The 241,432-nt window shown below is 37.9% G+C and overlaps 7 protein-coding genes and 2 long non-coding RNA genes across 17 annotated transcripts; 5 read left to right on the forward strand and 4 right to left on the reverse strand.

Annotated features, from left to right (window-relative positions):
- Positions 1–305: 305 nt before the first annotated feature.
- On the forward strand, positions 306–101,452 carry epha8 (eph receptor A8). 3 transcript variants are annotated; one of them, XM_077204043.1, is made up of 18 exons: positions 306–438; positions 13,361–13,674; positions 35,976–36,040; positions 55,926–56,589; positions 76,748–76,903; positions 77,619–78,083; positions 79,667–79,791; positions 80,573–80,735; positions 81,487–81,604; positions 83,209–83,276; positions 83,460–83,585; positions 84,332–84,517; positions 85,440–85,501; positions 85,635–85,844; positions 94,627–94,776; positions 96,579–96,769; positions 97,313–97,468; positions 99,937–101,452. In XM_077204043.1, exons 2-18 carry the CDS (start codon positions 13,587–13,589, stop codon positions 100,049–100,051), a joined length of 3,108 nt encoding a protein of 1,035 aa, XP_077060158.1. In that variant the 5' UTR covers positions 306–438; positions 13,361–13,586; the 3' UTR covers positions 100,052–101,452. The 3 variants fall into 3 exon arrangements, with proteins under 3 accessions (XP_077060158.1, XP_077060159.1, XP_077060160.1); XM_077204044.1 differs by having other exon boundaries at positions 81,487–81,592; XM_077204045.1 differs by lacking the exons at positions 306–438; positions 13,361–13,674; positions 35,976–36,040 and adding an exon at positions 53,790–53,928.
- Positions 101,453–106,619: 5,167 nt separating this feature from the next.
- Positions 106,620–120,803, forward strand: LOC143712136 (uncharacterized). Its single transcript, XR_013195010.1, has 5 exons — positions 106,620–106,687; positions 107,240–107,305; positions 112,549–112,771; positions 112,878–112,949; positions 120,728–120,803. It is a non-coding gene; the product is annotated as an uncharacterized LOC143712136 (long non-coding RNA).
- A 20,292-nt stretch (positions 120,804–141,095) lies between these two features.
- Positions 141,096–166,942, reverse strand: cldn19 (claudin 19). 3 transcript variants are annotated; one of them, XM_077204030.1, is made up of 7 exons: positions 166,583–166,942; positions 161,816–161,925; positions 151,886–153,133; positions 146,838–147,002; positions 146,310–146,394; positions 145,392–145,535; positions 141,096–142,036 (listed from the first exon to the last, which is right to left on the reverse strand). In XM_077204030.1, the coding sequence occupies exons 3-7, from the start codon at positions 152,106–152,108 to the stop codon at positions 141,988–141,990; spliced, it is 666 nt and encodes a 221-aa protein (XP_077060145.1). In that variant the 5' UTR covers positions 152,109–153,133; positions 161,816–161,925; positions 166,583–166,942; the 3' UTR covers positions 141,096–141,987. The 3 variants fall into 3 exon arrangements, with proteins under 3 accessions (XP_077060145.1, XP_077060146.1, XP_077060147.1); XM_077204031.1 differs by lacking the exon at positions 161,816–161,925 and having other exon boundaries at positions 166,640–166,723; XM_077204032.1 differs by lacking the exons at positions 161,816–161,925; positions 166,583–166,942 and having other exon boundaries at positions 141,096–142,470; positions 151,886–152,983.
- Positions 166,943–173,131: 6,189 nt separating this feature from the next.
- Positions 173,132–182,672, reverse strand: p3h1 (prolyl 3-hydroxylase 1). Of its 3 annotated transcripts, none has more exons than XM_077204036.1 (16): positions 182,418–182,672; positions 180,395–180,949; positions 179,470–179,622; positions 179,106–179,295; positions 178,789–178,920; positions 177,552–177,691; positions 177,321–177,410; positions 177,175–177,227; positions 176,739–176,860; positions 176,489–176,646; positions 176,285–176,377; positions 175,396–175,534; positions 175,208–175,298; positions 175,049–175,124; positions 174,376–174,516; positions 173,132–174,116 (listed from the first exon to the last, which is right to left on the reverse strand). In XM_077204036.1, the coding sequence occupies exons 1-16, from the start codon at positions 182,649–182,651 to the stop codon at positions 173,598–173,600; spliced, it is 2,886 nt and encodes a 961-aa protein (XP_077060151.1). In that variant the 5' UTR covers positions 182,652–182,672; the 3' UTR covers positions 173,132–173,597. The 3 variants fall into 3 exon arrangements, with proteins under 3 accessions (XP_077060151.1, XP_077060152.1, XP_077060150.1); XM_077204037.1 differs by having other exon boundaries at positions 180,395–180,960; XM_077204035.1 differs by having other exon boundaries at positions 180,395–180,960; positions 182,642–182,662.
- A 241-nt stretch (positions 182,673–182,913) lies between these two features.
- On the forward strand, positions 182,914–186,006 carry cunh1orf50 (chromosome unknown C1orf50 homolog). Its single transcript, XM_077204039.1, has 5 exons — positions 182,914–183,060; positions 183,973–184,088; positions 184,170–184,256; positions 185,139–185,270; positions 185,540–186,006. The coding sequence occupies exons 1-5, from the start codon at positions 183,012–183,014 to the stop codon at positions 185,723–185,725; spliced, it is 570 nt and encodes a 189-aa protein (XP_077060154.1). The 5' UTR covers positions 182,914–183,011; the 3' UTR covers positions 185,726–186,006.
- A 74-nt stretch (positions 186,007–186,080) lies between these two features.
- Positions 186,081–189,686, reverse strand: ap5b1 (adaptor related protein complex 5 subunit beta 1). 2 transcript variants are annotated; one of them, XM_077204033.1, is made up of 3 exons: positions 189,571–189,686; positions 189,299–189,460; positions 186,081–188,885 (listed from the first exon to the last, which is right to left on the reverse strand). In XM_077204033.1, exons 2-3 carry the CDS (start codon positions 189,440–189,442, stop codon positions 186,225–186,227), a joined length of 2,805 nt encoding a protein of 934 aa, XP_077060148.1. In that variant the 5' UTR covers positions 189,443–189,460; positions 189,571–189,686; the 3' UTR covers positions 186,081–186,224. The 2 variants fall into 2 exon arrangements, with proteins under 2 accessions (XP_077060148.1, XP_077060149.1); XM_077204034.1 differs by having other exon boundaries at positions 189,299–189,454; positions 189,571–189,657.
- A 951-nt stretch (positions 189,687–190,637) lies between these two features.
- Positions 190,638–209,504, forward strand: cdc42 (cell division cycle 42). 2 transcript variants are annotated; one of them, XM_077204040.1, is made up of 6 exons: positions 190,638–190,725; positions 203,793–203,935; positions 204,080–204,152; positions 204,553–204,662; positions 204,942–205,139; positions 208,150–209,504. In XM_077204040.1, the coding sequence occupies exons 2-6, from the start codon at positions 203,831–203,833 to the stop codon at positions 208,237–208,239; spliced, it is 576 nt and encodes a 191-aa protein (XP_077060155.1). In that variant the 5' UTR covers positions 190,638–190,725; positions 203,793–203,830; the 3' UTR covers positions 208,240–209,504. The 2 variants fall into 2 exon arrangements, with proteins under 2 accessions (XP_077060155.1, XP_077060156.1); XM_077204041.1 differs by lacking the exon at positions 208,150–209,504 and adding an exon at positions 206,238–206,449.
- An 11,602-nt stretch (positions 209,505–221,106) lies between these two features.
- wnt4 (wingless-type MMTV integration site family, member 4) lies at positions 221,107–235,299 on the reverse strand. The gene is made up of 5 exons (XM_077204042.1): positions 234,756–235,299; positions 223,904–224,139; positions 223,686–223,817; positions 222,696–222,838; positions 221,107–222,610 (listed from the first exon to the last, which is right to left on the reverse strand). Exons 1-5 carry the CDS (start codon positions 234,830–234,832, stop codon positions 222,140–222,142), a joined length of 1,059 nt encoding a protein of 352 aa, XP_077060157.1. The 5' UTR covers positions 234,833–235,299; the 3' UTR covers positions 221,107–222,139.
- LOC143711910 (uncharacterized) lies at positions 222,091–225,347 on the forward strand. The gene is made up of 5 exons (XR_013194935.1): positions 222,091–222,619; positions 222,723–222,968; positions 223,486–223,603; positions 223,671–224,135; positions 225,096–225,347. It is a non-coding gene; the product is annotated as an uncharacterized LOC143711910 (long non-coding RNA).
- Positions 235,300–241,432: the final 6,133 nt, after the last annotated feature.

Below are 241,432 nucleotides of genomic sequence, written 5' to 3' on the forward strand. Positions count from 1 at the left end.
TCAAAGCTAGCTTGCTATTGCTAGCCTCTCTGAAAATGACCCACCCTACCTTTAACACTACTTACCATGTGTCACTAATTCAGTGAGAGCAGCACATGGCGCTCCCAATGGTGCTCCATCTAAAAGTTTCCAAGTTAATTGAATCAGTATAACTAGTTAAAGTAAAAGTGTGATTCTGTCCTAAAAAAGCTAATTGAAACTGTCTTTCTTAACCTGGATGAATGGATATGAAACCCGACTGTCATCTCAGAGTGATTAATCATAATTAGGAAGCCATTTAGTGGTCATACTTCATAGCAAGATGTCATGTCTCTGCCTCTGATAAAGTGATAATTAACCCCTAATCATCTTCTTTCTCGAGGTGCATCACCTTTATGATGACGAATATGGAAACTGGACAATTTGGAATTGCATCCAAAACAAATCATACAACTGAAGGTAAGAGAAGCGCCAGTACCCTGAAAGCCGTTTCCAATATACATCAACTGAATGAAGAAAATGTACTTTGAACCTTCTTTTTTTTTTATATTTCTAGGGTGACAGTATTAAACTTTATTAAACACACGCACACCCATGCCAGGGATTTAAATGAATCTTTGAATCATTTTTTTTAAACATTAATTTACATAAACTGCCTGAAGGAACTGATTCACTAAAAAGATTTATGACTCACTAAAAATAATCAGAGTTCGCAATGCTACAAAGTTTACGAGCGTTTGTTTGATTATTTCCTTCGTTCAAAAAGTTGCTTGTTACTAGTTGCGGTCATTCTAAAAAATGCTATCAAGTTGCTGTGTAGTAGTTGCTATGCTACTACTAACATTTGGTAAAGTCATTTTTTGCTCCTTTTTGACTCTTAGTGGGTTTTAATTTTGCACCTTGCCTGAAAGTCTTCAGATGCACTGAATATTAAGTTCCCAGTTGTGAGTTAAATCCACGAGGGCAACGGTGCTAGCAGACGAGCACACATGACTACACCGTATTTACAGTTTGTAAGGATTCTTCCCGAGTGCAGTATCACGTTCAATAGAGCCGGGAGCTAATTTTCACAGTCTATGAGGAGGACGGCCACATTAATCACTACTTTGAATTTTGAATCCTGGCACTTTCACGCAAGGCGGCTTTCCATGCCTTTGAGGGAGATAAGGCAATCTTTCACCATCTCTAATAGAATGAAAAAAGAGATAGGATGAAGCAGATCGAAAATGAGGGTGAGGGTGGATGAGGAGTTTGTCCACCCTTGATTTGATCCAATCAGGCTAGTGGACCATTAATTTACAAAATAGCTAACCATGTGTATTACTCATAAAAGCAACCTTAAGTGCTTGGATGGACTCACAGAATAAAGATTCTATGCAAATGTGCAAAACAATGAGATAAAAATAAATTAAATAAGAGAAAATCTCTGAACTCAGAGAGATAAGCACTTTATGACTTTCCCACCGACGGCTTTGGTGGAAAGAGAGACTCGTTTGCTGTGATGTGTATCCACAATTCAACAACAAAAGATTCTCTTTTATAACTGAAATGTACAGTGAAAACACTCATTAATATGCATCAAAGAGAAAACGTAATAAAGGCACAGACTTCGTCTTATTATCATAGACAGGTATGAACAGGCCTTCAGCAAACAGTTTAGATGGGATTGAAGCAACATGCATTGTGGTGATTCTTCAATGAGGGGAACTTTTAGGTTTTTGTTTTAAACAATCTTTTTTGTATTGAAAGATAGATTATAATGTTTTGTTTTGTGTCTCTTTAATATCTTTGCCTAAATTTGTGAAGTGCCAAGAACTTGATAGAATTACTCAGAAAAGTGTTAAACCAGCCATTGTTTTGTCATGATCTTGATTTAAAAGATGACTTCTCTTGTTTCTTGTTGGTCTGCGGATTACGAAAGCCATTCCTAAGCACTATATATATATATATATATATATATATATATATATATATATATATATATATATATATATACACACACACTGCTGTATTCATTGCCAGACATAATCAATGGCCTTAACTTTGCACTTTTTTTCTAAGAACTTATCAGAATTTATTTGTTTTTTTTTGTTTTGTAAAGAAAATATCCATAAAGATTTAGTCACAAATAATAAGAAAAATTCAAGGCTGATTAGAATTCATAACTTCTGATGAATGTTTTAACACAGATGAGACATACTTAGAAGAAGTTTTGTTTTTCAAGATCTCAATAAGTCAGAAATGAAAGAATTACCCATTAATGAGAAACAAAGACTGTCTAGAGTCTAGACTGTGCTTTTGTGATTATGATTTATTTCTGACTGAATAAGCAAAGTCCTCTCGCTATCGTTAAAGAGCTGAAGACAACGTAATAAGATCAGCGGGTGGTAACCTGTCATGGTCGTCTACACACTTCACGCTCGGCCTATAATGCGAGATGCTGGAGGTGTGTGATTTTTGCAGAGGGCTTAACTTTGAATGTCACATTGATCACACTTGCTGATTCGGCTGCCAGGAATGTAATTAATGTCGTTTTAGATGTTCTCAAACTGTCATCGTGATAAGAGCTACAGATGCTCTGCATTGGATCTGTGTCACACGGTGTATTTTTACCACACTCACGGTGGCATTTTTATTTTTAATGGGCAGTTGACAGTCATATTAGCATATTACTTTCTGCACATTGATTACTTGATTACCAATTATGAGCTATGAGAAGCGTAAAATGGAGGCTTCATGCAAGTGCGAATTAAAAATCAGTAATATTAATGTCTTTTTGATAAAGGTTGTTACATTTATGGTCTGTCTCCCATGGTTCATCGTGTTTATGGTTTAGTCCTGTGACCCAGTTTCCCCCAGTCCGTCTAATTCATTATCTCCTTCACCTGTGTCCTGTTAGTTATCTAATTAAGTTCCTTTTGTTTCCTCTGTGTGTTTTGTCATTAAAGACCATTATTATCATCCTACTTCGTCTTCGTGCTATTTCCACTACCGCGTTACTTAATAGGTTATGTACATCAAATTAATTTAAAAACAAAATTATATCATTTTTTTAAATAAAATAAATTAAAAAGTATAAAATGTATTAAAAATATAGAATAAAATGAAACATAGCTACTTCTTATCAGTTACATACTTGAAAAACGACTGTTTTATATTTTTTTATAGTAAATACACAAATTCAAAAGTTTACTAATGTCTTTGAGATATTGCTTACGTACAGCAAATTGTTAAAAATTATAAAATATAGAATACAATTAAACAATATTGTGACTTAATTGGTTATAATATTAATTGGAGATATAATAATTCAACATATTGCTGTATTTTAAAGTATATTCTTATAGTCAAAAGTACTCTTATTTCAAAAGATCGAAAATTTGATTTCCTCCTGAAAAAACAACAACTTTTTAAACCAGCTAGTCTGCTAGTCTTAGCTGGTTTAATCTGGTCTCCCAGCCTGACCAGTGCCAGGTGACCCACTAAGACCAGCAAACCAGCTTAGGATGTTCATCATACAGCATCTTTCATTAAAATTAAAATGATTTCTCTGATTAATATAAACTATAAGGACTCCTGTTTTTAAATGTGTGGTTTTCTCATACTCGGAATTTAGGCTTCATTTAGCACTGAAACAAGCAAAAATATAAGCTTTGTTAATGCCATTTGACAAATTTGTGCATGCTATCTTTTCCATTAACCTTCATTGTTGTCCATGTCTAGCACCAGCTTGTTTTTTGTGTTTCAGTGAATTCTGGTTATTTTTTGTGCCTTCGTCATGGTTAGCAGAGCTGCAGGGCTTCCCAATGTGATTAGCTTAAAATTGTCTCTGAATCCTGCCATGGAAAACGTGATTTGCTTGTGCTTTTGAAGTTGGCGGCAATTTTAGGAAGCCTTTGAGTGGCTGTTTTGAACTGAATTTGACCCGTCTGTTCCATCCTTTCAATGTTTGGTCTGGCATTCGGATGGCGTTTGATTAAAACTTCACATTAGCCTTTGATGAGAACAGGCTTCTCCTTTGTAGCGCACGCTCCATCTGGAGAAACGGCCACCATAAGGCTGGCATCTTCATTGTGACATGCTCACATGCCCTCCAGACGCTGATAAAGGGACAGTTCGGCCAAAAATATCAATTCTGTTGCCGTTTACTCACCCTTGTTCCAAATCCAGGTCTTCTTTTTTGTTTCAAGAAAGAAATATTGAAAAATGTGGCTAATCTTTTAATAATAATATATACATATATACACACGTGTTTATATATATATATATATATATATATATATATAATTGGACCTGAACTTTTTTTCTTTCTTTTTTTTGTTGTAATATATAAAAAATATTCTTTTTTTTAAGTTTATGCTGTTCTTATCTGCTGACTGGAGCTTTTTAAGCTTCAAAAAAGGTTATATTGCATATTACTTCAACGTGAAATTATAAGTCTTCTGAAGTCATATGGGGTGAACTATACCTTAAAGTTTACAAACACCCAGAAAGTCTTTGAAAAGCATTTGTCTGCCATTTTGTCAGAGAAAAATAGCTAAGCGATGATGTAACGGCAACAAGAGAACAACAAGTCCTGCCAATAACAGATGACGCAAGACAACAATGCATGCCATAATGTGTTAATAAGAAAAACATTTTGTTCATACATCATTTTTTGCTTAAAATACATTCATCTCATCAGTTTTCTTGGCATGAGCGTGATTCATCGCAATACTAATTGCATTTATTATGTTTTCTCCATTAATAGGTGAATCCATTAGACTACACAAGCGTGCTGCTGCAGGTTTATATATAGCAGCCACTCAGTGTCCAAGACCCGTGTAGTGACCCGCACCATCTGCTGCCACACAGTGCCACAAAATGGCAGGCCGCAGGGTAGCCAGGCAGGTAATTCAAGGCTGGCGCGTGCCAAGCGCACTGCCCGAGCGTCCATCAAGCGCACAGGAACGTCAGGTCCCCAGCAGTGCTTCTCGTGCAGCAGTATGTTGGAGTTTATTAAACACTTCGACGCAGACACACGCCTGGTTAGTGCAGGCCGAAGCACATGACCGCACATCAGGATGTTTGTTGCTTGAGGGATATGGCTGAAGAAAAGTTAATTTTAGTCGGTGAATGTAACGAAACTTTCATGCCACCGTCAAAAAATGTCATTAAAGAAAATGACGTTTATTTTTACGAGCACTAAAGTCAGCGTGAAATGGAAAGTCACCTTGTCTGTTTTTCTAAATGCATGCTATGTTGAACACATTTGAATGATCATCAGACTTCCTCCATCCAAACAACAACCGGCCCTACATTTGAATAATACGTGCGTCACAACATGGAAGAAAAGTTCTGTCGCTACTTTTGTTACATCAAGGCTTTAAGATATTTCCGCATTGGGATGTAATTTATCCCATGACAATCAAGCACATTAAATGCAAACATGAATATTACTAAAATGAACACACATGTGTGTGTGTGTGTGTGTGTGTGTGTGTGTGTGTGTGTGTGTGTGTGTGTGTGTGTGTGTGTGTGTGTGTGTGTGTGTGTGTGTGTGTGTGTGTGTGTGTGTGTTTGTGTGTGTGTGTGTGTGTGTGTGTGTGTGTGTGTGTGTGTGTATGTGTGTGTGTGTGTGTGTGTGTGTGTGTGTGTGTGTGTGTGTGTGAGAGAGAAATTACAGCCATATGTTTAGTTTAGCAGAGGAAGCTTTGAATTTACATTTACATCCAAATTCACCTAATGCAAAAAAAAGGCATTTTTAAAAAATATGTAATATATATTTTCTAATATATATATATAAATTATTGACATGAATGGCACACACACACACACACACACACACACACACACACACACACACACACACACACACACACACACACACACACACACACACACACACACACACACACACACAGGTCATACTGTATATATGGTCAGACTTTTAGGGTCCAATTCTCACTATTAATTAACTATTAACTACGACTTTAGCTTCAATAAACGAATTATTGCTTATTAATTAGTAAGGTAGTTGTTAAGTTTAGGTATCGGGTAGGAATAAGCATATAATAGCATTAATGCAGAATAAGGCAAGTGCTTTATAAGTGCTAATAAACACCCGATATCCTAATATATATACTAATAAGCAACTAGTTAATTGTAAGAATTGGATATATGTGTATATATATTCTTTTGGTTTTATTGTGAAATTTGACCAGGGCATGTTTTTTGGAGATTAACCTTATGTTCTGCTAAGGAAACTTCAATATTTTTGTGAGGAAAAAGAGACACAGCTTGGGGCGTCTCCGTGTTGTGGCGGTAGTGTTGATGGGAGACGCTTCAGTTCCGCGGGATCCGTCGACGTCTGATCACGTCTTCTTTCTCAGTTCTGCTCGGCTCCTTTTCACAAAAGCACACTCTGTTTCTTCTCCAGAACGACTTGTCGCATGTAATTTTGATTGTGCCTTAATGATGTCCCATTGACAATTTCTTAGGAAACAAAGCTGCACTCGATGAGAAATGAAATATTCTTGATTTTAATGAGTGGTTTTGGTTATGAGCTGCGAGACATATGGTTTGCACTGATTACAAGTTCCATCTCTGAGAATACCTGTCATATATGCGTTGTTTATGTCCTGGCATTGAAACAGAACAAAATGGCTTTTTCTTTTTTCTTTTTCTTTTTTTTTAACTAAAATCAGGCACATCCTGAAATAATGATACGAAAGTATACGTGCAGATTTGTTTTTTGTTAATTTTGTTTCATTAAATGCAGAATTGCTGTTGGACAACTCAATGTTTAAAGTCAATGATTGCTCATCAAAGCATTAATATATGCATTTATATTGAACACATTTAAATGCAGTAAACTCTAAGCAGCTTTGATGTTAAAATGTAGTTCTAAGCTTCAATCATCTGATTGGTGTTGTGGCATGTTTTAAGGTAGCATCATCTCTGTCTGTGTTTCTCCACGTCTTCTGAAAGGCGAACAGCTGTAAAGCTCAGATGCCGGGCTGCTTTCGTCTCCTCCTGAGGATTAGTAACTAAACAGCTAAAGAAGCCTCCCGTAAGATGGGAATGCTAGTGCGTCTGAAAGCACACTGCTGAAGAAACGAAATCATTTTGTGCGTCTCTGTTAATCTGAACACTATCTGGATATTCTAGGACTGAACGCATAAAAGAATGCGTTTGAAAGCATGAAATCAATCCGTATGATTTAGTCACCCATCCTTAAAATGTTAGTCTCTTTTCCACACTGCAGAGGCACAATAGAATATTCTTGGCCATAAAATAGTCATGTATTAGTTACATATTAGTTAGCACTGCAAAAATGATTGTTCATTGTCAGGGCTGTAGCCTGGCAGGAATGTGTATGTTATAATGCAACGCATTCTCATCCTTTGGCGTCATGTAGGTGACGCCATATGACATTTCGTCGAAATCTTACGCATATGGCATCCTTTAGCGTCAATATAACACGCACTGTTATGGGTAGGTTTAGGTCTGGGGTAGGGTACGGTTATGACGCCTTGGGATCTGCGTCTCATATTCACGCTAAACGATGCCATGTGCGTTGGATTTAGACGAGCGTCACCTGTATGACGCCTTGGGTTCTGTGTCTCATGTTGATGCTAAAGGATGCCATGTGCGTAAGATTTCAACGAAATGTACAAAGCGTCACATGTATGACGCCAAAGGATGAGAACGGGCTTTATAATGTTGTTTGCAAATAATTTATTTTATTTGTCAGCTATGTTTGAATGAATGTACACTTCCATTCAAAAGATTGCGGTTGAGCCGCTTCACCCAATGGGTGGTTTCTACCGCGACCACGTAACTCTTATATTGGCCACGAGCCACCTCCTCTATTTATATTACTCAACTCCTGTAAAAGGTCTACCTTTATAAATTCAGGAGGAGTCAGGTAGGCGTATATTATTTACTCTTCCTTGATTATATTATCTCAGGGTTTACTCTGAACTCTACCGGACCCCCTAGGCCTACAGTTCAGATAATAACCAAGCCTCTCTGGGTGGTGTGGGTTAGCCTTGTGTTCAGTGCACCACATCTGGCTCTCCGAGACTGTAAACCCCAATAAGTTGGCAAAAACTCAAATAATTTGAGGTAATTAGTTACATCAATAGAATCAGGTTTTAATCATACATTTGAATTGCTCTTAACTTGAAATATTTGAGTAAGCTAACTCATACACAACTTAAAATTATCATGTAATCTCAACTTGAATATTTGGAGTAGTGGAAACTTGGCTAGCTTTAACCAGCTTATTCAATAAATGAAACCTAGGGTGACAATGCTTTGATAGTATTAGTATAGTATAGTTCTTGCTGAATGAGTACAGCAATTTTAACATTTAACATACTCTATTCTGAAACCAAGCTCATGCTCCACTCGTCTCCATGATGGTAACTCCCAAAAAACCCAACATAACAGAAACTTTAGCATAACAAAACATCGAACACTACTAAATCTCCCACTTAAAATTAATCTGGCACAAAAAAAAAACATTATATAACACTTAATTTTTTAGCATTTTCTCTCCCTTTTCATAAATCTCAATTTCTAAAAATGTACCTTTGTGACTGTGTTTGTGGTCCAGGGTCACATTTTATTATTTCTTGCAGAGGCAAAAGCTAAATACACCACTCTATGCCAGCTAAGCTGGAAGTTCCATTGGCCAGAATACACAATTACATTTTAAGGCTTACCATGTCTTCGTTCAATATATTCGCTCTCTCTAAGAAAACCAGGTGTCTTCATCTGAGGGTTGTGGTCTGAGGCTGGCTTCCGCTTTGCTGCTTGCTCTCTGCAGAAGATCTTACACACATACATCTACAACTCTGCTAGAAAGATCAAAAAGGCCCCATTTTATAATCACAATGTCTCTACATTTGTGCACATGCTGCTTCTTATTGCGTCACTATTATTCTTACATTACTTGCATCAATGCATGGTTTTACCTGCGTCAAGGGCATTAGCAATAAACAAATTTTTATTGAAAATTTGATCAGTTTTCTACATTTAACTCCCAACTGTCCAACTGAAACAAATGCTCTTGCTTCTCAAAACCCATGTTCACCCACACACATAATGCAAGATACGTCATCTTTACAGAGTGTGGTCTATGTGTGCACAGGAAACGTTTTTGTCACCTTCATGGCCCCTAGAGAATTTTCCAAGATCGGTAATTTTTTGCTTTTATTATATCTTTTTCTTATAATTTAGATCTACTTATCTACTTGTACACTCCATTTCTCTCGACACGGTCTATATCATTTGTTTTTTGTTTTTGAAAGAAGTCTCTTATGCTCATCAAACCTGGATTTATTTGATCAAAAATACAGTAAAAATAGAAATATTGTGAAATATTATTACCATTTAAAATAACTATTCAAATATATTTAAATAATGTAATTTATTCCTGTGATCAAAGCTGAATTTTCAGCATCATTACTCCAGTCATCAGTGTCACATGATCCTTCAGAAATCATGATGAATTGCTGCTGAAGAGCCTTATTATTATCTTTTATCTTAACTATTATCTTAACTTATTATTATCAATGTTGAAAACAACTGTGCTGCTTAATATCTTTGTGGAATCAGTGATAATTTTTTTTCAGGATTCTTTGATGTGAAAGTTTTAAAGGACAGCATTTATTTGAAATAGAAATAATTTCTAACAATGTAAAGATCTTTACTGTCACACTTGATTAATTTAATGCATCCTTGCTAAATAAAATGATTAATTACTTTTTAAAAAAATCTTATTGACCCCAACTTTTGAACCGTGGAGAAACATGCTTTCTGCATACATATTATATCAATCACCATCTTGACTCATGAATATTAATTACATGACGTGGCGTTCATCCAATAGTCATACTTGATTTGCAGAAAGACAGATACTGCTAAGTCATGTGTAACTTATTAACCTTTGCAGACGCTACTATGTGACTTAAAGTTGACGTTTAAATGCTCAGTTATTATTTCTTATCTTTTTTACACCCTTATCAAGGAACATACAACTTTTTGTATGAATATTATTAATATCATTATTATTAATCAATAATAAAAGATCATTGAACTGATTACTTAAAAGTAACAGCAAACCACACCTATAAACCGCAATATTTGTTGGAATAGCCTAATTGAACAAATGGTGTGGTACGAGTTACAAGTTAAAGTTTATTACTCAGAGTTCGATGTTTGCATTAGCATTTGAATATTATGAGATCTCATTTGGCCTGGAGTTATGAACAGTGGCTCATAGACTCTCTTGCACGTAGGCTTGTTGCTCACAGGGGGACTGAACAGCACTAGCTGTGACCCAGCACAACATCTTCCCTGTATTCTCAGCCTGAGCAGGAAAGACATTGGCAGGCACGACGCAGACCCTCGCTTTGACTCCCAATCCCTCAAGTGTCTCTTCTTCCTCTCATCTTCTGTCTGTTTCTCTCGCCCAGCTGCAGAGCTATAGACCGCTTTATGCTAACACTACTTTATGTTTCATAAACATTTGTACATTTTATAATGTGTATTATTATTAATTCAGATTAGAAGAGCTGTGATGTAAATCGAGTGCAACAGTGCCCGCCCGCTTTTTCAGCGGCACTGCTTCCGGAAGTATTTTTCCATTCATTTTTCCCATTGTGATTTTTTTCATTCCATTTTTCAGTCTTCATTGAAGAGCTATAAGCTACAATCCAACCAGCTATGAGGTGAATCATAACATTAGAAAATTTAATTTGAAACTAAAAAGTAAAAAACAAATAAAAAAACAAACAAAGGTAGGCCTACAGGACCGTGTACTTAACGACTGTAGTGAGGGGAAGAACTACAATCCCATGAAGCATTGCGAACAACATAATCAAATTAAAAACAAAGGGAAAATCTAAAACTACTAATTTACAAATGTTGGTTATATCTATATAAAAGCAGCATATTTTAAGTTTATTGCAAAATATGCAGAAATATATAGAATCATTTTAAGTATTTTGAGGGCGTAGAGGCGATTACGTAATTCGCAGTGCTTCATGGGAGTGGGTGGAGCTAAAGAGATATTTTGGCGCATGTTGCATAATGACTATTGTCCCTGGCACTAGATTTCAAAGTTTCATGTTTCTCAAACGACTCCCTTTCTTTTTGCGTGCTATAAAATTTGAACTCAGTATTTTTTTTTTTTTTTTTTTTTTTTTTGGTTTGTATATGAAGAGCGAGTTATTTGGTTTGTTTGTGTTATAATTGAGTTAAAGTACAGTCAACTTTATCTAAAGAAGCCGCACAAAGGGCCAGCAAGTCACATTGATTTATATATCCTCATATACAATGCAGATTGTTTCAAAGCAGCTTCATGTTAATAAACAGAAGATAAGTAAATGTTGCAAAGTTAATCAATTATGAAAGTTCAATTTAGCTGTATTTCGCAACTCTGCGAAACAACATTTTCAAATATCTAAACATTTTTAATTCAAGATAGCCTACATTTACTTGAGAAGCAACATTTACTGTATGTATCAAAGTTAAAAAGAAAGCAAAAATAAAAAAAATCTGTCAGTGAGGTAAGAAAAATAATCTTGTTTTAGATATCATAATATCATATCATGACTTTAATATCATAAGTCATTTTGCTTCTAAAGTAAATGTATATTGATTAAAGAATTTGAAGATATTGTTGATAGAAAACAAGAGAAAAATACTTTTTTTGCTATGCAATTGTGTCAGTATTCAGCTCAAGTCAGTTCAATATTGATGAAATTCAGTTTATTAAAAGTTAGTGTCATTGTTCAGCACATTTCAGTTGTCTTTTAAACGCCAGTCAGGATGACCAAATTATAATGCAGATTATTTATGTAGGCTATATTTCAACACTTATAACCATGAGTTGTTAATTACTCGATGAAAGTTAAACTGTTACCAAATTAATATAAAACCTGATCACATTGAAAAACAGTCAAACTTTTGATGGAGTGTTTACATTTGAGAAAATTGGCTATGCAAAATTGCCATAATGTGGAAAAAGATCTTTTAAATGGCTAAAAAGTTTGATTTCAGCAGAAATCTGAAATTGGTTATGCAAAATGCGTTGATGTTGTTTAGGCGAGTGACACTATAGCAGAAAAGCAGATTATTTTTCATGGTTATGTTGAATCAATGTCAGGAAAGCAAGTAAAGACTCCAGTTTGTAAGTTGAAAGTCTGTAACTGAATCAGATATTGCCATGAGAAGAGCCGATATGCAGATATCGTTTTGTCTGCGCCTGAAGCACTTAATCAGAAAATCCATCAGACGATGAGGTGGCCTGTTGTTCATAAATAATAACACACTGTTCTGAAATTGAATGTCCTGCTTTTTTATCTGCTAAAATGAGGAAGAAAAGATATTTGATAAACGTATTTGATGCACAGCATCTTCTGCTTGGGACATTTTGAGGTTTACAGTACTATCATTCAGTAATTCAGTATTGTTGAGAATTAAAGTTACAAAAAGTGCAGCATTTCAGAGTCATAAAGTAGACATTTTGAAAGATCCAGATATTGAAAATACGGCTTCAGAAAAAGCCACATAGATGAATCTGATTCTAACATTTGATATATTTAATAAGATTAGATTGTATGCTGTATTCTTGTAGTGGGTGTCATTTAATTATTTGACATTATTTGCTGCGTTATGTTTACCTTTGAGGGAAAAAAATTGCTTATAAATTTAATTCTAACACTTTATGCTGTCTTGATAAATCTCAGTATTGAAGTCACATGATCACTTAAAAACAATTTTCATTTTCCAAAAATGAAAAACTAAATTTCACATGTTCCAGAAATAATAGGGTTAGGATATTTTAATTCACAATTCAATTGTATTTTTTCTTATTTTATTTTATTTAATTTGCATTTATTTATGGATACTCTTATCGACTATAAAATATTTTGTTGTTTGAAACAATGTTTCATGTGGTAACACTTCATTTAAGTAAACTGTTAAAGTCATAAATATAAATTGACATATGACTGAATAAACTCATCTTAACGAGTACACACACACACACACACACACACACACACACACACACACACACACACACACACACACACACACACACACACACACACACACACACACACACGCGCACACACACAGGCACACACACACACAAATTCCGGGAAATGTTAGATCCATTATGTTTAATAGTGTTTTTCCAATTTTTCTTATGTTCTGTATTAAAATCTGATATCAATCAAATTTAATGCAAAAAAAAAATCAATAAATACAGTATATGCATAGGATTGTAGCCGCAGATGATAAACGGGAGGTGTGCTGGATGTAAAGATGGGGATGTGTATATTCTAAACCCTGCATTCTGATTGGCTGCTGTATGTGACAGGCAGCGCTGGACACGCCCCCGTGCTGCGCCTGGTGATGTTGCATGTGCCCGAGTGCAGGCAGTTCTGAAAGCAGTTCCTGATAGAAGCTACCGCTCCGATTCTACACTGGCAGAGAACGAGAGAGGGAGTGAGCGAGGGAGAGGGGAGAGCGAGCGAGAGAGAGAGAGAGAGAGAGAGAGGGAGAGAGAGAGATTTCTCCCCGTGCGCCGGGTCCACATTTGCACAATGGCATCAGATCCAGGGCTGCTGCCCCTCTTAGTGTGGACTATATCAATGCAGGTCCTGGGCTCCAGAGGAACGTCAAATAATGAAGGTAAGTGTGTGTGTGTGTGTGTGTCATACAGATGGGGATTTATGCTGTCTTGCTTTCAGATGTCAGGGTGATAGAAATAGGGAGACCGGGGCTAGTTGTCACAGCTTCTGTATCAGTAACTATAAGAATTAGACTTTAAAGTTAATCTAATGTGTTTTATCAATTCCTATATCATTACATTGTACTTTTCTCTTTTTTTCTCCTACTTTATTGTACATTTCCACTGCTCTATTATAAAGCGTCCTTGAGTTGGTAGAAAGGCACTAGATAAAATAAACATTAATATCATACATTTTTGTTACAGCTGTTAGAAAAAACAGACATATAATGAGCATAATTCAAACTTTTGATTCAAAAATGTTCTCAGGAGTCAGTGTTTTCCATAAATACCTGGTCTCTATAAGTTGTTTAAATGTTGTAATTTTATACAGTGCAATTTATGATTGCCAGAAAGGTAGTTTGATATTTTTGAATGTTACCTTTTCTAGTTTTGCATAATTTGATTCTGCCCGGAAATCATATAATAGGCTGTTTAAAGGCAGGTTTCACTGTGACAACATGCCTCACTATCACCAAAAGTCAATGTGTGTGTTCCCCCCCCCCCCCTGGCCAATAATGGTGTAGGCAATTTCAAAAATAAACCTTATCTGGAGTTAAAAGCCCTGGAGTTAAAAGTGTGACAACTAGCCCCGGTCTCCCCTTGATGATACTTGGCCGTCATATGCATCAGTACAAATGACAGGAAAACTTTAACTGAGAGTGATTAAAAGGATTATGCTTTTGTAAAGTGCACGTATATCACAAAGTAAGTGTGTGTTGTGTGTTTGTGGGTGTGTGGGCTGATCGGTTACTGTGAAAGAGGGAACACACTGCCTGTTCGGATCTGTCATTGTGAATGGACTGATCCCGACACTTTTCCCGAGTTCTGCCGGGCTCATCGGTGCGATAACACACAGCGAGAGCATTTCTGATTCTCTTTAGTGTTTCTGATATAAATCTGCTATTAGATCACTGACTTCATGACTATATCATGCTGTAAATCCTATATTTTGAGCATCAGATTGGCAAAAGAGCACTGTTGGGGTGATAAGGGTCTTTTCTCATCATATCTAACATCAGATCGTCACTGAGTCGTTCTCTCACACACACACACACACACACTGTGCGATGTTGTCTTGCAGAGTCCTGTGTGCTCTGTCAGGTATGTGGTTATTACCTCGCTTAACTCGCTCTTCAAAATGAAAAATCACGTATTTCTGTTATTTGTCTAGATCAGAGGTTATCAACCTTTTCGAACTCATGGGCCTCAGCAGACTTTTGCTTCTCTGTTATTAACTTTCAGTAATACTAATAAAAACAGTAATACATACTTTTTAGTACGTTTGGATAGACGTCCAAACATCCACTATCAATGTATTGGCAGCATCTTTATTTAATTTCTTTATATAACTACATTTACAAGTTTAATTCATCTCATTTATTATAAAATATTATGTATTATAAATTAAAATATATGACAAATATATGTTAAATTCATCCTATAAATTCCATGAGTTTATCAATACTATTATATTGATTTTCTTTCCATATTTCCATATTTAATACATTTTAATTAATATAAAATATAATGTTATAAATTAAAATATATTACAAATATATTATAAATCATCCTATGAATTCTATTCTATTCTATTCTAGTCTATTGATTTTCTTTACAAACATACATTTCCATATTCAATGAATCTAATTTATTATAAAATATATGTTATAAATTAAAATATATTACAAATATATTATAGTCATCCCATGTGTATTCTATTCTATTCTATTGATTGTCTTTACATATGTACTTATTAAATTAATCTAATCTATTCTAAAATATGTTATGAATTAAAATTTATTACAAATATATTATATATTCATCATTTGAATTCTATTCTAATGATTTTTTTACACATTTAATCTAATTTCTTATAAAAGATAGTATGTCATAAATAAAAATATATTACAAATATATAATAAATTCATCCTATGAATTCTATTCTATTGATTTTCTTTACCATCATACATTTACATATTAAATTAATGGATTTCTTATAAAATATAGTATGTCATAAATGAAAATATATTAAATTCATCATAATTCTATTCTTTTCTATACTATTCTATTTGGTTGATTTTCTATAAACCTCAAAGGTTGTAATTCATAAACACTTGCACATCTCTAAACTAGTTAGATTAATATATAAAGTGTCTTAATTGAGGTCAGTATTAGTTGATATTGTGCATTAAGAGCATTAAGGAGATCTTGTTGATCATTTTTAAAGAAATGGTTATGTTTTACATATCCGTCTACATACGGGCCAGCATCATTGAAAACCCGTGCTGTAGAATATTGCATTCGTCAGAGGCTGATCTCTGTTTTGTTGTTATATCATATTTGTTTGCTGTGGACAGGAAGCAGTTGTGACCTCATGACCTGTGTGTATATACGTGAGTGTTTTTCATCTCAGGGTTTGCGTGTGACCGAGGCTGCAGCTTGACACGCATGTTCCACTCACACACACTCAGTGAACACACGGTTTGCGTGATATTTCTGCCTCTCCAGTCACTGTCACAAACGGTTCAATACAGCGTGAAGCTCGCTGAGGTGAGAGAGATAGAGAGAGAGAGAGAGAGAGAGAGAGAGAGAGAGAGAGAATGAGAGTTGTGCTGCCAAACACGGAGACCGGGGCTAGTTGTCACGCAGAGAAGTTGTCACAATAGCTTAATCTCAGACGTTTTCAGTCACAAGTCCAATGCATAAATGCTTGTTTTTGCTTACCAATGCAGCATCATATTTTTGCCAAATCTGTTTGGTGAACAAGTTCCAAATATTTAATAGCTTTTTTTTTAATAGTCAAAACCTTAAGGTTTGTTTCGTTACAGAAACTGACTTTCAGTAATAAACCTTCCCTGAAAAATATTCACTGGAGTAAAAAGTGTGACGACTAGCCCCGGTCTGCAGTATATAAACAAATAAACCTTTCAGTTTCACCTTTAATTTAACGGCAGACGCTTTCAAAAACATCTCGGTAGAAATTTGTTCTGAACGAGTTGCAGTGACAAAAGAAAACAAGGCACCTATGTTTGAGCTTTCAATCGACGAGACGCATGTTTGAAATTCAAAATAACTCTGTTCTTTAATGCTACACTGTTCGGTGCATTACTGCTGATGCATTTGGTATTTTGTTGAATTGTTCCATTAACCTGCACAAAAGTCTTTTGAAAATCCTTGTTGCAAAGAATTTCTACCTGCCCTATAAAGTACTTTTGTGTGAGTGTGTTTAAGCCGGAGATTTTCCTCTAGTGATGATTGTGTTGTGCATATTCTTGTGTAAAAGATGAATCATGTTGCCAGAGACGCTAAAACTCAATGTTTTTTTTGGTCATGATTAAAAAGGCATTCGAAAATGTTGACATCAAGTGCACTTACAGAGAGAGAAGAAGTGTTTATGAAGTTAGAGAGAGCACTGTAATAATTGTAAGAAAAATTGTACTTTGTTTTTATCATCAGCCATGCAGTCAGACATACTGTACTCAAATATAACGGATAATGGATCATTTTGTGAACACATTGTGAAGCGAGACCACACGAGCTTCTACCTGACTGATTCAAAGTCTTTGGTTTTCTTTAATAATGTAATGTTATTTTGTTTTAATTTAATTTATCGTATTATTTAGTTGTTGTTTTTTTAGTTTTTAGGGTTTAGGGTTTTTTCATTTTATTTATATTATTTTATTCAGATTGAGATTTTATTCCAATTAATTTCGAACCCAAATCGCTTATGGCTAGAAGACAAGTGTAAAGACAAAAAATGATTAAGAGACAAAAAAGTTTGATAACACATTACAATAACGTTTCATTTGTTAACATTAGTGAATGATATTCATAAAGATGAGCTTAAGAATGAACAATGCTTCTACAGCATTTCATGTTAATTTCTACATTTACTACAATTATCAAGAACAAAAGTTGTACAGTATCTGCTAACATTAAGCACTGTAAACTAACATGAACATTATTTTATCACTATTTTAGCACTAATTTATCAACTAACATTTACAAAGGTTAATAAATGCTGTAAAATATATTGCTCATTAGCTTATATTAGTTAATGCATTAATTGATGTTAATAAATGAGACTTTATTGTAAAGTGTTACCAAAGTTTTTTTTTAAGTGCCTTCCACTGTGTGATTTTTTTTTTTTTAGATTGGCCCTTAATCCAGAACATCATTGGAATATTTATCAGTGGATGTGTGGAATTTATATGAGAAACTAAATCAATTTTAGTCAGACAGATTCTCAAAGACCCTTTGCTTGGTGGAATGAATGAAATCTTGTTTGAAGGGTGATTTTTCCCTGTACATGTGACTGACACGTTTCTGATGAGAAAAGATTAGCATGAATGTTGTTTTGTGAGAGATTAATGTCCTGCACACTCAAAGTTTGAACATGAATCTTGTGAGGTTTCTGTCGCTGTGAGGGAACCTCAAGCTCCGTATCTGAAGCTCTTTAGTACACGAACTTTCAGAGTTCCTCATAGACAAGCTCTTATATACTCTTGGAAAATGACATTATCACTTCATTGATCCATGATGTAGTCATCTTAATGCTCTATAAAGGAGTGTTCGACAGTAGAATCCATATTTCCCGATCTTATTTATAAACATGATAATTAAGCCAATATCAAAGTTCAATGAAGTCATGTTTATTTATTTTTTATACATTCTAAATTGTTTTTAATGAATTAATAACAGTCGATGTATTAAATGTGTTTTTAAGTTTGTAAGAAATACAAAAATATGTGGATTTTGTGCTTTTACAAACAGCGAGTAACTGTTATAGTGTTTTATTAATATTCTGAAGCATTTTTAATATTTATATTTTCTGTTTTTATTTTCACTTTAGTTGAAGCATTTTTTTCACATTTCAATTTGTTTTAATAGTTTACATTATTATATACGTCTATATGGTTTTGAATTAACTTTTATTTCAGTTTTAGTTATTTTAGTAACATCAAGGTAAACTAAATTAAAATGAGAAAAGTTGCCTTGGCAAGTAGCTGAAATTAAATAACTTAAAGTTGTTTTTATATTTGATCTCATCTCAAGTAGGCCTATCAAAAATGTTTTTTTTTGTTATTATTAATTTAAGTTTCAGTTTTAATATATCAACCCTGCTGTATAGCACTTGATGTTAGCGTGATAGATTTAAGTGAATCCTGCAGATTTCTCCAGATTCTTGATTTTGTGAACGTGTGCAGTACGCGATCAAGATTCCAGACGCTTGCGCTTCCGCATGTAGGTTACATCAAAGCTTCAATGGCTTTAAAAGCCGGAAGAAAAGTGACTGCTGAAGTGTGACAGTGGGGAAAAAAATCCCAAAGCAAATCCTTATCTTCACAGGGAGAAAACAATGATTCCCGAACAGGACTGTCAAATCCCTTTCCTTGGTTGATATCCGTGCGGGAGCTGAGGGAAGAGATGGCAGTCCTGCTCTGTAATTGGGGTCTCAGCATTACAGGGTTCATGCACAATTTCTGGAGGGTTACGCACAATGTTCCCGACTTGTCCTGCTGTTTTGAGGCCTTGTGCCGCCTTCTTCCTGCAGGACACTTTTGCTCTGATCTGTTTAGCACTATTTTACTCAGCGTCTCGTGTTGCTAAAATGACAGGAATGGAGTGTGTGAGATGCATTATGATTCGTACATGTCTGTCCTCGCTGCGGAGGAAAAGCTGAAACCTGTCTGGGGAATGTGATATTGATTGCGATCCGTTTGTGACTTTGATAAGTGGGGATTTGGCGATGGGGGAGAGACACCAGTGCAGTGCTTTAGCATCTGAGATGAGCACATAAGGTTGTGGGTTCAGATCCCAGAGGAGAATAAGAGGGACACTGGGATCCCATAGCTTTACACTGCATTCAATCGTCTTGCTCAGTAATACAGTCTTGGGTTTTGTGCTATCTGCTAAAACATATGCACTACCATTCAAAAGTTTGGAGTCAGTCCTTTTTATTTCTTTTTTTATTCAGCAAGGATACAAAAAATTGATCAAAATATATTGACAGTAAAGATGTAATATTTCATTCATTTGAACTTTCTACTGATCAAATAATCCTGATTTTCCACAGAAATACTAAGCAAGCACAACTTTTTTCAACATCGATAATAATCAGAAATGTTTCTTGAGCAGCAAATCAGCATATTAGAATGATTTCTGAAGGATCATGTGACTGAGAGTAATGACGCTGAAAATTCAGCTTTGCATCAACGGAATAAATTACATTTTAAAATATATTCAAATAGAAAACAGATATTTTAATTTGTAATACCATTTTAAAATTAAAATAATTAATTTTGAATTCAAATATTTGAAAATAAAAATATTTTAAAAAGTCATACTGACCCCGAACTTTTAACAGTAGTGTACAGTAAATATCCTTGAAGCAAAAAGACAAATATTATTACAGAAGCTCAAACGTGCCGCGCAACACGACAATGAACCTGATTGGTTCACACACGTCAAGTGAACATGCCTGAGCTTCTGTTTACCACCGCTTATGTGTGAGATGATCAATGTTTATATGTGAATTAAAGCCTAAATTCAGTCTGCTCATCATATACAGTGATGATGTAACCACATGTTGCCCGTGCGGCATCAGACGATAGTACATGATCTTTATCAGACTACACAGCTGACTGTCTGTGTTTGCAGTGAACGTTTGTTAACTTACGAGGATATCCAAGTCAATACGGGCAGTTTGATGCTCGTGTTCGGTAGCAGGGCTTCAGACCGATGCCTGTCGAGGCGACTCACTTTTGGAACGGAGACTCGATTCACAGAAATAGTGTTATTTGGTCTTGTTAAATGCATTCTGCATTTCTGTTCCTGACCCTATTATGAAATGATGTGTCAGTCCATATAATTTGCTCTAGTGCCATCCTGAACGAGACCAACAGACCTGATGCATGACGCTTAAAAAAGAGCCACTTGATGCTGTTTTTCAGGATGAAGGGAAGGAGATAGAGAGAGGGAGGACAAAAGAGATAGATGGCATTTGGGCATCGTGGAAAATGGAGTGGCCCACGGCGGACATAAACGAATGCCTGTGTTGAACTTTATGGCAGTGTTTGTGCCGGGACAATCCAGTGCTCCAGCCAGAGGGGTTTGTGTCCCGCTGACCTGATGCATCTCAGCCAAAACTGCTGTGTGTGCTTGTGCCGCAGGAGCCCGAAACACGCTTACAAACACTACAGATCAGGGCAAGGAACTAATCTGGTTTCATATAATTGGATTAGATTTAGTCCAATAAATATTTTAAACCGATAGTCACCATTAATCGTGCCAGATCAGGATTAAAGGGATTGTTAAAAGATATTGTATAGATTGTTGGTAACCAGACATATGACTTTAGCCATGGACTCCCATAGGTTTTTGTTTTGTTTTTGCTACTATGGAAGTCAGTGGCTACCGTCAACTGTTTGGTAACAAACACTCTTTAAAATATCTTCTTTTGTGTTCAACAGAAGAAAGAAACTCATACAGGTTTAGAACAACTTGAGGGTGAGTAAATGATGACAGAATTTAAATTTTTAGGTGAACTATCTCTTTGAGCTTTATCTAAACAGACACCTTTTAAAGTTTTGTTTTTTGCCAGAATTATCCAGAATCTCAATTAATTCATGCTTTTTCTTAATTATTCAAAAATTAAGAATGTATTTAATACATACAATGACATACAATAAAAGTATAAAAACAATAGTGTATAGATTGTATTTATATTATGTATATTTATTTATAATTAAAGTATTATATTAATTGTAAGAAATTCATTCTTACATAGTCTAAAAAAAATCATTCTTCAAAAAAGTTTTTTTAAAGCAGAGAAGCGCTTAAGTTAGTTTTATATTTTATTATTATAATATTTATAAATGTAAAAACAGTTTACAGTATAACAGTATAAGAAAAATATGTTATTTATACATAAAATATTTATATTTATATATAATATAAATTATATATAAATATGTACAGTATATACATGCAAATATTTCTTAAATATATACATGCATGTGTGTGTATTTATAAATACAAAATAATTATACACAGTGCACACACATATATTACGTAAATACAAACTTTTATTTTGGATGCGATTAATCACGATCTTTTCACAGCCCTAATATATATATATGCAAGCTATCAAAAACAAATATGTAATATATATATATATATATATATATATATATATATATTATGATACTTTTATAAGTTAACTATTATAAGGGTCTACACACACAAACACTCAAGAGGAAAACATCATCAAACTACTCTGAAATAATGGTGTACAGAGAATATTAAGTTACTTTTTACTTGTTTGCTACACATCATAGTCCTTAATTCAAAAAGTGTTTCATAACTATATGAAATCAGTATACATACCAATATTTGACCTATTTTACTCATTTTTAAAAGAAACATGTCTTCTTTTTTCATAATTTTCTGTCCTTGTTTGTTAATATAATATAATGACAGATTCATAAATACAGATTTATTGCGACATCAAGTCACATTCAGTCTTTTGTGGGTGACTCTTCAAGTGTTTTTCTTGTGTCTGAGATTGAATTGGGGAATATTTTGAGTCTAGAAGATTCTTCTGTGTTCCAGCTCGCTCTGCGTCACGACGCAAAACAATGTGATACAGCGCTCTTGAAACTCTGTCTGATCCTCAGTGATGGATTTCTCCCTCTCTTTTCATGGTGGAAATGTATTTTAAACCTCATAATCTGCACATAAATCAAAGGTTTAACCTAATTCAGCGATGGGGTGAACGTGGTGGAAGTCTACAGTGAGATCTCCACAAGCAACACGGCTCGCGGTCGCAATATTGATGCTTCGCGCTCGCACATTCATCACATTAAAATGTGACGAATAAATTCATCATTTAAAGCCAGCACAGATGCTATAGAAGGTAGAAAAATTAATAAAGATTATTTGAAAGAGAGAAGAGCAGCAAACGGAGCTCATTCTGAGGAAAAAGATTTATTTAATATCTCTTTCACCCCCTTGCATCACCGTACAACAAGTTTTTTAGTCTGCGGCACAGATTATTGGGAAAAATATCTAGCTTGTGAACTAAAGGTTTAATAGAGCTGTGAGCGAGGCTTGATATTTCTCATACGTTAAATAATTACCAGCAAAAACTTGTTTACTTAAACAACACACTTTCCCGAGGCCTTTAAACCTCTGGAAAATCAAGTTATAGTTTGGTGATGAAAGAAGTAATCGCTTTTTCCAAGCGTTGAGTTTTGACATCATTTGTGTGTGTGTGCGTGTGTGTGTGTGTGTTTGTGTGTGTGTGTCATTTATTTTTAGATTTTTTTATTGAGAAACGTAACCCTGCCAATGCCATAGTGTCATATCAGCGGCGACGTGGCTTTGAAATGCGTTGGCCATTTTTAGTCGAGCGTGTCTTGTCATTTCACGGGGTACGGCTGAAATTGTCTCATGCATACGTGTCGTTCTATCAGCGAGAGATCGTTTAGTATCTACTCCATTGTACTGGACTTATTTTCATTAAATGCTATCAGAGTGTATAGATTCACCTCAGTGCTTCCATTGAATGGCAGCCCAACACTAAAGCCTTTTATATGGATTAAAATATGTCTATCTATGACTGTCAAAAAAGACTTATCGTTGTTCATCTGAGAAAGACTTATCCTGACTGTTATATGAGAAATCGTGCATTGCTTTAAGGGATTTACTGATTTAGTCAAATGATTTTGTCTGACATGCTGAATGTGAACACAAATCGGGCTTATGTTTGTCAAGCCAAGGAAACTGAAGGAATTTAATAACGTGGATTTGTAAGCAATGTAGATTTCAGTCTCCTTCAGAGACGGCGCAGGCCTCCGGAAGAGCATGAAGATGATCTTTCTGTGACTTTGAAGAGTATCTTTTAGAAACAGACGGACGCTATCAGAGAGTTTGGTGGGCTGGAATCAGTTCGAGAATAGTGTAAAGGCCCGTTCACACCCAGGACCATAATAATGACATATCCATATCCATAATAACCATTATCTAAAAACATCACAACTGTAACGATAACGGCACAGAAACGATATCGATGAAATCACTTTAAGAACAATTTTTTTTTACAGCTGAATGAATGATAAAAACAGCATTAAAAGCGGCAGGCGACAGAACAGCAGCGCGCTTATAATTAACAGAACGTTATTGTGCATTAATATAGTAATCGTTATAGTTATCATTCTGGCTGTGAACAGGCCTTAAAGGACAAGTTCGGTATTTTACACTTAAAGCCCTGTTTTAAGATCGTTTCTGATGAAATCGAGCGGTTAAGATTGAAATTTGAACAAATGCTGCTGTCCCGAGAATTTTCGGTTTTTGTGTTAGCCCAGGTGGTGTCTATAATGCACCTTTGCCAATGTCTGGATAGCGTAGCCTACAATACCGTGACTGGAAGACTACAGAAAGAATACAAACAACCCCATTTCCGTTTCTGTCGGCGGAGTAATACCGCACCTCACAGAACATCCAATACAAGTCAATTGAGTTGGAAAAAAATACGATAAAACCTGTTGGAAAGCATCTTTTGCAGCGATTTTTGTGTGAGCATATCAGTGAACACCCCAGACCTCTCGGTGATTTTCACGTCTTTGTAAACTAAAGTTTTATGAATGATATTGTTCCAGTGAACGGGGGGTGCTAATACAGAAACCTAAAATTCTCGGGACAGCAGCTTTTGTCCAAATTTCAATCTTAACCGTTCTATTTCATCAGAAACGATCTTAAAACAGGGCTTTAAGTGTAAAATACCAAACTTGTCCTTTAAGACACAGAAATGCTCGAATTACTTGAGTGACCTGCTAATATTATTTTCATTTTGGTTTAAAATATGCATTAACCAAAATTATGTGTAATGCAAGTGTCATTTTAAACATCTCATTGATCAAAACATTTCATTTTCCAGAGGAATTTTGTCGAAGTGAATTTAAACATTTTATTTGAACAAATGCCTTCTTCTACTTTGGTAGAGTGATATTTCTGTGAAATGCGATATTTAGAGGGGGAAATGTAGGATGGGACTTGATTTTGTGTAGGAATTGATTGGATTATGGAAATTTGGCACTGCATATTAGAATCTAGAAACTGCATATACTAGTTAAGCTGGTTTAGTTGGTGACCAGCTTTGCAACAAGTACGTTTTATCCACTGGTCTGATTGTTAACTTGAATACTAATGCTGTTAAATACCTGAAAACTTTTTATCTGTTTTCTTTCTTAAAGCGATGAAGCGATGATAAAGCGAACTAATTGAGAAACTCATAAAGGATACATAAACAATGTTTGATAATTTTATTATTTCATTTAATTTTAATATACCTGAAAAACTTAATGCTATAATTACTTTTTATGTGTTCTGCAATGTTTATATATTTTTTTATTTCTTAATGCAATGTTTAAGTTATTGAAAAATGATTCAAGAATACATGCCATTTTATCATATTTTATTTTATTTTTTATTTTGACCTGACATACTTTATAAGTACTTAATGTCTACATTAAAGTGTTTCTCAATTAACACAGCTTTCAATTTAACATTTAATTTAAATCATTTTACCCTCTAAATAAAGGAGTGTGTTCAATAGTGTACTGTTTTTTTCTGAGGTATCACTGTATTGACATTTCTATGGTATATAGACTTCTGAAATATTTGTATCATGATAAATTATCACTAGTTGTGGTTCAGAATAATGTAGGGCTTTATCCATTGTGAATTGATTGGATCATGAAAAGTATTTTTCTCGAATTGTAGGCCTACATTGAGCCTGTCAAAAGTCAGAACCGTTTAAATCCTTTTGGAAACTAGTGAACATTAATTCCCCGGTCGTTACTCCTACTGACTAACTAAAGCAATACTGTATGTTCCACATAGTAGTACTTTCCCTCATCCAAAAATAGATTAGCAGGTCTTTCCATTCCTCCAGCAAACAAGTGATCGCACTGTCCCGAGGGCCTGTCCGATTTTAACGTGTGTCCTCCAGGGACAGACGGAGGCTTGCGTTCATGTATCTTCAGGTCTTCGCTCACCTCAGACCGAGAAGAACACGAAGCGTTGGCGTAAACCGATCCGTCAGATGGACGGTCTACCGAAATAATTGAAGTGTGAGCCGTGGAGGACAACAGACTGACGTGTGCCGCACAGCAGGGGAATTTATCTCCATTTCTGAACGCCATCAACAATTCATTACAGTTCACTGAAGTCGGCCTCATCTAAAAGCAGCCGGATATTGGACGCGGGCAAATAGTGGCGATCTAATGACCGTTTCCTACAAGCGTGATGTGTTTTCAGCAGAGGGCCTCTCCAGTGCCTTGAGGAGAGATCATGAAATGAGTCCTCAAGGATTTCTCCGCTTCAGATGATACGATGATAAACAGAATGTTGTTTTAAACGTCGTGTCGCTCGAAGACTCCCCGCAGAAGCTCTCTCAGTCGAGCGCGAGGGTGTTTAGGCGTCCTGCCTTTGTTGTTTTCCTTGTGAAGTGTTGAAAGGATGTGTCATTTCAAACAGAGAGAGATGGCCGGTTTTCCGCCTGAGAAACAAAAGCACTGGCACATAGTCGCTGTGTGAAATCTGAAGTCAACTTAATTATAATGGAGAAAACAATATTTGTCAGATCAGCTTCCTGGTTAGGAGTCCTAACGTGAAATTTGCCTTAATCAGTTGCTGTATACTGAGAGGATAGAGAACAGACTGGTTTAGTCAGGTTCTTTTCTTCAGTTTCAGAATGGTTAGGCTACTTCAAATCCTTGATAATGCTGTTAGGGACAAACTCTGTTTATATTTTTATCGGTTTGTCTTTATTCTGTTCATCTTTTTTTTGTGTGTGTTCCTATACAGCAAGGTTTTATTAATTATTAATTAATTATTTTATTTTATTTAAATTTTAATTGTATTTATTTAATTTAATTCATTTTTATTTAAATGATAAACATTTTTCTTCTTCAGGTAATGCTGTTAGATTCCGGATTTTTAAAGCTCTGTTTATGTTATTATCTGTGTTCTATTTAGAGAAACATAAAAAAATGCAGGCTGTTCAATTGTTTTGTTTTATAGCCTATTATTCAAAGTGTGTCTCAATTAATTAAACATTGCTAATTTAATTTACATAATATAATATTTTCTTTTTTTATTTGAGAATATTGAAATTTCAGAGGTATTAATATAGACGTCTGAAATGTTGTTATCATGACAAACAACAGCTAGTTTAATTCGGTTTGGTTGTGTGTTGTGGTTGTCACACCAAGGGCCGTTCTTAGGGCAGTGCAACTGGTGTGACCGCACCGGGCCCCGTGGCCCCGTGGCCCCGTGGTGAACGAACCGAGGCTTGAAACGGCCCTGGCGACACCTGTAAATAACTTTGTGTGTCAAGAACAGAATTAATTACTCCTTATTTAACTACTTCTTTAACTGCAGTGTGTGAACATGGTGTCACGATTTGGTCTTGTCTCTGTCACGTTTTGGTTTGTTCATGTCATGTCATGTCACGCTATCTCACAACCAATTTGTACGAATTTGTACGATTTGTCTAAACCCACGTGATGGGTAGGTTTAGGGGTGGGGTCAGTGGAAGGTAATTCGTATGAATTCATACGAACTGGGCAACTCGTAATATATGTATGATTTAGCAAAAATCCGTACGAATTAGCCACCTCATAAAATTTGTACGAATTGCCGTGAGATCGGGTTGGTCATGTTCCATGTCTGTCATGTGATCCTGCCATGTGTCTTGTCATTGGTTAATCGTCTGTTCATTGCTCACAGGTGTCCTTTGTCATTAGTCTGTGTATTTAAGCCCTCATGTTTGCCATGTGTCCTTGTCAACTTTTATTTCACTGTAATCTCTGTCGGTAAGCGTCATGTTATGGTTTTTGTTTCATGCCACGCCATGTTTTTGTTTTGTTTAATTGATAAATAAACTGCACTTGGATTCTCTATACAACTTGCCTTCAGTGGATTTTTAAACATGGCCAATTGACCCTTCGCAAAGACCCGCCCCCCTTAGTTACTGTTGCTATGTCCGACAAGCTACGCCGCTCTCACGCACACACCATGTTCTCACGCAGTGAAAAATGCATCGCGGATCAGAGAGGAGACTGACAATACGCTGACGAACAGGGCAGACCAGGTTACTTTCGGTTACTTTTGATATTAAACATATTAAACAAAGACTTACCTTTCAAATTTGGTCATTTTTAAAAAGAAATTTAAACAATAAATATCGTTTTGTGGCTCTTTAATGTGTCGTGACAGATCGCTGCAGAGCCTCAGTTAAAGCTGCACGTGAACCGATCATCTCTTCCTTCTAGTTCATTTATAGCATCAAATAAACATGAATGAACATAAGAAGGAATGTTGTTTTAACCGCGGAAAGGCGTCAGTATATTCAGTTTTTCAAGTTCAAATCCTCCCATGTTAATCTACTAACTCTCCTGACTGCTTTGTCGGACAAAATGGCGGATGGCGAAGTATGGTTGGTCAGATCACCTGTCAATCAAGCTCCCTGCGAAGGGTCAATTAGAAAGGAAGAAATAATTATATTTTCCAGGAAGTTAAAAAACGTGTGTGTGTGTGTGTGTGTGTGTGTGTTCCTTTCATAGAGTAGAAGAGCAAAGGAGGAAGAGATAGATCAGTGATTTGACTGATCTGAATGGAATCAGTCAGCTGTTGAATTATAGCCATATGGATGTCCTGCCTATCAAAATTCATCGTAAAACCTTCATCTGTACTTTGAAAAACTGCATCTGTTGATGTCGCTCCATCTGGAACAGATAGCTGGTTTTGAAATCAAGTTTAAAAGAATTTTGCTAATCCTAAGATATGTTGAGCTCTTAGCATTGTAGTTGCAAAAAAGAGAAAGCTACGTACTAAATACTTTTAAATAAAATTGTAATTCTGATCACTTGGTTAAAGTAAAGTAACAGCACGCAAGATGAGTTGCACTCAAGTCTGAGTTGCATACTTATTGTAAAATCACTAACCTTAACTCAAGCAATAGTATTAGTTATTAGTGCTTACAAGAAAACACCATTAATGTTACACCTTGTTTTGAGCATTTGAAAATGTGCTTTGGATAATTAAAATTCAAAGCAAAACAAAGAAAGATGGATATATATATATATATATATATATATATATATATATATATATATATATATATATATATATATATATATATTAATTCTCTTGTTGATTCCTCACCCGTTTGTATTATTCACACATATTCATTAAAAATACATTCCATGCTAATGATAAACATTATGTTCCTATTCCCATCAGGAAGGCATACATCTCTCATTAGTAAAAGCTTTACATTTTTAGCCCGGAATGAATTGTTCTTAATCGCTCTGCTGGAGAATTTTCTGAGATCAGTGCTTCATCCTATGCCGTTTTATGTCATTTTATTTTTAAAAATGTTTTAATTATTCAGGATTTTGCTATAATACTCAGATTTGTATAGAGAAAAGTGAAATTTTGCTGGTTTTAGTATAGATAAATATTATAAATATTCCCATCTTATTAGGAAAAGCTTTAAATTTCTATCCCAAAATTCATTGTGCTTAATCGACAGTTGATGGCACATTTTCTGCACTCGCTGAGACCAGTGCTTTTACTTTTCGGTATTTATTTTTATTTTATTTTCAATGACACATTCTTCAAAGTGTTTTCAATAATGAAACATTACTAATTTAATTTAAATAATATTTAACTTTCTAAATGAAGAAGTGTGTTCATACATACTATATACACACACGCTTATATTTATATAAATAAATATTCCTGTCTCATTGAAAAAGCTTTACATTTCTATCCGAAAATGCATTGTGCTTAATCGCTCTGAGACTGTTGGTTGGACATATTCTGCCCTCGCTGAGACCAATGCTTCACCCTCCATCAATCCTCAGGTCTGAGAGACCAGAAGAACCCAAAGTGGAGAACAGTTTTCAGGAAGTAAAAGGAAAAGATGGAGAAGTTAACCACTGCCCCGCGGGACGTCTCAGTTTGTGAATGAGCACAACTGTAAAATTTCAGAGCAGGACTTTTCTGTTTTTGATGGATAGACACTTTAAAATTACATTTTCTGGCGGGGCAAAAGATTAAAAATGATTTTAGAAAGTGTACACCTGATTCTCTGGAGAGATGCTTTTGTTGAGGAAAGGCATTTGTCACCGCTGACAGGCATTTCCATGTGTAATTGTGACATGGGCTTCTGAAATGGACTGTTGTAAGAGGCCTAAACCGCTGGACGATGAGATTAGCATTGGCAGATTCGTATTTAGTATTATTTTCATGGGGAATATCTTTTGACATAACTATCGGATGACATTTTATGTTTTTATATCATCTGAGAAGTTTGGGTTTGGTGAGATCTGTCTATAAAAGAAGTCTCTGATACTCATCTAGGCTACATTTATTAGATAAAAATGCAGTAAAAAATTATATTGTAAAATAATATTAGAATTTAAAATAACTTTTTGACACTATACACAGTAATGTATGTTTGTTTATTTGTTTATATTTATTTATTTATCGTGAGCAATATTTTGTTTTGTTTATATATATATGTGTGTGCGTGCGTGTGTGCGTGTGTGTGTGTGTGTGTGTGTGTGTGTGTGTGTGTGTGTGTGTGTGTGTGTGTGTGTGTGTGTGTGTGTGTGTGTGTGTTTGTGTGTGTGTGTGTGTGTGTGTGTGTAAAAGATTCTTGACAATATCAGCATAAACTCTTATCATTCTTGGCATAAATTCATTAAAGTAACTGGCAGTTATCTTTGAAGACCAGTAATAATGGTGTTCTTCTTTGATAACATAATGATTGGTAATAAACAGTATACACGTCACACTCTGAACAGATTTATTTTTTGAAGATTATTGGTTCCTCACATCTTTTAGTTTTTCTGATGAATACAAATCAGGTTAGACAAACCAACTAGATCACTGTTTAGAGATGGTTTGAAAAGGTATTGTATTTATGTTCTATACTATGTGTGTGCGGTGCGCGTGTGTGCATGTGTGTGTGTGTGAGAATGACAAGGTTTTTATGCTGGTATTGTCCTAGGGTATTTCAAAATACTATAAAGACTATATATTATACAATATGTATATATGTATAGCAAACACATTTGCTAAAATTAATCAGAATTCCCAACTTTGAGGAGACAGATGGATTTTTTTGTTAGGTTTCTAAGCTTTAAGGTTGCATGTGCACAATGCAGTGTGACAAAAAAGCGAGGTTTTGTCATGCTACACACACACACTGAAGCTTGGCACCCTTAGTTTTAAGTCTGTGAAAATGGCCTCTGAATGTATTTAACTTGCACAGTGTCACTCCCAGTGCTCTTCTCGTGTATGAAACATGTTGACACACAGATGCTAGCGCTTCTGTCCTGTAGTGTGTTCTTGGCATCTCTGTTTTGAAAGCAGCTGTTCTACTGTCACACTACTGATAAATGTTAAGTTAGTAGCAGCGCTGCCGCTACTTTTAGTTAGTTACTCCTCAACACCCGTTTGTACGTTTGTAACCGCGAGAGAGAGAGACAGAGAGAGAGAGAGAGGCCATCTGTTCCTACTTTCTGACCCAGTGCTCTCATCAGGAACAGCCTTTCTAAATTAGAAGTCCAATCACTGAGTGCACTAATACTGCTGATTACAACACGTGCTCCCTGCGAGCGAGGGATGGAGAAAGACAGATTAGAGAGAGCTGGAACCGTTCTCTAAGTAGAAAATTAACCAAAGTGATGACATTTAAAAGAAATGCAAAAAAAAAAGTGCAGTCAACCTGGTAATGAACGGAGTGAGAGAGGTTCCCTGGAGTATGTACTGCTTTTACATGTAAAATACAAGAAGAAGAAGAGCTCATCTGATGCACAGGGTGGTTCTTTAGTTAGTGCCGTCAATTCACGTTAATGCATTTAATTCCTTTTTAAGGACAGAAAACGAAATAAATGCCCTTTGTTTGATTAAGTTTAGCAGCATTAATGTACTGTATATAACAGCAATCCTTACTCGTCGTACTTGCACAAAAACAACAGATTCTATATTTCTGGTAACACTTTACAATAAGGTTTCATTTGTTAAAGTTGGCATGAAACTGAATTTGTGATTGTCTTTTCTTCTCTATTGTGACGAATATCCGAGTGAAACGGCTTCTCGAACAAGAAAAAAAATATAGGGCTGGACTTGATTTTTGTTCATCAGGAATTGATTGGATGGTTGTTTGCTATTGGTGGATCTCATGTGAGTGACAGGTTGCCCCGCCCCAGTGAACACGTCATCAGAGAAGAGAAGAGAAGGCACTGTATTTTATATTTAAATGCATTTTATATCAGGGGCCAAGTACCGAAGGTTTGTAGGCACCTATTGTAATAGAACCGCTTGTGGGAAAGTAATGAAATTTGGCACATTGATAGAGGACAGTCTGAACTTTAAACACAGCAATTTTGGAGTCTCTAACTCAATCAATCTAGCACCACCAATTGTCCATATTTGCTGTCACTTTTATGCTAAAAACTTTTGAACTGTAAGGGCTAGAAACAAAGTTCGGGTATGTGTCTTCGGTACCGTGCCCTGAAGGTACTGAATGTTTTGGGGCAGCGCCACCTTGTGGTCAAAAGTTATAATGAAGTTTCCAAAAATGCTAATTTTAGCTATTGTAATAAAACTGGCCTTAGTTGATTCCTTGTGTCATGCCGAGAACATAGATTTTAGACAAATTCTACTTTACACGTTTTCCTTTTTTATTCTTTGAAATACTGTTTACCAAATAATGTAGTATTGAGAGTAGATTGATAGTATACAGATCATTAGAAGTTAGAGAGTAGTTTTATTCAGTGTTATTACCCAACTAGCCAGCAAGAATTACAAAAAATATATATTTTTTAATTTTATTTGGTCACTCTTTGGCGACTCCAGTGGCCAAGTAATGAATACAAACTTTTACCTGTACCATTTGACAGTAGACGTATGTTTTTGCTGAACGAGAGGACTCACATTTTCAACATCTAAAGTCTTTGTGCTTTCAATTGTGTTCTAAAGTGTTCGGAGTTAACTTTTTCACTCAAATACAGATCAATCTGTTATTTGCGTTTCAGATGGCAAGATACACTGTATAATGACAGACACTGTTGTAGTCAAGCAAACCACTGGTCTGTGTGAATGTCTCTTGACGGCTGTCTGGATAGATGTGATGACAGTAGTGCTGTTCTACATCAGGCAGGTCTGCTGTATATGAGACAATAACAGTATTTATCTGCACTTTGATCTCTGAAACCATACTGACATTTTATGTTAAAAAAACAGCTACATTGCATACTACATGAAAGGTAATATCCACATAATAGAGGCACTTTAACATTTAACATGAAAATCGAGGTCTCGCTCAACCCTGATCCTGACCGCAATGATAACCCATCTAGTGTTGGGTGTAATGCATCACTAAGTAATTAATGAAAAAGTTAAGAGATTACTCTGTAATTTAATTACAGTAACTTCTGATGTAATTGCATTAAATACTGTATAGACTAGAACAGTTCTATATAAAATAATATAAAAATATAATGTCTACTGTTCGAATGTATGTATTTAATGTAACCTTCTCCCTTTAAATACTTTTTTCAGTTCAAGAATAATTGGAAACGCTTCATTTTACAGTACAGTACTTACAGTGTACTTACCTAGAAAGTACTGGGTAATATAAGGTAAGTACATGGGTTTAGGGTAGGTTTAGGGATAGGTTCAGGGTTATTACCTAGTTATTACCCAGTTATTACCCAGTTATTGTAATTACTATAATAACATAGTATGTACATGGGAAACAGGACTGTAAAATGAAGCGTTACCGAATAATTCATGCAATTTTATATTATTTATTTGAAAGACTTAAAAAGGAGAAATTTCATGCCCTGTATTGTTCAACTGGTCAATGTTGATATGGGATTTACAAAGTTACAATTATTAATAACAAGCAATGCAATACTTTTTAGAGAGAGTAATGAGTATAGTAATCTAAGTATACTGTTGAAGATGTAATTAGTAGCAAGAAATGAATGACTTTTTTTAGGGTACGATTCGCGTTTTTGTTGCTTACACAGAGACCGTTTTCAAAAACTTCCACTCTAAAACCCGTTTTCAAAAGTTTACGTTTTCAGGCACCCCAAAACGCCGGTGTCGTTGTATAAACGAACGGCCAAAACGCATAAAAAGTTTTACGCTTTTAGTTAAAATCGGTGTCGTGTAAACAGCCCCTTACCCAACACTGTCCATATGTGACCTCCATAACATTGTTCAAAACACCATTGCAGCCGCGTATAGACGTAACAAGCCAAATGCAAAGGCAACGGCGAGCTTAATTTGTTGTTTTGTGGTACCTATGGGACGCTGAAGCCGGTGTGTGTTATCTGTTAGCGCTGTACCCGAGACACGTCCATGTGGCAGCTGGCATTTTTTCAAATTGAAGGTGACTCCTTGTTTACACATTTCCAACTACCGGTAGTTGGGTGCAGTGAATGTAAAGCAGGATTCAGGGTCTCTGGGCTTATGGGGGGTAAAACTGGGTCAGGTGCACGTCTCACGCCGACTCCTTCTCCACACAGATGTGCACATCTGTCACAGCTTCCCGCTTCAAGTGTCCCGCCGGCAGCTCAGGGCCAGACGCGCACCACCTCTCGTGTTTCCCAGATGGATGGGAGCAGGAAGATACAGTTTACCGTGTTTATCTGGGAAAGAAATCTAGCATGATTTGGCCCTCGGATACAGTCACAGAGAGAGAGAAAAAAAAAAACTTGTTCCATGGTGACCTTGATTCGTACTGAAAACAGGCTAGGTGTCTGGTCATCAATAAAGCCTTGGGGACGGCCCACTGCATGTGTCAATGCTCCGGCTCGACATGCTTCATCATGCTACATTTCTGCTTCTGTAGAAACTACACGAAAAGAAATGTCTTAATCGGTACTTTTGTCTTGTTTGGACATTTTTCTTCATTTGTCTTCATTGGACATCTACTTTTAAATCGTATTTTTATTCTTTAGCTTTTGGAAACCTGTAATTGTTGTTTTTATTGTATTGTAGACCTGCTTTGTACACTGTACAGCACTGTACAAGATCAAGTTATATAGTGTTTAAATGTGCTCTATAAATAAATGTGGTTTTGCTGTAAAAATATCTATAAATTAGTGCTGTCAAATCGATTCATTCTGATTAATCGCATCTAACATAAAAGTTTGTATGTATATATATACAGTCAAACCAAAAAATATTCATGTATCATTTTTTATATTTTTTTATTTGTGGGTGCAGGACACTATAGTTCATTTATGTAAATTTGGATAGCAAAATAAAGTAAACTCTGACATATTATCCCCCCAAAATCTTCATACAGTGACTACCAGTAACATGTATAAAATTTGGGACCAAAAATTATTCAGACACTTTGACCTGAGCATGTTTTGCTGAAGTGTTTTTTCTTTAATTTCTAATGCAACCTTTTTACACCACAGACTGAACAAAATGAAACATTGCTTGGTAATCGGTTGGCTAATCTAATTGTGTAGTTAAATTTAACTATTCACCATAAATCATTTGTGAGACAGTCTAACAGAAGGACGGAAAAAAACAGTGAAATATCAACTGATTTGATAACTCTGAGTTCTTGTCACATTTTATTACCATTTTCTAAAATATAGCGAATAAACTGTGATAATGTGAGAAATGTTGAAGGTGTCTTAATATATTTTGGTTTGACTGTATAATTATATATTTACAGAATGTCATGTAGACGCAATTAATCATAATTTATCGATTTGACAGCACTACTAAAAGTAAAAATATTTTGTTTCTAAAGTAAAAGATCTTTAAAACGAGATAAACTTACTTGTGAGAAACTATATTATCTGTAAACAAACTAACTCTTGTTTTCAGATGATCTTGAATTTATTTGACTTTTCTCAGCCCTTAGCTATTTGTCAAACACTTAAAATAGTGTGTGTGTGTGTGTGTGTGTGTGTGTGTTGTGTGTGTGTGTGTGTGTGTGTGTGTGTGTGTGTGTGTGTGTGTGTGTGTGTGTGTGTGTGTGTGTGTGTGTGTGTGTGTGTGTGTGTGTGTGTGTGTGTGTGTGTGTGTGTGTGTGTACATGTATATTTTGAATGTCTTTGTAACATGTTTTATTTTCAATTTACAGTGAATCTCTTGGACACAACCAAAATATCAGGAGACTGGGGCTGGCTCACATATCCTTCACATGGGGTAAGAAAATTCTGTTTCTTCATTATTATTTATGTGTTTTGAATTTTTACTTCAGTAAAGTGCATCATTATTTATGCTGAGAGGAAATCGTTTATAACTTGCTCCTCCAGCTCAAACCAGTTTGATTTCTGATTGGCTCGTTTAGTCGTTTTGCTTTTGCACGATCACTGTAACTGTTTATAATTTTATGATGAGTAGGTTATGTTATCAAAACTGTCCAGCAGTGTTAGAGCCGGTGGCACAGAAGATACATGAAGCAAATTTTGAGTCAGCATGAAATCAAAAATGACCTATTTACTTTATTAATTCACATTACTGGTCTTATTGTGAACAGCTGGTGCATATAAATAAATAATTCCAAAGGTCTTTGTAATTTTTCATCAAAATGTTATCATTTGCCTTACCTATAAAACAACTTTTTATACAAAGAGGTTAAATTGGGCCAGAATGACTCAAAAATAAGCCACAAATATGGAAATAAGGAAAAGGAAATTTATGTGTGTGTGTGTGTGTGTGTATATATATATATATATGTGTGTGTGTGTGTGTGTGTGTGTGTGTGTGTGTGTGTGTGTGTGTGTGTGTGTGTGTGTGTGTGTGTGTGTGTGTGTGTGTGTGTGTGTGTGTGTTTATATCATAAACAATTCCAAACTCCTTTGTCCCACTTGACACATTATTCAACCACTCTCATCTGTACCATAAGAGAGAGAGAGAGAGAGAGAGAGAGAGAGAGAGAGAGAGAGAGAGAGAGAGAGAGAGAGAGAGAGAGAGAGAGAGAGAGAGAGGTATGTGTGTGTGTGTCGGTGAGGACAGACCAGGAGAAGAAAAAAGGAAGGCGATGTTCAGAGTTGGCTGCATTTGCATATTCTAATGGAGAAAATGATGCATGGGGTATTGAATTAACAGCGCACAAAGTGATCTAAGCGTTGAACTGTCACAATTAGCGAGGTATTCTGTCAGAGTCTGATGCTGGAGTGATGTCCCTTAGTGTGACGCGCCGACAATAACCAAACCACCACTGATGTACTGGAACAATCCCTCCGTTATGGGCTCACGTGTTTAACTGTGGTGGAGTGCAAGTAAACTCCTCAAATCAAAGTCTTTCAACAGAATATGAAAAGGGTTATTTGTGCATTTATGTTGTAAATAATTCCGTCTTGAGTGCTTGCCTGTGCAAACGTCTCCTCCATGATGGTAGTGTGTTGTGGATAGTTATCTGGAGATAGTTCTGGGTGGTTTCTGTGATATTCTGGTCTGTTATGGCTTATGTTCCTCCTTCAGTAACTATATTGGGTGATGGGACTACTGGATACAAGGCCAAAATTGTATGTTTGTTTGCTCGGAAAACTAAAATCACATCTCTTTTAAACAAGACACAAGTTTGAGGTAGAATTTGTGTAGAAAAAAAACATTGCATGACTTTAATACTTCAGGTTATCAAGATCAGAAAATGATCTGGACCAAATTCGAACTTTGGTTGACAAGACGCCATGTTGTGACTGCTTTATTTTATCATTTATATTTTAATGTTCTATTATATTATATTATATTATATTATATTATATTATATTATATTACTGTAATAGTTTGAGGTCAGAAATACTGTCAAAAGTTTGGGGTCAATACATTTGTTTTACTTTCATTAAAAGATGCATTAAATTGATCAAAATTGGCAGTAAAGACATAGAAATATTTCAAAAGATGTATATTTCAAATAAAAGCTGTGCATTTGAACTTTCTATTAATAAAATAATTGTGGAATCATGTTTTGTACAAAAATACAAAGCAGCACAACTGTTTTCAGCAATAATAAGAAATGTTTCATGATTTCTGAAGGATCATGTGACACTGAAGACTGGAGTAATGATGCTGAAAATTCAGCTTTGATCACAGGAATAAATTACATTTTAAAATATATTAAAATAGAAAAAAAGTTATTTTAAATTGTAATCACATTTCACAATATTACAGTTTTTTTCTGTATTTATGATCAAATAAATGCAGCTTTGCTGGACAGAAGAGACCTTTTTAAAAAGCATTAATAAATCTTACTGATCCCAAACTTTTGTACGGTAGTGTATATACTGTATATACAATATCAGTATGGCTCAATGTAATTTTTACAGTTCAATTTAAACCATATATTATGTTGCAGCTGCTAATAAAGTTACTCACCAAAGCCTATTTTTACTTTAAATTATGTTTAATTTGTATCCTTGGTGAGAGGGAAAGCGCAAGAGAGAGAAAGTTTCTGAAATATTGAACAGTCATAAAGGTGCACAAATGAAATGGATTTACTCTCTTACAGAGAGCGCATTTACTACGACCTGAAAAGTAGAAAATGGGACATACATAATTCACTGAAGTGCGCTTTCAATGCAAGTCAACAAGCAGTTACGCAGTAAAACTGCCAGATAACGAGCGTCCCCATATGCGTTTGCCCTCTAATTACTGTTTGTTAAATGTATTCTCAACGAATAATGCAAACTATTTACTTGAACTTTGCCACCGCTTTTCGCTCGCATCCACTCAGTCACATAAACACAGAAGACCTGGAACAGCGATTAAACCGCCTCCTGTGGGAAGAAGCAGTTATTTCTTCCTCTCTCAACTGTAAAAATAATTTCCACAAATACATTATGTTAGTGTGCATATTCACACTGGCACAGCAAACACCTCCTCCCCAATTATTACTTGACAGCTTGCTAAAATTAGCGGCGTACTTTAACAGCTCTGCATTAGTTAGTGTCCCTGTCTGATTTGACTGTGTCGGTCCCCACTGAAATGAGCCACGACAAATGCATCTCATTTACACACCGCAACGCTCCCTGCCCATAAACTCCTGTTTGCTTCTCTAATAGCTGTACTTTATTTTTTTAATGTGCATTCAACTTCAGATCTGTTGACTCGCAAATTCAGCCAATAGGAAAGTAAAGTAACAAATGAAATGTTTTTAATATCTCATATGTCTCATATGCTGGACAGCAAATTTGTAGAGCAAATGAAGCCTGTTTTTTTTAAAGCTTTTTTTGTTTGTTTAGAAAAAGACCTCACTAAATTCATATGCACCTCCTATAGAAAGTGTGCTCAGATTTGTCAAGATACCAAATTCTTCATATTAGGATCTCAGACTTTTGATTGAAGATTTTGATATATTGGCTAATGGGAAACAGGAGACTTCTCCATTTGTTCTCCATTTAAACAGATTGCTCTGGATGGGTGGATGGATGGATGGATGGATGGATGGATGGATGGATGGATGGATAAAGAGACAGACAGACCAACCAATGGATGGATGGATGGATGGATGGCTGGCTGGACAGATGGATGATAGATAAATAGACAGACAGATAGACCATTAGATGGATGGATGGATTAATGGATGCATGGATGGATGGATAGACAGATACACAGATGGACGGATAGATAGATAGATAGATAGATAGATAGATAGATAGATAGATAGATAGATAGATAGATAGATAGATAGATAGATAGATAGATAGATAGATGGGCTGATGGATGGATGGATGGATGGATGGATGGATGGATGGATGGATGGATGGATGGATGGATGGATGGAAGGATGGATGGACGGATAGATGGACTTTTTTTTTCAAAAACCAATTGAGATATTAAAGAGTTTTCGTCAGTAATCAGATAAGTAATTCGTCAGTAATTCATTCAAGATCAGTCTTGAATGAATTTGTTGAGAAATATTCGTAAATATAAAAATAAAGGGATTGTATTGAGATCTTTGACTTTTAATTGATCTCAAATATTTCTCATCAAATTCAAAAAGACTAAATGGCCTGGGACATTCTATAGTTCTATAATCTTCCAGTATGCCAACAATTGTCTCATTTGTTTCTACTTCAATCTCTCAAAAAGTATTTTCGGTGAAACATCTGAGACCATGTTGAGACCTCCATGGAGTAACATCTGTACATCAGAGTCCTGAGCGATACATTATTCCACACACAGTTCCTGTTGTTGGTCCAAACAAAATACATGCGGATCACGTAGATGGTAAATACAGTTTGTTTGGTAGTCACAGGCCTGACCCTCATGTTAAAACGCACGCCGCTGTCTGCTGGAATCGCTATTGATGGATTAAATACTTCAGCCCGCTTTCTGCCCCTGATTCCCATTTACAAAAGGATTTGCTGCATGGACACTTTCCTCTATATCCATTCGTCTTTTTCGAGGATTCGGCACTTCCATTTCTTTAAAATTCAGTCTTCCTGTGAATGCTACGTGACTTCGGCGATGTGTGGCGCGACACACAATGCATGTTACCGTCTGGGGCAGAAAAGAGCAGAGCACAAAGAGATTAGACTTCATATTTGACGTTTTTATGCTTGTGACGTGTTCCCTGTCACAGCGGAGGGGCCGGCGCGCAGTGAGTGTCTCGTAGGTTTGATGATAAAACGTTTTCCGTGGCAGATTGTGTCACGCGAGGAGGAATTCTGCAACTCTGTGTAAAGGTCGCTTTACACACTCACTGAGCACAGCTATAAGAAAATGTAGCATATGGTTACAGCAAATCTGTCATGTGCCTTATCATATATGTTGGAGTTAATGCTTGTTTAGACTGGATTAGATTTAGACCAGATTGAAGTTTACTTTCTCTGACTTATTCTATAAATGATAGACTACTAATCATATCATATTTAGAAGCAGGAGTTTGACTATCATGAAGTTTTATCTCACTCATGATAGTAACAAATACTATATTGTGCTCTCTCTGACAGCTGCTCGACACTTCTCATTTATATCTCTGTCGTGGCTCCTGGGAGGTCTGGAAGCTTGTCATATCTCACTTTATCTGCCTTATTTTATAGCTATGATTTTAGTCAAAGGCAAGAATGTGTTGTTATCGGAATGATTTTAACAGTGAGGATTGCATTTGATTACATGAATACCTCTATAGTGACAGTGCTCCTGATAGACATGCAATATGTAAAGCTGTCTGTGCATTACGCTGTGGGATTTCATGAATTGCACTGTAGACTAAAGGCAACTTCACAACAAGGATGATAACAATAAAGATATAGTTCTAAAAAAAAGTCTAGATATAAAAGAATAGCTTCACATCTGTAATCATAACAGCACAGAGAAACACAATAAAGTGCAATGGATTTATGTGAAGCTTGTTTTAAGTTTTTAAAAAAAAGTTTTATATTTTTTTAAAGCCTGATAAATTTTCAAATGGATAGCTTTTAATTTTACTGTAATGCTGAATGGCTATAATGGCTAAAATTGAGAATTTCATTCTCTATCTCATCTCTATTTCATAGAGACATCTGATACTGACCTTCTTTCATAAAAAGATGCCATTAAACAAATATTTAAAATATAGGCTACTGGTTTTTATATTGTTTCTACATTAATTTGGCGATTAAATGTGAAATTATTACAATATAAAAACTTTAATGTTAGGTGCAGAACAAAGTGTGATTAATTAATTAATATTTTTAATTGATTGACAGCATATATATATATATATATATATATATATATATATATATATATATATATATTACATATTTGCTTTTGATAGCTTGCACTATCACATCTTAAATTATTGCATATATTTTGATAGGTTTTTGTGTGCACATGACTCTTTTGTACACATAAGTATGAATGGGAAATGAGAATGGGCTGCATTCTCAGCAGTAACCTGACAAAAGGAATAAAAGCCATCTCAAACTCCGGCCCGGGGAGATGGATTAAAATTGGATTAAACCAGCACCTTGACTATGAAATCCATCACGTTCCCTCATGCAAGTAGGAGGCTTATGGAAGTTGTGCAAGCATAGAGCAGAAAGGAGTGATGAGGAGCTGACATGGACTGAAAAATGAAGAAATGTTGCGCTTTTTAACCTACTCTTGTGTGTGCAGTTCACTCCTATTGTATGTGTATAACCCAGGGTTATACACGTGGATCAGGCCAGGTAAAATAGAAGTGATACTCACTGGATTTGGCCACTTCAGTGACATGAATGTAGGAGGAGCAAAGATCAGCCAGTCAAGAGAGAATACCTGCATGTTCCCTCACTATGGTGCATATAATACCGTTGTAAATTGTACAGTTTTTTTCTACTTAACAACACAACACTTACTGTAGGGCATTTTCAGACATGTAGATCATTTGCTTTGTTCCGAAACAGGGAGTTAATTTGTTACAATGTTGCAGTTTCCTCTTGGTTCGGTTTACTTTCACAAGGCAACATTTCAAAGCGTGCCAAAATGTTTTCATGCAAATCACATGTGAGTAAAACTGTCCTCTTATTGTTCAGAGTTATCTATGCATAGTTCGCTCCACATGCGATGTATCTGCTTATGAAAAACACAAATAATCATCCATCCATCCATCCACACTTCCAGCAAACACCCTAGCATTAGCGTAACAGCACACTGGCAACCCCCTCAAACAACCACCTAGCAACACCTTGGCGACCACTCAGAACACCCCACTATTGTGGCAAGCATCTCTCACATTTACTTCAGAAAATGTAAATATACAGTTGAGCTTTTGATAACCTTGCTTGTGGCCCCTGGATGTCAAAGCTGATTAAATAGGAGGTTAATTGGCTTGTGTTGATAAGAAATGTATCATAACTGGAAAAGACAAGTTTTAGATTTGCTCATTGTTGCATCTTCTGAAACTATGACAAACTGCTGAACTGTAACATGAGCAATTACAGCTGTCGTTTAAGTGCTACATATCCCGAACGTGCTTGAGTTTCGAGCATCCAGCTAACAGCTGCACATGTTGCTGTGGTTCTTGAGAAAAGTGTTGACTAGCTGTGAACACCTGGGCCCCTATCTTGCACCCGGCGCAAATTACTTTGTACACTGACGCATGTATCATTCCTATTTTGCACCCGCGCAAAGCGGACTTTTCCCTCCACAGACACACGTCGGTTAACTAAGAAATACACTTGCGCCCCCCGGGGCGGTTCAGCGCAAAGAGGATGCGTGTTCTGGCGCAACCTTTCCCTCATGCAATTTTGTTGTTCTATAAAACAATTGCGCCACTGACCAGAAAAAAACTAGTCTAAAGTCAATGGCGCGTTGCGCGTACATTCAGATGCTATTTTAAGCGCGCATGCTTGGCCATAATACAGAGTGTGAACAACGCGCCTACACTGTAGATGATTCTCTCATCTACACAGATGCAGATGGGGAAAATAGGCATAAAACTTACACATTTACCCAAATTATTATATGCATGTTTAACCGAAGCTACTTTGGGTGGGTTTGTCCATTCCATAATGTCACTTCTCTTTCTTTTTTACGGCCCTGGCGAGAGCATCGATCTCCTCGGCTGTGAACCGGTTCTGAAGCGCGCCTGGTAAATGCGCCGTTATAATAGTATTGCGCCATGGAACAAGCGCACCTCGTTCATCATGCTCTTAAAGGGAATGTGATATAAAGCTCTTATTGGTTTGTTTCCTGTAACACCCAAACCACACCTATGAATAATGAAGCTACTTCAGACCAACCCCTTTTAGATTTGCACCAGGCGCAAGAGGCATTTATCCCGCCGGGAAAATAGCAACAGTGCCGGGATCCGCCCACAAAGTTATTTGCGCTTTGCGCTTTGACACTTGCGTTTCAGATCGTTAAAATAGGGCCCCTGGAGTCACCTTGCACCGGCTGGAACAAACAGAAGGCCTGAAGATCTGTCATGAAAGACAGGATCCACTCTTTCACTCCAGCTTCGGAGGAATATGATTTACCAGTTCTCAGAGAGCAGTACAGCAGGGCCACAAGTGTCCATAACCTGTGCTCTGACTGGGGTTACTGCGAAAGTGCAGGACAAATTCAGACTAGTGTACAGTGAGACATCAGGTTGAAGCTCTAAGGACATTTCTGCACACTGAATGAATGGGAACTGCTGTATTCAAATTCATTTAGTAATTCTGCATCATGTTTTCTGCCTTAATTCAAATGCAGGATTTGAATCGTAACTTAAAAGACTTCTTAATTTAATTCTGAATGAATATGTATGAATGTAATTCATTTTCTCAATAGATTATTCTATATTCATGCTACATATCTAGATAGATAGATAGACAGACAGACAGACAGACAGACAGACAGACCAATGATAGATAGATAGATAGATAGACAGACAGACAGACAGACAGACACACAGACCAATGATAGATAGATAGATAGATAGATAGATAGATAGATAGATAGATAGATAGATAGATAGATAGATAGATAGATAGATAGATAGATAGATAGAAAGATAGACAGACAGACAGACAGACCAATGATAGATAGATAGATAGATAGATAGATAGATAGATAGATAGATAGATGGATAGATAGATAGATAGATAGATAGATAGATAGATAGATAGATAGATAGATAGATAGATAGATAGATAGACAGACGATATGATATGATATGATAGATATATAGATAGATAGATAGGTAGACAGACAGACAGATGATAGATAGATAGATAGATAGATAGATAGATAGATAGATAGATAGATAGACAAACAGAAGGACAGATAGATAGATAGATAGATAGATAGATAGATAGATAGATAGATAGATAGATAGATAGATAGATAGACAGACGATATGATATGATAGATATATAGAGAGATAGATAGATAGGTAGACAGACAGACAGATGATAGATAGATAGATAGATAGATAGATAGATAGATAGATAGATAGATAGATAGATAGATAGATAGATAGATAGATAGATAGATAGATAGATAGATAGATAGATAGATAGATAGACAGACAGAGATATGATATGATAGATATATAGATAGATAGATAAATAGATAGATAGATAGATAGATAGATAGACAGACGATATGATATGATAGATATATAGATAGATAGATAGATAGATAGATAGATAGATAGATAGATAGATAGATAGATAGATAGACGATATGATATGATAGATAGATAGATAGATAGATAGATAGATAGATAGATAGATAGATAGATAGATAGATAGACAGACGATATGATAGATAGATAGATAGATAGATAGATAGATAGATAGATAGATAGATAGATAGACAGACAAACAGACAGACTGATGATATATAGACAGATAGATAGATAGATTGATAGATAGATAGATAGATAGATAGATAGATAGATAGATAGATAGATAGATAGATAGATAGATAGATAGATAGATAGATAGATAGATAGATAGATAGATAGACATATTCTTAAATATTTAATCCAGGCTTACACACATAAGTGTGGCACTAATGATAGAAGGCTGATGCAGGGTTTGTTTCTGAATAGGGTTTGTGTCTGAATGTATTGTTATGGATCCCCACTGCAGTCAGCCAGCCCTGAATCATTTATGCCCCTTCATGAACTCATAGTGAGATGTCTTTTTACAGTCCAATTCAAGCTGGCAGTGAGACGGGTGACCCCAGGCCGACCCCTGGTAGATATCTCTGCTGTCTGTACATTCCTGCAGGGCTCCTGTCGCCATCGGCTGTCACTGAGCCAAATCACTCAGGCCCTGACAGCTGCTGTCCGATGGCTTCATTATGTTCCTATCTGCCTCATGTTTGCCATGACACATCTATTGACACCCACCTCATTTTTTTCGCCCACCCACCTCAATCGATAGCAGTGATAAGACAGACAGAGACAATGACAAATGGACTTTGAGAGGGAGATGATATGGATGCATCCAGATGTCCGCCCATTCCCCCGTTACCCGTCTGGAGATGTGGAGAGATGTGGAGAGATGTCATCCTGCGCTGTCGCATGGATTCACAGCATTACTGAACGCGGTCCGAACGGTCATGCGTGTTTCGCGGTCACAGACGTGCAATGATTGCATCATGCCGTATTCATGTTCGCAAAGGGACAGGAAAACACTGGGGTGCCAAACTGCCAACTTGATGCATTAGAAGAAAGGGTAACACTTTACAATAAGGTTCATTAGTTCATGTATTAACTAACAATGAACAATACATTTGTTACAGTATTTTTTTAATCTTTGTTAATGTTAGTTAATAAAAATACAGGTGTTCATGTTAATTCCCACTGCATTAACTGCTGTAGAAGTATTGTTCATTCTTATGTCGTTAACTAAGGTATAGTTAACTAATGAACCTTAATGTAAAGTGTTTCCGAGGAAAGTAAATGAATGTAGGTAAATATGTGTCCAGCATTCATATTAAATAAGAAATAAATAATTATAAATTGTTAAGTATTATATGACTAAGGACAAATCATATGAAAAAATTGTATGTAAAATGAAAATTGTACTTCAATTTGTTATGAATTACATTATTGGATTCATATTATATCATTTTCTTAATTTACAAACTCTGTTTTTAAAAATGTTTTATAAATATTTCATAATTCCCAAAGGTTGGTAAACATTTAAATTTTGATTCGAAGGCAATGCCATCTATCAGAAGAAGAAAAAAACAGACTGATATTCTGGATGGTTGCTAGGATATTCTAGGTGGTTGCTAGGGTGTTTATATGCGGTGTTTATATGTGATTTTTCTACATATACTGTATAATATTCTGAACACACATCTGTGGGGTTCTCATAGTTTTGATGGTTTAATGGTGCTTCTCAGCATAGTTTTGGAGTAATTACATTCACAAGCCGTCTGATTATCTACCTGGAACAGCTTCATCTTATTAAGAAGAGCACGATGTCTTCGCTCTCTCCTCGGGACCACAGGCGCTTGAATAAATACTGAGATTTCATCACCTCTGAAGTAGTGAAGGAAAAGCAAAGGTCTTGAACAAATACTTTGCAGAGTCCAAAATGTTGGTGGATATTTGGTGTCAAGAGAATGTGTTTGTACAAGAGCATTATATCAGGCGCCAGTGAAGACGTCTCAGAGGAGCATTGTATTGCTTTTTCATAGCTCAAGAGACTTATTGGAGATATCAGTAAATGTGTCTCAGATGTTTCCCCTAAAAATCATTAGGAGGAATAAAATCAAAACCAAAATGGGTCAATTGTTGACATACAATATGAATATAAAGCTATAAACTGAATGAGGATAGCAGCTTAAATCATTTGTTTTTTGTAAGAATTTGTTCAAAATGAGGCTTTGCTTGCAGAATTTATTATACATTTGGCAAATCTGAGAAACTTAAGATGCATTTTAAACGATTGGATCAACTTAGATGAGGGAGACACACACCCATTTACACCTGGTGTTTTAATCCGTCTCTTTTGTCCACTTTCAACCGATTCTGTCCTGATTTCTTCGAGGAGAGGGTCTATGGGCTAGTAAATGTATGTTTTTTTTCTAGATCTTTCGATCTAATGGACAAAATAAACTCGCACAATTTATAAATGAACGTGCCCGGAGACGGCTGAAAAACACGGAGAGCAGCAGCTTTCGTTTCTGCTCTGACAATCTCTGAAGTGGACAAAAGTAGACAAGCTCAAAACGTTTTAGACCCCGTTTACACATGTATAAAACATTGTCTATTTGTCATCCGATCGACCAAAACGCATCTCAATAGCAGGTGTAAACAGAGCCTTATTTTTGATGTACCTATGTATATGTTGACATTTCAGTAGAATATTACATAGTTCAGTCATTCTTCAGACATTGAAAGCCGTGTAAAATGTCTGTATTCTGTGCTCTTGCTTGGCTCAGTTTATTGGACTTTGCTCTGAAGTGCCGGACACATTTGTTAACAATGAATGATGTTTACAGAGGGAGATGTTGTTAACCCCGTAAGGCTCTGGATGGAGCATAACTCTGTGTGTTAGCGTGAGGCCGACACACACAATTAACAGGCCCGTTCCACAAAGGTTATCACTGTCAAAGACTGTATTCCAATTAGCAGGCAGAGAATTCAATTCAAATCAAGATTTCTCACACTTGAGCGGCGCGGGTGGGGGACGTTTCCAAGATTAAGCTTCTGCCTTGATGCTACATGATTGTGTCACTGCAAATTCCACCCCAGGATGGCCAGTCGTTCTGTTGCTTTTGTCAAACAAGATTCAAAGGATTTTCTCATCCTAGCTGCTAATCTGAAATTGGATCACCGAGAACTGAGACAAGACTATTCTCTGACTTTTTCTTTTATTTCCTCACCAGTTGTATTTATGGCTTTTCACACTATTCTTATCCCTGTCATGCCACTTTTAACCCTGGGTTAAGCTTCAAACGGGTCATTTTGAAGGGGGTCAACACCAGGGTTATTATAATAAAACTAAAACCATAACTGAAACCAAAACCATAACAAAAATATAATTTGAGCTACTTGTCAAAGAAACATTTCTGGTTTTCATGTAGTTTAACTTGATGTACTAAAATAATTAAGTTACACTTTATTTTAAGGTGATGCAGTTACATTGTACTTACTCAAATAAGTACTGGATAATATAATAATTAAGTACGTACTATATTGTGCTAACATAATTACTATACATAGTACATGTAGTACATATACATTACTATAGTAAGTACATGTAGTAACATGTAACTACGTCAACTTAAAATAAAGCGTTATCAATAACTAAAACTGAAATATGAAAAATGATTAAAAACTATATTGACATTTAAAAAAAAGAATATATATATATATATATATATATATGACACAACAAAATAACTAAAACGTTAACTAAAATTAAAATTAAAACGAAAAAATACAAAAATAATGCAAAATATTAAAAATATTATATATATATAATGTATATATATGTGTGTGTGCATATATATATATATGCCTTTTTGATATCGGTATACTGTTAACGAACTTCCCAACCCACATTGCTGAGAGAGACGCTGAATATATAAACGCGCTGTGCGCTTTACTCTCAATAACAGAATAAACACGTGTTAACAACAGCATTTAAAGGATTAGTTCACCTCAAAATGAACATTTTCTAATAATTTACTCACCCCAATGCCATCCAAGATATCCATGTCTTTCTTTCCTCAGTGGAAGAGAAAATAATTTTTTTGAGGAAAACATTTTTGGATTTTTCTTCGAATAACGGACTTCAATGACAACCACAAGAAAGCATCTGATCACAGTGATGTGGTTTGCACAATCTCTGCAATTCACCGGCATCATGTTGACAGATGAGATAAATAAAATGACACTGTTATGATAGTTTAATTATAAAGTGTATTTGAGACTTTATAGATCTGTCAAAATATAGTTTGAATTCTAACATTGACATTACAGTACAGAATTGTTTCGGGATTATCCTGAACATTGTATTATCATTCGTTTCACGTCTTATAGAATGGAAAAGAGGATCTTGGAAGCGTGCCTAAACATCTTATCCTTTTGATTTGATCACTAAAACACTTTTCAAAATATCCTCCTTTTGGAACGACATGAGGTTGAGTAAATAATAACAAAATTTTCATTTTTATGTGAACTACCCCTTTAAGATAACCAGCCAAACCCTGTTGCTTGGTGCTTTTCTGTTAGTTTTATTCAAGATTTGTATAGAAGAAGTGGAAACAAATGCTGTTTTTGGTGCATATTGTTGTGAGATCTTCCGTGAATGACTCTTGGGATGTGTTTCAGAATCCCTTTTATTCCCTGGAATGACTGCTTGTATGTTTGCAGCTGTTTGTTCAGCGGCGAGCTCATTCCAGGAACAACGGATTATGAATGGATGTATTCAGGAGAAACATCTCCCCTGCTTGTGACTGACAGAAGTTTGACGTGTCCCATAAAATAAACCAAGATAAAAAAATCAGACACTTAAATATTTTATCCAAACAAGTATGTTAAATAGAGTTGGTGAGGTTGCTTGTGTGAAAAGAGGGACATTGGACCTCATAGGATCGAATCATTTTTATTAATTAATTGTATTTCTAATTATTATCATTTAATCATTTAAATTTGAAATTGTGTAAAGCTTCAGTAAAGCTGTCATGGAGCTTATTAATTAAAGTAATAAAAGTTTATAGTCCAAGAATATTTCTACAAGTACTGATATTAATTTAGGGAATTTGGATCACTAAAACATGAATTGCTTTATGAAAATTAAATAATTAAAATATAAATAAATGTCTGTGGAATATTAATTTAACTTATAATTATCATGTTTTTATTAATTATTATTTTATTTAGTAATTCTTAAGTAATAATGTGCTTATATCTTGAGTAAATCTGTCAGTGAGCCGTCTCAATAAATTTAATAAAAGTTTCTAACCCAAGAATGAATATTTTCCATGTTCCAGGTACAGAAATGTCTGAAACCATTCATCTGCATTAAAAAAGAATAATACCTTTTATATCGATATGGAGATTATGTAGATTAGCTTAATTTACATAAAAAGTGTCTCAATTAGATTAAAAGTATCTGATCTGAAGGATTTTCATTGTGGCTCATTGTACCATCACTTTGATCAATTTCAATCATTTTCTTCCACTGATCGTGTAATATGTGATGTAGCTAAAACAAAACACAGGCTTTTATCGGAAACCTCATGAAAGAATTCAGCAAATTACTTCCAGCCCTCGAGCCAACCTGAAAAGTGTTAGATTTTAACAGACTCTCTAATCTAATCATTAGTGCAAGGACAAATTAAATTTAACTGCTAAATACTCAAAGTGGAAGGGTGGCTACGGTGTGCGCTCCAATCCAACAGTTTAATTACCGCAACGGGCTTTTTGTAGTTTTCCCATGGGAAGCGTGGGCCGAGGTGAGGCCAGGGAAGCGAGGAAATCTGCTCCTTTGGAAGATGTACTTGTGAGAAGAGGCCAAGTTCACGGTGGCCAAGCTCAAGGCTCCTCTGAGGTCAGCGTTTTCCCTTTCAATTAGACCGGCTGTGTCCGTAATGTATTCAGGAGAGGCGATCTGCTCGAGGCCAGCGGGAGCTCAATGCTATAGTGTACTATGTTTGCTATGACAGGCATACACTTCTACTTTTCTGATCACTGTTTAGAAGTTAGAACTTTTTCTGCAGACAATGTGAGTGTTGCTTTTCTTATTTTCATTTGAGCTGTAGTGTGCTCCATTGATGAAGTATTTTTGTAGGGCAAAACCAAAGCCGTCTAAGGAAAGCCTGGCCACTCCCTATTAAGCCATATTGTACCGAATTTTGGTTGTAGTTCCACCAGAGTTCCACTGGGGGGGGCGAGTGCAAAATGAATGGGAGTCTATGGGGCTAGACGGCTAAATTTGTCTCTTTCACCCGATTGCCGTTGAGAAATCTCAGATTTGAATGTAGATTTTGCAAGTTCAACATGGGTTATAGGTCCAAAGTTGAATGAACAAGTACTTATGTCCCTTAGATTTCTTACAGGTTGAGTTGTGGTTGCCCATAACACGCTAGCATTCTGCTAATGGACTTTGATTGGTCAGTGAAGGACTGATTACGTCCAGAGATACCGCTTGATGGCATCGTGGCATCCGAAGTATTTTCGGCGTGGTCTTTTAAAACAACAAAACAAAAACTCTTCTAGCACGTGTATTTACCTGTGTCAGCGGTGTTGTCGATGCCTCGAGAGAAAAGAAAGTCCAGATCGCAAAAGCACCAAAGTGACTAAAGGATTGCCGTAAAGCAGTTCTCTGGTCGTACGATGTGTATGACGTCATTGCCATTTTAAAAGACATTTTAAAGCAAATAAGTGACTCTAAAAAATCTAACACCCAGTAATCTGTAATTTCTTTGCATCTCCTTTCGAAAACAACATTCAAATTACTAGACAAAAAATTATATCCTGAGAAAAGTGGATTTTTAGGGGTATAGCTCCGAGCGCCCTCATATGGAGCCAGAGTGGAACTGCAACCAGTTCAGAAGCCTGAAGTTTACTGCCAGTGGAACTTCTCCCCATATTAGACATTCTCTGGCAAAACCCTGAAATGAGTTAGCATTTTAGCACTTTTAGCATTTTAGCAAGTCGGTGGCTGCGTCTGAAATCGCATACTCTCTTGAGTAGGTACTTATTTTGAATAAGTAATTACTTCACAACCGCTAAAAGTAGTAGGAATTAGTGTAGTATGAAAGTAATCTGGGTGTACTACATTAGCCATGTTGTCATTGTCATGTGAGTGTCCGTTGCGTCGCTTCACTGCCATTGACAAATCCTCTCCTTTGGCCTCATGGGATAGTAAAGTGTCCATCGTAGTAGGTCAACTTGGGTACTTTTTCCCTACTCTTGAGTACCGTGAATTTAGACATACTTCTTTTGTCACATACTGGTGTTCGCCTACTATATAGTATGGGAAGAATGCGATTATGGATCTAGCCTGTTTAGCTTTTTACTTCTGCTTTCTGACTTCAAAATTCATAAAAGTTATGCTCATTTGTGAAGATTATCATGATGAACAAAACATTATAAGTAGTAACTTTTCTTAGCCACAAAGCCTTTTTTTTGTACAATAATCCATAAGCCAATGGAAAAATGGCATTGGGTTTTGCTAACTTACGGGTTGGCCTACAAAAATACGTCATCACTGCAGCGCTTTATTGCTAGAGGTGTCGCTAGTAGGTACGACCCAGAAAATGTGCTGTGATACCTTCACCACTTATCTGTTCTCTCAAAGACATCATCCAGCCTTGTTTTCACGTCTGCCCACTGTTTATCTCGCCGTATATCATGTAAGAGTGCATAATAATATCCATAGAGAACAAAATAAATGTGAGATTAGCCTTGAAGAGCAGCGAGCTAATAACAGAACATCCCAAGGCGCTCCACAAACTGCAAACCATCATTTTTCCATGACAATATAATAATAAGTGATGCTGTTTTACTGCTATTACTACTACTAGCCACAAAGTGCACAGATGCATTTGTCAAATCCTGGCCACTAATTTGCTGACACAAACTATTATAGAAACCTAATGTGCATTTTTACATAACAGTGACAGTAACAAACCTGTAATTATCTAAAATGTTTGCATTTGTTGGTTTGTATCAAAAGTGACTTGCATCGCAGTGTTATTTTGGTATTATTTATATAGTATTATAGTTTTATTTTAATGTTAATTTTCTAATTGATTTTGTAATTTTATGTGCTAATCAGTTAATGAAAACAATTTTTAGTATTAGTTTTTACCTTAATTTTACTGAACAATAACAACACTGTATTGCATTACAGGTATATATTTTATCCATTTATGCATTTCCTGGGAAACAAACCCATGACCTTGATGTTGCTAGAGCCATGCTTTACACTCTAAATGATAATAATAAATAAATAAATAAATAAATGAATAAATGAATAAATAAAAAATCTGTTAAATGTATGGTAAAAGCAGCACATCTGATTGCCAGAAGTTCACCATAAGAAAGAAAAAAAATCATTAACTGAAAATAAATAAATATATAAACACGTATTTTCACTGTAAATTACTTTTTTTTCACTTCCAAAAACTAGATTTTTACAGTATTTTACTGAAAAGTCCCATTAGATCTATTACAGTTCTTCACCATATAGAGCAAGGGAACTTATTGTTAACCACTTAACAGGTTTTTACTGTAGCATTTTTACAGTAAATTACCGCTAAAATAACGATAATTTTTACCGTTAGAGCTTCGGGAAATGTGCATTAAACTGGATGTATTTTTATTTAATTTGCTAGCTACAAGCATTTAGCTTACCTTTTGAACTTTTCAGAAAACTGACCATAGAAGACATCGATTTACATAACAACTATATTATGTAGATTATAATATAATACATTAATTATTTACAATTTTCCCGCTTCAGATCCCTCCCGAGCATCATCATCTGTCCACTCCGTTTATCCGGCAACCCTCCAGTTTTAATTAGCAGTGAATAACCGGCGCTCGCTCCCGGCGTGGCGTCAGTAAAGCCTGGTGTGAGATGAAAGACCTGCTGTGTGTGGAGGCACGTAGCGGACCCTCCTCATGGGGCTGGAAACCAGTCGGGCCGGAGGTCTGTCACTCCGCAGCTAGCTTTCATTTCACCTGCTTTACTATTACATGAGAAGGATGAAAGAGAACAGCTAATTGCCCATAGACAGTGCCATCAGAAAAGGCCTTTATAAACTGTCCATACACTCTTCTTACGCACGGTTTTCTGCAGTAGAAGAAGTTTTATTTATATAGCGCCTTTCCGTAGCTCAACATTACATTACAATACATTTACACACAGGATACATACAGTCACATTATACGAAGTACATGTTAAATAGATATGTTTTTAACTGAGTCTTGAATGTAGCCACAGATGAGATATTTTGAAGTGTAAGGGGTAGTGAATTCCATTAAAGAGAGAAGAGGGTCTTTCATTAAAGGGATAGTTCACCCAAAAATGAAAATTCTGTCATCATTTACTCATCCTCATGTTGTTCCAAACATGTATGAGTTTTTGGTTACACTTTATTTTTAGGTGTCATTGTTACAGTGTAATTATACATTTAAGTACTGAGTATAATTAATTAACAACATGTACTTACTAAGGTTAGGGTAGGATTGGGATTTGGTTGAGGGTTAGTTGCATGTAATTATGCATAATTTACTATTACTACAGTAAGTACATGTAACATATGTAACAACGACACTGTAAAATAAAGTGTTACCGAGTTTTTTTTTTCTCTGTTGAACACAAAAGAAGAAATTTTAAAGAATGTTGGTAACCAGACAATTGACTGTAGCCATTAATTTCCATATAGGGGACATAAATACAATGGAAGTCAATGGCTGCCGTCAACTGTTTGGATACCAGCATTCTTTAAAATATCTTCTTTTGTGTTCGACGGAAGAAAACAAATCATACAGGTTTGAAACAACTTTTTTTGGGGGTGAACTATCCCTTTAAGACTGAGTGCTGTTGTTCTACCTGAAAGTCTTTCACTGTTCATGGAGATGAAAGCTGTATAAAATATTTCATCAGTGTTTTTTCAAATATTTAATATTAATGTTGGGGAGGCTACTTTATGCGTGGCAAGCTCATGTATATGACATAACCACTTTATATATTTTGCATCCCCCCCCCCCCCCCCCCAAAAAAAAACAAAGTTAAATCTCTCTCTCTCTCTCTCTCTCTCTCTCTCTCTCTCTCTCAACTGCTATCACGCTACTGAAAACTGTAATTGAATTTGTAGCAACTTTATTTTGCAATAGTTTTTACCTGTTTGTTAGGTTTGGTGTTCTCTGGTTGTGGACGGCTTCATTCTCATTGATCAGCATTTCCATTTTTTGCTTCAGGCTCTTGATATGAATCTTTAAGTTCATTTGCAACTCATAATAAAATATTTATTCATGCCTGATTATTTGCATTGCATAAGAAACTGCTTAAACCGCACAAAAACCACCCATGAATAATGAGGAATACTGAACTTTATTAAGGAAATGCAGGCCACATTCATCATGATATTAATCTTATGCACTGCAATGCAAATGTAAACGTTTTAAAGAAGCTCTAATGCGTATTGCTGTGAAAAGTGATATCCTGTTGAAATAATACTGGACTGATTTAGAAGAATCTTCACACTGTAACTATGTAAATCTCTAAATCTCTATCACATTAAAGATGTGTTTGTAACAGCACAATTTGAGCGTGTAATCTCCTATCCTTAAAGGTGCACTTTTTTGTTTTATTTTATTATTTCATTTTATTATTTATTTTATATTTCATTTTATTAGCTTAAATGTGTTTTTATGTGCTTATGTTTATGTGCCTTGAGCATCTCCTGAAAGCACTATATAAAGTAAACATTTTTGTTGTTGTTATGATTATGAGTAGTAATTTGGTCAGTTGCATGACACATGACCAGAGATCTCAACGTGTTGACTCCATATCAAATAAAATAGGGAAAATGTAATAGTATTAATTATTTTTGATGTAAAACTGTTTTAATTTGCAAAAACAATCTTTCAGATGTAACCATTTTCAATAATAACCCAGATTCTCCTTCTGTCTTTGCACAGTGGGATGCAATCAATGAAATGGATGAGTATTTCAGCCCCATCCACACGTACCAGGTGTGCAATGTGATGAGCCCGAGCCAGAACAACTGGCTCCGGACCAACTGGATCCAGCGGGACGGCGCCCGGCGGATCTACATCGAGATGAAATTCACTCTGCGAGACTGCAACAGCATGCCAGGCGTTCTCGGTACCTGCAAGGAGACCTTTAACCTCTACTACTACGAGACCGACCGTGATGTTGGCACGACCATCTGGGAGAGTCAGTTTTCCAAGATCGACACCATCGCCGCCGACGAGAGTTTCACTAACGTGGATCTGGGGGTGCGGAGACTCAAGCTCAACACTGAAATCCGTGGCGTCGGGCCGCTCAGCAAGCGCGGCTTCTACTTGGCGTTTCAGGATATAGGAGCCTGCATCGCTGTGGTGTCCGTTCGAGTGTACTACAAACGCTGCACGGGAATGGCTCGCAACCTGGCCGTCTTCACGGATGTGGTCACGGGGGCCGACTCGTCCTCGCTCGTGGAGGTCAGAGGTCAGTGTGTGGACCACGCCGAGGAGAGAGACACGCCGAAGATGTACTGCAGCGCTGAGGGCGAGTGGCTCGTTCCTATTGGACGGTGTGTGTGCAGCGCTGGGTTTGAGGAGCACAGAGACAACTGCATTGGTGAGTGACAATACAATACATTTTAGTTGCTGTTTCACCAATATCTTCAGAACTATATTTTTGCATTTCCAAGCCCGAAGTGTCCAGTCTATTCCTGCATCCGAATATACTTACTTTCATATTATATAGAAGGTGAAACTATGTGAGACAAGTAGCATGTTTGAATTCATAATAGTCATAAAACGGCCGACGAAAAGTTCTCAGATGACCGTCCAGATTCTTAAGTGGGTAAATACTGGATACAAGAGTGGAGTTGTGAATGGCTATGACAACGTGACAATGTAGTACATCCAAATTTCATTCATATTACACACATCCATACTATATAGAACATACTTTTTTTAACAGTCACGAAGTGATCAAATGTAGTGCCTACTTTACATTATGCGATTTTGGATGAAGAATATGACGTTCTGGTCGTTAGATAGTGCCATCTTCAGTTTAAGGCTATGAAAAAAAATGTTTTTGCCTCTTGTCATCTGCTTGGCAAGAATAATAATGATAGTAATCATAATGCAGCAGCAGTACTGAAAACAGAATAAATTTTGTGATGCAACTTAATGGGAATGTTTCTGCATGCTAACAGTAATACTATAGATTATAAATATAGGCGCTTGATATAATAATTAGTGATGGTTCACGATAGCTGAATAGTTGACTGGTCACTTTTTTGGGGTTAGTTGGAAGTAATGCTGAAAACAGAATGATTTTAGAGACCCAACATCTCGTTAATTGAGGTCATCTAGTGAGTTTATAGTGTTTTTCGTACTTAATATTGAATGCTTAATATTTAATGTTTTTAACATTAAGATTTCCATTACACGAGAGTAGATGTTAAAACTTCATGCTGATTTGTACTTGGCTTTCGCCAAGATAAGCACCAACTAAGACGTAGCTTTACAGTAACCTATGCTTCTCCATCCATTTACGCTTCTTTCCATCTGGTGACGTGAATCTCCTTCTGTCTGGTGTTAATAGTGTATTTGCACGTCAGCACACACAACGGCTGCAACCACAGTGCGGTCCCCCCATAACAACCCTCTGGATTGAGCGGAGTAGGGAACATCTCTAGGGTCTTCAAGTGGGCACCTTCCGTCCTCAGTGTTTCGTCGACTAGCCCACCACACCTCAAGAGGGCCCGACAGTGACTCTGGCGTCCCAGAGTCACCCCCCTCCGTCCCCCACTCAACTCAGCCCAGCTTACTGACCCCTGCATCCCTTCTGCTGCTGAGACCTAACCACAATCTCACAATCTCTCCGCAACCCAACCATACGCGCCAACCCGTTTGACTAAGGCTGTCGAGCCCGACTGGTGCGTTAATATGCAGTTTCAGTGGCAACGGTTCCGTATGGCATACCACCTACAGCAAAACACAATATCTGCCCAACCACCCGTCATTCACGCAATATACACAGGAACGTAATGACTGTAAATACTATACAACCTCTACAAATAAACCAACAGTGCTGCTGAGACCTAACCACAATCTCACAATCTCTCCGCAACCCAACCATACGCGCCAACCCGTTTGACTAAGGCTGTCTAGCCCCACTGGTGCGTTAATATGCAGTTTCAGTGGCAACGGTTCCGTATGGTATACCACCTACCGCAAATCACAATATCTGCCCAACCACCCGTCATTCACGCAATATACAGAGGAACGTAATGACTGTAAATACTATACAACCTCTACAAATAAACCAACAGTGCTGCTGAGACCTAACCACAATCTCACAATCTCTCCGCAACCCAATCATACGCGCCAACACGTTTAACTAAGGCTGTCGAGCCCCACTGGTGCGTTAATATGCAGGTTCAGTGGCAACGGTTCCGTATGGCATACCACCTACCGCAAAACACAATATCTGCCCAACATCCCGTCATTCACGCAATATACACAGGAACGTAATGACTGTAAATACTATACAACCTATACAAATAAACCAACACCCTTCAAGTTTTCAAGAATTCTACGAAACCGTAGCATGGCGGCCTGTACTCAGCCAGCTAGAATCTTTCCGTCTCAACCACAGCCAGTTGCTGCTCCTTTCTGCTGCTTCAGATAAGTTCTTTACTGTGCGACGCAACTCTTGGCCACTGAATCCGATGTCTCTGAGGAACCGGGTTGTAGAGTGTGCCACAAAACCTCGACAACCCACTTCCACTGGATAAATGGCCAGATGAGCATACCGCAGTTTCTTCCTCTCATATGCCTCATCTACCGCATCCTCCCATGGCACTGTTAACTCTATCAGTTGAACAATGCGTGCTGATCCAGACCACAAAACAATATCTGGTCGTAGGTTAGTGGTGGCAATCTCAGGTGGAAAAATAAGCCGTTGATCAAGATCAGCCAGCATCTTCCAGTCCCGAGCAGCTTCCAGTTGTCCTGGGCGAGAATTGGTTTTAGCACCTTTTCTTGGTGGTTGCTCGCCTGGGCGGAGGAATATTGTCTTCTGCGTGTAATGTTTTGCTAGAACAGGCGGCAACTTATTGGTCATACTACGCTTGCCTTCCAATGCTAAAGCCAAACATCGCAATACTTGGTCATGGCGCCAAGTAAACCAACCTTGGCTAAGAGCCACCTTACATCCTGTCAAAATGTGCCTTAATGTGGCAGGTGATGAACACAAAGGACAAGAGGGATCCTCTCCTACCCAGAGGTTTAGGTTCTGCGGTGATGGGAGAACATCATATGTTGACCTAATAAGGAAACTGATCCTACTCTCTTCCATTGACCAAAGGTCTTGCCAGCCCATTTTTCGTTGTTCCACACTCTCCCATCTCATCCACTCTCCCTGCTTAGCCTGGGAAATGGCCTTTATACATCTCATCCTCTCCTCCTGCTTTCGCACCTCGTTGACTACCAGCTTCCTCCTTTGAGCTGGGCCTGCCTTGTGCCATTTAGGAGGAGCTAAACTGAGCCCAAAACCCCCTCTTCCATGCTGTACCTGTCCCACGATATCCCCAATTTGAAGGTCAGCCTTTGCCTCAACTACAGATTTCTTTGCTGACCACTTTCTACCAGTTTTTACCACAGGGGCTGCCACCCTTACACATTTGTCGCGTGACTCTGCTAAAGTCATTTCCAGTCTGACCTTGGCACACTTAAACTCCTCGGTTAAAGCAGAGACTGGCAGCTGCAATACTCCTTATTAATAATAATATTTTTAAATCTTTACAATAAGGTTTCATTAGTTAACATTAGTTTTTACCTTATTGTAAAGTATTACCATAGTATTTAATATAATTGTGGTGCTGAGGAGAGGATGGTTTCAGAGACACATTTTAATATTAATAATATTCATATTTTTAATATTAAAGAATTTAATATTCTATTTTTATTAAAAAAAAATTGTTGCTGCGATACTGTAAAGAGGATGATTTTAGACATACAACTTCTTGAAGGCGGATGTTCCAGCCGTCAAAACACTACTTTTGTAACAAATATTTCAAAATAAATTTGATTTGATATTTTTAGACAATTCGTCAAGTTCAAAATGAAAAGATTTTGAACCTTTCTAACCTGGAAATTATGATGTCCGTATAATTCAAATAGTAGTTATTGGCATTATTATTGTAGGTCCTTGTGTTAAACCATCTGCAAAAATTGCTTTGTTATATTTCTTTCTCTCTATTTTTTCCATTCTATTTACCCACTCATTTCTGCAGTTCTCATTGCATTGGATTGTATAATTCACTGGATACATGACTAAATGCTGTGGAACTGTTATTAATTCAATTTCCCTCGTGTTGCCAGAATCACAGCATTCTGTTTTGAACGTATTACTCAAAACCATCACAAACTCATACTTTGTCAGGTAATTTTCTGCTCGATCTGTGGCTAATAGCACTCATGGCAATCCATTTCCTCTTCCTCTCTCCTCTCTAAAGTGCTGCCGCCAGTCAGTAAAGGTTAAGTGTCTGAGCCGCAGAGTCAGGCTTTTGGTGTCTAAACTGGGTCGCTGTGCTAATTCTCTCGATGAACGCTCCTCCTCTAGTCACGCACATCTCAGGGACAAACCCGGCATGGCAAACTGGGATGCGCTTGGACACTGCAAAAAAAAAAACAACGTACCACTCTTAAAGCCGTAGGCGCAGACTACCGTGGAAGGATGGCATGCCGTCGCAATAGAAAACGTCAAAAGGATTGCCGTTTTCTTTGAGCGAGATCCGAGCGATGGGCTCCTACTAACATTTTAAGTGCCGATCAAAACAGAGCACTAGCTTCCCGTCTCACTCATGTCAGCTCTGTTTTGGGTTTTCCAGTGGGCCTTCCAGTCCAGCGTGAAAATGTAGGGAAAATATCTATTTCAGAGAAGATGAGATAGTTCATGCTATTGGGATAGCAGGGAGCCTTGTCAAATCCACTCCATTTGGCAACTTGATTTAACCTACTTAGATTCAAGGGAGAGTGTCTTCCCCACATGTTCAGCCGCCGCTGTGGGCTAACTTATTCATGAGCGCGTGTAAACAGCCTTCCGTGCAAAACAATTGTGTTTGGAAGGGCATGATGATGCTGTGCCGGGGTTAACAATCAGAAATACTGTGGGCTCCAGAGGTCTGAGGTCATATTGAAGATTAGGGATTTTAAAATGTGGAAAGAAACAAAGTTTGAAAAATGTATAACCATGAAATGGAATGATGTAAAATAAACAAGAAATATTTCAGATTTTGCAGTAAAATTTTGATTTGGTCATGCGAACTCTTTTGTACAGAAGGATTTTCAAATTTGCTTACTTTGAGCTTAAACTTTTTACTCAAAATGTTGCGCTGATGAAATCATTTGTAATGGAAATACTACCGTTCAAAGGTTTAGGGCCGGTAAGATTTTTAATTGTTTTTGAAAGAACTTGAAATCTCTTCTGCTCACCAAGGCTGCTTTTATTTGATCAAAAGTACAGTAAAAACTGTAATATTGTGAAAATATTCTTACCACTGTTTTCTATTTTAATATATTGTAAAATGTAATTTATTCCTGTGATCAAAGCTGAATTTTCAGCATCATTACTCCAGTCTTCAGTGTCACATGATCCTTCATCATTCTAATATTGCTGCTCAAGAAACATTTCTTATTAATAATGTTGAAAACCGTTTTTGCTGCTTAATCGTTTTTGTAGAAATGGTTTGAAAAAAGATTGAAAGTTCAAAAGAACAGCATTTATTTGAAATAGAAAGACATTATAGATGTCTTTACTGTCACTTTTGATCAATTTAATGCATCCTTGCTGAATAAAAGTATTAATTTATTTTTTTAAATGTATTGATAGCAAACTTTTGAATCTAATATATATTTTTTTAATATATTTTCTTTCTTTTTTTTCATGTCCTGAAAGAATAATCAGTGTTTGCAAAAGAATTGTATTAAAACTATACCTAAAGCATTGTAATATATTGTGGCTCTGTCAGTTACCCAGCATGCACTGCGGCTGGGGTCAAATCAGAGTGAGTGTATAAGTGTGTGGAACTGGTTAAGGTGGGTATTCATTGTTGGTTGAAGGTATACATTTCACATTAAAATTGTGTTTTGGATGTTGCAATATGAAAATTCATTCAACAGATCCAAAGTAAGAATGAATGTAACGGACGGCCACTTTTCGAAGCAGCATCCAGTTTGATGACAGCTGAAGGGGGATCCTTCATAAACATCTTTTGATACTGCCTTGTCTAACATTAACAATACGATGCAAAAATTACGAGGGCACAAAGGGAAGCTTTACAAGAATGCCGTACATTGTCCAAGAGGAAGAAATCTTTATTCTGAAGAGCTCAGAGTTCAGAGTTGCTTATTGAAGTCTTTTGTTCATCCGTGAGCTTTGTAGAATCTGACTTTGTAACATTTTCTGACATCAGCTGATCTCAAAGCCAGTCAAAAGCTGTATATTGTTGAAGAGGCCAGCTTTTCACAATCCCAGCCATCAATTTCCACTTTTCATGCTCTCACAGATTATAATTATAAACTCCTCCGTAGAATCTAGCATGTGCTTGTGATTGTTAGACTCGACACATCAGCCGGCTGGCGACCGGTAAGGGGATTTCAGAATGCTTTAGTCTGTCAGTCTTAGATAATGATATTTATTTTCTGACAGCGTACAATCGAACGCAAAGGAAAGAACGAGCTGTAGAGTTTTAATAATATTACATTAGATCATAAGCCTGAATGCAGCCAATCAAATGTTTTAATTCTCTAATCAGACAGATTCAATCTTGTCTCAAAGACACTATAGTCCTCCAGCTGTCTGTTTGTTTCTCACAGACGTGAAGACACCTGACAAAAATATGATGCGATCCAAGAGATGTGACGAACTGGGTTTAAACTCAAGTTAAGAATGGCATTTATTTGCACAACTTTGTTGTTCACTTTCACCTATTATATCGCATGGTGAAAATGATTGTTGGTGTTTAGCGAATAAGATCGGTGTTAAATCACCCGCATTTCAGAAACTTCCCCAGCTAGAATTTTTAATTTTTTTTTCTAAAGAAAGACAAACATAATAGTGATGAAAGTCACAATATTAATGGCCATGGATGGATTTTTCCTGCACTGTAAGTAAAGATTAGGTAATTCAATGCAGAGGAGGTCAAAATGACAAGTTTTTCCTGAGATTTGGAGTCAAATATCAGTAGGGGGGAAATCATTTAGTTACAGGCATGCAATCTTTGGGGACAAACAAGTAAAAAGTGGCCGCTGGCTTATAATGCAACAAGGATTGCTAAAGTAAACATGTTTTACGGTAACTTTATTTTGATGGTCCACTTTAGATGTTCTAGGGACTAAAAGTAAGTTAGCAACTGCACGTTAACTAACTCTCATTAGAGTATTAGTAGATTGTCTGCTTAATATCTGCTAACACTTTTTTTTAATGCTCCCCTTCAGATATTCTACTGACTATAAGTAACTTCCCAAGTACATGGCAATTTATTCTACTAACCCGAACACTAATAGTCTACTTATACTCTAATGAAAATTAGTAGACATGTAGTTGGAAATTAATGAGAGTTAGTAGACATGTAGCTGCCAAGTAAAATGTGGACTATCGAAATAAATGTATTCCCCCCCATGTGAAAAGTGAGATTTGTCATGTTGACCTCCGGTGGATAACTCGGGTAATAATAATCTATGGCATGCATGTTTTGTCTTTTTTTTTCTTCATTGATGTTTTTCGTTTTTTTTACCAGAAAATATTATAAAAATTTTAGCCAGGGGCCTGTGGTTGAGGTGACACAGAATGATACAGCAGGTATTTGCACTTAAATATTGCATTGCATACTGTGTAGCACAAGTGTTTAGATGCAAATTTATGAGATTAAAAAATTAAAAAGATATCTTAGAAAAGTAGCACACTTCTCGTGACTTGTGTCTGTGCGGTTTCTGTAATTTTCTTATTAATGTGTTTTTTAGTTTTTTTTTTTAAAGTCTGTTTACACTTTTAAGGAGTTGAGGACACCATCTGTGTGTATGCAGTATAATAAGCCATATGTATTAGATTTGTTGTCACACTAAAATAAGAAAAGAGCACTCATATCAGTGCTGAACAGTCGTTTTATATTTCTATATATTTTATTATGCTGAGGATGAATGTGAAATGACCGAACCTGAGAAAACCAGAAAATCCCTACGTGTCAACTAACTCTCATTAGAGTATTAGTAGACTGTTAGTGTTCGGGTTAGTAGAATAAGTTGACATGTGGTTGCAAAGTTACTTCTAGTCAGTAGAATGTCTAAAGTGGACTATCAAAATAAAGTGTTACCCATTTTTTGACACGTAAGTTTAGGGGACTGTAGTTTATATGGATGAACATATATATATATATATATAATATCTAATAACAACTCAACAGTATATTTCTATTCTTGCATGTGTAATGCAAAAGTTACCTGGTCCTGACAGCTAAGATTAAAATAAACATTTAGTATTTTTTTATGGATTGCATTACACTGCTTATACTTCCTTTGTAAGTGCATTACGTTAAACATGTTTTTTTTTTCTTTGTTGACAGAAGATCTTAACTTTTACTGAACCTGGAATTGTTGTCATACCTTCATAGTCTCCCGATGAGTGCTGTATGTCTGCTGGATCACAGTTAAAATCCCATATTCTAACAGTAATTTACTGTTTTATTTGAGTCACATTGCATGTCAAATAAAGCGAAACAATTGCAGCCAACAGCACATTGGTATCCCTGATAACAAAAGCAGATACTGCGCCTGTAAATGGAAAGAATGAGGATTTGCGAGAGGGGGCGGAGTGGTAGGGTGGGCGACTAATTAGCCTTTTTTGTGTCTTAGCTGGGCGTGCATTGTGTACAGCATGAGGGTTTTCTGGCCAACATATTACACAGGGATTAAATGAGGAAACTGGGGGCTCCAGTGGACAATATTAAAGACCCGCACGCAACTATGCCATTGTGGTGATGCTGTTTAATCTGTCAGACCACCATGCAGGCAGGCGGACGGAGGAATAGTGTTGGGGAAAAGGGGCTTTGTCCCAATAAAGGAATGAATTTTATCTCAGCAAGACGGAGCTGGACCATGTCACTCAAAATACACCCCCACCCCTCCCCCAAACCGTCAATATTGGCACTTGCATCAGAAATAGTGAAAAACATTCTGTGTAATTACAAGCGGACAAACAAAAGCTACGTTCATTTATTTCCTGCAACTGGCGTCCATATTTTGCATTATAATTATATGGGTCTATAGATTCAAATGCATGTGTTTGCACATTTAATAACACTGGAAGGACGTGAATGACAGTGCGGTGTTGATAATATGGGGAAATTATTAAATGCATTATATAATCTGATTTTTAGATTGTGATTTTCTTTCTTGGATGCTCTTTCTCAAAGTTCAGTTCATTTGGAGGATATGAAAATATACAGCTACCTCCCAGATTGCAACCGAAAACTGAATGTCTTATCAGCCTATTTGCATTGCCATTGTTCTCATGCAACAAACGGGCTGTGTGATAAAAATCCACAAAGCCGCTGCATCACAGCAACTTCATAAGATAGATCAAGTCTGTGTAAAGACTGAAGAACAAAAAAAGCACGCTCGACTTTTCTCTGGTAATTGGCGCGCACAAAACATTTCTTCATTTAGATGGCTCCTTTTTGTCAGCGGCACTGTAAATGCCTCGCTCCGCACTCTTCAATTAGACACGCTTAGATAGGTGACAGCAATTCAATCAAACAATTAGCAGCCATTTAATGCTCATTACCAGAGAAGCGTTTGTCTCATTTGATGTGGCTGCACACTATTTCCAAAGAAAAACACTGTTGGATTGTTGCCGTACGCAGATTAGTGCACAAAAGCAACATGAACACCTGTTGAACAATGAACTTTTAATCTGTTTTTCCCAGTTTCCCATTACACTGTTTTGTGTACTTTTCTATTGTTAAAAAATATATTTTTGTATTTAATTTGTTTGGTTATCTATCTATCTATCTATCTATCTATCTATCTATCTATCTATCTATCTATCTATCTATCTATCTATCTATCTATCTATCTATCTATCTATCTGTCTATCTGTCTGTCTGTCTGTCTGTCTGTCTGTCTGTCTGTCTGTCTTTTTTTAAACAGTACAACACCATTATACTGCCTTGAAGAATAATAAATAAATACTTCAAAAATTCAATAATATATCATTATTTATGTGTTTTTGCTTTACTTTCTTTTTAAAGATTCTTTTATTTATGATGTCTCATATCTAGCAGGTTTCCTCAAGTCCATTTCCCTGGTAAGTTTTACATATATTAAATATAGACTGCGATTGAAAAATTACAACATAAAAAAATCAGGATTTTTTTTGTTGTTGTTGTGCAAAATAGGAGTATTTTGATTAGTATTTTGTCCAAAAAATAAATGACAAGTAGCCTAATATGATGGCAAGATATGATAAAGGCAGTTTAAATCAACTGAGTGACTTTTTTTTCTAAGCCTATTGCACTAGAAATGGAGAATAAATGCTCTTTACGCTCTGTGCCGACTGGGGCGACATGTAATCATGGACTCGCTTTGCTACATAGCTTACGCACATCCGTAGTGGCTAAAATTAATGCCAGCCCGTGAAGTTTTTAATATCTGTTCTCAGGTCCCTTCCTCCGCCAGGATTTGTTAACGTGGTGCCATGTTTCATTTCTGCCTATTAGTGCATGTGAGAGACGTTTAAGAACATAATTAAAGTGGGACGCCCCTGTGGGAGCGTTCAGGTAGATTAAACGACTTCATTAGCTTTACGCTACAGCAAGTGTGTGATGTAGCCACTGGACAGAAGCACTGGTCCGAGATCCAGGGAGTCCCGCTGGGAGTCGACTGTCAAACGTGTAGATGCTTCTCATTAGCAAGAGTTTCAACGGACTAAATATTACTGGCTGGTGACTATCTTTTAAAACTTTTTAAGTTTGGGCTAGTTTAACTGGTTTAAGGTGGCAATCCAGGTCTGTTCACTAATAAAAAAAAAAAGGGTTGAGCTAGTCAGGATTGTTGACAAGTTGAAACTAGCTGAACACCAGCCAGACTGGGAGATCAGTTAGACTAGCTAAAATCAGATAAATCAAAGCATGCCTTTAACTACACTGAAAAAGGGTTAGTACTCCCAAACATGAAAATTGTCATCATTTACTCTCCCTCAAGTTGTTCTAAACCTGTATGAAGATCTTCTGTTGAACATAAAGGACAATATTTTGAAGAATGTTGGTAACCAAACAGTTGCTGGACCGCGTTGACTCTCATAGTATAGAAAAACAAATACTATGGAAGTCAATGGGGACCGGTAACTGTTTGGTTACCAACATTCTTCGAAAAAGCTTCCTTAATGTTCTACAGCTTAAAGACATTCATAGAGGTTTGGAACAACTTGAGAGAGAGAGTAAATGACAGAATTTTAATTTTTGGGTGTACTCTTGAAAAAAAAAAATTGGTGTAGGATTTACTTTGAAACAATTTTCCATCAAAGGTTGCTAAAGATTTTCACCAATAATGACAAAGAACCGGCAAGTAATGCATCCAATTAAACTTGCAATATTGAAGTAGACTGAAATACTGTTTTCTAGTAAAACATATACTCCAGTAATCAGTTTCGACTCTCATTGTAGACTTTTAGCTCATCTCGCAGAAAGGATGTTAAAGCTGAAGAAATACTTTTTAAAGGAAGTTATAACTAATCATTTGAATTCTGTTTAATCATTTATTCGTTTCTTTATCCATATCAAGGGGCAGCTGAGCCTATCTGCGCAATCACTGGGAATCTCCAAGTCAATAAAGTCACCGTTCGCATTTCTCCTTCTACTGTTAATGACTCTTCAAGGTCGCCCCCAATTTAGACAAGTTGGTCTCCATCTATCAAGCACTTAGAAACAGGCACCACTTTTCTTGAGTAAATTGATCTGATAGCAATTACCCTCCTGCGCTTGGAAAGTTTAAGATGAGATCTTTGGAGGACACAGTCTAACCACAACTACAGACAATAAGATTAAGGGCCAAAATAGAAAACAGAAGCAAAATTGGATGCACGTATATCTACCCACACACACATATATCTATATGTATATTAATGCAAGTATTTGAGAGTAAACTACTAGGTTCCCCTGCCCCTGTTCTTATAGCCACACTGTGTAGTTAATATCAGATTGCGAGCCACAAACAATTAACTCCTTACGGCCCTCTTATATATCCATTAAAAACCTCCCTCTGGGATAAACAGACATTTTTACACATGGCCGGTTTCGAATGAGGCTGCTTTCTTCAGGCCAACGCAAGCCATTTTCACAAATTAAGATATGCTTGTGTGTCAAAGGTATATGGTTATTTTGTGCATAGGGGGGTTGTGTTTGTTGGCTTTATAACTCATCCACTTCGTCTTCGTTTAGCCTTGGGAGCAATTAAAGGATTAGTTCAATAAAAGGTTTTTTTCCTCATTTAGCTCTATATTGTCCCAACCCCATATTATTTCCTTTTTTTAAATCTGTGAAACACAAAAGGAGATGTTATGCAGAATGTCCGAGCTGCTGTTTTCCATAAAAGTTCAGGTGATTTATATTGTCAAGCTCAAAAAAGCCCTTTCATAGGGACGTTATTCACTGATAGTCAATTTTTGAATGTCTAATGTGCAGCAACTGAACGGGAATTTTCAGTCAAATAATCACTCTTATGTCAAAAATCTGGGGTTCATTTTCAAGTATGACAAAAAGATAAATTTCTGTAGTTAGGGCCAGCTTTTTTCAACTAAAGCGTCTTCGTAACTTAAAGCACCTTCTGACTTTTAAGGATTTGGAGACTGTAATACACGCTTTTATTTCCACAAGACTTGATTACTGTAATGCCCTGTATGCTGGAATTAGTCAGTCATCACTTTCGCGATTACAGATTGTCCAAAATGCTGCAGCACGGTTCCTGACTGGGACAAAAAAGAGGGAACATATCTCACCTATCCAGGCCTCTCTCCATTGGCTTCTTGTGAAACAAAGAATTGATTTCAAGGTTTTAACTTGCGTATTTAAAGCTCTTCACGGACTGGCCCCTATTTATATATCAGAACTTTTAAGTTCTTATTCACCTCAGAGATCACTTAGATCGTCATCTCAGTTATTATTAAATATCCCGAAATCGCGTTTGAAAACAAAAGGAGATAGTTCTTTTTCAGTCTATGCTCCAAAACTTTGTAATACACTACCTTTACCGATTAGAGCTTCTCCTACATTAAATGTTTTTAAAGCATCAATTAAAACCTACCTTTTTTATCAAGCTTATTTAAAAAACGTGTTTAAATGCTGTATGCATTTTTGAAATGCTATGGGGTTGCAGTTTTTGTGATGTCGCCAGGTTTGATTTCTTCTACTTACTAGAAATGTTCTGTTTTATTTTTTAGTTTGGTTATCAACATTCGTGTTGTTAAAAGGTGCTATAGAAATAAACTTTGACCTTGACATTGACCTTGAGCAACATACAGTAGCAGATAGCAGTACTTGTTCACAATGAAATGTAATCAGTGTTGTTTTAGTGTCATTGAGATACTATTGTAGTTTTCAAACTCGCAACATCACATGCGAGAACCAATCATATATAAAACCTGGCACGACCAATAGTAATGATGCAATTTTTAATTGAACACAAGCACAGATTCGAGATTTCATTCGAGATTCATTTGGACTGCTCTGCAATGTAAATCACTATTTACTTTTGTTGTTTGGGGGGAAAAAGCAACTCTAACATTCTTCCTATTTTTTTCACAGAAGAAGGGAAGAAGTAATATGTGATCGGAAAATGGTTGACAAAAAGTTCATTTTTGTATGCACTGTTCCTTTAAATCTACAGAGGAGGCAGTGAGTAACATTTAGCAAAGCCGGAGACGTTATTATGACTGAAGAGTACGTACTGTAAGTCTAATGCAGGTAAATCCTTGTATTGTAATGCAAAATATGATCCACGCTGTTTGAAATCAAAGACCTGTCTATTTAATGACTATCATAAGGTCATGTCTGTGTTCGCTGTTATTGTACTCTTGGTTCAGCTTGAATTTCATGCATGAATTGGCATTTTGATAGTCTGAGCCGAACCTTGAAGGCCCAAACGTTTGCGAGCAATTCATCTTCTCCCCTTCTTATCCGTCCCTATTTATTTCTTTATTTTTTTGTACCCCTCGGGTTGTTTGATCTTGAGACTCATTCCCATGTGGTTTGAGGGCCAGTCAGCATTAGGTGTTATCGTGGCCGTGCGGCTTCAGGATCTGGACGTGCCTGTCATGCTCGGTATCGCTGCTGCTGCTGCTGGGATTTTTGCCTCGGGATGGATTGGCCGGCTCCAAATGTCACTAACCTTGATTAATGTCACCCCTAAAAGTGCTTTCATAAAAAATTTTTTTGCAGAAGCTTATTCTTGATGATTTGAAAGAAACAATACTGGTGCAACCTGTGGAAAAATCTTCGCCTTTTGATATCTAAAAGAGAGTGTGCATCAATGCAAAGCTTCCTCCCTGAGTCCACCCAGAAGCTACACTTTTTTCTTCTTCAAGTATTTCAAAAATCGCCTTCATAGTAAAATTGATTTTTAATGAAAAAATGTAGGCAGATCTTGAGCTGAGCATGAGCTGATGTGCCTCAGTGGAATATTTCTTGCCTTAGATATGAGGTGCAATGAATTAAGTTTATGCTGAAGGTTTTCAAATAAATTAAATGATGTGCTTGCATGCATATTTACACTATCATTCAAAGTTTGGGGTCAGTAAAGTTTATTTATATATTATTATAACAGTTTTATTAAGCAAGGATCCATTAAATTGATCAAAAGTGACAGTAAAGACATGTTACAAAATGTTACAAAAGATTTATGTTTTAAATAAATGCTTTTATGTAGCACAACATTGATAATCATAACAAATGTTTCTTGCCTATTAAAATGGTTTCTGAAGGATCTTGTGACACTGAAGACTGGAGTAATGATGCTGAAAATTCAGCTTTGCATCACAGGAATAATTTACATTTCAAAATAGAAAACAATATCTATATTTCACAATTTTAGTGTTTTAACTGTATTTTTGATCACATAAACGCAGCCTTGATGAGCATGAGAGTTTTCTTATGAACAAATTTTTGACCGATATTGTTTATCAGTAACACTATTTACTTGAATTTTATTTTTTGATTTTATAAAATCTGTCTGATAGGGACATATATAACACTTTCTGTAATGAATGTTAAGGGTATTAACAGCTTAGCAGAGTGCAATTTTTTAGGAAGTGAATGAAATAAAAGACATGTATAATTATAATTTGTGTTTATAGACATATAGTCATTTATTTTAGTGAGCCATCTCTAAGGAGAAAAAGAATGAGAAAACACTTGAAAAAGTGAGTGGCCACTGTTGTACTCTATATTGACATTAGTCATTAACATATGACCGCCCACTTACGCCTATTCAGTATTTAGTTATCCAATCATAACAGAAGTAATTTAGATAAGTCTTAAGGTACAGTAGCAGAAACAGTTGGTTTAATTAGTCAAATAGGAAATAGGCAAGAAACTTTGACTAACATGATAATGGAATCATTGGACCTAAAATAATGGTGCGTTTAAGTCCTCCTGGGATGTAATTATGAGTAGGGAAGTTGTGTTTTTGACGTCAAGTCACTTTTGTTGGAGCTAAATGGCATTTAATCTCACGTAGCCAACTTTCATTGGCCAAGGACCTCCCAGAGGCCGTCTGACTGACATGTAAAGCAACCAATCACAGTTCGTTTTGTTCCACGTCATGTTTAGGGGCGTGAAAATGTAACGAAAATGTCCCTACATTAACAGACCGGTGTGTAAAACTCAACTCTTGAATGTATTTCAAAGAGTCTAACTTTACATACTTCACATACTTTTAAAAATCCAGCGTTTTGTGAATCCTGATAAGCGCTCAGTGTCACAGTCGTAAACACAGCGTCTTGCTTTTTCCATGAGGGGGTTTGACTTCACGGCATCTTTGTTTCCAGGCAGACTGTTTAAAAACGCGTCACACTTCTCCCGGAAATCCTGTACAATTCAACCAATCTGATGATGACTTTGAAACTCCTGACAGTGGCGGCTGCTGGTCTCTCAAAGAGGGGAAGCTCATTTTTGGCCTACATCATAGAATTGTCCATTTATTTAAACGTAAATTCTGCCCTGCGTTACTTTTCAAGAAAATGCTCTGTGACCCTGTCGTACCAACTAGGCGTCTTTTCCAGTGACTATTTATATTTTCATATTTAGCTAATGTTTCTGTGAACTCCCTGTAATTCCCCTTGTTGGATGATTCACTACTCTCATCATGTCCCCTTAAATGACAGCACCTGCCGGCCAAGCAAGGATGTCACATCAATAAGGCGGTTTAGGAAGGCCCTGTTTTTTTTTACTGTTTCATTATGTTTAGCCACTTGAATGCCAGCACCTTTATTGATTGCATGCTCAACCCTGATCCTGCCCATGCAACTTAATCTTGCTCATGCACTCACATTTTCATGGCTCTTTTCATGTCTTTTATATGCCCTATCAAAGTTAGACAGATCTTCAAACCCCACCTTTGACCAAACAACACATCCGTGAGATGGTTTCATTAAGAGGCATGGCCAGCAGTACATTTTATCTGTCACAGCACTTCCAGTCAGCCAGCTAATTTTGTCATACCAGGAGAGCTGAAAGGACCTGTTATTTTTCCCTATTTTTTGCACTAAATCAATCTTAGGTGTTGATCTGCCCTTCTGTTTAATTTTAAGCTTTTCCTCGTAAGGAAGACTTTCAAATGACTTCGCCAAAATCAGGTCGACAATATTAGCACTGTCTGACATCGTGTGCAGTTTCACCCACACTAGCCTTGCCTACTATATGAATGAATTAATGAATGAATGACGATCAAAAAAATTATTAAACTCGCTAAAACTCAACCAAGGGATGTGGTGTGTAACTGTGAAATATGTAATTGAAAATTGGCAATTTCGCACGCAAATATCAAGAAATAGGTTGCAGCAGTTTGTCTTTTGACTACACTTGAGAAATCCGCGATGGGACTGAGCGCGAATAGCTTCAGCGACTTCTTATAGTACAAAATAGCTGTCAGTCAAAAGGAGATGCAGTCTTTCGACAGATCCTCCAATCATCACGCAGACGCCCGGACTCCAGACCAGCCCACTTCTCTATTCACCCCAGAGACGCTGAGAGTCCGTGGGCGGGACATAATCGCAGCATTTATCCAATGACCATCTAGTTTCGAAGCACTGAAAAAAACTGTTCTAAGCAGCCCCATTGAAGTCAATGGACGCTCAGCTTCAATGGGGAAATGCCATAGGGAAATGCACTGTGATGCTACGAGACTGTATGAGAAGGAAATCGAGTCAGCCGACCTGCTATACGTTGCTGATTCTGAACGAATACAGGGGAAGCTAAGCTTCCCTTGCAGTCTTAAAGAAATCGCCTCTGCTCCTGAAGTGTTTCCAATTGTATGTGCCATGTGGTAGGCTGACACTAGATGACGGTGTACCTCTTAATTAAGTACCAAAAAATACAGCAAGGTCTTTAATCTCTACTTCTAGAAAATGAAGAATAATATGTATCAGGTGTGTTTTATGAAGCCACTGTAAACTTTATCGTTACATCGTTATATTACAATGCTATCATATTTTATGCAAGTATTGTGGTATTCCACCACGTTTCTCACTGACACGCCACCAACTCATAAACTTAGGCCTTAAAGGGTTGATTCACCTAAAAAATAAAATTCAGACAGTTGACGGCACCCATTGACTTCCATAGTAGGAAAAAATACTATGGAAGCCAATGGATGCCATCAACTGTCTGTTTACCAACATTCTTCAAAATATCTTCTTTTGTGTTAAACATAAGATAGAAACTCATACAGGTTTGGAACCATTTTTAGGTGAACTAACCCTAAAAAAAGAAAATCCTGAGCTTCCCACTAGTATTTATGACTTCGTGGGGGTATTCATGTGCATTCAAATCATATATCCGATCTTTCCAACATGAACAATGCACTTTTGTTAGGCCGTTTAGGCATTTAGCCATTATGCCATGTTTAAACAACAAATCAGAAATGTTTGCTTTGTATATTAGAGGCTGAATGGGAACATCTGTTGTGTTTTCATGACTCTCACGGGTAACAATCATTACATTAACAGTACAGGCCTTCATACACCTTTAAAATGGTGCGCCGCTGTACTATATGTGTGGCTGGTCCAAATCTAGAGCAGGACAGCACGCAGCAGGCGAATGACACACTAACGTGTCCGGAGCCTGAGCTATCAGTAACCCCTTCAGTGGAGAGCATGTGTGTTTGCAGGAGCTGTGATGGAGTGCCCCATTTCCAGCTATGATTTCACTGACAGAATCATACATCACTCAGACAATCCTCCCTGCTCATTAGCAGCTGTTGTTCAGCTCCCATAAGAGTTCTGAGGGTGTTTGTGAGTATGAAGAGTGTTTCCGTGTGTAGTATACTCAGAATGACTCTTATAATAACAGTTTGTCCAAATGAAACAACTGGCTTTTTTTTCTCACATTAATGTCCCTGATTTTTGTATTCCAGAAAGCCATGAGGTTGAGGACTGTGTATGATGATCGGATTTTCGGAGTTTAACAATTGAGGTCATAAGGTCAAATATTTGAGCCATTAACACTACTTTTGGAAATTTCAGAAACATTATCAGACAAAATCTTTTGGATAACAACATTGAATATTTAGCTAAAAGGTTTTTTTAAAACATCCATTATTTTTATTTAAAAACACTTAAGAAAATAAGTAAACAGTTATTTGAATGTTTTATGTAATTTTGGCCAAAAATGTAAATTCATGTGTGGTATTATTATATTATATTATATTATATTATATTATATTATATTATATTATATTATATTATATTATATTATATTATATTATATTATATTATATTATATTATTTTTTTATAAAATATATATATATATATATATATATATATATATATATATATATATATATATTGTTATTATTAAAAATAATCAAGATAATAAATTATTGTATTATTTATTTTTTAATAATAAAATAACGTTTTATTACTTATTGTTTTATCCAGAAATTTAAATTTATGGCTAAATTTTCAATGCACTCCAACTATAAACATGTTTTCTATACTATTCCATTCTATTCTATTTTTATTATATTATATTTGTATTAAATATATTTTGTACTTATTTTAAAATATATTTTTTAAAAGATAAATCACTCCAACAATTAACAAGTTTTATATTATATTATATTATATTATATTATATTATATTATATTATATTATATTATATTATATTATATTATATTATATTATATTATATTATACATCTCTATCAATCTTATGATAATTTCTTGTTGAGCTTTTATTTCTGAAATGTGGAATTACTCCAACATGGCTTGCAACAGTTACCATGTAAAGACGCCCATTCATGATAAATTAGTTGAGTGTTTGAGGTTACACTATGGTAAATAAAAACATTTCATTTGTGCCGATGCTTGAATCACCTTGTTGAATTACAACACCTTGCACAGTCTGGTCATGAAAAACACCTCGGTGGATATTCTTTTCACCCATATTTATTTAACTATCTACACTCAGAGTAAAAATCAAGGTCAGCAAATAATGGCTGTAGATTTTCATTAAAATTCATTGTAATGCAAATGTGGCTGCAATGAGAGCTGCGCTCTGACAGGTGCTGACAAACCAAACCGTGTGCAAAAAAAACAAGAACACCGCAACCCTAATGTAGTGTGTGTAAACACCCCTGGATAAAGAGCACTGGAGTCTCTATCTCCTCACCCCTCTTGCTTTTTTATTTATTCATTTTTTTACTCTTATCAGCTTTAAAAAGAGACTTACTAAGTAGAAAGAGTCTTAAAAGTGAGATGTGTGCCCAAACAGAAAAGGTCACCAAAGTTCATCATGATTAACTGATATCTGTCGGTGTGTATGTTGAATGCACGCTTCTGATTGTGTTGCCAGGGGTAGTCTGTCAAAAACTTCAAAGCATAGACGTCACCGTACTCGATGAGCGTATGTTTATCGTGACCTGCTTTTCAACTCAGAAGCTTTTCAAAAAAACATCAAGGGAGGGAAGGATTAATCGGATCAAACCAAAAGAGAAAACAGACAAGGATAAATACTGCAAGAAGGAATACTTTTTGGACTCCCTGGGGTTTCTGTCAGTGGAGATAAAGATCTTGCTATCACTCTATGTTAATTCTCAATTCTTTTTTCCCCCCTAAAGCTCAGATTCCTCACCCATGTACTTGTTGTCCTTACTTGAACATTATTTTTGCAAACTCTGAACCGCTACACTTGAGAGTGACAGTTTCACACTTCTTGTTCACAACTTGTTCGAATAATATTCAAAGTCAACAAAAATGGCATTAGCAACCCTTTTTACTCATGTGTTTCTGAGTAAAACAGGATATTCAATGATAAAGCATGTAAGATTTTATTTTATCCACAGGGAATGTGTTGTTGGAAAATGTACTAATGAATAGTGCACAAATAAGACAATGAACATGTATTAAGAAACTAAATAGTTAATTTTGACTCGTGACTTTTAAACTGTTTTATGTACATCTAAGCGGCAAAGAAGCACTTTGTGGATTATGTTTTGTATTTTCTGTTAGCATGTGAGGTGGGTTTCTACAAGCCAGTGGCGGGAGATCAGCAATGTGGGAAATGTCCTCTCCACAGCCACTCCGAGACACGAGCGGCTCTATCCTGCCCGTGTGATGCCAACTTCTATCGTTCCTCTACGGATCCACCGGCTTCTCCCTGTACAAGTAAGTCTTCATGTTTACATATCGTCAAACCAAGAAATTTGAATTCATTTTTTAGATACAATGGCCAAGAAAAGTATTTGCAAACACATTAAAATGATCAAATTATGTGTAATTTCGTCAAATACTGCAGGATCTTTTCTCTTCACTAACTTCATAAATTTTGAAGTGTGTGTCTTGAAGCTGGGGTTTTAGTGATTTTTAGTGGATGTATGATGTCTGTTCCCCTCATTTCCTTTTATTTTATACATATTTGCATTGTATAATTTTTTTTAATATATAAATAATTTGATCAGCTTGATTAGCAAGCTTGATGAAATAAAATATAAATAAAATAAGTCAAAATAAAAAATTATATCATTAATTTATTTTATTTTATTTTAAATCTAAAACTAAATATTTCTGTCATGTTTTGCTTGAAAAGTGTGTTTGTGCTGTCTTTCTTTAAAAACAAATGATCTAATTTAATTATTAGTATGTTTTTAAGTTATGCCCTAAGTCTCCAAATACTTTTTAAGAACAAAAATGTAACTTGTTCTAAACTTTTAATGAGTGTAAAAATCGTAAGACAAGATTACTTGTTGAACCAGGGTCGTGTGGTTACTGAAGTGCAAATTCAATCATTCTCTTTTGATCGGCTAGCCTGATAACCACCAATTCCCTGAACCTCACTAATTAACCTATAATTAAGAAGTGTCTAACTTCCCCCTCCCCGCAGGACCTCCGTCTGCTCCAGTAAACATCATCTCATCTGTGAACGGCACCTCGGTCAACCTGGAGTGGGGTTCACCCCTGGACGCGGGGGGCCGCAGTGATGTCATCTATGATGTCCTTTGCCAGAGGTGTGACAAAGAAGGGACGCAGTGTGAGGACTGTCGTGTGGGTGCGGGTGGAAGTAATGGGGTGGGGAACGTCAATGGGGGTGTTGCAGACACCAATGGAGCTGTTGGTGGGACGGTTGGGGGAGGAGGGCTCTTAAATGGGGTCGTGGTGGCCCGGACAGGAGCGGCCACGGTGCGCTTTATCCCACAGCAGACGGGACTCACAGAACCATGGGTGACGGTGCTGAATCTCGCCGCTCATGCTAACTACACCTTCCGTATTGTCGCGCTAAATGGAGTCACACACCTGAGCAACGAACTGCCACAGTCTGTGATGGTCAATATCACCACAAACCAGGCAGGTAGGAGACACTGTTGGGTCATTAATGTTTGTAATTATTGCATTAATTATTCAGGTAACACTTTACAATAAGGTTCATTAGTTAATGTATAAACTAACATGAACTAACAATGAGGAATACATTTGTTACAGAATGTATTAATCTTTGTTAATGTTAGTTAATACAAATATTGTTTGCTCATGTTAGTTCACAGTGCATTAACTAATGTTAACAAATACAACCTTTGATTTTAATAACGTATTAGTAAATGTTAAAATGAATATTAACTAAGATTAATAAATGCTGAAGAAGTATTGTTCATTCTTAGTTCATGGTAACTAAGGTAGTTAACTTATGAACCTTATTGTAAAGTGTTACTATTATTCTTAAAATCCAGGTCTTACTAGCCTAAGGGGTTATAGCTAGTTGACCAATCCATGATGTGTTTTGAAACATGGTCAACCTTAGCAAAAGTGGCCCCACCAACTGATCAACCACCTAAACTAGTTTCAACCAGCTAATTACCATAACTGACTAGTTGTAAAACAGTTTAGACAATATCATCTATCAGTCCTAACCCTAACCATGTTGATCACAGCCAAGCCAGATAGTAATTTAACTAAGCAACAATCTCAATTAGCTTGAACTAGCTAATAACCATGAATGACCGGGTTGAATAGACTTAGTCAAGGTGATCTACCAGCCCTAACCATGTTGATCTTGACCAAACCAGCTAATTTAACTGATCAAGCACCTACATTTGTTTAAGCCAACTAATGTCCATACAGTAAATGACCAGTTTTGAAAAGGCTTGGTCAAGGGGGTCTGTCAGCCCAAATTAAGTTGACCTCTGCTCCATCAGATAGCTAGTCTAGTTTGAACCAGCTAATGACTCTAAATGTTACATTTTTAACTGCTTAGTCAAGGTGGTCTTCCAGCCCTAACCAGGGTGAACTTTGTCCCACCAGTTAGTAGTCTAGCTGTTCAAACAACTACAATAGTTTGAAATAGCTATAGTGACTGTAAATGGCCTCCTTCAAACAGTTTAGACCATGGGTTCAAAACTTAGCTAGTTGGTTAGCTAGACTAGCTTGCTGATGGAACAGGGATCAACCTGGTTACGGCTAGTAGACCACACTGTATAAACCAGGGGTGCAAAACTCGTTTCCTGGAAGAACACAGCCCAGAAGAGTTTAATTCCAGCTCTGCTCCAAAACTCAAACCTGTAGTTTTCATATAACCCTGAAGGACTTGATTAACTGAATCAGGTGCACCCCTGGTTTAGACAATGTGGTCTATTAGCCGTAACCAGGTTGATCCATGTTTCATCAGCTAGCTAGTCTAGCTGATCAATCTCCTTAGCAGTTTTGAATAGCTTAGTTATGGTGGTCTTCCAGCCCAATAAGCTAGTTGACTTGCTGATCAATCGCTTAAACCAGCTTAGACATAAATGAACAGCTAGAAACCATCTAAAGCTGGTACTATCTGGATTTTCCAGCAGTGCGTATACTTAAAATTTTATTGGTTGTTATATCTATAAAATGATTTTTGTAGAATTAATATGCAGTCTTACTATAGGGACCATCATGTCCTTGTTTTCACAGCTCCGTCTCAAGTGATGGCCGTCCGGCAAGAAAATGCCAGTCAGAACAGTGTGATTCTGTTCTGGCACGAACCAGCTCAGCCCAATGGAGTTATATTAGAATATGACATCAAATATTATGAAAAGGTAATTTCTTCATCAGAGTGAATACACCAAAGTCCTAAAGGAGTGATATTTATTCATTAACTGAGCAGATCTTGTCAACTATATAAATGGCTTGATGGCGGGTCACATTTTATAGACTAGCCTGGAGTCAAATATCTCAATTTAACCACTCGGTTTATTGGCAGCTCAGGCTAATTGAAAGGAAATTACCAACCAATAGCGCTCTCAGACTGATTCTGCGGGATTAGTTAAAGTGACATTGAAGGCAAACACAGCAAGCGCTGCCAAACACTGGAGGGAAGTTAATTGTCGCATGAGCCGGGAGCTTTGCTGCCTAATGGCGCAAAAGAGAAATCAGCTGTGACAGAGAATTAGTATACAGTGCCTAGTCAACAATGCCACTATGTAAATATGATTTACGTGCAATCCCTGTTTGCCAATCCGCTGCCCGTGTGTTGACTCCTGGGGAGTGGGTCTTAACAAAAGACCATGCAGTGGTTTTTGATGGATATACGGTGTCGACGGTCTCCTCAGGGGACATGGGAGCATCAAAGACGTTTTAACAAAGCAAAATGCTTCGATGGGGACAGAATTCACGGACGCAGCGGGGTGAAGCGGGGAATGCTAACAGATTAGTGAGCACTTCAATTTAATTCCAGCCTGGGTCTCAAAACAAGATTTTGTTGGGTCCTGATGTGAATTGTCCACTATTGTCTTTATGGATTGTAATTATATAAATGACCTTAAGTAGACTATTTATTTGAATGTAACGTCTCATTGTCTGACTGGGATTTTTCCACAGGACAGCGAACAGACAAGTTATGCTACAATAAAGTCACAGAACACCAGCGCTAAAGTGTCAGGTCTGAAGCCCGGCACAAGCTACATCTTCCAGATTCGGGCCAGAACCTCGGCTGGCTGTGGGCGATTCAGCCAGTCAGTGGAGATACAGACCGGGAAAGCAAGTGAGTGTTACAGTGTTACAGACATGAACGATAGTCAAATTATGCGGTTTGTTGAGGAGAAACGGGCCATTATTTTCCCAAGCAACTGGACTGGACCAGAGTCTGTTGTTCTCATAGCAGGTGAAATATGGAAAGAAGACTTTGATGTTAATTCATTTTATAATATAAATATAAATATTTTTGTTAATATCTGTCAATGAACAAAATAAGCTATTTTTAAAAGAACAATGTAATGCTTATTTGTTCTTCTTTTAGTTATTATTTTAGTTTAATATGTTTTATATGTTAGTAATTAATTTAAATATTAAATATATATATATTAATGTAGGGCCTACTTAAGTAACAAATTAGGAAAAGTGAGTTTTAATATGAAGTCACAATTTGTGTTTGGATTGTGTTAGGAACATTTTAGAGAACATCTTTGTGTCTCTCATTAATCTTAAAATGTTAAAAATGAATGGTTGGTAAATTTTCTAAATTTCTCAAATCAGTGTCCAGAATATCTCCAATGATTTGTCATTGAATGATCATGTTCTTCACAGGCACCAACAATATAAATACAAATGTATGTATTATATCTTCAGTTTATATATTCATGATGCACCTTACACTGCTGTATCTTGTGAAGCGTATTGTTTGGATTGTACACAAACATGCCATTTCTGGTCGAACGTCCCCTGGTGATGATTCACTGTGTTTAATGATGCGTTAGACTTAGAATTGATATTTGGTTTCTGTGTTTCTTCACCAGCTCCGCTGCGAAATACCAACATGGCGATTATCTGGATCTGCTTGGCTTCAGTAACGGGACTGGTGACATTTCTGGCCGTTGTCATCTGTAGAAAACGGCAAGAGGAGTACTTTGAATTGTCTGCATTCATTTTCCCTGCTATTCTCTGTAACATATGTTAAAGGGATAGTTCATTAGTTCATTCCAAACCTGTATGACTTTCTTCTGTCTGTCTGTGACTGAATCATTGACTGAATGAACTGAATTTTTGAGTTTTGTGAACTGGAGCAAATGATTCATAGAAAAAATTAGACTCAAAAGAATGATTCATAAACACATCAGACGTCTTGCTCTAGTGAACACACCAACAATAGGGTTTTTCCATGAAATATCTTTGATTTTGCTATTGTACGTCTTCATAAGTCATACATGTTTAGAATGATTTGAGAGTTAATGAAGAAGAATTCTCATTTATCAAGAGAATATTCATGCCAGCTTCCCATCCTGAAATAATCCCACTCAAACACCTCAATGACTCATGCTGTAATTATCTCTGAAAGAGTTTCACCGGGCTGGATATATTTAGGTACATTTACACCCTGAAAAACATAGTTTAAGGCCTGTTCACACCAAGAACTAAGAAGATATCTATAATGAAAACTATATTAGTGTCCACACCGGTGGATGATATTGCTCCGTTTATTCTAAGCGCTCTGTAGTTTTGTCATCTGCCACTTTAAATGCTCAAGCTCTTTAAGCAGGATTCTGATTGGACGTAAGTGTTTTTATGGTTCATCAGCAGGAAAAACTCAATCTGAAAGTGATTCCAAAAATATTAGTTGAGCCCATCAGTTGTGGTGTGGACTCTGCTATTTTTCTATATTAAGAATGATTTTTAGAATAATATCCTTATTGTTATCCTTATACGTAGTTATCATCCTTGGTGTGAACGGGCCTGTACAATGGAAATTTGATTTTATTTGACTAATAACACTGCGAATATCGTTGTCATATATAGCGCAACAGTGGAGTTCTAGAAATATAAATTATTAATCATTAATTTTCTCCATACAGAAATTGATTCGATAATACAATTAGGTACAAATGTGCTGCAAAATATCATGAAATTCCTATGAAGCTTTGTGAATTATGTAGTGTTTGCATATGTTTGAATATTCTGCTATAAAGGTCAAATGTATATATATTTTATTATACTTGCAATCACATAATCGATTATTTTGTGTTCTACAGCTGTTTCTGATTTGATTGCGTTCTTGAATTTTTGGCGGGCTTTTCAAATAGTTTTTGCTTCGAATCAAATGTTCAGTTTAATTAATCTCAGAGCTGGTTGATTTGGATCATGACTTGAACTACTTGAATCCCTATGGAGAAAATGAATTTGAAAAACACTGCCTAAAACTCTATTGCCTTTTGATGCCAGCGATTTCCACAAGTTTGAGATGAATAATGAATTTGATGAAAATGTATTATCGCTTTAATGAACGGACACTTTTTCAGTTTGTTTGATAAATATAATGCGGTGGATTAAGTCAAAGTACGTTTGTTATTCCCATGTGAAGCAAAAATGTCTTGAAGTTCTTTGGTAATTAAGTACCAAGTTAATTAAGTTTTACATTCTTTAAGTTTTATGTTTGAATATTATTAACATGTGGGATGTACATCACAAGACCCTTTAAAAATAAATAAACCTATTTCTGGTTCTCCTTCTGGATTGTGTTACAGTCGTTGTGGATACAGCAAAGCTTTCCAAGACTCAGACGAGGAGAAAATGCACTACCAAAATGGCCATGGTATGAAACGCACTCTTTCCCCTGATGATTTCTCTTTTAATGAATTTTAGGCAGGAAACTATTGCTTTTTTGGTCCAATATCTTGCTGTAGCTGCTGCCTGGGCCCTTCAGAGATTGTTTCTGTGACTGAAAATTGCTTTCATTCTGCAATATGTGACCAAATGCTAATTCTGTTTATTCTAGTATCATTTCCAGAAGCCAGATTTTATATTGATCCCCACACATATGAGGACCCCTGCCAAGCTGTCCATGAGTTTGCCAGAGAAATTGAAGCTTCCAGGATCAAAATAGAGAAAATCATCGGTTCAGGTATAGCTGTCCTCTGCGATTGTGTGAAATACACCTGGGCATCGGGAGACCACATGAGAACTGGCTGGAAAAATATTGACATGAAATAAAGAATATCATCAAAAAAGATGATATCATACAAATCAAGATGAAAAAAAAGTTTAATATATACATACATATATATATATATATATATATATATATATATATATATATATATATGTGTGTGTGTACAGTATATATTTTAGTTTGATAATTTTGTACTGAGAGGCAGCTTTATGTGTGTGCAGAATGAGTAATCCTAAACCGAAATTCAAGCCCTGTAACACCAACAATATTTATCCTGTCCGAATCTATCATGTTCACTTAATTTAGCTTAATATGGTGTGTTCCTGCTGTTCTTGCTCGGTTAAGCTTTTCATCACAGTGTCTATATTATGTTGAGGTTCTACTTTGACTCTTCAATTGCTAAAAGATTCAATCACGTCTCAATCACAAAAGTGTTGCGACTGCGAGCGGTCATCGATTATGTTTACATGCACCCTGATAATGCAGTTATAAAGAGATTTGGGCAATATTGCGATTAAACTTTGCCTCATGTATGCACAATACTTGATCAAAATGGCATAAATTCATAGCATAAATCATGTACACATAATTGTAGTAGCCTATTAATGACAAAACATTCAGATGTCATGTGAATACCATTGTGAATATCATTGTGGACACAGTCCACTGTATAATCCTTTTTTTCTGGCCCACATCAGGAGAGTTTGGGGAAGTGTGTTATGGGCGGATGAAGCTGCCCGGGAAACGTGATATCTCAGTGGCTCTGAAGACTCTTAAAGCCGGGTACACTGAGAAACAGAGGAGGGATTTCCTCGGCGAGGCCAGCATCATGGCACAGTTCGATCACCCTAACGTCATCCACCTGGAGGGGGTTGTTACCCGCAGTAAGAGCTTTAAATGTCCATCAGTGTCATACACTTGTGAATGGAACATTTTTTAAATACGTTATTTTGTGTTCAAAATCATTCCAAAGCATTTATGTAGCAAAATGTTTCCCCTATATCCCATATACACTCTATAATTGAATACAATTTTAATTAATCATATAATTGTTATATTAAAAGGTTTTTTATATTAACTAAATTATAATGTTTTTATTGTATTTTATATATATATATATATGTGTGTGTGTGTGTGTGTGTGTTTCATTTGAATATAATACATTTTAAATTTATTTAGCATAAAATAAAATAATATATATATAAATATATATTATTTTTTTATTATATTCGTTAAATTTATTGTAAAATAAATATAAATGTAATTTTTTTAAAAATATATTATATTTAAAATATATTTCTACTAATCTGTTTTTTTCAGATGATCATACATATGTATATAAAAAAATCTAAATTAAATTGTTACTTATCATTTTAATTTATAAAAGTATTATATTCTTTTATAATTTCATTATAATTTATAATTTTTATATGAATTTTTAAGTTATACATTTATTTGTTATAATTAATTTTGTCTCACAAACTCAAATTATAAGGGTGTATTTATTTATTTTGAGAGTCTTGTAATATGCAGTAAGAAGTGACTGGCATTATTGCAAAATAAGCCCCTTGAGGTTGATATAAGACCCCTCTGCCTTCACATTAAGGTAATGATCACAGTACATATTGCAATAATGATCAGATGAATGTATATCGGTGTAAGTTAATAATTCACCCATGTGAGTAAAAAGTGAAGAAAACCTGTTCTGTTCTTCTTTACCCAGACTTTGCATCATCACTCCAATCTCTTGACATTTTTTCTCGTTCTTTCCCCTGTTTTTCTCCTTGTTTTGCATTCTCTGCCAAGGCAAACCGGTAATGATCATCACGGAGTACATGGAGAACGGCTCCTTGGACTCTTTTCTGAGGGTGTGTAAACATGTTCCTGTTTGTTCTTGTTATTTCACTGTAGTTTTGCTTCGCCTCGCTGAACCTCCCCGTGAACCGAAGTTAAACTTCACAGATTTCTCTCCCTCGCCTTGTTTTTCTTCCCTCGAAACAGAGACATGACGGTCAGTTCACCATTATTCAGCTGGTGGGCATCCTGCGTGGCATAGCAGCTGGCATGACTTACTTGGCTGATCTGGGGTACGTCCACCGGGACTTGGCTGCCAGGAACGTTCTGGTCAACAGTAATCTGGTGTGCAAGATTTCAGACTTCGGTCTTTCACGCGTACTGGAGGACGACCCTGATGCAGCCTATACCACGAGTGTAAGTGTCACTTACCTGTAACATGATGCAGCCTATACCACAAGTGTAAGTGTTAGTTACCTGTAACATGATGTAGCCTATACCACGAGTGTAAGTGTCACTTACCTGTAACATGATGTAGCCTATACCACGAGTGTAAGTGTCACTTACCTGTAACATGATGCAGCCTATACCACAAGTGTAAGTGTTAGTTACCTGTAACATGATGTAGCCTATACCACGAGGGTAAGTGTCACTTACCTGTAACATGATGTAGCCTATACCACGACGGTAAGTGTCACTTACCTGTAACATGATGTAGCCTATACCACGAGTGTAAGTGTCACTTACCTGTAACATGATGTAGCCTATACCACGAGTGTAAGTGTTAGTTACCTGTAACATGATGCAGCCTATACCACGAGTGTAAGTGTCACTTACCTGTAACATGATGTAGCCTATACCACGACGGTAAGTGTCACTTACCTGTAACATGATGTAGCCTATACCACGAGTGTAAGTGTCACTTACCTGTAACATGATGTAGCCTATACCACGAGTGTAAGTGTTAGTTACCTGTAACATGATGCAGCCTATACCACGAGTGTAAGTGTCACTTACCTGTAACATGATGTAGCCTATACCACGAGTGTAAGTGTCACTTACCTGTAACATGATGTAGCCTATACCACGAGTGTAAGTGTCACTTACCTGTAACATGATGTAGCCTATACCACGAGTGTAATGGCTCGTTTCCACTGAGCGGTACGGTACGGTACAGTTCGGTACGGTACGCAATTATTTGCGTTTCCACTGTCAAAAGTTGTGAATGGTACCAAAAAGCCGAACCGTACCGTACCACTTTTTGGGTACCCTTCCGTTGGGGTACCTAGCACAGTGGAACGGTACTAAAGGGAGGAGCTAGACTCACTGCAGAACGCTGATTGGTTGACAGAGTATCGTCACTTGCGCGAGCTACAAGGGGAATGACAACAAAAGCAGCGCCATTTTTTTAATATACAGTTGGAATATAATAGTATGGTTATTCTTTCACGAAATGTAGTTTTAAGAGTTTTTCAGACGAGAATGTAGTTGTTTAAAGCTCAAATCTGTGGTTTATTTATAATGTTTTATGATAATTTGATCCATTCCAGGCGATCACCGGGCGCTCGGCGCTCATGTTCCCCGCCTGGAACAGCCTTTCCTCGGCTAGTCGTTCTGACGTTTGCCGCTGACTCTGTAGTGGTAATTCGTCTTGTGTAAATTTAACGGGTGATCTTTGGTCTCGTGAATCGATAATTCGTTCCCTGGCCAATCGTTTTGGCTGAGGGTTAAGTGAAGTTTCATATATTTAGGCTATTTAACTTTTCCGTTGTAACGTTAATGTTAGACCAGCGCTGAATTTGTATATTTGACTGAATTTTTTGCTTTATCTCTTATTGTATAGCTTCTTGTAACGTTACCTTTTACTTATACTTTTATAATGGCTATTATTGCTAAAACTGAAATTTAACTGGGTTGAGTTTTGTCATTTTTTTTTTTATTACAAGATTATCACTGTAATGTTGTTTATTGCAACATTTGTACAAATGCAAATATTGCCAGGAATATGTTTAATATTTTTACAATTTAAACGAAAAGATGCAGGGTTGTGTTTTATATTTCGTTTTGTTATAAATAGGCTAACGTTAAACATGCAGTAAATAATATAATCAGGTCTATACATTGCCTGAACCACATTTGTGTGCCTATAATGTTTAAAATGTATTTAAATGAAAACGAAAAGGGACAGAGTGGTGTTTTATAATATATTTCGTTTTATTGTTGCCTAAAATGTACATGCAGAGCGAGCTGAGTGACGCTTTCAAGAACGCGCTGTTCCATTTGGAGAATTACCGGACTCGCGTCCTCTGGAGTCATTCTGCTGAGAACTTTGCGTACTTGTTATTGAGAAATGCCTAATGTCGGCGCTTGTCTTGTTGTGACAAACATGCCGAGAAGCAAGGACAAGATCTGCTGTATGCCATCCATTAGTGTTTACTTTGTCGCTTTCTTCTTCGCGCGAAAATGACGTTGATCGCTTCTTTCCTGCAAACACCACGCCTATCAAGTAGGGTACTGTTGGCGGTGGAAACGCTAGCCGGATCATGGTTTACTGACCCGACCCGACCCGAACCGTACTGTACCGTACCGTACTGCTCAGTGGAAACGAGCCATAAGTGTCACTTACCTGTAACATGATGCAGCCTATACCACGAGTGTAAGTGTCACTTACCTGTAACATGATGTAGCCTATACCACGAGTGTAAGTGTCACTTACCTGTAACATGATGTAGCCTATACCACGAGTGTAAGTGTTAGTTACCTGTAACATGATGTAGCCCATACCACGAGTGTAAGTGTCACTTACCTGTAACATGATGCAGCCTATACCACGAGTGTAAGTGTTAGTTCCCTTTCAAGGGAACTCGAGCTGCGTTGAGACGCGGTGGGAACGCTCTGCGTGATTGCGTCATGAAGCACGTGTATAATCAGTCCAATGGAAGAGCGAGACGTCATAGGCGGTGACGTCATAGACCAGGAAGCTATAAAGCACACCAGAAAACAGACCGCGACAGCTTCTGTTGCCTTCAGCAAGCGATCTGTGTATTCTGTCCTTGTCATATTTATTGTTGTCTGTCAAGTTGCAATATATATATATATATATTATAGCAAAAGAGAGCAAGCAGCTTTTGTGTTGTTCCCTGCCCACGTTATATCACGGGTGGGGACACACACATCAGCTTTTTGTTACTATTTGGGAGTGGAGCATGCCACAGTCAGTTCTCGAGGGGGCTGACTGTGAGCATTGCGAGAAGCTGTCCGTGAGGACGCTCCGCTCCCGCCGGGCGTTCTTCGAGGAGGACGGTTCGGTTCGTGCTCCCCGCGCGGGTCCCGCTGTTGCCGATGCACGGCGGCGACTCGCATTTTGGGGTTCGCAAACGGATCTGACAGCGGGGGTTGGGACGGGCCCCGCCCTATCTCAGCTTTCACCTGGCAGATCCAGTGCTGGCGATTTCCAGTTCCGAGGAATTGGTATCGTTAGTGTTTTGTTTAGAAAAAGAGAACAAAATAAATAAAGATATTAAGAAAGGGCAGATGTTTGAGTTTTCAATAAATGAATAAATAAGTCAGCTCATAACTCTGTTGAATAAAGAGGAGCTTTAAAAGGAGGTTTATCTAGTGCTGTTGCTAGTTAAATATTTTCTGGCCAGCTGAACATTATGAGAGTGAAAATAAAAAGAGTTTATTAGATGAAATAAATCTAAAAACAGAAAAACTCTGTATCTCAGCCTCCTCGTCGGGGACTGCCGTTTTTTCTCTATCTCCACACCACACTGAGGTGTCGAGATCGTGGAATAAGTCGGTTTCTATTTTATGTGTTTAATGCCCAACGTCTAACTATAGTAATGCTAAGGGTATTAAGTATCATGGTATGACAGTGCCTCGGGTTAAAGAGACGCTTGCTAGCTTTCTCTCTCCCGAGTCGGCGTCATCATTTTTAACCCCGACGTTACCCACCAGCCATCTAAATAAATTTTTTTATTAGGCAACGCTGGTGGGTAAATTATAAAGACATGGATGAATGTGAGGTTGTAAAAAAACTGCACTGACGCTATTCGAGAATTGCGTCGTGCAAAAACAGATAAACTATACTGGGGAGGGACGGTTTCGAGAAATCGTTTCTCCTCTGCGTCCTCTGGGTGGCGACTCTCTGAGGAGGGTCGCAGCAGGGCCAGTTCGGTTGTTTTCCTGCTGGTGGCCACGGAGTGATATATTTATATATATATATATACGTTTTTCTGATTTAAAAATAAAGAAAAATAAGATAAAATTATATCTGTTCTTCTGGACGCTCCGCTTTCAAAAAACTAAGAATAAACCGTTCAGCGGCGTTCCAGAGGTTTCTTCCTCACCAATCTAATGTTCCTGAGACTGCTGGGCGGAGCAGTCTCAGTCTACTAAGCTCCTCGCAGCACAGAGTGCAAGAACGAGCATCGCCATTTGGGCTCCTCCACAATCGAAGGGGACTTGGGTGGCAGTAGCAGTCTAGCCAGTTAGAGATATGCAAGATCTGAGGACTATTTTATCTCTAAAAAAGCTTGGACAATAGGAAGCCCTGACGCCGAGGCTATCAGGCTTCTAAAGGGTTGTCCCCTCCGGGGTAGGGATGGTTTTGAGAAAATTGTTTCTCCTCGACGCCCTCTGGGGTGCGACTCTCTGAGGAGGGTCGCAGCGCTGCCAGTTCGGTTTTCCTGCCGGTTCGCCGTTCAGGACACCAAGGTGTCAGTGTCCCCAAACGATCCTCCGAGGGGGGTCGTAGAGCAGTCAGTTCGGTTTCCCTGCCGGTTCGCCGTTTCAGGGTGCCGAGGTGCCTGCTTTTTCCAATGATCCTCCGAGGAGGGTCGTTGGAATTAAGTTATTTAAAGGAAAGCATGATCTGAGGACTGTCGTCATCTCTAATAAAGCTTCTGAGGGCTCCTCCGGGGCAGGGACGGTTTTGAGAAATCGTTTCTCCTCGACGCCCTCTGGGGTGCGACTCTCTGAGGAGGGTCGCAGCGCTGCCAGTTCGGTTGTTCCCTGCCGGTTCGCCGTTCAGGGCACCGAGGTGTCAGCGTCCCCATACGATCCTCCGAGGAGGGTCGCAGAACGGTCAGTTTGGTTGTTCCCTGCCGGTTCGCCGCTTCAGGGCACCGTAGTGACTGTTCAACCAAATCCAGAGGCCAGTCTTGAGAGACTGGTTCCCCTAGTAGAATTTCTGGCAGCGTGGAAACTACTGCCACATATTTCTCGGTGGGTCCTGCACACTATAAAAAAGGGTTCAGAATTCGGTTCTTGTCCGCCCAGATTTCTAGGGGTCCTCCCCACTGTGGTGGACCCCGAGCAGGCTTTGGTTATGGAGCAGGAAGTACTGACACTTCTGCAAAAGGAACTGTAGAAGGGGTTCCTCCTCCCGGCAGACAGTCAGGGTTTTACTGCCATTACTTCATTGTTCCGAAAGAGGATGAGGGGTTGCGTCCTACTCTAGACCTGCGTCAATTAAACAGCAGGTTTCAGAATCTTAAGTTCAAAGTATGCTTACGCTAAATATGATTGTGTCACAGATTCAGTCCGAGGACTGGTTTGTCACAATAGACTTAAAGGACGCTTACTTATCTATCCATCCTCATCACAGGAGGTTCCTGAGGTTTGCTTTCAGGGGCGAAGCATACCAGTATCAGGTTCTTCCATTCGGCCTAGGTTATCACCCCACACTTTTTACAATATGCGTGGATGCAGCTCTGGCTCCTCTGAGATTCCAGGGCATTCGCGTATTAAATTATATCGACGATTGGTTGATTTTAGCTCAGTCCGAGCTTTTGGCAGTTCAACATCGAGATGTCGTTCTGTCCCACATAAGGACGCTGGGGTTGCGGCTCAACACCAAAAAGAGTGTACTCCTCCCAGCTCAGAGGACCACTTTCTAGGTGTATTATGGGATTCGACAACAATGCAAGCACGTCTGTCTCCTGCACGTATTTCTGCGATTCTCACAGCCGTAAAGAATGTAAAACTAGGTCAGTAACTCACTGCAAACAGTCTCTGAGACTGTTGGGGCTCATGGTAGTTGCGTCTAACGTAGTTACTTTTGGCCTTCTGTACATGAGACCCCTGCAGTGGTGGCTCGGGACCAAGGGGTTTTCTCCGAGGGGAAATCCGTTTTCGCATGATCAAGGTCACGCGGCTATGCCTTCGTGCCTCGGACATGTGGAAGAAACCTTGGTTCCTCGCCCAGGGCCCAGTGCTGGGTGCTTCTTGTTGACACGTCACGCTATCGACGGATGCTTCCCTCACAGGATGGGGGGCGGTCATGAGTGGCCGCTCGGTGAAAGGCTTTGGCTGGGGCTCATGGCAGTTGCGTCCAACGTAGATACTTTTGGCCTTCTGTACATGAGACCCCTGCAGTGTTGGCTCGGGACCAAGGGGTTTTCTCCGAGGGGAAATCCGTTTTCGCATGATCAAGGTCACGCGGCTATGCCTTCGTGCCTCGGTCATGTGGAAGAACCTTGGTTCCTCGCCCAGGCCCAGTGTTGGGGGCTTCTTGTCGACGCATAATGCTATCGACGGATGTTTCCCTCACAAGTCGGGGGCAATCATGAGTGGTTGGTCGGCGAAGGGTCCGGACAACACACTGATGGTCTCGTATATCAGAGCAGATATCCTGTTGAGGCAGGGGCTGTGGCCCGGGGAATGGAGACTTCACCCCGAGGTGGTGGAGCTTCTTAGGGAGAACTTCGGTCAAACTACAAGTCGACCTTTCGCATCGCTTGTACAATGCATTGCCCTTGTGGTTCTCCCTCACGCATCCAGCTCCGCTTGGACTGGATGTAATGTAATAGGTGTGGTTGCCGCTACACCTATATGCTTTTCCCGATATCTTTGCTCCTGGGAGCTCTGGAGTTGTGGATACTGTGGGCTCGGCCTCTGAGGGGGCCCAGCTCATAGATTCAGGTTTCTCGACCGAGGTCGTGGAGACCATACTCCAGTCTAGAGCTCCCTCCACGAGAAGACTAATATGCTGTTCTCTGCCTGGTGCAGAGAACGCCTTCTGAATCTCGTTTCTGCCCTGTTGGTACAGTACTTGATTTCTGTAATGAATGTTTCTTTGCTGGGCTATCTCTGAGGAGAGATCCTTAATTTTGTCTTCTCCGTGATACATGAGGCTGAGGCCTGCACGTACTTGGATTTGCACCTGGTTGGTGGTAGTATTTCTTCACCCCAGATCGGGTTGTATTTCTAGGTCCCTACTAAATGTGCGGGTCATTTGTGCTCCAGGCCTTCTGTCCTCCACCTCTAATACCCCAGATCAGGAAAATCTTAAATCTGTTATGCCCTTTCCGGGCTTTGGATGCTTAGGTCCACAGAGCTGCTCAGCGGCGTTTATCAGAACAATTATTTGTCTGCTTCGGGTAACCTAAGATAGGTTGCCCTGCATCTAAACAGATAATGAGCAATTGGGTAGTTGAGGCTATCTCACTTGCTTATGAAGCGGCCGCACAGCGTTCACCTGTGGCTGTTCAGGCCCATTCTACAAGGAGTATGGCTGCCTCTAGGCTTTAATTTCGGGTATTTCCCTTCAGGATATTTGTAATGCGGCAGGCTGGTCCTCACCTCATACATTTGTCAGATTTTATGACCTACACCTCTCCACTCCTGGGGCTAGGTTGCTTGCTTCTAGTGTGCGCAAGGACTTCACACAGAACGGGCATTTGTCTTATGGCGTAGTGGGTATGGGGTTCCCACCGCGTCTCAATGCAGCTCGAGTTCCCTTGAAAGGGAACGTCTCAGGTTACGTATGTAACCCTGGTTCCCTGAGAGGGAACGAGACGCTGCGTTCTCCTGCCATACTTCCTGCATGCCCTGATCGACTTGCTTCAGGCTTTTTCAGAAGCTGTCACGGTCTGTTTTCTGGTGTGCTTTATAGCTTCCTGGTCTATGACGTCACCGCCTATGACGTCTCGCTCTTCCATTGGACTGATTATACACGTGCTTCATGACGCAATCACGCAGAGCGTTCCCACCACGTCTCAACGCAGCGTCTCGTTCCCTCTCAGGGAACCAGGGTTACATACGTAACCTGAGACGTTACCTGTAACATGATGCAGCCTATACCACGAGTGTAAGTGTTAGTTACATGTAACATGATGCAGCCTTTACCACGAGTGTAAGTGTCACTTACCTGTAACATGATGTAGCCTATACCACGAGTGTAAGTGTTAGTTACCTGTAACATGATGCAGCCTATACCACGAGTGTAAGTGTCACGTACCTGTAACATGATGTAGCCTATACCACGAGTGTAAGTGTCACTTACCTGTAACATGATGCAGCCTATACCACGAGTGTAAGTGTTAGTTACCTGTAACATGATGCAGCCTATACCACGAGTGTAAGTGTCACTTACCTGTAACATGATGCAGCCTATACCACGAGTGTAAGTGTTAGTTACCTGTAACATGATGTAGCCTATACCACGAGTGTAAGTGTCACTTACCTGTAACATGATGCAGCCTATACCACGAGTGTAAGTGTCACGTACCTGTAACATGATGCAGCCTATACCACAAGTGTAAGTGTCACTTACCTGTAACATGATGCAGCCTATACCACGAGTGTAAGTGTCACGTACCTGTAACATGATGCAGCCTATACCACGAGTGTAAGTGTTAGTTACCTGTAACATGATGTAGCCTATACCACGAGTGTAAGTGTCACTTACCTGTAACATGATGTAGCCTATACCACGAGTGTAAGTGTCACTTACCTGTAACATGATGTAGCCTATACCACGAGTGTAAGTGTTAGTTACCTGTAACATGATGTAGCCTATACCACGAGTGTAATAATTTATATAAATTTCATAGTTTTATTCCGCAAAACATGGATAATAATCAGAAATATTTCTTGAGCAACAAATCAGCATATCAGAATGATTTCTGAAGGATCATGTGACACTGAAAATCTATTAAAATAGAATATAAATATAAAATAAATTGTAATAATATTTCACAATATTGCTGTTTTAACTGTATTTTTAATCAAATAAATGCAAATTTGATGGAGCATAAGAGACTTCTTTCAAAAGCACTGAAAATCTTTCCGTCTCCATACTTTGGAGTAAAACAAAAATTTTTGTTCTTTGATGTGTTTGTTTCATATCGTTTGAATGTTTAGTGTTGTTTCTCCCTAATCTTTGTCCATCTATGTCTATATGGAATTTTAGGGAGGAAAGATCCCAATCCGTTGGACGGCACCGGAGGCCATTGCCTACCGGAAGTTCTCCTCCTCCAGTGACGTATGGAGTTATGCAGTGGTGATGTGGGAAGTGATGTCATATGGAGAACGGCCATATTGGAATTTGACCAACAGAGATGTAGGTCTAAAGTTGTGTCCCAAATGACGCACTATACAATATGCACTTATACACTATGCAATTGACCCTTCGCAGGGAGCTTGATTGACAGGTGATCTGACCAATCATACTTCGCCATCCGCCATTTTGTCCGACAAAGCAGTCAGGAGAGTTAGTAGATTAACATGGGAGGATTTGAACTTGAAAAACTGAATATACTGACGCCTTTCCGCGGTTAAAACAAAATTCCTTCTTATGTTCATTCATGTTTATTTGATGCTATAAATGAACTAGAAGGAAGAGATGATCGGTTCACGAGCAGCTTTAACTGAGGCTCTGCAGCGATCTGTCACGACACATTAAAGAGCCACAAAACGGTATTTATTGTTTAAATTTCTTTTTTTAAATGAGCAAATTTGAAAGGTGAGTCTTTGTTTAATATGTTTAATATCAAAAGTAACCGAAAAGTAACCTGGTCTGCCCTGTCCGTCAGCGTATTGTCAGTCTCCTCTCTGATCCGCGATGCATTTTTCACTGCGTGAGAACATGGTGTGTGCGTGAGAGCGGCGTAGCTTGTCGGACATAGCAACAGTAACTAAGGGGGGCGGGTCTTTGCGAAGGGTCAATTATACACTATGTACTTATGCACTATGTACTCAACCGTGTAGTGTAAGTATTTCATAAGATTATTTTATAATTCATCATTGGGAGCTGACAGCCCCTCCCCCTCCGCTACGTAATTAAAGCTGCGACAGTTTAGTGCATAATTAAGTGTCATAATTAATTTTGGATAATTAAGTGCATCATCCGGGAATTTAAAGTTCACTTTTTCTATTTGGAATTTTCAGTTTGAACACATTACACATGCTATTCTATGACGTTTTGTAGTATAAATAGTGCAAGTACTCAAATTGGGACTCGCCGTAACCTATAATTCATATTGGCTGTGTTCAGAATAGTATAGCAAACACTGCAAAAAATCATTTTCCTAATAAGCATTTTGTTATATCCTATGCAGAAGTACATTTATCTTGGATTTGTAGAATTTTTAATTTTTTTGGTATTTCAACTAAAATTTTAAATACTAGTAAAATAAAATTAAAATAATGATAATTAAAAGCATGGTTCCAGTGTGATGCATGATTCAGAAGTAACATCAGCTGTAGTTTACTTCTTTTTGACTCATTATTTTATCAGATTCCCAAGAGTTAAGACTTTATTTTTTTTTACATAAAATTGGATTAATATATATATATATATATATATATATATATATATATATATATATATATATATATATATATATATATATATATATATATTGAATGTGCATATTGAGATAATGTGACAATGTAGCGTACAGCTGCTTGTTAATTATTTCTCATTTCACAATGAAAAATGTTGCTCATACTATTTTCAAAAGTAGGTAGTTTAGTGTACTATTTTTACACTATTTTTTGTAGTATTTTTTGTTGTATATGAAAAAAGTATTGCAGTATGCAATGATAGTTTAATATTTCATTCCGAACATAACAAAACAGCAGCCAAATCATTTATCAATTAGACAAATCATTCTGACATATTCAGTTTGTTTGGTTTACTGCAGATCATTAAGTTCTTTTAAACTTTTTTGAAAACCCTGAAAACCCTGAAATACACCCCAACACACACAAACATAAAGCAGCACAACTGTTTTCAGCATTAATTATAATAATAAATATTTCTTGACCACCAAACCAGCATATCAGAATGATTTCTGACAGAGGGAATTCCATACAGTGCCATGTCCCATGTATGAATTGAGTTTGATTGTTTTTCTGCAGGTGATCAAGTCCGTAGAGGAGGGTTACCGACTCCCGGCCCCCATGGGCTGCCCCGGGGCCCTCCACACCCTAATGCTGGACTGCTGGCAGAAAGACCGCAACGAAAGACCCAGATTCTGCCAGATCGTCACGGTCCTGGACAAGCTGATCCGGAACCCCGAGAACCTCAAGTCAATGGACACATTGTGCAGGTGAGCACCGGCAATTGCTATCTTCGGGGGGGATTTACCTGAGAAATGCACTTTGTCGATGTCAGATATGATCTGCATTAAAAGTCTCGCAAAGTTGACGAGAAAGTTTCATCTGAGTGGCTGGGAATACGACTGGCCGGCTTTAAGTGTACGTTTTCCAATAAGCTCATCTCAAATAGATGTGTTCGCTGTTAAATAAAAGACCTCTGTGCTATATTGACATTGATCTGCCGTGAACCAAAAAAGAACGCTTCTGCTTTCACAATTGGACTTGTATAAATTGCACAGCTCGGAGCGCAAGTCCTGTCAAGTTGCCGGTGCATATCCAGATGCGCAGGGAGCGTTGATGGGAAGAAATAGGGATTTCATCCCTGTATTAATCTACCCAAACCAGCCAGATCTACAGCCGCCAACCCCCCCAGCCCCTCCCCCCACCCTCTTTCCTACCTTCTCTATCATTTTAACTCATATTGATTTTCTGCTCGCCGCATTTCAAAGGTACATCACGTATGTGCCTCCTCATTCCCCTTGCTCTCATTTCAGACTAAACAGTCCTTTGATGAACAGAAGCATTCCTGATTTCAGCAGCTGCAGATCAGTGGACGAGTGGTTGGACACCATTAAGATGGGCCGTTATAAGAACCACTTTGCCGCAGGAGGGTATCTGACTCTAGGACATGTGATGAGCATGAAACAACAGTGAGTTGATTGAGTTCTCGCTCCGTAACACGATGGAGTGCTTGAGATTGCTAATGCAGAAATGAAGCCTTTTAGATGCATCATCTCACCATCGCAGGGTTCCAGCTGGCTTCGTGAATCTTAGCGCTGAGGTTGATGGAGGACAGATTGGAGGTGTCCTAATGCTTGAAGCCTTTGATTGATCGTCATCTCCTCAATTGAGATGATCAATGACCATTAGATGCAGTTTTGTGGTGTTTCAAGACTGTGTGTCTGTTGACTATACAATTGGTCTGTAAATGCTATTTCTATCTGTCCAGTTTTAGTGGATTTGTAGACAGTGAAGCAAATCAATCCCTGATTTAAAAAAAAACCTGTGAACCAGCTTGGTGGAAACCAGCTTTATCGTGGATTTCAGGATTTTAGTGGATTTCATGGGTTTACTTGAGACACATTCTCAAACCTCTGCTTTTCAATTGATTTGCTTCAGATGTTTGAAAGTTTAGATCACCCAAAAATGCAAATATACCAAACCCATATGACTTTGTTTCTTCCGCCGACTTTTGTACTGTATTCCAAGTCTTCTGACGCCTTTATGGGAGGAACAAAGCAAACTGAAATACATGTTTCATGAATTGAGATAAAGCTAAAAATTTGATTAAATATAAATAATAGATGAAAAACATAAACTTTAACTTAAAAATTAAATCACAAATATTGCCTTGGCAACTAACTGAAATAATGTATGTATAAGTTGACGTACTAAAATTACTAAAACAAATAAAAATAAATTAAAGCTTAGTAGAAATAGTACAAAAAAGAAGATCAAAATACCAAAAGAACATAGCGAAATTACTAGTATAAAAATAATACTAAAATAACAATGATTAGTAATTCATTGAAAGCAATTACGTTGTCTTTTATGGCTATTTTGTACATATGTAAATATGCATTTTGTACATATTTCTCTTCTTATTTCCATTTACTACTCAATGGGAATTCATTGAAAGCAATTATGTTGTCTTTTATGGCTATTTTGTACATATGTAATTATGCATTTTGTACATATTTCTCTCCATATTTCCATTTACTACTCAATGGGAATTCATTGAAAGCAGTTATTTTGTCTTTAATGGCTATTTTGTCAAAATTTTTCTCCATATTTCCAATTACTACTCAATTGGAATATATTGAAAGCAGTTCTGTTGTCATTTATGGCTATTTTGTCAATATTTCTCTCCATATTTCCATTTACTACTCAATGGGTCAGTCAGTGCTCTTCCTGTTGTTACATTTTGGATCAAATTCCAAGTCCCAAAAATTGGCAATTACCTTTCTGGAAATCATATTATTAGAGTAACTTTTATTAGATATGATCATGAAATCAGCCATAATGTCTTCAAGGTTTATGTGTGAAGAAAAAAAGAAAAAAAAATCCCCAACCAACTGCAAACGTGCTGGTTGCAAGTCATTTGTTTGTTTCAGATGTTTTTAATGAAACTTTAAACACAATAAGCCCATAATTAGAGCTGCACAATTGGTTGTCTGATTAATCATGTTTATGGTTACAATTGCCATGATTCACTAATCTTGAAAAGGATCAATTACAGCAATAGAAAGATTTCTGTATAAATGTTTGTGTAGCAGTTGAGCAGCATTGTAGGCAATAGCAGGCATTAAGTTAGTCACATAATGTGTCACATTAGAGATCACATAAATAAGGGATGAGTTTTAATGCGAGTTTTAAAGCCTTTTTTGGATGTTTACATACATTATACATTATATAAATAAAAAAATCATCTTAATTATGAGGGAAACAATTGATCATAACTGCTGAGCACTACTCATAATCTTTAATTAAAGGACAATTCTGACCAAAAATGAACCTTGGGGTAAATAACAGATGGGTACAGTTTTAACATTAGTTTTAGTTTCACCACAGATTAGCTTATAACGCTAGTGTATGGGGCATAGAATAAATAAAAATAAAAATCGCTAGTTAATACCACTAAAAAGGCTCAAAATTGCCCCACACGAACACGGTAGCATAATGAGGGTCTCTACCTGCAAACCGAAGCACTGAGAACTTTGTAAGTGTACAGACCGTTTAATAAGAAGATACTTTATAAAGACAGTACACTTCGCGTATACAAGCAGGAGCCATCTTTGGAAAACAGTCTCGACCAGTCGAACCACAAACGCCCTGTTTGCAGGTAGAGACCCTCGTTATGCTACCGTGTTAGTGTGGGGCTATTTTGAGCCTTGTTAGTGGTATTCACTAGCGATTTTTATTTTTACTTATTCGATGCCCCATACACTATAGCGTTATTAGCTAATCTGTGGTTAAACTAAAACTAACGTTAAAACTGGGTACATTCGATTAGCATGAAAACGCATCCCAGAGAACGGCCGACTCGGTACCCATGTGTTATTTAGCCCTAGGTTCATTTTTGGTCAGAATTGTCCTTTGATCACATTTCTTTTTCCAGTGACATGCAGCGGTTGGGAGTCACATTAATGGGCCATCAGAAGAAGATCATGACCAGCGTCCAGGTGATGAGAGCCCAAGTACTGAACCAGAGCGTGCCGTCAGTGCACATATAATCACAGACCTCATCAGAATGCAAGTACATATTGATCTGATATGTGTTTGGGTCTTGTGTATGAACTTCAAAAGACTGTCCCTTCCTTAGTGAAACCTGACGTGGACCACTACTGGGAAAAGGACGGAGTTTTTCTTCTTCAGCGGGACATTCTGCAATTATCTCTTTTACTTCCTTTTGTAAATGTTTGGACTGCCTTAAAAGACACATAATTTAAATATTGTTGTACATAGATGAATATTTTATGAATAATAGAGTCATGAATATGTGAAAAGTGGACCTAATAATTAAAAAGGTGGAAATGAATATGCATAGTTTTGCCACACCCACCACTGCACCACAACGGCATGGATGAAACTACGAGTGCCTCAAGTGCTGAAACGTGACATAAACAGTGCGACGTCACTGGAGAATAAGAGTTAAGCTACACACCGAGACCCTCAGGAGGAAACGCTCGGGCTCCTGACAAAAGCTGTGGAGCGCACAAGAATACGGACAAATGCTGAATTAGTCTCTGTGGTCGTAGAAAGGGAAAAAGGCAATTATGTGTTTCATGTGTTTGATTAAACACTCTGAAACTCAACCTGCTGTTATTTATTGCGTGCAGAACAGCGCCTGATCCCTCTGGAAATGGGAGGAATAAATATGTGTAAATGTTGGTCTGCGGAAAACAGAAATACTTTTAACTTACATTCCGCTTGAAATGTGTCTGACATGGAATCTCTATCTTTCTCATACAAGTGGATTCAGAGTTCAGGCCAATTTGAAAATATTTATTCTTACCCTGGGAAAATCGAGTATTTTTCAGAGTTTGGGCTGTTTTACATCATTCATTTGACTGAAACTAACAGATACAATAATGAGCAAAAAGGGGAATCGCACATAATTGTGTGGATCTTGTAATGGTGGGACTGACTAATTTAAAGTCAACATGAAATCATAACTGACCCTGTTTACTTAACTAGATGTTCCTGGTCTTATTATGAATGATTAATCTGTGCATGTTATTCCAAAGGGAAGAATATGTTCTGTAGTTTTCATCAAAATATTGGCTGCCTCTTTCCCCAGCTGAAAAGACGTTCCTCTCCAGCCATGTCTTGTTCCTATCAGGTCCCGCTATACATTAAATCCCCTTGTTGGACATCCTTTTCACAGAAGTAAAATGGGTTTTGAAAGCCATTTCATGTTGACTTTACAAAAACAATGGACCTCATTTAATTTTTGAAAACAGGGTTTTATCTGTATATTCATTCTTTTATTTATTAAATTATAATTATTCAGTTTTAAATATTAAATTCTCTTATTGTGCATTTGTTTGTAAGACAAAGATTAATGGAGTTACTTATCCATGAAACATATATGTAAATATTAATAAAATAAAGTTTTTTTCTGCTCGGTCTCATTCTGATTCTTTGAAATGAGTAATGTCCATACACATCTTGGAGTACAAATAAAAACAACACTGCCACATCATGTGTCAAGACATTTAACCAAATAGAGTATCTATCTATCTATCTATCTATCTATCTATCTATCTATCTATCTATCTATCTATCTATCTATCTATCTATCTATCTATCTATCTATCTATCTATCTATCTATCTATCTATCTCTGTCTGTCTGTATCTATCTATATGTCTGTCTGTCTTTATCTTGTCTGTCTGTGTATTTCTATATCTATCATCTGTCTGTCTCTATCTGCACAGTATCTATAGCTATCTCTGCCTGTCTCTCTGTCTTGTCTGTCTTTTTCTCTATCTGTCTTTCTGTCCGTCCGTCCGTTTTTCTGCAAAATTTAAATTCATAACAACAAATAAGGAACCAATTAAAATCATTTATTTTTGCATTGCAAAAAATAGATTTTTGCAAGTATTCATCGTGGCATTACTTTAATTAAAATGTATTTATGCAAAATATATCTACTTTGTCTGTTGTTCATAATTGTGAAATATGACCCTCCTTCACAGTTTTGGTGACATTCACCCACACGGATATTTTCCAGACATTATCATGCGTTATCAGGCATACCTGAGTATCCTATCCCATCTCTCCGGTGTGAAGCACAAGCCAACAGCACTTCAGTGACAGCAGAGCAATTGCTTTTAATGTCCGCTGGGCTTTAGCGCTCTCCTCTGAGAGGTTTCTTCATTACTTTAACGTAAAGCTGCGAATTTAATGTCTTAAAAACTGATTCATGAACACTGCATATATCAAGAGACTCTCAGCGTCCATTGTCACATTATGAAAGTTGTCATCTATGTGGAAACAAAATATTAGCAAGTGTTTTGTCTCTATTTCCCTTTGCCAGGAATATAACTTGCCCATTTGGATGGTTCTCTGCATGATGCGTTGAAAGCGTTCATGCGCAAATGTCACCTTGAAGCGGATTATATTCACAATTCATTTCAGGTGAATGGTCACATATACAGAACCTGTACACACACAACAAACATCAGAACTACAAAAGCAGTCAGAAAATGTTGTGTTTGCATGCACAGTGGTCTGAATGTCATTTCATTTGCATAAAAAGAACGTTGTGCTATTCATTTTAAAGAAACATTAAACAAAAAAATATTTTTGATATTTTAATTAACATTAACCAAGATTAATAAATGTCACCTTTTTGACCTTTGTTGCCATTGGCTTGTGGCTTGCCTAGTTGGGGACATTAAATATAACATTTAATTGAATATTAAAAAATTGATCTGTCTGCATTGACACTATTATATGAGAACTGAACTAAGCTGGACGATGACATCACGGTTTTCTCCAGAGCGGCTGTATAGCCTATATAAATGAACTAAATTAATAACTTTTTGACAACAAAAATGAAACATCACTGAACTTACTTAAGCTGGACTGTGACGCTATTTTCTTCTAGAAACAAACTTTGTTACATTATTTTCCTGTTATCTCTGTAAAGCTGAAACAATTATTGTAAAAAGCGCTTTATAAATAAATGTGACTTGACTTGACTTAGAAGTATTTTTCATTGTTAGTTCATGTTAACAAATGAAACCTTATTGAAAACTGTTACCACAAAAACAAAAAAGAGCTTGTTATAGAAATGAACAGATCTGTTGCCTAAAAAAAATAATTATTTAGACACTTTCTGATCATTGAACAAAAATGATGAAGGAAGTGACATGTTTGATATTTTATTTAACGCATGAGATTTAGACATTTTTTTAAGTGTCCAAATACATTTGGGGCTTCTGTTTGACTATAAAGAAGCATCTTGTCAACACTGAACTGATGTGCACTTCCCACAGACAGCTAAAGTGACTTTCTTCCGCAGTTGGATGTCAAATATTTAGTCTGTCCCACAAAACTCTCAGATGAGACGAGTTCAATTCAAAGACAGCCTGGTTTCACAGCCTCAGCCCGTCGGATAACAGAGTTCAGTGTTGTGGATGTGTGTTGTGGCGATGTAGGAAACTTGTCCTCCATCACTTTCTCATTCTCGTTGAGTGAGCACAGTCAGATAGGACGCCAGGAGGTCACGCAACAAGCTGTGCAGCAATGTGACGCCCTCCCACACAACATAGTGCACACTATCATAATGATATTATGGCACGCAAGAGTTTTGACTAGACGGTACAGTCATTTTTACAGCTGTGATATAAAAGATTGCACAAATATTAAAATGTTAGTGTAGAGACAAAATCAACAATTTTAGTTCAAATGTATTAGAATTTTGAATGCTTATATATATATATATATATATATATATATATATATATATATATATATAAACCATCGCAATCTGAACGCATCTAACATAAAAATGTGTAAATATATAACACAATAATAAAATATATGTGTATGTGTGTATAGTAGTAGTTGGTTATATATATATATATATATATATATATATATATATATATATACAGTAAATTCAAGCATACACACACATATATGTGGGCCTACTGTATATTTACAAACTTTTATGTTACATGGGATTAATTGCGATTAATCGATTTGACAGCTCTTATATATACATATACTTATATATATATATATACATATATATATATATATATATATATATATATATATATATATATATATATATATACACTCACCTTTTGACTTCATGTTTACATTTACTTCAAATAAATACACATTTGTAATATTGTAATACCCATCATCCTGACCACTTTTTAAGTAAAAACGTAGGCTATAAAAAATTAGAATTTCACTCTTAACAAAATCTCTAAAAAAAAATAGAAATCAGGATGCAAAGCATATTTGATATTAATTTGGACAGTGTAAACAACACCATAAATTACTCTTGTCACCAACTGTGTTTAAGATAAATACATTTCAATGTGAGTGTCCACAGTTTTCCAAAGGGAAAATGTAAACAGCGGTGCTCTTGTTGTTGCCCAAACATTTGCGATACGTGCAATTTATACAAACTCTTTGATTAAACATGCATGAGCACCTTGAGTTTCCAGTGCTGTTATGAATGTATAGTGTTTGTACTTTTACATTTAGTGCATACAATACCAGTAAAGAAAAATAATGTCCACATGACCCACTTGTAAAATGGAAAGGGCGAATTTGTAATACATTAAACCCTGGGCAAAATAAGTTGGAAATAATTAAACATTTATGTGCTACAAAGATATTCTGTATGATTCTGTGAACTTCTACTGTAAGCGGCTCTTAATTACCGTAGCCTGATGAATTACATGACTCTACCATGAGTCATAACACACTCATACTTGCATCCATAAAGAATTAAATAGATCTACAGTGTGGCCTAATTACCTGACCATGTCGAGTAAGGGTTTCCCTACCTTGAGAGAAGATATTCATAACTTAGCCTGTTAATAAAATGTACTCGTGCCCTCATTAGCATATATGCAAATTTGCATCATTTCAATGCAAAACCTTTACTCTGCTGGCCTCGGCGTGCACCCTAACCACTCAAACTTTCTCTTTGATGTTATAAGCAAAGTCTGTCACCGATGATCCTTATTTGCATGAACCTGATACAATCCATGCTGTGCAAATTATCACGCCCCTGGAGATATCAACCAGACAGAGGAGAAATTAAGCTCTAATTCAGAAGATAAGATATTTCAAGGGCCGAGAAAACGCGAATGGTTCGGGTTGAATGCTGAATCAGGCAGTTCCGTGTGTTGTTGGCCCAGATTAAACCTTGTTAGTCACAGAGAGGCCTGACCGTCAATTCAACTTCATGGAGCTTATAACCGCAAAGAGATTCGCACAATAGAGCTTGAAGTGCTTCCGTTAGTGTGGAGGGCTAATTCAATGGGTAATGAACAGATTCCGGTGTTTTCTTTACCCTAGGAGACTGTTTTGAACACTAAAATAAAAATGTCATTATCCATTATTTATCGTTCTTGTGGGTGAGCATTGTCAACACAAAGAACAACTGGCTCAATAACTGATTCCAGCAGACGCCATAAAAACAAGTAAACCTCATCAACATCCTAAATGATCCTTATTGATTCCAAGGCACTTGGAAGAATCAGATGGTATTGTTAAGCATCGGCACGGACAAAATATATCGGAGACAGTATGGCTGTATCTTTCGAAAACAGGTAATTTTTCATTATCTAAAGAACACACACACACACACCGCACGCACGCACGCACGCACGCACGCACACACACACACACACACACACACACACACGCACACACACACACACACACACACACACACACAACACACACACACACACACACACACACACACACACACACACACACACACACACACACACACACACACACACACACACACACACACACACACACACACACACGTTATCTATATTGTATATATAGCCCTATATAATAATCGCGATTAATCACATCCAAAATAAAAGTTTCTTTACATAATATATGTGTGTGTACTGTGTATAGGCCTAATTATTTTGTATATATAAATAGACACACACATGCATGTATATATTTAAGAAAAAATTGTTATTTATATATAAAATATTTATATATAATATAAATTATGTATAAACATATATACAGTATATACATGCAAATATTTCTTACAAATATACATGCATATGTGTGTATTTATATACACAAAATAATTGTACACAGTACACATATATTATGTAAACACAAACTTTTATTTTGGATGCGATTAATCACGATTAATCGTATATATATATATATATATATATATATATTCCTTTTATATATATATATATATATATATATATATATATATATATATATATATATATATATATATATATATATATATATATATGCCTATAGGCTAGCTAGCTAGAATTTAGTTGTCTAGTCGTGATGATTTTTCAATTAGCCTCTTTAAGCAGATTAATTACACCAGTAGGTGGCGGTAATTAACTGTCTTTACGAGTCATTTACATTTATTGACTCATTCAACCGATTCCTTAATAAATGCTTACTCATTTAGGCGACTGTCTTTGTGAGTGAGTCATTTGAATCGTTCATCCAACCGATTTGTCCAAAACTCTAGTTCATTCATTCAGGATAAAAAAAGAAGAAAAAAAAAGGTTTTTGCAGTGTCGGTGCAGTAACTGTCGTTGTGTTGGGAAATGGTTTCGTTGGCGGACCAAAACAGACAAGTAGCGATTGTGGTTCTAAAAGGTAAGTTATTAATTATTAACTTATTGTGGTATAAAAACACCACTAAATCGTGCTGCCTCATGAATGTTAACTTCTCAGAAACGGGCCGATTTTCTAATTGTTAACGAAGGCTTGGACACGTTTTTTGAATTTAGCATGAGAAAGTAACAAAGCTGTTCGTCAAGTATGTTATAATTTGTCAAAATGATGACATACTAAGTCATGACGAATAGTTTTGTAAAAAAGTTTGTGGAACTACTTTCTTATGCTAAATTCATAAAACTTCTCATTTTGCTTTATATGACTGACGTGTTTGCGATTCACCATTAGCTTATGGCGGAAAATTAGTTTTTAGATTTTGTGCTATTTAAGATAGCACAAAATCTAAAAACTAATTTTCCGCCATAATGCAGGCTATGCATGCCAACACTAAAAGGTCAAAAGGTAAACAGATTCATTCAGTTACAGATATTGTCTTTCTAGGCTGTATGTTTCGTAGGCAGTGTGAATATTTGAAAAGTTTGAAGCTGTTCTAGTTAACACACTGATCTTCCCTGTGGTTTGTTTTCCCAGCATGCCTTAGCTCCCCCACCGGTGTAGTACAAGGGGGCGGCAGCGTGTATGCAGGCACAGCGATGGGTACATTACTGTTGTCTGTCTCATCCTTCCAACATTTATGAAATTCAGATCAACTGATGTGACCCAAAAGTTTCACTATCAACAGAAATGAGATTTTAACACTTTCAGAAGCAAAGTAGATGCAAATATTGCAGCTATGCACTTTCTAAGGTGTTCTAATGCTGAGTCTCCTTCCATAAACATTTGCTGGGATTTTTATTTCATATGTACAATTTATTGCATAGAAAATTACCACACCTCTCCTTAAATCCTTTAATATTAGCATTAATAGTGGTGATGCTTTTCTTACTGTTGGTTTTGATTGACAAAAAAATTAACATAAAACGATCCTAGGTAACCACATAGCTGAATTACAGTGCAATCCAGTGACTGGAATGGAAACGAACAGATGCAAATCCACATATGGATGTAGTTATGGATGAAAAAAAGGCAAGAGAGAGTTGCTGGTAAAATTTCACACCTGTATCGCTGAGCGTGTTCGTGTGGACAACAACTAAGCAAGACTGATTACCGGTCTGATTACTCTATGCAAATTACTCTAATGTCCATGCCAAAAATAAATTTTAGGGAATCAGCACGTTTCAATCCGGCTCTAATTAAGAAGTCCAATGAGGAAGAGAGGGGGGAAAACACGTGTAGAAATGGAGCACATAATTTATGTGCATTGATCTCCAAACCCCTGGAGCCTCAGTGGTGCCCTAGCCTGATTCCCCCTCGGGTCAGTCCTCTGGGCACCCGTGTTCGCTGGCTGAACCTCTCACCGCTGGTCTTACTGTCCCGTGTGCTTCTCATAGCCCAGCGTGTTTCCTCGTGGGTGTTTGAGCAGCAGCGCTTTGTGTCGGATAGCATCTTCTTCTTTTTGAAGGGAAATAAATGTTCAGCACTATGGATGAAAGCGAACCACTTCTGTCTTTACGTGAACGTGTTCTTCAGTAAAATTAGCAACGTACTGTGCAATAACTGAACCTTAAAAGTATTTCACCTTCAAAACCTGAAAACGTCCTCAAGATAGACGACTGCAAATAAATTAGGCATTATGTACTGAAGTGACTCTGTTTAATTATAGTCCATACTGCATATATTAGAACAATATATTCCTATATATTAGAACCAAACCTTTTTTCTTTCTTTTTTTGGCAACTGAACCTCTTTTGTCCTGAGATTTTAAATAATGTACTAACTTTTCAATAAATATAATTAAAACATTTTTTTTTTTACATTTTCTTATGAGTGTTTGTCTGTGCAAAATTAATTTTTTCATCTCAAGCCCACCAGTTTGTAGGCCTTGTTTGGCTCAGGTTTGGTAGCAGATCTCTGATTTGAGAGACACAGACGGAGGTTTGATTACTTTCAGTCTTTGTGTCAAAAAAGATTCCAGTTGGAGTTCAGAGATTGGAGATTGTTCTTCATGTATGGTCTGTTTTTCTTTAAAACTTCACTCACCGTGAGTCACGCAGGCTGAGACACGGCAGCAAGGCCTCATGGGTCGCCAGACAGAACTGCACGCACATTCAGACGTGCCGTTTCTGCACGGAAACCACCAAGTGCAGTCACTCCATCACCATCTTGGTCTTGCCATCCGACCTCTCTTTTTCTATGCTATGCCCTCCACCCCTGACAATGGAGAAACTCTTACTATTTTCAGCATCAAATATAGATGGTCTGCCCGTGCATGTTGTGTTGCACTTGAAGCGTGTTTGTATCTGTGTGCATGAGCGTGTGAGGCAGTGGAAGTGGAGCGGTTCGTTTCATTAGCCGCAATGTTTCATTCATGAGAGAGCTTTTCACTCAGGCTCCACACCGCAAGACTCAGAGTCACGAAACGAGCTGCACATGCAAACGGCCATGAAATCAGATGCGCAATACTTCGATCCATGACAACTTTCTATATTTATGACATACGCTGATGTTGTTAAGATGATGGAGCACAATCTATCTTTTTCTTTGAGTGCTAATGGACCATATGATGATGAAGAGCATTCATCCATTATATTATTATTGCTGTAAACTATTTTGTATATTTTAAAAGACCAAAAAGCATTAGATGCTCATTAACTCATTAGCTCATATAGACAGATATTCATGTTATACAGACCATGTGAACAGCATTCTTGTTCTATTTTAGAAACAGAAAAAAAGCTAAATATAGCCTATAAAAGTAATTAAAAAGAATTTGTAATCATCTACTGTAAATTAGAACATTAATTTGGGGTTGTTTTTTAAAATAAATGTTATTCAAATATTTCTAACCCATACACATACTCATCATTTATATTTCAATAAAATAATTAACTTTTTACAATTTCCAACATCACTGACACCAGGTAGAAAAAAGCATGCAAGTTCAGAATTGAGTTTGGTCTGTACGGATAGACTACGATCCCTTTACTAGACATCAGTACATTGCAATATTGATGCTTAAACAATATACCGTGCAGCCCTTCCTTAAAACCTGTCTTGCAGCAACTGAAATGTGTTGTATTTAGGCTAGTTTATAAATATTTTAATGCAATCTTCAGTCTTTCAAATAAAAAATAATCTTTTGAATCTTTAGTGGTAGTGGTATATTTGAGCATTTACCTGGCAACCCTGGTTTGAGGGTGAATTTGGAAGAATTCATCACTAGCTCGAATGTCAACTTTCTACCGACAAACTTAAAGATGTTGTTTGTCGCATCCTTCAAGCCAAGCTGAGAGTTTAAATGATGAGAAAATCAACAAGACAGAAAAGAAGAAACAATTTGAGCTGTGCCCCGTCTGCGCAGCACGGCTAAATTGAAGAGCCTACGTGAATGCACCTTTTGATTTGATGGCTTATGTAGATAGAGAGGGCAGAACGTTCCCTCTGAGCCTGTTCGCACAAAAGGAGAGACAGATTTGAGGCAGGAGTAAATCCTGTCTGTGTCTATGGCGCTCAGAGGAATATGGCAATGCATTACTCATGCGGCACCTTATCAGCTGAAAGGGTTTGGCTATTGGTGTACAATTAGACGTGCTAAGCCTTTATTTAAGAGAAGCTAGTGAAACAGCCGCCATGTTGGGTGGGCTCTGAGAGTCTCAACTTTTCCTGGGTGTTTTAAAGGGGGCTGATTCCCCCCACCCCCCTTTTTTCTTTTCTTTTTTTCCTCCTTTTTTTTAAAGTTGCTTTACTGTTCAAAAACACCTTATTTTTTCAGATATTCTCCATTGTTGCAGCACCTCTCTTCCCAGTCTGTCAGTAACGCTCTGGGGTGCGTTTCCCAAAGCCAACTATGGTCGCAAGTTCCGTCGTTACCAATAGAGTTCAATGGAAATTGCGATCATAGTTGGCCAACGATGCTTTTGGGCAACACACCCCTGTTTAGTTCCTGTCTCTATGAAGCCCCTCCTTCTGAAAAGCGCAATGTGTTCTGATTGGTTGAACTGCTTTAAGTATGTTTGGGAAGTGTCACACCCCTTACCATAACCTTACCATATTCTGTATTCTGACTTGGAAAAACCTCACATGTAGTTAGTTAATTGGGTTGCACGTACCTTTTCCTGTTCTGTTTACTGTTATTTTTTAAAGCTAAATGACATTATGTGGCTTTGTGGTTGAAGAAATGCCAACACTAGTGTCTGTTAAATGAACAATGTAAAATGGTATGCAAAATCTTTCTACTCAGTATGTATGATAATTGATAAGTCTGATGACAAAGTAATGGAAGGAAATAAACAAGTTTATTATTTAATCGGAAGTAATGATCATAAACTGAGGAGTTAGTTGTAGAGCCTACAAAGTCGAAGGCAGAACTGTGTTTAGGGCGGGACACTTGCATGACAAATATTAGTGGGCCATAAAGAAAGACACACGGACTGGGGTCGACTGCTGAGAACAACAGATGTCACTGCTGGAGACGTCCTTGAAATGACACTGGGACTACAAAATTAATTTGCTCAGATTTGCCCTATTCAGGGGTGATCCAATTAGTAACACAAAATTATTTAAAATTCAATTTACTGAACTTTGCCCTCTTGCACTTTGACCCTGCATATCCATTAGGTACCATGAGTTTATGCTGTCATTAGCCACGCAGAAACATGTTTTAGAATATGAATTTAAGCTTCTATTATTTTTCAAACAGGATATTAAGTACAAAGTGGGTGTTTCCCATATTCTTTTTCTGGAAAAACAAAATGCAGAATATAAGCTAAATAAATGTTGTAAACAGCATGGCTGTGGGAAATATATTTTCAAATTTAAAATATATTGCATTTAAACCTTCCAATGCCAGAATATATTTTAAAAAATTTACTTCAAAGTGCAAGAAAATATATTTCCAATCTTAAAGGATTGGTTCACCCAAAAATGAAAATTATCCCACGATTTACTCATTCTCAAGCCATCCTGTGTACATGACTTTCTCCTTTAAGAGAAACACAGTCGAAGGTATATTTAAAAATATCCTGGCTCTTCCAAGCTTTATAATGGGAGTGAATGTTACGTTAGATTTTGAAGCCCAAAAAGCGTATCCATCCATCATAAAAGTAATCCATACGGCTCCAGGGGTTAATCAAGGCCATCTGAAGTGAAGCGATGCATTTGTCCATATTTATAACTTTATAAACTATAATCACTGGCTTCCAATAACAGCCGTATACAAGTCTAGTTCTGGGGGAAGAGTCTTTAAAATACATTTGGAGTGAATGCAAAATGTATTTAAAAAATATTTTGGACGATAAAAATATTTACATTTAAAATATATAAATAGCGAACAAAATAGAGTAAATATAAGTTAACAGCATGGCTTTAGAAAAAATATAAAATATATTTCATTTAAACCTTCAAATGTCAAAATATACTTAAAAATGTATTTTGCTTACATTTGCAAAATGTATAAGAATACATTTTGTGTGAATGCAAAATGTATTTTTCCAAATAGATTTTAGACAATCATTAATATTTACATCAAAAACATTCAATATAATGTTTCCTTTCTTCTTTCTACTGTCCTATGAAAACACGTGTCAATGAGACCCAAAATAACACATGTAAAGTGCTTTTAATCATTTTGTTTATTGGAGTGTTACCTGCACAACCTGCCATGATCCTCAGTGCCCTTGCTAGGTCGCCATTCGCTGGGCTTGGCAAAAGTCTGGAGCTCCTTCGTACGGCTGGCAAGCGGGCGGCCTCTGGGAGTCAGGATTGTGTGATAACACTTTGAAATGATAGTTTAGCCCAGGAGAGCACTTGACACGCAATATATTCCTCTCTCCAATCGACAGCCAAAGCAAGCTCAGAGCAGGGTAAACATGGGCTGAGGGCGTAGACACACTGCGAGGTCCCGAGGATAGAGCGCCCATCTCACGCATCCGGTCCACTGCACAATTACCACTCTGTCCATCACGGGTCTTCTCACCGGAGGCTTTTCTCACCCACCGCAGACGCATTCATTCTCCTCTCGGCCTGTCTGTGTATTCAGCCTCGACAACTGCAAATAGACAACAGGTAATGTATTGACAGTCTAATAAAGAGTGTTGGCACTGGATATAAATCACGCAGTGCTGCATGTTTATTTGCGGGGGCGACTCTAACCTCTTTGTCATATTAATAGTTATCCAGATGAGATGAGGAAGGTGTCAAGGGAAGGACGAAAGGTGTTCCTGCACTGAGAAAACAACCAATTGTGAGTTTTCACTGTTTTTTTTCTGTATCTCAAGTACTGCTTGACAAGACGAACTGTCGCTCTCACTAGACACAGACTGATAGGTCCAAAACATACTCAACTGATGGGTCACAAGCTGTTTTCTGTTCGGAAAGGGTTGTAGACAGCTGGGAAAAACAATGCTTAAGTGCAAAAAATAAAGCACACGCACTACACTTATCGTTTAAGATTCCGCATTGGAATGCAAGCAAAAGCTTTACCATCAATTCATGTATGAAAGTGCTGCCTAATTGGCATACTAAACAATTAATTGCTTGTTTTGATGTTACTTTTAGGGACGGGTAATAAACTGGGGTGCATCAAAAGTGGTGTTTTTAGAAAATATACAGAGACATCTTGCTTACTTGCAAATACTTTTAACGAAATTATTGAATATGTTTCAAACATTCAATGCTGCAAACCTTTTCATATCCAACAATCTAGTTCAAAGTCAGGCCAGCAGTGATACTAAACAGACCCGTTTCCTTTGGCAAACAAATACAGGGTGTTAGGCAGTAGACAGAACAGGGGAAAAAAACAGATTTCGTGTTAGTTAAATATACCATAAACACTTATTGTGGAAAAACATAATTTATTGAATAAGCGTTATTTCGAGTGCTGGTCCAGACTAATGTTGCGCAGTACTCTTTAAACGTGTAGTAGTGGATTTTCCCCCAATGTTTTATTCGAGAAGGGTCTGTCTGAGACTTCAGTCGACCTTCACAGAAACAACCACAGCAGCGGTGAGCGTGGACTGGAAGTGTTTGACAGCTTACATTTAAGGAGATCACAGCAACCTTGGCTGTGTGCAATCATCACTCCAAGGACTTTACTGTTCCAGAATTTCAAACTGTACAAAACGACCCAAAAAGAGCACCCAGAATTATTTAAAATGGAAGAATATTACAATGCACTAGAATTGAATATAATAAGTGAATTGGAATCTCATTGAAATGAAGGGGAATGATAAAATATAGCTATCGTATGGTAACATTTCCATTGAAAGAAGGACTCTAGAACAGAATATCACAGATATTTGAGGGTTTCTCTCTATTAAATTACTTTCTCCTTTTTTAACAGTTGTGAAGTAAGTTTCAAACCAAATGTAGTACCTACTATACAGTATGTGGTTTCAGACGAAGCAACAGACTCCGTTTTAGCATTTCAGTACAGCTCAACCAATGGCAGGAGTTTGGGGCGGGGACTCTCTGTTTGCCTGACCAATAGCAGACAAGGTGAATCCTATTTGAAAACAGAGATTATTTTTACATTACAGAAATTATATTTCTTTTAGAAAAGTTCAGCTTAGAAACCCATTATTTCCAGCCAATAACAGCTGTGTGGACACATCCGACAGCTTATTAGCACAGTAACAATGATTTGGAGTATATCTGAGGCGGATTTGCCGTAATTAGATTGTCTCTTTTTCTCTCCCTTCTGCTGCACTCTTTCATTTGAGTGAAAGATACACATTTTCACTTGTTCCTCTTCAGCCCATAAATATGTTATTAATGAGAGAATAATTTATAGCATGTCATGATAGCAATAAATGACAGAATATTTGCCAGAATTACTTATTGCCAGGAAGCCTAGCGGCCAGATGGCTAGCATTTCTAAATAAGAAAAAAGAAATGATATAAACAAGAATGGAGATGAAAAACCAAGACATGCTGCATGGACACTAAACCTATTTTTTAATCAGTAATAAGTATTTTTAGCCATGTTTTACATAATTTTTTTTGGTCAGTTAAAAACACTTAGTAGTAATGGTGTCACATTCTAACCTGTGATAACATTTACTCTCACTTCTCAATAATTAACAGAGTTCTTGATATCTGTTTCTCTTGATGATTGCAGTTTGAAATCCCAATGTGTTCTCATTACTTAATTGTATGAAAAATTTACCAGTTAAGGCAATGAAATGTAATAATATTACAAATGTTTTAAATGTAAATGAATGAAATTGCACATGAGGTTTGAATGGAAAAATTCCAGTAATTCCAGTTAAGTAAAATTTTCTGAGGATTCATAATTATACAGATCTAAAGTTGTACTGTACGTACTGCAAAAAAGATTTATGTTTCAGAGGCTGTCAAAACATTGATCTTGTACATTTCATTATCTATCCGAATAGATATAAAAATGCATGTGTATGCTTAACAGTTTTTTCAAGCTTACTTTATGTGGTTATGTTTGGATGCATACGGAGAAAAACATATGTAGCCTATATATTGAAATATTTTATATGTACTGTTTGAATTAAGTTTGTGTGATTTAGTGTTGTAATTAAATAAAACTAAAAAACTATCAAACACATTTTTTTGGTATAAATAATATATATATATATATATATATATATATATATATATATATATTAGATGAAAAACTTAAATACTAAAACTAAACTGAAATAAAAATTAATTTAAGATAAATAACGTATCGAAATGACGAAAAACGAAAATTAAATTGAAAATATAAAAATAAACGCGAAAGCAAAATAGTACATAAATAAAACGAAGTTACACTGGTGTGTAACACACACACACACACACACACACACACACACACACACACACACACACACACACACACGTGTGTATATATATATATATATGTATATATGTAAATGTGTGTGTATGTGTAATATAATATAATATTCCATAAAATATGGTACTTATTTTTTAATACTAGTCACAACACCAACTAAGGCAACACACATTTTTTAGCAACATAATTTTATATTATATTTCTAACCCATAATTTATAATCTGGAATATAATTAAAGTTCTCTCTCGCCTGGTTTTCCCCGTACGCACTGGGCTTTGTAACGAGAGGCGTCTGACTGTCTACCAGAGTACTGTGTTCCAGTGGGAGGGCAGACACCGTTACACCTGAGATCAGCTGGTAAACCCCTTCAGCTGTAGACGTTTGGGGTTGGATGTGTGTCGTTATCGTTAAGTAAACTGCTGTCTCCCTGCCTAATGAAGACTGAGATCATTCAAGCGGGACATTATGAATAAGGTAATCAAAACTGAAGCGTCGCTCTCTTTAAAATCATTTACCGAATAGGTCACATTTATTTATGGATATGAATATGGCAAATTAACAAGTGTGTTAATTTTGTCTCACAATTGCCCTTTTATAGTTTATAGTTCATTATACCCTAAATAACTTAAAGCTAGTTGATTAATAACTGTTGGAAACATTTACATCCTCCTTTAAATTCTCTTAAATTCTCTAATATTGTTTTCTGATTTTAGTTGTGCATTTCACGTGGATAATACAGAGCCACCCATCCATCCATCCATCCATGCACCCATCCATCCACCCACCCATCCACCCACCCATCCATTCACCCACCCATCCACCCACCCACCCATCCAGGCACCCATCCATTCACCCACCCATCCACCCACCAGTCCACCCATCCATCCATTCACCCACCCATCCACCCACCAGTCCACCCATCCATCCATTCACCCACCCATCCACCCACCAGTCCACCCATCCATCCATTCACCCACCCATCCATTCACCCACCCATCCACCCATCCATTCACACACCCAAATCCATTCACCCACCCATCCACCCGCCAGTCCACCCATCCATCCATTCACCCACCCATCCACCCATCCATTCACCCACCCATCCATCCACCCATCCATCCACCCATCCATCCATCCATCCATCCATCGATCCATCCATTCACCCACCCATCCACCCACTCATCCATCCATCCACCCATCCATCCACCCACTCATCCATCCATCCACCCATCCATCCACCCACTCATCCATCCATCCATCCACCCATCCATCCATCCACCCATCCATCCATCCACCCACCCATCCATCCACCCATTCACCCCCCCATCCATCCATCCATCCACCCATCCATCCACCCACCCATCCATTCACCCACCAACCCATCCATTCATCCACCCATCCATCCATCCATTCACCCACCCATACACCCACCCATCCATCCATCCACCCATCCATTCACCCACCCTTCCACCCATCCACCCATCCATCCATCCATCCATCCATCCATCCATTCATCCATTCATCCATCCACCCATCCACCCACCCATCCATCCACCCACCCATCCAGCGTAACAGACGCTGGTAGTTCAAGTTGATAAGGGAGGCCAACATGGCGAATATAGTACATCCAGATTATATTCATACTACACACATTCATACTATATAGAATGTACTTTTTTAGCGGTCATGAAGTAATTACTTATTAAAAATCAGTACCTACTCAAGAGAGTATATGAGTATGCGAGAGGATATATATATATAAGCTGAATAAATCAAGTAGCTGCAAATGCATTGTGAATATAGGCTATTAGTTTAAGCTTGCAAATATTTCCAATCACATAGTCAATGATTTTGAAAATAATAAATAAATAAATAAAGTTTAAATAGTGGTCTCAAAGCTTTGCATTAAAATAATGGCTTTTCCCAGGTGTTGGTCGATAAAAGAACATGCTCATAAAAACATATTTTCAAAGCCATGCTAATGGTTTGGACCCTAGAGGCTTTTTGCTGTGTAGTTCTCTCAATGTCATAATAAAAGAATCTCAAGCTCCCTGCTTGGTTTGAGTCCGAGTCAGAGGTCAAGTGTTTGAAGTGAAAAGCCGTGTGAAAATCTCTATTGTATGGAGACGGGCAAGGCGGACTGACACTCTTTAACAGTTAGCAGAGCTGGTTCAAGGTCTCTCCTTGACATCTGAGAATCGAACTGCCTGTTTTTCTGAAACGAAGAGAAGAATGGTACTGCTCGTCTTTAAGACATGATAGGTTAATCTTACAAGAGAAAGAGAATTTTAAAGCCTTAAAATGAATTTTAAAACCTTAAAATGATAGTTCTGACGTGAGTAATATTCGTTTTGTTTGTTGTTATTTTGTAACCTAAATGATATATATCTTTTAAAACGTATAATGTAGTGTTCTGTCTATCCGTCTGAATCATCCATCCATCCATCCATCTATCGATGGAGAGAGAGAGAGAGAGATAATACATATGTAACAAATATATAGTTGAGTAAAGAAAATATACTAAAAATGCTAAATTTAACTCTTGTGTAGTTACTCAGAAAAACAACAGGAGGTTATTTAAAGTATAAGGGTAAGAGAATTTGAAAAAATGGTCATGGTACAACCATAACTAACATTACAAGTGTGTTTCAGAAAGAAAAAAAAATCTAGATGTAATATGGCATATTTAAAAGATTTAGAGGAGAAAACCAGTCACTGTCAGGATATATTATGGCTTGCAAAAACAGTCTAACCTCTGAAATTAAGGTGACTGACTCAAAGATTCTCATTGATGTTTATAATATTCCTTGTGCGCAGTGAAGCTCGTGTCCCTGGAATTGACTTCTCAAAAACAGATTAGTGTGGGTTGACTGCTTCAGAAAATTGCTGACCTTTCCCACCTTGTAGCAACTAACACAGTTCTGTCACTGTAACATCTGAAGTGGCCAATAAAGTTTAATCGTCCAAACATTCATTCATCCATTAACAAAGTGCAGAGCCGCCTCTAATGGAGTGAGGGTCAGGACTCTCCGCTTGTGTGTCTGTGCAAGAGCTTTCTTCAATACTAAGACACACACATATAGAACACACTCAAGTGTACACTCATATAAATAGACTTCTAATAAAGCTGTATCGAAAATCTAGTTGAGCTATGTTCGGAGCTGTTGTAAAACGAGTTATTTTAGCTATTTTATAAAACACCAGCAACAGCAATACTATAAAAGACACCTACTGTATGTTCATTTTATAGTTACATTAAAAAAACCACAATAGACATTTTTTTATCAAGCAATATGGTTCATTGGTCTGCAAACTTTAGGCCATTTATTGTTGACAAGCAACATAGCTGCGAACAAATAAAACAATATTTCATGTCCGTGTATTTATTTTGGTTGAAATGATTTTAGAGCTTTACCTGTATATTATCTTTGTATAAAGCCAGCCAATCAAATTTGAGTTTGCTGTTATTTATGATAGTTATAAGTATGTTATTTTAGTTCTCAGATGCCAGTGATGCTAAACGGCACGTGATGCCCGTGGCCTCCATGTGACCCCGTCCTTTTAACATCTCAGTCTGTCTATTCTCTGCTTGTTCGACTCCAGCGCTCCAAGCTTTGTTTTTCCTCCTGACCCGAGGTCTAGTCTTTGATCACAGCTCTGCCCCGAAGGCAGCCTGCCAACGCTAAACTTATCCAAACCACTTTCTCTCACCTCCAAACACACGCATCTCAACCAGTGTTTATTCTCCTCCGTTCATCACGACCTGCCACTCATCATCACTCAAACAGACTCGAGAAGTTGCGATGCTCAGAAACAAACGCGAAAGTTGAAAGGAGAGTCGGCAGCGGGGACACATCAACCCCGACGAACGCGGGTAAATTTGAGGCGCATCTTCCTTCATCCGTAATTTCCAAGTCCTCAAATAGAGATTAACTTCAGCTGCCCTCTAAACAGAGCGAGACGGGTCACTGAGGTCTGGTCTGACTCGCTCTGAGAGGGCGTCCCACTGAGATAATCACAGTTTCCATCGCAGCCTCGACTGGCCGTGGCCAAACCAGACCTCCTTCAGGCCAGAGGATGGGTTATTTGATGGCACTCTGATTATGCATTGAAGAAAGGAAAGGGAAATGGAGAATTGTACAGAGAGGGAGAATTTTCAGGGTGCTAGAACTGTAATTATATGAGAAAGAGGATCAAATGTAAAATGCAATTAGATGACAATGGAGAAAAGTGTTGTTTGCTAAAACATTGTAAATTCACTTCATCACATGGTGTCGATTGTCTTATTGCTTTTATAAAATGGCCCCAGAACAGTTATATTTTAGTATTATTTATATCATTTTATTTTAAAAATAATTTCAGTTCTGATTTTAATTTTTAGTAATTTTGTCATTTTTAGCATTTATTTTTATATTTTCAGTTTTCACTGTAATTTGATGTGCTTTAATTTAAATTTAAATGTTGTTTTAATTAAAATTAATTTTTTTTTTCAGTTACTGGCCAAGACAACATTTAAAAAAAAAATCTAATATTTATATTTTTTCAGCTTTATTTCAATTAACAAAACATACTTTTTTTAATAGTTTGTTAACAAGACTGTCTCAAGTAGTTTAAACCTATTAAATTGCAATGATAATCACAATAAAAAAAAAATTTTTTAAAATGTATTTAAATTTAATCTAGTAATGAGGTGTCATGAGCCAAGGAATCAGATGAAAAATAAGAATTTTGTTTCTATCCTTTATGGTTCAAAAGTTATTGACATATGCCTGAGTGCAACTTTGGACAGTTGGTGGCGCTAGAGTAATTAAATTAGAGAGTCCAAATTTGTTGTGGTTAAAGTTCAGACTGTCCTCGATCGGTGTGCCAAATTTCATAACTCTCGCACAAGCGGTTCTATGAGCTGCCATAGACTTCCAGAAAGAAATGGAAGAATAATAATAAGAACGCCAACGGATGCAATAAGTGCCTACACACCTTCAGTGTTTGCCCCCTAGTTATTATATTCCTGTTTGCTCCAATAGCAAAATAAAAAATACGTAATGACGTTTCCAAAACTTTCCAAAAGAGGGAAAAATATAGAAAGATTGATTACAGCATTCAGAGGCGATAAAAATGGCAAATTTGCCGTAACTTGCTCAGGCCTTGTATTAGAAACATAACATGGTTTAACATAAGAATTTGTGTAATTAATGATTTTTGCTTTTTTAAAGAACAGGAGGGACGACTGAACCTGGAATATTCACTGTTGAGGACGAACTCTTCAAGTTTCCCAGGTCAGTGACATCACACCTTTAACAGATATTTACCCACTTCCTCAGTAACTAAACTGAATAAACATTCACAAGTTCATATTTCTCTGGTCAAGAATTGTATTTCTATGCCCAGTATGGAACAGAATTGTCCTTTTTCAGTGTAAGTACCTTGCAGAGCAACCATCTGCTATGAAGACCTCGTCATTTCGAGACACAGCAGGTTGTTTGTTAAAGCAATGTTTTATAAGATGAATTATGATATAATATATTCAAACCACCTGTGGTGTTATAAAATAACCAGATAATTGAGGGCAAAGAACAAAACTACAGCCATCCCACAGCATATCACTATTATGAATAATTATTAAGACAGCATATGATATTCAGTGGTGTTGACTGATTTAGGTCTGATTATTTCTTTCCTTGTGGATTAATTAATTTCTTAACCCTTTATTGTTAATTAAATTTAGAAAATACACCTTTCAGTCAATCACAATTATTTTACTGATTTGCAACTAGCACTCTGCATATGTTAGCAGTTTTAACACAGAGTCTCCTTCAAACAAAGATCAGTGATCAAAAAATAACTGAAACTAACTGTTGAATAGACAAAAATAGACGAAGATGCTGAGTCCAGATGGTGTAGCTCCAGGATTCACCAACAGGGGCTTACCGACAAAACATTCATCTAGAAAAACTAGGCACTAATAAGTGTGTAGTGTACTTGCAGTTGTTTTGATGCGTCAGTCAAGTGTTCAGACAGACTGTGTTTCAGGGTCCGAAGGGACTGCTGGGATATGGATATGTCTGCAACTCGCTGTGACGGGTCCAATACCATACGATACAATGAAAACTCTACAACCAAACAATAACCATTGTTCATATTGATATGTAAATATAATATCCTTGTGTGCCTCTAACAAAAATGTCACATTGTCAGCCCAAAGCCGGTGATTGCAAGGCGCTTTCTGCTGTGATCGGTGTGTGAATGCCATATTGTCTGAGCGTTTCTGTGTGTGTACGTCCCTGTCAGCGGAGCTGGAATCAGCCGGGTCACGTCGATGCGCCTCAGCCCAAACAGCTGTCAGCTGTGGGGTTTGGCTCCAGCTGCTGGGAGCCGTTCTGGGCCCGAGCTGCTGGGCTTTTTCACACTCACAGATGCCTAACTAGGATCGCGTGGCGCATTGTCTTTCTCCCATTTGGGCGATGTCTGCGCTGCATGTTAATTGCGAATGTTTATTTTCATCTCCGAGCAATGTATAATTGCGTTTTTTTTTCCTGCTTGTATTGCACTTGCTATTGTGGATAAGATTTGACTATTTAACAGTTATTAGAAATGAGTGGCAAGTAATTTTAATGAAAAGTCATGTCTTTACTGCACTGAATGTGGCAGATGTTTCAAACTGCAGACCTGGCCACAAACTTGCACTTGTTTTTTTTTCTTCTAAATATAGGTTAATCTCATGAGTCATATTTCACCTCAAAATTTAAAGGAAAAATTTAAGAAATTATATTTTGTATAAAGAAATTAATTGTGTGTGTGATCCCCTCCTCCTTATTTGCATTGTGACATTTAATTACATTATGCAAATTTTTCCATCATAAATTCTCATTTATTATTTAGGTTTTTTTTATTGTAATTTCCATCACTCAATGGCTATAATTATTAAATTCTTATTAGAATACTGTTAATACATTTACAATTATTTACATGATGTTGGCCTAGAAATACTGTTAAAGGGAATATGTGTAGTTTTTTAGGTATTTTATTATCTAAAAGCAATATTTTTATTCATAAATATGTCATCAATGGTTTACAAATACCTCTGCCAATTATCTGACTTATCCTCGTAAACGAAGAATTTATTATCTTTATATAGGCTTCCATGTAGTTCCGCCATCTTGAAAAACTATAATAGCAGACAGGGTCAAAAAAGTACTAGGCCAACGCGTTTCCACAACACGTTTTCGTTCAGAGCCAGCGTCACGTGACTGAAAGCCACAGAAACGGAGGAGCAGAGCAGTGAGAGGCGCTTCACGGCCCCGGCAAGTTTAAAAGGCTGCATTGCACTGTTATTATTCATACTGTAACATTTGTTTGTTCGCTGTGTCAGGTTGCAGTTTCTTTGAGATAACAAACCTGTTCACCCGCAGGAAAACTCGACGAAGTGCTATTAGAAGACATCCTGTCATAGCTTTTTGGTACATAACAGCTACCGTAGATGCAACACGCTTTTGAAAAAGCGATGCGCTGGAGAGCACAATTAGTTTGAATGCAAAATCAATTTCACCGCTAGATGGGAGAAATTCCTAACAATGTCCCTTTAAATACAAATTAAATATCTATTGCAGTAACGAAATTTTTGAGTGGAACCGTGCTTAGTCATCAAAAAAGTAATGACACAATGCAAACGGTCCAGGTCACAATAGGATTCATTTTCTTTAACGTTGTTGAGTGACATTTTAAACTAGACTTTAAACTTCAATATTTACAACTTGCTTTAAGGTAGAAATTTACTTAGAATGCTTCATGAACATTATTGTTGTCATGGTTGAAAAGTACAAATAAGTTTTAAAATTGATGTAGATAAATTGTAAATCTGTTTGATCCTGTAATAGCCACAATGCTTCTTCAATGGTAACAGCTTGAAAGGGTTATGCGAAATGTAATTTCCTTTTTCTAATTTTGATGTTGGGGTGAAATATGATGTGGATATGTTCATAGAAGAGTTTGTAAGATTCACCAATATATGTCTGCGTATAGAAATCAAAGTATAAGGAAATCCAATCAAGGCATTTCTTTCATGCATGCTGATAATACTGGCTCTTTGAAACATCTAACTCAAAATTCTATTACAGTAAAGCAGTCCACACAATTCAGAGATGCGACAAACTTATTATAATGTACTTTCTTTACACTTTGAGACGAATATAAATGATAAATGGACTGCATTTATATAACGCTTTCACATTCCAATGGCCACCAAAGCGCTTTACATGTTGCCTCACATTCACCCATTCACTCACTCATTCATACACCGACACCGAGTATAATATACAGAGACAGTCCTGAGACCCTGGCCCTGTTTTGTTTACACCTGTTCCTGGTTTTAAACACAGCATGACAGGCATCCCGCCAGGAAATGATCTAAAGAGAAACGCCTCAGCAAGCAGGTGAGCGGTTTCTCTCCGGACCGCTTGATTAATGAAGCCCACACTGAGATACAGCACAAAACCAACAGCTCATAAAAAACTCCAAATAACAGGAAACATCATTTAAAAGCAGGGTTCGTTCAATCACGGGGATGAAATAGGGTTCCTGGTTTCCAACAGATGCCCGTTGGGGGAAGAAGAAAAAAGTGTGGAAGGTGGAAAACCGTACAAGATTTCAAATCTTTTCAGCTGCAATGAGATTTACACTCCAAAAGATCCAGGTGTTTCTTCAACTATGGCCACGTTTGGAAATGTACAAAATAAACTCATTTCATCAACATAAATGATGTATTTAATAGCATAATAAATTATATATAAGTTGAATATAAGTTTAACAGCATTCTGTGATGGAAATAAGGGTGGAAATTACATTGTAAAGCTCTCTTTAAGACTAATTTCATGTTTTTAACAGTTTGTGCTGCTTAATATTTTACCTTATATTCTTAATATTTTGTGAAAGCCGTTATACACTACCATTCAAATGTTTGGTATAAGTAAAAAAAAAAAAAAAAAATAATACTTTTATTCAGCAAGGATGCATTACATGTGCAAGTGAGAGACATTTATAATGTTACGAAATATTTCTATTTCAGATAAATGCTGTTCTCTGAAGTTTCTATTCATCAAAGAGTCCTGAATATTTTTTTTAATTGATTTTGAAAAAAATATTAAGAAGCAAAAAGTGTTTTCAACGTTAATAATAATAAGAACCATTATTTATAATTTAGTAAATCAGCATATTATTTCTGAAGGATCATGTGACACTGAAGACTGGAGTAATGATGCTGAAAATTCAGCTTTGCATCACATGAATAAATTACTTTTTTTAATTTATTAAAATTGAAAACAGTTATTTTAAATTAAACCATTATTTTAAATTGTTTTAAAGTAGTAATATTTTACAATATTACTGTTTTTACTGTATTTTGATACATTTTAATTCCAAAATCTTTTAAAAACATAATTATTCCAAACTTTTGACCAGTAGTGTAAAGCACTGTCACAACTATTGACATATTTTATGTTTATTTAACTCCTTGTTAATATTATCATAATTTTACAAATGTAATAATTCATATTTTATGATGGAATTTGTATATTTTTTTGTTAAAAAAAGTTAAAAAAAATGTATGTATATATATGTATATATATATATTCAAGGCAGTGACAGTAAAAAATAGCGCTAAGACATATTTGTCTCACTAAAGTATTCCCGAAAAGAGTTTGTACTTCTGTCTTATTGTATCTTTTTCCATTTTAAGAGCATGTAAAAGATCACAACCCCAATGATGAAGTATAGGGGGAACCCGCTGATTTCCAATTCATGACAATGAGTCATCTAGCCAATAAAGTTGCACTATTAAAGGCTACACTATCGACCCGCAAAAGTGCCTGTAGAATGAAGAAACACCCTTCAGCTGAAATTAGGACTACTGAAACCGGTATCACCTGACTACTGACTGCAACTGAGCTGAAATATCAATCCCAATCAAATTAGGAAATTCAAATGTAATGAAATGCTTTCAAACATCTCACTGCACATGGAACTCATTGGTGCAGAACTACAAATAAACATTCAAAACACATCAGTAACATTGGTGTATTCAGGCATGAGGGATTATGGGGGTTAAAAAAAACGATTTTTCAATCCAAATTCAGCCAACTGCAATCATATTTCCTTGTGCTTTAAGAAGCGAGCGTGCTCCTCTCCAGTGAGTTTTGAGTTAGCCGCTCACAGCTGTTTACCATGCGATTACCTGTTTCTTGTCAGTCCGCGCACACATGTACGGGGAAACTAGGAAAGCTTTACCTGATCGATGCGGCCTCCTGACACATTAATATGCAAGATGTGACCCTCAGTGCCTCCGGGCTGAACTCAGGTGTCTCCCTGCTCTTTTCCCATGCTCCTTTGCACACGCACCATAAGCTTTAAATCTACTTGAAAAGGAGGGACTGATTAAAAATGTCTGAAAGTAAGACTTAGTTAAGAGTAGTCTTGTGTTTTCTTTATTTAATGTTGAAGCTACTTGCTTAAAGATCCAGAATTAACAGCAATAAATAGACTGTTGTGTAGTTGACATTATCTAATTGTTAAAATGTGATTTGTAATTATTAATCACTGTGGAAGCATAAGCGTTTGGTTTGATTAATGCAATGCCACATCTGGGTCAAACCTGCCTCATTAATTTGATAAATATTTTGCACACAATTGCTCTATTCCAAAACCTAGTGCGCTGCCTACCTAGACACTATTTTAAGGCATCATAACTGCACACATACAGATGTGAAGGTTGTTCCAAAAGATACACTGCTGTTTAAAATTTGGGGTCAGTATGAATTTTTTTTTTCCAAATATTACTTTCATTCAGCATAGATGCATTAAATTGAACAGAAGTCACTGGAAATAAAGACATTTATAATGTTACAAAATATATTTATTTTTTTAAAGCAATGTTCTTTTGAACTTGTTATTCATCAAAGAATCCTACAATGAATATTGTGGTTTTCACACAAAAATATTAAGCAGCACAACTGTTTTCAACATTGGTAATAATCAAAAATGTTTCTTGAGCAGCAAATCATCATATTAGAATTATTTCTGAAGGATCATGTGAAAATTCAGCTTTGCATCACAGGAATAAATTACATTGTGAATTTTATTCAAATAGAAAACAGTTGTATTAATATTTCACAATATTACTGTTTTTACTGTGTATTTTAACAAAAATATTTAAATACCTTACCGACCCAGACATTTTGAATGGTAAATTCTATGAGAACTAAAACATCTAACACAGCATCACGTATATCCTTCACTGATAAGGTATTCTCAGAATGCAATGACACGCTCAATAAAAAACTCAAGATGCCATGGGTTAAACTACGACTATAAATATACTAAGTATTTCATTCAACACTGAAAGATGCTGTAATAATAATTAAATGTTATTACAAATATATATATTTTTTATGAAATAGTTTTTGTGAAATGTATTTTTTTGCTCATTAGAGTATCATTTACTAATCTTCAACATGCTTAAAATTCGAACCAAGAGTCAATGAACCTGTGCACTTCATGCGCTTTTAGTAATGATAATGTAAAGCATTTTAAATCAGTCACTTATGAGGTTTCATTTTAGTCAGGAAGTTGCCTTAAAAGACAGCTGACTATGTAGACAAGGCTGATGCAGATTTTAGAGCTTATTACCCTCTTGCAAAATACTCAAGGAAGCACATCAGGTGACATTGGCAATAATAAAAGGCAGCTGCTATTTGCATAAGCGCAAATAGTGATAGATGCTATTTACATTAAGTTCAAATTGCAATAGCAATTCCCACTATTAAAGGGATAGTTCACCCAAAAATTAAAATTCTGTCAGTAATTACTCACTTACTTACTTGTTCCAACCCCGTAAGACCTTCGTTCATCTTCGGAACACAAATTAAGATATTTTTTGACGTAGTGTAATAGCGTAGTGCTTTTGTGTTGTACGTAACACGCATCACACACATGACCAGCGTCGGCCAATAGTGAGCCTACGTGTGACGTAGCTCTACGCAATCACACTACGTTAACTGACTAGAAGCCCACAGAGAAGGAAATTAATAAAGTCGTTATTTTTGTTTTGTTTTTTCGCACAAAAAGTATTCTCGTCGCTTGATAAACTTAAGATTGAGCCACTGTAGTCACTTGGACTATTTTAACGATGTCTTTAATATCTTTTCGAGGAACAAGTTTCAATCCCTTAGAAGCCTATGGAGGAGTGATCCAGCTCTCAGATTTCATCAAAAATATCTTAATTCGTGTTCCGAAGATGAACGAAGGTCTTACGGGGTTGGAAAAACATGAGGGTGAGTAAATGCTGACAGAATTTTCATTTTTGGGGGAACTATCCCTTTAAATAGTACCCGTTTGGTACTTTATTTCCACATTTCAAATATGTTCTTAAATTTAATTTAAAACGTAAAGTAAACGTCTCCCTGAGCGGATATGTGATGGGAAAAGGGATAAGAATGGGTTCGTAAAAGGTGGATTTGAACATGGGTTGTATCTAAAAGAAAACGCCACCCTCCTTACTCTCCACGCCACTAATTCTGTTTGAAGATGGATTTCTATTGTAATTGTGTCTGGCTCAATCAGATAATGGTGGGCGGAGTTCATGTAAATAGCCTCTGCCAACAAGGTGGGCTATTTGCACTTAATGTAAACAGACACTCCGTTAATAAAATACCTTTACATGTCACTTAGGTCATTTGTTTAACCAGAGCAGTGAATTCTGGGTGTAACATGTCAGAACCATCACCAAATGCAAACATAAGCTTTCTTAAGTGTGCATTGAAGGCCTTTGCCGGTTAATCTCTGCGACAGACACTCGGTGACCCATTTCTGCCTGAACCGTGTGGCACGCTGCCTCTCTTGACTGGCACCGACTCAAAAGTCCTCCTACCCGCTCACGACTCACAGGATGAGAGGAAGAAGAGGCAGAAGTCTGACAGCCTCATTTTCAACTTCACCTGCTTTAAAAGAGTCAGTGCGCTCTCTTTACACTGATGCGAAACCAAGTTCATGACTCCGTCTGTAACGCCTGGGGTTGCGATTCGCACAGGGGAGTCTGACTCCAGATCAGTGTTAAAGACGCCCACCACCGGGAGCTTGGTTTTTGAAGGAGAAAGTGTGACGAAACGAGCCCCACAGGCTTTAAACTCCGCTTATCAGGGATGTTTGTGGACGCCGTGGGGTTTCATTTCTTAACGTTTCACGCTCACAGTTGTCCAAGCACAATGTTAACGATGCAAAGTCGGGGTCATGTGTGTGTCACAGACGCATCAGCGCTGAGCTCAGGCGCGTCTCAGAGAGATCCAATGACGTGAGTGCTAATAGGATTTCCTGCGCCTTTCGTTATACGTAAAGATTTTCTGTTTTGAGTGGGTGAGTGTGTGAGGCCAGACACACAGAGTTGATTGTGAAAGGATTTTCTGTTGGTTCTGCTGACTTTGAACAACATTTAAATCAAATTTATGAAAAATACGCTCCATTTCAAAGCCTAGTCAGCTGTCTTTCAGACTTTCAGCTGCCTTTAAAGACAGCATCCTAAGCCAAATGGAACCTAATAAGTGACTGCCCTACATAGGTAGTGTCAAACATTGTGCGTACAATAACTCCTAATTGCTTTCAATAGAGTTTGATGGGAGAATGTTGATATAATAATGCATATATCTATCCATCCATCAGTAGATGTCGGGGCATTGCTATGTAGTTGCTAAGGTGTTCAATGAAAGTCCATGAGGTTTATTTATTTATTTAATTTATTCAGCAAGCTATATGATGTGAGATATCATTTATGCCTGTTTAATATTACGGGTTCAGGGATTGTTCAAATCGCTAACCATAAGTACAAGGAATTAGTGCCTTAGTAAAACAGCACTAATTACAGTTCACCTTTCTAAAAGATTACAATAGTAATGTGTTCTGGGATGTACCTATTAGACCATTATGAGCTTGAAAATCTTTTTATTGAACACAATTTCAAAACATCATCAGATAGCAATAAATAACTTTCTTCCATCTACTCCTTGGTCTTTTCTTTCATCTTTTTTGATAACAGACAGCAATTATTGAAACATCTCTGCATCATCTATAGCCCATATTTCATTAGCGTTGTCTGCTTTATGAGAGCACGGTAATGAAATGCTTAATTAAACAGTCATCCCAGTCATTTGTCAAAATGAGCATCTGCAGTCTGTCAGACGGACTCCCTCAGTAAATGATTGTGACCTGCAACGTCTTGCTTGTGTTTTCAGCTTTGGGAAATGGGGCATGTCGACGGTTCACCTCCGCAGACTCTGCAAACTCTCCCAAGCCAACACTAAAATTACTACTGTCATTTTCCAGAGACGTGAAGTGTTTCTTTCTCTCTGTCTGTAGGTGATGAATAATCATCTGATTGTGGTTAGTCTAGATGTAGGAAAATGCTGCCCCTTAGAGGCCAATTCTAGGGACTGAAACGACTTCATCTGAGAAACTGTAATCAGGTACAAAACTCACAATGTTATAATCAGTTAGACAAGTATATCCTGTTGGACAATACGTTATATCCAATCTATCTATCTATCTATCTGTCTGTCTATCTATCTATCTATCTATCTATCTATCTATCTATCTATCTATCTGTATGTCTGTCTGTCTCTATCTGGCTGTCTATCTGTATGTCTGTCTGTCTATCTGTCTCTCTATCTCTCTATCTGTCTGTATGTCTGTCTGTCTGTCTATCTATCTGTCTATCTATCTGTCTGTATGTCTGTCTGTCTATCTGTCTGTCTATCTGTCTCTATCTGTCTGTCTGTATGTCTGTCTGTCTGTCTATCTGTCTCTCTATCTGTCTGTCTGTCTGTCTATCTGTCTGTCTATCTATCTATTTATCTGTCAATCTGTCTGTCTGTCTATCTATCTGTCTGTCAATCTGTCTGTCTGTCTGTCTATATGTCTTTCTATCTGTCTGTCTATCTATCTATTTATCTGTCAATCTATCTATCTGTCTGTCAATCTATCTATCTGTCTGTCAATCTGTATGTCTGTCTATCTTTCTGTCTATCTGTCTCTCTATCTATATGTCTGTCTGTCTGTCTATCTATCTGTCTGTGTGTCTGTCTATCTGTCTGGCTATCTATCTATCTGTCTATCTGTCTGTCTGTCTATCTGTCTATCTATCTGTCTATCTATCTATCTATCTATCTATCTATCTATCTATCTATCTATCTATCTATCTATCTATCTATCTATCTATCTATCTATCTATCTGTATGTCTGTCTCTCTATCTATCTGTCTATGTCTGTCTATCTGCAAACAATAAAAATCACAAAAGTAATATCCAATATAATAATCCATATTTTTTAACTCAAAGATGCAGCAAAAAAATTAAAAAGCACAAATTCATTCACAATAATTTGAAGAGTACTGTTATCCATGTAAAGTTAGAGAAAAACAAACAAATGGCATGTTGCTAATGAGTGCTAATAGGATTTGAATGTATGTTGCCGAGTGTTGCCGGTTCACCAAGCTAAATCTTTTTAAATATAGGGTTTAAATATATTTACATTTATCAGTAAGATTTTCAATAGGAACAAATAGAATACCAATAACACCCTCTTTGTAATGGAATAAGGATAATTACATATTAAATGACTTTAATTAATGTTACTAATGTCTCTAAACTTGGCTAATGTCATCTTTAGTCATAATGGAATACTAGTAGCCATTCATTCATTAAGTTAGTGGAAATCTTTCTCCTGGAAGTTGACGCAGAAAGTTCGGCCTCACACTGGTGTAATGAAGCTGTTACGCTGCTGACTGGCTGTAGGCGACAGAAAAGCCAAACACTCATTCAGTCATTACTCTTAACAGGAGGGGGTATTCTCTCTGATGGATTGGCAACAACACAAACTAAAGGAAAAGCGGGAGAAAAAAACGAGTAGAGTTCAAGCATGGTTAATGTCTTTGCAGCAAACGCTATACTTTCAAGCCAGACTCCCCACTGTTGCCGTAATTTTGAGATCCATTTTCAAGAAACAAGAAAACACTTGAATGTCAAACATACAAAATGGATTATGGACCACTGGTTATCATTTGATTTTGATAAGGCTTTTTGTTTACTGAAGGAGTAAGTGAAGTGAATGCGCAACACCTTGATTCACTGAACTCTAATTGTCTGTTGAAAATGTTGACTGACAGACCTCATGACTCCACAGTAAATGGACGGGTTTCATCTAATTCATTGCTTATGGGTGTCTGCCCACAGTGCCACTCTTATTATAATAAAATAAAATAGTTTTATGGTCAACATACTATACTGGCCAAGCATTTTCAACTCCAAACTGGTGGTTGGGACTTAAAGTTTGCTGAAAGGTCACCATCAACAGTTTGCATGATATATCCTGATTACTGTAAAAAACAAAACAAAACATAAAACCCTTGAAATGGGTTCAGTGAGGATAAGCCAACTGTCAGGAGCAATAAAACACAGCAAAAAATATTCACATGGTTCCAAAGCTATCTATTTTCCCATTCAGCCTTTATCATAGTGATCATTTTGCACATTTCTGAGACTGGATATACTGTGAATGGTAACATTTTAATAACATTTGTACAGTGAACATTTTGGTACTGTGTTGGGTCGACATTTGATGTCAAATGAAGAACCACAGTTGAGAACCACTGATTGAATTTACAGTAAAAAAATTAAGATATTTATTAGTATTATAAGATCAACCTCAGTCAGGCTTATCAAAAAAACTGTAAAATTCATTAAATATATCAATTGAAAAATCAAATTCTAAATCAAAATCCATTTGGTGCATAATACAAACTTTCTTTTAAAACAACAATGCTAAACAGTCAAATCTGAGCTACCACTATGCATTTTCCACCTGCAAAAATAAGTCACAAAAAACCGAATTAATATGTTAATGTCCACTAGGGTGCAGCGCTACCCTCATCAACATTTGTATTTTATATATGCTGCCTTAGAGAAAGTTATAACGCATATTATTGAACTGTTCGGATTATGTTTTTCAGACTGTTTTCAAATATATATATATATATATATATATAATATTTATAATATTTATTTATTTATATAAAAAAGTCAGAATTGTGAGATAAAAAGGTCGCTATTATCTTTTTTTAAAAATTATTCCGTGGCGGAAATAAGTTTCCATTTAAAAAGGCCTGTTTAACTTTTGTATTTAGAAAAAATATATATATTATTAATAAAAAATTATTCAATAACATTATTTGATTCTTTTTATTGTGTAGCCTGCGACCGGGATGGTATTTGGATGATATTTCAGGTTCTAAAATGGAAAAAATGTGCCGGAAAACTGTTACAAAACATTCCAGAAAATCTGAGGTTTCACTCATTTTCTCTTTCGACATCCATCATTGTGTGCTGGAAGTTAAAGTTTCCCTCACCGTTTCCTGTGCATGTTGAAAAATCTTCAGATGTAATTAAACATTCTGCTAAGTCATCAGTCCGTTAAATGCTTCTGAAAACTGCACAATGCACGCGTTTTTGCTTATGATCTTGGCAGCCTCACAGACATTACCAAATAGCAAAATGTCTTGCCACTTGTTTAATTCTAAAGGCCAGTTCACACCAAAGATGATAACTGTAACGATAACGTCCTGGTTGCGTATGCAACCCACCGTTCCCTGAAGGAGGGAACGGAGGACGTAGTCGACGGTCGACTGAAATGGGATCGCGCTAGAGAGCCTATCATCTTCGATTACTATTGAACGAGCCAATGGAATTTTGCGTGCGTGATTTGCATCACACACTCCGTCCCCGCGGCGCAGGTATAAATACGGAAGTGGATGCACGCACTAGTTGCTTTTCGCTGAGGAGCCGAGAGTAACCCGGGGTCAGCGGTGGTCCAGCGGTAGTGGCAAGGGGACTACGTCCTCCGTTCCCTCCTTCAGGGAACGGTGGGTTGCATACGCAACCAGGATGTTCCCTTTCTGTCGATAACGTCAGACGTAGTCGACGGTCTACTGAAATGGGATCACCCTTTGAACACGCCACTAACGCTGCCACCTTCCAGTGCCTAAACCAAAGCCTCCTGATGCCCCCGCAAATTTAAGGCGGGGAAGGACAGGGCTTAGGCCAAGGAAGTCACTGCTGTTCCTACAGGACCACTGGGAAAGCGTTCCCCGTACATTGGAAAGAAGGGACGCTGCGGAAGCCACATCAAACCCAGAGGGAGGTAATGTGGAGAATACACACATGAACTGGGCGGAAACCGGGCAGTCTAACATATGGAATGTCACTGGGGTGGCTCCAGCCTAAGACGGGGGAGACACACCGGACAGTGATGGCAGAGAGACTCTGCCGAGGGAAGACACGGGCTCGCCGAAGGGAGCCTTATCGTGGAAGAATACACATATGGGGTCGCCGTAGGGACCGCAACATATAGACCCAGCCTAACACAGGTTCCACACTGCTTACGAGTGGTAGGCCTAACACCAGACGTTCCGCACGTCCGGCGTCGGAGGGGTGTGGAGGAACTCAACAGGGTTCAATTTTAAGAGAACTCAACTGGAGTAGAAAGGCGCACGTATCCAGTCCATAGGAGGGGAATGGCGCAGCAAGCCGACACTTGAACCGGGCTCACGGTGAAACTGGCTTCATGAGAAGGGAGCCCACGGGAAGCAGCGGTTCAACTAGGTGTCGTCCAGCCCCCAACTCTAGAATCTGTTTTAGCAAAGCGTATAGTCAATGCCCAGGCGGAGCACTTTACACTCATTATAGAGGAGCTCAACACCTAAGTGGACATGTTGCATCTCGGATTTTTACCGAAATGAAGGCAAGCACTAGTGCGACTTTGCATGGAATCAGCCTTCCCTCTCTGCTGAATTCCAAATATTTGCAGAGCTGGTCTGAGGTCTATGGCTTGCGTTCTGTACACGTCCAAGCGAACGGACAGAGAAGCCAGGGCTGGATCTGCCTCCTCCAGGGCAGCGCTTGCAGGCTCACCACCTGCTCCTATTATGGGAGAGGTAGGAACCTTGGGCACAATCCGAGCCGGGGTCTCAGCTTGTGAGAGTTAGCCGGCCCAGACTCCAGGCACAATACGTTGACCGAAAGCGAGCAAGTCCCTACCCTCTAGTAGAGACCACGCGAGCAGGAGAACTGATATAACAGAATTTTTAACTCACTGCCTGCAGTGGCTCAGGGGCGCTCTCTGCAGTGCAGTCGCACCAGGGACAAGGCCCAAGAGGATAAAGAGGGACGCAAGGATTTACAAGACCTTGCTCCTCAGGAACCTGACGATCAGAGCGTGCTTCTGCAACGCGATGAGAGTCGTTTAAACACCGAGGCAACATCATTCTGAGGGTGAAGGAAAACAGCCTACTCCAACCCATTTTGCAGGAAAGAGAGCACTTAAGTGATCAAAAGCTTTCAGGATATCCTCTGGAGAGAAGACGCACTCAACGACTAGGTTCCACTTCTAAATGCGTAAGCACGCTACCCCTTTCTAGGGGGTGCTCACAGAAGTGATGGTAACTATCACATGCCTGTGATAGCCACCTGAACCTCCGCGTTCAGATGTAAGACCGCCCGGAATCCCCGGGGGAAGAACGCGGGTGCCATCGTGCCCCGTCCCTGAAAGAGTTTTCAGGGGAAGTCAGGAAGGCTGTCGATGGGAATCAGGTCTAGTTGCGCCAATAAGGGGCAACTATGAAGACCTGTTCCTCCTGACTGGCACGTAGGTGCAAGCGACGGGCGCAAAAAGACAGGAGCATTGCTCAACACAACATGTGAAGATCACTGGGCTTCAGGAGCATTTTCTGCTCAGCACTTGAGTGTGATAAGTTCACTGAGCTTCAGGAGCATTCCTGCTCAACACCTGAGTGTGATAAACTCACTGAGCTTCAGGAGCATTTCTGCTCAACACTTGAGTGCGAAGAACTTCACTGAGCACCAGGAGCATTTCTGCTCAGCACTGCGTGTTATGAATTCACTGAGCTACAGGAGCATTTCTAATCAACACCTGAGTGTGACGAACTCACTGAGCTACAGGAGCATTGCTGCTCAACACCTGAGTGCGATGAACTTCACTGAGTTTCAGGAGCATTTCTGCTCAACATGAAGTGTGATGATTTCATCGACTTGAGCAGGCGCATGGCGACCATGAGTCGCAGTCGCTTTTAGAAGGCTCACTGGGGTTAAAGGCATTTCTGCGGGCCCCTGGGGCAACTGAGACCCAGTGTTTGTCCAAGGGTAGTCCACTCGGTTTACACAAACACTGGCGGGAAGATGAAACCGGGGGGGCAACTGAGAGGCCCCGGAATGGTCATGACCCAGCTGGACCCAGGGGATGGAGTCTCCACTTGCCCTGGCTACAACTGTCGTGAGGCTCGACGGCGGCACGATTGAGTAGAGCGGGAAGAGTGGAACAAAGCGTCCTCAGAAGCTTCTGACTCCAAGGAGGAGGCGACGGGTGAGTTGTGACATGCAAGGGAAGCTTGCGCAACGGTCGCAATGTCTAACAACTCGAGGCACGAATGCCCGTGTAGTCGGGGGTCGCCCAGGCCCCCGTTAAAACACACCCTTTGTACATGGCCCCTCTGTTGAAGAGGGTTTGGCAGCAGACCGGGATGAACTATAGTCACACAGGGTGAGCTGCTCTGCCACGGTCACCTCGGGGCTCGATCATGAAGCTAGCGCTGAAGCGGTCACATATGGAGGAAGCCAAAGGCTGTGACTACCATATACCCCAGGAGCCTCTGAAAGTTCTTTCAGTGGGACCCTTTCTCACTTCAACACCAGCTGAACACAGTCTCATTGGGGAGACGTGTTAGACCGAGTCCATCTCCAAAACTGAAAAAGAGATACTCAGCCCGTGGGCGAGATTACTCTCTTCCAGTTGCCCTGAAGACCCAACGGGCTCTGAAGCACTCGAGGGGAAGGACACTGTACTGATACTCCACCCTTACACGCCACACACAGGATGGCCTGCGGTGCGGAAGGTAGAGATCTAAAGCACATGTCTTACAGGTCGGAGCTGCAGACCAATCTAGGGCCAAGAATGTCACGACCCACCACCTAGTAGCACGAAGAACGAGTTTACAACTGGCCTTCGTACCGGCTGGAGGAGCGGCTATATCAAATCCTCGCCAGCAGGATAAGTTAAACACGCACAAGTCAGGAGCACTGCTCCACACTCGCCGTGATGAATATCACTGAATTTTCAGGAGCACGTCTGCTCAACACCTAATGTGATGATTATCACTGACTTGAGCGGGGTAGCCGAGCCTGAGGTGGGGCAGCAAAGTAGAGATTGTGGTGTTAGTGTGCAGTGCAACACTTACCTGTCTCCACTAGCGGCAGGGGGACGTGAGAAGGCGGATGACCGGGTCCTCGAACGCCCCAAGCTGCCTGCTGGCGACCAAGGGAAGCTGGGGGATGTAAGGCTATTACAGGGTCACACCGCCAGACTGGTCCACTTGGGACTCAGGAACAGAAAATTTGCTCTTTTTCTGATTATGTGGGTACCACTGACCCCATTTTTATAGGGGCCAGCGGCGGAACAGACACACACATAACAAAAAACTCCAGCCGGCCCTCCAACCAGCCAGAGGGAGTGGATCGGCGACCACTCCACGAGCAACTCCATCCCTGAGAGCCCGTCCAGGTTCAGCGTTTCCTTTTGCGCTGATGCTTACCACCTGGCTTGGCAGCGCCTGGAGCAGGCTGGGCACCCCTTCCGCGGCCGGCTCCACGCCGGAACCTGGGTGAAGGCTGCTGCGGTGGTCCGGCGGGAGCTGAGGCGGCTGCGGGCGGACGCCCTCGGCGACGAACAGGCGGAGGATCTGACCTCGGCGGGCGGGTGAAGGCAGCAGCGTCCCTCCGAGGCAGGATGTGCCGGATGGCCTCCGTCTGTTTCTGAGCTGTAGAGAACTGTTGGGCAAAGTTCTCCACAGCGTCGCCGAATAACCCAACCTGGGAAATGGGAGAGTCCAGGAACCGAACCTTGTCCGCTTCTCTCATATCGGCCAGGTTGAGCCAGAGATGGCGCTCCTGGACCACAAGTGTGGACTTCGCCGAACCGACCGCGCGAGCTGCAACCTTCGTCGCCCGGAGGGCGAGGTCAGTTGCAGTGCGGAGCTCACCCATGAGCTCACGGTCCGAACTACCCTCGTGCATGTTCATGAGTGCCTGGGCCTGGTGGACCTGGAGCAACGCCATGGCATGCAAAGAGGAAGCGGCTTGCCCGAAAGCTTTGTAAGCCTTGCCCGTTAGAGCGGACGAGAACTTAGAGTCTTTAGAGGGGTGACGAGGATCACCTCTCCAGGAAGCGGCCGCCGTTGGGCATAACTGCATCGCAACGGCCCGCTCCACCGGAGGGATAGCCTCGTAACCCTTCACCGCTCCCCCATCAAGGGTAGTGAGGGGGGAGGAGCCACTCAGGCGGTTTCTGGCAGAGAAAGGTTCCATCCATGCCCTCGTAAGCTCCTCATGAACTTCAGGAAAGAAAGGAACCGGGGCGGCGGACTGAGAACCAGTACGGCCCACCCCGATATACCAATCATCCAACCGAGACGGCTCGGGACACGGTGGAGGGTTCCACACAAGCCCTACCGCCTCGGCAGCCTTTTTCAGCATAGCTGACATTTCTGGATCTGGCTCGGGCAACACTGGTCTCCCGGAGGGAGGCAGTGCAGCCGAGTCGTCATCTCCAGAGTTCAGCTCCCCCTCCGATGCTGCGATTGACATAGTATCCCCTGGAGGGGTCTCAAATGACACGGCTGGCCTGTCCATTACAGAGGGACCAGCGGGATCAATGGGGAGCTCCACCGGTTGCGGTGCGAAAGAGGAGTGAGGGACCCACGGGGCCTGGCCGGGCGGATTACCCCTCACTGTGATCCTCAGATCACCCAGCTTGGAAGGGCACCCCAGTCTTTCTCTTGGAAGGTAACCCAGAGGAAGAACAAGGGCGGGGCCCAGAGGTGGGGACTGCACCAACGCTTTTGACGAAGGCGAGTCTAGATCTCAACACCGAGATGGCCATGTTCCCGCAGTGAGAACATGACTCATCCACGAAAGCTGCCTCGGCATGCTGTAAGCCCAAACATGCGACACAACTTTCGTGACCGTCAGAGGGGGATAGCGCCAGACCAAACCCAGAAACGCACGGATGGAATGGCATCTTGAAAAAGACGCACTCACACCCGTGTTGCTCTTTTAGGAAATGGGACCGTCACCAGTGCCGGAGCACACAGGGAATGACCGCGGCAAACACTGAATAGTCTTTCAACCAACAGTGAAGCACTCACTTCTCGCCCTCTAACCAACCGTCAACACACAAACAAACTATAGAAATTTGATGCTGTTAAAACTGCAGTTGAGAGCTGAAAAAGCTCGCGATCACCGCTGCACCACGCTGTAGAACACCAACACTGGAGAGGTCTTCCCGCAAGAACACCGACACACTCGCTCGTTGAATACAACAGCACTCTTCAGAGACATCAAAGACGAACGGCTCCGAAGCGAAAAAGCAACTAGTGCGTGCATCCACTTCCGTATTTATACCCGCGCCGCGGGGGTGGAGTGTGTGATGCAAATCATGCACGCCAAATTCCATTGGCTCGTTCAATAGTAATCGAAGATGATAGGCTCTCTAGCGCGATCCCATTTCAGTCGACCGTCGACTACGTCTGACGTTATCGACTGAAAGGGAGCGATAGTTCTAAAAATCTATATCATTGGAATCACTTACAAAACGATTTTTTTCCCATCTGATGAATGCTAAAAACATTGACAGCCAATCAGAATCCATCGTGCTTTAGAGATCGAGGATTTAAATCGACAGACGTCAAAACTGCAGCGTGAGTGTGAATGAGCCTCATCACAACAAGTGTGTGCACTCTTATTATTTCGGTCAAAATTAAATGAATACATTGAACTATTTTATATTTATGTCTTCCTGTTTAAATGTTTTAGCATATTGCAACAAAATAGAGTAACAGAGTAATGACTACCAGTGTTGGGTAAGTTACTCTATAAAAGTAATTACTAGTTATAATTACATACTTCAAATACACTTCAAAAGTGTAATTAGTTTACTGTATAATTACTCTCTTTAAAAAGTTTTGGATTACCAATAACTAATTACTTTCTAAATGCCATATCAACCTCGAGCAGTTGAACAATACAAGGACAGACATGAACTGCACTGTTGATTCTTTCAAATAAATAATATAGCCCGATTGCATAAATTATTCTTGAACTGAACAAAGTGTGTAAAGGGAGAAAGGTTACTTTAAAAACATACATTTTAACATTACATTTTGATGTTAAATCCACTATTGTTTTATATAGAGTTTTTGTATATACAGTATTTAATGCAATTACATCAGTAGTAACTGTAATCAAATGAAGAGTAATCCTTTTACTTTTTCAATGAAAAATAATGAATTACACCGAAAACTGATGGTTAGGTGTGTAAAGGATACAGTATTTTATCTGTATTTTGCCACCGCAGAGATAATTGCCGACACAATGTGTATGTAGTATTTTGACAAGCTTTTTCGCTATTCTACATCAGCATGAAAATGCATACAAAATAAAAATTCCCCATTACAACTTATTGAATAACCACAAATAATGCCACTATGAATCTTTAATTGACGCCTCCAATTTGGAGTTTCCCAATCCTAATTATAACATTGCGGTATCATTCGTGCGTGCTTCATCTCATAAATGTTATTTAACGTAACTTAAAAGTGGAATCAGACTATATGTAATGCTGTGGTCATGACACTATCATAAATGAGACTGGCAAAAGCATTAATCATCATCCAAACACCAGTATGCAAGATTACATTAATGACTTCAAAACCAGGCCAAGCCAGTCCAAACAAAACAGACAGTCTATCTTTTGCTCAAATTGAGCACCGTCAGGGGTCCAGACGCTCGGTCAAGCACGGGATTCATGAGGAAGAGATCATCCAGGTGTAAAAAACAGGTCTGAATCGTGGTGAGATCCTGAGATGGCGGTGAGACGTACACAGACATTCTCAGGTCTGATTTATCGTCTGGCTACACTCAGTTCGAGCTAGTCTAATTGTTAATCTGGTTTTATATGCCCCATTTAATGGATGAAGTGAAGTCAGTGAGTTTTTTTCTTTTTGGCCTTTCATATGATAATGTAAAATACAATACAGGAACTTTTAAAGAAGACTAGCAAAATGATCATATCTAAAGTTTTCAAAAAGAAAAATGCATGAAAATATAAATTTTTAGTTCTTTAAAAGGGTTTGGAAGTATAATTATAGAAAACATTGCTCATGTTAGAACTTCGTTTAGCTTGTTTATTAAATTATTTAGTTCATGAGTTATTTAAAATCTTTTGGCTTTTATATTTCTTTTGTTGATATTTATGTTTGTGATCATACAGAAGAGTGGTCAGTTTTTTCCAGATTGTTAGCTATTTTGACAGTCCTGGTCAAAATAGAATGTGGCTTAGTCATGTGGCTTACAGTAGTCATGTGACAGCGAACACAGGAATACAGACAAACAGCACTTTCTCCAAGTGACACACACAAAAAATATATTTTTGCATTGTTTATTTTATTTTAAAACAGATAAACAGAAAGCTTGATACATCATATGAGATGATACATACTTCAATATTAAGTAACATAACTGGTGGAACGTGAACTAAAATATTTCGAATGACAACCTACAGACTTCGCGACCACTTTAAAGACATTATTTGTGATAAATAGTGCCTTTTCAATGTAGGTTGAATACAATTCACCAAGACAAATCATAAGTGCACTAGAGAGTTTTGATGAGAGATTTTATTGGACCTGTGTTGCATCTGGGTCTCTTAAAACTAGATCAAAACCGACAACCCCCTCATAGTTTATGGACTATACATTTTATGAACAAAAAAGAAAAACAATTGATTTCACCACGGGTAAAAGATCCATCTCAAATACGCCAAGATAGAATATAAACTATTAGCAAACTAAAAGAGATTTGTGAGTCAAAACACAGTTATAGCTCAAAGTATATTACACTGCACATGTCGAAGATTTGCATAATTATTTAAATGCATTATAATGTACCCTGAATCAATTCTCTCCAGATGAGTGATATAGTTTTTCGGCAAGTACAACAAAGTCCAACTGTAACATAAACTGACTCAGTTTGTCAAACATTATGCGGTAATGCTGTTGTGGCTCACTCCTTATCAAATTTCTGACATTTATTTGTATGCTACAGTACAAAGTCATGATGTTTGGAAATGCATAGCTTGGCTTAATGAACCTCTGCATTGTCTGTATTACAGGGAAACATATCAGTTGGATTTCTGTTTTTGACTAGAATAACTTCTGTACAGTTTTTAATGTAGTTCTTCGCTTTTTTACCGAAAGAGAGTGTCTTGTCTGTTGCCAAAATCTAACAGCTTGTGACCCGCGAAGTCGCCCTCTCACAAACTACAAGTACTGCTCGCCTTTCTCTGGTGGAGAACTTTTAACATTTGCTCTGCAATTTAAAAGAAAAACAAAACATGTTTGAGTTACAAGGGAAACGGAAATCGGGTCATCCACCGCATTGAAATGAAACAGTCCATGCTTTTAGGGTGTAGTCACTTACATATTGCAATAATACATATTTACAAAGGCAGTTTATGGGGTCACAAACAAAGAAGGGTTTTTTGGGGGGAACGCACACAACAGATATGGGGAGACAATTTTTCGAACACGTTTATTGATCATATGTTGGAAAAAAGGCACATGTATTTTAAGTATGTAGGGTGTAGAAGGGACATTTGTCCAGTCATACAGACAAGTGTCCAAATTTGGATTCTAGGTGGGAGTGAGGGACACAGATACAGAGAGTGGAGCTCGGACAGTCCTCGAATAAAGGCAGGGAGGGTTGGTCAGTCAGGGAAACTAGTCTCACTCAACAACTCATCCCTGAATTAGAGAAGAGAAGAAGACAGTCAGAGAAGAACAGCATTAGAGGAACCTGGGATTGAGACAATTCACAAGAGCCTCTCGGAAAATTGGATGTTAGTTTGTTATGTGGCACCACATAAACGTTTGCTGTTTGTTAACATGGAAACGTTAGGAAAAATGGACGATGAAAAGTGCACAGACAGCTTGTTTGATATGCCAACAATTTGACATCTCAGAAGGAATATTTGAAAGGAAAGTGTCTTGAATTACATGTCATTTGCATGCATGAGAGATGACAATGAGCAGTAAAGCATTTGTTAATTAAGGGTTGTTAACTTTTTACCATGTTCAAAAACTAGCACCTCATTGATTTTGGAGGCAGGAGACAAAACTTAAACACGACTTAATTTTTGCTTCAATTAGCCCCATTACAGAGAATTTGAATCTAAAATGGTGTGGGAACAAATTCACTAAATGGCTGCACATGTTATTCCAGCCAGAGTCCTGCACGCAGACGGGTGAACCGCTAATATTTGATGAGATGGATGGAATAATATTTACGTTGTCATTTGTGGTGCTGGAGCAGGCCAGGAATCAATAGGCATCCAATAGACTATTTCGACTCAATTCTGTACATGCTGCTGCTTTCAAACGATCCCATATTTGTGTCCACGCTCTGAAGACCATCAAAGGTTTCTATTTACATTGCATTGAGCATTATAGCCAATAGCGCTGAACTGACGTTTTTGACAGCTTCAGTGATTATATAGGGATTGCTCTTTGCTAGCTTTCTGCATTTAAAAGATCTGCAAAGTTAAAAAGCTCATAGTCTCCCACAGAAGGGATATATTCTGTCTAACAGTGGAAGCTGAAATGATTGTTACTTTTCCAACATGCTTGAGGTGTTTGGCCAATCACAATGTACTGGGTCAGCTGGCCAGTCAGACCACTCTGGGCTTTTCAGATGGAGGGGATTTGTAGATACCGCAACTCAATCAGAGCGTTTCAGGCAGACTGGGAATAGAGGTGCCGCTATCATATACAGTAATTAAAAAAGAATGTGTTTTTGAACATTACAGCATGTTAACCCATTGACTATAAAAAAAAGATGGATGACGTGTCTCCACTTGCTTCCACTGTAAAAAAAAAAAAAAAAGAAGCAGAATATCCTAGAAATAGTCGTTGGTGATTAGTCATTCGGAGCCAGAGTCTGTGCAGTAGTGATCCTGAGGTGAATCTGTGGTATCAAGGTCCCGCCCATATTCCCAGTCCCGCAGACTCAATCGCAAGCACAGCTGTCAATCATAACATTATGGGCTCTTTTTTAACGATCTAAGCGCAAGTTCTAAATCAAAGGGTGCAATTGCACTTATGGCGTGTCCAAATCCACTTTCGCTAGTTTAACAACGGGAAAAATGGTTGGCACGCCAAGCGATTGGTCTAAAAGGGTTGTCCCTATTCTCTAAATGAGTAATGGGTGTGTTTTGGGCACGTGACCTTTAAAAAAGAAACATATGGCCTCTTAAATCGATGCGTATATTTTCTAATGATAGTGGCGGTAGTAATTGTTGCCCAGAATTTCTTTCTTTTTTTTATAAAGTGTGTAAGTGAACGGCAGGATCAGTGTTATAACTCATCCTTAGTGAATTCCCCCATAGTATTTTAAACTCGCTGGTGAGGTGTTTAAAAATGCCAAACATACTTTGGTCTAAAACCAGTGTTGGACTTTCCCTCGAAAGTGCTGCTGTGTCTAAATAGCATGTTTACAGCTTGTGCTGGAAGTTTTTGACTCAAGTCAGCCAAATCCCAGTTCCCACACTGGAGCGCTAGAACTCAATGGTTTTACATAATGTCCTCTATGGTTCTAGTGGAATTCCCTGTACTTCAGCGGACAGTGGAAGTGTCGTAACTCCTGGTCTCCTCAATGTGGTGTAGTGTGACCATGGCTGAGAGGAACACGCATAGCTGGCAAACAGAGCTCCCACCAGCCAATCAGAACAGCATGACATGTTTCTAATCTAAAGGCTATGTTCGGAATGAAATACTAGTCTACTACTTGTTATACTGTAAAATGGTTATTTTACATTTATAATTTAATTTTGTACAAAATAAAAGTCTTAACATTTGGTGTCTGATTGAATAAGTGATGAAAGAGATGTTTAAAATCCTCCCAAGCTCATTGCATTGTGGGATACTGTATTCTGTGCAGTGTGCTCTCTTTTATAATATATGTTTTGGAAAATGTAGTAGTCATCAATATGTTCCATGCACGTGGTTCACAGTATATTATATACTGCAGAAATCAGAAGAGTAGTATGCTAGTCCGAACATAGCCGCTGTATCCCACATTGAATATTTCTATTTATTTCTCCTTTGACTTTATTTGCCTTTTAGTTTGCTGTCAGTTAGACTTTGTGGTTATTACAGTATTTCCATTCACTTTACATGAAAACACTTTGAGTTCACGTGGAAGTTTTCCCTGAAACCTATGTAAAATGAATAATAAAAAAATCATGTCCAGTGTAAATGCTCTTTTACTGTGTAACTTCTTAGGGATTTCAGCTTCAAATTGGTGTATAAAAAAAGTCTCTTTTTGGCAAAACATGTCTTGATCAAAAAGCTTATTAAGGCATGTCGGGAATGCCGTTCATATCAATAAAGTACAGAATTTCCATTCTTCATTAAAATGAATAGTAAAATACATGCTTGTACAGTATCTCTGAAAAAAGTACCCAAACCTCCTTGACCGTAGGCCTAGACAATGTAAGTGTTTGTCCATGTAATTGTGTAGTTTGTGTGTTTTGGACCTGGATGAACGGTCAGTGCGAGTGAGAAGGTGTACTCATGGTGGGAAGAGCTCTGTCTCTTGTACCCGCTGCTCTTTACATTTACAGTTTCTCCTTTTCTGCTGTGCTTTTATTTTTTGTATTTACACGTACTCCCTGGCTGTAGAGGGTTGAGATTGCCGGTAGAGTTGTCCTCTTCTCTCCTCATTTACGCAGGAGCAGCAGAGGAACGAGCCGCCCAACATCATCAAGATGGAAGCCGCCCATCCTATAAAGAGGGCGGGGCCAAAATCATACCTGAAAGACAGAGGCAACGCCTATATTTTAAAACAGGTATATATAATAATACTATATAAACAGGTATAAAACCAATATATATATATATATATATATATATATATATATATATATAACCAGATGATTCTCATGTTAAGGTAACATTTTACCCAAAATTCCCCGAAAATAAAGAAGAAATGTATCTTAATCATTATTTACCAAAATGTACAGTATAAATATACACTGTATGTATAGGAAGATTTTTATATTTTAAATGTATAGATAGATTAATTTTAGCCTTAGTAGAGCGCATATATATATATATATATATATATATATATACATTGTGTGTGTGATTAATAAAAATAATATATTAGAATATCAAAAGTTACTAGAATTTTTTTGAATTTTTTCCCAAAACTTTCATGTTCTCCAAAATATTTTGTTGTATGAATATCTGAACATATAATATATCAAAAGACAGCACAAAGCCTTTGCTTTAAAAAATGGTTTGTTCCAACTTCATGGATTCTTTTTTATCAACACTTAAATGTGGGTTAGTTTAGTTTAAAAAAAGGAACATTTGGTACAAACCTTTTCAGACTTTTCAACATTTATAATCAATGCTTTTATCGCTTGTTTCTGTTCCTTTTTTGCCTGTTTTGATCAGGAGATTCAGTACCCTTTCAGAAGATGCGTAATAGCGCCCCACTACCGTATAAATTTGAAAACATGGAAAGCCGAAAAAGTTTCGTCAATGGCGGACAATGAGTTAAAATACATGAATGGTCCTACCTGGCGTTAATTGGCGTATTCGGATCGAAGAAATGGTTGGTCACCTGTGTTGCGTACCAGGACACAGCCACCAGTGTGCACAGACCTAGACATAATAGAAATCACAATATTAGCACTGTCATTGAGTACATCTCTGTTTGTTTGCATATTTGCATATTTGTGACTAGAATAGCCACTTCCTGTTTACTCCTGCATGTCAAACCAGAACAGACCTCAAGAATGTGGAGGCTAATGGAGGAATGTCAATTAATTTACCAAAACGAATTTACACTGAATGATTTACGGCACTGAGGTATGTTGACCTAGATAACACAATTTACTCATTCTTAGCACAGTTATGTTCGTGTAGAGAGTAGTAATGACTTTGTTTACATTGTCTTTCAAGGGAAGGCCTAAAGTTTCTTATTAAGCTTAAGTGACCATTATTAAAGGAAATGTTCATGTTTTATTAGAAAACTCACAGTTTTACAAATTCTCACTCAACCTACGTGAACAATGTAAGGTGTTCAGTCTGGCTTGGAGTCTCACCTGAGAGCAGGAACAGACTCCCACCAGAGATGGCGATCTTGCTCTTGGTGGATGGGTTGTTGTCGCCCACCTTCGTGCATTTCATCCCGACCACACTCACAATGATAGCCATGAATCCCATCAGCACTGAGATCACCATCAGAGCTCGACACGTCTGAATGTGGACTGCAAAAACAAACATAATAGTAGAGTTTAAGTGGGAACTCAAAATAAAGGAATTTTAGACGAAAAAACCAAAATGGTTATGTGTAAAAAAAAAACTAATAAACTGGATCATTAAAACATTAAAAGTGTTGATCAACACTGCATCCTGAAGAAGGATGTGTCAAGCAGAAACATGTTGAACAACCCTTTTAATGTTTTAATGACTTTAACAAGCTTTTATGCCTTACCATGTGAGTGCCTTGGAATATATATATATATATATATATATATATATATAAACAATTCCCGTGTCTTATTTTCAAGTACAAATATCTAAACATCTTAAATCAAGATACATTAATTTGAGATGCTAAATGACCTAAGATTTTTAAGTCTGGTTTTCCAAAGAAAATCATCATAATAAAGTTGAAAAGTTGAGAAAAGAAATTGCCAATGGGGTCAGAATTTTTCTTTTTCTTAAAATTAAGTTTTAATTTGTCTCACACCATTTGAATATATACATCTTTAAAACAATCATTTTACAAATGAATTTATGCTTTACATTTTTACTATTTTTTCTACTATTTGTAAATAAAACCCTCAGAGTAACCATTTTAGCACCTTTTCCCATCTATTTCAGCACTTTTTGGTGGTGATTTCTAGCTGGTCTACTACATCAAAATTCCACTGATAACCCACACGTAGTTCGGTTCACGCATAAAGCTGTAGGAGTGACATTTTTACATGCTTCACACAGAGGGGATTACTGTGACTTTTCCACAAAGGCGGATTGTTTTCAATGACAGCTACATGCTAACATGTCAGTTCAGCTTGGATAATGACTTCAACTTCAACTCAGAATCCCACAGTAGATGCAGACCACCAACCCAACTATCCATGCATTGTTATGCCCACCTCAAAAGAAGAGTTCAGCTTAGCCACATGTAATGGGAATCACCATTGTAGAACGATTTGCTTTCAAAGTGTTGCATCAAACATGAATCCAAGCCATATAATAAGTATAACAGCATCTCAAAGAAGTTGAGAACTGAGGAGATATTATCACACAACTTTTGATGTATGATTTATGTGCGAAGAGGCCACGTTTGAAGCGGGATTTTATTGCTTTATGAGAGAGGTCATATTTTCTCGTCTTTCATCCTTGTTTTGCTTCATTTCTTGATTTGTAAGGAGAGCGTTTCGCCGAGTAACACTGTGATCTCAAGGTCATGTTTGAATGAGGGTAGTTAGACTCCGGGTGGAGGGGTCCTCCCACAATCCCTTGTCCAGTGCCAAGGTTGGCAGCGCCTGGCACGGACGAAAGGAAGGCAAGCACTAGCACAGTGGTGGAGAACATGCTTCAAGAGAAGCTGCATGTGAGGCTCAGCCATTGTCTATTGTTTGCGCTTGTGGGCTGCTTGACACGTCATTGAAAACATCTCTCAATGCGCTCCTCATACCAATCACTTATGACGTCATAATCATTTTTGACGCTCTTGATAATCTTTTTTTAAATGTTTTTCTAAAATTTAGAACAAAGGACTATAAAGCGAGAAAGTCTAGTTCGATATATAACCATATTTCACATACATTTATTTCCATTTCTTATTTTTGTGGTTGTCCACTTACATTATAGTTAATTATTTCTGGGTGACTGTGCTTTCTTTTTAAAATCAACCTCAACTAATAGGTTTAAATTAACCAACAGTGAAAGTTAAGAGTCTGTTAAGGTTTTTCTTTAAAATCATTGACAGTAATAGAACATATTTCTCTTAAATGTGTCTATTTTTTTATTTATTTTATTTGTGTTATAAAATGTTAAAATGGATGGATATACAGATAGATTACTAAATTATGTTCATTTTTTTATTATTCATGCATTTGGTGTAAATAGTTATGTTTTCTTCTAGGAGTTCAGATTTAAACCCCAGCTTAGTATTTATTATTTTTTTTTTTTTAATTTTTTTTTTTTTTGGTATATACTTCATTTTTAGATTGACACAACAAAACACTATCATTTTTGTTTGCATGGCATGCAGTATTTGAAAATGTTTACCATCCAGGTTTTTGTACTAACTTTGCATTAACATGGCTCAAGTGTGCTTCATATAGATGTTTCTTTATCCTAAATACTATGTTTAGTTGACAGCACATAATAACAGTTATTCAAGAAAAGACACTGGAACTGCTGCAGAAAAGGGCAAACAATGCAAGTTTGTGGGAGGCTGTCTGTACATACAGAAGCCAGAACATTGCAGTCACTATCTGACCAGATGACCTAAGGCTGGGATGAGGGGGGGACAGTGGAATCAGATGGTCCCGTCACCCTTTGTGGGCCGAGGGTTACAGATTCCACCATGAGCAGTACAGTACTGAGTGCAGCCTTTGTGGACGAGTGGTGGATCTCTGTGATAGAGATGTTATGAAAGCCAAATGAAATTCCACAAAACCTAACAGTATTTAAGTTGAAAGTGGCAGCCGAGGTTGTGAAAGTACTTTAGACAAATGTTTTCTGCATAAATCCATCAGATCTTATGTGCAAAGTTGATGCTTGATGACGCAAAGTGACCATAACACACATGTATTAATGTCAGTATTTTAGACAACATTGAGTCTAAGTTATGACTATGATTAATGGCACTCTTCAAAGGGTCCCAGTTTATATTAAGTGGCTTTAAGGATTATGTACTTACATTGAAAAAAAAGCACAATGTATTTATTGTGTTCATGTTGTATTATAAAACACTTGTGCTGCTATTGAGGAGTGATACTGGTAAGGTTAGGGTCAGGTGTGGTGGTATGAGTAGGTTTAATGGTGGGTTAAGGTGTAAGGGAAGGGTCAACAGTGAAATAACAAATCTAATTTGGCTACATACATTAATTACAGCTGTAATTACATGCAGGTATTTTTAAAATATAAGTACAATATAAAAACATGTATGTACACAATAAGTCCATTTGGTAACACTCTATTTTACAGTGTCCTTGTTACATATGTTACATGTAATTACCATAGTAATAACAGTAAATTATGCCTAATTACATGCAATTAACCCTCAACCAAATCCTAATCCTACCCTAACCTTATAGTAAGTACATGTAGTTAATTAATATTACACTGTACTTAAATATTTAATTACACTGTAACAAGGACACCTTAAAATAAAGTGTAACCGTCCATTGAATCAAATTATTAGTTTCAATGTAAGTACATAGTACTTAAAGCCACTTAATATAAAGTGGGACCCTTCAAAGTAATAACAAAAATGTAATGGTTTTCTGTAGCATTTTCGGTACAACAGAGAACAATGTCCTTATAAAAATCATTTTGGTCTTCATATGGTTCTTGAAGTTACTGTATTTGGGGATTAAAAAATTGGTTTATGGTTTATGGTACAATTGGTTTATGGGTTCTTTAAAGCATCCATAGATGCTTTCAGAAGTTTTTTGTGGAGTTCTTAAAGTTCTCCAATGACATCATGCTCTAAGAATTTTTTTGGTTCCATTTGGAACCTTTGTATTTAAACTTGATCAGTCAATCAGATACTTAGATCTGTAAACAATTGAAATTTAGATATGTTTGTATAAGTCCTTGTATCTTAAAAATGTAGTTATCTTAGATGTCGGCAAATGTTTGTTTGCATACAATCTCTTCTAAACGGCAATAAAGACGACCTGTGTGTTGTGTGGGGATGTGCATTCTGGACATATCTTTGGTGTTTGCCTGAACACTGGGCTTTTCTTCTCAACACAACTGCCATTCATCACTTCAAGACAATACGCTGTTATTAAAGCAATGAAGCAGAATAGAAGATGGCAAACTGTTTTCTCTGAACCATGCCACATTTATATTACATTTTCTGCTATTGTTATTATGATTGCTCCATATAACTCTTCAGAACCGCGATGTTTTGTCACTGACTGCAGTGTTGTAATATTTGACCAGAAATCATAAACAGATGTGGATGTGATGCGGTTTCTCATGAAAAAATAATTGAATTATCCTAAACGCACAATCATCAGCCACCATTCAGAATTGATTGTTAGGGACATCTTCATCCCAGGACCGTCCCAGAAATCGACGAGAAGTGACTGATTCTGATTAGATGTAACATGTCACCATTAAATTGACTATGACAGTGGCGCTAAATGTTGATTAATCGCGATGTAATTGCATTCCACGGCATTTCGACAGTCTGCTAGAGTCAGTGAGGTTAGTGTCACATAAGACTTTCATTATAATATGTCAAAACGCACATATTTTAATTTGATCGAATACACGAGTTGATTAAATCCATGTGCACACAGCCGCTCACAGAGTTGATTGCGCTTTTTTTGTTGTTGCCACCAGCCCCCATATCCAAAAAATCTTGATTTAATTATTATTTCAGATGAAGCTTTTTTAATTTGAGTCATATATCAGACTTGAACATACTTGACTGCACTCAATTCTTTATTGGTATTTATAGCTCTATGAAGAACCTTTATCTTTCATTGAACCTTTCCATTCCACAAAGGGGACTTTATAGTGGATAAAGTTTTTTTAGATTTTTAAAGTGTTCTTCACACTAAGAAAAAAAGGAGGAATCCTTTAAGATCGGTTCCCAGAAAGATTCTTTTGGGAACCCAAAATCGAACCCTCTTTGGAGCTTTTATTTTTAAGAGTGTATATCACAATATCTAAATTAAACTAATGTTGTTTCAAACCTATTTGGATTTCTTTTTTCTGTGGAACACAAACAAAGATATTGGAGAATGTTTTTGTTCATACATTGACTTGTTAATATCTTCTATTTTCCACTTTCTTCAGTCATACAGGTTTTCAATGACATGAGGATGAGAAAATGTTAGAACTCCCTTTAACCATGTGTCTGTGTTAACCTATTGAACTGTTTAGTACTTACCATCCAGCGAGAGCAAGGAGTCAAAGATCTTGCACTGCACCTGTCCCGTGCTCTGAGACGCACAGGACATCCACAGGCCTTCGTACAAGCCCACGGCCATGATGATGGCGTCCCCTGCGTACGAGGACTGCTTCCATTGGGGCAGGACCGTAGTGGAGATGATCCCAATCCAGCCACCCAGAGCCAGAAAATAGCCCAGGAGCTGAAACCCAGAGTTGGCCATAATTGTCCTTTTTAAACTATTGCTTTAGTGTAGAATTAGACTGAGTTCAATGAAGTTCTCCAGTTAGGAAGCCACCTGCAATTCCCTTATAAACGTGCAAAGAAATCCACCTGGCTCAGAATGAATCGAACAAGTCAAGCAGTTAAAGTCTGTCTGATTCTCGCTAACTCTTTGGTCACTCGCATATCCTTTTGTAGCTCTCGTTTGCTTCAGTATCTCTCATTTGGTGTAAGCCTGTGACATCCCTTGATTCTGGCTAAAACTGATCCCTCAAGTCTCCTTTCTGAAGGTACCCAACTTCTGGAGGCTGTAGAAAGAGTGTTCAGGGTGCCCAAGGATGCCGTCAGGATGTGGTTGAACGCTGCTTTACTGTCTGCATAGCTGTTCTTGTCATACACCAGTGCGTCTGGATGGTGCTCAGGGAGCAGAACAGTGGGAATGGGGGGGGAAAGAAAGGGGAATACTTCACAGACCAAAAAAAAAAAGCCTTGACGGAGTGAATGCAATGGGGGGTGGAGTGCCAGGCCGATGATGTCTCTCTGATTGGTGCTTTAGCGAAGAGAAACGCCTCCTGAAACTAGTGCAGGAGGGACTAATTAAGCCCAGATGTCACTAGTGGAGTCAACCCTCAAAAAAGTGGGACGTGTGATACGCCACAAAGCCCTAATTGCATAAAATTCTCAAAGTGAGCAAGTGTCTTCAAATCTTGCAGAGTCAATGAAACGTAAAACTCAGGTTCAAGTTCTGTGTCAGTAATGTGGCATCTGTTGGCTGACGTTGTTTTCCCCATTTGAACGTGTTCCTGCACTGACCCTTTTGAAGCACCACAGAGGCGCATAAATCAGCGTTTAAACTGTGCTCGTTTGAAAGGAAGTGTCACCCGCACACAAAAACTCTTGCTTCTGGTGGAGATTTAGGGGTTGGCCTGTGACAGCTCGGAGGATCTCCATGGGAACCCGCTCGGTTTAATCACGGAGCGAGGGAAACACACAGCGGGTCTTGCTGCATGGAATGAAGGCGCCTTTCTGGTCACAGAGCAGATCAACAGATTGTGAAGAACTTTCAGTGACAAAAGTAGAAACTTTTATTTTAAAAATTTTAATAAAAATGTATTTCTTAAGAAAATATAAGTGGCTTTCCTTTGAAGAATTTGTTACTATGATGCTAGGGTGTTATGGCCTGTTGCCATGGCATTGTTAAGGTGTTCTGCACTGTAAAAAAGGCTATTATATTTTATTTTCACAGATACCAAAAATTACTTTGAATCTATAAAAAAAACACATTAGACCAACAGTATTACGCCAAATGTTGTTCCAATTGTGTCGAATTTACGTTAAACAGTTTTTACTCAATACACAGTATATACCTTTCAAAAATAATTACTCAATTAAGAAAGAAAGAAACAACATTAAGTAAAAAAAATCTTTTTAATGTTTTATTGATCATCATTTTTCCAGTATACTCAAACCCATTCAATTTCTTATTGAAAAATGTTGCAGGGTTTGCATGCATTGCAGCGTGAATAAATTACGCGGCTGCTGTTTTGCTATTTGCTGACTTAATTTATACGGATGTTGTTGATTAATGTAATTTTTTTATACATTTTATATTTTTTACATTTGTTGATTGTCACCATTATTGAGGTTTGCGGGTTGAATGTGCAGCCATGTAAAACTACTAACCAGAATTTTTTGGTTTACAAGATTTCGGTATTTCTCTTTCAGAAGAAAAAATAGCCGAGTTCAAATACTGAGTGTCACTTGAAACTATGAGTAGTCAGAGCAGATTTTCGTGGTCATTTCCTAATTATTGGTAAAACAGTGTTACCTAGGACAATCATTAAGACACTTGTTGAGAAATTTTAAAAAAATAAATCTTAAAGGGATAGTGGTTCAAAACCTGTATGAATTTATTTCTTTTGTTAAACATGATAGAAGATATTGTAAAGAACCAAACTTGACAAACCTGAACTTGACAATTTAACTTAATTCGTTTTTTTCAATTACGCGTTTATTTACTTAATTAAAAGTCAACAGGTTTCTGCACTTTTTTAAGCCAACTGATCACTTTTTTACAGTGTACAGGTTTGAAACAACTTGAGAGTGTGTAAATGATGACAGAATTTTACATTTTTGGGTGGACTATGTTGCATTGATTTATACATTTCTTATACATGCTGAGTGGACCAAGTCAAGAGTTCACTGCCAAGGATCACACCTCTCTTCAACAAGTCACATGAATTTGAGGTAGCCTTCATGTATGTAGCATAAATGTTGTAGAAAGAGTTACGCACATAAGTTTGAGGTTAGTGGTTTTGTCCAAATTCCACTAAGAATGAGTAATAGCAATAGTGATGCTTGCCTTATTTTCAAACACCTCTAATAGTAAAAGCTACAGCAAAGAGAAAGAACACAATTCACTGTCCTACATATTTGGCAATCATAGAGCTACAGCTACATCAACAAAAACCTCACAAAATACTCCAGACCACAAACTGCAATCAACCTATGGGCTGATTTTAATTAGATAATTAATCTGGCATCTAAGAACTTGTAGATAGCCATTGCACAACGCTGTGAACTAGAACTTGTGAAAAACAAGTCATTATTTCATTGACCTCAGAGAGGTGGGGCAGTTCTGTGTTTTCCAAAACGTCTCATTAGGTTTTTCTTTGAAGCATCTTCTCGAAACAGGATTAGCCCCCACAGTCCATCCCCACATGGAGTCAGGGGTCGAATACGCACTCGGGGGCCCCTGGGATTGGTGTTATTACAAGGAGAGGGGTTAATTATCTAGATAGCAATGAACCTTCTTTTTTTCCAGAGACCACAAGACTGCCTGATCCATTCCTTCTTTCCATTCATCCACAACCCGTCCCATACGCGTCACACACATACACATGGATGAATTCACTATCCCTGCCTCCATCCCATGCACCGATCACCCCAGAGTTGCTGTTTACATTTGAGTGGGTCTCACTGAACTATGTAGCTCAGACAAGCCCTTTTACAAACAGCTCATCAGCCCATGTTTCTGCATGGATTAAAATACCATGTAACCATGCTCGTTTGCGGCTGCACCAAACCCATCACGGGTAACAAGACAGATCCACTGTTCACTGGGGTCAGCGTAGGAGATAAATAGACAGATAGATAGAGTAAATTAACTTGAATTGTATGCTTCATTGATATTGTGTCAATGTGAATAATGTTGTAGTTCTAATTTGCATAGGCCATGGACACAATTTAGTCTGTAGGCACGATGTGTGTCAAATTTCTATCAACATTTATTTCATTTCAGAGCTCCCTTTGCTCTCTATTGATTGATCGGTTATTTAAGTCATATGACTGAACTATAGATTCCGTTGACAATGTATCTTATACTGGGGGTGTGATTTAATGTGGGGAAGAACAGATACATGTCGTTTATTCCTGTGGGAATAGTTAAGCGTTTCCAAAAGTATTTTGCATTTTTAGAAAGAAAAATATGCTTAAAAATGATTGACAAGTAAGTTAATTTAGTCTGATGGCATTGTTTTCCCCAACAGAAATGATGCGTTGCTGTCTACTGTATCAAAATGGAATAATTTGATGTATTGTTTCTCATTGTTCTCAGCCTTACCTTTACAAAAAGCTTTATTATACTTATATACTGGCAAAGTGAGGTATTTTTGTTGTTGCTGCTTTTATATTTGTTGTTGTTTTGTTTTACAAATTTAAGCCTTGTAAACTGTTTTTGTAATGCTGGAATATAATTTACTGTATAATTTACTTGCTTATAATGTCTCTGGATTTTTTTAGATTTAATATTTAGAATGCAATATGTTTGAGGAGCTTAAGCCATTGAATACAGTCAAGGTAGTTTTTGAAGAATATTTCACTGCTTATGATGGGTAAAACAACATGGAGTACAACACCAGCCTCTTTCTATGACAGGCAAGTGCTATTCTGTTGCTTCTCTCCAGAGACTTTTACGGTTTTAGATCAAGGCACAATTAATGCTACATGGTACAAATAATACAAATAGTAAAAAGCATAATTTGAGACAGATTGTTAATTGAGCAAATATGAGCTATAATGTCAATGATCATCTACGTGCTAGGCAAAAAGCAGTATAGATACAGATGGCGGTTGAGGAGAAAGTGAAGTGTGTTGTAGTGAAAGTCCCCCCTCCTTCACAGGTCCAAACTTCAGCGGCTTAGAAGCTCTCTGGGAAACTCTGACCATTGAAAAGACCATCTGGTCAAGTTCACTGCTGGCTAATTAGAAATGAGACATTCAAAGGTTTTTTGTCCACCTCTGAAGACAGCAGACTCGTAAAAAAAGAAAGTTACTTGCAATTCAGACAAAATAGATTAAACAAATTAGAGAAGAGGTGCACATATGACAATCTGAGAATGCTGTTTTTACGTGAATGCTACCAACATGGACTACAGGATTCATGTTACTTGACTCCAACAATACACATGTAGAATTATGTGTTGTTCAGTGTGTTCAAGGTTGAAATGCCACACAAAAAAAAAGTACAATATTATGGTCAACTGCCAAGCTATTGTATAGCCAATATTAGGAAATTCACACTGCTACTGATTACAAAAAAGGTGCAAAAAATCAAATGTGTCCAAATTAGCCATCACCTCTCAAAAAGATAAATCTGGACTTGAATTTGGTGAATGGTAAGTATTAGTTCTTTGTAGGAAATGAAGAATTAAATGTACCATAGATACGCACATTATCCAGAATGCTTTCTGAGGGTCAAATCAGAGTAAATTTGATCTGAATAGTCACTATACTGTAAAAGTGTATTCAGAATGTAATATAATGTAATACATGTGATTTTGTAAATAGTTACAGAGAAAAACTGGGTGTCCCACACTAAACTATTGAGGATCACACACTACCAGACTTCATCATTTACGAACGCAGCAAACTCATACAGAAACATTTTTCTTGTTGCTAAGAGACACATGACAAATGAAAACAATGTGTTTTCTAAAATAAGCTCAATATATAAAACATTTGATATTGATAAATAATGTGCCCATCATACACTGTGATTTTTCCATGAAATTTGTCAACTTCTACTGCCCAAAATGTGCAGACTATGGCTTTCAGCAACTAGTACTGACGACTTCAGACTGTTAATCAGAGAAAAAAAGTAGTGTAGAGTGTTCCTGCCTTAACAAATATTGAATACAACAGAAGGGTTGTTTTCATTTAGTGCAACAGTCTGTAAATCACATGACCAAGTGTCTTCGCAGGAAACTGCGTAATGAAGTTGATGAACTAAACAAATTAGGGCATTATCAAATTGTAAAGTCTACTCAGGCACTGTTATGTTCATGTGGTTAGAAGGGTGGGAATCTTGCGATGCTATCTTACTCGAAGATTTTATGTAATTTTATACAAAAAGGGACACAGTATGGCAGAAGTTCTAGATGTGTTTGGTTGACACAATATATTGTGGCATTGATCTGTCAGGCTATTTCTAGTACTAAGAGTATTTCCTTTTCCAAAAGGCAAGCTGTCAAGACAGTTTGTAGTTATCTGAACTTGTCACTTTGATTAAAGGCAGTAAAACTGGCCAAAATCAAAAGCTCTCTGTGATGTTGGATGTAGATTGGGGGGTAAAATGAGTAAATCGGAACTGCTGTACTGGAAACAATTGTCAATGAAACATTAAAAGTGTTATTGAAAATAGGAAAGAGAGTTTTGTGCATGATCAAAGAAGCCATCTCATGTGACAGTGCCTCTCCTCATCATCATTCTGAAACTCTCCCATATGTGGCTCCCAACCGTATGACCCCGTTCCAGATTTGCCATTGTCATACACTGAGCGCAAAATCCATCCTTGCATTAGGGAAGGTGGTCAGATCCTGTCCGTTTTTCCACTCCTCTTTTTCCAGGCCCTTACAACACTAAGCTGAGCTTAAAAGTCAGCTGACATGATCAAAGATACCAAGTCATATTCCAGCTAACGAGACCGGAGTGTTCCCGATGCATGGAGGATACCTCCCAGAGGACCTCCCGTGCTCTCCGACATGGGAAATGAACGACTTTTATGGTTCGAGCCCCATTACCGTTCACATAATTGCTTTTTCCATTATTGTCGCCCACTCCTTCTTCTTTTGCCTTTATTGTATGCTTACAGCTAAGGGAAGCCTCTTGCATTCATCCCACTGAGATAGAGGGATCTTTTCTTTCACCCCCCTTCTATAATGTACATTTGGAGGGTTCGTGTTGAGCGCGCTTCTGAAGACATCAGAGTGCACTCAACGGCAGCGATGTCTGGAAAGAAATGAGAACAACGGGGGTCCTTTTTATTTGACTATGCACTTATCTTGGTCCGGATGGGCTCTTTGTTGCCCATGGCCAGTGAATTGCCACTTCCACCTGACCGAGAGAAAAACATCAGGCTGGAGTGGTGCCTATAGAAAGTTGTAGGCCCTACTTGAGAGTTTCCACCTGGGCGGAAGGGAGGGAGACGGTCCCTGCGAATGAAGAGAGCGAGAGTAGCCAATGTCAACATGCCCTTCAAGGGGGCCAAGCCCTAGGGCAGAGCAGCTGAGTTGGACGAAGAGGTTTGAAAATGGGGGATTAGAAGGGGAATGTGTTGGGCTAATCCACCATTATGCCATGGCCCTCAGGTCTTTAGTGACCTCAAAGAGTAGAAGGGCATTCTGCCGCCCAGAGAAAACCAGAAAACTGTCCGAGCAATTCCTAAAGGTGCATCACATTAAGCAACCTGTGAAAAAATGTCAGTAGTGTAGAGATGTATGAAGCACAAGTCACTTTCAAACCAATCAGCGTTCTGTTGGTCAGTGCAGCAAATTCGTGTGACCAACTTGAACATGAGTGAAAGTTGCATGGGGAACTTTATCACTCTCGCATGAAACTCCCAATCATGCAAATTCTTAGGCCCTGTCCCAAATAGCACACTTACATTAAATTACTTAGGACTTACAATGGTTGCCACATGCGTGTGTCCATTAGGGTGTCCCATTTGTCATTTTAGGTTTCAGAAGAGTGTTCATGAGCGCTTTGTGCCCGATATGTGCCCTTGATGCACACTTTTGCACTGAAGTAAGCTCTGCAAGACTTCTACAAGAGTTCGTAGCCGGAGGAAGATCACAAAGGGCTTAGGGCTTCATTTGGGACAAGGCCTTAGTGGAATAAAGGGTTTTCACTCACAACATTTTGCCAAGCAACTGTAAACGTGACTTAATGCTGTGATAGTTTTTAATTTCTCCTTTTTTTCCGTCTTTAACACAAGACAAGTGATGTTAGACCCAGGGGCGTCATGCAAGCCAAAATTCTGGGGGGGCACAATCTGAGGCAATTCTTTTCTGACGGTTAGACTAGGCTAGCTATCGATAACGTTACACTGACACAACTTAAGTTAATGCTCTGAATTCGCAGCTAATATCAAATCCATAACTATTTGATCAAGTTAAAATTTCCAGGTCAACCACAAATAATCCCACTACCTTTTAATATCATCCGATAACTAATTAAATGCCGATTTGTTGCTTTGCCCACTTACCACTTCAAGACCATCTGTAAAACATTGCCAGCTCAACGTGCGAGACGAGTGAGTTGCTTGAATATACACAGCAAAGATTCTAGAGCGCTGATTAAATATACACAGACACCATATTAGGAAAAAGGGGCGGGCTGATGCTGACCGATTTATTACACATCCAGAAGAATCAGGCATGTGATTGGCTAAGGACAAAAAAGCAGGAAAATATACAGATTTCTTGTTTTATTAACATTAAATAGATAGTTCTCCCAAAAAAATGTAATTGTCATCATTTACTCTCTCAAGTTGTTTTAAACCTGAATAAGTTTTTTTCTTCTGTTGAAGTTATTTGGAAGAATGTGGGTAACCAAACACTTGATGTACCCCAGTGATTTCCATGGTATATTTTTCACAATGGAAGTCAATGGGGACCAGCAACTGTCTGGTTACCCACATTCTTCAAAATATCTTCTTTTGTGTTCAGCACAATAAATAAATTAATATCGGTTTGGAACAACATTACAGTGAATAAATAATGACAGAATTTTTATTTTTGGGTGAACTATCCCTTTAAGGACAAGCGGCTGCATGTTTATTATTAGGGCTACTGTCTCTTTAAGACCCGTACGCAACGCGTCTAATTTGACAAGCAGATTTCTCTCAATTTTCTCGGTTTGCTTTCAGTTTAGACATAACAGACTTTCCTTATGTATTTGTGTGTAACCTTGTGTGTATTTGAGAGTATTAGCGAAATAAGACTCGAAAGATAACTTAGTCCAGTAACCAGGCGCTGTTAGACAGGCTTTTAGTGCATGTGCGCGTCGGGTGTTCGCGCTCAGTAAAGCACATGTTATAACAGCGCATCTGCAGTGAATGACATGTTTAACCGGCAAGGCTTTAAAGCACATGCAAATAATTAACTTTTGTGAACTCACTGAACTGATGTGTCACGTTCCTCTGCGCTAACATTTGATATGAGTATTTGTCGCATTGTAGCCTACACTAATGCTGTTGAGACGGAGGCGCCAGAACTGCAACTGATAGAATGCACGATATGTATTTCTACAAAAGCAGTCAGCAGCTTGTTTGGAGCAAGGATCATAGCGCAAATTTGAACTATATCGATATGGTCTAATTCCATATCACATTTAAAAATATATAGATATATTTTTTATATCGATATCGGCCAGTCCTACTGGTGGCCTAACGGCGATGTTTTTGTCAACTGACAACGATACCACAGTAGCGCGAGAGCGACTGAGGTACGAAATTGAGCAGGTGAACAAGCTGAACGCAAATACGTCCTTGTTGATACTTGGAAAGGAAGGAAAAATCTGTACACACGTCAGCCTGTTATGTCCTCATATCTCCTCTCCTTTTCACTCCGGCAAATCGGAAAATCCGGAAAAATCACATTCCTGAGAATAGGCTACATTTGAGTCGTTATAGGCACTGGTAATTATGGAGCATAATAGGAATCAAAAAAATTATCAGGGAGGAAAAATATGAGGGGGCACGTGCCCCCTCACTTTGAATGGGCATGACGCCACTGGTTAGACCTTCCTGTTGTATCCATGACAATCCAACATCTTTATTTGACAGATCACATCCAACATAGACGACTCTCAAGAAATTCCTCATGGCATCTTTCATGTCAATTTTGAGGTATTTTGAAGTGTAGGAGTACGTTTTTGCTTTACCTAAATTACCTGAAAATTTATTTCCAGCCAGTTTCCAAACAAGGGCACCCGAATGATTCTCATCTCATCCAATTCAGTGCACTGCGTTTTTTTTTAAAGCAAAAAAAAAAAAAGCATTCTGTGTGAACTGCATTCATTTAACTCCATAAATCTACCATTGCCAGTGTAGCATCCACTGATTTCACTGGCAGAAGGACTTAGTAGATGGACTGCAGTGTTAAATGATAGACTGTCACGGAACTTTGTTATTACATTATCATTAAATCGCGGGAAAACCAACCATGGTGAGGAAAAAAGTCACATGCAGTTTAAAAAATATATTGTTGCCACACATGATTACTGACATCCATTGCTTAGAAATGACATTACATCATTTATATTGAAATGGGGAGCCACTATTTTCAAAGGCAATCTCAATGACACCATGACTTTTCCCTTCAACCTCTTATCACAGGTCGCTTCTTCTCATATACCTGCACCTCCTACCGTTTGAAGACATTCCCTCCTCCAGCCAGTAAGGATGAGCTTTATGGTTCCCCAAGCACAATCGCACTCAGTTGGAGACTGTCCCAGCCCGGCACTGGAGTGATCCAAGTCTTTGGGGAAATAAGACGACAGTTCATTGCAGCAACCACTGAAGTCATCATTCAGGCATCCATCAAAATATACCAACAATGCCACCCTCTGTCTCCATTTAGACAAGATTGGGTTAAGATTTTAAGCAACTTGGTTAAAAAATATGAGAATACATTGATGTGGATTTATGATTTTAGAAAATGTGAGCTGTCAAGGATTTAGGGCATTTGCAGTTCAGAATTTCAGCTAGTGTTGACTACAGAAGCCCAATAGGCCATGCATTATATATTTTTTCTGACCTGTTTTGTAATTATCCTTTCTTAATTTTCTTGTGATTACAACTCAATCCGACGTGACTTGTCGACATAAGATTGTTTATTTAACCTTTTCAATAGTTTTTTTTGGTCTCATGGTAAATGTAATTGTCAAGCAGGATCTAGTTAACTTTTATAATAATTTTCATTGGTTCAAATAACTACTTAAAATGATAATTCACCCCAAAATGAAAATTCTGTCATCATTTACACACCTCAGTTGTTCCAAACCTGTATGAATTTCTTCTGAAAACAAAAGAAGATTTTGAAGAATATGGGTAACCAAACAGTTGATGGGCTAAAAATACTATGGAAGTCATTCGGCCCATCAACTGTTTGGTTACCGACATTATTTAAAATATCTTCTTTTGTGGTTACCAGAGGAAAGAAATTCATGCAGGTTTGGAACAACTTGAGGGTTAGTAAATGATGACAGAATTTTCATTTTTGGGTGAACTATCCCTTTAAAACGTCCCTGTGTGTTTAGAGTCACTGCATTGCAACTAATTAGCGCTATTACAGTTTTTTTTTCAATTGCTTACACACTAAAATTAAAACTTTCCCACTATTAGCAAAACCTTACACTCAAGGAGCAAAACACCAGCCTAGATTTGCACAATTGTAAGCACGTTGTCAGCTTCACCCTTTTTGCAAAACATTACACACAGTGATTTGTAAAACTCTACACACATTTTCACACCTTAGACACAGATAAGGATTGTGAGGTTACTTCCTTGTCATTACAAAGCCCCGGTTTGCCATTGACCACACTAATGAATGAATTGGATATGCACATCCATCAGGCGTGGAAGCACACATGTGCTAATTTGAAAACGCAGCACTCAGGTGTGCTATAAAAGGCAGCAGGTGAGTTCACCTGTCTTCAACAAAAATGGAAGGAGCTAAGAGGAAGAGGTTAAGGAGGTAGAGGAAGAGGTGAAAGAGGTAGAGGAGGAGGCCCAGGTAGAGGAAGAGGAGATTAAGGGGATAGAGGAAGAGGCCTAGGTAGAGGAAGAGGTGAAGGAGGTAGAGGAGGAGGCCCAGGTAGAGGAAGAGGAGAAGAAGGGGATAGAGGAAGAGGTGAAGGAGGTAGAGGAAGAGGTGAAAGAGGTAGAGGAGGAGGCCCAGGTAGAGGAAGAGGAGATGAAGGGGATAGAGGAAGAGGCCTAGGTAGAGGAAGAGGTGAAGGAGGTAGAGGAGGAGGCCCAGGTAGAGGAAGAGGAGAAGAAGGGGATAGAGGAAGAGGCCTAGGTAGAGGAAGAGGTGAAGGAGGTAGAGGAAGAGGTGAAGGAGGTAGAGGAAGAGGAATAGGAGGTAGAGGAAGAGGTGAAGGAGGTAGAGGAGGAGGTCCAGGTAGAGGAAGAGGAGAAGAAGGGGATAGAGGAAGAGGCCTAGGTAGAGGAAGAGGTGAAGGAGGTAGAGGAAGAGGTGAAGGAGGTAGAGGAAGAGGTAAAGGAGGTAGAGGAAGAGGTGAAGGAGGTAGAGGAGGAGGTCCAGGTAGAGGAAGAGGAGAAGAAGGGGATAGAGGAAGAGGCCTAGGTAGAGGAAGAGGTAGAGAAGGACTTGTAGAGTTGATAGAACCTGAACAAAGAAGACCAGGACCAAATTTGACTCAAGAAATCCGTGCAACACTTATTGACCATGTTATCAACCATGGACTGGCACCGATGGAAGCTGGACAAAGAGTTCAACCAAATCTCTGGTTGATATTGTAACTGAATAGTTACAGTATTCTTGTTGCTTTTACAGTAGTTTTTCTTCAGAGTCAAACTGTATATGTACTTCATGCAGTAATTTTTATTTGTCTACAGATTTTATTTTTTTCATTGATTTCATTGTTGGTTGATTACTGTAACTGATTATGGTAAGAAATACTGTAAATAAATACTTGAAATATGAGTCTGCAGAAATCAGTGTTGTGCAGTGCTTGGTAAGTTTATAGTAGGCCTATTTGTGTACATTCTCCCTATATCTCAAACTAATCATGAAGAATGTTGTTTGTTTGTCACAATTTATTTTTCATCTAAATTATCCCTTACATAACAATGTCTGGCCAAAAATCTAGCACATGCTATTTCCTAAAAATATTTTTTTTACAAATGTGTTTTTTATTTATCACAGCAGTGTGAAACTGGTTGCAATAGTGTCTGATCATTGAGGACTGTGTTGGTTAAATGAAAACTAATAGCATTTTCACAAATATGTGTATATCTTTTGACTGAAGTGTGTATGTTTTGACAGAAGTGTGTCATTTTGCAAATAATCTAGGAATTATGCCAATTGAGTGTGGTGTTTGGATAATTGTGATTACATTTTGAGAAAAAAAGAACCCGGTTTTCAAAATTGCGTGTAAACAATTGAAAAAAACTGTAATAGAAATATTGAGAAAGTGATGTGATTATAATGAAAAGGATCAAATTCATGTCTAACTTTTGTCCTGTTGCTCTAGCTTCATGGAAACACTGGCCGATTCCATGTCAGATCTTGTTAAGTCTGCTGTTTTTCTTTTCCCGGCTACCTTTTCAAGCCGTAGAGTTAGAATTAATCTCGTCAGGACATGTCCTGCTGTGTCCGGCTAAATCCTGTCCTGGGAGAGACATGCTTAGTCTGTCTCCGGGGAAACAACCACTAATGGATACTCTCAACCTCCTCACTTTCAGCTAACGTTTCTTCTGTGAAGAGAAAACAAGAGAAACGTTGCCTATTTAGTCTCAACTGACACTTCTTTTAAAGGCCACAACACTGACTTCTCAGAATTGGTTGTGTGTCTTTCACTTTTACTCCTCTCTTTACAGGAAGGAGCAATTGTCAACAGATTACCGTATTATGAGCCCTGGTTTAGACATTTACTGCAGTGCCCTATCACCTTACTGTAAAAATGTATATTGGCAGAGGGTTCCTGTGATTTCACTGAGTCTGGGGACAATTAACTCTTAATGAATTGTGCCCGCTAATATTGTTGTTTATTTGCATGTGCTGTTTGCATTTGATTCACTATATAAATATGCAAATCAGGTAACTGCAGAATATGTGCTTAACGTAATGGTGTTGCAGGTGTTATGTGCTATGCGAATAGTGCTGACATTTGTGTGTAAGGCGTAATCATTAATAAGCCTGCATATACATTTTAATATTTAATTTAAACACTAATGATTCAGTGCTATTTCAGCTCATTTTGTTCATTTAAGATAAATTGAAGGTGGTTATTGAATAGGGATGGTGTCATGATTAGCCACGCACTTCCTGGGTTTACTTGGACTACATTTCCCATCATACACCTCCCTGGACTGATAACACCAAACACAATACACCTGCACTGCACTGATTGCACACACCTGCACTTCATTTACACACACATAAAAGCCACTTCCACACACCACTTCTCGGTGAAGTCTTGATCTGCCCCGGCCATCATTTCTGAGCGTTATCTTCCCGAGTTTGATTTCTGTGTTTGACCTGTGGATTGTTTATCGTTGCTGACCCACCTCTGCCTGCCCTGACCCTGGACTGTTTACTGGACTCTGATTCTCTCTGCCTGCCTCGACCCTTTGCCTGTCTACCTGGTTTGTCTCAGCCTTGCCTTCTCTGTTCTGTTTGCCACTGTTTGACCCTGCCTGTTTTGACCATTCTAATAAATGCTGCAAATGGATCCGCTTGCGTCTGCGCCACCATTACAGATGGGTCATGACGGTTGACTAATCATCCAGCAAGTTGATTAGTTGTGTAAACTAGTTTAATACATATTTTTAGTTTTGATATTTTAGCTGCGGTGCTTCTATTAGCATACTGATAATGTTTTAGCTGGGAACAAATTTAGTTCATCCCCTTTAAAGTCCTTGCACATTTAAATAGACATATTTTGCTGTTGTATTTCATACAGCTTTGCAGGAGTTCTGCATCAGCATGAAATGATATGAGTCACTCCATCTATTTTCTAAATTGAGTTATTGATCTTATTGGACTGTTATTTTAGTGAGATACTATTACAGTTGTGAATTATATATTTTCTGTTTTCATTTTAAGTTTCACTCAGATGTACTGTACGTTACAGTGTGCAAGAAAAGACCTGTTGCTACTTCCTTTTTTTTAAATAATCACTTTTTTGCCACACTTGATCCATTTTTGAATGCAACAACATGTCTTATGTAAAGTCTGAAAGTTGTCCAGTCGTACCAGCCTAATTTCTTAAAGACCAATTACTCAACTGATCGGTCAGGCAACCAAACAACTAATAGATGCTAAAAAAAATAAGTTGTTTCGCACATCCCTTTTAGTGATTAAGACACCGGTTGTTTAGTGAATTCACCCCACTGTGTCCCATAAGGCTTAGGGGCGATTGCCATTATAAACGTCTCATACTTACATACTCCATGTAAGACAAAAGAGCTTGTATATGAGCACAACAGAACAAGTTTCATACCGCTTAGTATACGCACGACAGATTACTTCTGAGTGAAAAGGCGTAAATCCATGTAGTACTGTATTGTATGCCAGTCACAGTGTTAAGGCTTTGCTTTTCTATTCTGTTCGAACAATAGCTAGCCACATATGCCACAATCCCTGAAGCAGACAATGTGGTCTGTGTCTGCCAGAGTTTGTATGACACGGCGGGCAGCCCAACACAAAGACGGCATACAGCGAAGACACACGCCCGAGGAAAGGACTGTAAATGCTCTCGTTCCGCCGTCAAACATGTCAGAATGCAAACAAACTTCATGTGACTGTTCCTTCATGGAAGTCTCTACCTAAGTCATGCATTTTAGTATAAAGTGACATGCGTCACAGTTTGAACTGACCAACAACAACGCTAATTGACCCCAGCCCTTATGCATACAAAGTCAATGTCCTCATGTAAAGGTCAGATGGACACGTGTGGGGTGTGTAAATAACAAAAGAAAAGAGGCAAGACTACAGAAAGTGCTTCCAAAGTCATTACCATGGAACTCTGAATTATTTTGCATTTGTTTTACATCTCATCAGCTCAAACAAAAGACAATGGATGTGTGGTAACAGTAAAGGTCTGCACCAAGCATCTGAACACCCAGAAATCACAATACTGTAAACTCCTAAGGTGTGTAAAATCAAACATATTTCAAAACATGAATGCATGAGAGTGTGTGATCATTACTAATGGCTAGCCTTTTTGCCAATTTCAGGGTGGCTTCCCATAGTGTCTTCAGTCACTGCCAACAAAAGCTGTTACACAACATCATCTTACCATACCCTATGTGCAAGGGGTAATGCAATGTCTATATATATTTTATATAAAAATAAAAACAAATACAGTTTTAGTCATTTTAGTACATCAATGTGAATTAAATGAAAATAAGTGTTATTTTATAGCTGAAATCAAATAAGTTCTGCATTATATTAGCAGATACTACCTTTTACATGTTTGAAAATCGATACTCGGTTACTGACGTAACCTCGGTTCTCTCTAGAGAGGGAACGAGTATTGCGTAATTTTAGCTTACGCTACGGGAAAGATTCATCTTCTCGAGATACTGAAGCCAAAAAATTATCCTTAATTTTGTACTCCTTGTCAACGCAGTGAAGCAGCTAGCAGACCTAGAGCAGGCCATCTCGCGTGCTCATTGGCTGCCCTGCGGCAACTGCTGCAGCCTACCAGTGAGCCCAGCGTGACGTCACGCCCAATGGAGGGCGCCCGCGCCATCATAGCATCATAGTCCCCCAGAATGGGCGTGGCTTAGCGTATAAAAGTAGGGGCTGTAGGCTGAATTCTCTGGTTTTTCGTCGACTGAATCGAAGTCGCTCGTGGCACGAGCACGGCCGGTTACGCAATACTCGTTCCCTCTCTAGAGAGAACCGAGGTTACATTAGTAACCGAGTATCGGTCTCTTACGAGAGGTTCTCTCGTATTGCGTAAGTTTAGCTTACGCTACGGGAACACTTTGTCAACGCCGTGCGCGCCAAGCATTCACCATGAGACCCCGAACTTTCAGGGAAACCCCATAAGTGAAAAATAAGGTGGCCAGCCACGCGGGCCATCACTTGTACATAAGCACACGTAGGAAATACAGAGCAGCGCGCCGGATCAAATCCGGCGCGCTGTGATAACACTTAGACGCGCAGGCGGGGCCCGGGGGGAGGTTTGTGTTAGCAAGCGTGGGCGCTCTCTGGCGGGCACAAGACTTACATTCATAACCTGCTTTTTTGATCGTGTAACAGAGCGGGCAGATAGTGGGCACAGACCTGTGGACACATTTCTTACATTCAACGCTCGAGCGGCTTTTCTGCGCTTTATGAGAGTGTGCTCTGTGAGTGACACGGGATTCGGAGTGCTTATGTGTAGGGGTGAACACTGGAGCATGGGCACTTTCACTACACTTAAAACACTGATGGCGTGAGCCGGACCAGACATTATACTCTTTTTGAGATTTCTCTGGGTCGCCGTGAAAACGGCGTTTGTGTGCAGGCGAGAGGGTGAATAAACCGGCTTGTTGGCTGCTAATTGAACCACTGCAGTAGCCTGTTTGAAGGGGACTGACAGGGAAATGAACTTTGACGGCGGTTCGGCTGCAGCGGGACACGCTCGTTGGCTGCGAGGAATGCTTGTTGGCTTTTCTCTCTCGCTGTTAGGAGGGCTTCGCGTTCTCAGACTTCAGCGTAATTCTTTGCCGAGGCCCTCTGGGGGGCGGCGGTCTGTGACGGCTGTCTGAGCGCGATCTAGGGCGGCTGCCCTGGCGTCGCTGCGAAGGCTGAGGCTGTGCTGGACGCTGGGTGCTGGTTCGCACGGGCGGCTGGCTCTGTCTCTCGCGAGAGCGGCCTGTGGCGGAACTCGAGCGTCGCGGCATGAAGAGGTTCATGGCCTGCGTGGTCTTCTGCACCTCAGTGAAGCGGTCAACGATCATGTTCACCGCTGGGCCGAAGAGACCAGTGGGGGAGAGCGGCACGTTCAGGAAGGTGGCTCGCTCAGATTCCCTCATATCCGCGAGCGTTAACCAGAGGTGCCTCTCTGTCACAGTTAACACAGCCATGGCTCGTCCGATAGCTTGGGCTGCGGCTTTGGTGGCACGGAGGGAGAGATCCGTCGCACTTCTCAGATCCGTAACCGCAGCTGGATCCCGGCCCTTCTCATCCCACTCACGGAGGAGGTCGGCTTGCAGGATCTGAAGCACAGCCATTGAGTGAGAGCAGACGCGGCCTGGCCGGAGGCGGCATAAGCGCGGCCGACCAAGGCGGACGTGGCTCTGCAGGCATTAGACGGGAGGGCTGACCGTGACCGCCATCTCGCAAAGGGCGGACACAGGTGCGCTGCGGCCGCCTCTTCCACAGGGGGAATAGCCGTGTACCCTTTCTCGGCGGCACCGTCCACTTGGGAGAGCGACGTTGAGGCCTGTGACTGAAGTCTTGAAGAAAAAGGTGTACTCCATGACTTCGTCAGCTCCGCATGAAGTTCCGGCAGGAATGGAGCGGGCCTATTTGCTGAAGCTGTATGGCGGCGGCGACTCTGAAGGAAACAGCCGTCGAGCCTGTTCGGCGCGGGTTCCTCTGGCAGCGACCACTCGAGCCCGAGACGGTCAACAGCCTGTCTCAGCAGACGCATCAGTTCCGCATCAGCTCCAGCGCGGGTACGGGTAGATTCCTGGATCGACGAGGAGGCGGAATGAAGCGACCATTCCTTGCTGTCCGATGCCAGGATGGAGCAGCAGTCTTTTGTGGCGTGTTCCTCTGCCTCATCCTCCGATGCGACGGCAGTGAGGCTCGTAAGCGGCAGCTGCGCGTCAGTGAGGAGAGGCGGAGAAGGCGAGGCTCGAGGGAGGTTCTCCGGCGAGCGCGTCGCTGTGGCCACAGGTTCCGGCTATCTCAGGGAACGGCGCTTCTTCCTGCGCGGTCCCACAGAGGGCGGAGAGACTGCTGCGGTGTTAAACGCCTGCGTTGACAAGGAATACAAAATTAAGGATAATTTTTTGGCTTCAGTATCTCGAGAAGATGAATCTTTCCCGTAGCGTAAGCTAAACTTACGCAATACGAGAGAACCTGTCGTAAGAGAACCAACTAACACCATGCAGTTTAAGGTGATAGTTGTGCTTTAAAACATGGTAGCTTGTCTATAGCTGGTCAAAACTGATTTAGTTAGTCAGTGGCAACAACAAACCAGTTATCGGGCCCTATTTTAACAATCTAAGCGCATGGTCTAAAGCCAATTGCTAGTTTAAACGACGGGAAAAATGGTCGGCGAGCACAGCGCATGGTATAAAAAGGTTGTTCCTATTTACTCCTAATGAGTAATGGGTGTGTTTTTGGGCATAACGTGCAATAAACCAATCAGAGTCTCATTCCCTTTAAAAGCCAGTTGGCAGATTGCTATTTACATTGTGAAATTTGCAAGCGGAAAAACTGAATGCTTCTCTAGCGAGGAAACGGATCTGCCCGTGTGCAAGGTTAAAGCGCGCAAGCAGACCATCTATGGGACAAAGTGTACGTGCGTTGTGGACCCGCCTATAGGTGCACATTACTAACACACATTACTAACAAAAAAAAATATTGCGCCTTCAGACCAGGTTTCAGTTGATCAATGGGGCAGTCTATTTCACTTGCCTCAAAATAGCAACGCTTCAACAATACGCCTGAACACACCTCGTTTTCAGACCAGCACGCCCATGGGCGCAAATGCATTTGCTATTTAAACAACGTGGTGCAGGACGTGAAAATGATAGCTGTGTCAGGCTGAAACTGGCAAAAAAACACTTCAGCCTGGCGCTGCATTGTATCATGTTACAAAACCCATCTGACCACCTTAAGCTGCTATGACCTGTTTTTCCAGCAGAAACCTTGACCTAGGTCCTCGGTGCATCCTAAATGGATGGTCATCTCCCTAAACCACTTCAGACCAGCTAGAAACCATATAACTGTTCCAATGGAGAGCTGCTAACTGAAATACACAACAGTATGAAGTCTTCTACCATAAAACTTATACTGTCACTAATATCATTGGTGTTACAGACATCTAAAGTGAAAATAGACCATTGTCCCCATCGGACCCTGGCATTCTGCTCATGGCTAGTTCTGCCCACTCCTCAGCAGTGGGAGGTACACAAGAGGAACTGTTTGTACCACTAACAAGGGGAGGTAAAGGGACAGGAGGGGTCTCATTGCAGCTGCCACAGGTCACCTTTCACAGTCACCTCCACTATTCAGCTGCCAGCACGCTCCAGGTGGACTATTCAGTGCCTCTTTGCAAGCTGTGGCCTAATATGTAAGACCAAACCACATTAGAATGAATTGTAACAGTTGCACTCATGCTGTAAAACGTTGTGCATTGCACATTATATAAGAACTCAGGCCTTACGCCAAAATAGCTAAAACCAGCCTATGCTAATTGGTTGGTCTTGGTTGGTTTAAGCTGGATGTAGCTGGTTTAGGCTGCTCAAGCTGATCTCCCAGCCTGCCCTTGCTGGTGTTCAGCTGTTTTTAGCTGGTTGGTCAAGCTGGTCCCCCAGCTTAACTAGCTAAAGAAGCGGTCAAACCCCTTTAAAACCAGCTTGCTAAACCAACTATATGAACAGGCAAGAAGGCCAGCTAAAACCAGGCTGGTTTTTAGCATGTTTTTTTTATTTTTTATATATACTAATGACTGTGGTGATCTGCAAGAATGGTGTATCTCCTCAAAAAAGATTATGAGTGAACCACCAAAACAATGGGGTTTGGATTACTATCCAATTCCTTACCACAAAACTTGAATATTGGTTACTGGTTTGGATGGGAATGCTAAATATGTGCAAAAAACAAGTGGCCCTGTACATAACATCCTAGTAAGATTTGTTTAGCTATGAACCATGATTTGATAATTGCTTTTTCTATTTAGGTGGAAGGACATCCTCATTTCAGAAAGGTTTTTTATTACACACAAAAATTAGATACGAGTCAAGATCATCAATATTTTTATTGTTGTTCTCAAAGCGAAAGGCTGTAAATTTGAAATGCTGAAAGCTTAATGCTAAAAGGAAATTTTGTTAACTTTAAAGAGATGATGAAAGCTAACAGACACTAAAGATTTCACATAAATAAATGACTGACCACTCCAACACCATGATCGACTCACTTGATTCACATGGAAATACCTTATTGCCAATATCGCTAATAGCTTATTGTGATCTTGGTGGTTATTTTCCTCAGTTCTTCTGCAGTAGGTGACAATATTATAGTATTAATATTATTTATTTAGTCTTTGTCAGATATAAAGAAGTATTTTTGATGCATAGATTGTCTAATGATTATGCAGTTAAGTCATTAGCCTAATGATATTTGAATGAGAGAGTAGTCGTCTTTCTCCTTGGTTGTGTGGGTCTGGATCTAATCACATGCAAAATCCATATGGAGCGATAAGTTGATAAAAGCTCATTCTAATCTATTTGCCGCAGTAAATGACTTTGTCAAGCAGATAGAAGCGGACACTCTTTGTTAAGGAGTAATTGTAGGTGTCCTAAAGACATCTCTTGAATATAATTGCCAATGCACTTGTCCAGAAAATTGCTTTGGGTGGACCGAGCATGAAGAAGAAACATAGTGAAGGAAAAAGTGAAAGAATAAGTATGGTGAAATAGACTTTGTGCCATTTCAGGATTACTGTTTTATATAAAAATGCCTCAAACCAGTACAAACTGCCTTGTGTTACTGAGGGAACATACTTGGAGAATCATTACAGAAAACACACGGAACAGTCCCTTAGCTCTTTGCTGCCACCTAGTGCAGTGTTACATCAGTGCATATTCATGAAATATTCATGTGCATTTAAAACTCACTTTAATATCCAATGAAGAAAACTGAAGTTATGGCTGAGTAATACCTGAAATTGTGTGGCTTTTTGAAGAGAAGGGTGTTTTGCTTGGCAGGTGATAAAACAAGTTAAAAAAAAAACCACATTGTTACATTAAAGAAGAAACCTGAGTCATTTCCAGGGAATATTTTACTTGCCCAGAACAACAACTGTATTAGCAACATCCCACAACACCTTATTATTGTACCTGCAAGTTTTGCATAGTCAAGCACCACTCAAAAAAATAAAAATAAAATGTTTTGCAGTGTTATAATTTAAAAAACATGTTGCTTTTATTCAGGAATTATTATGGGAATGCAAAGTGGTAATTGTGATCTCTGAAAGCTGCCATACTCTTTCCAGGAGTATGAAATGTTACTATTGTATTTCGGTTCTTGAGACAAGGATAGATTTAAATACAATTCAGGCAAAACAGAAAATATAACACTCAACTCGATTGTCACCCAAACTGCACTCCTCTGATACGCCTTTGATTTCTAAAGTTTTAGAAAAATGTTCAAAAACTGATCCATCAGCACTGCTCCATCACTGATAATAAAAAAAACTAAAGAATAAGACAGAGAACATCTTCTGGGGCTCATAACTCATCAGTGTGTTTTTCAGCTGTTGAGTATTTAGGTTCTGTGATCTTCGGGTTTGTTTTCTCATCATTTGCAGTATTTTTAACAGTTGCTTTGCCTGTTTTCTTGCCAAGTTGTTTTTCTTTTTCATCTGACGTTACAGGTTTTGTCTTGTTGTCTGTTTTTGATTTCTTTTTTTCTGCTGTTGTGGTTTTTGTTTTGTCTGACTTTTTGCTCTTTGTTTTGTCTCCTGTAGCTTTTGTTTGGGTTTCTGTTTTAGTTGGCTTTTTTGATGCTTTGGCCTTTGGTTTTTCACTTTTCTTGACCACTTTGCCATCAGTTTCGTTGTCTTCAGTAGCTTTGCTGAGTTGTTCTGCAGACGTGCTTGTCTTTACTGTGTCTTGCTCTGTTGTTTTAGCAGGAATTGTTCCATCATTTTCAGCGGGTTTCTCTTTACTGTCCGTTCCTGTTTTCTGGACGTCAGTTTCAACTGGGGCGGAAAGTTTCTTCAGAAGCTCTTCAGCCTGTAAACGCTCCTGTGGAGTGGACCCAACAAAATGCAAGATTAGAAACTTTTTTTTGGTAACATTATAAATGTCGTTACTGTAACTTTTGATCAATTGAATGCATCCTTGCTGGATAAAAGTATTGGTTTCTTTTATTTTTTTGTATTTTTTTCAATTAACAAAATATTTTAATAGCTTTAGCTTACAATAAAAACACTGGAACAGACCCCGTGAAACACACAGTATTTCCTATTTTACCATTCACAAAAGTGCACAGAGTTCTACTTGCCTTCTCGTTGTGCTGAGGATCCAGGGTGAACTGAAGCACTAGAGCACACCTCTGGCCTCTGGTTACTGCGGTGACTCCATGAAGGTTCTCCTGTCCAGCTCTGAATCCCACGACTCTGCCACACTGAGGCTTCACCACTGCCTGGAGAGATGGTAGAGTGAAATAATATCCGTTCTAGAAAATTCATGCCACAACAGCAACTTTTATGGACATTTAGTAGAGCATGCTACTTCATAGATTGACTCTCTAAAATGACTCACTAAGCGTTGCTGGGGAAGCTACAATATACTCATAATGATTTAAAGTATATACAACTTTTTATAAATGAATCAAAAACACAGGGAAACATAGTAGTATTTATTTAATGTAATGCAAAAAAGTAAACACTAAATGAACCATTTTTTTATTATTGGTTCATTGAAATGAAGTGTTTTAACAAACTGATTTGCTAAAATGAATCAGACTTCCCAATGCTGTTTGAGAGGAAAAGCTCACACTATATTCCAGGATTAAGTGCTTGGTTAAAGCTACACTATTTTTAGCAGTTGAGCTATCACGCTACTGAAAAATATAGATATGTTTGTAGTCACTTCTTTTAGTTAGTTAGTTAGTTAGTCCCCTACACAACTCACTAGTTTGAATGAAAATTATGCAAAACATTTAGAGATCTTACAGAGACTGTTTTGGCGTCTGGCTCGGTGAAGATAAAATCTCCCCCTTCGAAGTCATCATTGAGGTACAAAATGGCACTACAAAGAAAAACAGAATGTATTAGTGAAAACACTATGAACTAAATAACCATAATGCTTGACTGGTTCCTCAAGTGGCAAACCTATAGCCTTGATCGTTGTATGCTGACGGCTCTCTGATACACGCGTTGAGCTCAGAGATGAGCAGACAGTCCGCCCGGTCTTCCTGTTTCTCTGGATAGAAAGAGAAACCAACATATGCTTAAGAACTAAATAGGTCTGGGTTCTAGATGCAAAAATAATGTTTATCTTTCTTAAAAAGTCAGTTTACCAATGGTGGATCGGCAAACCAGGTTTGAGCTGGAGTAATAAAGGGGTGATTCCAGACCAAAGTAGGTTTCCAAACCCTTATGGACTTTCTCATTGAGATCGAAAAACAAATGAGCACCCTTCAAGGGGACTAGACCCTCCTGGCCAAGGTTTGAGACAAAAAACAGAAACAATTAAACATTTAATGATGAATTAAAATGCAGCATACCTGAAAGAGTATCACACTTTTATTTACAATACAGAGTCTGCATAATCTAAAATCAGCTCCATACCTCAAGCTAATTTTTTTAATGTTTGATTTTGTTTTAAAACAAAAGTTTGAGGTCAGAATGATACTTTTTTTTATTAAGCAAGGATGCATTGAATTGATCTAAAGTGACTGTAAATGTCCTGAAGAAAATGTTTTACAGTTTCCACAAATTAAGCAGCACAGCTGTTTTCAACATTAATAATGAAAAATCTTTCTTGAGCAGTAAATTAGCAGAATGATTTCTGGAGGATCATGTGACACTGAAGACTGGAGTAATGATGCTGAAAATTCAGCTTTGATCGCAGGAATAAATTACATTTTAAAATATGTTCAAATAGAAAACAGCTATTTTTAATTGTAATAATATTTAACAATATTACTGTTTTTACTGTATTTTTGATCAAATAAATACAGCCTTGGCGAGCATAAGAAACTTTTAAATGTAAAAAGTCTAACCGAACCCAAACTTTTAAATCAAGCCCAACAAAAATAGAAACTAAACAACTGACCAAGTGTTGCAAGTGCAAGTGTTGCTTTATCACACTGATTAGAACACACTGCCATTATTAGTTTCTTATTATTAGTAAATTCACTGAATTCAATAAGATTTTTTATGCTTCTGTATTAAAATATGTCTCACCTGCAGAGCTTTGAGAACTGTGATGTCCTGAAACATCTCACTTGCTGAATGAGGGGACGGTGTTGCTTGAAAACCATCTTGAAGAGCTGCTGCCTGCGAGATTTCATTTAAGCAAAAAGACAAGAGAGAAATATTTGGTTGATTGCAGCAAACAAACATCTTTGTTCACTCTTTTGGGAAATCACAAGAAAAGTGTAAACGTACAGCGGAGAGGCGATGAAGTTCCTGACACTCATCAGACGTGGTTACGCCATCCAGGACGACTCGCTGTGAGCCGTTCAGGGCCGCGGATGTCATGCTAACCCTGATGTCACCAAACGGGAGTTTCTTGTCAGTTTCTGGAGTAGGTGCTGGTTTGATATCTGAAATAGCAGCGGTTTTGCATCACTGAATTAAGATGTGCATGTAAAAGTGGAGGAGTTGGTCATGTGACTTGTTTATCCCTACATCTTACCGTCTTTTACTATAATGGAAATGTCTGATGATTCTTTAGTCTTCTCTTCCACGAGTGTCTCGATCTCTTTCATCAGGTTCCCAATCTCCTCTGTAATCCTCGCGGCCGTTTCTCTGTCCGCCCTGCGAGCACGAGAGGAAACCAACTTCAAGTCAGTGGAACTTTCATGCATCAGCAAAAGTATCATTACTTCTGTTTAAATAAATATGATGCTGAACTTTATATTCACGAAAGAATCCGGAATAAAATGTGCCATGGTTTCCACAAAAATATTAACCAGCATGACTGTTTTCAACATTGATAATAATAATAAGAAATATTTCTTGAGCAGCAAACAGCATATAAGAATGATCATGATCATGTGACACTGAAGACTAAATTACATTTATTTAAACAGCTGTTTTAAATTATAATAACACTTCAAAGATATGCTTACTTTTGTTTGTCTCTTAGTTTCTTTGGCATGACATTCTCAGGGGTCCATGTGTCCTGAGATGGAATGAGAGCAAGATATAATCATAAATTGTCACTGAACACAAATAAATATGAGAAGTACAGCACTGCACACATGTTAACACTTACTGGATCAACAAAAGTTTTACCAAACATCTCATAGCCGAAGTAAAGGAGCTCTTTTTCCAGCAGAGACCTCTTGATATGCTGCTTGACAACCTGCATCAAGAAAAATAACACCATGATGTTTTGTTCATAGTGAGTGAAGTCTGCACAATGTAACTCCATTGATAAAAACATATTTTCAATCGACATGACATATAAATGTGCTTGTGCATCATTGCTAAGTGCAGACGGTACCTCTCTGGCTGTAATGTTGGCGGCTTTTTCGTCTCCCAGCATGGCGGAGTAGTACGCCAAGTTCTGAGCCATGACCGCATCCTCAGGGTGGAACAGCAGGAATGTTTTAGCACACTCGATGGCCTGCTCGTATTTCTCACCTGAGAGAGAAAGCTTTCAAATTAACTCTACATGACATACATAATACATGATGCATTTACCCCAGTGCAACTAACTGCCATGCAAACTTTGGCGTACTTAAATATATCTTCTAAACAAAAAATCTCATATTTATGCTAAAGCTGACAGTGTTATTTTGTATTATTTATTAATTATTATATAGTATTTATTAGAATTTTTATTAGCTTGAATTTTTTCTTTTAATTTTGGCTTGTTAGTACTTTTGTCATTTTATTTTTGTCATTTTGTTTTTTCAGTTTTTTAAATATTTCTATATAGCTTTAATTATTTTTTTTATTTCAGTTTTAGTTTTAGTAATTTTTGTACTTCAACTTATTTCAGTTATTTACAAATGCAAGATTTCAAATTTTCCAATATTTATAGATTTTTTTTTCTCTGATTTTTATATTTATATTTATTTCAGTGCTGAAATTTTTTTTTGGTAACAACAATAAACAAAGCATTTATATGCAATTATAAAAGTGTTTTAATGCCTTAAAGGGATAATTCACCCAAAAATGAAATTCTGAATGAATTCTGTCATCATTTACTCACCCTCAAGTTGTTAAAAAATACTATGGAAGTCAATGGCGCCCAGTTTGATTACTGACATTTTTCAAAATATCTTTTGTGTTCAGCAGAGGACAGAAATTCATACAGTTTTGAAATAACTTCAGGGTGAGTAAATGATGACATAAATTTTATTTTTGGGTGAACTATCCCTTTAATTAATTATGCCTTGTAATGCACCTTATAAAGCATTGTATTGTCTCATGAATAATTGTAACCACAGTTATAATACATTATAATACTTATCTAATAATTGAACTCATCTTTAAATGCATTAAACACATGACAAACAAGAGATTTCTGATGTAACAAGGAATCTGAAAATATGTTTACAATTATTTATGAAAAGATATAATCCATTATAATGTACATATAAATACCTTTATAATGCATCATAGATTTTAGTAAAGTATTTCCCCATTTTTAATAGTTTTTTGCTTTTAGTAAACAATAACAACAATGAAATCTGGTACTGAATGTGATTATGCTGAATAAGAGTGTATCGTACTGTTATAGTATGAGAACTGAAGGTAGTTAAAGTGTGAGGGGAGGAAATCTTCAAACGGCTTCTCTCTTCCGGCGGTTGATGCCAGCTCCACAACACAGTTCTGTTTGCAGCTCAAAACGTGAAGGTAATGATCTGTGATCAAAGCAAATATAGACATGAATACTTCAAAAATTCATATTTATGAAGCATTTAGTGAAACAGAAATTCAAAAACTCACATAAGACTGAATTATTAAATCAAAGAGAATCTTTTCCATGAGAAACAAGCACAATCTGGTGTTGTTAACGCAAAATCAGAAGCATCAGAATCCCACTTGCCTGTCATAGATTGAAAGAGGTCGGCGTTGTAGTCCATGTAGCTGTCACCGTCATAATCGAACGCTCCTTCACAGAGAACTCTGCAATCTTCATAAGCACTGAAGTATTCTTCAACAGCGGCCTCAAAGTGCTCGATGGCTGGGGCAAAAACCTCCACACTGTAATGCATCTTGCCTTCTAAAAATTCTGCCTGAAAACAATTACAGTGACAGTCAATTATACTAAAGCATTATCTATCTATCTATCTATCTATCTATCTATCTATCTATCTATCTATCTATCTATCTATCTATCTATCTATCTATCCACCTTCCTTTCCATCCTCTATCTCTGATATATTCAGATTAATAAACATTCCTCGTACCATGTGCGGTCTCTCCTCCAGGTCCTTGAAATCAGTCTCATGCACCCCAGCCATCATCCTGTAGTAATCTAAATTCTGTTTCATCTCGACATGTTCAGGGTTTGCTATGAAAAATGTATTTGCTGCTGCCACTGCCTTGTCAAGCTTGTTTATCTGTAGGTACAAAGAGAACAAAAATATTCAGATATTGGTTAGAAAACACTCATGCTTTCCAAGTTATACTTTAGAGACACAATTGTTCCTAGAATACAGCCTAGCTAGCTAAGCATGACAAACAAAAAATATATTAAACATTATCATTATCACCATGGATGTTGAAATCATCGTTTTCTTTTCAGTTCAACAGCTCACTCTAATTGTTGTGGTAATAATATTATATTTTTAATGCGAAACTTATGTATTTATATTATATTAATATTAATATATATGTTTTGTTTGTCATGCTTAGCTATATTCTAGCAACAATTTGGTGACTGATGTATAACTTTTAGAGCATGATTTTAACGTAGGAGCTATGCATTTACATTAAGCGTAGAGGTCTGAGGCTCACTGGCTCGACTGTATATCTCATTTTAAACCATAATCTTAATAGGCAGTTCAGTTGTATTTTAGAGCCTCTCATAGCAGTTCTGGAAGCATTTGAGCCTGCAAGGCTCCACCTAAAGACGTGGCACAGTGAAGTGAGTTTGGGGGGGTTGGGGAAACGTGGATGATCTTCTCAAACATTTAACCATTCAATGCTATCTGCGCTTTGAACACAGTTATGCACATTTATGCATCTGATACAACTCGATGTCCTCTGTTTACAAAAAGCTCGTCCAATGAGAAGCACTGATTGTTTCCATTCCAGTTTACTTTTTAAATTCCTTTGCGTTTTTACAAAAAGTTTGTCATTAATTTTATTCATGCTTGCTTCTTGTTTTACCTTAAAGTAAGCCACTTGGAGATAATTGTAAGGCGTCCTCTTCTTGAACTCCTGATCTATAGTATCACTAACTTTATGAAGTGTCGGGGGTCCCAGTTTCTCGCTTTCACACGCATTCACACAGTCGGCCCGTTTGAGAATCGTCTGGAAAAATGCTAAATCCTCCACGGCTCCGGTTCCTGGCATCGGGACACCTAATCCTGGAAAAGAATCCCCAAAAGCGGTGTGATTCGCGCAGGATAAACGGCAGTGCGTCTGGATTTTACGAAGCGCTCCTTTATTCCGCAAAGCTCTCTCCATGTTCAGGATCACAGTCAGCCAGTCCTGCTTATAATACGCCTCCACCGCATTATCAAAAAGCAGATCGTATGGCTCAAATATTCCATTGATTTGGGGTTCGCACAAGGTGACATGTACAGTGGAGAGGATTGAGATCAGGAACAGTGAGGTCCACATCTTGGAGACTGTAGGCCTGTGAGGTAGAACTCGGCTTTGGAAACTCTCCAGTCTCCTAAAGTCTATAGAGAGGGTGGAGCTCCAGAACTGTGTGGAAGCCTGTTTAAGAACTGGGACAGGACAACTATGTGAATATGGATCTAGACACCAATTTGAGTGACAATTGAGGCATTTTTAACTAATATAATAAAGTAGGCTACTTCATAATCTTAGTTAAAAATGCCTCAATTGTCACTCAAAAATCGGTGTCTAGATCCATATTCACATATGTATTAGTGCTGTCAAATCGATTAATCCCATCTAACATACAAGTATTTGTTTGTATAATAATAACTTATAATAATAACTTTGTTTGTCAATGAAAATACTTTTAAGCAAACACATTTAACATCTGTTTTCAACGTATAACAAACAATATGGTGCGGTGGAAAGATTAACTCAATCAATATGTTTCAAACAATCATTCACAGGCTGACAACACCAGCTTAACTAAAAAAATATGCTATAATATGACTTGTTCATATAATTTCTGAATTTATCACTGAAAGCTTTTGTCTTACCCGTGGTGGTTTTGTTGGGTTGGTGTGGCAGACTGACAGTTTTATCCATTCTGTAATAGACTATCTATCTATCTATCTATCTATCTATCTATCTATCTATCTATCTATCTATCTATCTATCTATCTATCTATCTATCTATATATAGCCTATATGTGTGTGTGTGTGTGTGTGTGTGTGTGTGTAAACTATATATATATATATATATATATATATATATATATATATAGGCTATATATATATATATATATATATATATATATAGCCTACATATGCATACATAAATAAATGGGTGCGAGTACACACACACAACCACACACACACACACACACACTATATATATATATATATATATATATATATATATATATATATATATATATATATTAAAATAACAGTTAATAATAATTAATAATATAAATATAAATATATATGTATATATATATATGTATATATATATATATATATATGTATATATATATATATATATATATATATATATATATATATATATATACGTTTATGTTAGATTAACTTTTAATCGCGAAAAGCCTTTTAATAGGCTATGTAGGCTAGTCTACATAAGTAGCCTATACAATTGCGTGAATTGAGTTGTAACTTAAAGATTACAATTGGGTCCAGTAATCTTAAACTGGTGTCTATTGATATTTTTACATTTCATTTGCTTTTCTTTATCAGCAGAAAAAAGCTGGTTAATACTTAACAGATCAGCAATTTGTGTACATTCTCATATGAATTTACTAAATAGAAATAGAATAGAAAAAAAAAGAAAAAGCATACATTAATATTTTAACAAGTTAAAATATTTAGGATCTTTAAACCGTCATCAATCATCATGGGGATTAATAAAGTTTATAAAATTGCACGTTTTTATTCAAAAACAACTTACTTTAAAGTTTTACTAAAATTAAAATTTCACAGAATTTGTGTAGTAAAAAAAAATCGAATATAGTTAGGCAGGCCATCTGGAATATACCAAAAATTACACCTTTTTCGCAATTTGTTGTTTCTTCTCATTGTTGTGAGAACACCAACCAGCCTGACATTGTTTAAAATAACTTAAAAAAATAAAATAAAACCATCTTGCATAATTCAGATAACAGGAAAAGTCCAAAAGTGGCGTGCAAAACAAATTGATAAACTTGTACAGATTTGCAATTTTTGGTTTTATAATTTTCAAACTCAGATCTTTCATAACTGCAGAAAACTCACGTTTCGACATTTTCTACAGTCAGCGTAACACGATACGCGAAGGCAGCCTCTAAACATGCACAATCGCTAAGTATTTGAATAATCGAATTATAAATAATGATATTTCTTATAATACTCAAAATGATTATTATAGACACATGTGCTATAGTGTAAACCCTCGTTAAATATGTGTGGAAATTATTAGATGACAAAAATAGAGGAATCTTATACAGGCAACTATCACGGCTACTACTCGAGGCAAACAACACACTAGGACCCCAGAAACGCCTCCTACATGACCGTGTTGTGCGGTTGTGCCAGACTTTTTTTGTGAGACAGGCGAGAAGTCTCGTGTCAATGTGCTTAGAGTTGAGGGATAGTCTATTACAGAATGGATAAAACTGTCAGTCTGCCACACCAACCCAACAAAACCACCACGGGTAAGACAAAAGCTTTCAGTGATAAATTCAGAAATTATATGAACAAGTCATATTATAGCGTATTTTTTTTAGTTAAGGTTGTTGTCAGCCTGTGAATGATTGATTGAAATATATTGATTGAGTTAATCTTTCCACCGCACCATATTGTTTGTTATACGTTGAAAACAGATGTTAAATGTGTTTGCTTAAAAGTATTTTCATTGACAAACAAAGTTATTATTATAAGTTGACACTGCTTTTGTAATGTTATTAAATGTCCCATTATTGGCTCACTGTAAACACAACATACACCAGAGTGATAATTAGAGTGAAAACACCGTTTTCGGAAGTTAAAATTGTTCGATTACATTCACACAAACACTACATTAGCCTTTAGGCTTTTGGTAACATTTGGAGTCAATGTGAAACTTGGCAAGTAACAGTAAAATATGAATAGGAATCATAAAGAATATTTGCTTGCAAAAATGCAAAAACAGACCTAAAATGTATTGTGAAGAAGTAGTTTTTTTATGTTAAACACCCCAAATCTCTGTTCTGTTCTGCCCCTCCTGAGGTGTTTGTTTTTACTCTTGAGAGCTTATCTAACCGGTTGCATAAATACCTTACACAATTCACCATAGTAGTTTCCTAATGAATTACTGTGGTATCTCAGATCTCAGTGCAGGAAGCTTTTAGTCTTTCTGGCATTTTTAATGTCTTTTTTATGGAAGTGGCGGTTACATAGAAATTTAACATACTGTAGTCATTGTAGTAACTATTCCATTTTTGCTGGATTATGAAATCTGGTTACCATAGTACAGTTTTATAAGATTATTCTTTGGATTTTATGCATCATTTATCTCTAAATACAAAAACATGTCTTTACTATGGAACAGGGTTTTACATGTGGACATTAATATGTTAATATTACAGTAACTTTGGTGGAGGCCAGCAATAACCCAAGTGGAATGACGCTGGTGAGTCCCTACCAGACTAACCGGGTTGGGGATCCCATGAATCTAGTTGCTCTGGCACAGCAAGTACAGAAGGTAAGTGATGCTTTAGATCACACTTGTGATATACAATTTTTATCATCTTTTAATGATGGATTTTTTCTGTGGGAATTTTAGGGAGATGAATTTATCAGAGCCAATGCTTGCAACAAACTTACAGTCATTGCTGACCAGATAAGATACCTTCAGGAGCAAGCAAGAAAGGTGAGATTGAACTGTCAAATCAAATGACCATTTCTATTATAGAGCAGTCACTGGAGTTGTATTAGAAGCAGCACTGTAATATGTGTCTTAAAGGTAGGGTATGCAATTTCAGAGAGGCTTGCAATAGCAAGCTAGTTTTGAGAGCATAAGATCCCACCCTCCCTTCAGAGCACTCTCTCTCCAAAGCCTATACCTCCTCCAAAACACATGAACGCAAACACAGCCAGAGCAGTGCAAAGCGTCACGAGAGATGGCGTTAAATTATTTCATGTATCAAAGCAATAACATTACAATAATAATGAACGTAAACAACTTACAGAGCGCTTGTACCACATGACTGCTGCAGAGTAATTTCGGCATTGATAGTGTTGCCAGAGAAACGCACATTTTCGAGTCTGAGGACTTGAACAGCTCCTGGTAGAACATCACAGGTTGACAATGGCATATTGTAATTACGGGTACAACATGGCGTGAACATAGCATAGGCTCGTTGTTTTGGTTTAGGAGGAACTGTACAAGTTGGCTGCTGTTTTTTTGCGGTGCTCAGTGACTGTCTGTCTACAACTCTGCATCGCCTCTTGCAACGTGCTGATGATATGTGATGTCTGTGCAAGCATTTATACAGCAGTATCATATGGACATAGTATCATTGGATGAATGTTTTTTGGCCCTACACCTTCTACAGAAGATATATGTACATGTTTTACTATTTAGAAGCTTTACTTCTATTATTTATTGCTGTCAGGATGTGAAGAGTTTCAACCAGTATAACAAAGTGTTTATGAAAAAAATTGCCTATCCTATCTTTAAATATATGTGCCAATATAATAATCTGAAATGTGACAAATAAATAATGGTTAAATCACTTCCTGTTTACTTCAGGTTTTGGAAGATGCCAAGAAAGACGCTGAGCTTCACCACGCTGCCTGCAATGTTGTGAAGAAGCCAGGAAACATGTATTATCTTTACATGCGTGAATCCGGACAGAGATACTTCTCGATTCTGTCTCCTCAGGTGAGTTGATATTATCAACTTTTCAGTTGTAATGAGTGAGAAGTGAGGTCATTCTTAATTGGTTGGTGCCAAGTAGTAATGATAGTGAAACAAAATGTTTAGTATGCATTACTGTAATTGCACTATAACCTCGAAAATAAGGAATTGTGCAGTTTAGTAATGAAAGATGTAATAAAAGACACTAGCACTTTTTAGTAATGTGTGTTTTCTTAAGCACATTACAATATTTAAGAGTTAATTTAGTATAATATTATTTCAAACTCTTACAGGAATGGGGTCCCAATTGCCCTCACAAGTTCCTTGGCGGATACAAACTCCAACACGACATGTCTTGGACACCACAAGAGGAGGTTGAAAAGCGGGACGCTGAAATGGGCATCATGGACAAACTGTTGAACAGGCAAATCGCTCTACCAGCCTGCACAGAGCCCAATTTTGAGGGTATTTCAGAGTGAAAGGGCAAAGCTCACTCATGGACTGTATTATCTGGCCATGGAGGCCAACTGCTCTTAAAAGATGCTAATTGGTTGTTAATATACAAGATAAATTTAATTAAAATTCAGTTTTGCAGACTTGATTACCTTGTTACTACTGCTAAAACTGTGAACCTGTCATTCGATCATGCATTTAATGTCTTAATGGTCAGATTTTTCCATTTTAAATGCTGCTTTCTCAAATGTATCTTAAAGAACTACCTCTTTTTGGCATTTGGTTTTCATTAAATGGTTCAATTACAGTGCCTTGTATTGATTTTTACGTAAAGTAGCAGAAAAGCACTGCTTACTAGTATACATGAAACAACACAACATATGTGCTCTTATATACTTTATTAAACACATTTCTCAAAGATTTTATATACAAAAACAAATGGTGTTATATCAATACAATGAAGCAATAAAATAAATTGAATTGGTTAAAATCAATGATGTAAATGAAAACACGCAAAGCATCCATTTAGCCATCTGTTCCTGTTGTGCTACAATGATCAGTAATGTTTTGTAGGTAAGAGTTCACAAAGGGTAATAGCTGCCAGTTGTCCGTTGCAATGCTGACCTGAACTGCATCCTCAGCCTGTGTAATCATCAATAGGACATGGCACATTGGTGGAAGAAAGAACAAGACTTTCCAGGATCTTTTGCTTTTCTCGACTGTAATCAGGTAACCCTGAAAATGTGTCTTGATCAGATCAGCTAGACTTTCATCTCCAGTTTTGAAACAGAACAGACTAATGGCAGATTTGTCAGGACTCCCAGAGGCTGCGGCCTCCCAGATGTGGTCGAACACTTCCTCTTTACATGCACGTGATGTACTTAACGGTAAAGGCAGAGGAAGGAATATCTCAGGGAATGAAACGCTCACGTCAGGCAGTCGGCTGTGCCAAGTGCGTCCATCTTCGGTGGTAAATATTGCACTGACGCATAAAGTAGTGGGGTAGGGTTGAAATGGTCTGAGCTTTACGTTGACCTCAGGTGGCTTTCGGTCTCTGAACACGCATGGTACATGTATATCGCTTACCTTTGCATAGTTTAAATCTTTCAGCTCGAAATGCAGACAGATTGTAAAGACTCTATTGAATAAAGTATCAGCTTCATTTGCATGAGTCAGATTGTACCTCAAAGTGACCTCCGACCCAAAACCTGGCACCTGGAACTGTTCTTGATAAACCTCCAACCATTTCTTAGTCTCTTCTGTTGCCTCCAATGACTCAGACCTTTCCGAAGAGCATTGCAAGGATTTTTCCTGCACCTTGACGAGTACCAAAACATGGCGCTCAGTTTTGCGTACCGTCAGGTTACTGGCGATCCCCTCGCTCTCAGCCATTGTGGCAGAATGCGACCGCTCTTTGGCACGTCCTCCATCAGGACTTTTGGCGAGAACCCCCGTCAGCTTTTCCCATGAAAGATTGGTCAGCAATGAGTAGTAGAAGCGAGCGTGATCCTTAATGTCTGTGTCGTCATAATGAACCGATATGTATCGCAAAAGATCAGCCAACTCGATAAACACTTGATCGATGGAAGGGTGCTCCAAAAGATTGCGACAAACCGCAAGAACTGCATTTCCAACCTGCCATTTGCCTCTTTCACACAAGTTGGAGTTGATGAGAACATTGAGAAGAAGGTATATGGTGTTCCTCTGGGTAATCTGACCCTCTTTAGCCACTCTTTTCAAGACTTTCAAGTGCCAGCTCAAATTATGAATTGTCAATTGCAATGGAGGCATTTCCATAATACCTTTCTGAAGCCCTCTCAACAACTTAACAGACCAGACGTGGTCGTGGAGACAATCCTGGATGCGATCCACGAGGCCAATCAAATTTGGAGCTAGTCGGCATTGTCGGGAATACATGTCGCATAATTTGTCGATCAGCTTCTCAGAGAGTTCTTCCATGCCGCTGAAGTGCATCAGAAAAATATACACAGCCCTGAAAGAGGTCACCACCACTTCTCTGCTACCATCGCCGTCTACGATTTTCAAAAGGGCCATTATGTGATCAAACAGGTAGTCGACCCCTTTGTCTTCTTCGCCCTCATCTGCTTCTAGGTACACCAGACACAGAAGGTTTAGTCTGCAGAGCATCGTAGCACTATCGTTAAAAACTGTTGGAAGAAGAGATGCTGCCAGACGTGGCGTAACCAGCACAGGTAAACTCTCTTCTCCGCTGCTGGATATGGGCCGGTTCTCAGGGAAGTGCAGAATGCAGTCCATGTAGAACAGCTTCTCAGGAATTCTTAGGAGCGGATGCTGGGCCGTGCTCACAAGACGCTTGAGCAGGAAGTTCTCATCCTCAGCTGTGAAAAGGCTGTCTGTGAACGTTTCTTTCATGAAGAGTGTGGCATGCATGAGCTGGACTTCTGCAGTTCCGAAGAGTCTCAGAAGCTGCGATTTGAATAACGTTGGAGAAAGTCCCGGCACCATGGCGACTACTTCTACAAGCTCCCTGAGCAGGGCAGACTGGGAAGTGGGCGTTAGCAGGTAAGACTCCTCCAAGAGTGAAGACATTACAGATTTGAGTTCCTTACAATCCAGTCCAGGTGGCAATCGTGGGACTTGCACCATCATGTTTATTGGCAAGAAGGTCAAGCCTAACTGATTACTTTTCCATGCAAACCCTTCATTTCCTCCTAAGATGCTCTTAAACTCTAGGTCAGTAACATCTTTTTGGTTCGTCAAGATCCGTATGGCGTTCTTCAGCCCTAGTGTATACAGCATACAGTAGGACTGATGCAGAACTGAAGTTTCTTGATGTTTCAGAAGATACAGGGCCTCTAATTTTTGAGAAAGAAGACCGGGGCTACAGGTTTCCATTTCTCGGAGGCAGTCGCAGGCGATGCCTCTTATAGGCTGCTGGGAAAGCCCACATCTGTAGTCATTGGTGTCCTGAATTGTCTGAAATAGAAGGTCCAGCCAGTCTTCAGCCATCTTTGTGTGGGTGGCCAAGCAGGATGTGCATATTATCACGTTGGTGATGGCCAGCATGACATTGCACTTGAGGCTGATGGATTTCTGTGGCGTGTGAGAGAAGACTGACAGCAGTTCAAGGGCCGTTTCTTCTCCCACAGAAGTAGAAGGGCAGAGAATGGTTGGATGCTCCAGTAGCACGGACACAAGGAGTATCTTATAATAAGGAAGAGAAATAACAATATTAAACAAAAGTGAGTTAATTACAGGGAAAATGCACACCATTTCAAAAAGCCATACAGGTAATACTGCAAAAGCTGCAAACATTGTGGAGAGAAACGTAGAATGAAGAAAATGTGATGGTAGCATGTTTGTTAATTTGAAATATACCATATTGAATACTCTGGAAAATAAACAGACATTCAACATAATAGAATTTTCAACATTTTATATTAATTCACATTTTTATGCATTTTATATATTGTCATTTTATTATGAAATATGTAACTAAACATTTATAAAATAACAATAATATAATATACTATATTTTTATATATTAAAATGTTTAATTTTGAAATATACACGCGCGCGCGTGTGTGTGTGTGTTTGTGTTTGTCTACTTCCATTACCTTGAGTTGATCATTGGCCTTATCATTCCGCAGTTCGTCTAGAAGTTCAGACAAGAAACTCTCAGATGTGGTGCTGGCCAAAAACTGAGATGGACTCAGTAGAAAGGCAGGTATTCTCTGATCCCAGAGTTCCGCAATAGTCATTCTGGAGATAGACTGTGACTTAAAATCAGAACAGAAGAATTCATGTTTATGGCAATGACTCTCTATTGATTTAATAATGTACACAAACATTAAAATAAAGAGTGCATTCTTTTAGTTTAACGACTCACCTATCAGATAACACTTTAAAAACATAAAAAAAGCAAATTACTGTGTTTAGTCCATCTGTTGACGTCTCTGAAAATCATGTGTTCCCTGGCTGTCATATGATAAACCAGGTAGTAACAGGAATCTGTATACTTTAAAATAAAAGTCAAAGTCGCCAATAATTCAATATTCCATTATAACTATGTCAGGTTGTTTTCTTGATCTAATTGTATAGTTAATATATAGAATATATAAGAACGTTTTTTATTAGAATTTTCTATTAATTTTACACACATTATTTACGCTTACATTACTGAGCTTAAACAGTGGACTTTTATTTTGACATTTTGATGTGATCTTGTTTTTTGTTCGACTGCCATCGTGTGGTGTTTTAAGTATTTAGAGAAGTAGGTCAAAAAGCAACCCGAATTTGAAAATTAAATAAGTAATTAGAAATTATAAAATCATACCCTTTACAAATAATAATAATGTCATGGTTAGTAAAATAAGGTGATGTTCATCTTATATTGAAAATGAAGAGTTTATTGCTGTCATTGCATATTAAGAGACAATATGTGCAAAACAATTTAAGGAATAAATGTAAAATATATATGGTAGCAGAATATAAATGTATATGAAAAGAAATTTAGGCAATTCTAGCGATTAATACTTAAACATGTAAATTATTATATTATATATTATACACATATTCAATATATATATATATATATACAAAAAGTTATCCTTTTACATGTGCCTATCAATGCTGTATTAATATTCTCATCATATCTTTAATAATAATAATAATAATATTTGATATACATGATTGTCAATGTTTTTTTTGTTTTTTTTGTAGAACAAATTAATTAACTTGTAAATGACACTTGAATGTAAATGACACTTGAATCTTTTCTACCTCCCTTTTTTATGAAATATTAATTGAATCTTATTCCAAATAAAACGATGCGCATAAGTGTACATATACATATAAACATCTGTAACGTTACATATAAAAAAAGAAGTGACAAAAATATAACAAATAATATTAATAATTTCTTAGTTGTAATGAAGTGTGATAGAGTGACGCAGCGCGCGACTCGCCCCTGCACTTCAGTTCTGGAAACCCCAAGCGCGGACCTGCCAACGCCCGGCGCAGAGAAACAAACAGAAAGGATACGGTGAGTACCAATGACGCTCAAAGTATTAACCATATATCTCTTCCTTTGACCAATATTAGCATTTGATCTAGTGGAATATCGAGTTATGAATATGTACTCTATGAATATATATATTTGGAAGGAGTATTTCACGAATTAAACGTATTAAATGGCACCGGAGTGCAGTTAGCACAGGCGGCTAAACGAGGTTGAGGAGAACCGGTCAGATTTGACCATAGGTAGTTTTAAAATCTTCGTCGTGTTATTGTATAACATATTTAGTGTTTTAATGTAATAATTGATTTATATTAATATATATTTTTTAATATAAAGAGCTTTCTGGCTTTCAATCTGTTGCAGTCGCCTGTTGACGACGGATAGATGTCATAATTATTTTATATTTTCACATTAGCATGTTATTGCTAATTTATCTCAACGTTAAATGACGTTACAGATGGATTCATTCTGGTTGATATAAAGGAATTGTGCAGTCCATGTTTGCTCAATTAAAATCTTGTTTTGATGGCCTTCAGTTGTACAGCATCATTGGAAATGGAAGGATGCTGCATTTATCTATTTTTTATTATCCTGCATTGAATTTGAGTTTGTTTGTTAACAATGATCTTATTGTCAGAATTGTGTTAACTACTGATCTCCGCAACCTTTTGTAAACTTAGCTGCATTTCAACTGCACCAACCTCGATAGATAGATAAATATATAGATAGAAATGAATAGTTTGAGTAATTTGTGGTTCTATTGGGGGTCTGTTGGTAGCTGACCATTGTTTCCTGCTGCCAAACATCTTTTGTGTTAGGAATGTCTCTCTAACACGTATTAATTCTATACTTTCATGTGTTTTAGCACTGTTATTGACTTGTCTGCAGGTTCTGGGTCTTGAAAAATAAAAGAGAAGCGCTCAGCATTTATGTTAAATATTTGCATCCTTAGTGCTGTTTTTGGTTTAAAGTTATTTCTCCTTGTAGACTGAAGGATCTGAAATACCAAAAGCATCACTCCCTCTTAGATTAATTTACGTTAGACGAGGACACCGCATACATTTTACTTGTATCAATGTGTATTTTGCAACAAGTTCTCTTTCGCTTCTTGTTACTGAGGAAATGCTTTTCCTGCCGCAAATGAATTGTTAAACTATCACAGGAAGAAGGCAGGACTTGAACGAGAAGAATGGGCAAATCTAGCATCCAGAACTGATCTAGCCTTGTCAGTGTTGTGCAAGTTACTCCCAAACTGTAATACATTATATATTACTTGTTACTGTTATTTAAAAGTAATTCATTACCTTACAATATTACTGTCTCAGAATTGTAATGCGTTACATTACTCCTGTATTACTTTTGAGTTACTTTCACCAAAATAACTATACAGGAGTAGAACTTAACATTCTAAAATGACTAGGGCTGTAAGGATATGCCATATCATATGAAACCGAAATCGCGACACTCAGATCCACGAACCTGCAGAATGGCGACACACCCCTTCCAACTCCCAGCGTTATCCATACCGTCCAGTTCCAATGCTACCACATCTTTAAATTACTATTAGTATTATCTGAAGTTAACTTAACATTATAAAATACGTAGACCTACACCACAAAACTAGTTGAGGATAAATTATTTAAAATTTGGGAATTCCAGCGTTATGGACATGACATTTGCAGTCAAAACTTTAAATATAAATTCTCAGAAAATGCATTAATACCAAAATATTGAAACGTCTGTTTATCCATAGGCTCCTCCCTGAAAGGAGTCCAGACATTAGAAAAATATCAGTCTACACATGCGTTTTATATTTAATATTAGGGAAATAGACAGTCATGCATGACAAAAAAAATCTTTAACTTTTAGGAGGCAACGATTTTTTTATTTTTTTTATTTTTGTAATTCTGTGAATTACACCGCGCAAATCGGATGAAGAAGGGTTGGCTCTCCACAGAACATAAAATATTCATTTTATTTTATTTTTCGTGTTCGCATTTATGAGGAAACAAACAATGTTACAGACGTGACAGTTCTCCGTTATGGACGCGACCGCTCTGAAGCGGCACTAACAGAGTGCTTTAAAACTCTCACAGAGACCTTACACACACAAAGCCTTTCTTTGAAGTGAATTTCGTTTTGTATTAATTGGATCTTAAATTTAATCAATGTTTCGTCTACCAATTGCCTGGATTTAAGCGCGTGAACTGGAGCGCGTCTAATACCGAAACTCAGCGTATAAGGTAGCCTATTCACGGACCTGAAAAATATATCTATATTGAAATGTCTACTTGTAAACAGAACAATTCAAAACGAAAGAAAACAGACTGCTCTCTGCTTATGAAATGAAAAGTGCATTTCTCTCTGGTGCATTCACTACTGCGAAGATCGCGAGGCAGCATCGTCAACAGGGCTTGACATTAACTTTTTGAGGCACTTGTCCTTCGGACAAGTAAATTTATGTTTCACTTGTCCATGCACAAAAGTCACTTGTCCGGGTAAAGATTTATAATTTTATCTAGGGCTGCACGATTTGGGGACAATGTCATATTCCTATTATTGAGATCAATATTGCGGTTGTGATATGCGATTGCGATATAATAAACAAATGGTTTCATGAGTCAACTTGTTTGGTTCTAAACCAAATGCACACACAGATTAGTGATAATTCTGAAATTAGCAATAACAACTAAATGATTGATAACACCTATAATGATCAATAAGCCATTGATGTTTGGATAAAAATGAACTGTCTAACAGGTAGGACATATACAGAAATTGAATAAAGTTATCAAACAGTCTGCGCAGCATAAATTATAAATTATATATAGACTACTCCTTATTAAAGCTACACAAGTTCTTTAGTCAAGAGCAGTGAGTAATTTTCTCTGTTCCCTTTGTTCTTTCATTAACTTTACTGACAGAACACTTTATTGGTAGCTGGCCCTTTAAGAGCAGCCGCTGTGGACAGAGACGCGGATCTCACACGCGCCTCATTCTCTCACGAGTCACAACTCTTTATGTCCATCATAAGACTGCTCTTGTGTTATGAAGATACTCGACAAATGACATTTTGGCTTAATTGTGTGTGTTGATGTTCGTTCAAGCGCGAAAGAAAACTGTATTCTGGCGCGCGGTCTGTGCATGCGCATCATACTGGTGCGCGTCTTTCTGCGAGTCACATTCAGGACATTCACAGGCCATTCACATTCAGGACATGTCTTCGTTTCAAATCTGTAAAATTAAATCTGTTAAATAGACGTAACGAGTGGCACATAACGTGAAGTAACATGGCATTTTATTTTGTTTGAAATTTAACTTGTCCGGTCGGACAACTAATTTTCTCTTCTACTTGTCCTACAAAAAATCCACTTGTCCCGGACAAGCGGACAAGCCTTAATGTCGAGCCCTGGTCAACTTCATCTTGACTTTATTAATAAACAATTAAAATGTCTCCTTCCTATATTTGACATATTCATAATCATTGCTTTTGCCGGTTCTTTGTGACAGCTTTTCGGTGCAAGCCGCCCTTACATGAACGCGTCACCACCGCATCAAAAACTGATTTTGATGATGATGATTTTGTGATGAAAACATGAAAAATACCACATAAACATAGCCTAACTGTTTAGAAAGAAAACACAGAACGAATAGCCTAATGCGCATACGTCCATCTCGCGAATGTAGTCTTCTTCATGCCATCTTCACCATTAGCCGCTTTTCCACTGGCCAGCGCGAGCACAGAGGCCGAAATCATGCCTCACGGCACTCCTGTAAAAAATAAATCGCTATACAAATATATCAGACGCTGCCATTAAGTCTTTATTTACAGACTTGGACACCACACGCGGCTATTGACTGACCACGAACAGGTAATTTAGCCTACTTGCATTTTTCATTCGTTAATGTCTCGCGGTCTTGCTGTTTTTTGTTGTTGTTTGTTTTACAATTAAAACTAAAAGTCTGTTGTAACGCAAGCCTTACTGAATAGGTACCGAGTAAAATATTACTGAAAATTGATAAGTAATGCCTTACACTACTGCGTTACAGCAAAAAGTAATATGTTACTGTAATGCATTACTTTTGTAACGCGTTACTCCCAACACTGAGCCTTGTGCTTTAAAGTAGAAATAGATGATAATTCTTGCTATATTGGTTATGTTCTGTTGACAAATGACACCATCTTGTGCAGCCAAGAACATCATTTAAAATAATACATTTAATATGTAGTGTTGACCATTACTCATGTTCTTATATAGCTGCCATTCATTCTCAAGTGATAAATTTGTTGCTCAACAATTAGGCGTAATAGCAAAACCACATTGCTCAAATATTATCTAGGCTATATTATTGTACATTTATTATTGCTTATAACTAGGTGTTCACCAGTGTATCGGACAATAATCGGTATTGACTGGAAAACAGCGGATGATTGTGTCTAATTATATCCTGTCGATCAAAGGAGAAAGGGAAGGGGTGGGGTTATGTGTTTAAACTGCAATTCAAGAAATGTGTCACAATTGTCTCTTAATTTAGGGCTGTTGAATGAGTCAATAACACATTAATAGTTTAAAAAATAGTGATGTTAAAGCAGATTCTATTTGACCATATGCCTTTTGCCTGTAATTCAAGCCTGGGTTGCAAGGTCTGTGGTTTTTCTCCACACCAAACACCTCCCATCCAATAATCGCAAAGCTTTCTGCTTTACTTGTGATATGAAATCTATCAAACTCTGTCCATTTTATCACAAAATTCAAACAATAGGCATAAATGCTGTTTTGGCGCTCTTAAATGTGATGCTGTAGTTCCTCAGTTCAAGCGGCAGTGTGGAGTGTGAATCTTTTCTTCCACAATACAAGTTATAGCACAAAAAACATGCATGAACATCAAATGTTATGCTGAAAGATACATTACAACTAACCAAAAATGTATCACGTCTCGTAATCGCTCAATCAGTGTTTTGAAAGTGTGAAAGATGTCAGTGAAACAGCTTGTCAATGTCACTTAACCTTGCATTTATCTCAGGAAAGTTATTCAATGTTCACCGTTTGTTAGTTAGCCATATAAAAAAAACACGAGAGTAGCTTGTTTACTGTTTATCATGGATGTATGTTTGAATTAATTTGTCATGAAGACAAGTGTTTATGAAAACATTTCAGTTTTTGTGTAATTATTATATCTGGAAAAGTTAAATATAATAGTTTATGTTCTGTTGTTTATTGTACCTCTAATATTATAGTCATGTACCAATGAGAGGGGTTCCTGGTAGGGAGAGATTTATTTTTTCTTTAGAAAATAAATAATCAATAATTCCAAATAATCGGCTATCAGTATCAGCTGAGAAATTTAGTATCAGTGCGTCTCTACTAATAAATATGTATAGTTCATTTCTATAGGTAGATTTACGATGACGTCACATTTCTCCCGCAACTCCTTACGGCGCCATCTTGTGTGTCAAGTGGGTCAAGCGTTTGTGTTACGGAGCATGATAATATCCTGAAGCACTGGGTCACACCTGTGTTGTATGGTGCTGTATGAATCGTGCTGATCCCGACACGACGAAGAGACAATATTTCGATATTCCAAAAGTGATTTATCTCCAAGGAACAGACGGAAAGGCTTTCGTACAAGAGACGTAACGTATGGCTGGCGAGAATCAACAGAGAGGGCTTCGATCCTGACCCAAACAAAAGACACTATAAGTCTGCTCCAATCATTTTATCTCAGGTAAATTGATAAACAGCTGAGTTCCTTTAATTCTACTTTGTTTTATTTTCATGATTATCATGCACATTGCGATGATTGTGTGAGCCTAGCCATTGATCTTGTCAGTGCAAAAACACTAGCGACTACAGTACGCCCAGAGAAGAGTACACACAAAATACATTAAATGCATGCGAGCCGTACGTACATGTTGTCGATTTAAAACGACTTTATAGTTCTATATTTTTTTACAGTATTGTTTACATTTTCGCCTGGCTCCGAAGAGAGAGGGAGTGCGCACGCGCGCGACCGGCTCTCTCTCTCTCTTTCTGCTCGTTCTTTCAGTTAAACATGCGTCCTGTCACAAGCACAGCAGTTCATCTACATTACTCACCGATCAAATAAGACTTTGGCAATGTCCATTTCCTGAATATCGGGGTAGGCCGCAGGATTACATGACCAGTCGTCTTTCGACATTGTGTAAGGATCCTTTCCATCGATATAACTCAATTTCTCATCATATCTTGCCTTGCAAACATCGTCTAATGTGTCCCTGTAAATAATCTTCACCTTGTCGCCAGGTTTGGAGGAATTTGTCATCGTTATCTCAACACAAAAGAGTCAAAAATACTTGGGTAAATGAAAAGGCGGTAAACATGAGCATGACAGCTTTGACACACAACATGGCGGCGCGCCGCAGAGGATAATGGGTAATTAGAGAAACGGAAACCCATCTATTGCAAAGCTCTTTTATTATATTGTCAGAAGTTGAAATAAAACAATTCAAAATTGCATCTGTATGCTATTTCATTTATAAGACTGTTCATTAGACTTGTCAAAAATACTGTAATATTGTTCATAAAAAAAGCAATATTGGTCATTCACTTCTCTATCTATTACCTACAGCACTTTTAGTAATTTTATGTGTGTATATTCAAGTCTTATAAACAGTGGCATGTTGTCAAATATTTTCCATTTAAAAAACTAAGTGGATTTAGGGAAAAAAATAAGAATTAGAGGTGAGATTGATTCAAAGCGTAGGCTTGTCCAAATGTACCTTGGTTTTACAGAGTGGGGATTTACTGTCTGGTTTGCACATGAGTCTGGATTATATTGCTTTATGAAGTCTATCGCTTGAAGTGAGCTGAAGTTTGGCCTTAATACAGTTATTTGCAGTACAAAACATTCCACTCGCATGGACATTTTCTCTCGTTATGATTGCTCAGGATCTCATTGGTATTTTAAAATCATTATATCATACAGTTTTGAGCATGCAAGCTTCTTGTGTTTGTAATTTAGCCTAATTCAGGGGAGACTTTCCGAGAATGTTTGTAAGCCCACTATAACGGCAATGTAGCTAGTTTATAAGAATAATATATGAATTTGTGTTGGATAGGTGACAGGACCCAACAGATCCCTGCACTTTTGATTGTGTGTTTTCCACTGACAGTAGAATGAGGTCAGGCCTTGCTTCCTCTGATTTTGGTGCGAGAGGGGAAGGAAACAGCCGGGATGGGCTTCCATCTGTGAGCTTGAAGGCTCACCCGCTTACTGCTGCACAGCTCTGCAGAGGCTTAGCTTCTGCTCAGGCACGGCACACACAGTAGGACGTGCTTCTCTCGGCCTCACGCTTCAGTCACCCGCGCTTCCCCTCTGCACATCAAAGGAAAGGGATGTTGCTGTACTATTTAATTTTGCACCCGTTTCTCCTCTCCACAGGCTTGGGGTCTGTGTTGTGTGAATAGTGGTTTAGCATGCTGACCCGCTGTAAGCGATGTGCTTAAACCAGTGACGTTATGCTTGAGTTTAAAGCCGCAGTGACCCACAATCAGAACAGGGGAGGGGCCGACTGGCCCATTAGAGAGGGGGAGATTTGAATGTTTTAAATGTGAAAGATATCAGAGACTAAATTTAAAGGAAAGAATTTTGCTCTAGAGCTGTATGCATAAACTCTTTCCAGTGTGTTTGTGTTTAAATACAGTTGAGCAAATTGAGGTTGGATTTAGTTCGTCTTTAGTACACTTGCATGCGAGAAAATATGAGGTACTATGAGAGAAATATGGGTACTCAAACACATTATTTAAAGTTTGAATTAGGCCCTAATCAAAGTTTAAAGATGATGCGGTTTCAAACTGCAGTGTGTGTCTGTCGCTGATGCTCTTCTAGTAGGGATTTCAATTTACATTCCCATGATCGACTGTTGTTTAAATTAACGATTAATTAATCATCTCTATCTTCTAGTGTGCATACTTTTGATTACGCATAATAAAAAAAAAGTTTGGTTCCGGTTGGTTGTCAGTTGAGGTCATGGGTCGGTAGGGACTTTTTTTTTTTTTGTGGCAGCAAGGGATAGGAAGGAAATTATTCTTTTTTATTTATTTTTTATTTACAGTAGCGATGGATAAGCTACTCTATTTTTTCATAACATAGCCTACCTGTACATGTAGCCTACTCTACCACCTTGTGTGTCCCAGCATGTTACACACACACGCTGATTTTAAATGTGTGCACGGGGGCAAACCGGGTTCAATTCAATTCAAATTTATTTGTATAGCGCTTTTCACAATACACATTGTCTCAAAGCAGCTTTACAGAAAGTGCATTTCGGAAATGTACATAGAAAAATACAGTTAGTTAATCATGTATTAATTTATGGCATAACATATCGCCGGCTTTGAGTCGTCTCTTCACAGGCGTTGGGGCATCTGAAGTCTCCGTGAGAGGCTGGATACAAACTGGAGCTGACGAACGCTATTTACCTCGGGACTAGCGTCCCGAGATAACAGCAGAAAGGCAGATGGGAAATAATTAGCATAGCTGATGTTCATAATGTTAATGCATTCGAACTGATTCAGCAGTAGTATTAAAGGTTAATCCTTATTGTAAAGTGTTACCGATTAGTTATACACCGATTCAGACGTCTTGTGAGTTCAGTGTTGGAAAGATCAGTTGTTTTAACCATTCATTAAAACGAATCGGTTCAAATGAGTCATAAGTTCGCGAATTGGACGTGTCATTATCGGATCTGTGCACGTTGTGTGATTATCCTGGCGGTTAGGACATCCCACAATATTTGTGTCATCACAGAAAACATTTCATCACTGGATCGTTTTTTCATTTATTTAAAGTGTGGTTTATATGTCAGCTGAATGTGTGGAACGCTTTTCAGAGAAGATAAGGCAACGTATTTTAGCACAATTCCCACCCAGCGGTAATTCAGAAAAAATAAATCTCCGAATGCTCCACATGAAACTTTAGTCTTCCAATCTTGCCATCGTGTCGATTTATTTTGATTAATATGTGCGAGGGAGAGAGAGCAAGACCGTGCTTAGTTTTGAGACGGTGAAGCCTATACTTTGGCCTGGCTCCGCAGAGAGAGTGCTCGCGCGCGACCGGGGCTCTCTCTCTATCTCTGCTCGTTCAGTTCATTCGCCCTGTCACAAGCGCAGCAGTGCATCTACATGACAACAACGATGTGTGAACGCCCGTGGCTTTCTCGCTTGTTAGCATTGCTGGAGGACAACAGGCTATACAAATACGGTGTTGTACAAAAACATAAATTATAGTTCGCCTCAAAGTTTTTTATTTGTGTATTTATTTAATTTGTATTATTTCTTCCCCAAGCTCATAAAATAAATTTGGGTCGCAATTAAATTGACAGGGTCGGTCGGAATACGGAACCAAACAAATGTTTTTTGTATGCCTTAGGGATGTCACGATACCAAAATTCTAGTAGTCTGCACCAATACCATTAAAATTTTACAGTTCTCTGTACCAATCTCGGTACCACAGCAAAATCTGTTTGAACTATTTTTCTATTTTATTTAACTATTTGGAAAAAAATATTATATTAAATGCAATAACTTTATTATTTATGATGGTAATCATAAGTACATAATACATATAAGCATTGAAGCCTACATGCTGTTTAAAAGTTAACATTGCTTATAAAAAGATCATGTAAAAAATAAGCAACCTTCTATGCACACTTTATTATTAGTAGTAGTATTTTTATTACATTAAGACATGGCTAAATCTACTGTATAACAATAGGCTAATATAATTATTTAAGTCAATTTCTTCAAGTTGAACCAATCTTTTATTTTGACGGGTTAGACCGTGAAGACCTTTGAGTCTGTGTATATGACGATCGTTTTTCTCAAATTAAACGGTAAAATGCTCATGCAGTGACTCTCAGATTGGCTCTGGAGAGGAAGTTCATCATGTCCTCATATCGTGAGACAGCAGAGACTGAATCCTGCGTGAGCGTCGTGTGTGTGTGTGTCTGTCTGTCTGTCTGTCTGTCTGTCTGTCTGTCTGTCTGTCTCTGTGGTTAATGAAACCGTGCGTCTGTGCCATTCAGTCACACAGAGACAAGCAGAACATGCAGGGTTAATAGCCTAGTTTTTTTTGCGGTTTAATGTTCACAGACACTAGTATAATACATCATGGTATATATTGGTTACAGTGATCCTAGTAAAAAAGTTAGTCTGGAGCCCCACGCTTAGATAAACACGGAAGCGACTGAAAGCAGCTCCTATTAGTGGGTACCGAATATACCTAGGACTCGGTACTACAGAAATGCTGGTACCGTCACATTTTCAAATGTTCAGTACAAAGTACCGGTACTTTTGGCAACACTACTTCTGATACAATCCAACAGATTTTAAATTTAAAAAGCACTGAAAAGCTCTGCATATCTCCCCAAACACCTTTTTGCCTATATTTTGTCTTTTTGTATTTTTTTTTTTACCATTTTGTGCAAGTCTGTGTAAAAATTACAGCAAGTACTTCCTCCATTTTGATAAGAATAAACTCCCTGCTGATATGTGTGTTAATGTAAGAATAATTGCATTGTAAACTCTTTGGAGGAGAATGATCTTGTAGTTGATGCGCCTAGTCTGCGATCAGAACACAATAGTAGACAAAACACTAGCTGTGTTTATATGGACCCTAAAAATCTGATTGCAATCGGACTTGTAGCACAGTCGGAATAAAAAGTCACATGTAGCCACGTCAATCAGAATGAATTGACCAAATCCAATATAAATTTCATTCAGATCGTAACGGGTGGTTTAAACCTTAAGTTTTCCCAATCCGATCTCTATTTTTCTAAATATAAAGTCTGCATTTTAAAACAAAGAAAAGAAGAAATGATTGGAGGATGGTTAGTATGTGCCAACAGTGGGAAACTATATTCCTGCATTGTGCACGTGTCAAACGATCAAATCCAATTTGAAGCTTGTGACATATAAACATGCACATCAACCCGATCACTTTATTTAGCGTTCATTTAACCAGTATGTTTGTATTTATCATCAGAATAAGTTAATTCCAATTGAAACAAAAGGTGTCCGTGTAAATATAGCTACTGTTAACATTTTAAGGGTGTTTCATTTTTAGTCTGGTAGTATGCACTTAGCTGGAATACGATAAGTGTCAGGGTTCAGTTGTTTCCATCAACCCTGGGTAGGTTGGTCATATAAAAGCCATAATGCACTTAAGCAAAACTGTCTTAGTTATTGCACAAACCATTTGAGTGGATGCATATAATGTGTAACATCACCAGTAACATGTCAGACTAATTAAAAGAAATGTATTATTGAGCAAATGTGACTGTCTGTTACCCCTTTTCCACCAAGTAAGACTTGGTGCTGGTTCGGAGCCAGAGCCTAGTTTCAAATCGGTTCTTTGTTTTTCGACCACCAAAGCACCAGCTCCGAACCAGTAAAAGTGGTTCTTAAGTAGCACCAAATCATTGCTGGTCTAGAAGTAAGAACCGCTTACGTCAGCGGCTGGGGGCGGGGTTACCGTGACCAACAAGATAAACAGAAACTTGTGACCGCCATTTTTTAAATAGCAGCTAATCGTGCTAATAGCAGCTCGATTGTAATCTCCGTTAATGCAAGTTACGGCGAGCTGCACGAACGTGCTGGATTCGCCGTGTTTGGATACCGATGTAGGTTTGCAAAGCCATTGGCATAAATAGTAATGCAACGACCGCCATTGTTGATGGAAGGCTTGTTCGAGATGCATCGGAGCTTCATGGACTGATCGGAGCTGCGGGAGTGTTTGGAGAGCATACGACTCCTTCTGCTTTTGGATCGCTCTCGCAGTTCGAGATTCACAGTGCCGAACCATCTCAAACAAGCCTGGTGTGTTTGTGTGTGCCGCATTAGCGTTGCTGGGCAACATGAGATGTATACAGTGACGAAGGTTCTGGCTCTGTGATGGCTCTCTAGCCTGTGGAAAGGCAAACCGGTTCTTTGAAAGCTCGTCAGTCGAACCAACTCCGAACCGGCTCTAGCTCTAGCTCTGAACCAGCACCTGGTTCTTGTTGGTGGAAAAGGGGTAAATGAGGCATTGAAGAGTGTGAAATTGATTTGAACGATTTATTCTGTCTTCTGCAGCAGAAAGCGGGGACAGATTCATTTCTCACGTTTTGAGTTGGTCACAGCCAAGACTCTCTCAGTTTCTAATGTGGGTGTTTTATGCTTGCAGACCAACAACACCTTTGGTATCTAAAGGCATGAGAGATTCAGAGAGATTTTGTCTTCCAGTCTGTTTTGGTATTATACAGACACATTTAGATGATAAGATCATAAAAAAGGGTTTCTGCACCTGCCACCACGGCAAAACATGTTTGATCAAAATATAATTTATTACAAAAACAATTGTTGCATTTATGTATCTTTAACTACACCTTGTCATATGGACAACAGTAAGTGAGTCTGATGTTGATGTAGTAACCATTAATTGTAATTAATTTAAAGTATTGGATCATTTGGTCGTGATTCAGTCAGCGCTGCTTGCAACTGTATGTTTGTCTTGTGGTGCAGGAAACACTGATTTGAGTCATATGGTCTGTTCAGATCATACAGAAAAGGAGGCTTTAGCCCTGCTAAATTCACTTGACTCTGGCCTCAATATAAACTTATAAATATTGCTATCAAGAATGATTTGTGGCGTAGTGGTTAATGCTTCTGATGTTTGAATCAGGCTTGCAACACATCTCTCATTCTCTTTCTGCTCTCCCTTTAAATAAATGTGGTCAAATCCAAGAAAGATTAGATAAAAAACCGTCTTGGCTTGTAATTTTTTTGTGAATTATTATTATTATTATTATTATTTGTTCTTTTATCTACATTAAGCAATTTTATTTATTTCATTTTATTAAAATTAAAGGTACATTTTGTCATGTTTTCTGTTGCCTGCACATTACTCTGCACACATGATATTAGAGGACCTGGAGGTGTTGTGTAATGCATATGTGCTATAGTGTATCCATTTACACCTTTTGAACTTAAGAATGACACACCATTGAAGAGCAACTCTGACTGAATAAAGTTCAACGTGTCTCATATGAGCGCTTTTGTCTTTCATCGCAGATCTTGAATGAGAACAGTGGACTTGTAAAAGCACAGCTATGCAGACGATCAAGTGCGTCGTTGTTGGTGATGGTGCAGTGGGTAAAACCTGTCTATTAATCTCCTATACAACTAATAAATTCCCCTCCGAATATGTACCAACGGTGAGTAACATTTTCATTTCACTTTCATTTATATAAAGTCATATTTCCTGCTGCATTTCTGTGACTAATTCTTTTATTGTGTTTGAAAACTGAAAAAAAAGTTTTCCATATTGTACAATGGACACTTTCTTTGCTTGCTTACAGGTCTTTGATAACTATGCAGTTACGGTTATGATTGGTGGTGAGCCGTACACCCTTGGGCTGTTTGATACTGCAGGTACGTTACAACATTTTTCTCAACATCTTAAACTTTCATGTATAGCCTAGTGATTAACATTCATTATCATTAAGGTTTATTGAATCGGAAGTAAATGATCTGGCTTTTACAATGTCTGTATGCGAGGGTGGGGCTCATATGCTGATGGGGGAAAAAAACATTCATGATCGACATTGTTATAAAAATTAGACCTCAGGAGCTTTGGAGAATTCCACACATTCCTGTGGAGGGTGGTTGAGCTTGGAACTGCTATTTTGGTGGATTGTGGGACCAGAGTCTTTCGCTGTGCATGTGTTCAAGTGCAACATTGACCACATGACTGAATGACGTCAATCGGCTGCTCAGGATCGCAACTGCATTCTTAGTTTTAATGTATCCTGTTATTTCCATGTCTCTGCAGGTCAGGAAGATTACGATAGATTACGACCCCTGAGCTACCCTCAGACAGATGTCTTCTTAGTCTGTTTCTCAGTTGTTTCACCTTCTTCGTTTGAAAACGTCAAAGAAAAGGTGAGCTTGAATCATTCAAACCAGCCAGAAGCAGACATTTTGTTAGTTGCATTGTCTATTTTTTGTCATGCAATTTTGTCGATTAGTAATCCGTCTGTGCTGTTTCTCAAAAGCATTGTGAGTTAAGTTGATCTTAGAGATCATTGGTACCAATGCTTCTATGATCTACTTAGGCTTTTGATGCTTTAAAAAAAGCAGCCCTGGGCAATTAATGGTTGTAGACCTATTACATGAGTTAATTGGAAAACGTGTCCTGATCCTTTATACTTTGTCCTTCAGTGGGTACCTGAGATCACCCACCACTGTCCAAAGACCCCCTTCCTGCTGGTGGGGACGCAGATTGATCTGAGAGATGATCCTTCTACCATTGAGAAGCTTGCCAAGAACAAACAGAAACCCATCACTCCGGAGACGGCAGAGAAGCTGGCCCGCGATCTGAAGGCTGTCAAATATGTGGAGTGCTCCGCTCTGACGCAGGTAAGGGGGTCTTGTATACGGCACACCTCATATATGTTCATGAACGTGTATCATCTACATTACAAACAGAAACTGCCTTTTAAGTTGGTCATTTAACATAGTAAAATATCCTCAGTGCGATTTCTAATGAATGGTATCTTTTCATTCTCATTGGTTAGAAATGTCCTGATAATATAGTGTTAATATTTTACATTTGATTGTTGAATCAAAGCTTCCAGGTGTGTTTTATTTTGTATTATGTACCTTAACAAGAAAGTGGAAGCTTCATGGCAGAGGCTCAGAGACATTGGTGAATTTTTATTTGTTTTTGAAAAAAGGATTGACCTTTGGTTCGGTTGGTGATCAGAGGTCGATCTGTCGTTGACCAGCTATTCTATGCCTGGTGATGCGCGCATATTAGAATATAATTCAATATGCGATAGGTGATTCTTATCGGATGGGAATATTCGTATTATAGGCAACATAAAACAGCACATAGAAAGTGGGCCTATGATATTATTGATTAGTATTATTTTGCATCCATGTGGCCTTGTCGATGTCAGCAGAAAATGAGTGTTAAGAGGTGAAAGTTAAGTTTGTTTTTTCTCATTTAGAGTAACATGCATTGAGCATTGCGCAATAAGGCCAAGACTATATATTATAGTAATTATGATTTCATGTTATCTTTTATGTTTGGCTGGATTGTTTTGCTTTTTTGGAAACAAATGTACTGTGTTTTTGTTTTTATTACTGTAGTTGACTTAGTAAATGTCTGATTGCAGTCGGTTTTAAAAAGAACAATGGCGAAAGCAATGTTTAATACATCCTGCAATTGGCAACCTAAATCTGATTTTTGTTTTTAATCCATCACACATGAATGTATCCATCTCCTTAATTGTTAGTGTCGTCTGTAGGCCTGCACGGCTTCTGCTCCTGTAGAATGATTTTGTTTTAGTGCAACATACTCTTCTACAAGCAGTCTCTCTTCCTTGCTAGCTGCTGTCCTCTTTTGAAATGTGCTAGTTCCTCTTATGTCACCTCTTCTCTCTCTTTCTCCTGTTTTCTGTAACTGCTAACATTGGTGCTCTATTCTGTTTCCCTTCCCTTCTGTGTTCATAGCGAGGTCTGAAGAATGTATTTGATGAAGCTATCCTAGCTGCCCTCGAACCTCCTGAAACGCAGCGAAAACGGAAGTGCTGTATATTTTAAACCTCTCTCTCTCTTTCTAACACCCCACTCTTCCCCAGATGTTTGCTGCTTCCTTTAGTTACCTCTTGCTCCACAGAAAAGACAAGTATCCCAATATCTTAAGTGACGTCATAAATATGTCTCGTCTTTCAACAATACTAAAGGATTTGCTTTTGCTATTTTCCTTTTTCTACTTTTTGTTGTCTTTGGAGATTGCTAAAGTTAGACCCAGTTCTTGGGAGTGACATTTTATCTCCTTTCTACAGATTATTATTATTATTATTATTATTATTATTATTATTATTATTATTATTATTATTATTATTATTATTATTTGCACTTTGATTTTCAAATAAAAATGTGGAAGTTTACATTGAAGGGTTGCATATGTATATTTTTTGCTTTAAATACTGATATGTTTGCTTTAGACATTGGATCATTAAAGTTCATGATCTTTATTTGATTGTTACTGTTATTTAAGAGCAGCGAAAGTTAAAATAATTCAGTACTTTCCTGCTCAGTTTATTTGCATTTCTAAGAATCATTCCTTATGTCATTGTATTTATTTTGTACTGCAACAATTGTTTCATATAAAGTTAATTCTAATCTTATTAACGTATGGCTACAGTTTGCAGTTTGGTGCCATTCTTATCCATACAACGTCTTGAGAGTTTAAATGGCTTAATATAATCCTGTGAAATATGTGCCATTAATAAAGGACAGCTGCAATTGCCATTACTCAATGCGTCTCTCTCGTTAATTATGCATTAATGCTGTTTTAACGGTATGTGTTTAAGCCAGAGTTGGTGTTCTTAAATGGCCAGGGTCAATTGATGCCAATGTATTTGTGTCTGGCTGATAACTTAAGGATGCATATTGCATAACACTGTTTGAACACTATTAAACATTACCCACACTGCCTTTTTTGCACAAAGCGCAATCCACATCTACCTTTCACAAGTTGTATTCTGATAAATCTTTCTCACTATAGCTCACACAGTGGAGTCTTGTCACAGCCTTCATTTGAGACTTGCTAACAGCGCTGGACTGGACAATAACTTCTCAGACTACTCTTCTGAGGACGATTTCCTCGAACAATGTCATACTTATTGTTTCCAAGCACCCAGCACGTCCTCCTTGCCCCTAATCTGGGCATGTGCACAGAAAAGCGCATTGTACGTACTCTCCCCTGCTTTGGCTGTCACCTGACCTGTCAACAAACAAAAGTGATCTGAAATTTCACGAAAGTGTTGTTCTTGCTCATTACCCCCAAATATGGCCAGTCTTCTAACACTTCCACACTGCAGGTTGCATTCTTTCTCAGATCATTTGTCTATTTCACCCAGAGGCTTGAGTTTCTGTTTGAGCAGCCCTTCACCTCACCAACCCTTCAGTCTCTGAGCCTGTGTTTGCTTGCACTTCCACTTTCTTGTTCGACACCTTGTGTCTGAATGACTGCTCCGCATGGCTGATTCAGTTGATTTTCAGTTCACTGGTTCTGATCTAAGTAGTTACAGCTTATTTATAGTGATGTATAAGTTTTTGGAATTTTGGACAACCAAATGTATCTTAGTTATGAATAAACTTCCTAATTGGTTCCTTTGCTCTTTTTGGCTTATTCCCATTTGCTTGGTTCCTCTGTAAATGTTACTTTATGGCACATACATTCCCTACACATTTAAATCTATTTAATGCCTCTTACCCATTATTTCTATGATGTTCAAAGTCATCCAATCATTCGTCTGTGGAAGAAATTTAGTTTCCAACCCACCCATCGATTTACTTTTCTTTTGTCTGTTGACCCATGTTGAGTGTCCATCTCTCCCTTGCTTTGTGTTCACAGAAAGGCCTAAAGAACGTATTTGATGAGGCGATTTTGGCAGCCCTGGAGCCTCCAGAGCCCAAGAAGAAGCGTAAATGTGTGCTGCTATGAGCGCCCTGTTTCCCACCTCCCCCTCCCTTCTTTGCTCTGCTAAGGCTGGTCCACAGCTTTACACTTTAAAAAGCTATGTGTAAAAGAAGTGAGTTTCAATATTTGCTCTGCAATAAAGATATAAAGAGTACCCACCATACACATGCACATATACATATACACATGAAAAACACACAACCCACATGCCCATTAATACAAAAACCTAGAGGGCCTTTTCTAGTTTTGATTCCAGGAGTCTTACTTCTGTACTTCATGGTGAGATTTAGAGATGCTGCCTTGGTTTGCCAGCTGAATTGTAACTTCGAAGTGGGTTAATGTAACGCATACAGTAGCTTCGCAGGCACTAAAGTCTTCAGTAGATTCAGGTTGTATCCATTTCCATTGTGCTGTGCAAACATTTTGTACAGCGTTCAAAATGGCAACTGAATCACTCTGACCTGGGTCTGAAACGTCACTAGCCCAAGAAATAAAACTGTAGAATTATTGTACTCCGAGACGCGTTCGCAAGTCTGCCGTAAACCCTTTTCCACCCTTGAACAACATCACCTGAAGTGCTTAGAAATAGCTCCTTATTCTTTGCCAATATTCCCATTTATTAGGCATTCGAGACAAAAGCCCTGTAAATGGTTCAGTTGTTTTCCGTGGATAACTTTGACTCCATATATTAAGGAAATTGGTCTATCTCAAGCAGGGATCTTTCTAACAGTGTTAGCAGAACAAGTGGCGTTTTCTAATGCGTTGCTAGGGACCATGAAAATGATTTTACAGAACTTGTGATACATGTTGGTAAGCCTCCAGGTTTCTTTGGATAGGTTAACATTAAATAATAATGTAATCTGAAAAAAGATGTTGTAGGCTCCAGTTGTTTTTATTTTACCAAATGTTTTGATTATTTTTTGTTTTTGTTTTATCTCATTTTTGTTTTCCTCAAATGTTCATTTCACTCCTTTTTGTTCAGTGTCTGGATCCCAGCAATTCTCTGATCCACCTGTGTTTTTTTTATTTTTTATTAAGCAAGCAGCAGTTTATATGGTCGTGCAAGATAACCTCTCACAGACATTAAACTCTCAACAGAACCAAGTTTAATAGTGCAACACGGGTGGATCAAAATTGGTTTGATTTCCAGTCTTTCCCCCTCCCTAGTTATTTGTTTGTTTTGTTTTTGTTTTGGTGGAAACCAAATGCTCTGTATGAAGTCTCTCCTTTGTACTGTATATGCATTCTTTTGAGAAAAAAATATTAAACTTATACCTTAATTGCCTTTATCATGTTCCAATCCCTGTCTTAAGGTGCTGCATGCATTGAAAGCTGAACACTGAAATTAATCTCTACCCAATGGAAAATCCTTCCTAGAATGCCAGTGTATTTTTCACTTGTTAAATGGCAATTTCTTTATGAATGTTTGTTTTTCCTCAGCAGTTCTTGGGCTCAACAAGACTGCTGTTGGTCAGTGTGATTTAACACAGCTGCTCTTGTGATCTTTTCTGCCAGCAGGGTGTGCTGAATGACCAGGATAAGTAAAAGGCAGTCTCTTTGTCTGTGATCTGAAGCTTTGAACGTTTAGTGACCATCTTTTTATGTGAAAATGCAAATATCCATTCATATTTGTCCTATAATAGCAGTATTTAAAGGGTTAGTTCATCCAAAAATTATCCCATAATTTACTTGCCCTCAAGCCATCCCAGTGTACTTCTAGCTGGTACTTTCAGCCAAACACAATCAGTTACATTATAAAATATCCTGTCTCTTCCAATCGTTATAATGGGAGTGAATAGTGCCTGAGATTTTGAATCCCAAAAAAGCGCATCCGTCCATCATAAAAGTAATGAAACCTTAATCAACTCACACATCAGTTGTGGTAAACGGAAGCTCAAGCATGTTCGCTTGAGGTGCAAGAACCAATGAGGTTCATTCTCGTGTTATGAATCACGTTTGAGCTTCAGCAAGAACCAATGAGGTTCATTCTCGTGTTATGAATCACGTTTGAGCTTCAGCAAGAACCAATGAGGTTCATTCTCGTGTTATGAATCACGTTTGAGCTTCAGCAAGAACCAATGAGGTTCATTCTCGTGTTACGCATCATGTTTGAGCTTCAGCAAGAACCAATGAGGTTCATTGCCGTGTTACGCAGCACGTTTGAGCTTCAGCAAGAACCAATGAGGTTCATTCTCGTGTTACGCATCATGTTTGAGCTTCAGCAAGAACCAATGAGGTTCATTGCCGTGTTACGCAGCACGTTTGAGCTTCAGCAAGAACCAATGAGGTTCATTCTTGTGATACGCAGCACGTTTGAGCTTCAGCAAGAACCAATGAGGTTCATTCTCGTGTCATGCATCATGTTTCAGCTTCAGCAAGAACCAATGAGGTTCATTCTCGTGTTACGCAGCACATTTGAGCTTCAGCAAGAACCAATGAGGTTCATTCTCGTGTTACACAGCACGTTTGAGCTTCTGATTATGTCTGGTAAGATGCCTGTTGATGCTTGTTTTTTTTGTTTGTTTTTTTACAATTTCTAATTTAGTCTTTAGATTACAGGTACAGATTACACTTTGTGTTCCATTTCATGTCAATTAATTACCATTTAGATGTAAATGTGACCCATTTATATTTAGTTTATAATACTTCTCAGTAACCTACTCCTAATAAACAAGTGCTGGTGAATTGATTTTTGTGAGGGGAAATTATTATATTCTGTATAAGATGGCAAATGGCATAAAAATTGCACTGATTGCAGTTGGAGAAATCTAATAATACAAAATCTTGGCTTTCTTTTCATGTTAAAATACAGTATATTATTCATACCTCCATACAAAATAAGTAAATGCTCACTTTTTAGCAGAAACTTTTGTTTTTTAAATAGACTGTCCACTCAAGATTTCCAAATGAAGCTGGGGTGGATGAGTTAACACATTCTTTGAGTGTTTTACGTGATGGCAGTCACCCGGACACTTGTGTTAAACAACAGCGCAGAAAAGCATGAATTATGAAGTGAGGAATGGCAGGCATTCCTCGTGATGTTGGTGGGGGTGTCCACCTGCAGGACTTCACTCATTATCAGCTTCATTATCAGTGTGCAGGTTGGACCTACTGACAACTGTGCCAGAACTCTGATACAGATGAATATTGTTATGAAAACATCACCAGCTGTGCTGCCGTCATCGGGTGAATCTCGGGCTGCTGAATCTGCCCTGCTCGGATTTCACTCCAAAAAATCAAAAGGAAGAATTAAGGTTTTGTTATTATTATTTCTACTACTATTATTTGTTGTTCGTATTTCTACTACTATTATTTATGTATTCAAAGATTAATCTTTTGAAGTAAGCCAAGGTTTTTTCGCATTGTGTGGTAGGCTTATTTTCACCACAAATAAGCATGTTTTCTAGTTTTTATTACCATTATGCTAATGATAATACAATCTCTATAATATGAACAAAATATATAAAAATTAAAAGCAATACTGTACATAATGACAGTATCTGTTGTACTGCCTTTATACTGGCTTTAAATTTTAAAAATCAGTCTTTATTTAATAATAAATGTGTTTTAATAACCGTACAAGTTCAATGAAACCATCAAAATACGAGGAATAATAAAGAACAGAACACTTGACTTGGTTAAGGTATTGATTGACAATCATTTGGCAAAAAAAAAAAGGCAAACCACAGCTAAAGTTATTTTACAATGCAAAAAATTTACAGGAAAAAGCAAACATTGGCTACAACATAATCAATTATTAATTTTTAATTGGTTCTCTTGTTTTTGCATGTGCTCATAATTTCTTCTTATGACAGCATGGCCAAACAAAGTTAGGTCGTCACAATTTGCCATGTTTAATTGCGTTATCACAAAACAATCGACTCAAAGCCCAACTGCGCAATATGCTGACATCTTATCGATTTTTAATGTTTGATTAAAGGGGGAAGATGATGTCAATTTTCCTAGGCTGGACATTACTTTTGTTTTGGCCACCTTCAGTTACATATCATGATTCGAGTCCAATTTTTATAAGTATATCCTTTCATGTTTTCTTTACTTGGTAAAGAAGAAAGATTAGTTTTTTCTTGTGGGCAAGTATTTGTACTCAGTGACTTGTACAGGTGTTATCCTCCTCAGTGTGATCTGAGGTCGTTGTGATCCTATGCAGGTCTACCCCATCACTTCATGCTCTGTACTCGCGATTTCCAGGTGGATGATTCTGAAATGTTCAACTTTTATCTGAGAATAGGGGTGATTTGTCATCTGGGCAGGACTTAAACAGATTGTCCAAACTGTCCAGTGCTCTTGGATCTCTCCTGTCCCAAATGCTGATTCTCATCCAAAGCAAACTTTAGGTTTGACGTTAGCTCTACCATGCTCTTCTTGGAGAGTGCTGTGATGTCTCCCTCAGGATGGCATTTCTCTTCATCATGCCTGAAGGGCCAATTGGAGCCAAAGGCTAAAACTTGGAAGTCCACAAGAATCACATAAGCCTCCAAAGACCCATACATATTAGCGGTAGAGGTGACAAATGCAAGTCCATGTCTTTCAGTGATGGTGTTGTCACTGAGGTGTCAAGCGTAAGTCTGCATGTCGAGCGATGAAGCCGCAGATAAGCCAGGAGAGGGCTGGGTTGAAGCCTCAGATGTGCCAGTCGAAGCCAAACACATTTAGGATGTGTTGAAAGGTTAGGCCGTGGACTGCAACAGCTATGAGCGTTGAAATATTACCAAGTCTTAAATCAAAAACCCACATCCCCTGCTCCCCGCCACCCTTTGGCCTTCTGTAACGTGGCAACAAGCAGAGCTTAAAGTCAAGTCTTGCGCACATACCAAGTCTTTCTTTATGTTGGATCGTCTTTGGGAACATGTTAGTCTCACACTTTTTTTTCCCCCATGTCTTTTTTTGGGACATGAAATACAGCTAATATTGGTCTTTGCTGCTGCTTTTTTGGCTTAGATGGTGATATTTATCTATGAATAGTATGATCGTGTTTGTTATTCACCTGCACTCGAAAGTGTTTAGGCTTAAATTTAAGATTTGTATATTTGAATTGCATCTAAAATGAATTGCACAGCTAATAAATCTGTAAGTGTACTTAAAAACTGAATGCATTTTAAATACACAACCAGGTTTATATATTTATCAATCAATCCAAATACATATCTTGAGTGTATTTCTCATCCGACTTGTGAAATGTTTCATTTGTTAATGACATCCCAACATTTGGCAACTTTTATTTAATGTATTGCATTTGAAGTATATCGTATCTGTATGTTTTGCCTGGGGAAAAAAATTCACATGAACTTGATATGCTTTGCTATGAGATTTGAACACTTTTTTTCCAGAATAAACGCCATAGCTCAATAAGAGGGTTTCAATAGGAGTGTTTTTATGCAGATTAGGGATATAATAAAAAATGCTAAATGGAAACATTCAGGTGAAGCAAGAAATTTCAAATTGAGCATTAAAGTCATCATAAAATGTTTTAACGGAATATTACTGTGTTTATTATAAATAATTTATCTGTACACATTCAACATACTTTAATCAGAAAAGTTATGCCATTTACATCACATTACGGGAGCAAGAATCGCAAATTTCCATTCCATTTAGAAAAAAAAACAACTTGATTTGGGTGGATACATTTTTTTATTCAATTATTCAATTAAATGTATTTACAGAATAAATTCCTAGATTTGCACCAAAATAGTCATGTGATTTATTAATTTAATGAGTGTCCCATGCTATGTCCTTTCAGCCATTTGACTGATTAGAACACAAGTTCATTAGAGCGTTTTTTCTACAACTTCCATTGCTATTTTAGCGCCAGTTTCTTCAAAATGAAGATTTAGTTCTCTAGAACGCATGGAGTGGTAAGGCGTGCGTTCACACAAAGCATGCACACTAACCACTTGGACACTGCTTTGACGATATAGTAATCATTGGATGCTGTTCCATCCTCTATGCATGTGTGCCATATTAATACCATGAGGATTCAATATTTTTATGAGGGTTTTTAACATTTTGTTAGTCATGCATTTTCTACATTACTTTTGGGTCTAGCTGAAAGTAAAGAACATTTTTGTGCATGCCCCTTATCAATATTTTCAGTAACACTTTTTATTAAGCTCCCATTAGTTAACTATTTAATGTATTACCTAAGATTTAGCAATGTGTTTGTTGCAGTATGTATTAATCTTTGTTAATATGAATCAAAAATATAGTTGTTCATGTAAGTTCATTTTAATACTTCTGGAATATCTTTCATTGTTAGTTCATATAGTCAATGTTAACAAATGGAACCTTATTGGTAAAGTGTTGCCCTATCTCCACAGTGAATGTTTTGAGTGCAAAGAAGCCAGCAATGACTCTAATCCCTCAGTTTAGTTTATTGTGACACGCCAGTTCTCTCATGGTGTTCAGATACATGTCGCGTCCACGGCCCGTCTCCTTCGGTCACCACAGAGTGAATAAGTACCCCTCAGGTGTGTTAGATTGTCCCATCGGTCCATAAACCCTTAGCTTATCTGTTGACAGCCTGTCCCGCCTGCTGACCATGCTTCCATATCATGATGCAGAACAACCATGTCCAAACTAGAGATACCAGCATGCAGTCGCAGTGCAGGTGTCTGTGAGATCTCAGTTGGGAAGACGGCATGGCTGCGGTTGATAGATTAAGTGTAAGGCCTGTTTACGGCCATATCCTCTTTTTTATTTTGGTATTCATGATCTCATGACAGTCCCTACACCTGTGTCCGATCACAGGGTCTGATATCTGGCCACATGGAAAGCACCTCCGTAGTTTTAGTAATTGCATCACCACTGAGATATGTGGATACAAATTTAGATTCCTGACTGCCGGGCAGAGAGGGGCTTGCATCAGGTTAGAAGGCCTTATATATCACTCCATGATGGATGAGCCGCTGTAGAGGAATTCTCTGTGGTTCATACTAAAACAATACTTGGTATTGAGCCGCTGCCCCAACTTGAACCTTCAATTCATTCATGCTGTTCACAGAGACGACCATTAGCGTTTAACTCCAAATGGGGGTCGTTGAGTGTAAAGGTGCACTAAGTAATTGCTCTTTTAGTCTTAAAGGGTTAGTTCACCCAAAAATGAAAATGATGTCATTAATGACTCACCCTCATGTCGCTCCAAGCCCGTAAGACCTCCGTTCATCTTCAGAACACAGTTTAAGATATTTTAGATTTAGTCCGAGTGCTTTCTGTCCCTCCATTGAAAATGTATGAACGGTATACTGTCCTTGTCCAGAAAGGAAATAAAGACATCATCAAAGTAGTCCATGTGACATCAGTGGGTTAGTTAGAATGTTTTAAAGCATCGGAAATACATTTTGGTCCAAAAATAACAAAAACTACGACTTTATTCAGCATTGTATTGTCTTCCGGTTCTGTTGGGGATCCGCGTTCACGAGTCCGCAGTGACGCTGCTGACGTAAGACGCTGCTGACGTGTATCTGGTGCGTCCGTGTATTCGGGTTCAAATAAATATGGCTGGGCAAAAAAATGCAAGTCTTCCTCTGTGTGGAAATCCTTAGACATGTTTGTGAAGATTGTTTTGTTTCCAGCGTGCGTCTCCCTCAGACTGTAAAAGAAGCTCGGGCGCACCAGACACACGTCAGCAGCGTCTTACGTCAGCAGCGTCACTGAACGCGGATCCACAACAGAGCCGGAAGACAATACAATGCTGAATAAAGTCCTAGTTTTTGTTATTTTTGGACCAAAATGTATTTCTGATGCTTCAAAACATTCTAACTAACCCACTGATGTCACATGGACTACTTTGATGATGTCTTTATTTCCTTTCTGGACAAGGACAGTATACCGTTCATACATTTTCAATGGAGGGACAGAAAGCTCTCGGACTAAATCTAAAATATCTTAAACTGTGTTCTGAAGATGAACGGAGGTCTTACGGGCTTGGAGCGACATGAGGGTGAGTCATTAATGACATCATTTTCATTTTTGGGTGAACTAACCCTTTAAATGCAACTGATACCTTGCATGAATGCAGCCATCATTTTTAGTTTCCTAAGAGTTCCCACTATTTCTACCAGTGAGTTTCTGTTCATGAATACTGCCTAAATATTTGTAAAAAATTTTTGGAAGGATTTCCATTTTTATGGTACTAATTGTTATTGATATGAATTGTATTAACTCTTGTGCTGTGCTGTATTGAACAGCAACACAGCCTTTTAAACTGCTTGTAGATCTCTCATGCTATATTATCAACACATATTGGATTCAATCTTTGTCAACTTGTTCTCTTTTAATCAGCAAATATGTATTTCTTTTTGGAACTGATTGATCATAGGCCTCGTTGATCTGAGTTAATGCAACTCTTTTTTTCTTCTTTTTTTTGTGTGTGTGAATATAGCTTGAGTGTACTTGTTTTTACATAAAACATGTGCTAACTGAAAGAAAAAAAAGTTGTTATAATATAATATTTGGTGGGGGAGTTATTATACCCTGTGTGAGGAAACCTATCGCATTGGTAAGTTTTAGTCCAATGCGATTAACATTAACTAGCATTTTTGGGGAAAAGAGCACACCAAAGTGACATTATATAGTGGCATGAATATAGTGCAGATGCTGCATTTTACTGCTTTTTTGGGTCTATTTTATAGCTTGACTTGCCAACATTCTTCAAAACAACTTTTTTTTATTATTATTCCATAAAAGTTGAGTTTCAAGTGACATGAAGGTGAGTAAATTATGAGTGTTTTCATTTTTGTATGAACTATTACTTTACATCATTTGTAAATTACTTCATCTCTTTTATGTTAAATGCAATTGATATTGAATTACTTTGCATTATTACAGCAGAACAGTGATAGAATCAAATCAGATACAAGAAAGATAAATGTATCAAAAGAAAAACAAACTTTAGTGTGTAAATGACTTCTGCCAGTTTGTGCTGCTAGGGTGAGCCGAGATTAATTGAGATAAGTAGAGCAAAGATGATTCCTGCTAAAATGAATGAGGAACTGCACCAGAACTTGGTATCTAGATATGATGTCTTTATGGGCCCAGGTCATTGCACAACCTGATGCTTTACACACACAAAAAAAGTAAGGGAAGAGGGGGGAGGAGTATGGCAACTGTCATCACAAACAAGAAACATCTGTCTCATTTGTGTAACTTGTTTTCTTTTAATATGAGAAGTATGCTGGTAGAGATCTGTGAGTTTTGAGGAAGGCCTGGGAGGAGAGAAGAGCGCTTGTTTCACTCCTGGAGTCATTCTTCCAGACCGCTGGTGAACTTATGCCTTTCTCTGCAGACTCATGTCCTCGCAGGTGAGTATGTATACAGTGTGAAATGGAAGTGGATAAATTAGTACTCATTACAGTTTACATTTATGAAAAACGAAAACAGTAAAAAAATATATATTATAAAATGTTAATTATATTTTGTATTTTGTATTTTATACTGTATATAAATATATATATATTTTTTTACTTATTTCATTTTGATATATATACACATTTTATTTTTATGAAAAATTGTAAAAGTAAATTATAATACATATTTTATAAAAAAGAATTTACTTTTATGTAGCCTATATATAGATATAATTTTATTTTATTTATGTTTACATTTTTGTATGATTGACTCATTTGAATTATTTTATTTCATTTATTTTTTTCATTAAACTTTATATATATACATAGTGTACATGTACATACATGTATGGCCACAAATGACATATTTGCCATTGACTTTCATGTCTTGGCTTATCAAACAAATGTTCCTGTGATGACTTCAGAGACCAAAGTCATATTAAAAGTAGCTGAAAGGCTAAAGCCCCTGATCTTTGAGTTCCTTTATTGAATTGTAGGTTGATAATTATGTTATGTCCCTGGAAAAGCCTTTCCAAATATTAAATTACTGTGTGGTATTTTCCATCAAAGAGGCGGTGACAGGGCCATTCTGTTGACAGGATTAGATTTCTCATAGTGAAATCTCCCTCAAGCGCATTTTACATCTATTCTCATACACACTGATTTTTCCACAGTCAGGCCCGTACATTTGTCCCAAAATAGAAATAGGACAAATTTCTTACGGTCACACACAGATTGTCGTGTTATAGGTGTTAAAAAGTCACCCTGAAACATCCACGGTAGTAAAGCATGTCTGCATGTTTCAGTACGAATTTCAAAACTATGCAGCAAAGAAAAGCAGTGTTTTGGGCCCCAATATCTCTACTTCCACAAACACAGGATGTGCTGGATATTATGAGGATTTCTCCATGATTTCTCCAGCCTGCGTCCACAGATATGCCCCCTGCTTTAATATCCCAGTGCACAATAAAAGACAAACTCTCCTCTCTTTAGACCACATCTTCCTGTTCCTCAAAGCAGTTTATTAGTAACAGACATTGGTATTACCAAGGAATATGGAAGCGGACTTTAAAATGTACATATAAAATGACATGGTTGGATTGTTTTAAACTAGTGTGCACGCTCTCACTGTTTTCCAACAACTGAAAAAAGCCAGAGGTGCTTTGATGACATTTGCAACATCAATTAAAGGTGAAATGCGTCATCTCGTTTTGAGGGTGTAACCTACCCGTCAGACTGTCAGGCCCTTGATAGGGAAGACAGTAGTATCCTACAGCAAGGGTGGAGTGGAGTAGTCTGATCGCTTCTGAAAGAAACAGATGTAGCAGACATTTATGCAGTGATGCTTGTTATTCAGGTGTACGTTTACTATATGTATTTAAAGGTGAAGTCTATTATTTCTGCACCAATCTGTTTGTTTGAGCAGCCCGACTAGAATGGACACAGAATTTGCTTTCGCCGATAGTGTGAGTTTGGTGATGGGGATATCTGTTTGTCTTAAAGCTACACTGTGTAATTTAAGTTGATTCTTAGCAAAAACACTTTGTTCTTTCAAAATGATATGTGCTCATCCATGTGTAATTACTTCCACCAACTAATCAAGTATTCTCGGTAGCACTTTGTTTTACAGTCCTGTCCTATACTATGTACTTATTGTAGTAATGACACTAGGTACTAACCCTGAACCTACCCCTAAACCTTAACTTAACCCATGTAGTACCTTACACTACTCATTACTTTTGTGTTAAGAACACACAAATGTGTGTTACCGGTAGTGTTACCGTATTTTCGTAAGCGTAGAATCTGCCATTCAGAAGATATATAAGCGAGTCACCCGAATGGCGGCCGCCATGTTGTGCCTCCATCTTGAAAATACATTCAAAGCCAAAGAGGGACATACCTGGAAATTTAAGCTTCGCCTTTCGCGCTTTTACAGTCAGTGGCACTGTGACGAATGCGAGGGGAGATTACTCACGACTGTCGCCGTTTTTGAAAGCCTGTTGAAGATGGAGGATCACGCCTTACCTTTCCCTCTACTTTAGCTTTCCCTCGCATTACTGATCTCTGACTCTGCTCACAGAGAAAATTATGTAGCTTACGCTGTAAACATTGCCCTACACTATTAATCTCGTACAATATGCAGAATAACGATAGCACTGATGCTTTACTAACATTAGCTTGCATTCGTTTGGGAACCTGATAGCTGATGTTAGCAATGAAATGACACCAGAATAACGAAAAAGTAAAACTATTATTCGTTTTACATAGAGGTCATAACCTACATGTTAACTGACTAAACTAAATGCAATTGGTAATAGTTTTCTAAAGTTACCTCATCACTTGAAGGAACACTCGTGGACGAAGTCAAACTGGAAGCCATGTTAATCGTGGATAATACGGTCACCGTAGGAGTTAAAACGCCCTCGGAATGGGAGGGGCTAGAAAGTAATGTTCAGTTGGTAGTCATATACAATTTCACCGCTAGATGGGAGAAAATCTTACACGGTGTAGCTTTAATTGTGGAAGACTGACAATGTTTGCAAACTTTTTGCACATTACACATTCCATTTTTTTTATATACTTATGCCGCTCAAAGTCAGTATCTCTGTATCATTGAATGGTTTAATGTTCATTATATATAAAATAAACCTGTAAAAAAAAAACTGTATGACTTTATATTATAAATATTTATAATAATGCAAAATGTTTCTTGAGCAGCAAATCAGTAAAATGATTTCTGAAGGATCATGTGTCACTGAAGACTTCACCATCACAGGAATACTTTTTAAAAATATATTAAAATAGAAAATGTTATTTTAAAATATATTTCACATTACTCTATTTATATTTTTGATTAAACGAATGCAACTTTGTTTCAAAAACATAAAAAATCTTACAGACCCCTACATTTTAAGTGGTAATGTATGTTCCATGATAAAGGAATATTGTTTATTATTATTATTATTATTTGTGGAAAGTGGTACTTAATTCAAGCTGTTGGGCAACAACTCAGCAAAGTGGTGCTTACGAAAGTCATCTCTGTGGCCGCTTGGTTGCAGCACCAAACCACATGTATGCACGTCCGATAACCTTCATTCCTGTCATTATTCCATGAATAGTTTCTATAAATATTTATTGTTCTTGGCGTGATGGCATGACTCTGAGTTCAGCCTAGACCGGGTCACTAGCAGCTGCCTGACTGGCACTGCCCTGATCCCTAAACCATTACATGGGTCTGTAAAGTAGGATACAGAAGGAAGATGCCATTCAGAATGTCACTAAATTTATTCAAAGAATTGATGTCGTAGTAGGTGTGGTTAACCCAGTGATCTCATATTAAACTTGTACATTACTGTTCAGAAGTTTGGGTAACTCAGAAACCCATCAAACAAGACCAAACTATTGTGCCCTGCTAAAAAATGGCCAGATTGGTCAGCGTGGTCTTTTTGGTGAAGCTAGTTAACTAAGGATGCCTACTTCCACGTACTGTCATTTGCAAAGAGCAATAAGCACACGCACAAGGATGTCAGTCTTTGACACAGCATATATTTCAATTTAATATACATTCATATGAAATATAGTCCTCTTCAGTGTATAAGTCTTTACAAACCTATGTTTCTTTTAAAAGCATACTGGATAGCAAGTTGTACTATAGAGAAGCTTGGAGTTATGGTATCGTACAAAGTCGCCATAAATAATTGTCATTCTGTCTGACTAATAGAGCAGGGAATGCTGGGGGATTTGTTTATTTGTGGTATGTGCGTCTGGAGAGGAAAAGTGCTAGAGTCATCGTGCACAGAATCCATGGTCGGTCCAAGCATCCCAAGCCGGTAAACAATTTATGTTTGTCAGTTTTGTGCCAGATGCATGGTTACAGCTCAGCACCAATGATCTGTCTGCGTCACTAGCTACGACTTTTATTTTCAATGCGCTCCTTTTGAACGGCTTGTTAACACTTGCAATATTTCCACTCCGTCTTGTTTGGAGTTGCTTTGCATCCCTTCTAAAGCAGGGCTCACTTTAACACTCAGCTGTATATACGCTATCGGTGAGTGATTCTTGAATTCAAGCAGCATCACAGGAACGAATGTCAACGAGTGTGGAAAGTACATGTACGCCTGGACTGCATCTCAGCGTGTAGTGTTTCGATAGTTCGGTTAGTCCATCTTTCAAGATGAAGCCCTAAAGCAGCAGCTTTTAAACATTGACCTTTCTCCATATTCATGTGCCCCTGAACCCGCCGGGTCAACGTCTGTCAGTTACCCCGTTCCCAATGGCACTCCTCTGGTGCGCGTCACATAAAAAAATCACTCTCTATTCGATTGCAATAAGTTAAAAAATATACATGTATAAAAATAAGAGAGCAACTGCAATTAAAAACAGAACGAGGAGAGAGAAAAATACTCTCAATTGGGACGTCAGATATATAGTCTCATGTATGACATGTTCCTCTTTCGTTGCATGAAATGCTTGGGAATGTCTCTGTCTTCCCTTGTGTGTATTTGCCTAGTTTCCCTGTGCGTGTAGGGAAGTGTTGAGGGGAAGTTGTGCCGCCTGGATCACCGGCACGTGTGCATCTCTACCATCTTGCGACACTGTTTGCACTTGACGTAGCAGCACCAGTGGAACTTGCAGCTGCAGCGGTCGACCACCTCCACCTCCTCGGTGTGGAACCCGCGGCCGCAGCACATGAGCTCGCAGCCGTCGATGGCCTTCGAGGTCTTGTTGCAAAAGCGCCCCGCGGTTCCCATTATGCCCGGCGTTCTGGGGTCGTGCTCGCAGAAGTCTGGGCTCGGGTCCAGGTACACCAGATCTTCATCCGTGTGCGGCTTGAACTGCGAGTTTCGTGGAACCAGGACCTTGGTGGTGCCCACTTTACGCAGCTCCACTTCTGTAGCGCCGTCGAATTTCTCCTTGATGACGTTGCCCACTTTGCGGAACGGTGGCATTGCTTTCCAGCAGGTCTTCACCTCGCAGGAACCTGAAACACCGTGGCACTTGCATTCCACTCGCATGTGGTTCAGAATCGCCTTGGAATGGTAAAAGAAATGTCATTTATTAACAAATCGTGCGTGTGTGAAAACTTTCAGTGGTGATGTTTGTAAAGCCGCTTACCTTCCTCCCTGCCTCATTATTGTGAAGGTTCATTAGGGCTCTGTTGGAGGACTGGCCTTTACTTCGTTCCCTGATGTCCACAAAGGACGTGGAAAAAGCAACCCCATATGCAATATTATCTGAGCATCCTGACCACTGGAAACCTGTTGAGATAAAGACGGTCAAGAGTGGAGAACTGTAATGAGAAATCTGGAGTTTTATCAGTCCATATGGAAACAAAGTTATTTACAAGGTACTGGATTGGTAAATCGTCATTCTAACAAAGTTTTCCAGGTTAGTAAAATCAAATATTTTAATTTCATTTATAGTTTAGTTACCTAGATATCCATGAGAAGAACTGTATATTTAGCTGTTTATTAATTTTTACTGTACTTCATTCCTGAGGTTTTCAAACCTTATTACTTTTTTCACTACACTAAAGCAAATCATTCAAATATTATATGGAAACTATTTATTTTGTATTATGTTGATCGCATATTTATTTTCTATCCATTGAAAGTGTAATGTTAGGTGTATACATTTTTTTTTAAATAATTTTTTGTTTTGTTTCTCATCTTAGTTAAACTAACCCTAACTATAGCTGACAATATAATAAAATAATAATAAATCCCTATCTAATTATTTCTGCCCAGTTATTAGACAGCAGAATGAAACAATAATATCATAGAAATATTCAATACATGTTTTAAAATGATTCTGTTAAATATAATATCTTAGGTTGACACATTTAATAAACATTAAGATTACAGAATATATTTGTATAGTATTATTGTATTACAATATGTTTCAGATCCGGCACCTGTGAATCGTGACTGATCACTTCACATGTCAACTCTTCCTATCAAAGTGGACATTTCTTGATCAGGATAAGTTGCTCTAATGACCAGAACATTCACCGTTCAGTCTGGGTATGCAAGAATAATTTTTGTGGGTTCATAGCAATGCCACTGATTAATCATCATAATTATTATTCAGGTAAAGCACACATACCTTCTGGACTGACACCGTGCACATTGCGGTCGCAGCCACACTTGTCCAGCTCTCCACTGCTGCAGGCTCTGGTCACTGCGAAGGCTACGCTAGCAGCAGATAGAGCGTACACAAATGCAGCTTCTCTGGTCCCTGTGACAGAAATGAGCAAACATAAGGCATCCCCATGCTTTTAAGCAGAGCTGGCTTCATGTTCTTTTAAACGGGACTCTACTCACCTTGTGTGACCACTTTCCCGAACAAAGGAACACTCTCCAGCGTCGAGCAGTTCCAGCGTCGGTTGCGGAACTGAAACTGGCACTCGTCGATGGCGAGCTGGGCTCCCCTGCGGACCGCGTCCATCACCTCCACGTTACGCTTGCAGATCTGAACCTGCCTCTGGATGAGTCCTCTGAGCTTCTCACAGGTTTCTTCATCAGAGATGCTCCCCACTGAGGACAGCTTGGCCAGGTATCTGAGGACAAACCAAGAGACTGCTAATCAATGCGTGTTCATAGACTCTCATTACACAGACATTTGTACTGACATTTTTTTTTTTTGACATCGTATCTAGGAGCTGGAAGATAAAGCGAAAATGTCACATGGACTATGCAGGGTGAATAAAGAGATTTATGCAAGGAATGTTGTAGAATAAATATTTTTTTATTTATTAGTTTAGCTGGCATTACGTTTTCGTCCTATGATATTCGGTTTAGTTGTTTTTCCAGAGTTTTGTAGCTTTCAGTATGTTTAGTTCGTAATACTTTATAACAAGTTAAAAAAAAATTAACATTGGTTATATCACTGGCTTTCATGAACTAAAAATAAACAATCATTTTATTGTATTGGAAATATTACATATGCATTTGGATATGTGGAATGTATCAGTCAAATTAGCCAATCTATTCTAAACAAACAAGTTAAAAATGAACAATAGTATATTTATATTAGTATATTTAGTATATTGGTGTATTATTATTAAATATTGTATATTTGTTATATTTATTCTGTAAGAAAATTGTTCATTATTAGTTTGATAACTATTGCATTAATTAATGTTAACAAGTTTCAACTTATTGGAAATAAAAAGGCTTCTGAAGTTTAACTGATATTATTGAAATAAGTTAAATGGTGTTAAACTTTCCAGTTCTCCTTATTTAGTGACATTTTCATGTTGAAGGAGGGAAGGTTATAAAGGTATCATTTTTATAAATATACAGAGTATATAAAACTAAACTAAAACACGAAACTAGCTAAAACGTAAATAAATAAAATGACCGCAAATCAAATTTAGAGTAATTTTCCCACCAAATTATGCTTTATATATTTTTTTTGAAGTTAAATGCTTTCATTTAGTTGTTGTTATAGTTTCCGTTAACGAAAACACTGCATTGTGGCACTAACAGGTTTTTCCATTGACTCTGTACACAGATCTAAACGCTGTGGCTCTCAGGTGACGCTCTTGGAAGGCTGTGCTGGACAGAAGAGGTAAGGGTGATGTTGAGGGAGACTATCTTCACCCATCACCTCCAGGGCCAGGGGGTCGGGGCAACACCATCGCTTCAATGGGTCTGCTGAGCTCCATCTCTTTAAAGCACCTTATAAAAATAGTCCTATACTACAACGCAGCGCACAGATTTCCTCCATACACACCAAGCTTGGTCTCATTGTCATCAAGAACAGGTGGAGATCAAAGTCTCTGCACAGATGTATTTAGTGGGTTGCATAGAGGTGATGTTTGCAAAAGTAGTCACGGACAGCTTTGTTTTGTGTTATATGTCTCGAAATTTCTTTTGGTGTGGTACTGAGTAATTCAAAAGTACGCCCAAATGTATCGCGGATGAAAGTCTCAGAATGGCTTTGAAAGTGCTGAGCTGTAAACACTCATTTAAGTTACAAGATCACAGCGATGCCGTTGAGGAGCCATTTTTGGTTCCCAAAGGAACCTTTTAATGAACAGGTCTTAAAAGAACCATTTCTTTCTATAAGGAACATTTTTAAAATTCAAAGGAACTTCTTCCACCATAAAGAACCTTTTGTGGTGACAATTTTTACAATGATTAATCAACTAACAACCAAAAATACTTTTAAAGTGTTTATTTATCTTAGTTCATGTTCAAGTCAACATTTACTAATACATTATTAAAATCCAAAGTTGTATCTGTTAACAATATTTCATGGACCTTAGCTAACATGAACTAACAATGAACAATTGCATTTTTATTAGCTAATCAAAGATTAATACATTAACCAATGATAACTAATGGGAACTTTTTGTAAAGTGTTACCCCTTTTATGGAATGGAAAGTTTCTATGAATGTGGAACGCCAATAAAGAACCTTTATTTTTAAGGGTCCGTTCACAAAGAACGAGTTTTTGCATTACAATGTGCTGTATTCTATTGTTATTTTATGTCATATACCATTGCACTTGCCTTTTGCATAGTTTTTCATGACGGTGTCCAAAATCGCATACTGTATAGTAGGTAGCCTACTACATTTAGTTTGAAACGTTCTGTTAAAAAAAGCACATTCAATATAGTACAAATGTGTGTATGAATGAAATTCGGACGTACTAGATCCACAATGTTGTCACTGTCATGTGACCTACCAGTATCCAGTTCACTGACATTCAAAAAATCCCCTCCCGTGCCTCATGGGATAGGAAAGTGTTCATCATATGCACAGTACAGAATCTCAACGGTTGTAGTAGGTACTTTTCCGGGTACTTTTCGCCTATAATTTTATCAATGTTATGCATTTGGACAAACCAATCGGCTCGCATAATGTGATTTCGCCTATTATGTGGAAGCAAGCATATTCAGACACAGGGAATGTTCTAAAATGTGGGGCACAAATTAAAAACTCATCTCTCTAGACATTACTTATTTTTCATATTACTGACCTGCACCTCCAACTTTTAACACTATAAGCATGTTCTTTGTGAATGTTCGCTATAGTAGTCTTGAGGTCTGCTTCGTTTCAGAGGCTCATTTTCACAGGGCGACTGGCAGCGGTGCATCTCGCCCTCTCTGTTGTTGACAAGAGCTGATTTTGAAGGCCAAGGCTGGGGCAGATAAGAAACAAACACCTCCTTGTTCACGAGATCATCTCTGCTCTCACAAGCTTTGATAACACACTTGTGTCCGGCCAGAAGATGAAGCATGACATCACCGGCCAGATACAGACGCATTCTGCATGGTGGGTGATCGAGTTTCTTTTTTATCATGTGTAGCATCTGTTGACGATTGCATGTTCTTGCATGCTTGTTTACGGCTTTTGTTTGTTACACCAGTAAATTAGCTCTGTGATCCTGACCTGATAATGAATCTGGCAGCCAAATGGCAGCGGAGGCCCGTCCGTTCTGCCGGGATAAGCGCTGGAATATAATATATCAGTGCCAGATGCTCTCATAAGACTTGCGCTCGTATCAAGCGCGGGATTTTGACAAACAAGCACCTGAAGTACGGCCCGCTGCATATTTGTCTGGGAAAAAGATTGTCTGAGACCTTGAGAGAATCTTGTTTTCATTGCTCCCCATTTCTAGCGTTCTCTTCTACTTTATTTTTTCTCAAAAAATGTACTCGCTAATCGCAACGCTAAGTTTGGGAAAACAAGGGGAGCCGACGCGACGGTGGGATTTTGTAAAAGAATGGGAGATGCCTTCCTGTGTGTTTCTGGGAGGTTTTTGCGGAGCATTCCACCTGGAGCACGGTGCCTTCTTCCTTTTGTGTCATGTTTGTGTTGAATTACACATCCCTGGCCTCCGAGCGCTGTTGGCTCCAGATGGCTTAGCAAAGCGCGACTTAGCACGCAACCAGGCTGTTCGAGAGAGTTTGGAAGAGAATGAGAGAGAAAAAGAAATCGCCAACTCATACACACACCAGGCTGTATATATCCGCTCGCCTCCTATTACTGTCAACATATAAACAACTTAAAGTTATATACTATACACTACCATTCAAGAGTTTGGGGTCAGTAAGGTTTTTGAAAGAAGTCTCTTATGCTCAACAAGCCTGCATTTATTTGATCAAAAATACAGTAAAAGCGGTAATACTGTGAAATAATATTACAATTCAACAAATAGATGTTTTCTGTTTGAATAGGTTTTAAAATTTTATTTATTCCTGTGATCAAAGCTGAATTTCCAGGATCATTACTCCAGTCTTCAGTGTCACATGATCCTTCAGAAATAATTCTGATATGAGGATTTGATCCTCAAGAAACATTTCTGATTATTATCAATGTTGGAACCCCCCAAAAACACACACACACACACAAAAAACAGTTTTGCTGCGTAATGTTCTTGTGAAAACCGAGATTTCAAGATTCTTTTGATGAATAGAAATTTCAATAGAACACCTTTTTTTAAAAAACAAACATAGCCTATTTAGTAAAATGATAATGTCTTTAAAAAAATAAGAACTTATTGACCCAAAACTTTTGAAAGGTGTATATATAAATCACTGTAGACACTCTAGTCGAAAGTGTTTATAATTTTTACAGAAAAAATACTGTAAAAATGCTACAGTAAAATCCTTACCATATACGCTTGACTTCCTCTCAGCATCTTTTTTGTGAGTTTATTGAATAATCAAACGACGGCTGTTAACATTTCCTGTCTCTCTGTGGTAAATCGGTGAAGGTAAATATCAGACCTGTTCAAGCTACGACGGCAAGTAAACATGCATGCTGCGGCGTCCAAGGGCCACAATTTCATGATGCTTATAAAAATATTTGATATTTACATATTTGTCAGCTGTGCGTCACAGGGCGACACGTCTGTGTATTAAAAGCTGTTTGTCTGACATAAATTCAGCGTTAAAGGCATTTAAAGAAACTGATGCATCACCCACGTATTTCCATTTTTTTTATTATTATTAAACCACCTTTAACAACATTTAATGTCCCTCAGCAATACCAAGGAGTTTGTTTTCAACATAAACACTATTGCTGTTACTATAATGCATGAATGTTGGCATTGCTCATACTTTTCCAAACTTTGTGTAATATCCTGCACTGTTTGCGGCACAGACAGGAATGATATATTACGTAGTGTGACTTGTTTATTCCTATTACATCTCTGAGCAATCAGATTTGATTTTCAGCTGGAAGATGATGAACTGCGTTACATATTCAAACACACAGGGGCCACTTGCATAAACCTGGCCACTAAGACTTAGTCTTAAGTGTTAATAACTAGTCTGACTAACTGGCAGTAGTCTTACTTTTCAAACAGCATTTATTTGAAATAAAAATATTTTTAGCATTATAAATGTCTTTACTGTCACTTTCGATCACCTTAATGCATCCTTGCTAAATATGAGAATTAATTTTGAAACCTTTGAACTGTAGTGTAAAGATGACGATAGTCACGTTTCATTTCTCCTCACAACATTGAAAATGCAGTCAAGAAGATGTCCAATAGAAAGGACCCAAAATGTGAATCAAACATCCATCACGGGATGCGACATGTTTTCAGAAACAGATGTGTCATTCTTGCACAACTGTGTTTCTCTGATAAACATCTCTAGTTTCCTCAATAGCTCAGTGACTCATTGGTATTTCTCTTGCAGACTCTTAAAAGCACATGTACCAAAAAGTCATTTGCTCATTTGCTTTCAGTTATGAACAACCTGGAGCTACAAGACAGTCGTTAGAGTTGCATTTGTGTGTTTCTGCAGGTCTAGTGGATCTGTCTTTAACTCTAGAGGGCAGTGCTATCTCATTTATTCACAGTATCCTAAAAGATTAGCACTACAATTAACTGAACATGGTAATTTCAATCAATCATATGGATCTCATTTGGCATCCAAGAAAATGACATCACGTGTCAATTCCAACTGTTAATATTTATTTAAGCTTGTTTCTATCTCTTCTATCAGATTAAATATGTACATCAGGTGTACATGTATGATGATGTCATGTACATCATGAAGATACTTCAGAGGACCAAAAGTCTTTCAGAGAGGTAAGAAAACATGTAAATTTAAACGCATTAATTCAGCTTTTCTAATTGTTGTATATGAATCTGCTTATACAGGGTAGAACTGTTTGAATCATACCCAGCTAACAAAAATATCTAAGAACATTTTGCTAAAATTCACATTTAGTTATGACAATGTTATTTCTGACATCCATTTTTTTTACGTTTAAAATAATTCTTTTTTTGTAATGTTAATATCATTTTGCAAACATAATGTGAATGTTACTTTTGAATGTCTGCTGAATGTTCTAAATCATGTAGTAACATTTTAAAAAATGTAAGATTAATGTCTTTTAGATTAAAAAAAGACGTTCCATGAAGAATGTATAAATACCATTTTTGTGCTACATTTTTCGAGACCAGATAACTCTGAATAAGCGTTCTGTTAATGTTACTGGAAGAGTTAACTTTGAGAGAACCTTGCCAGAACTAGTTCCAAAGTTCTGAGAACGTTCCCATTTGTACATGCATACTTATGTAAAATATAATTTGCATAAATTCAAGAAATTCATGGGTGCATTTAAAGGTAAATTGTGAAGGCATCCCTGCTTCTGATCTCTAAAGAACATCCTAAACATCTTGTGACCAAAACGTCAGAACGCAGATCTGTAAAAGTGAAGATGGATAGACAGGAGACTGAAGGAATAGCGCTCAGGTTCAGTACAGAAAAATTAAGAGAAATTACTTTTTTCTGTTTTTAAGTTTTTCTCCATAAAAATACAAAAGCAAAGGCAAAGAAAATGTTAAATTTAGCTTATGGCATCTCAGAAGGGTTTATGTGGCTCTAAATCTCAATTAGCATTCGTGAAAAGCATTATTACTGCAAGATTATTCCTGATTAATGGGCAGTCAATAAGAGATTGCTCAAATTCAATTTTCCATCTCTCTTTTAATGTGTACGTCTATCACCTATTTTTCTACATGTAGTGTGTAATATTGCTGTTTGTAAACATAAAAGGTCTCCAAATTTCCAGAGATCAAAGTGCAGATAAATAGTTATTGTTTCCCAAAAGAAAGAAGAGATTCTGAACTGCATGAAACGAGTCGCCAGTAAGTACAGTCTCTCTTTTTGCATTACCGTCTTTTGACCCTCAAACACAGTGTTTGTTGCTGAGTGTGGTTCGTGTTGTCGACATGTTGAGAAGATGCTGTTTTCTGCACTGCAAAAGCAAATCCACTTTGCATGCACTTCCAATGGTTAAGGACTCAAATGAATACCCTAAAACCGAAGTTATCGTTACTGTTTTAATGCTGAGAAAGATCCGGGCGATGCGATGTAAGTGGTAGACCAATCCCAACAGACTGGAACATCTGACCAATCAGAGCAGAGCTGGCTCTCAGAAAGGATGGGTTTAGAGAGACTGGACACTTTATCAAACCATTTAAAGATATAAGATATATTTGTATAAAAATTGTATATTACAATAAAATGTTTATTTTATTTTTTACTTTGGATGCATGTAAATCTTCTATAGGAGACTCCGAAACACAATGAGGAACCTTTAAAAGAGCATAATGGGGCACTTTAATGAGGATAATCAAGAGGAAAAAGATAAAAGCTGACCTGTTTTATTAAGTTAACCTTTTAATAGGCTGTTGTATGAGTGGAGGTATGTGACAACAGGTTTTACAGCTTCATTACCCTGTTGTCACTGGTGTTATTTGTGTTATCAGCCCTCGGCGCCAGAATGTTTTTCACATTAGAGGTTTCTCTCTTCTCATGTTGCTCATCAGCTGTGAACTATTTATTGACCATCCATGTGCAAACGTCTCCACCACTGTTCTTTCCATCCCACGCGGAGAGTAACACTGCATCACATCCTAAACAAATGCGACTGCATGGTTTTGTATCGTTTTATATTCATAATCGTAACTGCAATCGAGTTGTTGCATTTGTGAACCTACCGTGACCTCAGCATCTTAAAACCCATCTCAGCTGCTGTATTTAACACTTTCTTTAGTTCTGAAATTATTGCATAATGGAACTAGAATAGGAATTTGTCATCGAGACAAATTTTAAACTTTAAAAACCACTGAATTGTGAAGGTTGCTTAGGCCTTAGGTTGGATACTTAAAGATTGGATGAGTTGAGAATCAGGATTTTTATAGTCTATGGATATTTGGAAATGGGAAATTGTTTGATCGGTTAAAAAAGACAGCGCACTAATGCCGGGTTAGACTACACTATATCAGACTGATTTTGGCATGATGAGTTTGACGTAAGGTGTCGTAGTGATTCGTAAATGACAAATGGGCATTGATCGTTTTATCTTGTATAGTGTGTCATAGATGACAAACGACACCGTGCCTGAGATGCTTCACGACATCCTGAAAGAAAGACTAGCATGTTTAATTTTTTTCCAGTCCTCCACGACAGGTTCCGTCACATGTGTGACGTTGACCAATAGGAGCAAACACGCTGCTTTGGTAGCCATTGTTTGTTTATGCTCTTGTTCACGGAAATCAGTCGCTAGTTCCGCCTTCACGATGACATCATGCATGTCATTAAAGATGACAAGCGATGATTGGTCAAGAAGCAACGTGTAGTCTGACATGTTTCTTGTCCCAAATAGCCAAAATAGCATAATCTGAAATAGTGACTATTGTAACACAAAAAATGTTTTGTGTAGTCTGAACCCTGCATAAGTTGAAACAGACTGTGCAAAGTTTGGTGGATTTAATTTGAAAGCTCTAGGAGTTTGAGTCAGAAATGTTGGTCTCCACTTAAAGGGACAGTTCACCTAAAAATGAAAATTCTCTCACTCTCTTGCCACCCTAGATGTTCAGAAGACATTGATTCGTCCACTGGGGTCGTATTGATTACTGTTATGATCGCTGTGTTTGGTTTTTCAAGCGTCAAACGAGTGGCAGCCATTCAATATTTAAACTCACAGAGATGGATTAGTTTCCTAAAAACCTTTGTTTGTGTTTATCTGAGGGTGAGTGAATTATTTTTGGGTGAACTATCCCTTTAAGGATTTTGAAGTTCGATCAATAACAGTATGCTGTCTTTGCCAAGCCGAGATGAAAGCAAGAGTCTCTGCTTGTCAAGATGAATTAGAATAAGTATTGAGTGACCATTTGCAGTATTTATTTAGAAAAGAGTTTGTTTGATAACATCTACCATCTGTTATTTATGCTCTCTAATTAGTGATTCATTCCTGGCATTCTAACACAAAACAACCGCAAATAGTCATTGATAAAAATTGATAGAGCAATATAAGCTTATTTTTGCATGAACAAGCACATGCTGTAGATGTGAAGGTTTGCAGATGTGCAGGTGCAGTATGACTGCTCTCCCTCCATACAGGTGCTCAACAATCATACATTCACACACGCTTTCAGCTGTACTTCAAAACATTTCATTATAACTGTTGAGTAGAAGTGGACTTTTATTGCAGCTTGATGCTTTTTAAGCAACACTGATCTGAAGAATCTATAATGAAACATCAAAATATCGGTTTAATCTCTGAAGAGGTGTGTGTTGAACCAATAACCTACTACAGAAAAACCATTGCAGATCCTTTATTTTAAGAGTGTGTGCAGGTGCCGTTGAACTGAATGCATAATAGTTCAAAGGCTTCTTACATGCAATAAATGCGAAACTAAACAGAATGAGTTTGGTTACTCAATCTTATCTGATTTTATTTTAAATGAGTGAGACAAAACATAAACTGTTTTCTTAATCTTACCTTACATCTTATTTTAAGATCAGACATAACGTGCAGCATGTTTGTTTAAGAAGAGGTCACTGTTGATTTCATTTAAACTAGAATAACAGTGTTGCTTGGAAGATTTATATGTCTGAAGATGGTCTTCATCAAAAAGCATGCAATGGATTTACTGAAATGTTTTGAATTCACACTATTTATTGTCAGTTGTCATGCTGGTTCCATTGATTCCAATACTAATAGATTTTTTTCTACAATTAATAAACCTTAAAATTACTTTTTTTTTGGGGGGGGGGGGGGGGGGTGTTGCAGGTTTTACATTTTTACATTGAGTCTCTCAAAGACCAATGCCCTTTCCTTGTTGATCAAATTCATATTAACTTAACCTTTCAGTTCTTATCAAACGTTTTACTTAATGACAAGTCAGATATTTATGACATTAGTTACTAGATTTCCTATCAAGATAGTGTTTCTTAATAGTATAAACTACACTACAGATTCATGCCCACGTGTTGCTCATATAACTTGAAAACTTGTCTAATGTCTATTTGGCTACTTGCTAATACCTGTCCTGGGATGGGGTTGGAAGAGTGAACAGGCTCCTGTCAGAATGATCATATTTTGTAGACAGGTAGGAGGTTTTCCTTTAGTGTGAAGCGTGTTTGTACATGCCCCAAACCTGTCACCTCGCCTTTAGTTAAAAACACTCTTCCATCGAAAACTTAGTTGCATCTGGATAGATTAAATGATGTGCTATTCTGCCCTGAGGATACAGATAAATAATCTTAAACAGCTAGAAATGCAAGCATAGAACAGAAATCTTGATATGGCCTAAATCAAGCCTGCTATTCTGGTACTTAACCAATATGATGGTCTAAACCAGACCATTGGTATAATCGTAAACTTCTATGAAATGATTGATTTCTACAGCTCTGTTCAGCACTGTATGTATGAGGAAGAGTGCTGTTACTGCTGTCATATTCATGCGTTGCTCTCCAAGCTGCGCGCAACCAGCGCCAAGCGCAGCTGTGCCAAATGCACATGAACTGAAAGTTTGTGCCAGTCTCCAAATAACCAGTTTCATTTCCTTATGTTTTGTGCTCTCCCTTCAATGCATACTTTTGTTCAAACGGACTTTATTTTCTATTATAGGCCACATTACACTTTGTTTTTTTGTGACTATACTTCATGTTTTCTGCGCGTTCAAAAATGTGCAGCAAAGGAATTAAGGTATGCAATCTACAAAGGTAGGTGCTGAATATTCTCATTTATATGATCATATCATCATCAGTCAGATTTGTGATTGCCATGGCTCATAAATTGTGGTGCACTGACACGCTACACATTTGCTTTTGGGAATCTGACTGACTTTAGTCATAACAGACAACATAGACGTCAAAACATCACATGAATGAAGAAAGTGATATTCACTTACAGCCAGTTGCTCGCGTTGGCGGAGAAGAGTGCTAGAAAGAGCATAAGCAGTGACCTTATCAAATACTCCGATGACATCTTGAGAGGAAGAGAGGATACAATCAGGTAAAGGTTGCCGGGATAAAATCCTCAGGAGGAGTTTGTCAGAGGCACTGCGCTGAAAAGTTGCATCGAAAAGCGATTAATCCATCATTACGCATCCATTTGGATGAGAAGCAGGTCTGTCCGGATCAACAGTTCTTGCCTCCGTGTATAATCAAGCGCAAGTGCTCAATATAGTTTGTATAGTGGCAGTAAAATCACACTGAGCGGTATCCTCTGATGCGATTTCTTCAGAGCGCGTGTAGCGGTTTCCACGGTCCACTTTTACGCAGCTCAGGTAAATATGAACCTCGCCAGTAAAGTGAGTCTAATTGACAGTAATGGTCCTGCGCATGGAGTTAATTCATGTAAACGTGAAGTTCAGCTCGGTTTGGTGACCCCTGTAGATGCCACTCTGAATTCAGTCTGAGAGTGAATGCTGAATTTACTGACTCCTGAAGGGTTTGGTAGGGGCGGCGCGTCATTTGGGGGAGGTTTTGATGTGTGAGAAAGCAGATAAAGGCGGGTGTAGTGCATGCATATATGTTTTCTCTCGCGCTTGGCTGCCAAGTATTTTTAGAGTTCTCCAGAGGGACTCAGTGCGGCAGCTATTCGCCGTTCTCGAGGTATAACCTCTTATACTTTTGGCAAGGTGTATTTTCCCTGGCCTCAGTGCCCCCAAACGCAAGTAGGCTACTTTGTGGTTAAGATGCTGTTTATAGACTGCCTTGTATTTTGACAGCTTTGTATAAAAATAGACAGTATTGCATATCATTAATGCTGTTATATATAGCCTATAGTTGTCATTTGAATGAAAATGAAGAGTTATGAATTTCAAGAGTCGCCTCGAGACACATCATCCCCACAGATCTCATTTATTAGGTTTACATAAACAAATGAAGCCAGGTTTTGTATCGAACATTGGGCGGAAATCAGTCGCTGGTGTTTTCACTTCGGGTTGTTTCCTTTCAGAACATTAACAGCAACAGTTCATCATGTGTGTTTAACATATGCAATAGGAAACAAACCACAAACATCTTTCTATGCTGGTAAATCTTACTTGTAATTGTTTTTATCTGCCTAGTACTGGACTGATAGACAAGTGTTTGACTGGGTCACTCAAAATCCCTGTTGACCAACAGAGGGAGAAAGTGAGTAACAATGACTGATGCTTGTGTCAAGGTTGGGTTTTTTATTGAAGGACTTCTAGGTTTCAATCTGTGAGATTATTCTGATTAATCTTTCACTTTTAAAATTATGCTACCAAATGCTGTCAGTTTTTTGCCCTTTTTTGTAACTTAATCTTGCAAAATGTGAACTTTCTGAGCTCAGGTGAGCGTCACTCTTTCATAACATGCTTTCGTGAAGGACTATTCAAAATGTTTCAGACTTGATGCCATAGGCAGTTTTTATGTGTTGTTTTATTTTTGTTGATTGAAATGATATTTTATTTTCATTAAAAGCAAAATTGAGGTGGAATTATAATTTTTGATGTATTCTATATCACTTATTAAAATGAATGGAGACATGCATTTGTCAAAATACTGATAATATACATTTAGAATGTTTTCAATTTAAAATAACAATTTTCTTCTTGAATGCATTTTAAAATGTAATTTATTCCTGTGAATAAAGCTGAATTTTCAGCATCATTACTCCAGTCTTCAGTGTCACATGATCCTTCTAATATGCTGATTTACTGCTCAAGAAACATTTATGATTATTATATGTAAGTGTTGAAAACAGTTGTGCTGCTTAATATTTTAAGGAAACTGGATTCTTTGATGCATGGAAAGTTCAGCATAATGAATGGAAAAACAACATTTATAAGAAATATAAATCTTTTGTAACAATTAAAGTCTTTACTGTTGATCAATTTACGTAATGCTTCCTTGCTGAAAAAAAAATCAAATGCACAACTTTGAACAATAGTCTGGATATATATATATCTAAATGGATTTAAATGAGTATACTGTAAATAATGTCATAGTGCCAATTAATGGCATTAAAAAATACTTGCCAAAAAGTTGTATTAGTGTTTAGACTAAATACATTCTAATTGAATAATTTCCCTCCCTTCGGGCCTTTTCAGTGCTGTTGATGGCTCAGACTCAGTGTCTCGACTTAAGAGGGACCAGAACACACTCGCTGCCGGTTCTGTTCAGTTCTGCAGCTCGTTGGTGCTGATTTATTGAGCCTTGGCCCGTGCGCAATCCCACACTCACAAAAGAGGTGTGATCTGTTATCCTCTCAGACCGACGCCACCGATGAGAGCAAGACTGGATGGAGCCAAGGAGACGAGGTTTGGACAGTGGACAACCTACATGACACTAGTTGTTCACAGTTGCTGTGCTTAAACTCTCTCTTGCCCATTGAGGAAATCAGCAGCCTTCAACCCACAATCAGTGGAGGCAGATTGCTCAGAGTAAGTGCTGAATTCTGTGTTAGTGTTGATCTGGGAACACTGCCACCCTCTTTTCTGGCATTGATCTGTAGAGACTTATGATATGTGTTTGTCAATCAACTATCTTCCACAGATTTCCAATCTCTCATCTGTAACTGCTAAACAGGGTTGTTGATATCTGCAGTGTCAAAGTTATAGGCTACAATGCATTTTTTCTCCAGCCACTTAAGTATGATTCATTTATGTTTATTTCATTTTAATGCAGATTAATTGACATGGGCACTTATGTCCATCATATAAATGTGCCAGATTTGGCCATACAGGCACATTTTCATCTGCGGTCTATGGCAGGTTGATGGCAGGAAGAAGAAAAGAAACAAGAACATACATTACACTTGCTTAAAATTAGTAAAACAATGACTTTATAGAACATTAAAGAATCATGCAAAAGCACATGCAAGTAAACAGAAACATATTGGCACAAAACCACAAACAAAATTACTTAAAATATAAGCTGATAGAAAAAACAAGCCACTAGGCCTACTCCAGGTTATGACATGTTTGGTTATCCTATTACCACTGTTTTACAGATTTAGAAAATGAGTTAAAAGATGTAATTTTCCACAGTTTCTTATAAAAATTTGATTTTACCCTGCTGTTTTTGTGTATTTTTTTCCAGACCAGTTCTGCAACGGGACCGTTCTAGACTCAAAGATGCTGATTTACAACCGAGAAATTATAGACGTGTGCCAGCAGTGAATGAATCCATTCTTGCGGTGTGAGCTGCAGACGTCTGGACAGGCTCCTCACAGCATGCGCTGAACATGCAAGTGCACAACAGTCATTGTACAGCAGACTGCAGTGCCTTCAGTGCCTAGCAAGCTTCACATGACTCCTGCATAGAGTTTGCTCTTCCTCCGTCTGGAATCCTTCTAATTAGTCAATTATCAATACTTTAGTTTTCAGTTCATAAGACATTGTGAAATAATATTGTCTTTTATATATACTTCAGCCTGTGTTTTCACTTTTCGGCCTCTAATAAACAGTCTAATAAACAAACTGACGCTTGAATCTGATGACATCAGGTGTGCACTTATTTCCAGGGAAACGCACGGCTGAAGTAGTTCCAGACAGGCCTTGACAGCCTTACATGTCCATATCACATCGCCAAATGATTTCAGTTATACTACAACAACAAAAGAATCAAATCCCACAACGACACTGATCAAGCAAATAAATATAGTAAACAATAGGATGAAAACAACAAATTTTTTCCATGTTGTACCGTACGGAGAGCACACACGCCTACTCTCCTTCTCCTGCTCTCCCACTTAAACGCGCGGGTGCACTCACACATAGCCTACAGTACAGACACACACACTCGCACAGAAATGCGTTGTCAGTGCTGCTTTGACGATTTTATCAGTAAAATAGTCTAGCGATAGCGACTTAAAAGCTACATGATATTTGTCACTAGAGAGGTAATAACACCGCTGTTCTCGAACAAATAAACGTACAGTTTCGTTATTAGAGACGGCGCAGCGGAGACACGGTTGACAGACAGACTCAGGTAATTCTCTCTCTCTCTCTCTCTCTCTCTCTCTAACTGCATGAATAAAGCCTGTTTTATGCTTCTGCGTCGAATCGACGGCGTACCCCCGCAGACCCCTCTGCAACTCAACCTGACGCAGAACCATAAAACGGCCACGACGCCGTAGGAGTGACGGCGTAGCTACGCCGTGGAGTTGACGCAGAAGCATAATGAAGGCCTTATTATGCTTCTGCGTCAACTCCACGGCGTAGCTACGCCGTCACTCCTACGGCGTCGTGGCCGTTTTATGGTTCTGCGTCAGGTTGCTTGCATCTTGGTGCATCTGACCAATCACAGCCCTTGGAGTCTGCGTCGCCTCGACGCGTAGTTACAATTTTTTGGAGGTGCAGGTCGAGCTACGGCGGAGGGGTCGGAGAGGGGTTCGCGGCGACGCAGAGGGGTCTGCGGGGGTACGCTGTCGATTCGACGCAGAAGCATGAAACGGGCTTGAGGCCTTAACTCTTTTAGTTTGCTATCAATGGCGCAAGCCTCCATTTCTAGCTCTAAAATTACGCTTTAGAATTAGCAACTGAGGTGTGGGATTAGATGTTAGTCCTACACACCAGAGCGTATTATACGTACAAAAACTTGACAAATATCTTGAAGTAAAACATCTGAACAATTTCTTGAATACAATATCGCGTCGTGGCATTACCCCCTAAGATGTGCATTATTGTCTAATAATTCAACGCCCATCGTTAATTATTCCTTACTTATTTAATTACATTATATAAATATTATTTATATTATATTAACAATATTATTAAATAATATTATACATATTTATTCATAATAATTGTGCTTTGCAATGTATTAATTTATTATCATTTAATTTAAGCAGTATATATCAAATTCCTATTTTATTACAATCTGATCAGTGAACCAATGTAGACTATGAACTGTCACTAAATACATTTTTATCCAGTTGTTATCCTTTATTTTAAAATAGAAGCTTCTGACTGATGAAGTTTTAAATTGAAACCAACATGGAAAGAGTTATGCGGGCAGTTGTGTTTTACTGTCCGCATACTTTCGAAAGATCCAGGAAATGACATCAGTATCTGTGGCCCATCTGCTGCGATTGAGTTCAAGAGAGGACGTTGAGCCCAAATTAAAATCAGATCTAAGGGTGCTGATCAGATCTGCATTCTTTGTCATGAATACATATATTGTTGTCTTTTCAGACCAAAGCAAGCTGTCTAGAATTGTCTAACAGTGTTGAAGTAAGTCAGAAGTGAGCAGAGAGGTGCAGAGGTTAGGCAACAGAAGGTTGATCTGATCATCCCTCTCTGTGATAAATTAAATCCGGAATGAATGACTCCTGGGAAAGGGGAAGAAAAGGGCTTAGTCATGAAAAGGCGTTCCTGAGCTGTCCCGCCCTCCATGGCAACATGGATTGGCACATATATCTGATCACAATGGCATTCCGAACCCAAACAGATTTTATACAGCTTGTGCTTGCAGAGCCGTCGCCAAGGAAACGGCTTCCCAATGGCATGTTAATGGTGGTGCACCGGACCCCTTTAACATTTACACTGAGCGTTGGGTACCATAAACATTTCCCCTTTGCGTTTGGTTGACTGAGTTATGGCGTATTATGGTCAAGGGTCTTTTCCGGCCTCTTACAATAACGCCTGCTATCGCAAAGATTTAGCCTATAAAAATGACTGTCAGAAATTTTTTAGATAAGATTTATTCATTTGGTGGATGCTTTTTTTCCAGAGGGACACAGTAGGACACAAACGATTAACATTAGAAGTGATGCAAGATACATTCAAAGTTGCAAGAAAATCAATTTCACACTATTATGCAGCTCTCTGGAATACTTGATTTTGATTGGTTCATCCTGGCATTTCATGCTGCATTCACGCCATGTCATAATTACCATAATTACAAGATGACAATTCATGACTACTAATCTGAGCTGTCCAAAATCAATGTCAAAATAATGTTACAGCGGTCAGATGGAAGTCGGAATTCTGAGAAAACTTCAGAATTTACAAGTTTTAGACCTTGTGCGCCAGAGAAACAAGAACAGCCATCTTTAGAATGTTGTGTTTGAATTTGCAATTTTAAAGAATGTTTTTAGAATGTTTTTTTCACAACATTCTAACATTTGAATTTGTGTTTGAATTATAGCTCTGTATATTTCTATGACATCGTTGTTGAGGAATAAACAGTGGATTTACTGTTTGTAGCGTTAACAAAAGTTATCATAGGCATTGTATTGTTTGAAATGGATATCATGAGGCTTCATAAGGTCTATACGCGGACGTGAATGCTTTTTACGAGTCAGAAACTCGTACGGTAATTAAACTCAAATTAATATACTATGCCCTACTGTTTATTTATCTAAGTAGCTGGTTAATAACTGAACTTGTTAACCCTGTTTGGGTTTATTTTGCAGTAAAGACCCAGTTCAATGTACATGTAATTTGTTTTACGTGTGTGTGTGTGTGTGTGTGTGTGTGTGTGTGTGTGTGTGTGTGTGTGTGTGTGTTAAGTGTGTGTGTGTGTGTGTGTGTGTGTGTCTGTTAGCATCGATCATGGCATCCCTTCCCTCTGGAAATCCTGATGAACACAACACGGGTGTCATCTGAGT

This window comes from Siphateles boraxobius, unplaced genomic scaffold (genome assembly GCF_051911475.1).
Source record: "Siphateles boraxobius isolate OS27281-9 unplaced genomic scaffold, OSU_SipBor_1 5, whole genome shotgun sequence".
NCBI lineage: Eukaryota > Metazoa > Chordata > Actinopteri > Cypriniformes > Leuciscidae > Siphateles > Siphateles boraxobius.

Bases quoted from the DNA above. Each gene is read 5' to 3' on its own strand.
- epha8 (XM_077204043.1), top strand. From the start codon at position 13,587: ATGGCATCAGATCCAGGGCTGCTGCCCCTCTTAGTGTGGACTATATCA. The intron at 36,041-55,925 runs GTAAGAAAATTC...GTCTTTGCACAG, and splicing joins TCACATATCCTTCACATGGG to TGGGATGCAATCAATGAAAT. The intron at 97,469-99,936 runs GTGAGTTGATTG...TTCTTTTTCCAG, and splicing joins GTGATGAGCATGAAACAACA to TGACATGCAGCGGTTGGGAG.
- cldn19 (XM_077204030.1), bottom strand. From the start codon at position 152,108: ATGGCCAACTCTGGGTTTCAGCTCCTGGGCTATTTTCTGGCTCTGGGT. The intron at 147,003-151,885 runs GTAAGTACTAAA...TTGTTTTTGCAG, and splicing joins CTCCTTGCTCTCGCTGGATG to TCCACATTCAGACGTGTCGA. The intron at 146,395-146,837 runs GTGAGACTCCAA...TATTATGTCTAG, and splicing joins GAGTCTGTTCCTGCTCTCAG to GTCTGTGCACACTGGTGGCT.
- p3h1 (XM_077204036.1), bottom strand. From the start codon at position 182,651: ATGTCGAAACGTGAGTTTTCTGCAGTTATGAAAGATCTGAGTTTGAAA. The intron at 177,411-177,551 runs GTACCGTCTGCA...TTCTTGATGCAG, and splicing joins CCAACATTACAGCCAGAGAG to GTTGTCAAGCAGCATATCAA. The intron at 177,228-177,320 runs GTAAGTGTTAAC...ATTCCATCTCAG, and splicing joins GTAAAACTTTTGTTGATCCA to GACACATGGACCCCTGAGAA.
- cunh1orf50 (XM_077204039.1), top strand. From the start codon at position 183,012: ATGGATAAAACTGTCAGTCTGCCACACCAACCCAACAAAACCACCACG. The intron at 183,061-183,972 runs GTAAGACAAAAG...TTAATATTACAG, and splicing joins ACCCAACAAAACCACCACGG to TAACTTTGGTGGAGGCCAGC. The intron at 184,089-184,169 runs GTAAGTGATGCT...TGGGAATTTTAG, and splicing joins TGGCACAGCAAGTACAGAAG to GGAGATGAATTTATCAGAGC.
- ap5b1 (XM_077204033.1), bottom strand. From the start codon at position 189,442: ATGACTATTGCGGAACTCTGGGATCAGAGAATACCTGCCTTTCTACTG. The intron at 188,886-189,298 runs GTAATGGAAGTA...CCTTATTATAAG, and splicing joins AGGCCAATGATCAACTCAAG to ATACTCCTTGTGTCCGTGCT.
- cdc42 (XM_077204040.1), top strand. From the start codon at position 203,831: ATGCAGACGATCAAGTGCGTCGTTGTTGGTGATGGTGCAGTGGGTAAA. The intron at 204,153-204,552 runs GTACGTTACAAC...ATGTCTCTGCAG, and splicing joins TGGGCTGTTTGATACTGCAG to GTCAGGAAGATTACGATAGA. The intron at 204,663-204,941 runs GTGAGCTTGAAT...TTTGTCCTTCAG, and splicing joins TTGAAAACGTCAAAGAAAAG to TGGGTACCTGAGATCACCCA.
- wnt4 (XM_077204042.1), bottom strand. From the start codon at position 234,832: ATGTCATCGGAGTATTTGATAAGGTCACTGCTTATGCTCTTTCTAGCA. The intron at 223,818-223,903 runs GTGAGTAGAGTC...TTTCTGTCACAG, and splicing joins CGGGAAAGTGGTCACACAAG to GGACCAGAGAAGCTGCATTT. The intron at 222,839-223,685 runs GTATGTGTGCTT...TTATCTCAACAG, and splicing joins GCACGGTGTCAGTCCAGAAG to GTTTCCAGTGGTCAGGATGC.